Here is a 288358-nt window from a genome sequence, read left to right on the forward strand (position 1 = left end):
AGCTTCGTTTGATACATCAGCTATGCCCATTTTTGTAGGTAAATTACCTTAAAACAGTGGTGCGTATGCTGGTAACCTCCAGACTTGATTACTGTACACAGAGGCGTAACTAGGGAAAACAGCACCCCGGGCAAGCACGGAAATGGCGCCCCCCCGCGCCCCCCAACATACTACATTATACTTAGGTTTTTCCTCACAAGCGCCCGCCGCCGCCAAGCCAGGCCACTGACTGGCTGCCAGGCGCCAGCAAAGCAATGGGGGGGGGGCATGGAAGGGACCGCTTGTGGGGGAGGGGGCGCCGACGCGCTCCCTTGACTGCTGCAGCGCTGCTGCACCGAGCAGGAAACATTTGTATTAAAAAAATTTTTTTAAAAAATTTTTTTTGTCATGGCGGCGCCCCCCACGTGACCAGAAAAGATGGCGCCTGGGGCACGTGCCCCCCCTGCCCCCCATAGTTACGCCTCTGACTGTACATAGGAACACAGGAAGCTGCCATGTACTGAGTCAGACCATTGGTCCATCTAGCTCAGTATTGTCTTCACAGACCGGCAGCAGCTTCTCCAAGGTTGCAGGCAGGAATCTCTCTCAGCACTGTCTCCCAGGGAGGGAACCTGGAGCCTCGATGCTCTTCCCAGAACGACCCCTCCCCTGAGGGGAATATCTCACAGTGCTCACACATCAAGTCTCCCATTCATATGCAACCAGGGCAGACCCTGCTTAGCTTAAGGGGACAAGTCATGCTTGCTACCACAAGACCAGCCCTCCTCCCTTACTGTAATCCACTCTACGTGGAGCTGCCTTTATACGTAGTCCGGAAACTACAATTGGTACAGAATGTTAGCCGGACTGGTCTCTGGGACAACCTGAAGAGACCATATTACACCCATTTAAAAAGAATTGTACTGGCTGCTGCTATGTTTCTGAGAGAAATACAAAGTGCAGGGGGTTATTACCTATAAAGCCCTTAATGGCTTAGGTCTAGGGTATTTAAGAGTGCACCTTCTTTGTCATGAATCCTGTCGCCTATTAAGATTTTCTGGAGAGGTACAGTTATGGTTGCCGCCAACTCATTTGGTGGTGACTTGGGACCAGGCCTTCTCTATGGCGGCCCCGGGGCTTTGTAATATGTTCCCTGTTGAAATAAGAACATCTCCTTCTCTGTTTGCTTTTTAGGAAGGTCCTCAAGCCTGTTTTTTCAGGCTTTTACCTGAAATTAACTTTAAAAACTGTTTAATTTGTTATCTTATGAGATTGTATTTACTTTATTTTGTGAAATTTTAACTGTTTTTACTTTGCTTTATATTGTGTTTTAAATTTTGTACACTGCCTAGAGATGTACGTATCAGGCAGTATAAAATTTGATGAATAAATTCAGTGGCAGGATTGTGTATACAAAATTTGGCATCTGTAAATCATTTGGAAGTATGACCTACAGGATTGTATCTGGCACTTTTTCAGTGATGGCATTAAGAAAAAGCATATTCTGAGAAGCTAAGCTCTGTCTTGCATGTGTGAATCGTTGAGGAAGAGAAGCAAGTAACATTTTGTGGGGGGAGGGGCACATGCCATTTAATACAATTGCCTATTCACTTTTATTATTCAGTATGGCTATAACTTGCTATATCAGAACTGTATACTACTTAGCACTATATTTTCCGCCTAGAGGCACATTCCATGGCATTCAGAAGTCTACACAGAATGGAAGAAAATATTTGGAACTGGGAATTTGACAGCACTATTGCCGAAAATTGTTGCATTCATCGGTGCAGACTCTACGAAGAGTATCAATGGAGTCTCTGAGATTTGTCTTTGGCAGGGGGAGGAGAAATTAGTATACTTGATCAGGGTCAGTTCTAAAGGAGCTTGGACTCATTTATCATCGTTAGTCACTTTTTACATAATCTAACAACTTTTGCAAGACTTAAAACTGTTGAATGGCATGAAAAGTTATTTCAGAACTGCACTTTTTCTTTTGGAACTGCATGTTTTGTGTTTGGTTGAATATTTTAAAAAGCTCTGTTGCCTCCAAGAGAATCCTTCCCCAGTTGAAAGCAGCAGCTAGTCAGGGAAAAGAGGGTCAGGAGAAGGCCTGTGGAGGTGGACAAGCTTCCTGGCTCTGACATCTACTTTGTCTCCATTCCACTAAGCTCAAGGGACACCCTCCCAAGTAAATAGGATTTGAGCCAGAGATTCTGTTTGTACCCCATGTTACTACTTTTCTAAAATGTTCAGTGATTAGTGGGAAATCCACAGTTCCTGAGGATGCTGGTAACAAGTAGTCACCTATAGTATTTTCAGTACATTGATAAAGTGTTAAAGCCCTACTAATTCATAGGAACATAGGAAACTGCCATATACTGAGTCAGACCATTGGTCTATCTAGCTCAGTATTGTCTTCACAGACTCGCAGCGGCTTCTCCAAGGTTGTAGGCAGGAATCTCTCTTAGCCCTATCTTGGAGAAGCCAGGGAGGGAACTTGAAACCTTCTGCTCTTCCCAGAGCGGCTTCATCCCCTGAGGGGAATACCTTGCAGTGCTCACACATCAAGTCTCCCATTCATATGCAACCAGGGCAGACCCTGCTTAGCTATGGCGACAAGTCATGCTTGCTACCACAAGACCAGCTCTCCTCTCCAATTCATATTTTCCAAGTCCTCAAAAAATAATAAGAAGTCTGTTTGCTTTTTATTTAGAGATTACGAACATGTACAATATTTAGGCAATCCAGTCAGCCACTCTGCCTTTGTGAAGTACCTATATAGATGCTTCAACAGCAAGACCCTTTAGTATTTTTTCTCTGTTCACTCATGTGCAGATCTTTTGTCATAACTCATATCTTTTAATAACTTAAAAACCATTAAGTCAAGAAATGTGTCGAACTGTGCATTATTCTTTATTTCTTAAATGTATCTCACAATGGATAGCTTTAGAACAAGCTAACACTGTACTATATGTAGTTCAGGCATATGTAACTGGTACAGTTCAATAGTACATAAACAACACTAAAAACAAATGCACCATAGACTAGAATTTAAGTTACTAAGAATAAAAACAATATGAGTATTTAGAGAGGACTGTAAGAACTAAGTGTAATGATCAGCGTAGTAGAAGAAAAAGCTACCAAATAAACTATACATGGTCATTTCAGTAATGAATTCCACCCCAGATTATGAAAAAACATAAAGATCTTGAGCAACACACTTGGCCCTTCTCTCCTCTCTCTTTATTCCTCCCCCTATCCTTTCATATATCCAACCCCAAGAAAGCTCCAAGCTGCATGCAAAACCACCCTGAGATGGAACTAAAAGCCTCCCTTTCACCTTTTCACACTAAGACAGACAGGTTGGGCCCCCAAAATCACCCAGCCCTCTCACAGGCTCTGGAATACATATAAACCTGAAAAGTAAATGTTCACATTTTGGTTTTGTTTCAGTAATTTATAATCACATGAAATCTTTACAATTGGCCCATGTAATATCAGCACTGGGTTTTGTTAAATGTAATAGCTGTTTAAACTTTTTAGAAAAGAGAAGATTCTATGTACAAAAATACTTAAGCGAAAATAATATTTAATGTTGCAGACTCCTTAGGAACATTGGGAGTAGATGCAGCCAGAAAGCTGCAGTGTCCTTAACAATGGTAAACAAATACTGGATTAAAGTGCAAAAGCATCTCTTTGACATAACTCCTGCTACATGGTGCAGGAAAACTCCAGACAGTTCTCTGTGAATTCCTTTACTCAGGAGTCAGGTGTGCTTCTCTCGAAAGTCAGTGATGGCCTTCCATAGTGTGCATAAAATCCCACCTCTGTAAAAGAAAGTCACAGCAGTTTGTTTTTACTTACAGCAAATCAGGTTTCACTTTCAAAAGCCTTCATTCAGATATCCTGTGGGTTCAGGACCTTCTCAAGTAGCAACAAAGCACTGTTCTTTTTAGGTCTTACCAATTACTGTTCAACTCTGCAATCTCAATCATTGCCATTTTCTCAAGTGATACTAAAAAATATTTTTAGTTTGGAATGAGTTACACTTTTGAATAGCTTTAAAATATATCTTCTATCTTGCTCTAACATAGGGCTCCCAGCTGTCTCCATTCAGATCAGGTCCAGCTTAGCTTCATCAGTGCTGCATCATCAGATATTCCTATTCATTGGTCCTACTTCTAAATGTTTTTGATATAAGATAGTAAGTTGAAGAGCATCATTTTAAAATCTAATGTATATGCTTATCTAATATACATTAGATAATGTTTATCTAATGTATATGCTAGCCTATCTAATGTATATGCTAGCCAATGTAGGTTTTACATTCAAACTACAGACGTAGAATATGCAAAATGTAATGTAAACATTATTGCAAAAATACTCAAAACTAATGCAAGAGAACCTTGGTATCTGTGGCGGTTCTGGTCTCTGCTACAACTGAAGATAACGGAATTGTGGATACAGAGGCATTGAACCAATGAGTCTCAGGGTTAGTTTCCTGGAGGGGTGGAACCTGCGGAAAATGGCAAAAAGGGCCCTAAAAACTGGAGGAGTGCCCTACTGTGCTCCGCGGGTTTCCAGGTGTCCAGCAATGCCCCCGCTCCTAAAGTCCCAAATCCAGTTTCCCCCCCAAGAAAAATCATGAGTTATTAATATTACTATATTATCATCATCATCACCATCATAAAAATGGCTCCTGTGTTAAAAAAGGCGGCGGGAAACGAGCTTGGAGGTCATTCCTGGGCTTCCTGAACCCATGGATACACAGAACTAACCCCCTTTAAATCAGTTTCTCCTCGCACATGCCAAGGTCAGGTGTCAATTACCCGACTATGGATACATGAAACTGCAGATGTTGGATCAGCAAATGGTGAGGTTCTCCTGTATACTAATGCAGATCTCTCTGCATTAGCCATTGCACGAGACTGGCGGGTGGACAAGGAGAAAGGAAAAAGGAAAATAAGTCAGAAGCTTCACCTATTTTTAATTTAAAGAGCAGGAGGGGTAAAGGGAATTAAGCAATTACAAAAGACTATTGCTGCTAACTGCTATCATTATGCAATAAAAGAGCAAAACTAAGGATGATGTGGGCTGCACTGATGCATGCAACGTAAATGTATCCCTCAGACTAAAAATAGACTGCTAGGTATATCAACATAGCAAAAGGTAAGTATCACAAATAATGTGATACTTTAATTATCCTTATTTTTGCATACAGTATATTCAAGATCTCCTCCCCGCCCCCTGCATCCATTCTTTATAGTGCGTCTGGAATTTTTTACAGGCACAGGTATTCTACTTCTTTTGCAGCCAATAATAAATGTATTCAGATTCCAAAGATGGGATCAAACCTATTGTAATCGGACCTGCCACATATCTAACATGGTTTCCAAACTTTGTATACAAGGTGAGAAAATATAAGATTGTAAAACTAGCTCATGTAAAGTATATGCCTCTCCTATAATATATAACCCATTAACCATATATTCAGTAATGCACTACTAGTTTTGTTTTAGCAATGATAATTCAAAGTAGAAATTCATTTTTAAACCCATAATTTGTATCAACATCCAATAAATGATTTAGTACAAGTGTGTAATAAATATTTTAAGGATGATGACATCAGAATATTATTTATTTGCAACGACAATCTGGCAGTAACTACTTCATATATTAATAAGAAAGAAAATATTTACTACTAGGTGTTTAAAATAACAAAACAAAATGTAATTACCTGAGTCTAAGGCATTTTAGATCATCTCTTGTAACGTAGCAGAGGATGTCCATTAGTGTGTAATCTTCTGCTAAAAACTAAAACAAGAAGCCTACAATGAAAGTTATGCTACTGGTTAGCCATTTCCCCCCAAAGATAGATATTGAGGAGGGAGAAGGTAAATAGCCTAAATAGGAGGTAAATAGGTATTTTCTCCATCAGAAGAATCCCTAAGGTTCCTGCCTAATCCAGTGGTGGCTGGTGGTTCCTGGGAGGTGTGTGTGTGTGTGTGCTAAGCAGGGCAAGTGATGGGTGGAGTCAATGGTAATGAGGGGTGGAGCCAGGACTACGTAGGTGCCTTAGCAATAACTGGTGGAGTATAGGTTTGTAGCTAACAAGTGGGATCAAAATACAAACACATACACAAGCAAGCAAGTCTCAGTTGCTCATCAGCAGAAATACAGAGGAATATGGAAAACATCAGTTGCTTTATAGTGCTTAACAGGACTACAGTAGTGTAGATTTTTACCTAACACAGCAGGATCAAACACATGCACACACAGAGAGGAAAATAACTGTACAAGCCACAAACGGCTGCGTCTGTGCAAAGTAAATTCATTCTGAAGTCACCAGGGCAGCTGTCTATCTGTCTGATTATTTAAAAAAATGAATACTACTCCTAATAAACAAAAAGAACGAACTCTGAGCCAGGTGGTTAGTGTGCTGGACTAGACTGGGATAATCCAAGTTCAAATCCCCATTTAGCCATGAAACTCACTGGGTGACTCTGGGACAGTAACTTGTCTCTCAGCATAACCTGCCTCATAGGGCTGTTAGGAGGATAAATGCAGCCATGTGCACCACTCTGGGCTTCTTGGAGGAAGCACAAGCTATAAAAAATAAATAAATCTATATAAGCCACTGGTAAAGCAGAGATCAGCTACAAAAGTGGAGAACAAACACATTCTGAACTACAAGGGCAGCTCTGCCTGCCTATTTAAAAAATGCATAGATTGATTAAAACCTTTAACCTTGTGTAACTTAGAGGACACCATGGGAAGCAAAGATGCACAGGTATACCCTCTCCCTATATCTCCCATAGGGATACCCTTCTCCATGCCTGCTGAACAGCTGGGTGCCACTCTCTGCCCACCATGTAGCCCAGGTGTCCCATCCTAGCAAGCAACAACTGGTTTTCATAGAGATAATTTCCTTAATACTCACCCAATGAACCATAAATTGCCAGTGGACATATTAATGTTACACATACTGGTCAATCACAATCCAAAGAAAAACCTGGTTAGCTCTCTGCATAGCAAATGGATTTTAAAAATTAATTTCCTTCTAATAGAATCAATTTCCTTTCTACATACTTCAAACCCACACGGAAAGTCACTTCTGCAATTATTTGAAAAGCAGTTTGGAATCAGAAATCAATGAATATGCCCTAAAAGAACTTTCTGGCTTCTTATGGCAGATTAAGAAGCCAGATAATAAGTCCAGTCTTACAGTTTGCTATTCCTTCCAATGTTTTATGGCATGTCATTTTGGGAATGGGCCATAATGCTTGCATACAGATCAGATCAGACAACAAGGAGAGAAAGCAGAGGTTGCATTCCTCTCCTCCAAACAAACACAAAGAAGCCAGCAAAACGTCAGACTTACCAACAACCAGCCTGCATAGCTGCCTGCTCTCTAACTAAAATGGTGATTGGATTCTTCCAAGTAGTGTTTTATAGCTGCTTACCTCATACACCCAAGGAAATCTTATGCAGATTTAACTAAAGGTTTATTCAGCAACAACTCCATGTTTTCCTTCCCTTCCCCTCTTGACTCCTCCACCACACTCTACAAGATCCACCTTGGGACAAATGTCCTAACAAACTGCAAAAGATTACTGAACAGAATACAAGTAGCTAAAAGAAAAAGACTTTCCCACCCTCTGGGCACTCTGATGGGCCTGAGAAGTCCTGATGCCTTCTGATTGGTGCTCAGCTCAGGGCATTTTAAGCTCTGTCTACCTTCTGGAAATAAAGGCAAGCCTTGTAATTGGCTCCTGCCTCATTAATATACAAATTTGAAGAACTCTGGGTGTTCCTAATGGTGTTTACACAATTCTGGTACTGTTGACCACCCTACATACACACTGGGGCCAGGCTGCTGAGAGCCAATGTGGTGTAGTGGTTAGCGTGCTGGACTAGGACCAGGGAGACCCGAGTTCAAATCCTCATTCAGCCATTATACTTGCTGGGTGACTCTGGGCCAGTCACTTCTCTCTCAGCCTAACCTACTTCACAGGGTTGTTGTGAGGAGAAACTTAAGTATGTAGTACACCGCTCTGGGCTCCTTGGAGGAAGAGTGGGATATAAATGTAAAAATAAATAAATAAATAAATAAAATATACCCGGTATATCTAGTAAACAGGGCAATGAGGTGGCAGGAAGGTATGCTGCCGCACCGATGGGCTTTTTGGAAATCGCACGCCAGCTAAGGAAATGCGGTGGTGGGGAGGGTGGGTAAATGCATCCTCCCCTGACCTTAAAGGTGGACACTCCCCTGCTGTTGAACTTTTGAGCCGGCCAGGGTTTGAACCTGTTCGGAGGCCTGTGAAAGGGCCTCCAAACACATTTGTGCACATCCTTAGTAGTAGCCACTATCACGTTTGCTTCTTACTTCTATGTATTTTCATTATTTTCTTTTTATATCTTAGCATTTAAGGGTTAATTTAATAATCTATCTCATTAACATTTTCACATAATTTGATTACGTATTTGGTTTCTACACTTCTCATTAAAATTCATGGTTGTCTATCAGATTCTTGTGTAAGAGCCAAGTGAGGGACACAAAGTGCTCTGGATCCTCTCCAAGAGCAAGTATAGAACTCTGGGTCTTATTCTGCAAGGCAGAGCTGAGGGAAAACATAAAGAACCTCCTGAAATAGTTCCATCAAGAATGAGCCTTATGACACATTCACAATCTACACTAAACTTGAGCTGGAAGAACTACAAAGAGCAACACAAGCTCAAGATATGGAAGAAGAATTACCACCAACTGAAGCAGTTGCTCAGGCGCAGGTGGAGGAGGTGTTGGAAATCGAGGATGCCACTGTTGCTAAACTGTTTCAAAATCAAAACCAGGCAACCTCCCCTTTGCCTTCACCTCAAAAACCCGAATGCCGTTTAACAGAAAAGCAACAAGAACTAAAGCAAAAAATAACTGAGCACATGAACCAAACAACCACCAGGGTTCGACTTCCAGCTCTAAAAACAGTTGCCAAAAAACAACTCGCTCAGGCATTAAAAGATGTCAATGCTGCACTTGCAGAAATAACAACCAATAATTTGCAAGAAACAAACCAACTAATGTACAGTGCAGCAACAATAACAACACAAGAGCTCGGATATAAGATCAATGGACCTGTCAAAAAGGAAAGTAGTACATCACCTAAATGGAAGATTAGATTAGAAAATAAAATCTCCAGGCTTAGATCAGATGCTAGTAAATTGAAAGATATGAAAGACAAGAAGCTGAAGAATGAAAACACCAGACAGTATCTGATCCAAAAATACCACCTAGATTCAAGGAAAATTAGAGAAGTCCTGGAAATAATAAAGCAGCAAATAACATCAGTGTCAAAGAAGATTAGAAGATATGAAGCCAGAACTACACAACACAGGCAGAATCTCCAATTTCAGTCGAATCAGAGACGTTTCTACCAAAGCATAGAAGGAGAAACTGCAAGAAACATAGAAACACCAAATAAAGAAGAAACAGTGCAATTCTGGGGGAAATTATGGGACAATCCAATAGATTATAATAAAAAAGCAGGCTGGATGAAAGAGGTCAAAAAATGTAACCAACACATGCAAGATCTAATAATAACACCAGAATTAATAAGTGAAAGAGCAAAGAAAATTAAAAATTGGACTGTGCCAGGCGACGATGAACTGCATGGCTTTTGGCTTAAACACCTAACAAGCCTTCATAAACAACTATCAAAACAGTTCAATCACATTTTGCAGGGAGGTGATATTGAACAATGGCTAACAACAGGGAAAACACATCTCATTATGAAAGACCCAGCAAAAGGTGCAGTTCCAAGTAATTATAGACCGATAACCTGCCTGCCAACCATGTTCAAATTATTAACTGGAATAATAGCAGATGAAGTGATGCAACACTTATTAACTAACCAACAGCTTCCAGTTGAACAGAAAGGAAATTGCCCCAACACCAGAGGCACAAAAGACCAGCTGCTGATTGACAAAATGATTTTAGAAAATTGCAAGAGAAGAAAAACCAATCTAAGTGTTGCATGGATTGACTACAAGAAAGCCTTCGATTCACTGCCTCACACATGGATACTAAAATGTTTAGAAACAACTGGTGTCAGCAAAAACATTCAGATATTTATAAAAAAAGCAATGAGCATGTGGAGTACACAGTTAACAATCAATGGCGAGACACTTGGACAGGTTAGCATTAGAAGAGGCATTTTCCAAGGGGACTCACTATCCCCTCTGTTGTTTGTAATCGCCATGACCTCACTTTCACAAATACTAAGCAAAACAGGCCTCGTATACCAAACGTCTAAAACATCAAGTAAAATCAACCATCTGCTGTACATGGACGATCTGAAGTTGTATGGAAAGTCCCAGTCAGAAATCGAATCACTGCTAAACACCGTCCGTATATTCAGTAGCGATATAGCAATGGAGTTTGGACTAGACAAGTGTGCTGCATTAATAATGAACAGAGGGAAAATAAGAAAAACAGAAGGAATAGAACTGCCCAATGGAAGCAAGATCAAGGACCTGGAAGAGAAAGAACCTTACAAATACTTGGGCATTCTCCAGGCTGATAACATCACACACACTGAAGTCAAAAGAAAAATTGGAAGTGAATACATCAGGAGAGTTAGAAAAATCCTAAAGTCCAAACTCAGTGGCGGGAACACCATACAAGCCATAAACACCTGGGCTATACCTCTTATCAGATACACTGCAGGAATAATAGACTGGACCCAGGCAGAGCTAGAGACGCTAGATCATAAGACCAGGAAAATCATGACCATCAATCATGCTCTGCACCCCCGCAGTGATGTCGATAGGCTATACCTCCCTCGCAGCTCAGGTGGAAGAGGAATGCTGCAAGTCCATCAAACAGTAGAGCAGGAGAAAAGAGGCCTTGAAGAATATATCAAGGACAGTGAAGAAGATGCACTTCAAATGGTCAAGAACGCAAAACTATTCAACACCAATGAAAGAAAGCAGGCCTACAAGAAAGAACAAGTCAAGAACCGAGCAAAAAAAAGGAAAAATAAGCCCCTGCATGGTCAATATTTGCACAATATAAGTGGAAATCAGACATCACCAAGACCTGGCAATGGCTTAAGAATGGCAACTTGAAGAAAGAAACAGAGGGTTTAATACTGGCTGCATAAGAACAGGCACTAAGAACAAATGCAATAAGAGCAAAAGTCGAAAAATCCACAACAAACAGCAAGTGCCGCCTTTGTAAAGAAGCAGATGAAACCATGGACCACCTAATCAGCTGTTGTAAAAAGATCACACAGACTGACTACAAACAAAGTCATGACAAAGTAGCAGGGATGATACACTGGAACATCTGCAAAAAATACAAGCTACCTGTAGCCAAAGATTGGTGGGACCATAAAATTGAAAAAGTTGTAGAAAATAAAGATGTAAGAATATTATGGGACTTCCGTCTACAAACAGACAAACATCTGCCACACAATACACCAGATATAACTGTAGTCGAGAAGAAAGAAAAACAAATCAAAATAATTGACATAGCAATACCAGGGGATAGCAGAATAGAAGAAAAAGAAATAGAAAAAATCACCAAATACAAAGATCTACAAATTGAAATTGAAAGGCTGTGGCAGAAAAAGACCAAAATAATCCCAGTGGTAATTGGCGCCCTGGGTGCAGTTCCAAAAGACCTGGAAGAGCATCTCAACACCATAGGGGCCACAGAAATCACCATCAGCCAATTACAAAAAGCAACTTTACTGGGAACAGCCTATATTCTGCGACGATATCTATCATTACAGCAACAACTTTGACAATAAAATTCAGCCATCCCAGGTCCTTGGGAAGGACTTGATGTCTGGATAAAACAAACCAGTCAATAACACCTGTCTGATTGTGTAAATTAATAATAATAATCCAGATCTATAAATCACTTACATTGCTTAGTCCCTGGATTTCAGTAACACAAAGGCATAGGTTCAGGTTTGCTTGTGTGAGTGCTTCATGGATCACAGTAAATTGTAGGCAGGAATTTCTCTCAGCCTCCTAACTAGGCTTTTACTTGCATATGAAAAAAACCAGGAGCACACACAGCTTATGGTTGTGAGAACAAGCCTTTTACTAACTTGGTCTGGAAGAATGAACAAATCAGGAATTTCTTTTCTACCTTATTCATTATATTTCCTTCTTACTAGTAAATCTTTATCACTTCAGAACCTTGGATAAACCAGCAGTTTAATGTTCCTTGTGTCTGGCCACTGAGCTTTTGGATCTAATGAAGTCATGAACCAAACATACCTAATAAAATATCTTTCCTACCCTGTTAATGGTTTCTTCATCAGCACCATGAACTTTCAGCCAGTTAGTAAGATCAGGATCTTCAGCCCCTCTTCCAGTGGTGTTATGGTGAGAAACACACGTGCCAGGTATATCTAGAACAAATTTTTGAGACAAGTCAGTTTGTGTCTTTATGTTCATAGAACCATAAACTTGCCCAGCTTTCACCCAAACATTGACATACAAAATTTTACATGATTTGCACACACAAGGGTCAAGAGGATTATGTACTCCAGGACTGGGCTTGTGCTAAATTGTGATTTGCAGATAGGCTAAAGAGAGAGGCAGAGAAGTGCTGTAGCCCATTGTTATAATCATGAAGTTCCCGCTTTTATTACTTCTGCGAACAGATTCAGTAGAGTCTATTCAGAATAACCACTTTTGTTCATGGTCATTCTGTGCACAGAATATCGCTTGGCAGAGCAATATCACTGTACACACTGATATGAATTATTAAAATGGCAAGTGAAAACAACCGACTCTTTTCCAAGTGTTGAGTCAATTGTGTTCACTTGCCATAATAATAATTCATATCAGTGTGTACAGTAATGTACCTCTGGCCAGCAGTATTCTATGTACAGAAGGACCATGAACAAAAACGGTTTTATTTCAGCAGAGGGACGCTCTGTTAAACCTTTTCAAGTTAAACAGGTATTTTATTTCCCTTTGCTGAAATAAAACAGTATATGCTGAGACACTTCAAAGTGCTTGTTAAGGTGTTCAGGTCTGTATGAATGATCTTATAGTACACCATTCTATTTCCATCAGTGGTTGGCAAAATGTGCCTGGGTTTCAAAAGCAGCATATGAACTAAAAGGTAATAATCTTCTGTATGGGGCTCATACAGAAGCTACTTCCAGAGCAAAATTTACCTTCCCCCTCTTAGAAAAAATGAGATCTGAAATATCAGAGCTTTCAGATAAAAGGACTATGTGCATACAGCATTAGAAAGGAAATATCAATGAATCATGTTACCTGTTTAAAATGTATAATTCCTTGTTAATAAAAAGATATGTATTTGGACAACACTTGCTTTTATTGTACAGACCTGAGATGATAGGTGTGCTATAATTTTGTACTCTTGTTCCAAGGAATCTACTGGTCCTCTTGTTTTCAAAGGACCGACAAATGTTTATTGCAGTTGTAATAGTGATAATGTGATAAAGGGCCTTAACATTGAAGGTAAACTAATTAAAAGTTAAGAGGGGGTGTATGGAAAGCTGCAGCAGCCTTCTTTTGAAAACCACTTTGAGGAACCATTGCTTTTGAAGACTCTAGTGAAGGCACCTATTGGTTGAGTCCTAAGCTTCAGGTTTTTGATCTCCTGTTCTTTTTCTTCTATAGCATGATGTAACAAGGTTTGAAATTCTCTCTCCTTCTGCACTAGCTCTTCTAGCAGTCTGTTAGGGAAAACAGAGAGATGAAAGGAGAGCATTAAATTTTACTGTGTGTTTGCCAAGAGCCCACTTACATTAATAAAAACTGGAAACCATTATCAATTCCTTTTTATATTTCAATGTCTTTGCACATCTTCAACAAGAAATAAGGCTAACTAGCAAGTTTCCAAACTGTATCAAAAAGAGATTATCTGTATTTTGCAAACATAGGGATACCTACTTTTTCTCCTTTCTCCGACTGACCACAGACTGGAAGAGTTTCCCTACTTGCTGGCTGCTATGCAATGCAAGCTGTCAGGACCCACCTGGACTCCAACTTGGAGGAGAGCATCTCAAAAGAGAAAGAGCACACCCCAGCAGAGATCCCAAGTCCCAATGAAAGTCCCTTAGAGCCAACAGCCTTGGGGCAACCAGAGGTATTGCCTCTTCTGCAGTCATCCCCTCAGGGCAGTTCTGGATACCTGGAGCCTCCATAAGGCTGCTGCTCCTTCTTTGCCCCTCAGTCCCCACTAATGGAGACGACACTCTGCTAGGGCTGAGCTCCACTGCCTACCAATTGGCTTTCTAGGAAAGAGGGAGGGGCCCGCTCAGGCACCTCCTCTAGAGCAGGGCTGGCCTGAAGATCAAGGAAGAGGCAGGGCTATTGCTGGCTATAAAACACCTTCAGCTGGCCCCGGCCTTTTGCAGGTTCAGCAGCTCCCTTCATGAACTTGCATCTACTGCTGCCTAGCTAGACCTGGGTATGGACAAAAATGGGATGCACCCCGGATATCACTGCATTTTTATTTTAGAGGAAATAATAAGAGGGCAGAAAAGAGGATATAAATATCTGCTAGATACAGACCCCCATTTGCTCTTCATCTAAGCACTCCAAAGCCCCTGCTACTATGAAAATAGAACTGACAGTGAAGGAGGATGGAGTGGATTTATTTATTATTATTATTTATTTATTTGATTCCTATACCATACCATCAAGACCATAGCCTTCCTCTTCCATACTTCCTTCCCCAGTTCAGGAAGTGGTGATAAATGATGTAAATGAATTGTTATTTAAGCACAAATGGCAGAAATCTAGCAGGGATTCTTGGCAATTCATTTAATTAAAGTAATTGAAGGAGGACATTTAAAAGAAAGCCTTACACTCTTACCCTGTTCCATCAAGAGACTCTATGACTATGTACCTGGAAACCGGCTTCTGTACACATATACTATCTGGATGGGTGACTGCATGCACAACTGTGTCTTTGGTTCCCTTCTCCTATCCTGCAGCCGGGGATACATGTTTCTTAAGAACTTCTTAAGAAGGTAAAATTCTGATTTGTTTTTGCTCAAGAGGAAATGCAGAAGTCTGGATTCAGTCCCTTCACACCCCTTTCCCTTGTCAAACAGTGAGGGCATTCAAACAATCAAAAACTGTGTTCCACCTGGGTTTGGAAACTGTGTATGTTCTCAATTTTTGGTTGTGTGGAAGCAAGGCAAGAGGAAAACCTGGTTGGAAGTGATTGTGTGGATGCAAGGTAGGAGGAAAAGCTACCCAGGTTTCCCTCCTACCTTGCTTCCACACAATCTAAAATTGGGAACACACACAGCTCCCAAACCTGGGCAGAACACTGCTTTTGATTGCGCGAATTACCTCAGCAGATTTTAGCTTTTCAAATTGGGCTCTGCACGCACGCACGCATGCACGCGCGTGCACACACACACACCTAACTGCTATGTATGTGTGTTCCACAGAATCAGAGTTCTCAAAACTGCAGTTACTTTAGTACTGCAAATTATTATTTTTTTACATTTTATATCCCGCTCTTCCTCCAAGGAGCCCAGAGCGGTGTACTACATACTTAAGTTTCTCCTCACAACAACCCTGTGAAGTAGGTTAGGCTGAGAGAGAAGTGACTGGCCCAGAGTCACCCAGCTAGTATCATGGCTGAATGGGGATTTGAACTCGGGTCTCCCCGGTCCTAGTCCAGCATTCTAACCACTACACCACGCTGGCTCTCTTACTACTTATAGTAGGCCTGCTCAACTCAGGCTCCCTAGCTGTTTTTGGACTACAAGTCCCACAATCCCCAGCCACAGTGGCCCCTAGCCAGGGATTGTGGGAGTTGTAGGCCAACATCTGCAGGAGGGCTGAAGTTGAGCAGCCCTGACTTATAGTCAAATAAATTAAAATGTGTACATAAATTATGCATGTATAAATTTTTTAATGGTGCAGCTTTGAAAACATGAAAGACAAACAACCTCAGGTGTTTACAGTTACCTATTTGTTTCCAATTTGAGCCTTCCAAGTTGAACATTGAGGGATCTCTGGGCAGCTGGGGATTCATGGGACACAGTAGAACTGAGGGTGCTCACTCCTGAGGTAGCTATAGCATCATCCAGTACAGGGAAAGGACGCTGAATTGTTTGGCTGGGAGGCTGCTCTCCATGATCCTCTTCACCTTCAAGTTCATCCTGATCTGCTGCATCACTCTCAGATGCTAGACTGAAGTGTGTCCTCAGTTCTGTTACAGAGAAAAGTTACTTTAATTATCATGTCATTGGAAATAAGTATGATAGGCTCCAAAGTATGATAGGCTGCAATCTACCTAGATATAATAAGGCTTAAGGACAATGGGTTGTGCCCATTCCCCAGGATGGCACTGAGATGCAATCTCTGAGATCCTAAGGAATAACCTTGCTGATTTGACACATCAGGAACAAAGAAGAAACCAAGTTGCTAAATAGGGTACTGATACCAGAAGGAAACTGGTATAGGAATTTTGGCTCACAAAGCTTCCTAGGGATGCACCAAGACCAGACTAACTGACTTGACTATCTATTCTATTCTATTCTATTCTATTCTATTCTATTCTAATCAAAAGCTATATAAGAGTATTTTGGCTTCTAGAAGTCACCAGGGATGTGTACTTCTTAAAATACTTGATTAGACCATTAGTCCATCTAGTATAGTACTATCTATTCCATCTGGCATCCAGAATTTCCAGCAGAAGACTTCTCCAGCCCTGATCCTTTTTAACTAGAGATGCTGAGAACTGAATCTATATGGCATATGTACTGATGAACTCAGTCCTCTTGCAAGATCAACTCTTATTCTTGCTCACCTCCCTTCTCCTCTTTCCATCCAACATATTTTTTGCTTAATTTTTCTGCTCCAAGAACATCCAGGCAGATCCTGTTTAAGGTGTCCCCACCTTCACAAGCAAGGTAGATGACTACAATAAGGCCTTCTCTGCAGTCTGCAAGAGCCTTCATCTTATGGAACGGACTCCCTAAAAAGCCCTTTAAGTCAGCTCATTATCATGATTTAGGAGATTAATTAAAACCTTGCTTTATAGACAGGCTTTCAACACTTGATCTACTGCTTTTGGATTATTTCTAGGTCACTCACTACTGTTCCTGTGTATAGGCTTATGTTTGTTCTGTTGGTATGCTTATGTTGTAATTTTTGTCTGTTGAGTTTTAAAAATATTGTAAGCTATTATAACCAAGTTAATGGTGGGATATAACTTTTCAAAAAGCAAAATAAAAATTAGTCAAATATGCACACAGCTGCAACTACAGTTGGACCCCTTATCTATGGGAGTTCTGTTCCCACAGATTTGCGCAGGTAACACAACAGTGGACAATGGGGCATTGAGGCAATGGGAATTGGGGGGGTTAGGTTCCTGAAGTGGCAAAAAACACAGTGGAAATAATAAAAATAAAGTTCCCTGCCATGCTTTGCGGGTCTGCAACTGTCCCACAGTGCCCCCCACCCCAAGTCAAGAAACTGACACTTTTCAGTGATTTTTTTGGTAGAAAAAAAATGGAAACTGGTATAGGTTTGTTTTTTTTAAAAAGCTGCAAAATGACTCCTTTTCCCAAAATGGTGGCCAGAAATGACCTTGGAACAACCTGACACTGCAGATATGCAAAATTTAAGCCCCCTCCGTTTATACCAAGGTTGGGTGTCAATTGCTTGACCACAGATATGTGGATCCGCGGATGTTGGGGCTGCATATTGCGAGGGTTGCCTGTACAGTTGTTGATGACACCATCATTTATATGAAGCAGTTTGGTGAGTGTTGCTCTTTTGTGCTTTTTAACCTTGCTAAGAGGATGATAGCCATGCAATGTATAGCAACCTCTATCTAACATAAAGTACCCCAAAGCTGAACTGCAGCACCTACAAACAGAGCTACTCCTGACTCAGATTTGATTTACAACTATCAGGCAATACAGTTGTGTCTTGCAAAATGCTCATTGCAGCTGCATGTGGAATGGGAGGTTTTGGAGATCTTTCAGAAATAATCTCTAGAGCTCTTTCCTGGTCACTTAGCTAGAGCACTTTTCAAACAGCAAATGCTTTTCCTCTTTATCCCTTGCCTCAGGGCTTATCGTTTTTAATGCATCTGGCTTGAGCTACATTTTTCAAAAGTTTCATAAAACCACCTAGACTAAACTGCACAATTCATACCATTTTTCATTCTTCAGAACTGAAAAGCCTTTGCCAAAAGGAAAAACCTGCTTTTAGAAAGAGCTTAAGTAGTTGAAGGCTGATCAGCATTTGACTATTTTGTCTATTTTATCAGCTCTGAGGGAAGTGGGTTTAAAAAAAAAAGATATCTGGTCAATCGTGTCTTTACCCCTCCATATTGTAGGTCCTGGGAGGGGATTGGGAACAACCCAAAATTAAATTTGATGTTTCACTTGTAATACTAAACTGGCAAATATATAAAGAAATAAATGGTGAATGCACTTTCTGAGCTGAGCTACAATATGTTAAATGCATAGTCCATGACCCCCACCCCACCTTGGCAACTGATGTTTTAAGCTAAAAAAGAATTCACATTCAGGATTTTGCTAGGCAATTAATGTAATATGTAGTTATGTTGTGTGCTTGTAGTTACGTTATAAGTCCTTATCAAACTTATAAATAGCACACCTCTGCCCATCCTTAGATGATGGGGCCATAGAGCTCAGTAGAACATCTGCTTAGCATACAGAAGGTCTCAGGTTCAATTCCTGGCATCTCCAGGTAGGGCTAGGAAAACCTCCTATTTGAGTTTTTTCCTAGCCCTATCTGAAGCCTTGGAGAAGCCATTGCCAGTCATTGTAGACAATACTGAACTAGATGGTCTGCATTGGTATAAGGCAGTTTCCTATGTTCCTGCTTAAGACTTACATTTCAATGGATATACACTATGGATAAAAAGGGTTAGTTAGTATGTAATCTTAAGCCTCCTGCTTGTGTGCTCAATTCCCACACCTCCACTCACACAATTACAGGTGAACCCCATTATCTGCAGGGGTTCTGTTCTCCACTACAACCACGGATAATGGAACCATGAATAACAGGCATTAAGGCAATGAGAGGGGTGGGGTTTAGGTTCCTGGAGACTGAACATAATGGGCAAAAATTGCCCTACCTATTCCATTCCAAAAAAGAAAAAAGTGCCATATTGTCCTCCACAGGTCTTCAGCTGTCCAGGAACACCCTCGACCAAAGTCCCAATTCCGCCATTTCTTTTGTGAAAAGTCATGGGGAAAATGGGGTTGTAGAGGTTTTTTTTTTTTTAAACCAAGCCACTAAATGGCTCCTTTTCTGAAAATGGTGGCTGGAAATGACCCCGGAGATAATTTCCGGCTACCACTACACCATGTATATGCAAAATTAACCCTTTTTTAGCCCTCCCACCTTATATGCCAAGGTCGGGTGTCAATTACCTGACTGCGGATACACGGAACCGCGGATGTTCGGTCTGTGAATGGCAAGTTACTCTCTAGTTTAGGCAAACCATAGTTCATCATTACATTTGAACTAGCAAACTATGGTTTGCATTTGTCTTCATTCTAAACAAGTTTAGGAAATTACCAACAAACAGTTTTCATGTTCTCTCTAGACCTGGCTGAGAAATAAACTTTGAACAAGTTGATTTCCCATCCTGCTCTGGAGGAAACATGCAAACTGCTGCTGGTTCATATGCAGCTGCAAACCATGCTTTTCCTGAATGAGCAACTAACTGACTTTGAGTGTATTTAGACAGGAAGGAGGAAGAGAGGAACAAGGGAGCATGCACATTAGGAATGTACACACAGGGTTTTGTGTACATCTGGGACAGCAGTGAGCGGGCACTTTAAACAGAAGGAGGCAGGTCTTATCTGCCCCTCCGTTGCTCCTCTACCGCCACCCACTTCCCCAGTGCAGTGCTGTCCATAACAAACAGCCCCACAGTCCATTCTTACAAGCGATGCTGTGTGGGGGCTTCCTGTTTGGGACGATCCTATAGGCATCGTCACCACATTAATTTCTCTGTGCAAACTGCCCTGAGCCATTTTTGGAAGGGCATTATAGAAATTGAATAAAATAATAATAATAATAATAAATCTGTGCATGCGCAGAAGCCATCTTGAGTGCTCAGAAGTGTTGCCGAACACTCAAGATGGTGTTCGCACACTCACAGACACCATTTACATGACAATGCCTGTGGGATTCTGAGAGCAGGGAACTTCCTGTTCCCAAACAGGAAGTCTCCACACAGCGCAACCTGTAAGAATAGACAGTGGGGCTGTTTGTTATGGACAACACTGCGCTGGGGAGGCGGGTGGTGGTGGAGGAGTGACCGAGGGGCAGAGAAGACCTGCCTCCCTCCATTTAAAGCACCAGCTCCCACCCCTGCCGCAACATTTCAGCTGGAGGAACTCAAAGTGTTTTGGTGCCTCAAATTAGGGGTGCCGAAACACTTTGTAGACATCCCTAAATGCACATACAAACGATCATTCCCAGGCCTCCAAACCATGGCTTGGGAATGTTGTGTGTGATTCACAGTATGCTTCCACTAAAACTGTAATGTTTGAAAGAACTGCCTGTACTTTAAAAAAACAAACAATTGTGAATACAGTAGGGTATATTGGGTGAAAAGCAAATGGTCATGGCGCCCTGATGTATTCTCTGTAGTTTACAGAGGGGGGACGGGGGAACACAATGTACAGCTGCTTCAAACATTATTAAGCAGGGATATGCTATATGCAAGAGCACCCACTAAAATGAAAAGTGTGGAGATTTCAGTAGAACTTCCTTCCATGTTTAGTGTACTTGGGATCATAGTCTCAGAGAGCCTAACATTTAAGTTAATAAGAAGCATCTCACCTGGAACCAGAACAGTAATAGCTGTCTGCACAGCTTTGCGAATTATGCTGTCTAGGGCAAACATCCAATGTGGCTTGATATTGTGGGTTCTTAAAACTTTATTCACCTGGAAATATACACTAAATTAGAACAGTATTTTTAAATACAGCTTTGGTGAAAACATCGTAATAGGATAAGAGAGTTGAGTTTGGGTATACAGTATCTGAAAAGCAGGACTCCCCCTGCATTCTCTGAGTAATTCTGTTCATCTTCAGAGGCCAAGTGAACGGCATTGTTTGTTAATGAGAAGGGAACAAAATCTTTCTGATACTGAAGAATGTAGCACAAAGATAAATTGGGATTCACGTTTAGCATTTCTTTTCACAGACTGGGGCAACAAAATTCACCGACCTTATGGTAACCAACATTGTACTAAGGATGTGCACAAAACTGGCTGGCCTGGTTCGGTTCGAGTCCGAACCAGACCCGAACTGGACCAGTTGGGTTTTGCCCCCCCCATCAAAACCCCACAGTTTCTCCCTCCCCCACTGGCCTTCCCCATGCAAAAAATCTCCCAGTTCAGGCATTCTTTGGCCCTTTCCAGTCCTTCCCCCCTCGCAGTGGCCATTTTGGATGCCTCCGTGAGCAACGGACTTCTGCATGGCCTGGGTTCCAGCCATGCAGGGGCCCACTGTGCATGTGTGACAGCCTCCAAAATGCCCACCACAACAAGAGAAAGGGCCGAAGAACACCTGAACCAGGCATTTTTTGGCATAAGGAAGGCCGGCGGGGGAAGGAAACCTCCACAAATCCCCCTCCCATGGCCTTGAGGAAGCACCCAGAAGGGGTAAACACTTAAAAAAAATTCCCATAAAAATGACTCAAGAACCCCTACGAATGTCCAGGGGTAGGGGGAGATTCAGGGTCCAGGGTCAGACCGAACAGGGGATGGTTTGGTTTGACTCCTAACTGTCGAACCGTACCTGTTCGACGTTGAACCTGTTTGCACATCCCTACATTGTAATTCCTTATTCTGTCTTACTGTGTGAACAGCTTCAAATGACCATCTGTTGATAATCTTTTAACCAATCATCTGCCCTTTAACCCATTAAATAAATTGTTTAAATCTAAATAAATCTGTATATTTTCTAAGTGTAATATAGGTACTTTCCTGAGATACTGAAGGAAGTGTGCATGGGGGAGGAAGGGGGAGGGGGAGCTATCATTTAGAAGTGGGGGTGGTCTCCTGGCTGCACTATGGCCAGTGCGCTGCACATATGTAAGCCACTATTCATAATATGTTGTCTTGAGAATTAAATGTTTCCCATTTTGAAATTTAGCACTGTGCATTAAATACAAATTATATCCAATGTTTATTAACCTGTTTCTGCTCTAATATGTATAAGGAAAAACAAGATGTAACCAGTGGGATGTATTAACAAGGATTAAACAAAGAGTAGCAGAATTACAGGATTTACAATGTAATTCAGTAAGATGCTAATAGATGGGGTTATAAATAATTTAACCAAGTAAATTTAACCCTTGAGCTTTAACTACTGTATGTGTAGCAGTTAACCTTATGATTAGCAGGTTCCAAGAACATCCTATGAAACTTGAGAATTCACTCAGATCTGGTGCACCCAGATATACACACCCTGTTGCCCCCACCCCCGGTAGACAAATCTGGCAAAAGTTCAAATCAACAGGACAATCCAATGCATAAAGGAAATTCCAATTAGTTAAAAGGTACTAGGGCATAGGAAGTAGACACATAATTGCGGCCAAAGTTCCATTCATATCAGTTAGTTACAACTAATTGTCATTCCATTGTTTCCAAACAATCTTTGTCACAATTAACATTTGCAGGTTGCTGCAAATGTCATCCATGTATACATTATAAAAAGCAGGAAATAGTGGGAGTGGGGGAGTATACTTACTGCATCTTGAAAACCAAAGAGTACCAACTGAACCTGGCTGATGCCATGACTGTCAAAGTCTAGTTCCAGCTTCAGCTTTGAGAGTGTATTTGCAATGATTTTGCGATCAGTTGACCTTACGAATTCTCGGAGGCTGGCAACTAAAGTTGTGATGTGTTCCCATTTTAGCTTGGGCTCTTCAGTTCCCTGTTAAAATAGTGCCAGTCAGGTAATGACTTCTGTATAATCATGAGAGAATCATGGAAAGTGTGAAGCACATATTTCCCCAGACACTGCTACATTTCAATGGGGCTCTCACAAGAAATCCTATTACAAATATCACTACTGAATAATAAAAAGATGCTATACACCAGTAGTGCTCTTTGAAGCAGATGGAGAAAAATGACAATAACTCTGATGGAAGGGCAAGCCAAGGGTGAGGATGAGACTTCATATTGGTACAACATAGATGGGTAAGGAGAGGAGAGCTGGTCTTGTGGTAGCAAGCATGACTTGTCCCCATAGCTAAGCAGGGTCTGCCCTGGTTGCATATGAATGGGAGACTTGATGTGCGAGCACTGCAAGATATTCCCCTCAGGGGATGAAGCCGCTCTGGGAAGAACAGAAGGTTTCAAGTTCCCTCCCTGGCTTCTCCAAGATAGGACAAGATTTTTTTTATTGAACCAACAAACTACCAAAGCATACAGTACGTTGCCAAAGCACAATTATATACAAAGTATGTAATCTACAAAGATTTACACACAAGGATTTGGAGACCCACAGGGTTATAAAGTATATGCAGGCAGTACTGTAACTCGGGGATGGGGGATTACAAGGCACATCAGGTAATCGGGGGGGTTACATCCAACAACAAATTTCCATAATTTACGTTACGTCCAACGACAAATTTCCATAATTTGTCCCATTGCTGTTTAGAAAGAGAGATTCCCGCCTGCAACCTTGGAGAAGCTGCTGCCAGTCTGTGAAGACAATACTGAGCTAGATAGACCAATGGTCTGACTCAGTATATGGCAGTTTCCTATGTTCCTATGAGAGGGTTATGGTAGCAGATCTCACAGAAAAGGTCATGGTACAGTTGTCCAGAAAAGACTTTATAGAAGAAGTAGTTCTCTCAGAAGGAAACAGCTTGATGAACAGATTATGGGGAAGTTATTCTATCCATAAAGAGATGTAAATCACAGAGGAAGAGAAGGAACAAGTTGCTAGTAGTGGTGCTAGTTTTCCAAACTACATAGCATTTACATATACTTTGTATTTACAAATACATTACTACATAGCAGAGTCAGATACCATTATTTCATTATATTAACATTATTTCATTACAATATTTCATTTCATTATCTTTGACTTAAGAGTGTTGTCAAGATCACACTAGAAAGGAATAGTTTTAATTCTATTTTTATGCCAGCTGTGGCATTTGTAGGTGTATAGGTGCTCATAGTATATGACAAGCTACAAAACAGAGGCTGACATCCAAACTAATGCTGCACTCACCGGAAAATATTTTGTGCTAGCAATGGGAGAGAGGTGAATTTTTTTTGGTGGCAATCCCCACCCCCACCCCTTCCCTCTGCACCACCTGAAAATATGTCCCCAGATATTGCTTGAATTTGTTATTTTTGAATACGGTACATTTCCCCACTCATCTTGGGATAGTCTGGCTATGAAGTGTGGAACCCTATTACATAAGAAGTGTTGTTAGAGTAGGCAGCATTTCTAATAATACCTGCAACTTGTGACCCAGTTTTGATAAGATCAGGCTCATTCGTGGTGTGATAGTTTAGATTGTGCATCCCTGCTGCTGAGCACAGTTTATATCTATACCAGGAAGATTTGAGATTCCATTAAATTACTTCAACAAATTGAGTCACAAAACATAATTTATCTATTGAATTGCAACACTTGCAGTGTAGAAATGTTGTTAGATAGCTAGGGCCATTCTCTTCTTACACAACATGATGAATCACCCAATGACTAAGATTCCATGTTATGATTCGTTTTTTAGTTTCTTACAGTTCCTCTGATGCTCTCTTCTTCCATCTGCTAGGTGGAAACCTTATGTTGACTCCTACATACACTCTTCCTCTTTGCTTTATACTTTATTTCAATATAAAAGCACAGCATTAAGGGAGAGAGTGCATGGGAGGAGATGCAGTGGTTAAAATATCAAGACTCGGACTGAATTGCTCAATGCGGGGTCTTTTCGGGGAAGGGGAAGGGAGGCAATTGCCCCAGGCCCCGCACATGGAGGGCCCTCATCCAAAGTATGCTTCGTATTTGAAATGATCAGCTCAATCCTCAAAGTATTTGAAATGATCAGCTCAATCCTTTTCATTCAAGACAGTAAAACTAACTAGTCAAAAAATATATCAAGAGTTATTTCAGTATTTTGGGTTGCCCCACACACTCTATTTACAAGACCTTTGACTTAAATGGAAAGTGATGGTGTTGTTGTTTGATCTGCAAATGTATTCAAGATGGAGCTGCCCATTAAGTCATTTCCTTCTGCTAGCTTGTCTGACAAGCTATCAACTTTCCATCCTCTACTAGGAAAGCAAGTAAGCAAGCAATACTTACTGGCACAGCTAAAGTTCTTGATCGGCAGTATTGCCAAAAGTTTTTTCCTTTCAAAATCTAACAAAGTTGGTTTTCAAAAACTATTCAACAGTGGTAACAATCACCAAAAAACCTCCAACAACCATCTTTTGCTATGGAGTAGTAATACCAATATGCCATGAACTAACGTAAACACACTTTAGAAACACCAGTTATGGTTGGTGGCAGATACATCACCAATTAAACTTCATGTTTTGGACCTGGAATCAGTTGATTCTCCACTTAGCCAGGAATATAACTGAGTGATCTTGGGCCTATCTCACACTCTCTCAGATGAACCAAAGCTTTCTAGTATTTAGTCTCTGCATTCATTTTTTAGGGACAAGTTCCCTAGTTGTGTAAATTCTAGAAAAGGGCTCCATAATATATAAACATCTGCTAGAGACTCAGAAACCTGAGAAGAGGAAAGGACTTGCTGGGAGGCTGGGGTCTGTTCTTTTACCAGCAGAAGTTCCCCTTGCTTGAGCTGGGAAGTTTGCAGAGCTCCCTCTGGGCCTTGAGTAGCAGAGTGCCTTGAGTAGCTGAGTATCACCGTCTGCTGATCCTGTGATGGCTGCAGCCACAGTCCGATTGCCTTGACAAGTTGCACCTGTGTGTGGGCTATTCCAGTTGCCAGGCTCCAGAACCCAACGTGAAAGGTGGAATCTGGGGGGCTTTTTGGCTTAAAAAGGGACCAGGGCTAGCCAGAGGCACAGCTGCTGGCACAGGTTGCCTGCAGGTGGCTGCTGAAGCTGGCTGCTAAAGGGGGACAGCCTTTGGTGGCAGCTGAAGGCTGGAGCCAACTTATTGTTTTGCATCACTGGACAGAAGAGTCCTGCTTAGTTTTTTAGTTAGGCTTGATACAGGTATTTGCCTTGGGTTGAATAAAGATGAGGATGGGGATGGGGTGGGGGATAACCCTGGGGCAGCTATACCAGTGGTGGTGGGTAATCAACCAAAATATGGCGATGGATTCTATTGGATCCAATAACCTCCTCGGGCAGACCATTCTAATAGGTTAATTTTCTGAATCCCCTTCCCCTATAATGACCCACTCATTGCCCCTTCCAGCAGGCCTACCACCTCTTTGACTTTGGAGAGCAATGCCACCACTCACGGAACCTCACATTATTACTCTATAATGCCAGGCTGGTTCACAATAAATCTGAGATAATACATGTCTTGATCATGGATGAAGGAGCTGACTTGGTATGTATCCTAGAGATCTGGTTGGGAGAGGCTAGTGGTCTGGTTTGGTCCCAGCTTTTCCCAGAAGATTACTCCATGATGGAGCAGGTGAGAGGTTATGGGCGGGGAGGTGGGATAGCTGTAGTTAATAATACCATCTCCCTTACTAGGATACCTGTCAGGGATTTGGCCTATATTGAATGTGTGTACCTAAGTCTAGGGACCAGAGAAAAATTGGGACTTCTGCTGGTGCACCAATCACCCTACTGCCCAGTGGAGTCCATTAATGACCTGATGGACCTGGTTGCTGAGTTGGCATTGGGGTGGCCCAGGTTGCTGGTAGTGGGGGACTTCATATTGGGACTGGGTTGTTGGGAGTGGCTCAAGAGTTCATAGCGGCCATGATTACTGTGGGCCTATCCCAATTGGTCTATGGACCAACACATGATGCTGGTCACATGCTCAATTTGGTCTTTAGCTCTGATCAGGGTAGTGTTCCATGGGTGGGGACTCCTGTCATCTCCCCATTGTCATGGATGGATCACCATCTGGTTAAGGTAGAACTTACAGCCTCGAACCAGCTCTGCAGGAGTGAAGAACCTATTGGAATGGTCTGCCTGAGGAGGTTATTGGATCCAATAGAATTCCAAGAAGCCTTGGAAGGGTTTAGGGTTGACTCTGCTAGTGATTCTGTTGATGCTCTGGTGCAAACATGGAATAACAATCGCTCCTAAATGTCCTCTTGCCCCAAGGTATTTGAATGAACTATGGGAGCTGAAGAGGCGAGGTAGACAACTAGAGTGCAAGTGGGGGAAGACCTGGTGCAAGTCTGATCGGGGTCCACGCACAGCACATTTGAAGATCTATGCTTTGGCAGTGCAGGTGGCAAAGAAGCAGTTCTTTTTGGTTTGCGTTGCTTCCACAAACTCATGTCCAGCTGAGTTGTCTAGGGTTGTGAGGGTGCTAGTATGTACCCCCTCCCCCTTGCATTGGAGTCATTTGTTACTTCCTGTGACTTTATTAACAACTTTTTTGTGGATAAAATCTCTCGCTTTCGGGCTGAGCTGGATTCCACAGTCATTGCAGAGTCTACTGTGGAGGTGTCCAGCAACTCCTCTTATGGGTTAAGATTGGATCACTTTCAGTTTGTGACTTCTGAGGTAGTGGACAACCTGCTTTGGACTGTGCACCCTACATCCTGTTATCTTGTAGGGTTATCTACACCCATTTCAAACTGGCTTTTGTGTGGGCTATGGTGTTAAGACTGCCTTGGTGGCCTGATGGATAATCTCCAACGGGCTATCGACAAAGAGAGTCAGCCATGGTATCCTTTTGGACCACCTGAGGAAGGTGGGATTGGTTGGCACTATTTTACAGTGGTTCCACTCCTATCTCTCTGGTAGATTCCAGATGGTGTGACTTGGAGACTGTTGCTCTGCAAAGCGAGAATTGAGGTATGGAGCTCAACAAAGCTCCATACTTTCTCCAATGCTCTTTAATATCTACATGAAATTGCTGGGAGAGATTATCAGGAGGTTTGGTGCTGGGTGTTATCAATATGCTGATGACACTCAGATTTGCTATTCCATGGCAGCCTCATCAGGAAATGGCACATCTTCCCTAAATGCCTGCTTGGAGGTGGTAATGGACGAGGGATTCAAAACTGAAGTTGAATCCAAATAAGACGGAAGTACTGACTGGGGGTGGGGGGTGGGGCTGGGACCCAAGAGATGGTTTAGATCTGTCTGTTCTGGATGGGGCTACACTCCTTGTGAAATATTGGGTATGTAGCTTGGGAGTGCTCCTGGATCCAAAGCTCTCCTGGTTTCTCAGGTTGAGGCAGCGGCCAGGAGCGCTTTTTATCAGCTTCAGCTGATACATCGGCTACATCCATTTCTAGAGGTGAATGACCTTAAAACAGTGGTACATATGCTGGTAACCTACAGACTTGACTACTGTAATGCATTCTACATTGGGCTGCCTTTGTACATAGTCTGGAAACTACAATTGATACAGAATGCAGCAGCCAGATTTGTCTCTGGGACAACACGAAGGGACCATAAAACACCGGTTTTGAAAGAACTGCATTGGTTGTCAATATGTTTCCGGGTGAAATACAAAGTGCTGGTTATTACCTATAAAGGCTTGGGTTCAGGCTATTTAAAAGAGCGCCTTCTTTGTCATGAACCCTGCCACCTTTCACGATGTTCTGGAGAGATCCAGTTACGGATGCCACCAGCTCGTCTGGTGTTGACTCAGAACCGGGCTTTCTCTGTGGCTGCCCTAGGGATTTGGAATATGTTCCCTGCTGAAATAAGAGCTTCTCTGTTTGTTTTCAGGAAGACCCTCAAGACTCTCCTGTTCTCGCAAGCTTTTAATTATAATTAATTTTAATAATTTGTTTTATATTGTTTTTATTGTGTTATGTATTTTAATTTTTGATTTTTAATATTAAAATTTGTACACCACCTAGAGTTGTACATATCAGGCAGTAAAAAAATCATTGATAAACAAACAAACAAACCTGAGGTGTTGGCTTGTGCACTCTATATAGCAACTTACTCCATTACTTTCCCTTTTAAATCACTGCTGTTGCCAATATTATTTAGAAACATACTTTTGCTTTAAATCATTTAAAATACATTTTGATTTGCAGTATCAGGGTCCTTATAGTGCACAATTCTTATACATAACATTAAAATCTTGCAGAAGTGTCTGTAATTAATTAGATTTAGATGCATGCTTTCCCACTATAATAACATGCAAACTCGCATATTTTAGTGGAATGCAATGCTAAACATATCATATGTATTTGTTTACCTGAGCTAGAGCTTCCATCAAGTTTCTCACCACCTTATCTTCATCCTCTGTTAGGATTCTGTGAAGGGTGGCTCTCCGTTCACTATCCTTTTTAAGCATGAAGAAGCCAGAATTTTTCTCCTCGGGTGAAGGAGGAGCACTGTGGTCCTCAAAATTCTCATCTGGGATGCTGCGAGTATTGACATATTATTACTTTTATTGCTAATAACAAAAACATATTTAAAGAAGTTATATTGAGAAACTAACATAGAAATGATATCAGCTTTTACCTTAAAAAAAGAGACCGAAGCCCTTTTGCATCCTTCTCCCCACAAGATTTGGCTCTCAGTTTAAAAGAGAATGGGTCAAGCTTTAATTCTGTGTCAGGTGAAACCGAACCATATTCGCTGCTACTACTTGTATCTTCTACCAGAACAGGAACGGGCAAAGAGATGCTTCGAAGATACTCTGCTCATGAAAGGGGCGGGGGGTGGTGGAAATCCAGAAAATTGAGATAATTAAGCCTTCCATAGAGAACTAAATTAAAATCACCATTGGACATGATCCATTCTTTTCAGAATACACAGCTTAAATAATTAAAGCTGTGCATAAGAGCTTACCATGTGAGGTAACAGTTGGATATGTTGCATTGTGCCCAATGCAAAATTACTGGGGGAAAGGAGAGAAGGCTTTATTATGCCCTGTGGAAATTCCCTTCCAAATGCACAACTCTGGAAGCTCCATAATTTCATGAAGGAAACCCTTCCAGAGATTCTAATTGTGTTTACTTGAAAGTGAATTAGTTCATACTAAAACCTTTACACATAACATTTAGAGTTTCATAAATGGAACAGTTAATTAACTCTTATTTTGGGTTCCTGTTATCTCATTTATAATTGCAACTGTGGTAGCTTATGACTAAAAAAACATTCCTGATGCTTAGAACATTAAAATATTTCATAAGACAAGAAAGATCCAAGTGTTAATCTTACCATTTGAGCCAACTGAGAGTGCTGTGGAAAGGAAAGGAAAGAAATTCATTTAAAACATCCAGAATTAATTAAGTAATAAAAAAGGGCAATTACTGGTCTGACTCGGTATAAGGCAGCTTCCTCTGTTTCTTTTCAAAACAAACAGATATTGGGTCAATTCTTATGACCTGCATGATCACAGTTAAAGTATTAATTATGATTGCTGAGCCATGCATGTTCCCCCAGAGCATGACATGAGAACTTATGCTGAACTGCTGATTGTCATCCTGCCACAATTAACTAGGATTGATTTCAATCAGCAGCTCCATTCTAGTTGCCAACTGTAGTTTAATATAGTTAAACAATGTGGCAGGACTATAATCACTTGTACAGTCACTTTCAGTGGGAGTGTGCCTGGCTTAGCAGTTGTAGCTCACCTTTAATTATGACTGCGCAAGTCGTATGAATGTGTGTGTGTGTGTGTGTGTGTGTGTGTGTATGTGTGTGTGTGTAAACTGCTTTGGGAACCTTTGTTGAAAAGCGGTATATAAATATTCATTATATGAATAGGTCCATTATCTTATTTTCTGTGGTTTAAAAACTATTTCAAAATACTTTAAACAATATATAGACCCCAGACCAGATAAAGGTAGTCATTATTAAGTTCCACTGTAAAACCAAAATAACAAGTTCATTATTACTGTTAAGTCTTGCTACTTCCAAAAGGAAGCAGAATATATTTTTAAAACCCTCATTTTAAAATTCAAATTTAGGGATGTGCACGAACAGGTTTGTGTACTCCTGGGGAGGTGGGGGGGGTAAGGAGCAGGGAGGGCACTCAACCTACCCCTGCTGGCGCTGTCTCCAAAAACACTGGTGTGCGGCTGCGGCTCCTTAAAGCTAACCTCCTCGCCTCCGAACCGATCTGAATGCCGGACTGGTTCGTGCACATCCCTACTCCAATTATACAAATTCATAGCTGAAAGCCATATTTTAACTATGTTAATTAATTCTGTTTTTGTGTTTTAAGCTTAGAGCTGTGGTTAGTGGTTATGATAGTCATTACTCCTGATTATCATTATCTAGAACTATCTCTTTACCTGATAGCTTTGTTTGGGATTTCTTTTTTCTACTTGTGACTTTTAAAAACTCATCTACAAGAAGTTCATTAGCACAGGTTCTCTTGTCTGGATCTGGTTCAAAGCAGCGCAGTATAAAGGCTTTTGCCTCTGCTGACATTGATTCAGGAATCTCCGGGTGTATTTTAAACATTCCAACCTGATAAAAGAAGAAGAAAAACATTCCAGATGATCTTCCCTCATAGAGGGAAGACCTCTCCTTAAAATACAACAATATCTATTAAATATAATCTACATTAATTCTTCTATGACAATGTTTATTCAAAACATTTTTCCGTGCCCTGAGAGGCCCTCGAAAAACAGGATTAGGTAAGAGTTTTCTTCTTCAATGTATTCAAATCATCACTACAAAATCCATTCTTGTTCTTTTTCATAAATCAGTATATCAAGCCATAGCTCTTCTCCAGGTCAGTCTTTTAATTAGGTAAGTTTTTGAAAAGTAAACAAGGCTAACAAAAATCCTAACCTTAAACATTGCTGCCTGTGGTTCGCCTAATTCATAAAATGGAGGTTTCCCTGTGGCCATTTCAATAATGGTGCAGCCTAGGGACCAGATATCTGCTGCCTTCCCATAGCCTCTTGGTCCTTTATCAATTATTTCTGGTGCCATATACTGAAGAGTACCTGTTAAAAACAGAAATACATTTGACTTAGCAAACTGAGAGGTCAGCAGCTAAAAACAGTGGAAGGTACAAACACAGGCATGACATTCCTAGATTTCAGAATTTCAGTACTTTTATAAAGATACTTAGAATGTGTGGAATATTCCAAGATCACAACAATTATCTCAGCAAGGAAGATCAACAGTACATTCTCCATTTTACAGGTGGAACAGGCAAGAGAGGCTGAGAGACCATAGTTTATTTAAGACAATCTAGTTAATTTGTATCAGCTGCTTCCTAGTTCACAGTTCAGTCTTTTAGACACTATTGCAATAGCTCTCATTAGTTCTGCTGTTACTTATATTGTTCTAATGTATATATAAAAGAGCAGGGCTAAACAACATATGCCCCAGATCTGGCTTAAATGGCATCGAAATCCATTTTGGAACTCCACATGAATTGTACCCTAGTTCTAGTTTTAATTTTAAAAAGCAAGTTTTTCATAAAAATTAAGAACTGAATCTTAAATGTAACACAAAAACTCCTCAGAGAGAAAAGTGAATAGAAGGATAACAAAAATCGATACTTTGACGCAAATCCAAATTGATGTTTGTGCAGCAGCTGGAACTGCATGCACATAACCTGATAAGATACTTTGAATATAGTACTGTTGATCAGCTGTTTGGCGGGAAAGGGAAAGTATGAGCAGGCCTAAATACACACATAAAATACTAAATTCCCAAGCAACTGATAAAAAGGTATTTAGAGTATTTAACTGAGACTATAAGTGCATGAAGTCTCAGCTGAAGGACTGCACAAGAGAACAGAGCGCATTATTCTCCACAGAGCTTGGGATATGAATATGTTGGCCTTTAGTTAGGTTAGGGTGTCTCACTGTAATAAAAAAGGTATGTCAGCTTTAGCCATCTGGATTTTTCTTGATTCAGACTAAGGATGTGCACAAACTGTGGTTTGTGCCCTGGTTTGAATATGAACCGGTTCATTCTGATTTGCCTGACTCACCGGTACGGTGGGTTCCAGTGTGGCATGGGGGGGGGCACCTTTAAAAGTGAGTAGAGCAGGTCCTTACTGCATGTCTGGTGCTCCATGCAGCTTCCTGCTGCTGCAGTGCTCCCCCCAGCAACCTGCGCATGGCACATGCGCAGAAGCCATTTGCATGGTCAGCATGTTGCTGACCACCCAAATGCCTTCCATGCATGCAGCACACACATGTTGGTGTGGTGGGGCGGGGGCACCACCAAGCAAGAAGCAGCATCGAGTGCCGGCCACACAGGTAAGGACCTGCACTACTCACTTTTAAAAGATGCCGAGTGCCTCCCTGCCCCGGTGCCACACTAGAGCCACTGAACCAGTTAGTGGGTCAACTAAACTGCAACAAACCAGTTCACTGAACCGCAAACCAGTTCATATTTGAACCAGTGTACAAACCACAGTTCATGCACATCCCTAATTCAGTCACCAGGAATGTTACTGATAAAGATGAAAGGCACTGCTAGGTATATCATGCAGGCAAATCTTTAAAATCTATTGAATGTCCAAAACTTACTAATAAATAAAACTACACTCCTGACTTCAGTGGACCCCTGAAATCAGTGTGTTTAGGATTTCAGTCCTTATCAGAGTTCCTACTGTGCAGTGGTTTCTTTTCAAAACACTTTCCCCAGGGCTGCAAGGAGAAGCGGGGGAAATACCAGAGGCTTTTAAAGAAGTGAAGTCCATCTAAGCAGCCACTGGCTACAAGTACTATACAGGAGTTACAAGAACGGCAAAGGTGAGTCAAAGCTTTGATGGCTGAATCAGAGTTGAATTAGCCCAGTACAGTTGCTGGTTCAATCAGATCTAAATGGACCGAATTGATTCGGTTTCAATTTGTCTAAGAAAGCTTTGCACAGTCCTAGTTTTCCCCATGTCCAGGCTCAATTCAAGCAGTTGATATTTAACCCTTAAAGCTCTAAATGGCTTGGGACCAGGCAATGTACTTTGAGAACTCAAAACTGCTTGGCTACCAAGATCTTCCTAATGGGCTTCTTCCTCTGGGTCCCGCCTCCTGAGGTGGGTGGGAACCTGTAATAGGGCTTTTTCCATTTTTGCACATCAACTATATCAATTATTTGCTAGCCACCCCATAACAAATTGTTTCCTGGGCAGCTTACTACACAACATTAACACATGAGACAAAAACACATATTAAATTAAAACAGAACCCCCTCCCCCCGGCAAAAAAAAAAGCAGTGGGCCGTAGGAGAAAATACAAAATACAACAGAAAAACAATTTTAATAATATTTTTCCTATGTGATTTTGATTATTGTTTGTTGTTTTAGCAATTTATGTTAGCTGCCCTCAGATGATTTTCTTAAAAAGATACAGATCTTCCAAATAAAACAAACCAAGGCAAATATAGTGAATTGCTTTCTGTAGCAGATCCATTTTCTGGGAATTCTGAAGACTAGTATCTAATTTATGTTCCAGAATATTCTTCCCTTATTTTGAAATTAAGGTTTGCTACAATATATTTTAGAAACATACCAGTAAATGTTTCAGTGCATGGATTTATCCCAGCAAGCCTCTTTGATGTTCCAAAATCAGAAATTTTTAGCACTCCACTGTATGTGTTGATAAGTACATTGTCACCCTGAAGGAGAGAACATTTGAGATTGTTATTTTCTCTAGTGGCTGATCTTGCAAAGCAATTTGCAGCTAAAATGAACATTTAAATATCTTAGGTTATAAAAGAATTATAGGAACTTGCTCAGTGTCATCCCTCCCTCCCCATCGCCCGCCCTCTCCCCGCTGCCCGCCTGCCCCTCCCTGCCGCTCTCCTGCCCCCTTCCCGCTCCTCTTCCCTATCTGCATATGGAATTCCCAGTGCCCAATCACCACAGTGCTTCTGCTCTGTTACCTCCAACTGGTAAAGCACTGTGTAGGCGGGGCTTGCCACGTACGACCTTAGCATATTATATGCATAGATGTTGCTACAGTTTTGTTATAACATTTCTATTTCAATGAAACTTTATCCCTAAAGTGAAATATTGGCACCTATTATGTAAAGAATACAACCATAAGATACTTTAAAAATCTTTCAACATTTGAATAAACAATTTGTAGCTTTGATAGAATTCTAGCTTTCTCTCCTGTGTGAATAGATAGATAGATAGATAGTCACTGTTGCAACAGCACTGATCCACACTGCAGCACTGTGTTAATAAGACCATTCTTGTGCTTCATCCTGTCTGCAACCTTGCTCGTAAAGGAACTAATGGCAGCAGGGCTGAAATTTGTGTTTTCCATTAATAGTAATCTTGTTAGTCCAATCAGCAGGATAGTTTGTTGAAAAATGACTTTACTAGAAAGTCATTTTTAACAGCAGCTCCCTTGTGCACACATTTATTACAACATATATCCAACCAATTCAGGGCAGGCTCCTCCACCCATTTTAGAAGGCTATGAGCTGAAGAGACAGTGCCCTATCACAAAACCACTTGCTGGCTGACTAATGAGTCAGCATTGCAACACAACAGTTGCAGTGGTTAAAGAAGAACATGTAGCTGGGCAAAGGCCTGGGGATGCCTGAAATGGCACTCTTGCATGCAAGTTCCCTGCAAAACATATTAGGGGTGCCACAGGTTACAGACCTCATTGTACAAGTTCAAGCGTGTTGGCGCTAGCAACACTAGTCTGGAATGCAGGTCCCAGACTTCGTGCAACAGCTTTGTGCTAGGGTATTGCATCTGCACAAGAGGTTTGTTGGTCTGGATGTTGGCCAGTGAGTTGGCCAGCGATTCCCAAGAAAGAGTTTGAACTCAGGCCAACAGTCTTCAGACTTTTATACAATCTTCATATGCCAGAAACTCAAGGAACTGAATCCAGGCCTCTTCCTTTCCACTTCCTTAATGTAAGTTACTCTATCATGCTTTGCTATTTATAATGCTTAATGACATCAAACCTGTCCTCTGCTAACTGAGTAAAAGGGGCACCTTTTAAAAGTGGTAATTCTCTTTAATAAGCAAGGGGAGAGCAACTGGCCCTATCCAGGGATGTGCACGGAACCACGGAGGCACGGTCCAGCACTGGGGGTATGTAGCTTTAAGGGCGCGGGGGGGTAGTACTTACTCCTCCCACCGCTTGACTCTTTAGCAAAGTTTTGGGGGCGGCAGCGTTTCTCCCTGCCGCCCCTGCCCCCGTCGTTGCCCGGCAAAAGGGGAAGGCGGCGCCTTCCTTCAAGGTGTGCGTGCAATGTGTGACGTGTGTGGTGCGTGCGCATGGTGGCAACGGGCGTGCGCGCCCCGCAATGCGCACCTTGAAGGAAGGCGCTGCCTTCCCCTTTTGCTGGGCAACGATGGGGGCAGCGGCGGCAGAGGAATGCTGCCACCCCAAAAACTTTGCTAAAGAGTCAAGCAGCGGGAGAGGTAAGTACTACCCCCCTGCCCTTAAAGCCACATACCACCCCCCGCCAGACTGGCCCCAGTCCGGACCAGTTTGGAGGCCTCTAAAATGGCCCCAGACTGGTCCAGTGCACATCCCTAGTGGCCGCTGCTGGAGTCTATCTTTCCTCTTTAGATTGTGAGACCTTTGGGGACAGGGAGCCATTTTATTTATCTATCTACATATATGTATGTAAACCGCTCTGGGAACTTTTGTTGAAAAGCAGTATATAAACATTCATCTTAAGTAGAGATTAACATATTGATTTTTCTTTAGAGAGCAGTTAAGATAAGTTCAGTAGTTATTACATTAACCTACTTCTTTCAACAAAGAAACCCACATTTACAGTCCACAGCAAGCCTCCCACTGATGCCACTGCCCTTATTAATGGGGAAGGAACTTAGCAACTCACCCCACAACAAACAGCAACAGGTAATGCTAAGGGTGCCTCCATGGATGCTGGGATGCCAGCGGCCCCATCTGCACACATCAGAACAGATGTGGCTGGTTGCCAGGGCAATGACTGCCTCAGAAGGAATAGGATGGGTACAGGAAAACTCTTGACAGCCCGCACATCTTCCACGAGACCTGTGTAGGCTCTTGTGAGAACACAGCAGTTGGATGTAGGCATTGGGACAGATAATGGCAACAGCTGGGCTATCCAGAGAGAGGCCAGTTGAGGAAAGCAGGCTAGCCCCATGAAGTAGGAGGAGAATTAGGGTGTATTGAAAAACCCCTCACCTCCCAGAGGAAACCGAAGAGCCAGATATCCCAAACACCCACCTTTATGTCTCGATGCACTATTTGATTATCATGGAGATACTTTAATCCTTCAAGAATCTGCTTGGTATAAAAACCAATGGTCTGCTCATTATCTTTTAATGGTCCCCATTTTGATCTCAGAAGAGCAGAAAGGCTGCCTGTAATACAGGAAAACAAGTCAATAAAACAACTTTCAAACTAGGAAAATAATCGCAAAAACAGTAGTACTCATTTGTATCCAATGTACTCTATCTACTAAATGAGAATGGGAACAATATTTATAGCAATGTTAAAGTTTGTAATTCGTTCTTGCAATTATATAAAACAAAATATAATGGCTGACATGATCGGCAGCCCTTCAGCAATGGAAGGGGGCCTGTGAGTCTGCCAGAAGCCTTCAGTGCCCCAGTACTGAACTCGTTTTTCTGCAGTGGACCAGGCATGAAAGGGGAGGGGGAGCTATTTTTGCGTCTTCCCCTGCCCCCCAAAGCGCTGTCCACATGCATATATATGTTCCTAAGTGTCATGTAGCCCTCAGGAACAATTTAAACAATGTTAAAGGGCTTTTGATGGGAAGGGAGATACACGAAAATCACTTCTCCCTCCCACTTTGTGCCCAGCCCTCTGGGGGGGGGAGCCTTTAGAGTAGGGATGCTGAAGGCTTTTTCTGGGTCCACAGCCCTTCTTCAATTGCCAGAGAGCTGTGGACCACGTCAGCCTATCTATCTATCTATCTATCTATCTATCTATCTATCTATCTATCTATCTATCTATCTATCTATATATACACGCATATGTCTCATTAATACTCCAATAAAAGGGGAACACTTATTCCCAGCATTTTAAGTTTGTTATTTTTCGTTCACATAGAATATATTAAAAATAATCAGAAATGCAGTCTTGGAATTTGTTAAAGCGCGCTGAGCGCGCGCTTTTTAACAGCAAGCACCATGCCTGGAAAAGTGGTAGGGCAGGGGAGGAGCAGGTAAGATGCTGCTTATCTGCTTTTTAAAAGGAACCGACCCTGTTCATGCACATCGCTAGCATGAACATGAGCACTAGTTAGGATACAATCTGTGTTTTTTTGAGAGAGAGAAATCTAAAGATTGTGTTTTTAAAAATCTAAAACTTCGTACCTCCTGGTACCTGTTCCATGAATATCTTAATGAATCCATCTTCACTAAATGAGCCAAGATACTGGACAATGTTCTTATGTTTGAGGTGCTTATGCAAAGCTATTTCTTCATGCAAAGGCTGGGAATATCTGGGGGGGAAAGACACTTATTCAGGATGTTTCAGTGTTTTCAATGAACAGTCTTCAGTACATTAAAATGCTTCAGCGCAACTTAGAAATACACCATCCAACAGGAATCATGATCCCATGTACTTTAAGTAAAATAGCACAGGAAATTGCTATGGCAATGTTATGAAGTGGAAATAGGTTCATAACTAAATGATAATATAGAACAGACAGACAAGCAGAAAGGCTAAATAAATCAACCAGCCCACCAGCACAGAAAAAGAAAAGTCAAGCTTATCACTTTGGTTGGATAATCCAATATAAATGAAAAGCTTTTAAAGTGGAAATGTCAACCACAGATATTTGCCTTAAGTGCAATAACATTTTTCTCTCCACTGAAAAGTGTTCCGTTTCCAGCTAGTGTCTGCTCACATATCCTATCTGGAAGTGTGTTTCCTTGATCTTCTGGCAAAGCTTCTCACTCTTGGCTGGTACTCCTGGAACAGACTCTGTTCTGATAATACGCGGGCAGCTGACTTTTTATCCTGCTCATATTAGTGGTCTTCTCGTGTGAACAGTCTATTGGCCACTCCATAATTGCACTGCTCAGGCGAGTAGATAACTCGATTTCTTGCCTGGTTTTTGTTCTTCACAAAAGTCAGCCACCAGTGTATTGTCAGAACCAGTTCTCCAACAAGTAAAACTCTATACTTTCATATATTTCTGGAACATCATGTTTTATGACATTGAGGAGGATTAGCATTTATCCATATTCAGTATTTATTTGCTGAAAGTCACCAGTCATCAAACTTTGAAGCACATCAAGATAACTACAATTTCAGGGAACAAGTGGGCTATTTCAGTTTCAGTCCTCAGCCAAACCATACTTCTGATAGGGACCAGCATGGGTAAGTCCATGCAGATGGATCTTGCACATTGAGTGCTGTGCTTTATTAGAAAGGACAGGCCTTCTCTTCTCTGTGTACTTCCCACCTAAAAGATACAGTGCCAATCAGGAGAGTGAGAAGCTATCATCTGCACGTTATAGTTAATATATCTGAGAACCTGACCATGCATGTTGAACAAAAACTGCTGAATCCTATGCACTTGAAGAAGCCTGGCTATTATTTTTATTTTCATAATGAGAAGAAAATGCCATTTTCACCTACACCCACATTTTTGGTACTTGGTGCTCACAGATCTATTTGTACCATTTGACAGCTGCAGATGCTTACAAATGATTGTTCCAATTATTTGTGGTCACTATGGCTTGGAACCAGCCACAGCTAATTACATTCTGAGGTATACACTTCATTATATAACATTTCTTCTCAAAATGGTATCTATGTTTAAGCATTACACCATAGTCACTACAGTTAAAGTCAAGGTATCTTTTTATTACAAATCTATTTGATAGATACATCAACCAATGGCCATCACAGAGATGGTTTAATTGTAGAACAATCAACTCAAGAATGTATAAATATAACATGCTCATAAGATGCAAATGTTTAGTTTAAGTTTTGGGGAGTTAAAACCAAACCTGGCTGCTTCTTGCAGTGAAAGCAAGGAACTAACATAAAACACATCTGTTCACCTCCAGTCACACAAATCCTGTTGATAGGTTTGCCATGTGTCAGAATGCTGTTTAAATGAGCCTTCATAATACTCTTCTTCAAAGGTTATTTTTTTAGTGGATCACACTTTAACCAACTTTGTAAGTTATTTCTCCTAAAATTAATCATGCTTGTTTCCTTTTCTGGTGATGGCCTGATTAAGTGCCCTTTGCTTTCATTAGTCATCTCACTATTTCCTTAGCTTTGGAAAGGTTTACTTCCAGTTCCAGAAATAGCACATGACAGTGTTTCTCAAGTCAAACCTTTTGAACTTTGAGCAGAACTAAACATTACATATGACTGTGTGTAGTCACTTTTCTGATAGAAACACTGTTCTGGGAGAGGGCAATTTAGAGTCAAAGTGTCAGTGGGGAGGAGAAATTTAGGGGATGCATAATCCTTTCCCTGCTTTCCAGTGTAACCCCTCCAACCCTGGCTGATTTCTCTCTTACAGAGTTCTAGATGCACATTTGTGGGAGGGAAAGCAGGAAAGTACAGGTAAAAAAAAATGTTAAAAACACCCCTAACTTCTCTATTCCAAATCACCCCCTCTCAAAGCATTCTTTGTCTAACAAAACTGGCAATCCAGATATGTTTGTGTGTACAATGTTAAATTCCACTGCTTCAAATGTGTACCAAGATTTGTGGATTGGAACATTATTCTTATTTCTCTTCTCTTGCCAGAGTTTAATATGACCACCAACAAAGAACATCAGTGGAACAAAACAGAACTCTTAATGAGAGAAGCGTTTTAAGGATAAGAGGATCTTCTCCCTCCCTGGAACTTCAAGCCTTACCTTCCAAGTGTCTTGAAACCCCCAAGGTGGCCCACAATTTGAGAATATAAAGCATAAAGAACTTAGAGAGAACTGATAATAGCCTTCCCAGTAATTCTAAAATTAAACCAGCAGATTGGTACATTGCACAATTATAAACATAGCGGTATTTGTAAGCATTCACCATTACGATACCTGCTATCTCTTTCTGGGATTTCTTTGATGGCAATTCTGACTTGATTACTCAGATCTCGTCCTGCATAAACGACACCATAAGTGCCTTTCCCCAGAATTATTCGCTCACCATTTTCATCAAAGTCATAGTCATACTACAACAGAAAGTACAACAGAAAAGGAAGATATCTGTGATTCTAGCATGTATTCCATTTAAATATTTTCTAGTGGTTAGAAGCTATCTACCAAATGTTGAAATGAGGAAGGAGTGAAAGCCTATCTGTATGAAGTTGTTGTCTGTGTGGAAGTGGGGCAGAGAAATGTTCAATGCAATAACGTCACACATCATGCATTTATTTGGATTGACTTTTGTATTTGCCACACACTGGGCATCATGTAGAAGTCTACCATATAACTGCCTTCATAGTCAATGGATGCTGGACAAGCTAGAGGAGCAAGATGAGCGCAGGTTCTGTGTTCACACCAACCTGTCAGGTGAATGTCAGTGTGTGGGAGATCTAGTGAGTTCAGAAAGGAGACACAATATCATCTAGTTTGAGCACTGCATTATAGCCAAGCTATTCAAGTCTGAACTTTAGGTAACTCTTTCCATGTGAAAAAGATGGAGATTTAACTTGACTTAAAAATAAAAAAAAATCCAAGCAGCTAGGGCTACTCAAGCCACCTGGCCAATTAAGAAAACTAAGCATATTTCATTTTTAAGCGCAAGAGACTTTTTACAAATGGTTTTGTTAATCATAATACTTAATTGTAAAGTGGTCTTTGAATTAAAATTCTGCTCTGGAAAACTCATTTCTCAAAAGGTTGAGAAGTTTCAGGAATGCAAGACTGATCTTACCTCCAAGGACTCGGCATCACATTCACCTTCCTCTGTGTTTTTTCCTATCTCTTCTGTGATACTATTAACCATTTCAAAAAATCTGTCAAAAATCCATAGAAAAAGGATAGGACAATGTTACCCAATGAAAATTCATGGTTGGCACCTCTTTTGCCTACCTGTGACTGGTGTATGTATGTATGTAACATTTTTATACGTTATAATAGAATAAACCATTTTCCCTCCTCCTCTTCAATTTCTGATTCCAACTTTCAGAGGATGTCTTTAAAGATGTTTTACAAATTAAAATTAAAAAGAGATGGGCAAGCTCTTATTTTAGCAGGGAGTGCATTCCAAAGCATCAGGGCAGCAACTGACAAGGCCTGTCCCCAAGTAGCCACCAGATGATCCAGTGGCAACTGCAGACGGACCTCTCCTGATAATCCCATTAGGCGTTGGGGTTCATGACAAAGAAGATGTTTTCTTAAATACCCAGGGCCCAAGCTATTTAGGGCTTTATAGGTTATAACCAGCACCTTGTATTTTGCCTGGAAACCTATTGGCAGCAAGTGTAGCTCTTTCAATACAGGAGTAATATGGTCTCTCCGAGATGACCCGGAGACCAACCTGGCTGCCGTAATCTGAACCAGCTGTAGTTTCTGGACTACATACAAAGGCAGCCCCACATAGACTGCATTGCAGTAATCCAGTCTGGAGGTTACCAATAGATGTGCCACTGTCCTGAGGCCATTCATCTCAAGAAATGGACATAGCTGGTGTATCAGCCGAAGCTGATAAAAGGCACCTCTGGCCACTGCCTCAACCTGGGACACCAGGAAGAGACTCGGACCCAGAAACATCCCCAGACTGCATACCTGTTCCTTCTGGAGAAGTGTGACCCCATTCAGAACAGACAGATCAAACCCATCTCCTGAGTTTCGACCCCACACAATAAGTACCTCCATCTTATCTGGATTCAGTTTCAATTTGTTATCCCTCATCCAGCCCATTACTGCCTCCAGGAAGGCATTTAGGAAGGTTATGCTTGCTCCTGATGAGGTTGACATAGAGAAATAGATTTGGGTGTTATCAGCCTACTGATAGCACCCTGCACCAAATCAGCCTACTGATAGCACCCTGCACCAAATCTCTCCCAGCAGTTTCATGTAGATGTTAAACAACATCAGAGACAATACAAAGCCCTGAGGGACACCATACAAAAGTTCAGATTTTGAAGAACAGTCAATCTGGTACCTGCCCAAAAGGTAGGAGCAGAACCACCACAAAGCAGTGCCCTCCACTCCCAACCCCCTAAGATGCTCCAGAAGGATACTATGATCAATAGTATCGAAGCCACCAAGAGATCCAAAAGGACCAACAGAGTCACACTTCCTCTGTCAATTCCCAATTGGAGATCAACCATCAGGCTGACCAAGGCAGTCTCCACCCCACAGCCAGCCCAAAAGCCAGTCTGAAATGGGTCTAGATAATCGGTTTCCTCCAAGACTGTCTGCATTTGGAAAGCCACGACCCTCTCAATTACTTTGCCCAACCATGGAAGGTTGGAGACAGGCCTGTAGTTACCCAACTCTGAGGGATCCAAGGCAGGTTTCTTTAGAAGTGGGCTAATAATTGCCTCCTTAAGACAAGGAGCCATCCTTCCCTCTCTCAGAGAAGCATTTATGATCTCTACCAGGCCTCCTGCAACAATCCTCCTGCTACGTATTAGGTTATAACCAGCACCTTGTATTTTGCCCGGAAAAACAGTCGGGCAACGGTCAAGAGAACAGGTAGTAGGCCGTACCACTCCAAGTAGCTTGTCCACGTCCTCAGGAGTCACAAACTGGAATTGATCCAACTTGATTCAAACTGGAATTGATCCAACACAAGAGGAGTCGCTGGACACCTCCACATCAGACACTGAAGTAATTGTGGAGACTCAGTCTAAGTCGGCCCGAATATGAGAGATTTTCCCCACAAAGAATTCATTAAACTTCTCACAGCGGGTAATTGATGGTTCCAGATTCTGATTCAAAGGAGGAGGGGCACATACTAGCCCTCTCACAACCCTGAACAACTCCACCGGATGTGATCTTGCAGATTCAATACAGGCAGAAAAGAATCTCTTCTTTGCCACATGTATTGCCTGAGCATAAATCTCCAAATGTACTCTATGTTTCAATCTGTCGGATTCGAGTAGTCTTTCTCCACTTGTGCTCCAGTCATCTATCTTACCACTTCAGCCCTCGTAGTTCTTTCATTTACCAAGGGGCCAATTTTGCAGTGGGTCGGAGAGGACACTTAGGAGCACTCATGTCTACTGCCCCAGTGAGTTTGCTGTTCCAGTTCTCCACCAAAGCATCAACAGGATCGCCAGCAGAGCCAACACTAAATCCCTCCAAGGCTTCTTGGAATCCTATTGGATCCAATAACCTTCTCAGACAGGCCATCCTAATAGGTGCTTCAGCCCTGCGAAGGTGGGAAATGACTGTGAGTCCAACCTTAACCAGACAGTGGTCTGTCCATGACAATGGGGAAATCTCAGGAGTCTATCTGTGGTCCTCATAGGCGGAACTGGGGGGGCAGGCAGGGCACGTGCCCTAGGCGTCACTGAAGTGGGGGCACCATGCCAGTTCCTGCCACTCCCACCCCATTGCCCACCTGCCCAGCCCCAGGGCCCCTCAGTCACTTGCCTCCAGCTCCGGCTGATCGGCAAGGCCTAGGATCGGCAAGGCCTGCAAACTGCAGAGCTCTTCTCTCCCCACCTCTCAGCTGATCGGCAGGTGGGCGGGGCTTCCAGAGAGGCCTCCGCGTAGGCCTCCCTGAAGCCTGTACTCGGCAGGCCAAGCAAGTCAGGAAGGAGGAAGCAGGCAGAGTTCTCTGCAGCAGCAGCAGCCCCGCTGCCCAGACCATCCAGCACAGCTTTTGCCAGGTAGGCTGTGAATTCCTTTTTGTGGTCCCCCCACCCCTATAGGAATCTGCTTGCCATAGGGCTTTGATATGGGGGGTGGGGCGAGACTGAGAAGTCTCTGAATATTTAATTTAAAACAGACTGAAAAATGTGCTGGCTTTAAAAACAAAAACTATCTAAAAAGGCCTATAAGTGGCTTGTTTCAGGGCAGAAAATTACAAAAACTTCTGGAACAAGTATATTTTATTTATTTTCATTCATTCATTCATAAATGCACTTATGTTCAAGTTGTTTTGCAACCCAGAAGGTCTGAGTGAGAACTGTGAAGCATGTGTTGTGCTTTTATTTTATTTTATTTTTCTTGTGTGTGAACTGCTCCCCAATAACTTGCAGGGACTTCAGGGTAAATCTGGCCAACATGTGAATGCAGCACCTCCATTCCAGAGGAGATGTGTGTTAAAGGGCTTTAAAAGCCTCATGTGAAAAACCTCCTGGAATCAAACTTTACTGAATTTGTTCAGAATTCTGAGAAAACAAACACAGGCTCACCCTGCATGGTTGAAAGTCTCCTTTGCTAATCTGCAGCAAGAGGGGCATTTTAATAATTAGCGTTGCTAGTGTGTTCTAGGCATTAAAAGTAGCATAAATATATAGTACTCAATGTATATCATTATATACTGTGAAGTGTGCATGTGTGTATTCAGTGAAATGTATTTCCAGGCAGCATACTTATTTTGAAATATCAGACAAATCCTTGGGGGCCTGGGGTGTGTGGAGGCCCTGGACTTTGAGGGGCTGGGGGCCCATTTTAAAATCTCATCTTGGTCCATTCCAACCTTGCTATGCCCCTGGTGGTCACTACACATGGGTTTCTGCACAACACCTGCACAGAAGAAACTTCCATGTAGAAAATGTGTCTCTTGTAAATTGACCCTGAATTTCCCATCCATGACTGGGATATCTGAGAGTTAGAGTCAATAATAAAAGAACAGCACACTGCTTGTGACAGGAAGGGGCAAATTACAATGATTTCTTAGTCTGGCAAGGGCTGGTTTTGGCCCTGGCAGAACTTGGCTGTCTGCTCCTGTTGCAAATTCCTCTGTCTAGTGTGGCAAACTAATGTATCCTCCTCCCTCTTGGTGTCAAAGTAAGCACTAGTGTGGTGAATGCACATATACCCCATCATGAGCCAACAGTCATCATAAGACAAAGGCTGGCAGGAATCATTCACTGGTTTAAACACACACACACACCCCACCACCTTCTTCTTCCCCTATTTTTCTAGTGGCTATTTGGGCAGGTGATCCTCTAGGACAAAGTCATGTTTTTTAAAGAATGAGATGAGACAGAGAAAATGACACTTGGAATCCTCGCATAACTCCTGACTGTTGTTCTAAGTCTTTTACAGAGATGGCTCATGTTTTCAGGTTTTGATCAACAACCATGTCTAGATGGTACAGTGTTCCTTTTAACAGGGATTTCCAGATATTGTTGACTACAAGTCCCATCATTCCTGTTTGGACAGGGGCGCAATTTCAGTGCTTGCCCTAGGCGCTATTTTCCCTAGTTACACCTCTGGTGGTCCTCAAACTTAGGTACACACATTTGATATGGTCTGACACCTCAGTAAGGATCCTGGTAAGGGAGATGTTATTCTTATAGACCACAGCCACTCTACCTCCCCATCTGCAGTCCCTCACTCGCTCCTCAACAGAGTACCCGGGAGGAAGAAGCTGGGACCAAACCGGGCCATCTGCCTCCCACAACCAGGTTTTCGTAATACAAACCAGGTCTGTTTTCCCCTCCCTTTTCTCCCCCATAAAAGGTATCTTGTACCAATATATGTAATTCAATAAAAGGTATCTTGTACCAATATATGTAATTCAAGAGTATTAAGCAGGTATTTCTAAGGCCAAACCATTGTTCCTAATTATATCACAGTTAAATGTTAGGAATGTCTAGATTTCACTCCATCAGTTTCATTATTATTCCATGGGTTCATTCAGTCCCATTTTCTGTTCCAGAATGCTTGCTTTAAAAAAAACACCCTCAAACCACCAAACCTCTGCTTAATATACACAATAATATATTCTAAAATCACAAAATATTGCTGGATATTGACTAAAACCTACTTTTTGCAGTGATGTTCTGTACAGAAATAGATTTGGAAGTCATCTGAGTTGTGTAGTACATATAAAAAACAGCATCTTTCTTCAAATTTTGAAATGCTGAAAGAAAAGAAAAGTTAGCATGGGTTACTGATTTTATGACACTATGCTTCTGGCAGGCTTATTTCTCACAGAAAATAGAATACTTTTTATGTTTTGTTGTATAAAGGATGAAACCATGTTTTCTCCATTTAGTTATTTTTAATCATAGGCTGATTCATTTACATATAAATGACGCTATGTCATTTATTTGTTAAATGAGCCATTTTTGGAAGGGTGGTATAGAAATCGAATGAATGAATCAATGAATGAAAAATAAATATAAGGCTGCTCCAAGGGAATTGGTAATTGTTTCTACAGAAGAACATAAATTAGGAATCTATTAAGAAAGTAAGATAATAAAAATGAATGTTCTAGATGTACTTTCATGCATAATATATGGATTTGGATTAATAATCTTTTGCTATGTTGAATATAAAGGATGGCTTAACTGAAGGAGCATGACATAACTTAAAAGACACTGTGCCTCAATGATTCATCAAAACTGGCTATACAAAAAAGCAGCTCTAAGTGTTTTCTGGAGATAAAACAGAAAATGCTATGTCACGATGAACACATAAAAACTTTAGTTAACCATGAGCTGCACACACAACTCTTTGTGACATGGGCCTCTTGGATAAATAGTTTCCTGTAATGAACACTTCTGCAAGGAGGTCCACTGATTTAACTAAGCAGAAAGAAATTGCAATGAGATCATACCTCTTCCAACACATACTGTATACAGCAGTGTAGAACTCTTGAAGAGTGAAAGCTCACTAGCAAGAGAACATGGATCTGCATTTCACATCTATCAAGGATTCGGTTGAGGATTTTTATACTAATACAAATCTTTTTCTTTGATACAAATCTCTTCCTTATGTTTCTCTGATTATCTTTTCCATGGAGGCTTAATCCTCAAAGGTTTGGGTTGGTCCTTCCCATGAAAATCTACCAAACATTTATTTCACACAACATGAATGTTAGTACATGAGAGGTGCCCAACAGAGCTGTTTTTTTGTTTTAAAAAATGTTTCAAAGAGAAAGATAATGAAAGCACCACAGCTGAATGACTGGTGCCAAATGGTTAATTTATGGAACACATTGCATATTCCTTGTGTTATTATTTAACTTTAGGTTTGCAGGCAAAGTAGTGTTATTTTAAAAACCAAGGCCTAGGGATCAATCACAATTCCTAAATGTCTGCAGAACAATCATCATGTTACACCGCTATAACAGGTGGCATTAGAACATTATTGAGCAGCTTAAAAAATAAATATTGAGGTCATGCACATGACCAAAATAGCGGTGGCGGGGGGGGGGAGGTAGAGATGGACCTACCCCTCCCCCGATGATCAGTGATCTCCCCCTATGTCCTCTTTGATGCATAGATGTGCCCCCACACAATCCATACTGCTCCATTTTTCCATCCTCCAGAAATCCCACAATGTACTGCATGATGAGGGATTCCCCTGGGGATCGGGCACTCTAGGCGCCTGATTTGGCTGCATGCACCCTGAGCATACCCACAACTCAAGCATACCCACGACTGGAGACAAGAGCTGGGCTTGTGGTAGCAAGCATGACTTGTCCCCTTAAGCTAAGCAGGGTCCACCCTGGTTGGATATGAATGGGAGACTAGAAGTGTGAGCACTGTAAGATATTCCCCTCAGGGGATGGGGCCGCTCTGGGAAGAGCAGAAGGTTTCAAGATAGGGCTGAGAGAGACTCCTGCCTGCAACCTTGGAGAAGCCGCTGCCAGTCTGTGAAGGCAATACTGAGCTAGATAGACCAATGGTCTGACTCAGTATATGGCAGCTTCCTATGTTCCTGTGAGACCTGGCGTAAAGGGAGCATTTGCGCTCTTTAACCCAGGTAAAAGCCTGGGTAAAAAAACTCGGACTACCAGGGGAGGCAGCGCTGGGATCAGTCTCGATCCCCACGCTGCACATGAACAGCCCTACCCAGGTAGAGCTGCTCGTGTGTCCAGCCTCATTGTCTTTTACCAATTTTCATACTCATTCTTGCATAATATACACTCAATGCTACAGTAGTTCAATGGCATCTTGCTGCATGCTGCATGAGTGAAGAGCCCTCTTGTCTCCCAGCCAGCCTTTGCTGTCTCCCTGGTAGCCTGCCTGGCTGACTGGCCTGCCCTCCCAACTGGATTCTCTTGCCCTGCCAGCATATGATTAGTAGACCAGGGCAGAGTGGCTCAGAATTATAGGGCATCTGTTTTGCATGCAGAAGGGCCAAAGTTTAATCCCAGGCAGCCTTTGGCTGTTTCCCACCCAGCCCCATTTATTATATGCATCATGGACTCAAAGGGGAAAGGTATTATAATTGGAAAAAGATGTATCTCCATTTATAATATGCATTGTGAACTTTGAATAAATTAGGGTGGGGGAAGCATATAATAATTGGAAGAAGATGGTATTTATTCTCAGCTTAATAGTGATTATTGAACTAATTTAGCAGAATCACATTGAACTAAAAGAGTTTAATACTATTCTACATTGAAATGCATCCTAAAACCAGTTCAAAACTGGTTAAGACTGAATTGGTTACTGAACCACATGTCTGAACCGGAACAGAACCGGAGAGTTAAAAATTCTGTTGATCCTGAACTGGAACCAAACCTACATTTTTAAAAGGTTTGACTCCTTGTTTCCAGGATTTCCAGTTTAGCAGTAATGCAACACACAGAGACTATGAGAAGCAACTGTGAAGACAAGCCTAACACAGAAGTGAAACGACTAGTCACCACCAACGGAACACAATTATTGTTACTCAAAATTATATGCTTCTGGATTCAATGTCATATTTAAAGGATCTCTAGGAATGCCATCTTTTCTCAAGACTGCCCTCAGTTCAGCTAGAACAAAAATTCTATTAAGCATTACTAATCAAGCTGTTTTCAGCAACAATCCTAGAGAAAATGGCTTCTCAGTCACTTCTCTGCATTAGCTGTAATATACGTTAAATCATCATCACTTAGCGTGAGGTTGTCCCCTAAAGCAATTCCACCAAGCAGCAGTGTTTATTACAAAAGAGAGAGAGAGAGTCAGTCTTGAAAATGGAGATATTAACCATTTGGTAATATTTCCATATGATCTTAATTCCTACAATCAAATTACAACTAAGTTCTGGAAAGCATTACATTTTGCTGGGTTGGTATCTAGTACCAGGGAAAGGTTTCCCCAGCCCAGGCAAAAGTAGTCAGTCCCAATTTAAATGCTTCTGTAAACAGACATGTGGCACTGCAAGGAAATATAAACATTGTTTATCAAACATAAACTACATTCACATGATTGTTTTGCAATAGAGTGTTTGTTATCTGCTGCAGGTGCTGTCATCTACAGAGTCTGGTGGCTCTTTTATACAGACAGTAGAATCAACTGGTATTTTTCTTGACTGCACCAGATTGCAAGACGGGGAGTGTTTTAATGCTGTCTTGGGCCGGGGGGGGGGTGGTTGGCGGGGAGTTCTCCCTCAACACAGAGAATAAGGAGAATATTCACTAGAGCCTCCTCCCGCCAACCGCCCCCAGCATGATATCTTTCTCACTGCTAAGATCTTTTTATGCAGGAATATACAGACGCTCGATTTCCCCCTGGCCACATTCCCTGCAGCATAATGATTTCGAAAAAGCAGTATCATTTGATTTTGCCGACTACATTAAAATGCCCTGATTCTAGATTCACACATGCTTAGAAAAGGTCATCAGTGTTTCCTGTCTCTGCTACTCCTACTTCATTCAGCTCAGTGTTGCTTTTTCCTACACAGGCCACTTCCCAATTCACTTTTCATTTCCATTCTGCATCTAGGCTCAGCTCCTTACATAACATTTTGTATCGGGCTACTTATTTTTGAGCACCTTAAGTGGCACAGTGGGGCAATGCTTGACTAACATGTAGAAGGTTGCCGGTTCGAATCCCCGCCGATATTATATCGGGCAGCAGCAATATAGGAAGATGCTGAAAGGCATAATCTCATACTGTGCGGGAGGAAGCAATGGTAAACCTCTCCTGTATTCTACCAAAAGAAAACCACAGGGCTGGGCTCCAAGAGTTGAAATCGACTTGACGGCACTCTTTACCTACCTTACTTATACTTGAGAGTACACATGCTTTGCATCAGATATTGTGAGTTTGTGTCATTTCCCTAATAATACTAAATTGAAGCCGTGAAAAACAACTGGGCCCTTAGCTACACATGACTAAAGGTTCGACTGGTTGGCTGACACGAAAACTAGTACTGTGCTGGCACAACAATGGCTGGCATCCAGACTAATGCTGCATCATCATTTGAGGAAGAAGAGCTAATTTCAGTGATTGCCCCTTCTGTTAAGTCCACAATGCCTCTTGAAAATATGTCCCTGAGGAAAGCACTGCCCTCAGGGACATATTTTCAAGAAGAAAGGCAGGATTTGGAAGGCAGGGGAGAGAGCTGAAAATTGCCCCTTCCCGCTCATATAACAATGCAGCGTTAGCCTGGATGTCAGCCACCGTTGCACTAGCACAGTGCTGATCTGGATATCAGTCACTTTACCACCACTTTTTTGTTGTTCAATGGAACAGACAAGTAATGTAGTGTCAGGGACAGAATATCAGGGTTAGACTGGGAACTCTGGGTCCAGAGTCCTGATCACCTGTGAAGGTCAGTAAGACTCTTGGGCCAGTCATCCTTGCTCAGCCTAACCTACCTTCCAGAGTTACTGTAATGCTAAAAATGGAATGCCATTCAGCTCCTTAGGGGGAAGAGCGGAATAAAAATCCAAAGAAACAAACAAACCTTACCTTACTCCTCTTATAGAATCTGCACTGAAGTTCCATTCATGAATGCCCTTCTGTAACATAAAACCAACAAAAAAAGGCATTTAATTCTTAACCACACAACAGGTAACATCCTGACTAATGCTGCATAGGTGCTTCTACCAACAGCATGCAAGCTGCACTAGCTCCCTCATTTCCAAAGTGCAGATGTTCATACGCAAGAGCTCCCATGCTTTGGATGCACAGGGGCTAGTACTACATGCATGCTGTTCGTAGCATGCACACTGCATTAGTCAGGATCTCAAACAATATCTTTTCGCTGTAACTTTAAAAACTAGTGACAGCAGGTTATTTTCTCCACTGTATGTTTAAGTTTTAAAGCTATTTTTAATCACTACGAATGTGCTGTCATCCTCAAAAAACCAAAAAGAAAGGGCAGAGAGTATAGATGTAGAACTGGTTTGTTTGTTTGTTTTTAAATTTCCTAGCACTCCTACTCCCAAATCTGAAACTTCTCTTCTACTCTTCCCCGAACTTCTGTTTTGCCTTGTTTATACTGGATCCTTCAGAACAATCTAAACACTCATAGTCTGTAAGCTCTTTTTCCATCTAAGTCTTATCAACTTAGGTTTTCACTTCAATTCATAATTATTATGGTGGGGAAATTAATATAGAAGTAAAGCAGTTAAGCTGTAAAGACATTTTGAGTCACATTTCTGAGTTTCCAAAAACACAAACACCCAAGAACCCAAATCCAGGACATTCTCACCCCTTTAAAAATCCTAGTTTCTCATGCATCCATGCAACCTCTGTGGTGATAGGTTCTCAAGCTAGAAAATTTAAATCAACACAATGTTCCTGGTGATTTTGCCAATTTTTCAATCTATTGGAGTAAATATTTTAAGGTTGATGTTCAACTCTGGCATCTGTTTGCTTAATTTTAAAAAGTGATTAGAAAAACAACTTTCAGAAGCCAACAGGAGACCAAGTGTCAGGGTGAGGCACCACTGAGACCAGTAGCAGTATTAATTCCAGTGACTACCAAGTACTGCAGCTTGGGATCTGAGCCAGAAAATCTTGTGCTATCAAAATAATTCAGAGCAATTCAAGGGTTGTTCAACAGCCAGAAAAGTTAGCAGTCCTGTCTACATCAAATGAATGTTCAGAATGAGGCTTCCCAGCCAAGCTGGATTTTATCCAATGAGTTATGCGGATTTAGAACATCAGTGTGATTCAGAGGACAGAGAAGTCTTGGACCCCAGTCCTTAATTCAGATACTTCCCCAACCCACACTAGATGGCCTTGGGCAAATCACAGTGTCTGTTCTACATCTGTAAGACAGAAACAACGATAACAAATAAGACGCCAGGAGTTGACACAGACTAGACAGCACACTCTACTTTTACCTTACAAGGAAATAAAAGGGCTTGCTTCTATCAAAGTTCAATTAAACAGTGTCGGGGAATCACCCCAATGGCAGCCAGGACGGGCCAACAGAGAGCCCAGACTGTGACGGGCGTCATCCTGTGGCACTGCGGACCTACTTCAGTGGTGCCACGGCCCTCGTGCCACAAAACACCCCATGTCGGCCCTCGGGGAGAGTGGGCAAGATGCTTCCTATCCTTTTGCAGGCCTCAGAATGGACCGGGAGCATCTTGCACGCTCAAGGTACTGTAGAGGGTTGGCTCATGCCAACGCATTTTACTTCTCCCAGATCTTCAGAGAGGATATCATGACACCGGATGGGGCTTAAGGAGGGGGATGTGTTCGGGAATTGCCCTGACAGCATCCAGGGACGGGCCGACAGAAAGCCCAGACCGCAACGGGGACATCTGGCGGCGCCACAGACCTATCTCGGTAGCAACACTACAGCCCCTGTGCTGCAAAACACCTCATGTCGGCCCTCGGGGTGAGTGGGTGAGATGTTCCCTATCCTCCTGCAGGCCTCGGAATGGACTGGGAGCATCTCGCATGCTCAAGGCACTGTTCCGTGAGATCTCGCATCATTCTTGTGAGATCTTGAGGTGAGACTTCGGTTGGATCTGAGATCTCGTGAGAAGTGCTGAGACTGTCAGGGACTATATAACACTGGCTGATGACGATGGGCCAGCAGAAGAGGGAAGGCAGGACACCTTCCAGGGTAGGGCCCAAGGAGTAGCAGAGCCCAGTGACTCCCTCTTCCGGGGCTAAAGACTATGCTACCTATCCCGAGACTGTACCTGTGAAGTCGATGGCCGCCCCTATTGTAGTCAAAGCCTTACTATCTTCCCCCCGCCCCCCCCCAGTCTTGGCATAGCCAGAGAGCTTCTTCCAGACCAGGGGACATCCTTTCGTTCAGCCGTTGTTTACATCCATATATAATCCACAAACAGACAGGTTGGCTAGGTGGCTTAATCAAAACCATCAAACAGATGTTGGTGAATTTGTTGTGCTCCAAACCCAACTAGTGAGATTTGTAAGTAGACCTTGCCCTTTTTGCCCTTCAGGAAGCCACACAGACTTCCAGGGGTTACGCCCCATTACTGTATGGGTGATGACCCCATGGCCTGACGACGGCCCTGGGTGAACAATGGGTACCACCAGCAGAAGAACTTGATAAACCGTCGGAAAATACATGCAGGGCCATTCATCAGCTAGCTCGAGAGGGCCTTGCTGAAGCACAAGGGGGGGGAAACGGTACTATGATCAGATATCCAAAGAGCAAACAATAGCTCCAGATTCATAAGTCCTTGTTAGTGCCAATGTGCTATCCGTAGAGACCCCCAACAAATGGGCTAGCCCATTTCCAGTTCTGCGACAGCTAGGACCAGTGAATTACTTGGAGTGAATTACAGTGAATTACTTGGTGGAGCTCTTCTAAATGAGAGCTGTTATATGGAGTCCCTCAGTCACCAATGCTTTTCAATATCTACATGAAACCGCTGAGTGAGGTCATCAGGAGATTTGGTTCTGGGTGTTATCAGTATGCTGATGACACCCAAATCTACTTCTCTCTTTCATCTGCTTCATCAGGAAATGGTATTCATTCCCTAAATGCCTGCCTACAGGTAGTAATGAGCTGGATGAGGGATAACAAATTGAAGCTGAATCCAAGCAAGATGGAGGTGCTTATTGTAGGGGCTCAGAATTTGAGGGATGAGTTAGATCTCTCTGTACTGGGTGGGGTTACACTCCCCCGGAAGGAGCAGGTATGCATCTTGGGAGTACTATTGGACCCAGGCCTCACTCTGGTATCTCAGGTGGAGGCCATGGCCAGGAGTGCTCTCTATCAACTTTAGCTGATTTGACAGCTGCATCCATTCCTTGAAGAGGACGACCTCAAAACAGTGGTACATCAGCTGGTAACCTGCAGGCTCGACTACTGCAATGTGCTCTACGTGGGGCTGCCTTTGTACGTAGTTGGGAAACTTCAGTTAGTTAAAATGCGGCAGCCAGCTTGGAGAGACCATATTATGCCTCTTTTGGAACAGTTGCACTGGCTGCCGATATGTTTCCGGGGAAAATTCAAAGTACTGGTTATTACCTTTAAAGCCCTAAACGGTTTAGGTCCAGGTTACCTCAGAGAGCGCCTTCTTCTGTATGATCCCCGTCATCTGTGGAATGCGCTCCCTGTAGAAATTCATAATTTGAACTCTTTACTGACCTTCAGGAGGGCCCTTAAGACTTATCTGTTAGGCCTGGCCTTCCACGGTTTTTAATTGTTGTAAGGGGTTTTTCATGTACTGGGTTTTTAAATTGTTTTTTAACTGATTGTTTTATGATATTTTAAAATTTTTGTTTTTATTGTTGACTGATTTTAATTGTTTTTGTTTTGCTTGTAAACTGCCCTGAGCCAAATTAGGAAGGGTGGTATAAAAATTTAATCAATCAGTCCGTCAATCAATCAATAACAATGATGCTTGCAGACCAGGGAAGAAGGGGACGAAACACCCACACGTCAATCATTTGGAACAATGGTTCGTAGGCAAAGAAAGCCCAATCAACCCCTTCTTACAGACATTGAAGCAAGGCAGCTGCCAATAGACCTAAACCTACCTTCAATCCAACGGGAACAACTGCAACAACTACTAAACATGTTTTCCCAACTGTTTTCGATCACCCTGGGCCTTACTAATAGATCCAAGCTTAGGATAGTCACCCCAGCTGGAGTTGTGGTCTGCGCCATGTTGCGTCTCCTACCTTGGAAATGCAGAGAGGTAGTGCAAAAAGAAATCCAAGATATGCTGGCCCTCTGGGTCACTGAGCCATCTTATAGCCCCTGGAGGAGCCCGGTGGTATTAGTCTCCAAGCCTGATGGCACAACCCGATTTTGCATTGATTTCCGGGAGATTGACAAGGTAGCTGCATTTGATGCCTACCCAAAGGCCTGAGCTAATTTAATGAATGAAGAGCTGGAAGAAGCAAAGGACCTGTCATCAATCAATCTGACCAAGGGATACTGGCAGATCCCTCTGCAGCCACGAGACTGGGAAAAACCTGCTTCTGCTTCCCTGCAGGGGCTCTTCCAGTTCACTACTATGCCTTTTGGCCTTCATGGGGCCACTGCCACTTTCCAGAGGCTAGTCGATGTCATCTTAGACCATTGTCAGAAATATGCAATCACATATTTAGATGGCTGTAGTGTTCAGCACGTCCTGGGAAAACCATTTAGTACATCGACAGACAGTATTTCAGAGGTTAGGGGACGCTGGTCTCACCGCCAATCCCAAGACAACCAAACTAGGGACACAGGAGCCAAAATACCTTGGTTACTTCATGGGTCAGGGGTGTATAAAACCACAACTGGATAAACTGGATCCCTTACAACAGATAAGAAACCCAGAAACCAAGCGACAGATATGGCTGTCAGCTACGGCTTTATGGGATTAGCTGGGTACTACCAGAAATTCATTCCCCATTTTGTGTCCCTGGCTGCTCCTTTGACAGATCTTTTACAAAAGGCAGCCCCACCTCGGCTGATAAGGGGTTCTGTTAAATGCACGCATTTGAGGCTCTGAAAGCAGAGTTATATTCTTTCCCTGTTCTTCATTTCCCCGACTTGGGGTGTCCCTTTGTCCTGCAAACCAACACCTCAGCAACTGGCCTGGGTACCATCTTATCTCAGGAATGGAATGGTGAGGAACACCCCACACTCTTCCTCAGTCGCAAGCTGCGGACCGTAGAGTGCAACTACTCTTCTGTTGAACGGGAAGCCCTCGCAGTGCAGTGGGTGGTGCTTACACTTTGATACTATCTTTACAACAATCCACTTGTATTGGTTACAGATCATGCGCTGCTACTATGGATTCATCATATTAAGCAGCACAATCCCTGTGTGCTGCATAGGTATATCTTGTCAATGCCTTATACATTTTCCATCTGCCAATGAAGAGGGTTGGTTTCTCCCAGATCTTCGAGGAGGATACCATGACAATGGATGGGGGTTTAAGGAGGGGGATGTGTCGAGGAATTGCCCCGATGGCACCCAGAGACGGGCTGACAGAGAGCCCAGACTGCAACGGAGGACATCTGGAAGCGCCACAGACCTATCTTGGCAGTGCTACTGCAGCCCCTGTGTTGCAAAACACCCCATGTCAGCTCTTGGGGCGAGATGTTCCCTATCCTCTTGCAGGCCTCAGGATGGACTGGGAGCATCTCGCGTGCTCAAGGCACTCTTCCGTGAGATCTTGCATCATTCTTGTGAGATCTCAAGGTAAGACTTTGGTTGGACCTAAGATCTTTGAGAAGTGCTGAGACTCTCAGGGACTATATCACATCGGCCAATAATGACGGGCTGGCAGAAAGGGGAAGGCAGGAGACCTTTCAGGGTAGGGCCCAAGGAGTAGCAGAGCCCAGTGACCCCCCCTCTTCCGAGGCTAAAGAGAGAAGCTCCCTGTGAAGCGGGTCCTGTGAAGTAACAGGCTCAGTTAAGGAGAAAACCGGGGCCAGGAGTTCTGAGGCCTGGCTTGTTTCTGGCAGCAGCTGGCAAAGAAGAAAAGGAGACTGCCTCAAGGTGTTGGGGGCCAACCCACTTACAAACAGAGACTGATATAAACATATACTGCATTTTGCCATGTCTTGCCTTCATTGAGCTAAGGTAGCCCTTTAGCTTAAAAGCTGTGATGAATGTGTTCATTAAGATACATGTAATGAGACAATTGCCCTTGGTATATTCCTGTGGCAAAATGTTTATGCTATGGAGATTTACTCTACCAGAACAGGCATATGATCATGTTTGCAATGCCTTGAAAGTTTGTGCTGGTTTATAGGTAAGATATTTGCCATGCTGATCGATTATCAGCCTACACAAGAATTCTTGGCTCTTCATTTCCATTCACTGGTTCCCTTTACTCCAGGCCTAAACAGCAAGAAGCGATGGCCTCGTGTATTCCATATATTGTTATAAAATTTTTAAAAAGTAGGTTTATGCGCAAAATCAAAAAGGTTTGCTATAAATAGCTACAAAAAGCAGCTGATGCCAGGAACAATTCTCTACTGCAGTTTTCTGTATTGGAATAAAAATAAAGTGGAGTAGAAATAATGTCTTGTGGGTCTGAAGTATCTGAACAGTCATCTGAAAACACTTTTTTTGCTTCCAACTTTTGCTCAACGCATTCAGTTCACATCTCCTGTTTTGCCTTTATTGCTTCAGAATCTTCCAGGCTTATTTTTGTTCTCTGTTTCTTGTTTCTACTATCAACAGCCATTGTTTTTCTGTTTTTCATAGGCCATTTCACATAGCAACAGACCTGAGTCAGTGCTACCAATATAAACCAACAGGGAGCTACAAATATGGGCTCTTTGACAAGAGTACCTCTAAACACCTATTAATCACATGTCCTTGCTACATTTTTATGTATATTCTTAAAAAATCTTAGGATTATATCTAAAAACCACAATTTGTGAATAGATTCTTAGAACACTACTGCTAGGTGCCAAAGCCTCCATCGTCCGACTTTTTAGATTCTTTTATGCCAAGGACACAACACTAGGTTCCTGAGATGTGGAGAAAGATGCCTTCCCTTTATATCTAGTGGTTCTTGCTCTAAATATATTCAGACTATCTCACAGATATGCCATTCCTTCTTCCTACCAGCTTAGTGGAAGTCTGTTCATGAGGCACTACATCCCCAGCTCAGTGGAGGAGGTTTTGCTTTCCATGCTGTACACTCAGGTGCATCTTTGCAGATCTCTGATGCCAAATCATGTAACATCAAACTCATTAGCAAGCAAAGGAAGCAGCAGCAAAGGCAACATTGCTTATTGAGTCTTCCCAGCTCTGAAGTAGCATGCTATGCTTAATGCCTCCTTTCTTGCCCAATATTCATTGCTTCCTCACTCTTGGGTCTCTGTGGTTCTTCATTTTTTTTAATTGTCCTTGCTCCCTCAGAGGCTCGGCCCCTGTCCCTCAAGCCCTTCCAGTTTCCTCTAACCTCCTTCATTTAACCAGTCAGCTGTGAGAAATCGTTTGTTACGGAAATAACTTGAATAGAGGAATCCATAATACTGAGGGAACTTCCAGATGTGTTTCCTGTCGCACTAGTCAGTTGTTGCTTTCCAACTCTCAGCCACGTAAGGAACTGCAATGTTCTCTCCATGTCACATTTGGCGGTGCTTTCATGGTAGAATGTTCCATCTACACTAGTGGGGAGTGCATAGTTGTATTGTTCTCAGAAAAGTTGTATTCTGCATAATAAATATAATTATTAAATTATTAAATGTGAGGATGGTGGACATGAACTGATTATGACATTGTGTGACCTTTTTGGAAAGAGGAAGAGAATGCACAGATTAAAACCAGAACTGGAAGTGCACTAAAATTTGCTGTTCTATAAATGCGGTAAGGAAGGCTTACCTTATCATCAGGCATAACATGCCAGATAGAGACTGTCTTCTCTTCAGCCTCGCTATTGATGGACAGGTATGAAGGCTGGTAGATTTTTGTAGGCTCTAATATTAAAACCTTTGAACAGAAAGCACAAAGAATATAACTAAACTGATACTCAAAGATAGTAGTTTCTTCCAAATAGCTAAATAAGCTCAGAGTGAAATTTCTGGATTTAGCTTTGGTTAATCTGATAGAAAGAATAAGGTGCACAAAGGGCATATTTATAACTTCATTGTAATCATTTTTGTATTTTGGTTAGTTATAAACAATTTACTAAATGCCTTCCATCTTGTTAAGGCAACCCAATGTATGTCCCCAGAGAAGAGGACCTCATGTTTAAATGACCTAGACATGTGCCAATGAAAAGAAGTTGGAGGAGAAGCTGGAAGGCAAAAGTGGTTTGAAGTGTCAACTCCATGTGCAGCAGCTGTGAAAAAGGCAAATTCCATGTTAGGACTCATTATGAAGGACTGAAAATATGCTAATATTATAATGCCCTTATACAAATCTATGGTGCGGCCACATTGGGAGTACTGCATACACTACTGGTCAGAGTATCATAAGAAGGACATTGCAGAACTGGAAAAGGTGCAAAAGAGGACAACCAAGATGATCAGAGGCCTGGAGCACCTTCCTTATGAGGCAAGGCTACAGCACCTGGGGCTTTTTAGTTTGGAAAAGAGGAGGCTATGGGGAGGGGTATAAAATGGGGAGGAGGCTATGGGGAGGTGTATAAAATTATGCATGAAGTGGAGAGAGTGAACAGAGAGAAAATTTCTCTTTCTCTTGCAACACTAGAACCAGGCATCATCCCATGAAACTGAAGGCTGGGAAATTTAGGACTGACAAAAGGAAATACTTTTTCTGCATACTGCATAATCTATGGAATTCTCTGCCATGGGATGTTGTGATGGCCACTAGCTTGGATGGCTTTAAAAGGGGCTTAGACAAATTCATGGAGGACAGGTCTATCCATGGCTACTAGTCTGGTGGCTATAGGCCACCTCCAGCCTCAGAGGCAAGATGCCTTTCAATACCAGTTGCAGGGGAGCAACAGCAGGAGAGAGGGCATGCCCTCACCTGTGCACTTCTCAGAGGCATCTGGTGGATCACTGTGTGAAACAGGATGCTGGGCTAGATAGACCTTGGGCGTGATCCAGCAAGATTGTCCTTATGTTCTTATGGTGATGGGGGAAAGGATTCAGCATTTTCCCTTCACTGGATACTTTCTGATGGGGATCTTGGCTTCCCAGCCCTGGTTTGCAAAGGAGAAGTGACTAATGGTATGAAAACATAAGGTGGAGACAGAACAAAGAGTTTTTGAAAGTGTATTATCTTCTAAACAGAAAAGCATTTTTCTTTCCAAAGAATCATGTGGCAGAACAAATAGGAAAAGAAAACTGTTCAAAATATAACAGAAATGTTTAAAACATACTTACAGGAAACCTAACTACAGAAACATCTGTTTTTGTGGCCTCAACCTGAAAGTCCATCCAAAAGTCCACAAGTTCATGTTTGGCTACTTGCTGTTCTGGATTCAATTTCTTGAAGTGCTGATATATCAAAATAGTCTCCACAATGGACTTGAGGTACCTAGAGACAACCAACAAAAAAGGCAACAAGTGTGCAACTATATGTAACAAAGTATGTCCTCTGTGTGCTGTATCTACTTTTCTCAACTCATCACCAAGCTGAAAGTCTGCAGCTATATCGGTCTTACAGGATAAGTAATATGAGTAAGCCTGCTTGCACAAATCTTTCCCCTATTCCATCAGTGCTTCATTAATTTGGGAGACGTTTGCAGAAAAGAAATAATGGCCTACACTCAGACTAAGACTGGTGTGCAGAGAACACAGGGGAGGGGTGATTTTTAGCTATACAGGTGAGCCTCATTATCCATGGTCCTGGCAGCACCCATGGTTTCACATATCTGCGGTCAAACTATATAGACCCGGCCACATTATTTATTTATTATTTCTCTGTGTAAACCATCCTGAGCCATTTTGGGAAGGGCAATATAGAAACTGAATATTGAACTATTGAATATTTGAACTATTCGCAGTTCAAAACAAAATAGTCAAAATTTGCCTGGGTGGTTCTTGGGTGGCTGGAAATGAGTTCTGATGCAATTTCTGGCCAACAATTTGCTGGCTCCTAAAAAAAAAAATTCACATTTTTTTTGCCAAAAATTGGAGGAAGTCATAGTTTGGGGGGAGTCATTGCTGGACAGCTGAAGACCTGGAGGGCAAGATGCAGTACTTTATTGCTTTGATTTCTGCCTTCTCCCCCACCCCCTTTTAGCCCTTTTTTAACCTCAAGGAGCCTAACCTTCCAATTCCCATAGACTCAAGGTCTTGTTATCCGTGGTTTTGTTATCCATGGTTACAGGCCAGAACGGAACCCCCACGAATAATGAGAATCTTTCTAGAAGCATCTGGCTAGCCACTGTGGGAAACAAGTTATTGGACTAGATGGACATTTGATCTGAACCAGCAGGGCTCTCTTTATGTTATGATCCAATAAACCATGGTTTATTGGACCAGGAAGTCCAATAAACTTGAAGTCCCCTGAGCTTTTCTAAAGTTGCTGCCTCTCTCTGGCATGCAGCTGTGATGTGATATATCCTGGTTAGTTTAAACAACTACTCTGTTTGTTGTCTGAACCCAGAGCTACTGTTTAACTAAAGTTTTATAAACCACAGTTAGGCAACACCGCCAGGTTTGGGTGACAACCATATTTTATTGGGCCAGGCTCTTGTTTAAACTAAGCAGGAAGTCACTAAACATGAGCGGAGAAAGTTACGGGGTAGGGCAGGGAGTGTGAGGGGTCAGGAGATTTTAAGCCACGTGCCCAACCCAATAAACGATGGTTTATTGGATGTTCTGAATCTGCCTATTGCATTAACCCTGTGCATTATTCTTACCTCTGCTGCATCTGCACCGATTGTTTAATGTAGATATTTTAAGAAAAGTTACACTGCTGACTCTGCAGTTTAATTGTGCTGTCAAGAGACTCTGCTTAAACAGGCTGTTAGCAAAGCAACAGCTGTTCTTGCACACATAAACAATCTCCTTCGCCCTCTCTCTGGTGTTTTCCTATCAGTTATATGTATCTTCTATATGTATATAATTCTCTTAAATGTACCCATTGCTAATCCCATGTGTGGCAGCTCTTGCGAGAGTTCGTGAGCAAGCTGTGAGGAAAAAGCAAATGGGCAGGCTAATGGACGGCCAAAAGTGGTGCTCGGGAAAGTGGCGGCTGAAATGGGCCGAGAACGGTGGGGGGTGGGAGAACTAGAGGCGCAGATCTAGGATTCGATAAATTAAGTTCTCCTTCTACAAACTAGAATTTTCAAAAATTATATCATAATCACCATGCTAATACATGCAGCTGAAGGCCAGGTGGAACTTCTAGCCATAGGTTCCTAGATGAGAGAGGGACAGTATGGTCTAGAGGTTTATAAAGTGCATTGCACAAAAGGAGTGATTAGGAACATAGGAAGCTGCCATATACTGAGTCAGATCATAGGTCCATCTCGCTCAGTATTGTCTACACAGAGTGGCAGCGGCTTCTCCAAGGTTGCAGGCAGGAATCTTTTTCAACCCTGTCTTGGAGATGCCAGGGAAGGAACTTGAAGCCTAGACACTCTTCCCAGAGCGACTCCATCCCCTAAAGGGGAATATCTTACAGTACTCACACTAGTCTCCCTTTCATATGCAACCAGGGCAGACCCTGCTTAGCTTAAGGGGACAAGTCATGCTTGCTACCACAAGACCAGCTCTCTTCGATTAGGGCCACAACTGACATGAAAACACAACATCCATGTTTACCATTGCAATTGTGTAACTGAATATGAGCAACAGAGAAAATAACTTGAAAATAACTTGGTGGGGGTGCTGGGGTGGGGCGAAATTTACTTGGAGAAATTGTGGGTGAGGAAACAAACTATTTTTATGTTCTAATCACCCCACCCCAAAACTGTTTTTCTGCAAACAAAGCGGCTATAGGGATTGTAAAATATGCATTTGTGGTTATTATCTAGTTTGGGCCTTAGTAGCAGAGTTGTACAATTGTGACACAATCCAGCCACTGCTGACCACTTTTAACTTCCACTAATTTCAGTGGGAGAGATTAAAGTATCCACTTAACTTTCACAGTGAGAGCTGAAGGTACTTTAACTTTGGCTGGACTGTGCCCATAATTCATATTATGGCAGAGAACAAAATTACAGCATTGTGTCACTAATAGGCAGCTTAATGTTTGAGTATTTAGTCTTAGAAAACATACTTAACAGTTCGCCGGGGGGGGGAGGGCGGGGGAGTAAGGCAGACCATCTTTGCCCAAGTTAATGAACACTTATGTAGTTCATTAGACCTCAAGCACCAAGGTTCAAACAGGGGTGGCCTTTACAGCGGGAGGTGGGGGTAGAAGGTAAACAAGCTGCAAGTGGGGTTTGTTCCCGCTGTCCTCTTTTTGTCCTGGTTGCCACACACTGCCTCGTTTTGTCTACCACTGGTTGTCTACCACTGGTTATTTGTCTACCACTGGTTATTCAACTGGTTGGGGAACCAGGCAAATTATCAGCCTGTGTGCCTGAGGTTAATGTGGCAGCACACGATGGTCAGGACTGGGAGCAGAGAGCGGAAACTAGCCTAACCTGTAGCTCATTTACCTCCCGTCTGCTGTCCATGGGTTGCTCAAATCTCTTTGGACTCAAATCTCGCTTAGCCATGTGATTCAGTGGTGACCTTTGCCAAGTCTCAGTTCCACCTCCTCGAGTTAAGGTGATTGTTGCAATTGACTGTGTTCAAAAGTATGACAGAAATGAAAGTGTGTACCAGTTCCTTTAGCTATAAGAGGAAAAGATGGAGCACTAACTGAATTAGTCCAATATTATTCAAGCACCCAGGAGGTCAAAGACTGAAGAAAACAATTTTTTTACTAGCAATATATTAAAGGTGAAATTTACACTTCTCTGTACAGTATGCACAGCCACTCTGTGTGTGTGGGTGCCCTGGAGAAGAAGTTACCTTCTTTTGCATCCACACATCTTCCATTTCCCATTCTGCCCCCTACAATGCATTACCTTCTCTGGGCCCAGTGACATTTTCTTTCCCATTCTTTGCCATTCCTACCTTGATATGAAGCACAATTCACTTACCTCATTCCTGAACCTAGCAAAATGGTTTACATTTCTGAGATTGAAGATGACATGAAAAACAACAAGAATTGCTTGCTTACCCTTTGTTTATTTATTACCCTTCAAAGGATAAATACCATGCAGAAATGTTTCCTCTCTCACATGAATATGACGCTGACCCTGCTAGGGATGTGCATGGAACTGGTTCAGAGGCCCTCTGTGGACCTCTGAACCGGTTTTAAAGTCCAGCAGTTCAAAGGTGGGGGGCATATCTTTAAGGGAGAATGCTCTTTCTCCTCCTGTCGCATTTCCCCCCACCAGTGCTGTCTTTAAAATAGTCCAGCGGGGCGGCAGTGTTCCTCCTTGCCTCCCCAGTGCCTCCTCAGACTGGAAATGGCCGGAAGTGCCCAGTGCACGTGTGGATGTTGCACGTGCATGTCGTGTACATGTCGCACACACGCATGACATGCACATATGCACTGGACACTTCCAGCCTGAGGAATCACACTGTCGCCCTGCCGGAGAGTTTTAAAAGACGCCAGCAGGGGGAATGTGGCAGGAGGGGTAATAGCACCCTCCCCCATCCTTAAAGATATCCCCCCTCCACCTTCAAACTGGCAAGCACTGGTTCCATGCACACCACTAGACCCTGATCCCACCAGCTCTGAGCTGCCATGGCTCTTTAGGCTCCTAGGCTCTCCAATATCTCAGCTTTCCCCTTCATCACTTGCTACCTGATCTTTTAATTAGATTTGTCAGGAACTGAATCCGAGACTTGTATTCAAAGCACGTGCTCAAGCACTGAGCTAGGGCCTCTCCCTTACATGCTGTTCCTGAACACAACATCCATATCATCATTGGTATAGCCCTTTGCGTGTGCAAAATACTTCACATTAACCATCTGGTAAGATAAGAGGACGACCAGCAGCAAGGTGGATGGACTCAATTGCTACAGCAATGAAAGCACCACTGAGAGACCTTAAAGGCCAAGCTGAAGACAGATCATCCTGAAGACAATCTATCTATGTGGTCGCTAAGAGTCGACGCCGCCTTGAGGGCATTAATCAACCAATCAATCAAGATAAGTAAGTAGTACTATCCCCAGCAGCAGAGGCGTAACGAGGCTGGAGTGGGCCCAGAGACAAAAATTTTAAATGGGCCCCTCGCTGATACACACACACTCACTTCACATGTGACTTACCTCTGGGGGGGCCCTCGAGGCATGGGAGCCCCCAGGCAGCCGCCTCCCCTTGCCTAATGGTAGTTACGCCCCTGCCCAGCAGTGACTCGTCCGAATGAGCGAAGGGGTCACCAAATGAAGTGCAGCTGCCTCCTCTGGTTTCTGGCAACTCCGGTTGAGCCTTGGTCTCCCATTCTGCCCTGCCCTGACATTAACAAGAGCCGTGCCGGCTGAAGGCTTGGCCATTCATCAGGTAGAGCTGTTCAGGCTGGTTAATAATTGATCAGCCCAGATGAGCCACTGGCTATCCCCATACTGAAGCTGGGGATGAGGCTAAGAGGGAGTAGCTTGCCTAAGGCAACCCAGTGAGTTCATGGCAGAGGCAAGATTCAAAGTGGAGAAATCCCAATTCACAGCTCAGTCTCTTGGCCACTACACTACACCAGCTGTCACATACCAGAATCCACACAGAAAGAAAGTAGTAACTTGATGCAGCTTCTGCCATTTTAGAGTGAAAATCTGAATCAGTTTGAGCTAATAAAAGGGTTTAAAAGGAAGATGAGACTCAAGTAACAGCATTGGCATTAGCTGTTTAGCTGAGAGCACTGCTCAATAATGCAACCATCTCAAACATGTTTACATTGCTTGACTGACTGTATATAGAGATGTCTGTTTTAAAAATGACAGGACTGAAATCTTCTGAACAGCCATCTATTCTTGACTGCTGCAAGAGAAAGTCTGTGCTATTTGGAATGTGGACTCTGGAATGATTTTGTATGAGAGAGAAAAAATAAAAAATATTAGTTTGATGACCTGGTTTCTACTTGGAAAGACTCAGAGCCAAATGTTTTTCTTAAAACCATAGTTTCTTGATTCATACTCACAGATCTTAGAAAGGGAAAAATATTCTCAACTATATTTTCTACTTTCGACCCTTTTCAAAACCCTAAAGAGCAATACAGATACTGTATACTGCAAGTACAGTAAAATGTGGATTTAATGTACACTGATGGAATAAAATGCCAGATGTGCAGTGCCTTACCATGCTGGTGTCTTCAACTTGAAAAGTTTTTCAGAAGCCTGGATCACTCTTGTGTGATCATTGGCCAGGACACTGGCTCCCAAGAAAAATCCCACTTCCCAGTAACTCTGTAATTTCTCCAAATTTCCCATTTTCCCAAGAAGGCTGCTTATTTTTACTCCTGAGGAAATGAGAAAGGGAAACACTGAGTAAGACTAAATTCAGATTGCAAAAATGATTTAAACACAGTTTTAGAGAATACATAGAGATGCAATTCAGATGAACGGCCCCCTCATGAGATTAAGGGATGTTCAGGAAGTGTGTCAGGATGTCCTCCAGTAACAACAGGGCGGACCACTGTCAACTCATCCATGACCTTATTGTGTGTGCCAGTGATTGTCCTAACCAGTCTAGCATTGATCTGAAATTGATAGCAACTGTAAGATATTTTTTTCCTGTGGCTCAAAAAAATATAACCATGGGGGCTAAAGGGGCATGCTGGTTCTCACTAGGCCCAAGCCGAGTCCTCATGGTTTAACCATATCATTATCAACTCACCATATCATTATCAACTCACATGAACTCAAGGCCATATCATTATCAACTCACATGAAGACAAGTGCCTTGTTCCAAAATAATCTGACCCTACGAGATTATTCTGATACTAGAACCAAGTGAATTCACCCATTCTTACTTATAATTAATCTAAAGGTTTCATTGAAGAAAGTGTAGAATCATCATAAATCCCCCTCTTCTTTGCTGCCTGTGTAAGCCAGGCTGCTGCCTTTGGGTGGGAGCACTTTTGTGCCCAGTGGGATTGGGGTGAGGAGGAAAAGATGGTGGCTTTCTGGTCTTTGCTGTGCTGCTGCCCAAAGATCCTGACCCTCAGCTGAGCAGCTTAGTACAAGAAAGACTTTCCCCTTCTGATCTGCAATGGAACCATAAGAAGGACCTGAGCCAGACTCGGTGTCTTTTTATTGCCTTTCCTCCCTCTATTACAAACTTCGTTCCTGTATCATGCTTATTCCTCTCTCTGCTGTAGACTTTCTTGGCAGAAAGGAAAGAATTCTACACATTTCCTTATATGAGCACTGGGATCCAGGGTTTTCACCTTCTTCACAGCAAGCAACAAAAGGTTCCTCTGTCTTCTTAATTCCATAGTTTTGCTATCAGCTACGTATATTAATCTTAAACTATGTTTGTCTTTGGTGTTGGAGTAATGGGCAAAGATGCGGGCAGGTTGGCATCACACATCCCTCAACTGGGTAGCTACGGGTGGCATAAAATGGTCTACACCATCTATTGTACTGAGTCATCCCACTCTTCCTAAATGCCCAGCAAAGAGGCTATGGGCTCTTCTATCAGCAGGCAGGAAATTCAGGAAATTTGGGCTCTTCTGTCAGCAGGCAGGCTGACAGATCCTCTCTATGTCCCAGCCCACTTTTGATGCCAGATTCATGGAAGCTGTACCCTGTTTAAACCGAGTTCCGTGTTGGGTCTCCTCTCCCACACATTCCCCACTGTGGCATAAGAGAAATTTAACCCAGAAAACTGAATTCAGTCAAGGCAGTCACAATAGGTAGGATCAATGTACTGGCCTTAAGTTTTTAAATGGAAAAGTGCAGAATTACTCACTAACAAAAAGCTTTGACTACATTCATCAGATTGTTTTCCTTAAAACAGAGGGTGGTGAAAATGCTTTCATTGAACTTGATTTGCCTGTAAATCAACAGGCTATAATTACCAACTTTCCGTAGCTCAAAAGAGGTATCAAACTGGTGTCCAGCGGCCAAAAGAAGTACTGCATAATTAATTCCTGACTGTAATGTTGGTTCTGACTCAAATGCCTTCTTGAACCTAGAAGAACAAACAAGGTTATTATTTTGTTTAAAAAGCAGTCATACAAAGGGGCAGTTATATTTTCTGGTACTTTTAAATGCTGATCATTAGTTTACTAAGCTCAACCAACCATTCAAGCACAAACTATTTTAATGTTTTATATCCAGATGTCATGTTTATTTTTAAGAAGCCAAAATATACAGCATCATCCTTGTTTTTAATTGTTTATGCAATGATACAAAGGCCATGTAGTAAGTTCAGGATGGCAGATTTTAACTGGAGAACATTCCAGCTCATGGTCTTGGATCAATCTACACACTACTGTAAAACTGTGTTAACTGTTACCTAATAATCCTCTTTTTGTTGTGGTTTGAAAAGCTGCTTCAAAGGGATTGATTGAGAAGCAGCAGGGGGTGGGGGTGGGAGCAATCTCTTGCTACCCCCCTGCCATTTCATTCTCCAAATTGCCCCCCTCTATAACTTTTCTCCACTGGAACACATTTGAAACCTTCGGGGAAGGGGGATTTGTTGCAGGGAAAGGGTATGTACCATCCCTCACGTGCACATGCACATACAAGCACATGCACTTTTCTGCTTTCAATAATCCTCTCCTGAAGCAGCATTTCCAACAAAAAAGGCTGTTGCGTGAAGTTTGGCTCTCAGTCACTATATTGCACCAACTATATCTTTAATACTATTAGATGCCCCAACAAGAACAACAAAAAATATTTATATACTGCTTTTCAACAAAAGTTTCCCAAGTGTTTTACATGGAGAAATAAATAAAGATGTCTTCCTGTCCCCAAAGGGCTCACAATCTAAAAAGAAACATAAGACAGGCACCAGCAACAGTCACTGGAAATACTGTGCTGGGGGTGGATAGGGCCAGTTACTCTCCCCCTGCTAAATAAAGAGAATCACCACGTTCGAAGGGTGCCTCTTTGCCCAGATAGCATGCCCTAGACTGCTTATAAATCTAAATAAGTAGATTAGAAATTTTCTTTCTCATATGATTGCTTGCTTATCTTCACTTTGTTGTAAAGCAAGGGATGACAAAATGAGGAAGGATGTTCAAAGTAACAATTCCAAGAAGAAGCCTTTACATCTCTCATTAAGCATTAACATGTCTGGCAGGCACATCATATTTCATTCCCACTGTACACCTATGGACATCTTTATCATGGTAAACAGAAAGGTTCAACCAAGAAATGAGGGGAGAGGCAGGATGCATCTTTTCTTGTGCTGAATGCCTACACATTTGACCTTGATTTTTTCTGAATAGCATTTAATTTTTTAATTAAAAATTTTTATGAGTTAAATAATTCATGTGTATTATAGGACCCTATCTTTAAAAACATTGTATCTAACTGGTACACTGTTATTTCAAATTCTAATACTTTAGTGATTAGGACAGAAGAATCTAGGAAAGGGAATTCAATTCAAGCAGACTATTTAAAAAACAATTGCCTCCAGCAACCCTTCCCCCACAAAGTGGGGTGAGTGGGAGCCAGAAATATATACCATTTTAACAAAGACAAACAAAAACAAAAAATCACGCTACTTAGTGTAAATGGAAAGTGCTGGAGTGTTGTGGAAAACAGAAATGTTGTTTGATCAGAAAATAAAATACCACAGTAAAGACATGCCCAGAATTATCTGCCTGAACTAAGACCAGAAAACAAGGTGAAAGGTGACTGTTTTTGTGCATTCCCTGTGCTCATTCATTCAGCCTTTGCCCTGTTAAGCCCAACAGATTCTCCTGGATGAGGAACAGGAAGGGGGAAATGAAGCTGAACAATTTGCATAAAGCAAGAAACTGGGATCACCACCACCTTACACCCAGGGATTATGAACAAGGAAAGTGAAGTGCTCTAGATATTATTGGCACTATTTCTCTTGTTGCCAATACAAATATGACAAATATTTCTATACCGCTTAAGTTCCCAAAGTGGTTTACAGAGATAGATATATAGAAATAAATAAAATAAGATAAAATAAAATAAAATAAAATAAAATAAAATAAATAATAAAATGGCTCCCTGTCCCCAAAGGGCTCACAATCTAAAAAAGAAACACAAGATAAACACCAGCAACAGCCACTGGAGGGATTCTATGCTAGGGATGGATAGGGTCAGTTGCTCTCCCCCTGCTCAATAAAGAGAATCACCACTTTAGAAAGGTGCCTCTTTGCTCAATTAGCACCACTATAAAGTGTGCTGTCGAGTCGATGTCGACTCCTGGCGACCACAAAGCCCTGTGGTTTTTCTTTGGTAGAATACAGGAGGGGTTTACCCTTGCCATCTCCTGCACAGTATGAGATGATGCCTTTCAGCATCTTCCTATATCACTGCTGCCCAATATAGGTACCAGTGCAGATTTGAACTGGCAACCTCATGCTTGCTAGGCAAGTCATTTCCCACTCTGCCATTAGGTGGCCAGCACCATTACAGAATGCCGCAAAGAGTAACATTAATTCTACTCCTGTTTCCCACCTGTTTTAACTTGAACTATTACAAGCATGACACGAATGCTTTGTGCGATAGCACAAGCAACAAAAGCAGATACCTTCCCTGCAACCCTGACACAAGGGAAAAGGAACAGATGACTGTCAGAGATATTTGCCAAGCCTGCCAGGATTCAGGCTGCTTACAATAAATGTCCCTGTAAGGAAACTCTCCAAGCTAGTGATCGTCACTGAAAGAAATGCGAGGCACTGGCAACAAAACCGGGTGAGCCACAAACGGAGTGGTTCTTGCCTTAAAAAAATATTATTATTTATTTATTACGTGTTACACTGCCCAATTCAATACCCTTGATGGTTTACAACCTGTTACAGCTGCCACATAGAACTACTGTGACATGCAAATATTACCAGAAGCTTCCACATGCACTTTAATGTAAGAATCTACTCTATGGACTGCATTACTGTGCAAGCTGTCAGCTCAGATACATGCCACTGGGGAACAACTTGGAAGCACAATTGTGATCAACTTGAATTATGTGGCTGGATCATCTGACACTGGTTTAGTCCAAGAGAGTAGCTCTATTTAGTTTTCTTCCCAAGCACTGTTTTCACTGCACCTGTGGGAATCATGACTAGAGTGCATCCTGTCTTTTTTCCCTTGAGGAAAGGAGAGCTGGTCTTGTGGTAGCAAGCATGACTTGTTCCCTTAGCTAAGCAGGGTCTGCCCTGGTTGCATATGAATGGGAGACTAGAAATGTGAGCACTGTAAGATATTCCCCTCAGGAGATGGTGCCGCTCTGGAAAGAGCAGAAGGCTCCAAGTTTCATCCCTGGCTTCTCCAAGATAGGGCTGAGAGACACTCCTGCCTACAACCCTGGAGAAGCCGCTGCCAGTCTGTGAAGACAATACTGAGCTAGATAGACCACTGGTCTGGCTCAGTATATGGCAGCTTCCTATGTTCCTATGTAGTCTCATACTCACACTAATGCACTCACTAGCCACACTGCTGGGCCACTACACATTTAAAACTTGTCTGCAGAGTGTAGCACCAAACATGAAGAGGGTTCTACCACACCAAGGGGAATCCCAGATTCCCCATAATTCCACATCACATGGAGGAATCCTTCCTGGATTCAGCGCTGCCCTCTGCACAGAAGTGCTGAATGCAGGGGTACTGACTGACATGGCCAGTGGGTGCACTGGTATGGAGGGCATAGCTATTTGGCATACTCCCATTTCCTTCTCCCCATCTACACAGGGAGAGGAACTAACTTCTGAAGTGTGTTAGTGAGTAACAGCCCTCCAAAACTGCTTCAGTGGGGCAAGGGAGGAAAACATAGCAACAGACGCAGGGACAGCAAAGTTTTAAATCTTTGTAATTCGAGTTCTCTGTTGGCCTTCAGGAGGGCCCTTAAAACATATTTGTTTGGCCTGGCCTTTCAGGGCTTTTAAAATGTATATATGTGTGTATGTGTATATGTGTATATATATATATATGTATATGTGTGTGTGTATATATATATATATGTATATATATGTGTATGTGTGTTTGTGTGTATGTATGTATATGTATGTATATATATATATTTTAATCTTTTAATTTTTTAATTTTTAACTTGATTTAGTGTTTTTAATGACTTAATAACCCCCCCCCCCGCCTTGTGCAGATGGGAGGGAGTTTGTCACAGCCTGTCCTGTGCGAAGCCCAGGAAGGGTTCCGTTTGACCTCTTTGATCAAGGGCCGGGCTTCGGCCAGGATTGACCGATCCCGGCCCCATCCTCCATTTTCCATTCTCTCTTCAGTTGGGGTCGGGCAACCACAGGAGAAGCGGCTTTCCCCTCCCTCCCTCCCCGGTGCAGAGCGGGTCTAGCGACTGGCCGCCTGACGGGGCCGAGTAGGAATTTTTTGCTCCCAACGCATTGGCCACTGTTGGGGGTTTTTTCGCCTACTCCGTTCTGTGTCCTGGGTGCGTATTTAGAGTTAGGTCAACCACAATGGCAGGAACAGTGCGGGCGGGGTGGCAATTTGAGGGTTAGAACATCGGTGAGCACCCTTGGATATGTAAAAGGGGTGTTTGGTTAATCGCTCCTTTGTAGCCTGTGCGGCACGGGGAGAATGATTGCCATGAACCCTGCTTCAGGACTTCTCTAACCTTTGGGCTGTGCGGTCCGGGGTGGACGAATGCCTAGAAGTATCCAGACCCTCTCTTACAGAAGGGGGGGTTGGCTTTGAAGGAATTGGGTGGGATGTACCTGCCCATTCCCGAGCCAGGGTGTCTCCCCCCCAGTAGGGTGCTGGGTAGGATTTCAGAGTTCTGACCTGCTTCTATTGGCCCGCACTGTTCTTTAAGGGTGATTAATCACCTGGTGTTCCAGTCTGCCATGCTGTGTGTAATAGTTAACAAAGTTGTGGCCCTTTTCCTCTATACTGAGTCTATGTTTTCTTGAGCTGGGGTCTGGGGATAATGTTTTATTTTTGTTTAAAATGTTTTAAATTGTTAGCTGTTTTATTGTTTTAATTTGTTTTAGCTTTTTACTGTTTTATAAGTTGTTTTAATTGTGAACCGCCCTGAGCCATTTCGGAAGGGCGGTATATAAATCAAATAAATAAATAAATAAAATAAATAAAATAAATAAATCTCTCTTGATCCCTTACATAAAGAATATTGCCCAATCAAACTATTAAAAGGCCAAGCAAACAGGAAGAGTTGCCCATGCACTGAGATTGTCTCCAGAGGCTCTTCTCAGGGACCCCCTGCCATTTGAGGCAAGGTGATCAGTAACTTGAGAAAGGGCCCATCTTTGAAACTCCCTCCCCAGAGAGGCTCACCTAGTGCCTGCCCACGCTATGATTCTTTCAGCACCAGGCTCATTACAAATTCTTCCCAATCCATCTCATCCCTAAACTTTCTACCTCATTCCCAAATTGTAGGAGCAGGGTCCTGAATCTGGAGCCATGACACAAGTTCATTGTATAGCCAATTTCATCTACGATTTGGCTGGCTTCGGCCTTCTTAGCTGCACTGAACATATGCAGCAGGAGTCCTGAATAGTTTGTCAACAGCTTGTTGTCACTTCTCTTCAGCTTCCAGTATCTGTCCTCCCTTGCCTACACTTTGCTCTCTGGTACAGACTCCTTCCTACTTGTAATAGGATATCGCCCTAAGCCATTTTTGAACCACCCTGAGCCATTTTTGGAAAGGCGGTATAGAAATTGAATAAATTATTATTATTATTATTATTTATTAACAACAACAATAGCCAACTTGACTATTGTCATATTTTCATTTGGATACCAGCTAAACCCCATCAACTTTGGGCCACACACAGAGTGGTCTCCCACTTGTTGGAGAAGCTCCTGACCATTGGAACAAGCAAAATCTTATTTTGCCTGATCTACACTGTCAGCACAATAGCAGCAAGGTGACTGAGGAAATTCTGACAGCTAATAATTAACCTGTCATCTCTATACTGATATTAATAGAAATCTCATCACCTAGCAGCTTTCACTTGTCCTCAACTTAGAAACAGGCAGACAATAATAAAGAAAAGGAAGAAAAGTCACAAGAGATTCAGAGTGTGCTTCAACAAGTTTTTTTAAAAAAAACCAAGAACTTGTGATGGTAGCATGGACAGGCTGCTGCACTGATTCCCTCAGATGCCAGCAGGACAACAATCTAAAACTGATTCTGGAGCAATGCTTTGTTTACATGCCAACAGTGACCTTCCCCACTATTTCATGCTATCCATGAAACTCTAACACACTCTAGAAGTGTGTTAGAAAAGAGAGGAGAGTCTACTACAAAAAAGAATCCACCATTGTTTCTGTTTTCACGAAGCTGCAATTCCTTTGAATGAAAAAAAGAGAGGGTAAGCTGAGTAGTTATACAAGAGGCCCTCTTTATTCACAGGGGTTCCGTTCCTGCCAATTAGTGCAAATTTGGAAACTGTGAATAAAGAAACCTTACCCCTAAGGAAATCCAGGTGTTAGGTTCCTTGCTCTAAAAACAAAGTCAAAAAGCAGGAAGGGAGCAGAAATAAGGTTAGAAAAACATAGTATTTTGTTCTCCAGGTCTCTAGGAATGCCCCCCCCCCGCCCCCCGCCATCCTCTTATTTTTCATTAAAAATTTAAAAAACAAAAATAAAAATGAGCCGCAAAATGGCTCTGTGCTTCAAAATGGCATCAGAAGTCATTTCCGGCCACTCAGGAACCACGGATAGGCGAAAATTGCCTATATTTCATGCCATGGATAAAAAAGTTGGATCTCTAAGACTCCTACACAGATACATGAAACCGCGATCCGTGAAACCGTGGATAATGAGAGTCTCCTTTATACTTGCTACATTTGCTGCCAAAATTCAGCAGGATTTTATTTCTAAGAATGTAATTATCTGCAAGAGAATATAAGAGCATTATATTTAAAGCTATAAAGATATTTTATCTATGTACATTTGTACTATTAAACTTCTCATGGCCGATGGCTAAAGCAAATAAAACAGACAGTCAGTCAGTTTTCCCCCCAGCACTGATAAGTACAAACAGAGGGTGGGGGACTCAGTCTTTTCTAAGGGCTGGAAGTGGTATCAACTGAATTTCAAAGAAAATCTATGGCTATAGAACAGTCAATGCGAATGTGTCTCTGTATGACCTTAATATATGAGGTTTGCAAATGGATGGGATAAACTATAGTAGAAGTGTGTTAACAATTACAACTTTTAACTTGTTCTGGAAGAAGTTAAGCACCAAAGTCAGGAAAAGTTAGTCTTGACTAAAAAAAACACCCAATTGAAACCAATGCAATAAATTACAACTTAGTTATGACTAAGTTAAGAGCCATTGCTATGACAAACTTTAGCTGGGCAATAGGATTTTTCCTCCATAGATAAAATCAAATAGACATGCAGCATAGTGCTACTTACCATATGGTCCCTTGGTCTCTACTATCTGTGTCTGCAAATCCAGAATCCAAAAACATATCTTTATAGATCCGTCCCACAAGGCAGTACATATCTGAAGCTACTTGGCTCTCACACTCTACTAGAGGTATCATAATGTCTAGCGCTTTTTGCCTATCTCCAGGTAGATTTCGTCTGTTCAAAAAAATACAAACATTTGAACCTGACTCAGGTTTGCACTGACTTAATATCTTTACATTGTTTAAAAAGCAATATACAATATAGGACAATATAGCATTTTAAAAGGGTTTATAGGGCAGTAGAGCCTTTAAAGCACTTTCCCAACCACGGTTTTGAGTATCCGCAACCGGGAAATTGTGGCAGGTCTCACCAACTGCGACCTGAGTATTTGTGGTTTGCAGACATTTTTTTCCAATGGGTTCCCACCCACCCCACCCCTGTGATTTCCAGGCATCAGGGGCTCATTTCCAGGGGTCCCCTTCACACCTCTTACTGACCTGGTGATTTGGGGGGATTCCCCCACCATTTTTTACTGTATTTTTCGTTTTTGCGACCACGATTCCCTAACCCATTGTTTGCCATTGATTTCAATAGCTCGCCTGCCGCAAATTCACTAACCGCAAGGTTTTCCCGGAAGGGAACCCTCACTGTTGAAGAGGGATGACTGTACATTGTTGAAAGGGCAATGTACCAGAATGATGTCAATGGAGATGAAATGGGAGAAAGGGAAAGAGATGGCATCTGAATGCTCACTTATGAGTTCCTCTTAATAATAATGATATACATCTTTTAAACACACTTTTTTCACTGTTCCCAGATAATCACACAGGAATTTCAAGGAACATGATCAAGAATTCAGTTTTTTAGCTCAGGAATGATAAATTCGGGAACTATAGTTTAACTCTGGTTCACAAGCCAAGGTACATCTCAGCTTCACACTCGTCCTACACATGAACAGCCTCCTGGCCTGCGTTGGGAGGCTTCCCATAATGAACTGCGCACTTGTGGTAGAATTCTGGGGGCCTTCTGACCCCCAAACTTCGGTGCTGCCGGAAGCAGCGGAGGGTCGTCTGGGTGTGCAATCCATGCACCCAGCAAAGTGGAATGGATCATCTGTGGGGGAGGTAAGCTTTTGAAGGCTTCCTCCCCTCGCCACTTCGAGCCCTTTCTCATGATTGTGAGAAAGGGCTCAGAGTTGTTTCGCCCTCTTTTTGAAAAAAGAGGACAAATTCCCTGTATTTATCAGGATGATGCCGACACTTACTAAATCCCCTTCAAACTCTGTTATGACCACGCATGTAAATAGTCTCTCATATTCAACTAATCCTCTCTGAGTATACTTATGAATATACACATAAGGAACCAGCGTGGTGTAGTGGCTAGAGTGCTGGACTAGGACCAGGGAGACCTGAGTTCAAATCCCCATTCAGCCATGAAACTAGCTGGGTGACTCTGGGCCAGTCACTTCTCTCTCAGCCTAACCTACTTCACAGGGTTGTTGTGAGGAGAAACTTAAGTATGTAGTACACCGCTCTGGGCTCCTTGGAGGAAGAGCGGGATATAACATGTAAAAAATATAAAATAAAATAAATAAGCTACAACTATCAAAAATCATAGGTAATCTTATAGATCTGTCTAAAAAAAAATCTAAAAGTGGAAGTCTGGTCATACCTTTCCTAGGATCAACAAAAAGTTGATCCCAATAAAGGTTGTGTGCAGCAAGTTTTCAGATGATTCGCATAATGAACTGCGCAACTCTACCAGCACTCTCTTAAATCTCATAAACTTCAGACTTTTTGGTACCGCCACCATGCCCAGTTCCCCCTGCCCCGCCGCTTTTTGTTTAGCCATTCAGCCTAATGAAAATAATTTCTGAAGTAGTCAAAAGTCTGCTGCTCACAATTTTGTTTAGTCCAGACAAAGGTATTGCCAGACTGTAGTTTTGGGGTTATAACTATCAAGTGGTGTGCTTGTTTTCTAAGCTATCATGGCTTATAATCACAGCTACAACTTTCTTATAATGTGAACAGATGACCTTGTCAACTGAAGCAAGATACAGGTGGCCCTTGTTACCCATGGTTTCAATAACCGCGGTTTCGCCTATCCACAGACAGATTTTAGAGACGGGGTTTCTTTATCTGCAGTATAATAAAGATAGTGATAATGATGATAAACTTTATTGGTTAGCCGTTCCATAACCAATTATTCTCTGGGCGGAGAGAGGCTAAATAGCCTAAAATTCACCTATCTGTGGTTTTGAGTGTCTGGAAATGATCCAGAAATGACTTCAAACAGCCACCATTTCACAGTGCAGAGCCTTTTTGTGGCTCTTAAAAAAATAAAATAAAAAATCCCGTGATTTTTTTTGCAGAAAAATCAGAGGAATTGGGGGTTGCGAGGGCTTTGCTGGAGATATGGAGTGGAAGGTACAGTACTTTATTAGCCTGCTTTCCTTAAGGAAAGTAAGCTTTAGAGATCACCTGGCATTCTGTGCGTGTGTCTGTGTGTACCCACCTATCAATTTCACAATGCTTGAACCAATAAAAACCAAAATTGGGTACAGTTGTAGGGACACATAGGGACACCTCAACGGCATAGTTTGTGATAATGTCATCCATCCCAATTCATGATGGCAGACACATGAACGTTTGAGGTGCAAGTGGGCTAACCTATGAACTGCCTAACTGATTTGAACCAAATTTGCTACAGCTGTAGAGACACATAGGGGCAGCTCAAGGGCAGAGTTTGTAATGATGTTATTCAACCTGATTCAAGATAGTGGACACATGAATAGTTGAGGCACAAGGAGGGTAACTTGTGGACTGCATAACCAATTTGAATCAAATTTGGGATAGTTGTAGTTAGTCACACATAGGGACACCACAGCAGCATAGTTTATAATGATGTCATCCACTGGAATTCAAGATGCCAGACATGTGAATGTTTAAGGCTGAAATGGGCTAACTTGTGTGGATGGGAATTATCAATGAAGATGTAGTGGAAGGAAAGTAGGCAGATTAGTTCTTACCAGAACAATTAGTTTCTCTTATTTCTGCCTCCTCTCCACCTTTTTTAGCCCTTTTTGTGTGTGTAGGAACCTAACTCCTGGATTACCATAGGGGTAAGGTTTGGTTATTTGTGGTTTCCATATTCACACTTATAGGCGAGAATGGACCCCCTCCCCCATTAACGAGGGCCACCTGTAATCTAATGTTGACTTCTCCATTCACTAACTACCACCTGAGGAGAACCTGTGAGCTATCCTCTTTCATATATCTGTTGGTCTTCATGGTCACCTTTGCTTCCTCTGTGACACATGCTCGCTCTGCTTCAAAACCAATTCTCTGCTCTCTTTTAATTTCTTTCTCCAACAAGCTATTTTCTGCACCTTTTCAGCAATTTCTAGTGTAGGTCAGTCTCTCTATCCTCATCCTTGTTATTTTTTACCATGCCCTACAATTTCCCTTTCATTTTTAGCCTACTTTCCTTAAGGTTAGTAAGCTTATGAGATTACTCAGTTTTCTGTGTGTGTTCCTCCCTATCAACTTTGTAATGCCTGGACTGATTTGAGCCAAACTTGGTACAGTTTTAGGGACATATAAGGATACTTTGACAGCGCAATTTGTGATGATATCACAAATTCAGTTCAAGATGGCAGACCCATAAACATCTGAAGCACAAGTGGGCTAACTTGTGAACGGCTTCAACAATTTTGAACCAAATTTGGAACAGTTGTAGCAACACAGACACAGCTCAATGGCATAGTTTGTGATGATGTCATCCATCCCAATTCAAGATGGTGGATGCGTGAACATTTATGTGCAAGTGGGCTAACTTGTAAACCACCTAACTGATCTGAACTAAATATGGAACAGCTGTCAGAGAGCTGGTCTTGCAGTAGCAAGCATGAACTGTCCCCTTTGCTAAGCAGGGTCTGCCCTACTTTGCATTTGAATGGAAGACTACATGTTGACCACTGTAAGGTATTCTCTTTAGGAGATGGGGCCTCTCTGGGAAAAGCATCTGCATGCTTGCATGCAGAATGTTCCAAGTTCCTTCCCTGGTATCTCCAAGACAGGGTTGAAAAAGACTCCTGCCTGCAACTTTGGAGAAGCTGCTGCAGCCATAGACAATAGCGAGCTAGATAGACCAATAGTGTAAGGCAGCTTCCTGTGTCCCTATGATACATGATACATAGGGACACCTCAATGGCATAGTTTGTGATGATGTCATCCACCCCAGTTTAAGATGGTGAACAAGAGAATGTTTGAAGTGCAAGTGGACTAATGTGTGAAGATGGTAAATATCAATTAAGATGATTGTGAAAGGAAAGTAGGCAGATTAGTTATTATCAGAACTTATTTTTAAATAAATAGATGCTTCACTGTCTCTTAAACAGGGAGAGTGTGTCTTGTATATTCTATGCAATCCAAGCATATTGATGCTGCTAAGTAAATGTTGAAGAGCAATGATACTGCGGCTGATTCTCATTTTGCTTGGTAATAGCAATAGCAATAGCAATAACAATAGCACTTACATTTATATACCGCTCTATAGCCGGAGCTCTCTAAGCGGTTTACAATGATTTTAGCATATTGCCCCCAACATTCTGGGTACTCATTTTACCGACCTCGGAAGGATGGAAGGCTGAGTCAACCTTGAGCCCCTGGTCAGGATCGAACTTGTAATCTTCTGGTTACAGGGCGGCAGTTTTACGACTGCACCACCAGGGTAAGGGTGTTTACCACTTACATGGTGTTAAGTTGCAGAACCAGACACCATAAAGTCATGCATCTCTGCTTCCCAATTATGTCATGTCCCATTTTTATCTACAGCTGTCTTTTCATCCCTTCATGCCTTTTCCTAAACCTCCTACTGCTCCCTAAGAACAGAAGCCACATGTCTATCTTCTGCTTTCAGAAAAAGACAATTCAACAGCTATGGATTAAAAATGAATTGTCCAGGAGCAACTGAGGTCACCTTTCAGTCACGAGTTAGAACCAGATTTGTTGCTTAGGATTATGTCATATTGAGAACACATCTTGGGGGGAAATGACATGTTGCATGCAAATGAAGTCCAGATTTTTTGAACTGACGTGCAGCCTTGGGGAGAGTGGTTCTGAGCAAAGGTGCAGTGTGTAAGAAAAGTGCTTGATATTTTGTTTTCTGACAATTTTTTCTGCTCAAAATCACCCCCATAGGGTTACACTGATGTAGACTTCTAGACTAGCTTCCAATATATGAACTTCCCCCAATTGATTTGTTATGAAATCTCTATTTATCAAGTTTGATCTAGTACTGTACATTAAAACACACACCATATTAAAGAGGTGCCATAGTTGAATTTGTACCTTGTGCCTCGTTTTTGGGAAATATGAGTGTTTGTGTCCCATTTATTTATTTATTTATTTATTTCATTTATATCCCGCTCTTCCTCCAAGGAGCCCAGAGCAGTATACCGCCCAAACTTTTGTCTCTGGGCAGTTAATAACCGCCGGAGGTATACTAGCTGGAGAACCTAGTATACACTCTAAAACGACAAGACCTAACATGTGCTTTAACATAAGACAGGTGCTTATCTACATCACTGCATCCATCCTGTTCAGGCAACCCATGCTGATTAACTCTTTATACTTTAAAAATTTGATGGACCCTTAAATCCACAATTTTCTCATCTTGTCTTCTATTTGCTCAACATGCTTTCCTTATTCTGTGCAGAAATGAAAGTTAAATACTGATTTGTACACAGATGGAAAGCTAAACTGTCCTCTACAATACAGAAGACAGGTAGTAGGCATTAGCAGTGGTAAGGCATGCTCCAGGAGGCTAGTGAGAGTGGAGGGGTGTAACTTTAAAAACAGCCAAATATATCCACCACCTGGCATCCTCAAGGAACCAGTAGCAGCCAACCCAGCATCCCATGGGAAGGGTGTCCCACCACTGCCACCAAGATGGTTTTGCCATGCTGACCACCCAAATGGCCGTCACACAGGCATGGATGCCAGCTGGGCAGTGGGGGTGTCATGTTTCCTAAGGATGCCAGGTGCTGGCGGTGGTGCTTTTAAAGTTGCTTCTCACCCGCCTGCACCACTGGGCTTCCCCCACCCTGCCCCCAGAGCAGGCCTCACCGGCCGCTATTGGTAGTAAGCAATAACCCCTGCTGACTTGGCAAAGAGGCACCTTTTAACGTGGTGATTCTCTTTATTTAGCAGGGGGAGAGTAACTGGCTCTATCCACCCGCAGCACAGTACCTCCAGTGACTGCTGCTGGTGTCTATCTTATGTTTCTTTTTAGATTGTGAGCCCTTTGGCGACAGGGATCCATCTTATTTATTTATTATCTGTATAAACCGCCCTGAGCCATTTTTGGAAGGGCAGTATGGAAATCGAATGAATGAATGAATGAATGAATGAATGAATGAATAAATAAATAAATAAATAAAAGAAGGGGGAAATGAGGGGAAGGAAATGTAGACAGAGAAATATAGTTTAGACAGCATGTTCTGATAGGAAACTGAGAAAATAGTTTCAGAGAAACATGGTAGAAAACACACCTGTGGAGTAAGGATGTGCACGAACCCATTTGGAGACTGGTTGTTTGGCCGGTTCGAAGGTGGGGGGAGGCATATCTTTAAGGGTGGGGGAAGGTGACCTTACCCCTACCACTGCGTTTCCCACGGCAGCACTCCATTTTAAAAGTGTCCATCGGGGCGGTAGTATACCTCCCTGCCGCCCCATGTCCTCTTTGGCCAGAAGCAACAGGAAGTACCCGGTGCGCGCCTGATGTGCATGCAAGCAAGCGCGACAGGTACTTCCTGTTACTTCTGGCCAAAGAGGTCATGGGGTGGCAGAGAAGTATGCTGCTGCCCCGATGGACCCTTTTAAAATGGAGTGCTGGTGGGGGAAACGCAGTGGTAGGGGTAAGGGAACCCTCCCTGGCCCTTAAAAGAATGCCCCTGCCTTCGAGCCATGCCACCGCTGGTTCCATGCACATCCCTACTGTGGAGAAGAAACATTTCAGGAAGTGGTTTACATGAAACCAGCATTTCATTATAAAATGAAATTATAATTTCATTGAGAAGGAAAGTTCTTACCTGTTCAGTGCAAATGCATAATGAAACTTCACATGATGATGCGACGCCAAGTCAAAGGTTGGAAGTTTTTCTAGTGCTTCTACCAGTTGCACAATAGAATCATAATCCTTCCAGAGACAGGGAGAATAAAGGAATGTATGATTATAAAGTAATGTATTATTATTATTGTAAGAAATAGAAAGAAGAATGAACTTTACATCTGAACAATTAGAGGTTTCCTCTGACGTGTCAGAACGAGACATGATCACTGCATACTGAAAGGGCATGCTCAAGACTTAAAATGGGCTCGACATCTTAATGTTCTTCATCATCCAGTGAAAGCATTCATGCTCAGCCCTCTTTTACCTATCCAGTTTTTACAGCTACAAGATCTAAATATGATGCATCTAACAGACTTGCTAGACGAAACTAAAACTATGCATTCTGTTCCAACCAAGGACACCACTGGGGTGGGGGACCAGTGTTCCCTGTAAGAGGGATTCCCAGATGTTATTCACTACAATCCCCAGCATCTCCAGCTGCAATGGCTTTTGGCTGGAGATTATAGGAGTTGTAGTCCACAACATCTGGGAATTCTTGTTGGAGGGAACACTGGTGGGGACTCATCTTGCATTTCAGACCACATGTGATCATTCCTCAGGAACAACTGTATCTAGCTATTATGAAGTATTAAAAAAGGGACAACAAACACTATTAATATACATTCTTTTTTGCTAGTTAGCCTGAATTTATCTGAAAGAAAGTATTTGAGCATTGCTGTGTACCTCTTCCTCCAACTTCTTCAGTGAAGCCTGGAATTTCTAACAGGGTTCTCTCTAGTAGCGGTTAACCAGGGTGTTCTCATCAAGGCAGGTTGGGAAGAGCCAGTGTGCAATTGCCTGTGACTCCTACACATTGCTGCTAACAAACTATGTTCACAGCTCAGCTCCATTACCACCATGGTTTATCACTCCTACCTCACTCAACTAATACCTCTTAAGTCTCTTGAGGCCCCATACTTGGCTCTTTCCTGTCATCAGCTTAAGGCAGCTGTTTAGAACAGGCCTGCTCAACTCTGCCCCCCCCAGCTGTTTTTGGACTACAATTCCTATAATACTCATCCACAGTGGCCAATAGCCAGGCGTTATGGGAGGCCAACATCTGCAGGAGGGCCGAAGTTGAGCAGACCTGGTTTAGAACCTTGATTAGGCAGCGCGGCTTCTTTCTCTGTCCTGCTCTGATTCTAACATGGCAGGAGTTAACACAGTTGATAGCCAACATTGTATATACTCTGCTAAAAAACCTTACATCCTCAACTTGGGGGGAATTCCAAATTCTGCTTTCCCCCACACCAAGACACACTGCATTAAAAAACCTACATGAAATATGTACATCAAGGGGGGAAAAGTTTCTTACTTTACGTAATTTATTTTGAAAATCTCTGCTATTTTGAACAATTTATTCTGGTTTTGTTAGTGAAGGGAGGGGCAAGGGCACTGAAACAGCATCCCAGCCTTATTCTGTCACCTCAAGCCTCCACCAATTCACTTGCCAGCTCACCAGGGACAGTGGCCCCAACCCCTGGCAAAGCAAGATGCCGAAGAGCCCCAAGTTCCTTCCTCTGGGTTCTGAGAACTGGGGTGGTAGAGAGCTCTCTCACATTGCTTGGAGCTTCTAACAGGCAGAACAGCATGAGAGACTCACAGGGGCGGAGCCACCATTGGGCGAACGGGTTCAAAGACCGCGCCTCGTGGCCCCAACATGCCCCCTGCATTTGACGTTAGACGTGGGGGGTGATGGTTTAGCTCCTGAGTCAGGCCACGCGGCCCCATTCGGGAGTTAAATGGCCCGTGCTGCATTTGCGGCGTGGCCAGGAGTGGCTCTTCCCTGTCTTTTTAAGGCAGGGAAGAGCCACTCCTGGCCATGCAATAAACACAGTGCCAGCCCCCATCTAGCTCCCAAACGGGGCCGTATGGCCCCGTCTGGGAGTTGGACGGCCAACGCTGTGTTCGCAGTGCAGCTAGAAGCAGCTCTGCCCTGCCTAGGTAGGCAGGTAGGGAAGAGCCACTCCTGGCCATGCTGCGAACACAGCGCCAGCCTGGCTCTAACTCCTGAATGGGGCCACGCAGCCCTGTTGGGGAGCCAGACCATGCCCCTCACGACTGATGTCAGACGCAGGGGGCGGAGTGAGTGGGGCTGCCATGGCGGTCGGGCACGGGCCGCTCACGGTCTGGCTCCACCACTGGAGACTCACATTGTTTCCCCAGCAGAACATGAGAGATCAGCCCTCTCTTCAGATCACAAGGCATGGGAGAGGGGAAGCGTCAGCGGCAAGCACCAAAATTTGGAGGCTCCAAAACCACATTTCTGACTTCTGAGATATCAGCAGGCACTGCCCGCATTCTTTCAGTGTAGCCAGTGCATATTTTTATAGCCAAAAGAGCTAAAGAATAACTTCCCTTTTTCTTGTTTAAATGAAAGCTGAGATCCTGAAAAAGGGTGCTGTTGTGCCAACTACAACATTCTGTGCTTCTTCTTCGTGCCCATGGAATTGCAACATACCCATACTATCCTTTGTAAGGCATGCAGAGCCCTGCTGAGAGTGCATAAAGCAGAGTCACATCCAGTCTTTTCTGGACTGAGTCACACTCCTGCTGAAGGAGGTAGTGCCCAGTTTGGGAGTGCCCTGAGACCACCTTTGTTCCTGGAAGATCAGGTGGTGGCTGAAGCCAGGAGTACTTTTCCTGAACTCCAGCTGATGTGCCAACTGCAGCCCTTCCTTGAGAAGCCATTATAACCCTTGCCTTGGTCACATCCCATCTGGGCTAATGCAACACACTCCATGTGGGGATGCTCTTGAGAAATAATTGATAACTGTAGATAACTATCCATCCCCATCACATCCCTCCAGTGGCTGTTGCTGGTGTCTATCTTATGTTTCTTTTTTAGATTGTGAGTGAGCCTTTGGGGACGGGGGGCATTTTATTTATCTCTCTCTATGTAAACTACTTTGGGAACTTTTGTTGAAAAGCAGTATATAAATATTCTTCTTTGCCGTCATCAAGACAAGGCCTTCTCTGTGACTGAATCCAGATTGTAGAGTCCCCTCGCCTGTGAGACCTAGCTGGCCTCCTCCCTCACCATCTTTCAGAGGATGCTGAAAAGAGATATTTTTCACCATGCTTATGGCATGGCTTGATGGTCTTAGGGAGTTAATACTGCCTCCTTAGCTTCTGATGTCTGTTGAGGCTGTGCTCTTATTTTGTGGAAATGATTGTTCCGAGTTGTATAGGTTTTATTTTTTGTTGCGCCCTGCCCTAATTGCCTGTGATAGTAGAGTAATATACAAATACTTAAATGAACAAACTAACAAAACCAGTTGCCATTCCTGAAGGCGCATCTTTCAGGAGCAAGTTTTCAGTCTAGCAAGTGTGGTCTTAAAAGCCCTAGAACCCGCAAGGAAATAACCCAGGCAGTTCTTTGTATCCTGCCTGTTACACTGATACAGTATTCCCTAACATGCATAATAGATTTTTAAAAATAATAATTCAGACTCCAAATCATTATACACCCACCTATTTCCACAGACACTATTCATCTATGCCTGAGTTGCCGTGGTAACAAAGTTATGTTATTGGATCTGGCAACTCTGAGAGTGCTTTCACTCTGCAGTGAGACATAAGTGCCAGTGAGCCATTTACCCAGAACTCCCCTTCTGTATCACTCTGCTCTTTTCACTGGAAGCAGCAGCTGACCCAGATCCATTACCAGCCAAGCATTTACTCTGAGAATGTTCTGAAATGGTGCCAACAACAGATATAATAGACTAATCGTGTTGTCAGCAAGAAGTCTACCATCTGCAATATGATGATAGCAATCCATTTAAATTATTTATTTGTTTGTTTGTCACATTTATATACTGCCCTATACAAAATCTCAAGGTGATCTGCAATATAAACAAACAGCAAACAGCAAGTAAAACCTAAAAATCATATAAAACAGATCAAAATTGCTATAAATAAAACTTTAAAATATTAAACTTTTAAAAAGTCTGATGAAACAGGTGTTGTTTCCCCCCGCAAAAGTCATTTAAAAACAATCAGATTTGGGGAGATTCTAATGTCAGAACAGTAGTACATCTGCTGGTCACCTCCAGACTTGACTACTGCAATGTGCTCTATGTGGGGCTGCCTTTGTACATAGACCGGAAATTGTAGCTGGTCCAGAATGCAGTTGCCAGGTTGGTCTCTGGGTCATCTTGGAGAGACTGTATCACTCCTATCTTAAAAGATCTACACTGATTGCCGATAAGTGTCCGGGCAAAATTCAAGGTTTTAGTTATGGTTATAACCTATAAAGTCCTAAACAGCTTGGGCCCTGGATATTTAAGAGAATATCTTCTTTGCGATGAACCACACCGCCCATTGAGATCATCTGGAGAGGTTCGTCTGCCGTTGCCACTGGCTCGTGAGGTGGACATTCAGGGACAAGCCTTCTCTGTTGCCGGGCCGAGGCTTTGGAACACACGTCCTGCTGAAATAAGAGCCTCCCCATCTCTTACAACTTTCAAAAAAGACAGTCAAGACGCATTTGTTCACCCCGGCTTTTAATTTAATATTGCTTTAATTGTGTTTTTAATAATTTTAACATTTTTAATTTTAAATTGTTGTAATGTTTTATCCTTTTTATTTGTTGTTTTTATTGTTTTGTTGTAAATTGCCCAAAGACCTGCGTTTTGGGTGGTATACAAATGTGTTAAATAAAATAAAATAAAATAAAATAAAATAATGTAGGTGTTTGTTCCAGAGCCCCGGGGCAACCCTAGAGAAGGCCTGGCTTTAGGTCGCCAATAAGCAAGCCAGTGGCAACTGCAACCGGACCTCCCTCGATGATCTCAATAGGCGGCAGGGTTAACGAAGAAGGCAGCACTCTTTAAATACCCTGTTGCCCAAACCAGGGTATTTATAGGTAATAAATACCTATAATACCATTCAGGGCTTTATAGGTAATAACCAGTATTTTCTATTTTCCCCAGAAATTAATTGGCAGCCAGTGTATTTCTTTTAGAATAGGAGTACCCCTGCTAACTGAGCAAAGAGGCACCTTTTTCAAAGTGGTGATTCTCTTATATTTAGCAGGGGAAGAGCAAATGGGCCTATCCAACCCCAGCTCAGCATTCCTCCAGTGGCTGTTGCTGGTGTCTACCTTTATGTTTCTTTTTAAACTGTGAGCCCCGTGCAGACAGGGTGCCATCTTATTTATTTATTTATATCTATGTAAACTGCTTTGAGAACTTGGTTGAATATTTGCAGTAGTAGTAGTGTGGTCTCCATGGCTGGTCCTGGAGCTGGCTGCTGCATTCTGCACCAGTTGCAGTTTCCGAACTACATACAAAGGCAGCCTAACACAGAGTGCACTACAGTAGTCTGGATGTTACCAGCATATGCACCACTGTTTTAAGGTCACTTGTCTTGAGAAATGGTCTTAGCTGGGGTATCAACCAAAGCTGATAAAAAGTGCCCCTAGTCACCTGCCTCAACTTGAGCTATTTGGGAGAGGTTTGGGTCCAGAAGTACTCCCAAGCTACATACCTGATCTTTCAGGGGGAGTGTAACCCCATCCAGAACAGGCAGATTTAAGCCACTTCTTAAATACTTGCCTCCCGCACCGAGTACCTCCATCTTGTTTGGATTCAACTTCAGTTTTTTTCCCTCCCTCATCCAGCCCATTGACGATTCCAATCAAGCATTTAAACAAATTAAGCCAACTTCTGATGAAGTTAATATGGAAAAATAGATCTGAATGTCATCAGCATATTGATAGTGCCATGCTCCAAATCTCCTGATGATCTCTTCTAGTGGTTTTACATAGATGTTAAAAAGCACAAGCTTCTTACCTGAATATCCCTGTAAGATAACAGCAAATTTATCACAATGTCGGCAGACAGAAGTTCAATATTATCTACTCGCTGTCGTATCCTTGTCAGTTCTGCAGCTAGTTCTTTCCCGGTGCACGAGTTGCGAGCTTTTCTGATATCATTAAGAATCGACTCCCTGAAGTATTGGCTAAGATGGAAAAGAAAATCATCTATTTAAACCTGAGTATTAGGGGACTGTCTCTCAGCAATCTGTTTCAACAGCAGTAGGCACAATGGGTATAGATACTATTAAGAATATTTAGATACCGTTTTTCAACAAAAAGGTTTACAATGCAAAATGAATGAAAAGATGAGGAAAAGGGGCAACATCTCATTTCCTAATCAGAGCGACACCTGCAAGAAGTGGCAAGAACCTGTCCCAGTCCGCTTGTTGCTTTTCTCTTTTCAAGCACCATTATCAATTCTTAAGCCCTTGGAGAGCGAGGGTTGTGGACTCTCCCTGGGAAACCTGCAAACACATAATAGGTAGAGGGCCTGGCCCCTGAGCAGCTTGGCACACAGAACCTTGCCTTGGCACACCCCCACCCGCCCCAATAGCAGGCTTAAGAAGCTGGCCCTCCAGCCTGAAACAGACAGTATACCCTACAGGCATGAACTCCAAGATGTGTGCCAAGCTGCGTACCATGTATTGTCTTTGCTACATTTATAGTATACATGTAAGTTTGAACCCTTTTTGACAAGTTCTGGCCGTGTGAATTCCATAGTTGAAGAGACATGGTGAGAGTCCTTACCTTGAGCTGCCCTGTGCAACCTTCAAAAGCTGAATAAACCGATCAGTCAAGGGTAAGCATATTGGCCCAAGCAGCAGTTCAAAGCTGGGCTGCATCAGTTCAGTTAATCCCTTCATGAAACTGCTATCGCAGCAGTATACTTTGTTATGAGGTGTTATCATATATGGCACAAATATATAGTTGCCAGTGCACATCTGTGGAAGAGGAGGACAAAATACTTGCATTTTAAAAAGCAAGGGCTTTGATTTTTAAATTTTAACAACATGTATTGATTATATGCAATATAACTATACTGGAGGCTGTAGTCTTTAAAAGCTTTAGAAAGTTTTTTTTTAAAGATGGATTCTGATAGCAAGTTGTGTATTAAAGAAATAAATGTTAGTGTATTTATTAAACTATTTATATCCTGCCTCTGCTGGATATAAATACATGGATCTATAAAGTCATTAGCAAACAGAACAATAAAACATATTTCAGGCAAAAGTAGTACACAATGATCACAAACACAACTGTACCAGCAGTGTATGCAACAAATCATCCATTCATTCCACATGTCTTCTCAACAGCAACATTTACTGTCGGAAACCATGTAAGAGCCTAACATTCCTCCTTCAGGTATGGGGGGGATATAGGGCAGGATCTCCAAGTGAAAGCAAGTGAACACGTTGGTTCATATCACTGCAGGGCATGCCTATACTTTCAGAAACTAGGTTTGAAGTTTATTTTGGTATAGGGCGCTCAAGCACTGCAAGCAGGTTTCCCTCTAAAGTTCACGAGTGTGTACCAAATCCCAGGCCCCCGTGCAGCCATTTATAGCGGGCACACAGTCTCTGCTGCACCCGCCGCCACCACCCAACTGCCAGAACCCCATTTCCCCAGCCGGGAAGGGAAGGGAAGCATTGCCCCATTTCTCCCTCTCCCACCCCTGGCCCAGCCTCATCCCCCTCCTCCAGCCAGAGGAGGGGGGAGAGAGGGAGGATGGGTGGCAGAGGCTCCCCTCCGGCAGCCCAGAGAGACTGGAGGTGGGCGCCTGGGGGCAAGCAAAGCGATCTCCAGCTGGGAGCATGAGGCATGGCATGCCCCTTTCCTCTCCAGTCAGTGTTCATGCTGGCTCGGCAAGGATGGACTCTCCTCCTCCCCCAGGCATTGGCCCCTCACCTCGTCTGATATCAGATGCAAAGGGGCGGGGCCCTGGCTTAGTTTCATTTCCTGTGATGGTGACTGGGGGAATCTCTGAAAGCACCCCTTTCCAGGGAAAGGAGCTCCTGGGAAAAGAACTCCCTTCCAGTGATTCCACCAACCGCTGACAGGGGAAATGCAGGGAACGATGCTGGGGCTGTAACAGCCCTGTTCTCTGCACTGGCCACACTCCCTTGCGTCTGACATCAGACAGAGGGGGCATGGCTTGGGGCGCGGGCACGCTTTGCATGTGCGAAACAACACCCAGGGGGTGTGGGAGCCACTGGTCAGACTTTGTCCCCTGGTCCCCACAAAGCTCCCTACGCCCCTGCTTCCGCCGCCAGTTAGCATAGCCAATACTGACCTAGATGGACTAATGGTATAACTTGATATAAGGCAGCTTCATACACATTCCATTAAAAATCTTAATGACATCTAGTTTGTCTTAGCAGAGCATTATCCAGCAGCTAATGATAAATATCCAAAAGTGCATATTTTACGTAAGTAAAATCCTTGACTTATGAAGATAGGAAGAACTATGACCGGCCTTGAATAAAAGCTAAACCAGGAAAGAAAGTCAGGTTCCTTAACCACCACTGGGATTTGCTTCTAACTGCTGGAATAAACAAGCACACCGTATTGAACTATAACTCTTCTCGGCTCTAGAGATCCTGCCAGCTCTAGGGAGTCTGAGATTCATTCATTATTGAGCCTGTTACTACTACATCACAATTTAGTTTTGTAATCTCAAAGCACACTCATTGTATCCTTTTGTAATGATTCTTGGTTAGCTTGACTGAAACATTGCCAAGGTGATGGCAAGGATAAATCTGTTCTTCACAGTCCTTGTATAGTTGCTCTTAGAGAACATCCAAAATAACCATATGACATCAGACGCACTGCTGAAAGTACTGCTCTGCAGGGTGTGTCCCCCCCCAACATCTGTTTCATCTGTTACAATATCTGTTTGTCATAACAGATGGCAAAACCTAGGGCACATTATTAAGCTAATTCCTCACATAATTTTTAGCAAACAAATCAGCTCAGCATGTGCTAATACTTCAATGAATACAAAAATATAGCAGCAACTCTACTTTTACAAGGAAAAATAGCCTTGCTATTAAATAGAGAGGCAACAGGAAAAAATAATAAGATTCTGTAGGATATTTCCCATCCTACGTCAGAAGCCAAATTCATCCAATTGGTTTGGATGTGATAAAATCACCGTGAGGTTTGCGTTCCACATTGTTTTCCTGCATAAGACCTTTCCTCTGAAGAACCTTGAGTCACTCTAACTTGGGGAATGCCAGATTCTATCATATGGGTAGTAATTATAAGAAATAATAATCAAGTGGGGGGAATAAGAAGGTAGAACTGCCACAGGAAACAGGATGAAGGTTTACTAGATTCCTTTTCTCATAATACCTTTATGGAATAAATATAAACAATCTTTTCTACCAAAAAAAGAACCTGGCTTAAGTATTCTTTTGATAGAAAGGATAAAAACATGAAAAATCTATATGATCTTAAGAATTAAGTCTCTTTAATCTGTAGACTTGGAAGCCTACAGATTTATGCATGGCCTCGCCTTCCTCCTTCTCTGTCCCCATACCTCACTTGCCATTCAGCAATGGTAGCTTTACTAGAACAAACAGGCAGACGGATCACCAGAATTGAGGAGTGGCAAAAGTAAGGAGGTGGCAGAAATGGGCCAACCCAATTTATCCCCTTGCCCCTGCCCTGCTTCCTGGTCTTTGGTCCTCCCCATGAACCAGTCAGGTCCCACTACACTTGGCATTTAACCAGTTTTGTGATAGGAACAGCCTGTGTAAATTGGTCCTAGAATGCAGATACCCCTGTGGAGTATACAGCCTGGTATATGGTTTCATATCCAGCCCTTCACACCCAGAGAGCAGAACTGTGCTCCTTGGTTTTCATATGAACGTATAACTTCCACCACCTTCGCAGTTCACTGATGTCATGAGCTGCAGCCTATGAACGTTTTATGTCAATGTATACTGGTTCAAGTCAATTTAAAACATACCTTTTCCCCCCTACAAGAATGTAATGAATGTAATGGATATTGCAATTTGTAATTGTAATTTGTGAAGCAATTCAGATTCTTAACATGTTGTAGCCCTGTTTTTCTCCTTGCTGCTACAAAACAAGGACGAAATTAAATATGATTTTAATTGCACCTTTAAGCCTGGTTTGCCTGCTTTCCTCTCCCGTATAGTTAACATACATGGGGAGAACTAAGCCGGGCACATGGTGGGGGTAGTGAGGATTTAACCCTACTTGCCATGGTCCCAATCTGGGAGGGGAGGGCTGGGATGGAGAGAGGGAGAGAGCAAAGCTCACCAGGGCCAATTAAGTGATTACTTGGCAGCCAGCATGTAAAATTCCAGCAAGGAAGACAAATGTGTTTCAAAACACTTGGGGATATGCACTCAAAAGTCCTGACTGTCCACGGTCCCCATCATGTCTGCCCTTCATGCTTCACTTCTCTGCTGTGGGGAAGGCTGGTGCAGCAAAAAGAAACCACAAAACTCTGTAGCATGTTGCATAGACTTGCTCTTCTCCAGTTAAGCAGCACTGTAAATATTTGAACTATGTAAGACATAAATAGGGACTGTTTTTATGCTATTTGAAGTGCAAAAATGAATGAATTCAAAACTGGTTGCCTGCCTAAAACCTGAGTGCTTTGAAAGAGGAAGACTACAGAAGCAATGCCAGAGACTGAACAGACACACCAAGTTGTGGAAACCAGTTATATAGATTTTAAGGCTGGCACCTAGAGAATATTGGTTTCATGGAATCCTCTTCTTCCTGAGAGACTGAGCACACCATGTTCTCACTGATTTCAGTTCTGAAACTTCAGTAGCTCAAGACATCTCTGTATAAGGCAACATCCTGCTGCTTCTTTTGTCTCATTTCTAAAATATAATCATTTTCTAACACATTTCCTGTTCCTGATACAGTTTCTGGTATAGCCACCAAATGCACAGAAGAGAAACAAAAATATCCTGCCCAATTCCGCTACTGGACTTCCTCTGCATGATTGCAAAGGTCCATGAAGTCTGCAGGGGACTGTAACATTTAGATAACTGCAATGCCAACCAAAGGAGAAAAACCACAGGTCTTCCTTCCCAAGACAAAGCATCTTTTGACCAAACAGCTTCAAGTTTAAAGTCAATATTAAAGAAAGCCATACCCAAAGAGCAACAGCCAAGAAACAGTTATTTCTGAGTTCCCAAGAGACTCAAGAGAAGCTAGCGGTTGAATGGGTGAGAACTAAGCAGTTAAAAAGTTATTGGCCCATTCTAGTGAACCTTACTGATAGGTACGGAAGTATTGTGGAAGGCAGGGGGAACAGGCACATCCTCGTGCTTGCCTAGATAAGGGCTCACAGATAGCTTCCTGCCAATCAAATGCATTAGGTAATCCCAATTTTAGCATTATGAGAGGATAACGCATTTCTGTCCGCTCTCTCTACGCCTCTATGGCAGAGGCCTATACTGTTATGAATGCTGTAGAGCGAGTGCAGACAAATTTGTTACCCTCTCATAATACTAAAAATTGGGTTCTTCCTTGAATTTGATTAGGAGAAGATTCAAGGCAAACTGCCTCAAGATTCAAGAGTCTACCACTTTACACAATGCACAATTAGCCAATAGAAGTGGCTGCCTGGTCTGTGTAGACAATACTGAGCTATATGGATCAATGGTCCTACTTGGGATAAGGCAGCTTCCTCTGTGCCTAACAGAATGCTGGACGCTTATGGGCCTGGAGCAGGGTGGCCAGAACCTGAGGGGTATACTCGTGGGTCAAATGGGCCATAAGCCAGAATTTGGCTTTTAAAAAGCCAAATCTGGCCACCTAGGGCTGGAGACTGATTCAGCAGGGCTCTTCTTATGTATAAGGCCTGAAATATTATATGGGAGTTGTGGACCATATGTACTCTCTATCAGTCACTGGCATTTGCAAAAGCAGGAAGCTTCTTTGTCTGTGCAGAGTTTGTCAAAGCAGGAGTAGGAAAGCAAAACTAGCCTGCACTAGCCCTGAAGGAAGACAGAAGGAAAACAATGGAGAAAGGGGATGCAGGGGGGAGAAAATAAGACATTGTGCTTGTATAAATGAAGAGAGAACAAAGAGACAAATGGCAGAAAATTTACTAATGTGAGTGGGTAAATATGGCACCTAGCAACAGGTTTATTAACTGATGTTCATAGATTCGCAGCTGAGAATTAAAGCATTTTGAACTGAACAACAGAACTGGGGGAAACAGCAATATGACAGAACACTCACTAGAATAATGTTAAAAGAGTCAGACAAGTAACAGGGAATGAAACAAATCTGCACAGCACAGAATTTCATGCATCACAATTGTTCATTGGTTTCAATCATACTTACATTATTCTTGTGACAAATAATTTCCTATAAAGGAAAGGACAGAGATGAGAATAAGAACCACCTGCAAACAACTGACATACACATACACATTACAGATTATACTTATCTGATTTAAAATTCTGAATTTATGAACACTTTTCCCCCTTAAGAATTTTACATATATGGGAGTTCATTCTTAGGCATTTAAAAAATAGATAATGGTATAAAGTTGGTCTCTAAATGCAAATGGATAGAAGTACAGTTGATCTCTTTTTCCTACACTCATGGACATTAGCTATTCTATTCCCTTTACAATATAAACTGCATTGCATTGAGAACTTTTTTATGGGGGGACAATAAATAAGCAGCAGCAATAGCCTGGCTCACAAAAATAAAGCACGTGAAACTTTTTTGTCTAGTTTATACATGGCAGACTGCTCTTAAAGTGCAAGACTATGGTAATCTAGATACACAATAAATGTGACCAACTCTGTCAGTAATACAGTAATTAAACACCAAAGTTATTGGTTAATTAATGCATTTACAAAACCAGTCCTGAATATTTATGCTGATGCAGCTGCTGCCCATGGTACCAGATTAATAATACACCAGCGCGGCATGGCATAGCATAGCATAACATCGTGACATTGTGCCAGCACTCTTCTTCTGCCCATCATGAACTAGTGTGACATCAGGGAGATAACAGCCTAATTAAAAAATGTTGCCTACTAAAAACATTTCCTGCACAAGCTGCACTGATTTTATCAGGTTTAATGCTGTCATTACAACAACAAGAGTTAATGGGCTCCCAAAGTGTCAAAATTACTGTCCAGCATCTTGTCATGTATATGAATTCAGTGAGGTTATGAATTTGAATTTCCAAAGACATTTTAAAATGACAATGTTAAGGATGAACCTATGAACAGAAGCAGATATGTTAGGAGAAAAGAGCAATGCTTACCCATAAGGGATTAACTGTTCTTGTCTAACTAGGTTTCTCATGTGAGAATGTTATTTGCTTTGTGACTATATCAACAATAATCTTATTTGTCATCTGGAAAAATCACATTTATCAGCTATCATTATTAATATTTTTCAATACTGTCAGTTGGAACAAGTTTGAACCAACTGCAAAAGCAACTGGGTAAAGACTTCAAAAAAGAAAGAAAAAAAGTAATCACACTGTACTACATTTCTGAATGACACAATAGAAGGGATATGAGTAATATTTATAGCACTTAAATGAGTGTGATCCCAAAGTACCACTCACTAGCTTGGGGTTCAGCAGTTCCCAAGCGCTAGCTTGTCATGGCACCTGGAAATTTAAGCGTGGCACCTGAACCAGGGCGCTTTCCAGATTACCCACTACAACTGTGGTAAAATGCTTCGGCTTGGCAGGATCAAATTGAAAATGATCCCCAGAAATTACAACGGAAAATACAGCTACTTCTTTGCAATGGACAATGTTATAGCACTAAATCACAGCGATAAAATCTGAAACAAGGAATCCAAAATATAAACAGCATCCCACTGACAGTGTAGGGACTGTGGTGTCACAACACAAGAAGTATAGAAACACACTTAGCAGATACTTTGTGACACTGTTGTGGGGGCTAATCTGGAAAGCACCCAGGTGCTGGACCAATGTGATCAGGGCAGTGAGGAAACAAAGTAGGGGCAAAGTGGAGTTAATAAATGGAAAAACTTCCTAACCGTAACAACAGTTCAACAATAAACTGAACTGCCTAGGGAAGAAGTGCTGCTTCCTTCCTTAGAGTTCCACAGCATCCACTTGATGGCTATTCATCTTGGATGATTTAGGCACAGGTTATCCTGTCACAAGGATGACCCATTAGCTCATTGTATTCAGAAGAAGATGGCAATGAGAAGCAAGATGTTGCAGGTGGCTGAGCAAAGAAAGAAGCAGTTCTGAGAACATATTACTTGTCAAAATGCCTCCCTTTCTCCCCTAACATGTATATTTCCATGTCCAGGTCCATTATATGCATTATGGGCTGAGGCTGTTATTAAAGAGGGAGAAAGTATAGTATAATCGGAAAATTATAGTACTCTCAGTGACTGCCATGTCCTCTCCAGATGCACAATTCCTTCATTCTGTGAGGATATTAGTTACCTTCAGTGACTGCAGCGAGTCTGCATTTGTGTCACAGTAGAGAATAATGTTGTTGGCCATGCTGAAGCTCTCCCGAACTCCCAGATGATAGAAGAGAGAAGGCTGACGAAAAGCATCACTCATCTCCACGACTGCAATATCTGCAGGGTAGAGCAAAATGTGATAGTCAGTGTCAGTGTTGTTAAATGTCAGCACTCAGATATATTTTCAATTAACCTGTTGACTTGTCCCGTCAACCAGCAAAGATATTACCTTGAACAGAAAAAGAAAATAGAAAATGTTCTTAAATCTCCAAAATCACTATCAAGCTTTGAATTCTTGATAAAGATTTTGTATTTTCTGCTACAAGAGGATCTGCTTCTTTATATCAGATTTTCTACAGGAAAACAGTACATTTCAACCAGAATGTACTTTCAAGAAAGAACTGCATTCAGAAGGAAAGGGATTTTCCTTATAACAAAAAACAAACCCATATTAAATTTAAACACTGACTCTAGAGTACATCTGCCTTTGGTAGAGGTTCCTCCTTGCCCCACAGACAGCAAATACATCAACTAATGCAAACTCCAATGTAACATTTGGTGCTCAGTCTTTGAAATGGTCCCACAACTGTTATCATATATGACACAGAAAAATTATGTGGCAATTATAACTTTTCTTTGAAATATCTATAACAATTTTGGCTGTTCACAGAATTCGCATAATTAACCAGACTACATATCACTTCTATCTTCAGAGAACCCTTTCCATATCAATTTGTCTATCACGGAACCCTGTACATTACAGAAGATTCTGGGACATATTCTAAAGCGTATCATGCTAAAATCCTGCCATCTCTAATCATGCTCTGCAAGATTATAGCATTTGTATGATGAGAGAAACACTGTATTCCCTGTTTCTGCTTACAAGCTAGCCAGGGACCTATCTTCCACCATTTACACTTGGTAAGAAAATCTAAGAACACACATTACAACACACATACAGTACTCAGGGCTGGAAAAATAACTGAAGTTCACAACTGTCAGTTTCACTTTTTGTATACAGTTTTCAGACCCCCAAATGTCAATATCAAATTGCCCACCCTAAATATATCCATGAAAAATGGTGATGTCATATTGGGGTCAGCCTGTCACATATCACAGAAGTGAATCTACAAATAATTATGTTGGAACCACCCTAAGCTTTTGTGTTCTGTTCTTTATAGATATATGTATTGTTCTGAATGGGTATCTGCCAAAAATATTTACTTTCATGTAACTTCTCTTATTATTATTAATATATTGATACTACATTTGACAAAAATAGTTCTCAAAGCGAACAAAAATAGAGAATGGTTCCTTGTCCACAAAGGGCCCACAGACTGGACAAAAAGAATCCAAAAGCAAAAGGAGACACCAGCACAGGGTTGATATAAAAATTGATAGTCTTTTAAAAATAAAAATAATCAGGGTTTTACATTTAAATTGGATTTTAATTATTTTAAAGAAACAATTCATGAAAAAAGAACCTAGGTCAAGGATATCATCATGAATGTTAACCATAGCTTCTAATTATATTCTATGCACATGTTAAGACCAGTATATGGGAATGAGAGATAACAACTTGATCAATCCTATTCTGCAGGTGGTGTACGTGCATCACACAGTCAAGCCCTTGTCCACTCCCCCACCCGGCCAAAAGTGCAAAGACATTAAGCCCGTTCACCACTGTGTTCAACATTCACACGAGTGTACCATGTACACAGGTATAGTCATTCACATGTTAATGCTGAAAACAGGTACAGAAGAACATTTGCTATCTGTGCCATGCATTTGAAAGGCCTGTATCCAGATTCACTTTTAAAATGAACACAGGAACAGTCAATCACATAAACACGTTTACACTTTTACAGCATAAAGTCTGAATCGGACTACAGAAGGCCAACAAATGAAAGTGTATCCTCCATTATAGAAGGAAAACACCTATCATGGCAGCAGGCTGTAAAAGAGACCCCATTTGAGAATCTTTTAATGAAGTTCATGTAGTACCTGTTGATAGGACAGGCATGTGTGCAAAATGCAAACAGTGCAACAAAAAATTGCAACGCCTGGTTTCCCCTAATGAAATAGCATCATGAGATGTGCGTACCTATCATACTGTGTATCTACCTTCTAAAAATGAAACCCACATCTATATCTGATGAATTAAGGTTATATTAAACAAGAATGTACTTTTACAAGAAAATGCTGATTAAATAAAATCTTCCTGACTGATTGTTTAAATAATTAAAATTGAGTCCTTCTGTGAAGCGATTTAAATCATGATTTAAATCGATTTGATTTAAATCAAATAAACCCTGCACCAGCAACAGTCACTGGGCAAATGCTTGCTAGCACTGAATAGCGCCAGTTGCTCTTCCCCCACTAAACGTAAGAAAACCAACACCTGATGTCAGAGTCCTTTATAGCCCTGGATCTTTATTAGAGCAGACAATATTCTGCTTCTCCATAGCCCCTAAAGAATGAAAAAGCATATATAGATTTCTCTTTGCAAATATGCCAACTGTCTTTTTCACCCACGGGACTTCCTCTTAATCATTCAGTAAAATGTAAAGCAGTGTTGAAAAGACCATCTTTTCCCCAAACTGATAAACAGACAGGTTTGGTTTTTTAAGAAAGAAAAATATACTGATTTCAGGGTATATATATATATATAACTGAAGGCACTATTTCCATTTACAGATGTGTAGATCAGACAGTTCAATCAGCAGACAGTAAAGAAAACTGTTAAGAGATCTTTTTAAAATCACCATCATAAGTGTGGGTGTATGCTGTGCGTATGTTATGAAAGAACAAAATATTGCAGTAGATCAATCCGTTTAGGGGGACTCCAGAGTAGAGAACCATGTTTCCAGCTACCCCAAAGGGCTCTGCATCCACTGCTAAAGTCTTCCCAGAACCACAACTATGTTATCTGCCCAATGTCTTGCTGTAGTGATCCTTCAGCATGAATTAGGGGTTGTGCTATTCTACAAAAGCATTTTATCCTGACTGGTTAAAATGTAGACATAAAGAGGATAAGCCAGAGCTGAGTTTAACTACTTTTTCTTACAATGAAGAACTAAGAAAAGGTGGCTTACTGGACAATTATCAGTATTGGCATGAATTTGGAATGATTTTAAAACTCCTCCTCTTAACAGCTTAATCCAGAAAGAATTTGTGATGCGGTCAATGGCTTGATTGATCCAAAGCCATGGATCAGAACAGAGTTTCATAGTTCCAATACCTGCAGGTGAGGCACATAATTAAAAATGGCTTTGGACTCAAAGCCAGATACAAGAATTAATGCAATTCGAACTAGTAAATAATAAAGCAAGAAAAGGGGGATTAAGTAACACATATTAATTAATTAATATTTTAGAAACAGAACAAAATGGATAGACTGATTTAGAGGTCATGCCATCAGAACTAACATGGAGCTGGCTATGGAATATTCCTAAACTCCCAATGAATGCTTATCTAAGAGAAAGGTTTTATTCAATAATGTTGTGTTGGATGGGCTTAATCCATCCAAATGAACCTGGAATGTCAATATGCTGGAGGAGTGGAAGTTCAGGAGCCAATATATTCATTACTGAATAACTGTGAAATTATATTATTTCTGAGGGGGAAAATAAAAGGAAAAAGATTTTGGGAGCTGTGGCCACAAAATGCTCCTCAAAACATACTTTGAGTTCACTTCCATGGATGCTCACAATGAGCAAGGCTGTGGAAGCAAGCCAACACTTCCTTGCTTTCCCAGCAGCTTCACCCAGTTGCCAAGGCCCAATTGCTATTCATACAAGCAACCACATGGTAGAAGAGCTTACCATGTGGTGAGTAGGTTATCTGTATTAACCCACTAAAACAGTGCTGTGCCATAGAGACCAAGAGTCTTCATGGTCCTGTAGTGTACTCTGTAATCTAAACTACCTGGAAGCAATTTTTATTTAAGAGATAACCAAGCAAATGGCTAATAACACACCTACATTGAATTTGTTACACTGTTAGCCCACACTTCCTCCAAGGAGTTCAGAGTTGCCTTTACTATTTTGTGAGGTAGGTTTAGATGATGGGGAGCGACTTGCCCAAGGCCATTCAGTGAGAAATGTGAACCTATATTTCCCACATACAGGACACAGAGACAGACCTCTGCCTTCCGCCAACACAAAGCATATGCGAACCTGTGGCCTATTCCGCAACCAAACCTCAAAACCCACCAAGCAGTTTACATTATTGCTTTTTTTTTTAAGTCAGCTTTTCACAGATGCTATTTTGTATATAATGTTCCCTTCTACCTAGCACAAGCATGTAAAGACAATTAAAACAATAACAAAGATAACCTAGAGATGCATATATCATCAAAAAATATTATATATTATATTATATATTATATATCATCATAAATTATGCATATATCACCATAAATTATTATTTCTCTGTGTAAACTACCGTAAGCCATTTTTGGAAGGGTGGTATAGAAATCAAAATAAAATAAAATAAAAATAAAATAAATCAGGTGCTATAAAAATATAATACACATATACATACATGACTGTGGTATATAAGAATAACCTCTCCCTGACCAGGATCCCTGTCAAAGTGTCTGACCATATTGAATGTGTGTTCCTAAGTTTGGGGACCAGGGATAGACTGGGACTTCTGTTGGTGTACCAATCGCCCCGCTGCCCAATGGAGTCCCTAACTGAGCTAATGGACTTGGTCTCAGGTTTGGCGTTGGAGTCTCCCAGGCTTGTGGTGCTGGGGGACTTCAATGTCCACTTTGGGACCAATTTGTCTGGGGCAACTTAGGAGTTCATAGCGGCCATGATGACTATGGGCCTATCCCAAAGGGTCTCGGGACAAATGCACATTGCAGGTCACACGCTTGATCTGGTCTTTCACTCTGAACAGGGTGGTGTTCCATGGGTGGGGAATCCTATGATTTTCCCATTGTCATGGATGGACCACCATCTGGTTAAGGTTGGACTCACCATCACACCCCACCTTCACAGGGGCAAGGGTCCCATTAGAACTGTCCATCCAAGAAGGTGATTGGATCCAATAGGGTTCCAAGAAGCCTAGGAGGGATTTAGTGTTGGCTCTGCAGGTGATCCTGTTGATGCCATGGTGGAGAACTGGGATAGCAACCTCACCAGGACAGTAGACATGATCGCACCTAAGCGTCCTCTCCAACCCGCTTCAAAATTGACCCCTTGGTATACAGAAGAACTACAGGGGCTGAAGCGGCGAGGTAGACAACTGGAGCGCAAATAGAGGAAGAATCGGCTTGAATCCGACAGATTACAACATAGAGCACATTTGAAGATCTATGCTCTGGCAATACGGGTAGCAAAGAAGTTATTCTTCTCAGCCCATATTGCGTCTGCAAGTTCACATCCAGCGGAGTTGTTCAGGATTGTGAGAGGACTAGTGAAACCGCTGGGAGAGATCATCAAGAGATTTGGTGCAGGGTGTTATCAGTATGCTGATGACACCTAAATCTTTTTCTCCGTGTCAACATTATCAGGAGAAGGCATAACCTCCCTAAATGCCTGCCTGGAGGCAGTGATGGGCTGCCTCCCCATCTCTTACAACTTTTAAAAAGGCAGTCAAGACGCATTTGTTCACCCAGGCTTTTAATTAGATATTGTTTTACTTCGGTTTTAATAGTTTTAACATTTTATTTTAATAGTTGAAAAGTTTTAATCCTTTTATTGGTTGTCTTTATTGTTTCGTTGTAAACCACCCAGAGAGCTTGCATTTTGGTCAGTATAAAAATTTGTTAAATAAATACATATATACATACATAAAATAAAGCTGAGATCCCCAGTATTCTGACAGCCAACTAGATGTTTCCAAGCCTCACAACATGAATCCAGCCATTCAGAGTTCTAGATCATGATTTTAGTATCATTCCTTTTCAATATTAGTAATTTTCTAGAGTGCCTTAATTGTACAACTTAAATAACAACCTTTAAACACATTCATGTTCAAAGCAGCCCCCTTATTTCTAGTTTGCACAATTCTTCCAATTTTACCAAGATGAACTTAGGCCAAGACAAAAAATAAAGGACAAAATCCCCACTCACAACCAGAAATTACTCATTTGCAGTAGACCGAAGGTTGTCATCAGTGTTCCCTATAACAGGGATTCCCAGATGTTGTTGTATACAACTCCCAGCAATCCCAGCTGCAATGGCCTTTGGCTGGGGATTCTGGGAGTTGTAGTCAACAACATTTAGGAAGCCTTGTTACAGGGAACACTGGTTGTCATACATATTTATATCAAACATGTACCCTGACTGTAGTACAGGAGCAGAAGGATCTCATATTTTTTCTGGGTATATTGTGGACAGTCTTGGATAAAAGGGTCCAATTCCTAAGGGACTACAGAGCATTTTTTCAAAGAATAAAGTAGCTTCCTTTAAAGCAGGCCTGCTCAACTTAGGCCCCCCAGCTGTTTTTGAACTACAACTCCCATAACCCCCAGACACAGTGGCCAATAGCCAGGGATTATGGGAATTGTAGGCCAACATCTGCAGGAGGGCCGAAGTTGAGCAGCCCTGCTTTAAAGTCACTATATGACTGTCGTATTTTTTTTAACAACAACCCATAGCCTAGCAGGAGCATGAATTCTCTGAAAGTGTTCATGGGCCTGGTTTTGCTTCTGATATGCATAGAGTGTGTGTGTGTGTGTGTGTGTGTGCGCGCGCGTGTGTGTGTGAGTGAGTGAAACATCCTGCCTTGAATGGGTTTCGAAAACTGAGGTTTGCAGTCTGATTCTATGCAAAGTTACTCACGTGTACGCCCATCATTTTCAATGGGTTTACATATATCTAACTTTGCATTGGATCAGATGAACCTTGAGGTTTCCAGTTGACCAAGAATCTAGATGTATCTAGACAATACAAAGTATTTTTAACACATAATAAAATGGTATACTACATAAGAACAAGATTGCTGCAACAGCTCCAAAGCTTATCCAGTCCAGCATCCTGTTTGCCACAGTGACCCACCAGATACTTCTGGGAAGGCCTCAACCAGAAGATGAAGGCATGCCCTGTCTCCTGCTGCTGCTCTTCTGCAACTGGTATTCAGAGGCCTCCTAAGAAGGGTGAAATCTCACTAGGATAAAGAGCCCTTTGCACCTAGCTATAATCAATGTTCTTAATCACTAAGATGCTGAATGACCAAAGTTCAAGTTCTCTCATTGTTCTTTACAATGCAAAAAGTCCAAGAACCAAACAATTAAGTCTTAGTTAAACACACACCCCCTTTTGTCTCCTTAAATATTCCATACATTTAATGCAGGGAAATTAAATGGATCTACAAATGAACTCATTGTATGTCTGCAATATTTTCTGAATGTTATTTATCCTAACATTGACATACATAAAAGCATTTCCAGGTGCTGTTATTAGTGTGATTATATGAATGCAATCAACTATTTCAGAACTCCTGTTAGAGTCATCCACATTTGGGTCCTCTACTCTGAAAGGAGATAAACAGAACATTTACTCGTTGGGATAAAAGGTCAGTGAGGAAAACACCACAGTTGAACTGGAGATAAGAAGGAGAAAGTGTTTGGCTTATTTTATGTATGTATGCTTTTGTTAATAACATACAACTCAAACATGTAAATTAACTGCAGCCCATCAGGTTATGATGCATGTCTTTTTACTGTGGTCCTTTAGTAAATAGCTAAATTATCCAATTGTGGTAAGAAGGCATGTCAAACAATGTGACTAAACACAGGACTAGGGAGAGAAGACAGGAAGACAAAACTAACAGCTGTGCATTTATTAAGTTTCAGTTCAGTTTCTATTCCTACTGTTTAAAACACACACACAGAGAGAAGGAGCCGTTTTTATCATTCCTAGTATTGACTTCAGTTTAAGCAACCACACCTGAAGCAGAAACAAATGCAAGATTAAACACATAGCCCTCATACAATTGGCTGGGCTGGGCTATCTAGATTACAAAGATCAAAAGTGAACTATTTGTTAACAAACCTAAATACTAGACCTTCATATGGCATACCAGGTATTCTGACTAGGTATCAGGAAATTTCTCAGGAAAAGAGAAAAAACTCACACAGAGGTGCAATTCCTTTTCTGGAAACTTGTCTACAAAAGTGCTCAGAGAGAGATTTTAAATGAACCCATTAAACAGAAAATTGTGGAGGGGAAGAACTATAGGGAAGGTCCACAGTATCATAATAATTATCTAGCCAGACTAGTGGTCTCTTTTTTAAATAACTAAAACTGAGCTATGAGTAAGCTCATTTTAGCAATGAGAAATACAGCAAAAACAATAAAGCCAGTGAAATACAGCCAGGAGAATTAAGAAGAAATTAAAGGAGAATTCACAGAGGAGATGTGTTTTGCTTAGGTAATTAGCAATATCAAAGACAGCTGCTTTTGTATATTGCATGATAGGATTTAGAATTCAAGTTATTCAGCAACTTTCTTCTCCCTCTTTTTCTCCAGCTATCATGAAAATCAATGTTAGCCTATAGGTGACAAACAACAGAAGTTATATATGTTAAAAGCTATACTGAATTCAGACAACATTGCTTTCACATGATTATTGTCAACTATCATGTGCTAGGCTGTGTGCCTGCAACTTTGGTTCAGTTGAAGACTGCATACACAAACTGAGCATGCAATGTGAATGAAACTTTAATCAATGCCAGGAAAACTGGTATGTGGTAACAAACTTATCACACATCAGGGGCAGGTCAACCACTATGGGATGAAGGACAATATCCTACTCCCTCCCACACCCCACCCCAGATAAGAGGGAGAAGTACAATTAAAGACAAATGCATCACCTTGCTCTTCAAACTAATTTTTAGCTCAAACATTACCCATCAGGCAGCAAGGAAGGGGAGTCCATGGCTCAGGCAGCCTCCTCTCTCTTTGAAAAGTTGCCAAACAAGCCACCACCATGTACAGGGCTTGTTTTTCCCCAGCCCAGGTTCTGCAGCTAGAGTCCTGGATGTCTATAGGTGGGCGTTCCCTATAGCTTCTTTCCTTACAAAGGGCAACATCCAGACTGATTTAGTCATGATTAAGTCCTGTTGAAATTAATGGGACTTAAGTGAGCCATGACTAACTTGTCTCATTGTTTTCAGTGGTACTTCCTCGTGGCTATTGAGTCTGGATGCTGCCCAAACACAATGGGAATCTCTTAAGGTTGAAAGAAAACAAAACCATTGGGAGCTCAGTGCTTGCTCATTGATGTAACTATGTTTAAACAAGGTTTGGGAGCATGTGTAGAGGGGTGATTCCAATGAGCATACCTCACACATGATTAAAGAACATGCTGAGAACACATCAACACGTCCTTCAGTGACTCTAGGTCAGGAGCCTTCTCAGTGCATCCCTGCCTTCTCTGTATGTAGGGGGCTGGTGGAGCCCTGGTTCATCTGAACTAGCCCTATGTGGGACTATGTGGAGGGATCTGTTGCCTAGCTGCAGCAGTCCAGAGAGAAAAGTAGGCAGTCAGCATTATCATGTGGCTCACTCAAATGCCCCTCCACCCTACTTGAATTTGAATTGCATCTTAGGATTTGCCTCAGCCCGGCTGAGTTTGTGGACGCTGCTCTTCTGCCATGCATTGCTAACTGAGCAACTGGACCTTCACTCCCAGCTCGATTAAACATACAGAGATGGCTTCCCCATCTGTGAATGCTCCTGTTTTCCTTGGCTGTAGGCATTTAAATGGCTGTCTCAGGAAAGAAGATTGTCAGCATGACTTGAACTTTGTGGATCGGTGAGTCTCTTGTCAGGATTTTCTAAACCTTTAGAAAAAATGTATGAGAATATGAGGTAGGAAGTGGTACAATCTCCCCTCTCTCCACTTGCATACAATTGGAAACCTGATTGTGGTTTCTTGGTAGTAGAAAGCAAGGCACTTGCAGGTTTTGTATTTGTTTTGGGTAGGGGACAGTTTGTCAGTAAATGTTTAAATTGAAAAGTGTGCAGTTTCAATTCTGTCTGAATGTTTCATTGACAACATTTCTATTTCCCCCTAAATCTGGTCAGTCCTTCCCAATTACAGACACAGAGGCTAGTTGAGCTTTCTCAGTGCTGAGAGGTTGCACATGGTAGGAGTTATTGCTTCACACTTCCAGGGCTGCTACCCATGGCAGTGAAAGGTTCTTGTATTGGTAGTGGGCCCCATCTCAATTAAACAGTTCTCTTTAGCAGTGGTTGATTCAATATCCCCCACCCCCCAAGTTATCTATAACTATGTTCAGGCATAATGAAAAAGGGGAAGATTATCACATCCCAAAGAATGCATCAGCATCCCACCACGATACATGTGAAAACTGTGCTCCCCACTATCCACAATTACAGCATTTTTCTGAAGAGGGAAACGCTGTACTTCTGGAGACATGCTTTCCATGGTTAGAATTCTGGGGTGCCAGGAATCCCATGATGTAACATTGATAGGAAGAATCTCTCCATTTGTTTCTTCAGACAAATACTGTAATGGGGTGGAGTTAAAGACAGCACCAGCACAGGCATGGGGTTTACAGGCACAGTTTTGTGGGTGCTTGGGTAAAGCATCCATGAAATGGAAAACAGCCGTGCTACCTTCCAATCTTTACACAGATCTCATCTGTGGCCTTAAAAAAAAGTGCAGTTGCAATGCCAGTCTGTCCAGTGTGGACTGGCAAAACACCACTAAGGTGTTGCCTAGCTACCAGTCCATTAATTGCTTTCTATTACTAGACCCTTTCTTTTAAATTGACTTCTGCTTCTTAGTTACTCTCCTTTGAAGTAGCTGGTTCTTTTCACTCACAGCCATGGCAATCCTGAGCAATTGCAAAAGAGCCATGGCATCCAAATTCAGTACAGGCAAGGTGAGGCAAGGCATTAGCTTTTAGGGGAACTGCTGAACCAAGAAAGGTACAGGCCAGGACTTAAGGTTTATATGACTATAGGAGCCCCACCCCGTCCCTTGACTCCGAAAGCAGCTATCCTCCTGAAGAGATACCCAAATTTCTTCCGCCTCCTGAGCAGATCCATCCGGAGAAAGAGCCCAGGCAGCCAAGCATAACAGCCATCTTCAGAGCCAGAGCTCATTCCAGATTTGGTGTGGCCTCTGATCCTGGGGACCCAGGAGCAACAGACAAGGCTCAAGGGGCAGGCCAGGAGCTTGTCTGGAGATGTCAGGTTCACAGAGCCCATGGACTCATCTTCAGAGGTGACCAGCATTCGCAGCCCTGGCACTACGGGTTCCAGAGGGCTGTCATCAAGGGTAGGGATCCAGGCCAAGGCCACTGTCTGGCTGAACCCTAATAGACGGTCCTTTATTTAATCTGTTCTTTTGCTATTGGCAAGCTCTTTAAAAACATAAACACAGCCCTGCTGGATCAGGCCCAGGACCCAGGTCCAACATCCTGTTTCACACAGGAGTCCACCAGAAGCCTCTGGGAAACCCACAAACAGGAGTTGAAGGCATACCCCCTCCCCTGCCACTTTGAGAATGGAAGTAGCTTTTAGCCATCAGATTAATAGCCATGGATAGACCTGTCCTCCATGAATTTTAAAGCCATCCAGGCTGGTGGCCATCACCACATCCCGTGGCAGAGAATATGTTAATTATGCACTGTGTGGAAAAGTGTTGCCTTTTGTCAGTCCTGTGTTTCCTAGTTCTAGTGTTATGAAAGAGGGAGGACATTCTCTCTATCCATTCTCTCCCCACCATGCATAGTTTTACAGACCTCTATCATGTCTTTTTAATTACTTGTTTCATCTTTGAAGTTAGTACAATTGTGTGCTCATTTATTTGAACTCATAATTAAGAAGGCAAAGATAAAACTACTAATTTAAGGGCCAGTGGCCAAAAGAAGAGGGCCTTTGCTGAACAGGCAGGTTTTGCAGGATTATTATGGAAATATGGTACTGTATTAAGTGTCCTGTGAACCACCGTTTTAATTCAACTTCCGGGTGACTGAGGAAGAACAATGCCTCAGCAACATGGATAAGATCCCAATGGGGAGGGGGGAGGGACACCATGTGGCTGAAATAATCAGTTCTTTCAATTTTAGGGAAAGAGTGTTTTGTTTTTGAGAGGTGGAATTTATTTTGTTTTTAAGCTGCATGCAAGCAGAAAAAATGTTCCCTGACATTCTAAAAGTTCGAATGCATTTCTTGTTTTGAGTTTCAATAATGGGTGTGACTCTGTTTCCTCTATTAAAAATGCATGAGATCAAGAACATGTAGTTGGCTTAATATCTAAATGAGAGGTGCAGGGTTTCAACTGTGTTTGGAAGTCATATTTATGGTCTATCACACAGAAGCCATTTCATCTTTCCAGAAGTGTGTACAACTGACATTTCTCCATGGGAAGACCATAGCATAATGCACATATTTAACAATATTCTCCCATTAAAGTGCTTTATATGTTGTTGTGTGGAGAAGGGAGTTCCAAAACTGAAGCTCCACATCACTGAATAGAATGAATGCATTGTACTGATGTCCTTTGGCTATTTATTTTTAGTTGCTTTGCATGCTTTGTTCAGGAAAGGCAGAATATAAAGCCCATTAAAACAAGCAAACAGTTCATGCACTAATTAACGCTTTCCAGTCAGCAGTATCCAGCCCCAAGCTTCCCTCAAGGCCTCTTTAGAACATGAAAATCTGAATTTCCATATTTTAAAAAAAGATGTCATGAAGGATACTTAAATGCATAACTATAATGTGACTGTCTCTTTACTGTGCTTCTTTCTGCTTCCACTTGACTCCACTCTTGAGAATGTGAAGATAAGCTCCTTCAACTTCCATCTAGACCAGGGGCTGTAGTATAAAGCCTTCAGTCAGCCTCAGGCCTTTGCTGGAGCAACAGCTCATTCAGAGCTCCTATGGACCTGTGTTTACAAACCACTGTATTCCCAGCTTCAACCAGCTGGACCTCTGCGTGTTTGACCATGCTTCTGCCTAGCCCTCTGGGTCTGTTGATTACAGGTGAAACTCGGAAAATTAGATTATCGTGCAAAAGTCCATTAATTTCAGTAATGCAAATTAAAAGGTGAAACTGATATATGAGACGGATGCATTACATGCAAAGCTCATGAAAACCCCAAATCCACAATCTCAGAAAATTAGAATATTACATGGAACCAAGAAGACAAGGATTATAGAATAGAACAATATCGGACCTCTGAAAAGAATAAGCATGCGTATGTATTCAGTACTTGGTTTGTGGCAAGTGACAGAGATATACAGGTGAAACTCGGAAAATTCGAATATCGTGCAAAAGTCCATTAATTTCAGTAATGCAAATTAAAAGGTGAAACTGATATGTGAGACAGACGCATTACATGCAAAGCGAGATAAGTCAAGCCTTAATTTGTTATAACTGTGATGATCATGGCGTACAGCTCATGAAAAACCCAAATCCACAATCCCAGAAAATTAGAATATTACATGGAACCAAGAAGACAAGGATTGTAGAATAGAACAATATCAGACCTCTGAAAAGTATAAGCATGCATATGTATTCAGTACTTGGTTTGGGCCCCTTTTGCAGCAATTACTGCCTCAATGCGGCGTGGCATGGATGCTATCAGCCTGTGGAACTGATGAGGTATTATGGAAGACCAGGATGCTTCATTAGCGGCCTTCAGCAATTCTGCATTGTTTGGTCTCATGTCTCTCATCCTTCTCTTGGCAATGCCCCATAGATTCTCTATGGGGTCAGGTCAGGCTATTTTGCTGGCCAATCAAGCACAGTACTCTGTATACTTTTCAGAGGTCCGACTGGTACTCAGAGGCACCCTGCCCTTGAGGCTAGAGGTGGCCCACAGCCCTCCGACTAGTAGACACTGATAGACCTCTCCTCCAGGAAGTCATCCAAACCCCTCTTAAAGCCATCCAGGTTGTTGGCTGTCACCACATCCTGTGGCAGAGAGTTCCACAAGTGGATCACGCGTTGTGTGAAAAAGTACTTCCGTTTGTTGGTCCTAGACCTCCTGGCAATCAATTTCATGGAGTGACCCCTGGTTCTAGTGTTGTGTGAGAGGGAAAAGAATCTCTCTCTCTCCACTTTCTCCACGCCATGCATGATTTTATAGACCTCTATCATGTCTCCCCGCAGATGTCTTTTTTCTAAACTAAAAAGCCCCAGGTGTTGTAGTCTTGCCTCATAAGAAAGGTGCTCTAGGCCCCTGATAATCTTGCCCTCTTCTGTACCTTCTCCAGTTCAACAATGTCCTTTTTAAGATGTGGTGACCAGAACTGTACGCAGTACTCCAAGTGTGGTCGCACCATAGTTTTGTATAAGGGCATTATAATGTTAGCCATTTTATTTTCTATCCCCTTTCTAATGATCCCTAGCATGGAATTGGCCTTTTTCACAGCTGCCGCACATTGATTCGACAGTTTCAACGAGCTGTCAACCACAACCCCAAGATCCTTCTCCTGGTCCGTCACCGACAGCTCGGATCCCATGAGCGTATACTTGAAGTTGGGGTTTTTCATCCCAATGTGCATGGGATGAAAGTTGGACGAAGTTGGGGTTTTTCGTCTCAATGTTACACTTGCTAACATTGAACCGCATTTGCCATTTTGTCGCCCACTCCCCCAGTTTGGAGAGATCCTTTTGGAGCTGTTCACAATCCGTTTTGGATTTCACTACCCGGAAGAGTTTGGTATCATCTGCAAATTTGGCCACATCGCTGCTTACCCCTGCCTCTAGATCATTTATTAATAAATTAAAAAGCACCGGTCCCAGTACAGATCCCTGGGGACCCCACTTCTTACTTCCCTCCATTGTGAAAACTCTCCATTTATACTTACCCTCTGTTTCCTGTCTTTCAACCAGTTAGCAATCCACACATGTACTTGTCCCCTTATCCCATGACAGCTAAGTTTCCTCAGGAGTCTTTGATGAGGAACTTTGTCAAAAGCATTTTGGAAGTCCAGGTAGACTATGTCAACTGGATCACCTTGATCCACACACTCGTTGACACTCTCAAAGAAGTCCAAAAGGTTGGTGAGGCAAGATTTACCTTTGCGGAAGCCATGCTGGCTCACTCCAAGCATGGCCTGTTCTTCTAGGTGCTTTACAATTTTATCCTTGAGGATGCTTTCCATCAATTTGCCTGGAACGGACGTTAGGCTAACTGGCCTGTAATTTCCCAGATCGCCCCTGGATCCCTTCTTGAAAATTGGTGTTACATTTGCTACTCTCCAGTCCTCTGGTACAGAGCCCGATTTCAGGGATAAGTTAAATATTTTAGCAAGGAGGTCGGCTATTCCACATTTGAGTTCTTTGAGGACTCTTGGATGGATGCCATCCGGCCCTGGTGATTTGTTAGCTTTCAGTTTTTCCAGACAGTTCATCCCTTGTCACTTCTATCTGACTCAGCTCTCTAGCCTCCATCCCTAAAAAGCCTGGTTCAGGAACAGGCATATGCTCAGTATCCTCTGCCATGAAGACAGATGCAAAGAACTCATTCAGTTTCTCTGCAGCCTCCATATCCTCCTTAATAATCCCTTTCACTCCCTCATTGTCTAATGGCCCAACCGCCTCCCTAACAGGTTTCCTGCTTCTGATGTACTTAAAGAAGTTTTTGTTATTCCTCTTGATACTTTTGGCTAAATGTTCCTCAAACTTTCTTTTTGCCTCCCTTATTGTCACCTTGCATTTCTTTTGCCAGAGTTTGTGTTCCTTTCTGTTCTCTTCGTTTGGACAGGCCTTCCAATTTCGGAAGGAAGTCTTCTGCCCTTTTATGGCTTCTTTGACGGTACCCGTTAGCCACGCTGGCATCCTCCTGGACTTAGTGGTACCTTTCCTCCTTTTGGGTATACAAGCTGACTGGGCTTCTAGTATTGTGGTTTTGAGTAAACTCCATGCATTCTGGAGCAAAGTGACTCTCCTGATTTTCCCCCTCAGCTTTCTTTTCACCATACTCCTCATTTTGGAGAAGTTTCCTCTTCTGAAATTCAAAATGTCTGTGTTTGACATCCTTGGTGATTCTCTCCCCGCATGTATGCTGAATTTGATGGCACTGTGGTCACTGTTCCCTAAAGGGTCAATGACACTGACAATTCACACAATTCTCTGGTCATTCACACAATCAAAAACTGTGTTACACCCGAGTTTGGGAGCTGTGTGTACTCCCAATTTTTGGTTGTGTGGAAGCCAGGATAGAGGGAAACTTGGGTAGAAGTGATTGTGTGGAAACAAGGTAGGAGGAAAACCTGGGTAGCTTTTCCTCCTACCTTGTTTCCACACAATCATTTCTACCCAGGTTTTCCTCTCACCTGGCTTCCACACAACCAAAAATTGGGAGCACACACAGCTCCCAAACCCGGATAGGACACAGTTTGTGATTGTGTTAAGGAACTCATACCTCATAAGTCTGAGAATAATTATTCTTGTGTATGTATGATTGTGCCTATACTATGTGACAGGCTGCTGTAGCTTCTTCCCAGCAGCAAGCATGTAGTACCCATAGCTCAAGGAACCATCTGACGAATAAAATTTTTGTCTGGCTGGTGAACTGACTCCTACATATGTTTACTGAAAAACTACATATATTTTTAAACTTATTTTAATGCATAGTGATTAGAGTGTTGGACTAGAACTGGGAAGAGTCCAGTTCGAATCCCCTTTCAACCATGAAACTCACTGGGTGGCTCGGGGCCAGTCACGTCCTTCTCAGCCTAACCTACCTCACAGGGTTGTTGTGAGGATAAAAATAATCATGTGCACCGCTCTAAGCTCCTTGGAGAAAGAGCGGGATATAAATGTAAAAATAAACAAACTTTCACTTTGAATTTGAAAAGGAGTTAATTGGACAGAATATTTCCTACAAGTTGTGCAGAGTTTTTATAATGGATTGTTGGGAGGGGTCGTCCCCCCCGCTCCATGAAGGAGCTAATCCCCCACTTCCATATTTAACAGAGTTGCAAGTCTTTGACACATACACAACCAAAATATTAGTCTAGGGGTTCCTAACCTTGGGTCCTCTTGCTAGACTATAAGTCCCATCATCCTCAGCTATAATGGCCAAAGCTCTATATTAGTCATTCAGAAACAAGCACCAGCAAATGACAATAATGAATGCAACACACTATTAATGGAACTTAGTTGAAACAGTAAGTTTTCCTGGAATTAAAATAGCTTCCCTGTGCATAGATTTCCAGATGAAGTTCTTCCTTTTCAGTAAACAATTTAATTATACCTAGTTTTCTGTAAAGTCTACAGTACTAAATGAAAAGATTGTATAAATGTGCGTGTTGTATAAACTAATACAGTTTCCTCCATGAAGCTCTTTTGCAAGACTAGCTTGACTGTTCCAATGACTGAGAAGGGAATGACTCCATTTTACACCAAGCTTCTATACGATGCTACATTCAGTGTGTTATTTTGGATACCCAATGCAAAGGCCCCCAGTTGTGAACCATGTTTTTGAGATTATTTGTTTGCATGTGTTCCATGTCAACAAGATGTTTGTCCATTAAAATTCTTCTCTTCAGCACAAAATCTTGCATTACAACTACCACACCAGAAGCTGCTTGAAAGGCTTGTTTGGTAGCTGTTCCATGCAAGAGTTATAACATAGAAGAGAAACTAACCCATAATGTTTTCTCTTTTCACTGGAGTCCTGGAAATAGGATGCTGGACTAGATAGGCCTTGGGCCTGATCCAACAGGGCTATTTTTTGTGTTCTTAGTCCTTTTACAAATCCACCATGGGCTACAGTTTAAGAATCACTGTGCCATTCTGAAAATACAGGGACACTCAAGCAGGAAAAGCTGGGTTCCTTTAGTCCATGGCTACTCAGCTTGGGCCCTCCTGCAGATGTTGGCCTACAACTCCCATCATCCCTGACTATTGGCCACTGTGGCCTGGGATGCTGAGAGCTGCTAGGAGCAGTAGTCTAAAAACAGTTGGAGGGCCACAGTTGAATAGCCCTGCTTTAGTCATACAGGCCATCACAGGGCCACACACACGTGCCCAAAAAGCTTCCAATCACGTTGTAAAAACCAATGCCCCCCCACCCCTGGCATAAGATTTTGTTTCCCTCTCCCTTGGCATTGAGCGCTATCACAACTAGAAAGAAGATTCTGAATGGCATAAAATGGCATCCAAAAATATTATGTGGAATGACCCAGTCGCCAACTTTTCTATACAGTATTTGAGATGCTAAAGGAATTTCTCCCAGATCAGATTGGTCAGTAACCATGGACTAGTCCTTCCATTACCCAATACCTCAATGGTGTAGGAACCACCATATCATGGCTCTTTTCCATTCTACTTCAGAACTATCAGAACTGAAATCCATGGAAGGATGGATTTATTTTTTTAATCATTACATTATAGTTTCTAAACATTACTAATATCTATATCCATGTGCAGAAGCCAGTTCTCTATTTCTGCCACATTTGAGCCTTTCCATTTTTGACATGCTGGAATATAAGGCAAGTGTATTGGCAGGAGGCAGTCAAGTACACAGTACACAGAGCCACACTACCCTCCTTCTTCCAGAGCTCCCTTTCCCCACTGCCCTACTCAAACTTAGATTAGAAGGGATGGCACAAGAGGGAGAAACTGGGGAACCTACAGAAAAGAATACTTATCTGAGACTATGTCAGAAGCTTTGTCTACCAGGGGCACAGTTACCATGGAACATTCTGGGACACTCAGTCCTGGGGCTGCTTACTGAGAGCGGCCAACTCCCGCATCCCACCCCCACCACATCCATGCAACTGCTAGCTCTCTGTGTCACACAAAGGGAGGTAAAAGCAAGAAGAAAGGGAAGCAAAAGCTGCCAACTCAACTTCGCAAAATGCCCAGAGAACTGGTCCTCAGACAGAACTGGTCTTCAGACTCCAAACTGACTCATACCCAGATATAAGAAGAGCTGAGCTAACAGCATCACCAGTACCATTTTCTTTTGTTTTGGGGGGATGGGGTGGGGAGTGGAGAGAGAGAGAGAGAGGGGGGGTGTGTGTGTGTGTGGCGATTAAAGGTCTCAGTCTGGTGGTACTACTGACCTATGCATCTGCAGCCAGAGGGAGCGTGTATAAGGGAAAAGGAGGAAATTCAGTTGAGAGAGGTAATGAGCAGGAAAGTAGATGTGAGGAGAAAGGTGAAGGGAGATGGATCTGTGTGGGGGATCTGAGGGAGAAGGGTCTGAAGTCCCCCCACTATCCATCAAATTGATGGAACTATATGCTAGTAGGTATGAGTAGTATTACTAGTTTGTTCCATTGATGGAATTATGTTCTAGTAAGTGGCAGAAGAACTATAGAAAAGATGAAAACTATTTTAGTTATGCTACCAGACAGAAGGGGGAAAACCCTCTGTAGGGTTTTTTGATGTGTAGTCACCCAGCAGGCCCTTTATGACAGCAATAGCTGAAACATCAATATTTGCGTTAAAGTAATCCTTCTGCAGCCACCCACAACTTCTTTGCTAAACAGATATGATGAGCCTGAACAAAATATAGCAGAAACCTAGGAGCTTTGGGCCAAGCATTCTGAGTAGATGCTGATGATAATGGAATTGTTTACCACCGAGAGGTCAAAATATTCCACATTTGCTGGATTTCAGGATGGTGTCTCAGTTCCCACACTCACTCCAAGTCTTTATTCCAGTAGTCATAATTTACAGCACCTACTCCTTACTTCAAAATATCTCTAAAAAGACAACTTGGAATTTTCACATTTGGGGATATTATAGTAAACCATATGCACAAAGCAGGATATGTATACATGTACTGCAGCCCCATATTTTCTATGGTTCTGGCTCAGTTTTGCTGGAGGGCCACTGACAAGCTAGTGTTAGGTGATGGGTCTATGCCCTAATCCCAATAAAAGGAAAAAATCCTCCTGCCTTGCCAAGCACGTGCCCTTTTCTGCCCTGAGGTTGGTATTGGGGGATTGGAGCCGATGATACCGCTCAAGAGACTAGATCTGGCCTAGGGGCCTTCGACTGCTGACTTGTATTCTGCATGTATTCAAGACTAAAGCCCTAGTCACATGTTATGTTAAACACGCATACAATCTGTGTGCAGTGTATACAGGTACACATCTGTATGGTATGTTGAGCACCGATACAGCAGATCACTTCCGATCTGTATCACGCATTTCAGGGGACCTGCATTCAGGTTAACTTTAAAAATGAATACAGTACTGTACAGGCAAACCCCAATAACCATGCGGGCTCCATTCTCCATTATTAGTGGGATTCAGATGGTTAGGTTTCTGGAGGCTGCAGAAGCTGCAAAAGATGGTGTGTGGGGGGGTACACTGTTCCCTTTAAGGTGTGCATGCGCTCACAAGTTTTCGGATGTCAGCTCAGTTAATTTCCTGTTCAGGTTGAATTAGGAAGGACCCACTCTGAATGCATGTGCGCACACAGTGCCTTGAAATTGCCGCCCAGAACAAAACTCATTCCGCACAGAGATGAAAAAAATTAGAGGGACCACTGGTGCCCTACCGTGTTCTGGGGTCTCCAGGTGTTCCAAGTGCCCCCCAAAAGTTCCAAATCCAAGTTTCTTTCGTAAAAAATCGTGAGGTTTTGGGTGTGTGTGTTTTTTTTAAACTAACAAGCCACAAAATGACTCTTCTCAAAATGGCAGCTGGAAATAACGTAATTGGGGGTCATTTGCAGCCAACCCGAATGCGCGGAATTAACCCCTTGTAAACCTTTCCCCCTGCGTGTGCCAAGGTCAGGTATCACCACGGATATGCAAAACCACAGATGTTAGATCCACAAATGACAAGACTCACCTGTACAGTCATATTCTCTCTCTCTGTCACACACACACTCACACATATATATCTAAATGCAGGTACAATATAAGTTTGAATAGGGCTTTTGTGGTAACATACATGAATTCCAAACAAAAGAAACACTTGTGAAATTTTCAGCACAGTAAACCTCCAGTTGTGTGCTGTTAGATAATATTATTCTAAGTAGTAATTAACTTAGGTTAAATTGCACTTCTGTATCCACAGCAGAAAGCAGATATGACTCATCTGAATTAAATTCTTAACACTCTGCATGCAGCCTGCCCTACTTTGTAAAACTAGATTAAGCAAACATGATAAACGAGTTTGCTTTCATTCTTCACCAGTAATGCCTGCTAGCGATAGCTTGTGGCTCAGTTCTTATTAATTCATTTGCAACCAAATGATTAATTCAGATGGGGAAAACCCAGGAAACCTCTTTTTGTTATTATTGTATATACATTATTCTGCAAAACAGCTTTATTTAAATCATCCAATTTCTTGATTAACTCACAAGAACATTAAGGACTGTGTAATTCCATTTATCCAAGTGGCTGCAGTGGGGAAAGGCATACACATCTATGAAATAACAAAATAATTATAACAAACTGTCAATAAACAGATGTTAAAATTTATTAAACTAGTATCAAAATACATACTCTGATTAAGTGATTAATAAACCAAAACATTTTTCTGGTTGAATTAGCAAAATAAACTTGTTTGTGGGTAGATTAGCACAGTAAAATAATATATTCAAGCAATACCATTGGAATGAATAGAAAAACATTGAGTTCTGAGAGGTGGAGCTGCTGCAGAGTCTATCCAGCAGTTGGTAATAATTATAACTAGCTGAACCGGGAGCAGAGCATCTGTGCCTCTAGATCTCTTCTTGGCTTTCCTCTTGCTCTCGCTGCCCATTGGCCACCGCTCAGCTGTTCTCCTGGCCATCAGTTTCTTTTTCCCCACCTGCTCATCCATGTTGCTATCTGGCAGCTGCTCACAAACATCTGTGCTTCCAGCCGTCCCACCCACCCACCACCAACTTTTTCTTTCTCCCCCCATCCCCCTGCCCCCACCACTCTCCGGCCAATCGGCCAGCCCACTTCTCCTCCCCTATACCCACTTCTTCCCCCACCCCACCACTTTCTGGCCGGCAGGACAACAATACTTCACCAGACTCCGTAAGAAATGGGAGACTGGGGAGCTGCAGAAAGATGGGTGGTGATGCAGAAATAAATCCCTTCATCTTCAAATGTAACAGGCTGCTAACTAATGGGGAAGATGAACATATGACAGAGCTGTTGTAAAGATTTCTGAGATAATGAGTGCTTTGAAAGTTCTAACTCAAAAGTAAGTCCCACTAAGTTACCTGAGGCTTACCCCCAGGGAGTGTGCACAGGACTACAGTCTAAGCATTATCACCATGATCTCTAGACTAAGATAGTTTCTTATTGCTATCCCTGGAACCATGGGTGCCTGGGGGGAAAGGCAAGGGGAGGCAGTTGAAAGTGGGTATAGGATTGCAGCCTTTGCCCCTACCCCCGGAAAAAGTTCCACACACACCCAAGCCTGCACCAAGGCAGAGTCACCTACATATAACATATCCATTGGCTCAAGGTGTCAGACTTCTACATATGATCTCTGGTAACAAAGCAACAAATTCCTTTATCGAGGAATAATACTGGCAATAGTGGTTAGAACATCTCCTACCATTCCTCCTCCTCCTCCTCCTAGCTCTTGAGAATCATACAGAAGTCATAATATAGAAACATAAAGTGCTTCTGTTTCCCCTTCCCCATGACAGAAGGCAGGGCAGATCCAAGTAGTCAGCTGTCAGAGTCGTCCCAACCAGTGGTTCTCCTCTGAGTACCAACCAAGAGTTTTATTTCGTCAGAAGGGAGAAGGACTGACACCAAGAGCCTCTAACATGGAAATCACCCACTGCAAACCAAGAAGTCAGTAATAACTAATTAACAGCAAGTAGCAGGTGATTCTGTGGGAAATCTATTGAGCTAGAACAGTGATTCTCAAACTTGGGTCCCCAGATGTTATTGGACTTCAACTCCCATAATCCCCAACCAAAGGCCACTGAGGCTGGGGATTATGGGAGCTGAAGTCCAATAACACCTGAGGACCCAAGTTTGAGAATCCCTGAGCTAGAAGGACCAACGGTCTGACTCGATATAAAGCAGCTTCTTCCTATGATCCTTTGTTTACAACTGATTTCAAGAGGACAAGTGTTACTAACCGGGGCCTGGGGCCTAAGATTATTTATGGGCCCATTTTGTGACCATGCTGTATACACACTGTCACAACTAGAATGTCACTAAGATACAAGAAATTTAAAACATAAATTTCTCCACTCTCCAGAGGTGGTTTTTTTTGTTAAACATGACTAAATCCTATATTCCTACTAAATATTTGGAGCTGTCTTTGTATATGATTACTGCAGCCAGGATCTTATATGCTGCTAAACGGAGACAAGAAATAATCCCGACGGTAGATGAGTGGTTATTAAAATTATGGGAATATGCCTCTATGGTTACTGCTTATTTATGGTTACTGCTTATTTATGGAATACTTCAGATAAAGCATTTATTTCTATTTGAGAGTCTTTCATAATTTACAATTTAGCACAGGGTCAACACCCTCATCCAAGATTTGGTTTTTCTTTCTAGAATACACGGTTAATTAAAGTGGTATTTCTGTGTTTATCTTTTTTTTCTCTGTGTCTTTTTTCTATTTCTGTTACCTAATCAAAAAACAATTAAAATATATTTTAAAAAGAATCTGAGGGATGAGTTAGATCTCCCTGTGCTGGATGGGGTTACACTCCCCTGGAAGGAGCAGGTACAAAGCTTGGGAGTACTCCTGGCCTCAGGCCTCACCCTGGTATCTCAGGTGGACGCTATGACCAGGGGTGCTTTCTATCAGCTTCGGCTGATTCGACAGCTGTGTCCACTCCTTGAAGAGGATGACCTCAAAACAGTGGTGCACCAGCTGGTAACCTCCAGGCTTGACTACTGCAATGCACTCTACATGGGGCTGCCTTTGTACATCATTCAGAAGCTTGAGTTAATTCAAAATGTGGCAGCCAGATTGGTCTCTGGGGCAACCTGGAGAGACCTTATTATGTCTGTTTTGAAACAGTTGCACTGGCTGCCAATATGTTTCTGAGGAAAATACAAAGAGCTGATTATTACCTTTAAAGCCCTGAACAGCTTAGGTCCAGGTTACCTCAGAGAGCGCCTTCTTCTGCATGATCCCTACCGCACGTTAAAGGTCATCTGAGGAGGTACATCTCCAGTTGCCACCGGTGCGTCTGGTGGTGACTCAGAGGAGGGCCTTCTCTGCAGCCGCTCCTGGACTGTGGAATCACACCCGGCATAAATCAGCAATTTGAATTCTTTATTGGCCTTCAGGAGAGCCCTTAAAACCCATCCGTTTGGCCTGGCCTTCCAGGGTTTTTAGGTTGTTATAAATGGTTTTAATGTTTGTAACCTCTTTTTTCAGGGTTTTTGATTGTTTAATTGTTTTATGATGTTTTAATTGTTAATTGTTTAATGCTGTTCTATAATTTTTGTTTTAATTGTTAATTGATTTTAATTGTTTTGTCTTCATTGTAAACTGCCCTTAGCCTTTTTGGAAGAGCAGTATAAAAATTGATTAAAATAAATAAATAAATAAATGTGTTTGATTAACCGAGTTGTTTATGTGACTATCTCCTGTACAGTGCCCAGAAAGAATTAGGAAGTTCAAATGAGATGGTTAGGTAAATGGCATGCAGTATAGCCCAGTCCATTCATTACTCCCCACCCACCCCCACACACAGTGTAGATAGAGGATGAGGCCACACCCAAATAAAAAATCAGATTGAATGTTCTCATCAGAACTTTGTGTCATGAATGAGCTCCTATATGTCCAGTCCTATCTTTTCTCATAAGAAACTTGCAATTAAGGCCTGCCACAAAAATGTTAAAAATAGGTTAGCTGCATTCCTGCCCAGGCCTTCAGCATTTATGAACACTACTATTCAACAGAGGCATCTTGGGTTTGCTCAACAGAAACAAAAGATGCACAAGCCCACCCTTAGAACCATAAGATTTTCATATCATGAGTTATGCATTTCCTGTTTTCACCCAGATGTTCCTTTTCAATTAAGCATTTGACTGACCAATGCATGAGCCCCAGTTAACCTTCTAAAACGTCATTTGTGCCTTTCACAATCAACCCATTTTCGTTTCACATTCTGACTCCATAATGACCCCTCTACAATTCCCTCAACACATTGGAATCCTGCTATGCAACATTAATATTCATAGGAATCCTGCTAAGTAACATCAATATGAGGCATCTGGTGCTCTAGCCCACAGAAGCTCATGCTATGTTATACTTTAGGATGTCACAAGATTTTTTGCTACTATCCCACTTTAAGTCATCAGAGGTCCAATACTGATGCCTTTTCAGGGTATTTTATAATTCTTTTATTAATACTAAGAGAGACAGATGTACCAAGTTGAAGATAGAAATAACCACTTAAAGTCTAAAAGGCCCACAGATGACATTTATTATCTATTACTTCAATCTACAGTTATAATATGCATATTACTGTAAAGTTAAGACACTGGCTTGCATGACTTACATATTTAATGTATAGCATTCCCATTTTAATTTTTGATCTCTCAACTACCATCCACTGTTCCCTCTAAGGCGTGTGCACGTGCACATGCTCACAAGTTTTTGGATGTCCACTCAGTTAATTTTAGATCCCGCTCATGTTCAATCAGGAAGGCCCCACTCTGAATGCATGTGCGCAGACACTGCCGCCCAGAACAAAACTCAATCCACAAACAGATGGGGGAAAATATTATTATTATTATTATTATTACATTTATATCCCACTCTTCCTCCAAGGAGCCCAGAGTGGTGTACTACATACTTGAGTTTCTCTTTCACAACAACCCTGTGAAGTAGGTTAGGCTGAGAGAGAAGTGACTGGCCCAGAGTCACCCAGCTAATTCTTTGGCTGAATGGGGATTTGAACTCGGGTCTCCCCGGTCCTAGTCCGGCACTCTAACCACTACACCACGCTGGCTCTCTAGAGAGATTAGAGAGAACACTGCTACCATCAACCCTGTAAATTCTCACATACATGTATGAGTGAGGTATCAATCAATACACAGCTAAAGGAACTGGAGTAAACTGGTTGACATAGCCTACCCCTATACTACAACTGTAGGGCTGTATATTATCTTTAACATGGATGGCAGAACAAGGGAAATATGCTACAATATGAACAATTGTTGGTTCTTTCCTAAAATATTAGAACTTGAGGGTATTAGAGTTAAAGTTGACAAGGATAAGTAATTTGTGATTGAAATAACCTCTACTGCTTTGCAAAAGAATAACTCTCCTATAGCACCAGGCCACTTCCACAAACAGTATACCATGCTAGATGGACTCTTAGTCAGACAAAGTAAGACTGTTTCTATTTGCATACAGGATATATGCCCAAGGCTATGTCATATGCAAGAAGACAAACACAAAAACAAAAATCCTAATACTGTTCTATAGCAGGCCTCAGTCACTTTGGACATGGACATTACTATGTACTAAGCTAATACAGCTACAGAAATAGATGATGAATGTTCTTACTAGTCTTTTCAGATACACAACCCATGTTCAGTGAACATGAATGCTGGCTATGCACCTTTCCCTTCAGGCACTGCTGTAGCTTTTCAGCACTCCAGGAAGGATGGAGTTTTAACCCCATCCAACACAGCACACTGAGAAATTAAAGCAGTGTAAGAAATTGGCATGCGAGGCACTGACTCTCCTTTTTCACGCACATGTGGATAGAGTTTTAACCACAACTGTCCCGGTACAATGAGAAGCAACAGTGGTGCAAAAAGGGGAAGACAGCAGCGATGTTCAAATAAATTTGACTAGAATTGATCTGAGTTTATGTCGGGGTGATTCGAGTGGTTCCAACTCATATCGAATCACCCCTAGAATAAAGAGCCCTGATTTGAGTTCAAATCGAAGAGTTCAAATCAGCCATGATTTGAGCTTGTATCAGTTAGAATTATTCGAGTGGTGAGAGCCATTTTTGAGGGCCATTTTCCCCTTGCTGATTGGTTTTCTGGCACTGGCTCCTGATTAGCTTGAGATCTCCTTGCTTCTTGGTTGGCTTATCATCATTCAAATCAAGTGTTGTCATGGGCAACTGTGCCCCCATTGGCTGGGGAGAGGGGGCAGGGAGGGATTTTCAAAACATATTTAAGGGGCTGCTTGGAGGCAGAAGGATAGAAAGCCATTTGTGCTTCAGGAGAGAGGGATCAGAGGGAGACTACAACAGGTGCCACACTGAGAGCAGAGACTAGGCAAGGGATAGCGGGGCAGAGAGAGAGAGAGAGAGAGAGAGAGACAGACAGACAGACACAGACAGACAGACACTGCCTGCTGGGCTTATCTGTCTCTCTGTGTCCCCCCCCCTTTTAATTTGTGGTGACAACTGCGTTTCTTTTCTTTTTCTAGTTGCTGTTTTTAAATTGCCGCTTGGATCCCCCCCCCCTTGGATTTTTTATTCTTGCTTGCAGCAAGCCCCCAGTGGCTTTAACCCCAGGGGCTGGGGTGCTATACTTACTGATTTATATTCTATTTTTTAAAAATGTACAAGAAGTCTCCAGAGGGACGCCCCCCCGTGCATTTTCTTCTTCTTCTTGCTTGTGGCCCCCAGTGGCTTTAATAACTGGGGTGCTGTGTGTGGTGTTTTTTTGCATCCCCAAGCAGCACCTTTGTGGCTGCTGTCTGTGTGCCTGGTGGATTAATTTTTGTTTTTGTAGGATGGTATGTTCTGTCTGCTGCCCAGCCTGCCAGGCTCTCTCTGTTTCCCTTTTCCCCCCAGGTTTTTTGTTGTTGTCTTGATTCTTTGGATGGGTGGGTACCTTACTGGTGCCCACTAGGGGTGTGCACGAATCTGTCCACAATGAACTGGGCTAATTCAACAGGTTAATCACAAACTGAACCAGCTTCCAGGAGAGGCAGTTCAGTCTGCAATTGAACTGGACCGAGCCTGGTCTGTTGTGGACCACTTTGACAGTCCGAGGAGCTATGCTTGTAAAGGGGAATAAAGGGGTTTACAAGCAAAGGGGAATCCTGCCTTTAAAAAGCTTCTAAAGGTGGCTGGGGGGGAGGCAGCAAGAGGATACCTTTAGAAGTTGGTGTTAACAGACCAGTGATGGCTCCTGGAAGCCCCAGCGCTCCCCCACCCCAGCAGCCCACCTGTGCAGCAGTGGCACAGTTCCAGCCTCCACAGATTCCACACCCGGGGACACACACACACACACCATTAAAGGCGCTTCTTCTCCTCCCCCCACCATTAGATTTAGGGCTTAATTTTTTTAAATTCCCAAGATGTCCGGAAGCATGCAATGCAGAACCAAGAGCAGAGTGGCAGGCAGAGGGAAAGGTGATGATGTTGGTCATGGTGGGTGATAATGAGAGGGGCGTAATCCCTGAGTTGACCCCATTGACAGTGCACAGGCTCTCCTTTCCAGAGGAGACTGTTCCCACAGTGCAGCCACCTGTGGCAGCTGAGGTAGAATTGGAAGGTCTCCCCATCAGGGAAGAAGCTCTTGCTATGGCCGTGGCAAATATGTCGTCGGCTGCTAGACCAGCCACTCTCTCCATCCTCCCCAATCTCCATTAGCAGTGCAGACTGCTCCCCCAGCCCCAACTGAGTCTGAAGAGCAGCAAGAACTACTTCTGCTTCCTGGACTTTCTCAGCCCCAGACCAAGGGCAGTGGTGGTTGTGGGCCCCAGAATGAACCAGCAGCCCCAGTACCACCACCACCAAAATGGTCTCGGATCAATAGTAGCCTGGTGTGGGACCACTTTGAGCTCTGCCATGGTGCCCCACACAATGCTGCCTGCATCCACTGTGGGACACAGGTCAGCAGTGGTAAGGACCCTAAGCATCTTATAATGTCGGTGATCCTACAGCAGCTGCGACAGCATCACCTGGGGGTCCATGCTCCTGCTGGCAGGAATAGGCCTGGTGTATCATCAAATAGAGGCAAGGCACCTGTTCCCCATCTCAAGCAGGGACAGTTCACCCAGAGCCTTATCTCATCACTTGGGCCACTGGGAAGATGATCACTTTGGATGACCAGCCATTCCAGGTAGTGGTGAAGAGTGTTCCCTCTGATTTTTATAATCAGTGAGCGGAAAGAGTTGTGTCTGGGGCGGCATCATCAAGTCAGTATGCTGACATGACATGACATGACATAACACTCTCTCTCTCTCTCTCTCTCTCTCTCTCTCTCTCTCTCACACACACACACACACACACACACACACACACACACCACTATTAATTTTTTAAATCTTCCCCTGAACTGGGGAGGGGGCACCATTTCTCGTCGTCCTCCCTTCTGTCCTCTGCAACCATGTGGGGGGGGAGCTGCCCCTGCCTCCCATCATCCTCCACTTCCTGTCTTCCTCCCTGCCACCCCCAGCCCCAGTCTCTCTGGGTTGCCGGGTGATGGAGCCGCTGGGGGGAGCTGCTGTCGCCTCCCATCCTTCTCTGGCTGCTCCATCTGCAGATCTTGTGAGATATGCAAGTGGAACTGGAGGAGTGGGAGGAGGCCCGGCCGGCAATGTGGAGGAGGCCTGCAACCCAGCCGGCAGGAGGGCGACAGGGATCTGGATGCCGAGCAGTTGGGCAGTAGTGGTGGGCGCAACAGAGAAAAATAGGGGTAGCAGGATTATGTCCACCAACCATGCCCAAAAAACCCAATGCACTTGCTCCCCCACCCCACACCCAGTGACCACATATCCGTATTTGTTTGAATGGGGCAAAATTTTATGATTATTTAATTACATTTCTATACTGCCCCATCCAAGAGCTCTGGGCGGTGCACAACACGTAAAAATCAGAAACAAACACCATTTAAAACAAAACTGCTTAAAACAATATAAAATCAGATTTAAAACAGTTCAAAGCCCTATAAAAACAAATTAAAAATACTTAAGAACAATTTAAAAGCCTTGCAGGGCCAGGCCAAACGAGTAAGTCTTTAGGGCACTCCTGAAGGCCAACAATGAGCCCAAACTACGGATATCTGCTGGGAGTGCATTCCACAGGCCCAGAGCACCTACAGAGAACGGCTGATTCCAAGTCGCCCCCAGATGTGCTGGTGGTAACTGGAAATGGACCTCTCCAGATGACCTCAATGTGCGATGGAGATCATATAGAAGAAGGCACTCTCTAAGGTATCCTGTACCTAAGCCATTCAGGACTTTAAAAGGTGATAACCAGCACTTTGTATTTTGCCTGGAAATATATTGGCAGCCAATGCAATCATTTGAGAACAGACATAAGGTCTCTCCGGGTTACCCCAGAGACCAGTCTGGCTGCTGCATTTTGAACTAACTGAAGTTTCTGAACTACGTACAGAAGCAGCCACACGTAGAGCACCCTGCAATAGTTTTGAGATCGTTCCCTTCAAGGAATGGATGCAGCTGTCAAATTAACTGAAGCAGATGGAAAGCAGATGGATTTTGAAACAGGGATCAGATCCATGCCTCCTCCCTATGTGGGGGTCCCAGCTAAGTAGACTCCAGAGTTAACTATATCGAGTTAACTTTCAAGGACACCCTGTACTTAGAGTGAACCACTTCGCTCCCCTCCTTTCACAGGAGATAGCACCCATTAATAAACCAATTGTTCCAGCAGGAAGAAAGGAAGGTAAGGTAGCAAAATAATGATCTCTCTATTACAGAGATTAGTCAGTGATGTAGATCTAGAGGTGCAACCATTGAAACTAGTGATAGGATTACTGGAGAGCCAGTCCTGACACAGATATTCTTTCACATACCTGCATACTGTGATTTTCACCATGAACAGCTTTGCCTGCAAAAGGCACACCCCCATTGTTACACCAGGAAAAGAGCGACCAGACAAAATGTATTCCATGCAGGTCCACCTGGACAATTCTAGACAGCAAAGCATGACAATAGGAATGTGACCCTAAGGCACGATTTGGGATATAAGTATCCCCAGTTCCATGACCCAGTCTGCTCCCTTGTGCCTCTCACTTGGGACTCCCATCAGATGCTCCAACAAATCATCTTTGTTCTCCCTTGTGCTTTACACTTGGGACTCCAGCAGATACTCCAGCAAACAATCTTGGTGCTTCTTTGATCTTGCCACCTGGGACTCCAGTGCAACAAGCACTCTCTTGTGCTCAGAATTCCATCCAGTCACCTTCGTGCTCCCTCGTATGCTATACTTGGGACCCCATTCAGCATCCCATATCTCTCTTGCAACCTACAAAGAGCTTGAAATCACTATCTGGATTGGTCCTTGTGCCAATCCATACAGCTTGCCTTGCACCTATAGGAAGCTGGACCCATGGAGAAACCATTCTTGTGGGCATCCCTCCTTATATTAACCTCTACACCCCTCCTGCTTCTCGTCACACTGAGGAGCGAGATTCTGCAGCCCAGAGATCTTGGCATCTAGAGATAAGGTGAATATGAGCTACTCCTTGGACCCCAAAACTATTTCTGCTCCCCTTTCTGAAATCCAACCCCACCTCCCTATCTCAAGCCTCTTTTTCTTGCTCGCCTGAGAAACTGACACAATTAGACCTTAAGCTAAACCGCCTCATTATAGTTGGTTTATTTCATAACGTACTTTATTGCTCTCTAGGTTAGGAACGCCTCATTGTATTTGAATTGCCTAGTTCATTGTTATTGCTCTAATCACACCATTCTTTTCCTGTATCCCGCTTAATTTTAATAAATTCTTCTTTTGATTTTGAAACTTGTCTCAAAATCCAGTCATTTGAGTCCAAACGTTTGCACAAATTAAAACTGATGGAGCTGACCCCTAACAGCTAATTCCCCACACAGCCTGAACATTGGGAGGGCCAACCAATCACCCCAGGGCCAGTTCCATTAACAAAATTGTCAGGCATCACAGATTGAAACTGATCCAATCTAATACTGTAAGAGGGATTGCTGGACACCACCTTCATAGACTCTGCAAAAACAGTGGAGTCCAAGTCAGCCCAAATACAAGAGATTTTATCTACAAAGAATCAATTAAAAGCGTTACAGCAGAACCTAGTCTCTGGGGACTGGAAGGAGACTGAACCAAACTACTCACAACCCAGAGTAGTTAATTGTTGTTAGCCGCCCAGAGACGCAAGTTTGGGCGGGATGTAAACTAACTAACTAACTAACTAAATAAATAAAATAAAATAAACCCGGGACAGCTCTGCAAACCCACAGAAGCAATGCATGCAGACCAAAATTGTGGGGGTGGGGTTGCTGCATGCTCCTCTTCTGCATAAACCTTTAAAAGGGCTCCTTGCTGTGTCCTGTCAAATTTGAGTCTTGCTGCTTCAGACCCCGCGATGCCTCTGTACACTAAGGAGCCACTTTTAAAGCAGGTCAGAAAGGACACTTAGGAGCGATCATCTCTAGTGCCCTGGTGAATTCCCTATTCCAGGTTCTCACCAGGGCATCAAAGAATCACTGGCAGCATCAACACTGAAACCCTCCTACTGGATCCGGCAGCGTTCTTAGGCGGACCATCTTAATAGGTCCACAACTTGGCTGAGTTGTGGCCATAAAACCAACCTTAACGAAATAGTGGTCCGTCCATGACAATGGGGAAACTACAGTTGCAACCAGCCTCTATACCAGTTTTGTCCCTAATCACTTACCTGGTCACTCTTGGCAACTTAGAATTTATGGGGTGGAATGGTATGGGGGTGGGGGGCTTCTTTTGATTTAAACAACCATGGCAGCAGTTTCAAAAAGCATGTGAAAACACTGCTGATCACCAAATTTGTATGTCTACAAGGAACCTGACTCATTTTTGACTTTTAAAAATGGTAGCCAGAAGCAGCCAGATGGCTGATAATTCTCAGTGCTGTCTGAAGCCACTGCTTCTAGCAAAAACAGTTGTTGAAGAAGAAGAAGAATAATCCACAGCATCATGGAGTAGGCAAGTACATTTGGTGGTGAGCTGAATTATTTTGCGAGGCTTACTACCAGGTTGTTCTATAACCCAATTTGCCAGGGTTCCAAATCTTATGGAGAAGCTCTTTATGTGCACAGTTTAGCCATGCCAAAGGCCTGGCCACAAGCAACATGGCTAGTTAACATGACGGCATCTGGAGTGTGGCTCCTTGCTCACTCACTCCACTGAACGTGTGAGTAGAGGAACAGTTGTGTGAAAAGGGCTACTGTTGTGGATCTTTATAGCAAAATCTCCCTGAGCCATTTCTGGAAAGGCAGTATATAAATCAAATGAATAAAAAAATCAAACCCAAGACACTTCTGTACCATCAGAAAATTATGGGAAGGAAAAGTCAGATTACATCCCATTTAAACATTCAAGGAGCATTTGCTATATTGAACATTTTATGGGCAAGTTCATGGGTTACATTATTCACAGACTGCAGTTATCACTCAGGAACCTGAATTTGTTAATCCATTACCATCCCTTCTCATCTGCTCAGTCATCCTATCTCTTTGCTTTCAATGATGGATGTCTATATCTCTGCAATGTAAGCCAAGGGTCAATTCCAACAGATGTTTTTTCCCCTCCACAGAGAAATACTCATGAGGGAATACCCAGAAAATAAATTGCAAAAAGAAAAAAGAAAGAAAGACAAAAATAAATCTGAAACTTGTTAGGGAAGGGATCCAAAACCAAAATATATTTTTAAAGTTCGACTGATTTTTATGGTGCCTTTTTTTCCATTTCTGAGCCTAAGCAAAGACAACAAAAGTGCTCCTTCTCTCAGTGACTCAATAAGTACAGCTTATTACTATAGTGTAGACTCACTAGGCATGTCTCCAAGCCCTAGAAGAAGGTCCTTTTCATCTGTTTAGGAACAAACTCATCCAAATAGTGCTTGCGGGGGGGTGGGGCTGCGGGGAACAAAGCAACATTTGAGCAAACCCGAGCTCATCCAGTGCAACAGGATTGCAGATGTCTGCAGTGTGCAGAGGACGACGACACAGAAACTTCCTTTGATGGAAACAAACAGAACTAAAACTGAAAATGTACATGGTTCATTTTTATTCCCCATTGCTCATTTCAATAACTGGTAAAATGATGACAATACTGGAACTGACTTTCTCCTGCTATAAACAGGAGATTTTGTGAGAAGCATGTATTTTTGTATGAGGGCGGAGTGTGAAAAATCACTGTCAGCTATCAGCTAAGAACCAATGCTTCTTAGGAGCAATGGTCTGCTTCATGAAAAGCAATACAAGATGGAATAACATTAACATTTCATCATACATTCTAGGAAATCCTAAAATAAAACATGAATAGTTTTGCCAGTAATGTTCTGGCTTATCCTTAGTGTGTTCATATTGTGTCAAATTTAAAAGACCCTTGGAATGTAGCAGCTACTAAAGGTAAGCAAGACACTATCAGGAAGGAATCTCTGGAATTCACAATAAAACCGTTGTCCCTGAAAGCAGAGCCTTCCAATCTGCTGCAAAGTATGCATGTAATGGTGAAAACTATATACTGGATCAAAGGGCTGCAGCCAATTTGCATGATTTCCCAGCACATAATTAACCTATAATAAATAAAATAATGTAAAGGGTTACATATTGAAGAGAGCTTATAGAACTGCAGAGCAATTTGTTGCTTGGCTGAGATCAGTAGCAACAAACTGACCCCAAGCAAGCACTTAGGTGGCAATGTACACTTAGCACGAGAGAGAAAGCCATGTACTGTATTTAGCTACCATGGGATAGACTGCTGGAGACCACATATGCAAGTGTTCTCACATCTTCAGTGGAACCAGTATAAGGTGAGGCAGCAGAGAGGTGCACCACACGTGCAGCCTCAATACCATGCAGCTTTTGTGCCCTCAATCTAAATGGGCCACTATCTCTTTAAGGCCAGAAGAGTGGGGCAGAGCTCTATCCACAACCACAGAGCTTTGCATCTTCTGGGCAACACTAATGCAGTGTCACATGTAGCTCTATCCTCACTGCTGGTCCTGAAAATAGGCACTTATACAATGAATAACACATAAATAAATACACACATGCACCCCTGTGCCAACAAACTCTTTATGGATTTGACCCCTGCTAATTGTTGGAGCTAGGACCCTGGCAGCATCAGCTTTCAGCTGCAATGTCTCATAGTGGCCACTGGGGGTTTGGGGGGGGTCATGGATAAAAGTGCTGGACTCCTCCCCTCTTTGTTCTTCCAGTGGTAGTCTCTCATTTCATTTCATTTCTATACCGCCCTTCCAAAAATGGCTCAGGATGGTTTACACAGAGAAACAAGAAATAAGATGGATCCCTCTCCCCAGAGGGCTAACAATCTAACAAGCCTTTGCCCTGTTAAGCCCAGCAGATTCTCCTGGATGAGGAACAGGAAGGGGGAAATGAAGCTGAACAATTTGCATAAGGCAAGAAACTGGGATCACCACCACCTTACATCCAGGGATTATGAACAAGGAAAGTGAAGTGCTCTAGATATTATTGGCACTATTTCTCTTGTTACCAATACAAATGTGACAAATATTTATATACCGCTTAAGTTCCCAAAGTGGTTTACAGAGATAGATATATAGATAAAAATAAAATAAAAAAAAATAAATAAAAATGGCTCCCTGTCCCCAAAGGGCTCACAATCTAAAAAAGAAACATAAGATAGACACCAGCAACAGTCACTGGAAGTACTATGCTGGGGCTGGATAGGGCCAGTTACTCTCCCCCTGCTCAGTAAAGAGAATCACAATGTTAAAAGGTGCCTCTTTGCCAAGTTAGCAGGGGTTTTGTCTCTCCAGAGATGGATGGATTTTGTCTCTCCAGAGATGGCTGTTTGTTTTGGTCTCTCTCTTCAGCCATGAGCTACAGCTGAAATTAAGCTGCAGGTTTTTTCTTATTGTTTGTAACCTTTAAATAAATCCTTGTAGTTCTTCAATACTAAAGAACTGTCTCAGGACCTCTTGCTTTGCTGCTTTCTCACCAAACTGGTTTTGCTCTGCTATTTGGGGACTAAACTGCCATTCTTCCCCTACACTACCTGGGTAAAGATACCTTTCAATGACTACTTAGGCAGTGGGGAGATCCACTCCTGTGGCTGTTGCTGGTATCTTCCTTGTGTTTATTTTTAGACTACTGGGACAGGGAACCATCTTCTCATATATATATTTTGCTATGTAAGGCACTATGCTAACTTTTTTTTTTGTTGAAAGGCAACATATGTATGTACACACACAAATAATGGGCCAGTTCAAATGAGCATATATGTAGGCAAACCCCATTATCCACGGATCCAACATCCACGGTTTCATGTGTCTGCAGCTGGGTAACTGACACCCGACCTTGGCATATGCAGAAAGAAAAACAGTTTTTAAAGGGTTAATTTTGTGTATCAGTGGTGTTGGGAGGGGGGCACAGAAATGAGCTCTAAGATCATTTCCAGCCGCCATTTCGTGGCTTGTTTTTAAAGAAATAAACATCCCCTACCATGATTTTTTTGCAGAAAATAATCAGGGCCTTGGCGTGGAGCATTACTAGACAGCTGGAGACCCACAGAGCATGGTAGGGCACTTTACTTCACTATTTTCTACAATTTTTTGCCCATTCTGCATTCATATTTATATGAATTGCCCCTCCACATGCACTCTAAAACTCTATTTAAATAGGGTTTGGGAGCACTTTTAGAGAGGCATTCACACATACACTCCATGCAATAAGGGATGCCTCGAGAGCTCATCAGGACACCCTCCTTCTGAGGTCAGGGTGAGAGCACTCTCACTGCACTCCCTAGCTTATTGCGTCTGCTGGGTGGTGCTTATCTGAACTCTCCTGATCTCAGCCTCCTCTGCCTCTCTTCATATCAGGCCCCAGTCTTTCAATCTGTCTCCTACTCTCCTCCTGGGTCTTTGTTCCTCTGCATTACGTCTGTACACCAGCACTACTGCCCTTCTGCTAATTCTAAATGATATGGAAATCAACCTACTCCACCACTTCCTTTTACTTGCACCACTTTAAAACAAGTTTTTCTAGTAAGAACTAATCCGCCTACTTTCCTTTCACGACCCCTACAACCTGACTAAATTTGGTTCAAATTGAGGTCCACAAGTTAGTCCTCTTGCACCTCAAATATTCATGTGTCTGCCATCTTGAATCAGGGTGTATAACATCACCACAGATTATGCCATTGAGGTGTCCTTGTATGTCACTCACTACCACTGTACCAAATTTGGTACAAATCAGTTAGACAGTCCACAAGTTAGTGAACTTGCGCCTCAAACGTTCACGCATCTGCCATCTTGGATTGGGGTGGATGACATCATCAGAAACTACACTGTTGGGGCATCCCGATGTGTCCCTACAGCTGTAGCAAATTTGGTTCAAATCGGTTAGGCGGTTCACAATTTAGCCCACTTGTGCCTCACAAGTTTATGCGTCCACCACCTTGAATTGGGGTGGATGACATCACCACACCCCAATGTGTCCCTACAACTGTATCTGATTTGGTTCATATTGGTCACAGCATTGCGAAGTTGATGGACACACACACACACACGGACACATGAAATACCGGATGATCTCATAAAATTGTATGACTGACCCTTCCCTCCAAGCAAATAAACAGAATACTCATAAATATTCCATGACTATTCATGGAGTTCAGTCAATGGACAGGGATGGGACTTGCACGTAGCAGAAAGTTTAAACCAGTATTATGCTTTGAGATTACATTACCATAATGAAACAGTATAGCTCTATTCAGACATTATGTTGTATGGGTGTACAGATGTCTGCTCACTCACACTTTTTTTTTGGAGGGGAGCGGGTGAATGACTATGTGACAGCCATACCCTGCCAGTCACTCTGGGACACTGGTAGTCTGTTCCAAAAACTGAAAGTTTGATAACCTTGTAACTCTGTGGACCAATTTTACTGAGAATGATGTTCTTATCTCTTCTTCTCTATACCAAGCTTTCACTGCCACAACCAAGCTCTTTTTGCTTAGGTTTGTGTCCTTTAGTAGTATAGCCAAGAGCTGCGTGGAGAGAAAGTATAACTCACTGGACACTGAGTGAACTTTAAAATAAAACTAAGTCAAGCTTATTTATGTGCAAGCTGCTTAAAGATTTCTCTGTTTGCTAAAAGCAGGGCTTTACACTCTTAATTGCCTCTATAACAAGAAGATCAAGACTTGGCTACAGTGTATATGACAACTGATGTAAGATTTTATGACAACACAGACTTCACCCACTGGCGGACGCTCGACACAGTGTATATGGACAGTTTGACTGAGATAGCCACAGTTGGGTTGTCTATCACCTATAGACACTGATCCTATCCTACGTAGCCCCTCCTTGGAACCCCACCAGCCTCAAAACAGTTTCTATCTCCCTAGGGAGCCTCTCTTTAGCCCTGTCCATCCCGATCTCCTAGCTTCCCTAAGCCCTCTCTGAGAAGGTTCTCTCTCCCGGCTTCCCTCTCTGACACACTGTACTTACAGTTAGTCAGTTAAACTGCTATTCTCTGCTCCATTCTAAAATCCCTCCCTCAGGAATCCCACCGGGAGGTAGGTTGCTTGGGCTTCAAAAGATGATTTACAGCTCTGGTGGTGCTGCCAACCATCACAGACTATAACTGCATGCATTTTAAAAGTGAACCTGAGTAGAGGAACTTCAAATGCATGGCATAACCAAGGAATGTACTGCTATACCTTTAACACAACCTGCAAATAACTGTACCTGTATACAGATCTGTTCTTGTGTCCACTGTACACTTGTTGTAGGAGTATTGAAGATAACGTGTGAATACGGCTTTAATGTCCAAGCAAACTGGCACATCTGGCCTTGGTACTTTAGCTGAGCCTCCATGGTTGTCCTCTGTGCAAACCTTTCCCAAGTTTTCCATTATTATTTTAAACCACTGAAGTGCGCCAGCCAAAACCTACAGTGAGGGAAATAAGTATTTGATCCCCTGCTGATTTTGTCCGTTTGCCCTCTGACACAGAAATGACCAGGCTATAATTGGAATGGTAGGTTTATTGTAGCTGTGAGAGACATAACAACAACAAACAAACCCTTAAAAGCCCAGTGCCCAAAAGTCAGCGATGGTTTTGCACTGTAGTGAGGGAAATAAGTATTTGATCCCTTCACAAAAGATGTCTTAGTACTTGGTGGCAAAACCCTTGTTGGCAATCACAGAGGTCAGACGTTTCTTGTAGTTGGCCACCAGGTTTGCACACAACCCAGGAGGGATGTTGTCCCACTTCTCTTTGCAGATCCTCTCCAAGTCAGAAAGGTTTCGAGGCTGATGTTTGGCAACCCAAACCTTCAGCTCCCTCCACAGATTTTCTATGGGATTAAGGTCTGGAGACTGGCTGGGCAACTCCAGGACCTTCATGTGCTTCTTCTTGAGCCACTCCTTTGTTGCCTTGGCTGTGTGTTTTGGGTCATTGTCATGCTGGAATACCCATCCACGACCCATTCTCAATGCCCTGGCTGAGGGAAGGAGGTGCTCACCCAAGATCTGACGGTACATGGTCCCGTCCATCGTCCCTTTGATGCAGTGAAGGTGTCCTGTCCCCTTAGCAGAAAAACACCCCCAAAGCATAATGTGTCCACCTCCATTTGACGGTGGGGATGGTGTTCTTGGGCTCATAGGCAGCATTCCTCCTCCTCCACACACGGCGAGTTAAGTTGATGCCAAAGAGCTCGATTTTGGTCTCATCTGACCACAACACTTTCGCCCAGTTCTCCTCTGGATCATTCAGATGTGCATTGGCAAACTGCAGACGGGCCTGTACATGTGCTGCCTTGAGCAGGGGGACCCTTGTGGGCACTGCAAGATTTCAGTCCTTCACGGCGTAGTGTGTTACCAATTGTTTTCTTGGTGACTATAGTTCCAGCTGCCCTGAGATCATTGACAAGTTCCCCCCGTGTAGTTCTGGCTGCTTTGTCACCGTTCTCATGATCATTGCAACTCCACGAGGTGAGATCTTGCATGGAGCCCCAGACCGAGGGAGATTGACAGTTGTTTTGTGTTTCTTCCATTTGCGAGTTATCGTGCCAACTGTAGTCACCTTCTCACCAAGCTGCTTGGCGATAGTCTTGTAGCCCAGTCCAGCCTTGTGCAGGTCTACAACCTTGTCCCTGACATCCTTCGACAGCTCTTTGGTCTTGGGCATGGTGGTGAGTTTGGAAGCTGAGTGATTGCTTGCTTCTATGGACAGGTGTCTTTTATACAGGTACTGTAACAAGCTGGGATTAGGAGCACTCCCTTACAGAGGGTGTTCCTCATCTCAGCTCGTTACCTGCATATAGTGAAAAGACACCTGGGAGCCTGAAATCTTGCTGGTTGATAGGGGATCGAATACTTATTTCCCTCACTACAATGCAAATCCATCGCTGACTTTTGGGCACTGGGCTTTTGAGGATTTGTTTGTTGTTATTCTGTCTCTCACAGCTACAATAAACCTACCATTCCAATTATAGCCTGGTCATTTCTGTGTCAGAGGGCAAACGGACAAAATCAGCAGGGGATCAAATACTTATTTCCCTCAGTGTATGCACAAAGTAAGATTAATAAAGCTAGACTTGCTCCATTCTTCCTATCTGCTAACTAGTTCTTTTTTATTCCCTAATACTTATCATACAAGTATTGCAGAGAATTCGAAATGATGAATATAAATGTTAGCTGGCCTGCTCTTTTGTTAAGCAGATGACTGGCTACTAATGAGACCAGAAAATGTTCCTGAATGGGGCCTTAATGGAACCAGAAACCATCAAGAGCCTTGGAAAATAGCCAGTACTCCCTTCCACCTAATAGGAGGGACTAATGTGAAAATATGGAGGTGAGTCATTCTTCCTCCCTTCTCCACAAGCCAGGTGTGTGCTTGGTCAGTGAAAACTAACAGCCATTTCAGGCATTTCTATCCTTCACAACGTGGGTGATTGTAGGTGTGAGACAGGAACAGACGGAGTTTGGAAAAGTTGAAATGGAGATGTTGTAGGGCAGGGAGCTGAAGCACCTTCGGTGAAAGGGTTCTGGGAACGGATAAGCTGTGGCTGACTCATAGGAGTGCTCTGCTGTTTCAGCTTCATTTTTATTTGCAAATATACAATGCTTAACTTGTACAGTTGCAAATTAACCAAATATTAAAAAGATGCCACAAGCCTCCAGAGATCTCTTTGCCAAAGGAAGCCAGAACCTGAGCAGCACTACACTCCTGGAACTTCTTACTGCTAAGGAGACTGGGAGTGGGTAAACAACAGCATTTTTTCTACCTGGGTTCTCCAGTTTTTCAGGGGAAACCGTCTGCCAATTTTATTCTTGCTACACAACTATCAAATTACCTTGAGAACAATTAAGGTTGAAACAGGGATAGAAATATTGCAAATGAATAAAATAAAGACACAGAAGCATTTGGGGGGCCAAGATCCAGCAACCAAGACTAAAACTGCAAGATTTTAAACAGCACATTTAGATCCACTGGCCAGAACAACAGTTTTATGTAAGTGAAGCTAATCCCTCTGAATCAGAAATTAAGAGCTGAAGTCAGGAAAACATTTTTAGAGCTGAACAATAATCATCTTGTAGGGGAATAATGTATTATGTACAAAATGCACATCAATAAGATAGCACTGCCTTGTGATTCTGACTCAGGGAAAAATGCCTTATATGTAATGAGTCACTGAATGAAATTAATCTTTGTAATCTTTGCAATCAATGCCTGTGTATTGATAGTGCATTAGGGCAGTACAAACTCATTTACTACAGACAGTTCTCTCTCTCTCTCTCTCTCTCTCTCTCTCACCCACTCACCCCAAGAAGAGGTTCAACAATGCTAGATCAATGTTTAAGCAGGTTGCTTACTTGTAACTTCTGATGGTCTTGTACCATTCACAACATGGGCTCTGCACCGGTGCAGCCGTCCCTGCGGAAGGATTCACAAGCTCCTCAAAGCTCTCTGAAGCTCCGCCCTTTGCAAATGGAGCACACTTGGTATTCTTGGCACCAGAACACTTTCTCCTTCAGGTCCTGAATGGCCACTGTTTAAGCTGGAGTTCATGCTTTACAAAATAGGTACAGTAAGTTATGGTAAATACTGTACATCTGAGAAGCGGGAGGCTGGGTAGGTGTTGTGAATGATACTGGACCACCAAGAGATCTAACCTGCTTATCTTTGTGATGGTCCGGCATCCTTCACAATGTGGGCAATTAGCCAACTCCCATAAAAGGAGACAGGTCAATGGATGAAGTTAAGGGACTTTCTTAAGGTCTGGCATGCCCAAAACCAGCCTCAGCCATGGAGCAGATGTCTAGGGCGTAATGCTTGACAAAGGGTAGGTCTGTAGACCAAGTAGCAGCTTTGTGTGTCTCAGAGACGTTAACTCTAGACAAGTGGGCAGCTGAAGGGGCCACTGCTCTGGTAGGATGTGCCTTGATAGTGGAAAGCAGTGTTACCCCTTGCTTCTCATAACATGTGAATATATCCTGGACCAGCCATTCAGACAGTCTTTGTCTGGAGACAGGCTGGCCTTTGTTGGTACCATAGAAGGTAACAAAAAGTCTTTTGGATTTTCTAAAGTCTTGTTCTATCTATGTAACACAAAAGTGCCTTGCAAACATCTAGAGAATTAGGGAGCATTCAAGGGGTGAATTCATTGAAAAAGGTAGGTAAAATGATGTCTAGGTTGGTGTGGAAATCAGAGTACCATAGGCAGGAAAGGGGGGTTGGTGTGCATGACTACTTTGTTGGGATAAAAGGTGGTAAAAGGCATATCGACCCTCAAGGCAGCCAATTCACTAACCCCTCGGGTAGTGGTGATGGCAGTGATTAGGAATGCTGTTTTCTTAGTGAGTAATTTTATTAGGTGCAGAGGATAGAGGCTCAAGGGGGGGCCTCGGTGAGAGTCAAGAGAACTAGAGCTCCAGGGCTCAGTCTGTTTCCTCACCGGCGAAAAAAGGTTCTTTAATCCTTTCAGAAATCTTTCACAATCGGGGTGGGAGAAAAGAGATTTAGAACCCCAACCAGAATGCATAACAGAAAGGGCTGACATATGGAATATAGAAGTCTGGATTGTTTAACAGAAGACAGACAGAGAAGGACTTGGTACACAGATGCTATAGATGGGTCAAATCCTTTGGACCATGCATAAATTGAAAACCTTTTCCATTTGCAACTATAATTGAGTCTAGTAAGACTCAAGTGAGAGCCAGCGTGGTGTAGTGGTTAGAGTGCTGGACTAGGACCGGGGAGACCCGAGTTCAGATCCCCATTCAGCCATGAAACTAGCTGGGTGACTCTGGGCCAGTCACTTCTCTCTCAGCCTAACCTACTTCACAGGGTTGTTGTGAAAGAGAAACTCAAGTATGTAGTACACCGCTCTGGGCTCCTTGGAGGAAGAGTGGGATATAAATGTAATAATAATAATAATAATAATAATAATAATAATGATAATGATGACTTTTCTTTTATGAAGAAAGATGTTATCTAGAAGTTCAGCCTCCATACAGTCATATTCAGGGTCCTGAGGCTGTGGTGAAGGACCTTGCCATTGTTCTGATGTAGGAGGTCCAAGCGTTTGTGGAGAAGAGAGTGGGACCCCTGAGACAATCGCAAGAGGAGAGGAAACCACAGTTGCCTAGGCCACCATGGCATAAGTAGAATGCACTTTGCTCTGTGGAATAGGATTTTGCTTAAGACTTTGGATAGGAGCAGGAAGGGTGGGAAGAGACAGAACAGATGGTCCTTCCAAGGGATCTGAAAGGCCAGGGACCCTTTCCCCACTGCAGTCCTGGAGCAGAAGAGTGGGCATTTTTTGTTCTGTTGTGTAGCAAACATGTCCACTTGGGAAGTCCCCCACTATTGGAAGAGATCAGTGAGGTCATGTAGCTCCCATTCATGCTGGCAGATTGTATCGGTCTTTCTGCTGAGGCTGTCTGCCAAGACATTGCCAGCACCCTTTATGTGAAGAGCTAAGATTTGGTGGTGAATGCACCAGTCCCAGAGTTGAACAGTGAACAGTTGAACAGTTGTAGAGGGATCTGGAGACTGTTTTATACATGTGATTGCCGTGGTGTTTAGTACCACCTGAATTGTTCTGCCAGATAAAAGTGGAAGGAATGACTGCAGGGCCAGGAGGACCGCCAATTTCCCATATCAGGAAATTGATATGTTGGGATGCCTGTTGATGGTTCCAGAAGCCCTGCGCTTGAAGGCGTGCACAATGAGTGCCCCAGCCCTTCAGAGTGTGTCTGTACTGATGGAGATCATTGGTATAGGCGGGTGGAATGGCAGACTCATGGTGATATTTTCTGGCAGAGTCCAACAAAGAAGAAAATGCAGTACTGCTTGTGGTACCACATGCTGCAGTTGTTCGTGGTCAACATTTGGTTTGAATGTGGATGGAAGCCATAGCTGGAGGCGCCACATGTGTACTCCAGCATAATTAACTGTTGACGTGTAGGACGCCATCCAGTGCAAGAGGCGCTGAATGGTCTGCACACTCTGAGTCAGGTTGGAGACTAAGGAGTGAACAAGATTTACTATTGCAAGCCATTGCGCCTCCAGGGCAAAGGCATGCTTGAGCTCCATGTTGAGTACTGCCCCTACATATGGAAGAGACCTTTTAGGGGGACAAATTGGACTTTTCCCAATTTTCTTGGATGCCCAGGTTGTCCAAGAGAGAGAGGACCTGGCTCACATGATTGGTCAGTAACTCCCTGTTGTACAAGGTGATCAACCAATCATCCAAAAAAGGGAAATTGAGATTCCCTGAGTCCTCAGATGGACTTCCACACTTTGTGAAAATGCGAGGAGCCGTGGAAAGGCTGAAGAGAACAGCATACTGGTAAATCTAGTCTCCCACAATAAATCGGAAATATTTCCTGTGTTGGACACGTATGGCCACATGAAATTAGGCATCCTACAGATCTAGAGTGTCAAGCCACTCTTCCTCGGGAAGGAGAGGAAGAAGTTGTTGTAAATTCAACATCTGAAATTTCCTGATGTATTAATTTGTTTAGTGAGCGTAAGACTAGGATCAGATATAGACCTTCATCCCTTTTGGGGTCTTGAAAGTATTGGGAGTAGAAACCTGCTCATTGGGTTTCTGGGGAAAATGGTTCTATAGCCCCTTTGGATAAGAGCTCTTGTACCTCCACTAAAAGAGTACGAGTTATGGGGGTATGTTTTATCCCCAGGAAGGGTGTGTGTGTGAGTGAAACTGTATGGCATAGCTGGTGGAGACAATATTTACCACGCAGGCATTAGATGTGATGTGCCGCCAGGGGACAGTAGAGGAAGGAGTGGTTCTAACCGGTAAGGTGATGGAGGAGTCAAAGGGTTTATTTAGAGAGATCAGGACCTCTTGGCTTAGGATTTTGTTTCTGCCTTTATGAAAATGAGTGCCTTTTGAGAATGTTGGAAAAGTTTGTGGTATTCCTTGTGTTCCGATGAACTGAGACCAAGGCTTGTCAAATTTGTGATAACGTGAGTAGAAATGAGGTATAGAAGCGGTCGTAAAAGTTTCTAGCTGTGAATCTAGACTTTTTCATGTGCACCATGGTGTCATCCATTTCAGCGGTGAATAGGCTCTCACCATTGAAAGGCAGATGCTTTATCTTATCTTGCTATGTGTGCCTGAATAAATACTTCAACTAGGCTTTCTCAGCTTTTTAAAACTTGTTTTTAAATTGTTCTGATTATTTAATTGTTGTTTTATGATATTTTTAATTGTTAATCATTGTTTTTATGCTTTATAATTTTTGTTTTAATTATTAACTGATTTTAATGGTATTTTAATGTAAACCACCCTGAACCTTTTGGAAGGGCGATATAAAAGTTTTAATAATAAATAATAAAATAAATATGGAAGGTACTTGGCCATACAGGCCATGCAATTCACAATTTTCATGGAAAGGGAGGAAGAAGAGTAGATTTTATGTCCAACAGAATCAAACTTCCTGCCTTCTTTATAAACCGGTGGAGTGTTTTTGACAAGATCTATTACTTATTGCACAGTTCACCACCAATGAGTTAGGTGGGGGGTGTTTGAACAAGAACTTACAGTCTTCCAGCACCCTATCAAAGTTCTTGAAGCATCTGGAAGTGGAAGTAGAAATAGATGGAGCCACCCAGGCTGATTTAGCAGAGCTAACACTGGGAGCATAGGGATGCAGGATGGGATGTGGGAGGCCATAAAGTCATAGACAGAGTCGCTGACTGGGCAGGTGACTTAAGCTCTAGGCCCAGGACTTTGGTCATTTCTGAGACCTGAATTTGGTAAGATTTTGTCTCCTCAGTAGGAGAATCTGAAGGGTTGTTCAGCACATTATCGTCAAGGGAAGTGCCTGATGGGTCCTTGTTACACTAGAGTCCGAACTTCCACTTCTGACGCAGAGTTGGTGCAGATGGCATTGATGACTGAAGTGGATGTAGCAACATGGAAGATTAGTGTGGCCAGGCAGACTTCAAGGTCATAGCCAACATCGGGGCCAGAACCAAAGGCGACAGCCCAGTGGATGAATAGGAGGCCGGCTTGGTATAGGTTATCGTTGATAGTGGTGTCAACAACCACTGTTCCCTCTAAAGCATATGCTTGTGTGTGCACTCACACTGTCAACAACGCCAATACTGAGGATGACTTATGGCGTTTGGGAGTGGTGAAGAATCACCCTCGCTGTGCTTGTGTTTCTTGTGGAGCTTGTAATGGGTTTCCTTAGGGAGATTCTGAGGCTTCTTGAAAGCACCAGGTGTAGATTCTTGTTGAGGTTTAGAAGTCCAGCTCAGCTTAGATAATGATGTCGATGGCATTGGGGTCAGAGGGCAATGGGCGGTCTCGTATAAAGCGGCCCTCAAAGTGCAACTACCTGCTGCTTCTTGTTTGTTTTGAGAAGGATAAACAAATCTTACAGGACCAAATGATATGGTCCTCTCTGAGTCAAAAGAGACAAAGGTCGTGCCTATTGGAGAAGGGCAAGTTTCCGCGGCAGGAGGAAAATGGTTTGAAAGTTTTTTAGAGCTGGAGATGACAAAGGAGCAAATCCCAAGGGAAGCGCACACAACAGTGGATGAAAAGGAAATGAGGGAGAAAGCACTCCGGTGCCAAGAATACTGAGCATACTATGCGCACGAAGGAGAGAGCTTCAGAACTCTTCAAAGAGCTTGTGAATCTGTGTGGGTACAGAGCCCACGCTGTGAAGGATACCGGACCTCAACAAAGATCCGACTACTACTGGAAATTCCTCATGCTCCAAAACAAGCTTGAAGAGACAAAAGAACTCCTGTGCCCATCACATCTCATATGTATATAGATTTGCTCTGTGCTGGAAAGATGGTCTGCTTTAGAAGTTAAACCATTCCTCATGTTTTGACTGTTGGGTAGAATTTTTCTCCATTGGGTAGACTGTTGGGTAGAGTTTTTCTCTATCATTTTTCTAGCAGTCAATGGTCTTGGGCTACGTGTGTGTGTGTGCACACGCGTGTGCACGTGCATGCACACCGAATTTGCTTCCTGGGTGGCATGAAATTATCATAACTGTACATCTGAGTACACTTTGAGCCTCCTATTTTGAGTAAAGGTGTTCAAATCAACATCCGGTTATAAGATGTTTTTCATAATTTTGGTGCCTTGGGCTATGCATGTACCAAATGTTAGGTCTCTCTAGATATTTAAAAAGTAGCCTAACAATTTTGCTATTCCCATTATTGAGTCAATAAACGCCCGACTATCTCTTATACAAATTCCCAAGTGCCATCTTTTTGCCACATTCTCATGAGTGTGATCAAGAAATGAAACTTAGGACAAGAACTATGCAGGTGAAAGGACTGGCTCAATCCTTAGTGGTGTATATTGAATTATAAGGGACAAAATAAACTGGCAGCAATCAGAACATCCATTGGGGTAACTTGATTGTCTACATGAAATCGGGGGGGGGGCAGGCTTAGCACCCACTCCTTACAGCATTTCTAAGTAGCCCACTTTACATTTTCCTGTGAAAGTAGCAATTACAATTAATTTATATGAGGAAATTAATTAATTTCTATGAGAAACTAACATTGCTCTTACCATGAAGGGTCCCTTTCCCCTGTAGTAGGAGATCCTCAGGAAGGGTAGTGAACTGAGCATGCTCGAGACAGAACTGGACCATGTGACTTGTTTGTGGGTGTAGCCTCCTCCTAGCCCCAGTTCCAGAGCTGTTGAGCGAGGTGGTATGTCTGTGTAAGTACTATATAAGCTGTAGGTAGAGTGGGAAGAACCCAGATGAGAGGTTAGAAAATAGCATAGAAAAGTCAAAAAACAGCCTGAGTCAATACTCCTGAGCAATGTCTCCATTCCTGACTGGGCCCGTCCCCCAGTTGGCCCCATTAACAATCTGTGCCTCTCTACCTCCCCAAAAATACATCCAGGTGGGGCTGAGGATCTCCTACTACAGGGGGAAAAAACCCTTCATGGTAAGACCAATGTTCTTTTTCCCCCTGAGTAGGAGATCCTCAGGAAGGGACGTGCCCAAGCTGAAGACACGAATCCCTGGGATGGGTAGGATATATTCAAACCCCTTGCCAAAGCACCGTGCACTCCAAGGCTGCCTGTGCCGCTGAGTGGCTAGAACCTTATAGTGCCTAGGGGAATGGAGCAGCGGAAGGCCAGGTGGCTGCCCTGCGGATTCCTGATAGTGGGGTGGCTTAAAAAAGGCCGCAGAGGAAACTGCGCTTCTGGTCAAGCACGCCGTGACTCCCCCCGGGGAGGGGGATGTTGAGATCCGAGTAGGCCAAGAGAATGCGTGATCTGATCCTGCCAGTCAAGGTGTCCTTAGAGACTCTGTTCCCCAAAGAGGGGGGACGGCAAAAGACAAGAAGGGTGTCGGACTTGTGGATGTCCCTGGTGCAATGGATAGATGAACGCTGAGCCCTGAGCCCGTAAGCCTTGTGCTGCAATCATTCCCCTGGCTGGACTGGGGGAAAAACAGAATGAAGGAAGAAAGGCAACTCTGGATCTCTGAAGCAGGGAATTAACTTTTGGGGGGAGGAAGGTGTGGTTCAGGCAAGGATGCACTGTGTCTAGCTGGAAAGAACAAGATTCCTTCTGTGCTGAGAGGGCGCCTAGTTTAGAAACCCTTGACTCGAGGTAATAGCTACCAGAAAGAAGACTTTATAAGACAAGCGCTTCAGTGGAAAGGTAGCGATGGGCTCGAAGGGGTCCTTCGTGAGAGCGTTTAGGAACTCAGTTGAAGTTCCAGGCCGGGAACCGCCCAACTAGAGGAGGAGACAGACTTGTCACTCCCCCAGGAATCTGAATGAGTGCGGGTGTAGGGTCGGTTAGCCCAAGTCAGTGGAAGAAAGAGGCAGAACTGAGGCCAGTGAGGAGGCTTGGCACCTCAGGGTGCTTGGTTACAGGGGAAAAGTCTAGGCCGGCTTGTAGAAAGGCGAGGAACTCAGCCATTCCTGTGGGAAGTGGATCCCTCTTTTGTGTGATCAACCCTCTGCAGAAGGCGAGTCAGGCAGCTTGCTATATTTGATCGTCTGATTGGCATCTTGAAGCCGGAATGGTGTCCTGAACCAGTTGGGAATATCCTTTGGCTGCTAAGTTCGCACACTCAGCCTCACAGCAGAGAGCTGTAACCACTGGAATCAATGTAAAGTAGTGTTGCCTGTAAGGGCAAAAAGAACCGTATGAACTCCAGAGGGACCCATTGGGCTCTCTACAGGGCAAAGGCATAGCTTACTTCTTATCCCACATTTTGACCAAAACTGGGTCTAAAGCCAGACCAAAAGGGTCAGCAACCACAAATGGTAACTTAGATTTATCATCAGTGTTTCAGGTCTTAAGCCAAGATGACCTGTATACAGTCACGCCCACCACTATGGCCTGACTGTGTACAATCTACGTTTGAATCGGCCCTGAGAATAGAGGTCTTGGCCATTTAGTTAATGCCCTGGCAAAACCTTGGGCCATTTGGGAGGGACCATCTTGAACAGTGCCTTGGTCCAGAGTTGAAGCGCCCGAGCAAGATGGGGTTGGTCGTGGATATCTTGAGGAACGTGGCTGAAGGCATCTTGGACCTTCAAGAGAAGGGTGTGTCTGCGCCTGACCTCCTGGGATTAGAGAGGTCCCTGCCCTTCGAGTGTAGGATAGCCCTGGAGCCCAATTGAGCCCCCAGGAGTGGCCAAAGGTTTTGAGAGGTCCCCTGGGACTGTCCTCACAGCGGAGGATACTGAGCATATACCTGTTCCTGAAACAGGCTTTTTTAGGGATGGAGGTTAAAGAACTGAGTCAGATAGCATAGACAAGAGATGATGTTCTAACTTTCCTGGAGAAACTAAAAACCAACAGATCGTCAGGGCCAGATGGCATCCATCCAAGAGTCCTCAAACAACTCAAATGCGAAATTACCAACCTCCTTGCTAAAATATGTAACTTATCCCTGCAATTGGGCTCTGTACTGGAGGACTGGAAGTAGCAAATGTAACATCGATTTTCAAAAAGGGATACAGGGGCGATCCGGGAAATTACAGTCCAGTTAGCTTAATGTCCATTCTAGGCAAATTGATGGAAAGCATCCTCAAGAATAAAATTGTAAAGCATACAGAAAAACAGACCCTGCTGGAAGAGAACTAGCATGGCTTCTGCAAAGGTAAATCTTGCCTCACCAACCTTTTGGAGTTCTTTGAGAGTGTCAACAACTGTGTGGATAAGGGTGATCCAGTTGACATAGTAAACCTTGACTTCCAAAAAGGTTTGACAAGTTCCTCATCAAAGACTCCTGCGAAAACTTAGCAGTCATGAGATAAGGGGACAAGTACATATTTGGATTGCTAACTGGTTGAAGGATAGGAAACAAAGGGTAGCGATAAATGGAGAATTTTCACAATGGAGGGAAGTAAGAAGTGGGGTCCCCCAGGGATCTGTACTGGGACTGGTGCTTTTTAATTTATTCATAAATGATCTAGAAGTAGGAGTAAGTAGAGAGGTGGCCAAATTTGCAGATGATACCAATCTCTTTAGTGAAAAAGGGCCAATTCTGTGCTAGGGATCAATAGAAAGAGGATTGAAAATAACTGCTAATATTATAATGCCCTTATACAAAACTATTGTGCGGCCACAGTTGTGTAGAACCAGAAAGGTGAAGAAAAAGGGCAACCAAGATGGTCAGGGGCCTAGAGCACCTTTCTTATGAGGCAAGGCCACAACATTTGGGGCTATTAAGTTTAGAAAAGAAAAGAAAAAAAGACGACTGCAGGGAAACATGAGGTCTATAAAACCATGCAAGGTGTGGAGAAAGTGGAGAGAGAGAGAAATTCTTCTCCCTCACACATAACATTAAAACCAGGAGTAATCCCATCAAATTGATTGCCGGGAAATTTTTGGGACCAGCAAGCAGAAGTATTTTATTTATTTATTTATTTATTTAGTTTAAACACAACACATAATCAACTTGTGGAATTCTCTCTCACAGGATGTGGTGATGGACAACAACTTGGATGGCTTTAGGAGGGGTTTGGATCACTTCATGGAGGAGAGGTCTATCAACGGCTACTAGCTGGAGTGCTATAGGCCACCTCCAGCCTCAAAGGCAGGATGCCTCTGAGTACTAGTTGCAGGGGAGTAACTGCAAGAGAGAAGACCCACCTGACTGGGGGGAGGGGAAAAGGGAGTGGCACAAGCTGATCCGGTGCTAGACCGGAAGGCCGCCTGGGGTGCTAACGACTCCTGTCCCCCCTGTGAGGGTGGGAAGAGGAGGAGAAGGAATCCCTGCGCCTTCATTTGGTTTTGTGTGGCAAAAAACCTGGGCATAAACCCGTACAGAGGAAAAACCCTGCGCCACGGGCTGAGGTCAGGCGAGAGTGAGGGGAGAAAAAACCCGCCACCGCTCACTCTGTTGGGTGCCTGCCTGGGCCTGGGTCCCTGTCCTGGAACGACCTGGGAGTTGTGCATATCCCTGCGTGTAGGGGGCGGGCCCCCCGTGGGACCAGGTAAGGGCCATGCCAGTAGTAAGTGGAGCTGCTCAATGGAGAATTCTATATCTTACAGCGCTCCCACATGTGGTCTCCCATTCAAATGCAAGCCAGGGTGGACCCTGCTTAGCAAAGGGGACAACTTGCGCTTGCTGCCATAAGATCACTTTCCTCCCATTCCTCCAAAAAAACACACACAGCCACTGAGAATTCTGGATGAGAAAAAGTCTTTACTCACGGTTGTGACTGCTGAGGCTGTGCAGGGAGCATGTGAGCGATCCATCATGCAGCGTGGGGAGAATGCGCAGACCAGCTAGTTCCCCCTCAATCGCTAAGGCCCCAGTGGCCAGAGGATTAGGCACCAGGATAGTGCCCACCGGGCTCTGGTCGCCTCCCTCAAAGCGCAGGCGCTTGTTTGATGCAGCCTTCCACTTGGCTCTATTCTGGTTACTTTCGCTTTTGCTTTTCAGCCGGCCGCTTGAATCAACAGGCGCTCAATTAAATGCTTGTGCCCTTCTGGACGCTGGAAGGACTCACTCATGCGCCTTTTTTCTTTTTCCAAGGAAAAAAAGCTGGTGCCCACTGCACCTGGACCTCTTGGGGACTTGGCTAAGTGCTGCCCCGAGGTCCCTGTTGCTTGTGCCGCTGCAGCGGCTGCAGTCAAGGGGGAAGCTGAAGCAGCCATGCCAGTCTAAGCCACAGCAATAACAAGAGTGGAGTTCGTGCTGCCCAGGAGCTGCGGCAGCTGTGAAGCCTCGACAGTGAGCCCCGAAGGAGTTCCTCTGAGTGAGGAAATCCAAGATCCCTCCAAACAAATGCAATTACTCTGGCAAGTAGCCAATCGAGCTGAATTCAAGCTAAAAGGATTAGCTTGTGAGGTGTTTGGTTGGTTGGTTGGGCTCCAAATAGAGGTAGCTCCCTTCCCGCCCTTACACATGCAAAGCGGAGAGCGGGGAGGAGGGGGAGGAAAATCTTAGAGAACCACCAGGCAGTCACAGTCCGAAGCTTAACTGCATGAGCTCTCTCCCAACACATCCTATCCCGAACAAGACAGAACTGGAACTGGGGCTAGGAGGAGGCTACGCCCACAAACAAGTCACATGGTCCAGTTCTGTCTCGAGCATGCTCAGTTCACTACCCTTCCTGAGGATCTTCTACTCAGGGGAAAAAGTATAGTACTGCACTTGGATCCAGCATTACAACGGGTGGGTGTGTGGGGGATCTTCCATCCCTGAACCTTGATAACCACAAAGGGGAACCCCGTGGGAAGGTGGTGCATTTGTGTGCATTTTTCCAGTTTAGAATACTCTTCCACAATGTCCTATGAACTGCTGTGCTAGCGTGGATGCTGAGAAAAATGAGTCTGCTATTACAAAGGAATAAACATAAATTTCCCCATTTTATAATCATAATAAACAATTACTGGTGATTATAAAAATTTACTGGACAGTAATGAGAATCATAGTGAGATGGTCACCATGACCAGCAATATAAATATATTTTATGTTTATTATTATTAAAGAATCCAACAAGCCAACTATGTACAAAATGAAAGAAATCGAACAAACGAACAAAACAAAGGACAACCCCACCGTGTCCCACCAGATGCCCTGGGAAGCCACACATCATGAAGTTATTGTGAAAAAACAGGCCCTCCTCACTGGTTCACATGCTTCCCCACCCCTTTTCTCCTTCACACATGAGGAGATTGAAAGCCTTTACTTCCCCTTTTAAACAACCACAGTCTCTCGTTTCACCTGAACTCCAGGAACAGTGGCTAATTCTAGCTGTGGTTTCCTCACAAACCAGAACAAACCAAAACCATAATCTGATCCTGATCAACAAGCCGTGATTAGAACGAGCCACAGTTTGACAAGCATGGACACAGCAATGAACTTTGGCCAATCCAAATCTCCTCCTCTGGTGCACAAAGGTGGAGGGAAAGGGGAGTGTGCAAGCCTACGGACAAGGCATCCTTGTTCAGAATAATCTAAACGATGTTGTAGATTATTGTCTGGATCCATTCCAAACCTATCATGGATCAGCAGTACTCGCTGAAGGAAAGGTATACAACTCAAATGACAGTACTCTGATGCACAGTGTTACATTTTTACTAACTCAAAAGGAATGCACTGCTATATTGTACTGTATTTACCTGAATCTAAGATGAGGTTTTCCCCCAGTTCTTTCCTGTTAAATAAGATCTTTATCTTGTCAGACTCCTAAACACAATTACTAGGGAGTACGTTCCACTGAATTCAGAAGAACTTACTTCTGAGTATACATGCCTATGATCATGTTGCATATCCTGCTTTTGTCCCACTTGTTTACAATACACAAATATTGGGGGGAAATGAATGCAGCCAGCTCGTTAGACGCCACCTTAAGTGGTGCAGCAGGAAAATGCTTGACTAACAAGCAGAAGATTGCCAGTTCAAATCCCCGCTGGTACTCTATTAGGCAGCAGTGATATAGGAAGATACTGAAAGGCATCATCTCATACTGCGCAGGAGGAGGCAATAGTAAACCCCTCCTGTTTTCTACCAAAGAAAACCACAGGGCTCTGTGGGCACCAGGAGTTGAAATTGACTTGATGGCACACTTTACCTTTAGCTTGTCTGACAATGTAACTAAAGCTCAGACATTCCATTTGTAAATTTTTTTAAAGTTACAGATGTTACAAATTTATTTAACCCCCCCCTTTTTTTAACAAATCCTGTACACAATTAGTATCCTGTCGCAGTATCATGCAACAAATGTTGAGACAGTCCTTTGTGTATAAGGTAGAGCTGAAATTATTTTGAGGGAGAAACCCTCTTAACAACAACAACAAACATTTATATACTGCTTTTCAACAAAGTTTTCAAAAGCGGTTTACATAGAGAAAAAACAAATAAAATGGAGCCCTGTCCCCAAAGGGCTCACAGTCTTAAAAAAAAAAAAAAGATAGACACCAGCAACAGTCACTGGAGGTACTGTGCTGGGGGTGGATAGGGCCAGTTACTCTCCCCCTGCTAAATAAAGAGAATCACCACATTAAAAAGTAACTCTTTGCCCAGTTAACTCTTTGCCCAGTTAGCAGGGGTTATATATATGTAACTCTTGCTATATATGTGTGTATCTGTGTGTCTATTTTCCAAAGATGTTGTTGTTGTTTTTAAATAGCCAATGTATATATTATGCAAATACCAGAGTTTTCAGCAGAACTTTCTACCAACTGATCGGGTAAGTTTTGAAACAGTAAGATTATGGCAAACATAATCGACCCTTTTCTTTCTTTTCTGGCTTAATATATTTAAGTTTTTCATTTAGAACCGGGAAATGGAGGTTTAAATTTCTCCGCACATTATGTACATTCTTTATGTGTATAGAATTCAAAATATATTGACATTTTAGCAGTGAGATGGTACTGTAACTCTGCAGGACAACACAACTCATTTTTTCTCTTTGGGACATATTTCTTACTGCCCACCCCCTCAACTCATAAAATAATTTTAAACAGTAAGCAGTCATTTTTAATCTTGCAATTCATATTCACAACCATCCCCACTTGAAAAAGAATTATCATTCAATTTGTACAGATCAGACCAGACTCTGGCAAGCACATAAAGGAATGAGGATTTGAACCCAGATCTTCTACTTTGAACAAAATAAGCTATCCTGTATACTGCACTGACTCTCAGTGGAGTCTCCATTTTGTTAAAGTAGTAACACAGTGACAGAGTAATTTGCCTCTGTATTTACAAGGACAGAAATATTACAAAAAGGCAGGTTTAAAGTCAGTTAGCATGATTGAGCAACTCTTGTACACACAATGAAATCAAAACACATAGGGGCTGGCACCAGTCCCATTAGCCAGGAAATTATCCTTGTACAAAAGCTGAAGTTGAGCAAGTTCTTATAACATTGAACACAATCAAAATTTGGCAAGATTTCAGAATTAAAATTAAACTTCAGATTATTATTTTTAAATCATTTGAAATTCAACTTTTCAGGGACCACTTTTTAAAAAATAAATTAAAACGTAAGTCTTGCTGGTGAACAATAAGGCAATGATACAATGTTCAAACTTGCTAGAAACATTTTTGCTGCTAAAAGCCGTCAATCCAACTTCATTCATACTTGGAAACCTTTAAACACAATTTGATTGGAGGATACAAACTCAATTTTTTTAAAAAAAGAATTTGCTTGAAAATCTACCACCACTACCACCAGCAACACCCCAGCAAAATTCATGTTTGTCCTACTTCACCCACAATGGTGAAACATTCAAACTAGTTTTTCAGAGTTTTAAACTAGTGCAGTTAAGATTTTCTTAAGCTTCTATTCCATTAGTGAAAATTCTCTGGTACTTTCTGCTCTGGGGTTACCAGCTGTAGAAGAACATGTCATAGTAACACATTTATTTATGCAAACCTCCAGCATTTCCTCATCACCAATGGTCATCACATTAGTTATTATCATCACCTCAAAAACTCTGCAGTGCTTAGTCATATAAACAATGAGCTAATGCTAATGGTAGGTCAGTCAGTGTTAACAACTACAGTGGTAAAAATGTTTCTTCACATGACATCATGGAAGCTGTGACTATGTGAAACACACTTTTAATGTCTCCCCAAATTAGAGCAGATACACCTATGATACCTAATCCATCAGTTTTACCTCAGAGATTTATTTATTTATTTTATATATTTATTATTTATTTGTTTAACATATTTAAATAAAAATCTAGTATAAAAATCTCAAGGTGGTGTACAGAATTAAAGCATAATTAAATAGAATTAAAACAAAATATAATATAAACCATTTAAAGTCAATAAAAAGATAAAAATCACAATGGATAAAAACATTACATGGTACGAGGCCACTTGGGACAATACTTTGTCTGCCAGCCCAAACACAAACAATAAGGGTATTTATAACCATTAAAATACAAACATGGCCATAATTCTCACCCCTTCTGTTGATCCTTTTCGCAGCACCACTTCTGTGATATCACACACCATTTCTGTAACAACCGCTTGTACAGTCACAGCTACTTCATCTGCCAGTGATCACCACATGGGAGAAGGATGTGTGTGCATTGTGAGCATGTCTGTCGTTCCCCCATGCTGGGCTGGGGCATATTTCCAAATTACGTAGGTGGGCAGTTTGTCAGAACTCACAATAACATAAGTACAGTCCTGCTAGGTGAGACCCAAGGCCTATCTAGTCCAGGATCCTGTTTCACACAGTGGCCCACAAGAGATGCCTCTGAGAAGCCCACAGGCAAAACCTGAAGGCATGCCCTCTCTCTTGCTGGTGCTCCTTTGCAACTGGTATTTAGCGGCATCTTACCTCTGAGGTTGGAGGTGGCCTACAGCCACCAGACTAGTAGCCATTGATAGACCTGAAACCATGAAATTCTCTAAGCCCCTTTTAAAGCCATCCAAGCTAGTGGCCATCACCACATCCTGTGACAGACAATTCCATAGATTAATCATGTGCTGTGTGAAAGAATACTTCCTCTTGCTGGTCCTAAATTTCCTGACCTTCAGTTTCATGGAATGAGAAAGAGAGAGAGAGAGAAAATTTCTCTCCATCCACTCTCTCCACTCAATGCATAGTTTTATTCACCTCGATCATGTATCCCCATTGTGGCCTCTTTTCCAAACTAAGAAGTTCAAGATGCTGCAGCCTTGCCTCATAAGAAAGGTGCTCCAGGCCCCTGATCATCTTGGTTGTCCTCTTCTGCACCTTTTCCAATTCTACAATGTCCTTCGTAAGATATGGTGACAGAACTGCACACAGTACTCCAAATGTGGCCGCACCATTGATTTGCATAAGGGTATTATAATATTAGCATTTTTATTTTCAACCCCTTTCCTAATGATCCCTAGCATGGAATTTGTCTTTTTCACAGCTGCCTAAGTCAATGCTTTCAACGACCTGTCTACCACAACCCCAAGATCTCTCTCCTGGTCAGTCTCTGACAACTTCAGACCCCATCAGTGTATATGTGAAGCTGGGGTTTCCCCCCGCAATATGCATCACTTTACACTTGCTCACACTGAACCACATTGGCCATTTTGTCACCCACTCACCCAGGCTGGAGATATACTTTTGAAGCTCCTCACAATCTGTTGTGGATTTCACTACCCTAAATAGTTTAGCGTAATCTGTAAATGTGGCCATTTCGCTACTTACCACGACTTCTAGATCATTTATGAACAAGTTAAGAACACTAGTCCTAGTCAGTGCTCTCTCCCATTTTTTCCATCTGTGTACAGAATGAATACATACGTGGGTGTGCACACACACACACCCCTACCTTAGAAGGAACACTGTCTCAGTACAGACCCATACTTGTGCACTTATTCCTGCCCTCTGTTTCCTGTTCTTCAACAAGTTACTAATCCACACATGAACCTGTCCCCATATCCCATAACTGCTAAGTCCACTCGAGAGCCTTTGATGGGGAACTTTGTCCAACGCTTTTTGGAAGTCCAGGTGTACTATGTCAACTGGACCACCTTTATCCACATGCCTGCTGACACTCTCAAAGAACTCCAAAAGGCTAGAGAGGCAAGACTTGCCCTGCAGAAGCCATGCCGGCTCTCCTTCAGCAAGGCCTGTTATTTTACATGCACGGCAAATACTTGTTTAAACTAGTATTTGTAGTGTGTGTAGAGGGCTGGTTTGGACAAACCACACACACACACACACACACACACACACACACACACTTAGGGAAAGGCAGCCGAGCACATCCAGAGGAGGAAAATGGTGTATACTCACAAGGTACGTCCTTATCGCATGTTGTCAGACCAATGGACACAGTATCTTTTGGTCTGGCACCTTATCATGTCAAGTTAAATAATTAGTATTTCTCTCTGAGCTAACTCTGATGGACTAGATGTCATATGGGTATCTGCTCTAATTTGGGAAGATGTTAACAGTACTGTATATTTAACAGACAATTACTCCTTGACATACTTTAAAGATCTTCCTTGTTCACACAATCAGGTTCCTGGAAAAAACTGGGAAGAGGATAGATTGTTTGCGTGAGGGTGTGCACACATGTACACAATGCTGAATGTAAAGACCCATTCATGAGATTAATTTGGCATAGTAAGTCTGTGGGTTAAGTGAAGCTGGGCTGTTTCTGGTATGTACCAAAACAGTTATGTGTACCCCATTCACAACTCAACCTATATTTATCAGGCCATTGGCCAATACACTTTTAGCAGCTGTGCAGGAAACATGGGCTGAGCGGTGAGCTGCTTTTGTCGGTGAAGGTTATCACAGAAATAGTCCTACTACACACACAGTTTAGCCTGAATCTGCTCAGTCCATGTACTCACCACACCAATTAGTCTGTGTCACATAAATCAGCCTGAAGCCATATCCGTGACTTTGAGAACAGGAATAGAAAGATGGATGATTTTTTTTAAGCCATTATGCTCCCAGGAAAGCCCCTGATGTGAACAGCACAGAAGTTAGGTACTTATTTCCAATAACTTTGTGACAAAAGATCCACCACTAAAAGCACCTATTCATCTTTGTTATAAGCCCTTAGGCACTCCTGCCTGGCACAGACAGCCACAGACTGTATTTGCTGATTACTATCTTCAGAACCAAGGGAACAAGAAACAAAGCAAGATGTGACAAAACACTCAGAGTAGGATCATTATTTGATCTTCCAAAATAGGTGCTTAATAACAGGTACACGAGCATACACTTACAGCTTTCTTGAGGACTAGCATGAGTTTACTCACAAGCTACAAAAATGTCAGGAGCATGTTACATTCTGCTTGCCCAGACAAACACACTGGAGGACTTCCAGTATGGTTTAATCAGGCTCCAAGAACAAGGTCCAAATGCAAAGATTCAACCCTATAACACAGGATGAAGATGAGAGCACTTTCAAACATGTGCAGAGCAGTGGTCCCTCTAATTTCTTTCATCTCCGTGCAGAATAAGTTTTGTTTTGGGCGGCAGTGTCAAGGCAGTGTGTGCGCACCTGCATTCAGAATGGGGCCTTCCTGATTCAACCTGAGCAGGATTGAAAATGAACTGAGCAGACTTCCAAAAACTTGTGAGAGCATGCACATGTGTAGGCCTTAGAAGGAACAGTGGTGCAGAGCGCTCTCTGAACATGTGAAAAGACCATTTGCAAAATGCATTTATCTAACTTAACTGTGGAAACACAGCCAATTCAGACACTGCTTCCAGATCAAAAGGTACAATTTCTAGGCTGACCTGAGTCCTTACACTTCTCAGTTCATCAACTTGCACATACTAGCTCTAGGTGGTTTGGAATGCAGACACAGAATGGAGGATATGTCCACCTCTTTGAAGAACATAGTTGTAAAACAAACAAGGCAAAGTGAAAAGAGGTGAAGAGAAAACGGATAAGCAAAGAGGAAATTCTCAATAATCATTCAAAGCACTTTCAGAAATAATATTATAAACCCTTGATTGTAGGAATGCTGTTATTGCATGATAGAAAGCAGAAAAGGGTTAATTTTAATACATTTTATCCAATGCAGTGAAGCTTTCTCACAGAGCACTACTGTGTACATGAAGGGCAACAGCATAATAAAAAGCGGAAAAGAGTGATTTCAATCTACATTAAAGCCAAGGTCCTCTTCAAGCATTACACTCTTTAAGCATATGTCTAATGTTTTGGATATACACCTAAGGTTGTAAAAATGACACAAACACATACCATACAGGTATTATGCCTGAATTTCAAACAAAGAAATTACTGAAGAAGTACAGCATACTTGAGCAGATGGCCCTAAAAGTCTCATTCTGTATAGTGGGCTGATGAATCCAGAACTACCACCAACATCTACTGTTCATGTGGTAAGTTCAATACATGTAAAATCTGCATAAAGTGCACAGGATTGATCTGCATGCCTGTTATTCACATCTCATGTTCAACATGCATAGGGATCCAGTCCCTGGGCTGACTTTTAAGAGGGACACATGTGTGTCAGTGTGGTGTAGTGGTCAGAGTGCTGGACTAGGACCAAGGAGACCAGAGTTCAAATCTCCATTCAGCCATGAAACTAGCTGGGTGACTCTGGGCCAGTCACTTCTCTCTCAGCCTAACCTACTTCACAGGGTTGTTGTGAAGAAAAACTCAAGTATGTAGTACACCACTCTGGGCTCCTTAGAGGAAGGAGGAAGAGCGGGATATAAATGTAATAATAATAATATACAGCCACTTACACCAACTTGTGTATGTGTATTCAGACACCTGTATTCTGTAATACAGACAATGTATTCTGCAAAGCCCTGTCACTCATTGTAACGGGTAGGATTTAACAAAGATGAAGGAATACAAAAGGTAGTGACAGCTGTCCTCCACCAAGGCTTGGGCCAGTTAAGCTTGGGCCCTGCTTAATTGGAAGTGTGGTAGCCTTTGGCGCAGGCGAAGGGCGCTAGTAAAGAGCATTTGCTAGGTGATAAGGTAATAACCCTGTTTTACCTGAAGGGAAGCGCAATACGGTACGTCAATATACACAGTATTTAGGCAGAGCCAGTTCGTGGCCAATGCGCCCGATGATTCTCCCTGCTGGGAGCGACTCACCCGCGTTGTAGAAACGGTCCAACACCGCCGTCTCCCCAAAATCCAGCTTGCCGAAGTGCAGAGTCTGCAGGTCGGCATCGACGATCTCACACGCCTCCCGCAGGCTCTGCAGGGCCCCGCTCTCCGCCGCCTGCAGCAGCCCGGGGCTCGCTTCGTTGATCACGTAAGATACCGTGGTCCTCCTGTTGAAGCTGCCGCCGCCGCCGCCGCCGCCAGCGCTGCTTTTGGCCCGGGCGGCCGTGTCGCTGGCAGGGCAGGTGGTGTTGCTGTCCTCATTCCAAAAGGTGCCGGGCGGCGGCGCGCCTGGGCCGCAAAGGAAGCCCCGAGCCACCCCCTCACCTGCCAGCAGCGCTCTCCTGGGGAGTTCGTCGTCGTAGAGCAGCGGGCAGCCTCCACCCACGATGCCCGGCGGGCTGGGCACCGAGAAGCTGATGACGCCCTCGCTGCTGTCGCTCATGCCGGCCGCTCTGTGCCGCCGCGGCGTCCTGCGCCAGCCTTCGCGTTCCTGGGCGACGGGACTTCAGGCAGATGCCATGCTGGTGCTCCTGCCGCCGCCGCCGCCGCCTCTTCCCCACGATCTGCCTGCCTCCGTTCGCGGGGGCTTCTGCAAGCTGCTGCTGAGCTGGAACTAGGGCGAGCCGCGGGAAAGGAGCCTCTCTTTGCGCTTACACCGCAGAGCCGGCGAGAGAAGCACGACTTCCTCTGATGCCTGCCCAAGCCACCATTGCGCGCCCCGTTCCTAAGCTCTGCCGGCTCATCAGGTTGCGGATCAGCTCCCTCGGCAGCCGTGGGAGCCTGGGAAAAGCATGCACAAGCCTCTTCAAAGTCGCCGCTTCTCTATACCAAGCCCCTGCCGGAGTGCCTTGCTCACCGGAACGCAACCCCTACCTCGCCTACTGAGGTCCTTTGCCAACCAGAAAGCACACAGAAAACGACAAGAGCTCAACCACTTGTTGCATCGCAACTGTGCGCAAACCCTGCAAGGCAGCCCATAGCCTGCCCCGGAAAAGCCCCGCCTTCCTGCCTCAACCACGCCCCCTGCTTTGTAGTATGAACTGCGCATTCCGGCGCTCGTAAACACGAGTGCTGAAGTTTGGTAAAGAGAAATCTAAAGTGGAAAGTCTCTCCCGTATTGTAAAGCGCCCTCTGCTGTTCTACTCCGGGCGTGATTATTTTGCCAATGGTTTCCTTCTTCAAACATGAATCTGGTAGTAAAGAGTATATACTGTAACTCTTCTGCTCCTTCACAACGACACAGAAGCAAGAAGTCTGCACTCTCTAAAGGGTCCATATACAGTGATATGTTTCCAACAGCGACTTCCAGATTTAATTCCAATCCATTGTGATATGGTTTCTGGAAGGAAATGAGGATAACTTTGCTCTTTAAAGAATAGGGCAAATGGAATCAAGCACTTCTAGGAATGCTTATTCCATTGTATATCTGTTCATATATAATGAACACCTACCACCTGTTTGGCCTACCACCTGTTTTCTTGACCCACATGGCTTATATTATCTGGCAGGGGGTTTGTTGTAGAAGGCTTGGTAGAGATTATAAATGTGTCTCTGAGGGAAGGGAAGATGCCTCCTTGTCTTAAGGAGAAAATTATTAGACTGCTTCTGAAGAGGATCCCTCGGACGTGAACAACTACAGGCCTGTCTCCAACCTTCCGTGGCTGGACAAGGTAATTGAGAGGGTGGTGGCCTCACAGCTCCAGACAGTCTTGGATGAAACTGATTATCTTGACACATTTCAAACTGGCTTTCGGGCTGGCTATGGGGTGGAGACTGCTTTGGTCGGCCTGATGGATGATCTCCAATTGGGAATTGACAGAGGAAGTGTGACTCTGTTGGTCTTTCTGGACCTCTCGGCGGCTTTCAATACTATCGACCATAGTATCCTTCTGAGGTGTCTGAGGGGGTTGGGAGTTGGAGACACTGCTTTGCAGTGGTTCCGCTCCTACCTCTTGGGCAGGTTCCAGATGGTGTCCCTTGGAGACTGCTGTTCTTCAAAATCTGAACTTTTGTATGGTGTTCCCCAGGGCTCCATATTGTCTCCAATGTTGTTTAATATCTACATGAAACCACTGGGAGAAATCATCAGGAGATTTGGTGCAGCGTGCTATCAGTATGCTGATGACACCCAAATCTATCTCTCCATGTCAGCATCATCGGGAGAGGGCATAACCTCCCTAAATGCCTGCCTGGAGTTGGTGATGAGCTAGATGAGGGATAACAAACTGAGACTGAATCCGGCTAAGACGGAGGTATTCATTGTGCGGGGTCGGAACTCGAGAGAAGATTTTGATCTGCCTGTTCTGGATGGGATCACACTTCCCCAGAAGGAACAGGTACGCAGTCTAGGGGTGCTTCTGGATCCGAGCCTCTCCCTGGTGTCTCAGGTTGAGGCGGTGGCCAGAAGTGCCTTCTATCAGCTTCGGCTGATACGCCAGCTGCATCCATTTCTTGAGGTGAATGACCTCAGAACAGTGGTACATCTGCTGGTAACCTCCAGACTGAATTACTGCAATGCTCTCTATGTGGGGCTGCCCTTGTACGTAGTCCCGAAACTACAGCTGGTCCAGAATGCTGCAGCCAGGCTGGTCTCTGGGTCATCTCGGAGAGACCATATAACTCCCATATTGAAGGAGCTACACTGGCTGCCGATATGCATCTGCAGCTGCCACCGGCTCGTCTGGTGGCCACTCAGGGTCGGGCCTTCTCCGCTGCTGGCTCGAGGCTTTGGAATGCGCTCCCTAGTGAAATAAGAGCCTCCCCATCTCTGACAGCTTTTTAAAAGTCTTTAAAAACACATCTCTTCACCCAGGCTTTTAATTAATCTTGTTTTAATGGTTTTAAAGCTGTTTTAAAATATTGTTTTAAAGCTGTTTTAAAATATTATTTTAAAATTTTTAAATTGCTGTAATGTGTGTGTTCCCCCCCCCCCGCCACCCATTTTTGTCTTAATGAATGTTTTACTTTGTTTTTATTCTGTTGTAAACTGCCCAGAGATGTAAGTTTTGGGCAGTATAAAAATGTTTTAATAAAATAATAAATAAATAAATATCTCTTTGGGGGCTTGTTCTTCCAAACAGTATAGCATATTTAACATTTTATTTCTACAGAACAAAGTCATAAAGTTGAACCATGGATTACGCTCAGCTGAAGCCAGGATTTATTTCTAAGTAACTGGCATTTAATGGGAGAATGTGTATCTTCTATAGGACTCTGTAGACAAGTCTGTTCTTCCCTCCACCCCCACAAGGGGATTAGAAGGTCATTAGAAGGCAGTCGATAACAGTGTCCCTTAGGTTAAAGAATGTTCTGAACAAAACGACTGAGAGTTGCATTGGTGCAGTTCTTGCAGGACTGCAGAACAGCATGTGTGAATGCCTCCAGCCAGCATAAAAACTTGCTGCACATAGAAAATGAGAGGGAAAGGTTCTGGCTTAGTCTTCTCCCACATGCTAATTTTCTATGTACAAGGATTTTTTCAAACTTGTCCTCACCTGTATTTCTTTTATTTATTTTTACACTTATATCCCACTTTTCCTCTGAAGAGCTCAGAGCAGTGTACATGGTTATTTTTATCCTCACAACAACCCTGTGAGGTAGGTTAGACTAAGAGATACATGACTGGCCCAAAGTCACCCAGTGAGTTTCATGGTTGAATGAGGATTCGAACCTGGGTCTTCCCAGTCCTAGTCCAGCACTCTAACCACTACACTATGCTGGCTCTGTAGTCTAAAGTGGCAAAAGTGACTCCAAAATATCTGCCTTGTGTGCTTCAGCGGACTATGTTATTCTGCTCTGTCCTACATACAAGAAATATCTGGAAATAAAATGTGTTTCCAGACCTCTGTTTCCCTATAGCAGGCAGACTTTGTGGGAGATGCTTTGGAAGGGTGAAACTGTTAAATTGAACATTCATGTGGTTGGCTATAGGAAGTGAGGATGCAGTACTGCTGAAGCCTGGTTCCTGTCTGTGCCAGGCAACTAGAATCACTAGTTTCACAGTGGAAGAAACTGCTTGTCTATAGAAAGCTGCTGCGGGAAACTTCTTCTTCTTCTTTTTTAAGCTGCAGGAAACCTTCTTTACTTATTTGGCAGGTATCATTGGAACCTGTTCTGGCAGACTCATCCAGAACAGGAACATGCTGAGCATCAAATACTTTGTCAGGACATTGAAGGGTATTTTTTTTTAAGGCAGACATGTATCTTTTTAATTTAAGACACATGCCTGACATCTCAATGGATCATTGACAGGTCTGGTTCTAAGCCATCCTAAAGAGATAATTGATCTAAACCTCCAAGGAGCAAGAGTTGCTAAGTAAATCATTCCATTGCTTAATTCTTGAAGAAAGTAATTTTTAAAAAACATATAGAGTTTTGATATAATGACTCTCTTGACCTAAACTAAAATTAAATATTTGAGCATTCCTAAGCATTATGGGTGTGAGGCGTTTACCCAGCATTGAACTGGCCAGGACCAATTATTAGCAGCCCAATCAAGAAGGACTGTGAGATAAACGCAATGTTTATGCTTCTGCTAGTAATACACTTCCATATGAAGTCTGCCTCACACTGGTTTAACCTAGTGGCCTTTCATTGAGATTAATTGTACTGTGTCCATCTTCAGGGCATATGCCCCACTTTGTTCTTAAAACTTTCTCATGGCAAATGTGTTCAGTTTGTTACATGCATGGTTCTGTATTTCTTTTTAGAGTTGAATTTTCAGTGGAAATTTCTATATAACATTTGAATTATTTTGAAAACGTCAAAGGAGTTTAAAAGTACAAGGAATGTTTTCCCTGGAAGGAGAGTTTCAAACATTTTCTGTTCACAATACAGTCTCCTGTGAACATTTCCTGCAAATTAACAAGCTTGCTGAGATTGCTGAGATCTCATGGGATATGGTCTCCTGGCATGGTGGCTTAGCTGATGATGTAGTGAAAATGTAGAACCAGAGACGAGCAGACCAGAGATGGTATTGGTTATAAACATCATAAAAATGACTTATTTTTGTTTTATACATTTAGAAACATAAGCTTGTAACAAGAACCATAAAAGTGAGTTTGTGAAAGTCTCCAGTCATAAACATTTCTGTGAATTCCATCTTTATGCCTTGTATCCAAGTCTAAGAGCTTACATGTTTGCACTGGCATGATTCTATTTAGATTTATGTAGTGGATAATTGGCAACATGACATACAGGCACTCCCCAACTTACAAACAAACACCCGACTTACAAACGACTCATACTTACAAATGAAGCTCCATAGCTTCCATAGCATATTAAATGAATACAAACAAGCCATCCCTGATAGGAACGATATGCATTCTGAGTGATCAACATCCAACTTGCAAATGAACTTTTGAAACACAAACTGTTTGTAAGCTGGGGACTCCCTGTATATGAGAGCCAATGTCATGCAGCAGAGAAGATGTTGGTCTAAAAACCGGGCTTGCTTGGCACTGGCTGCCAGCCATGCTTGTGCCTTACTCCACAATTGTACCATAGGCATATCTAGTTCAGACCTAATCCCTTAACATTTTTTTAAAAATTCATTTTAAAACAGAGAGATGCCCCTACACTATTTAACCTGTATATCAATTCTATAGTCTCTTTTATTTCCTCCCCTTCCACGCATCCTCCCAAGATCGCGAATGGGCATATCTCCGTTCTATTATATGCGGATGATATGGCGATTCTTTCGCTAACACCAATTGCCCTAAAGCGTGCTGTCCTTTTGTTAGATAAATACTGTACACAGGAGAACTTGGAGATCAATTATCAAAAGACAAGAGTCATGGTCTTTGCTAACCAGCCCAGAGGGCATCAGTCATCAATAAGCTCACATAGGATAGAGCAGGTTAAGTCCTTTAGGTATTTAGGAGTTCTATTTCATTCTTCCTGTTCACGTAAACCTCACCTCGATTCGGCAATTTTAAAGGCCAAACCAGTAGTTAAATCAATACTCTCTTACTATTACACTAAGGGTGCATCCTGTGTTCCGGCCGTGATCAAACTATTCTCGGCAAAGGTTTTGCCTCAACTTTTTTATGGAGCTCAGTTGGGCATAGTTAAAAATCTTGATCCGTTGGAGGCACTGCAGTCAAAATTTTTAAGAGCTGTACTGGCTGTTCCCAGATGTGCCCCCACGGTGGCTCTGAGAAGAGAGGTTGGAATGATTAGGCTACAGACATGCTTATGGAGAGTCATTATTCTTTACTGGTTAAAAATTTATTTTTTGCAGGAGGGTTTGGTTGCTTTTATAAAACAGGACTCCTTTAAATTTAGATGGCACACTGAGGCCATTGATAAGCTGGCCCGCTCTGGATACTCCTTAGAGGCCATACAGGAGCTTGGTTACGACAGAGCTCATATCCAATTATTCAACGCCTAATGGATATTGAGTTGCAATATGAAATTTCCCAGATATCTAAAAGATCATTCCTGAGTGACCAGTTGAGTGGATTTAATTTGGCCCCCTATCTCCGGGTAGTTACGATTCCTGAATATAGATGAGCCATGATGCTGGCCAGGTTGGATGGCCTTCCGTCTGCAGTTCTGTTTGGTAGATATGCAGGAATTCCCCTGGCGAATCGTGTATGTCCTTGTGATAAGGGCTGTGTTGAAACAATAGCACATGCCTTTTTACATTGTAGCTTCTATGATGAAGCCAGAGGAAAGCTACTTTCTCCCCTTCTGATAAATTTTAATGGAAGAGCAGATGATGTTTTATTGAGGTTTTTATTTTCTCTATGTGATGAAGATAAAATTAGAACTGTGGCTAAATACTGTTTTATTCTTTGTAAAATATTTGCTAATTTTTAGTTTATGTTTTTATGTCTGTATTTGTAATACTGCTGGTCAAGGACCAAATTAATATTACGTTCACGTTCAGAGAGAGATGCACAACATGGTGAGACACTGCTGAGGTGAGGGGAGGTGGATGCCTGTTTGCAGATGTTTGTGAGTTTTATTTTATTAATGTTTAAGAGCTGTATCATGCTGTGCTGGCATCGCACACTGAGGGACCTTGGCCTCTAAGAAGTTCATGAAAACAACAAAATAAATATTTAACAAAGTTTACCAATGGCCACGGTCATGAGGGAGGGTGGATTTGTTTTATATGTTCTGTATGGAATAGGCCTAAGTCCTGAGGTGGGGAAATTGCTGGAGGAGGCAAGAGCTTCTCTCTGACACCTTCTCAGGACTACCTTTTGTGTGAGTCTGAGTCACAATTTTACCTAAAAGCAAAATACCAAATAATTTAGTGCATTGTGTATGGCTGAAAAGGCTGTGCTTTCCTCTCCCTTCACTGGTCCCTGCTAAGGACTAGTGCAGACATCTCTTATTGTATGTGTTTTGCCAGATTATCCATATGGAATCCTTGGACCAAAATACTCTTGTGTGCAGGAGAAGAGAGGAAGAATTCTCTGGCTTCTTCACCCGCTTCTCTTTCTCTCACAGATGCACCACAAGTCACCTCAAGAAAGTGCCCTGAAGGAACACAGCTGCCATCTGCCTTTGTATTTTTCACCTCATCTTGTGTCCCTGTCATATCACACCTAATCTAATTTAACAGAATGAAGAGTTCCTTTCTCTGCTGTCTTACAAAAACCCTAGCTTTTTCTACTCCATTCTATGTGTCCTGTCTTCCCTTTGTTCAAACCTATTTGTTCTAGGTTTGCCAACCTCCAGGATTGGCCTGAAGCAGTGGTATAGATGCAAATTCAGAAGTTGCTCTCCCGATTATATGCCCCATAGCCATGCTGCAGACAAATGGCCATGTTCCACAGCCACACACCCTACTTAGATTATATGCAATAATTTTAGGAGTTTTGCTACAGGAAGTCAGTGATAGTTTCCTGACCTCACAGAGCTTGAACCTGATGTAGTTTCTCTCCCAGAAGACTGTAAGGATTCCACAAAGGGTGGAGGACAGTCCTTGTAATATGACAATAAAAGAACAATAATAAAATCCATTGTAATCTGACATTCAATTATGTAACAAACTTCTTGCCAAAGAGTATTAGGAAGTATTGACCTTGGTTACCAAACTCTGCTCTAAGTAACAACATAGACTAGCATATGTACTATGTACCCCAAGAGTAAAATGAGAAACCTGAAGGAAATGCAGCTGCCACAAGTGGGGTTCTTCTGGGTTGCCCATTGTGATGACTCCTGTATCCACTACTACTGTTTATCTACAATATGGATAAACCTGTGTCCATGATCTTGTGTGCACATGTATTTTAATAAACCCAATGCTTCAAGTGAACATGTCTAGTCGAGCAAAGTTGTGCCTTTTCCTAAGAATTGCTTCATGGTTATGTAACCTCTTGCAAAATCTCATTATTCATGTTGCTTGAGTTACCTACACACTGCAGCTTGAAACTGATTAAACCTTTCAGGCTTTTTGATAGTGTCAGTAATAACTCATTCATGCAAGAAGTGCTATAGGCTAATCAACATGGCCCTGGCCCTTGAATGGCATTTTTTCTCCCCCTTTCATTCCAAGGGGAGTGTTGCAAAAACATATGCCTTAACACATTTCCATTGCTACTGAGTCTTTTGGAGAGCAATGGCAGATAAAATTCTACCAAGTGAGTCTACCAAGGTAAAATTCTACCATAATACATTTTATTTGTATTTTGCACAAACTTACTCACATTATGGGACACACAGAGACAAGGGCTATGCTTACTTTAGAGTAAGTACCAATAAAATCAGTAAAACATTCTTCTCAATAAACATGAATGGGACTGGGCTGCAAAGCTCATAGATTTCAAAGAGATACCAATGACATCAAGGCTGCAAGGCTAACAATAGGGATCTGTGAATCGATTTGGGTACAAATCAATTTGTACACAAATCTAGCTGACTGGGGTGATTTGGAGAAAGAACAAATAACCCCTGTGGTCCATTGGCTAGATTCGGGTCCAAATTGAATCATGCCAGATTTGAATCAATCCGAGGTTTGGAAGTCTTTTATCATTTTCCCCAGATTCCCAGCTTTCATATATATATATTTAAAGCTAAGCTCTAGCCCTTGTAGAAGTGGAGTTATGGAACAAAATGTGCAGTCATTATTTTTCAAGTGTTTGGATTCTTTAGTGTATAATAACTTTTCCTCATAATGAATCCCTATGAGGATTCATTGCACACCTTCATTTATTCTATTCATTTTTACTGTCTTTGCACAGTGCCAACTGTCAACTGCCATGTGCCAACTACACCCCCCCCACACTCTCAAGGCAGTGGGGTACTACTCAGTTTATGTTCTAGGAACTTTTTCAAGTGTTTAGCAGTCTTCCCTCTTAATAGGGATTCCCAGATGTTTTTGACTACAACTCCCAGAATCCCCAGCTGCAATGGCCTTTGGCTGGGGATTATGGGAGTTGTAGTCAACAACATCTGGGAATCCCTGTTAGAGGGAACACTGGTGTTTAGACTCTTTGGTGTCTAATAACCTTTCCTCATAATGAATCCCTATGAGGATTCATTACACACCAAAGAGTCTAAACACTTCAAAAATTCCTAAAATATAAACTGAATACCCAGTGGCTTGCAGGTTGGGGGGGATAGTTTGCACATTGGATGCCACTAATTCCCCACCCTCACCCACAAAACAGTGGGGTCAAAATGAAAAGAAACATGAAAGTGTGTAATGAAGACACCAAAGAATCTAAACACTTCAAAAATTCCTAAAAAAAAATCAAGTGAGTACCCCAATATCTGTGTGTGTGGGGGGGTGTAGCCAACACATGGCAGTTGACAGTTGGCACTGTCCAATGACAGTCACAATGAACAGGAAAAATGAAGGCGTATAATGAATCCTCATAGTAATTCATTATGGGGGAAAGTTATTAGACACCAAAGTATCTAAACACTTCAGTATTCCTTAAAAAAAAACCCTGAGTACCCCACTGCCTTGTTGGCACATGGCAGTTGACAGTTAGTACTGTCAATGACAGTTACAATGAACAGAAGAAATGAAGGTGTGCAATGAATCCTCACGCAATGAAGCTCAAGCAATGAATCTTGTTGATTCATTATGAGGAAAAGTTATTAGAGACCAAAGAATCCAAACACTTGAAAAATAGTGACCGCACATTTTGCTCCATAACTCCACTTCTACAAGTGCTAGAGCCTAGCTTTTTTAAAGAATAATAATATTAATTAATTTATTTATTAATTAAAGCTGGGGATCCATGTTAGGGTTAGGATAGGGTGACTAAATCCCCATTATTTCCTATGGCGGAAATATAGAAAATCAGTAAAAACTAAAACAAGACCATTAAAACTCAACCAAGTGCCCCACTGCTTTGAAATGTGGGTGGTAGGTGGCACCCATGGTGACCCACAACCCAAATTTGGTCCCCCTAGGACCTTTATAAGTGGACTGAATTGATCCAAATCCAGATTGAATTGAATCAAATCCAAATCGAATTTGGGATGATTCGGAGGGACAGATTTGGATACTAAACAAATCAGGGATAATTTGACTCAGCCACATATCGAATCAAATTTAATGCTCTAGGAAGGATAAAAAGAGACATTAGTCTTACCTGTGAAGGGTTATTTTTCACTGTAATTGGAGCCCATCCTTGGATATAGGATTGTGTACCCAGCATGCTTCAGGCACAGACAGGATATTAATGCAGCAGATTTCCTTTCAGTCATAGGCAAAGCCCCAAAGTCCCAGTTCCAGACTGTCATGCTGAAGAATGCCATGGTAAGTAGAGAGAGCAGGAAAATATCTCAAAAGAAAAACAGAGAAAAAAAGTGCAGACATGAAAGTAAAGGAAGGACTCATACTCTGGGAGTCATCCATCACCCCTACTGGCCCTGCCAATGAGAGGGGACAGAGGACCAAGGACCAAGGAACCATGATGATTTGGTGAACCAGTTCCGCAAGTGGGGCGGATGGGGTCCGATTAAGGTGAAAAAGAACCCTTCACAGGTAAGACCGATAATTGGAGCCCATCCTTAGATACAGGGACATACCCAAGCAGGAATTTGAACTACTACCAGGGGTTGGGTGGGGGAGCACAAACTTATATGACTTGTTGGAGACTTGTTGCAGCAGCACACCCAGAGCTGCTGGTTCCATGTGGAAGGAAGAAATCTGATAGTGTTTTACAAAGGGAGTAACAGACGACCATGTCACCACCTGACAGATGGTCTGAACAGCGACATTGGCTGAGAACATGGCTGAAGCAGAAATGCTCCAGGTTGAATGAGCAGTGATGCCTTGGGGAACTGGAATGTGTATGGACTCATATGCTAGAGAGATGGTGGCTCTGATCCATTTTGAGAGAATTGCCTTGGAGACGTTATTTCCCAATGAGGCAGGGAGGAAGGATATGAACAAAGAATCTGATTTTCAGAATTCCTTGGTCTTAAATATGTAGGTATGGAGTGCTCTCCGAACATCAAGAGTGTGCCAGGCGTTCTCCTTGTCATGAACCAGAGTAGGCAGAAGGAAGGCAGAACCACCGGCTGATATTGATGGAACTTCAAATTGATCTTGGGAAAGAACATTTGAGGACGACTGCATCCTGTTGGAATATGCAAAGTTCTTTTTGGACTGATAGTGCACCATGCTCTGAGACTCTGTGAGCTGAGGTAATCACAACCAAGAAGAGCACCTTATATGAGAGAACTTTGTGCAATGCCTTGTGTAACAGTTCGAGCAGGGCTTGAATCAGTGCATTGAGCACCTTATTCAACTTCCATGAAGGGAATCTGTTTACAGGCAGGGGAGCCAGATTATTAGCCCTTTTAAATAAACACCTGATATGCACATGTAGGAGGAAAGAACCTGGAGAGTTGATCTCAAGAATGGAAGCCAATGCTGAAGTCTGTATTTGGAGTATGTTAGGTCTCAGTCCCTATTCTAGGCCAGAATGTTGGTAAAAATACTAACACTTCTGGAACACCCATAGAGGTAGGAATAATGCTCTTTTTTCTGGCCCAGTGTGAAAAGGCCATCCATGGGGCATGGTAGATTCTGTTGGTAGCCAGTCGCCTTGATGCTAGAATAGTATCTTGGACTTTACTGTCATAACCTTGATTAGCTAGGGACATGCGCTCAATGTTCATGTGTTGAGTTGGAGCCAATCTGGGTTGGAATGGATGATGGGACCCTGTCAGCAAACCATAGTCTCGGCAAGCAGATAATCAAATCATAGTCTCTGTGGCCAGAGTGGAGCTACAAGGAAGAGGGGAGCCCTCTCTCAATGGAGTTTCTGGATTACTTTGGAGATTATGGCTGTGGGAGGGAAGGTGTAGAGAAGGTCATTTGGCCAGGGGGCCGACAAGGCATCTATGGCTTGTGCTTGTGGATGGTGAAATCTGGAGTAGAATCCAGGAAATCTGGAGTAGAATCCAAGAAGCTTACTGTTGCGGTGAGTGGCAAAGAGGTCTACCACGGGGTAACCTAGTTTCTCTGACATCATCTGAAATGTCTCCAGGTTGAGTATCCACTCTGCTGGGTTGACTCTGGCGGCTGAGCCAGTCCACTCTTAGGTTGGCAGATCTGCTTAGATGTTCGGCCATCAGCGATAAGAGGTTCTTTTCTGTCCAGGTGAATAGAGCAGACTCTGTCATGAGGCCTCTGTCATGAGGCCTCTGTCGTTTGACCTTGTGCCCCCTTAGTTTTTTATGTGCGACTTCACTGACACATTGTCCATCCTGACGAGGACATGTCCTGACGAGGACATGTCTGTGTTCGATGTGTGGGCGAAAATGTATAAGGGCCAGGTGAATGACTCTTAATTCCAACAGGTTGATGGACTTTGCTTGTTCCCCGAGATGCCAACTGCCCTGTGCGTAGAAGTTGAGACAGTGGGCTCCCCAACCCAATAGACTGGCGTCTGTTGTTATGGTGATGCAAGGAGGAGGTGTCAGCAGTAGACCTTTCAACAGGGCTGAGGACTTCTACCAACGAAGGGAAGTGGAATGGGGAGTTGATGTGGGCGTGAGATATTATCTGGTCCTGGAAGGGAAGCAGGTACCATTGCAGGGTGTGTGAGTGCAATCTGGCCCAGGGGGTGCACTCCAGACATGCGATCATGGAGCCCAGGAGTTTGGCTAGTAGCATGAGGTCCATTAAGGTGCTGCTCAGCACAGCAAAAGTGAGAAGAATATTTTCCCTTTGCTCTGGGGGGAGAGAGATCAGGCCCTTACGTGTCAAAGATGATCCCTAGGTGATGGAGCCTCTGGGTAGGGTGGAGGTGTCTCTTCTGTTTACTATGAAGCCATGTGAATGGAGCAACTCCAGAGTGTTGTGAACATCCTTCTGAGCACTGTGGAGGGATGACAATTGGATCAGTAGGTTGTCCAGGTAAGGATGAATGCGTATTGCCTGTGTGCGCATGTGTGCGATTAGTGCTATCATGAGCCCCTGGTGGCGCAGTGGTAAAACTGCCGCCCTGTAACCAGAAGGTTACAAGTTCGATCCTGACCAGGGGCTCAAGGTTGACTCAGCCTTCCATCCTTCCGAGGTCGGTAAAATGAGTACCCAGAATGTTAGGGGCAATATGCTAAATCATTGTAAACCGCTTAGAGAGCTTCCAGCTATAGAGCGGTATATAAATGTAAGTGCTATTGCTATTGCTAAGTGCTACTCTCAGTGCTGAGGATAACCTGAAGGGCATAGCCCAGTACTGGAAGAGTAGGTTGTTGAAGCAGATCTGGAGGTAATGTCGGTGGGCTGGGAAAATAGGGACATGGAGATAGGCTTCTGACAAGTCTACCGATGCCAGGAATTCCTGGTCCTTCATTGTCTCTTTGATGGTCTTAAGGGATTCCATTCTGAACCATCATTTGAGGATGTTACAATTCAGAGCTTTGAGTTCTAAGACAGCTCTCCATGTACCATCCTTTTTTGGCACCAAAAATGGAATGGAATACATGCCCTGACATAAGTCTGTCGAGGGGACTGTCTTGATTGCCCATATCTGTAGGAGGTGGTAGATCACTTGACGCATGTGCTGAAGCTTGTCTGGTTTCTTGGGGACTGGCATGGGGATGAAGCTATTTATAGGGGGAGAGGAGAATTCCAGGGAGAGGCCTTCGGAGACAGTCTTGATCACCCAGCAATCAGAGGTGACTCTTGTCCAGGCCTCTGCAAAATCCAGAAGCCGACCCCCGACCTATGGTGAGTCATTGTTTGCTAGGCTGAAAGGAGGAAGATGGGAACTGCTTGGTGTACTGTGGTTGGAATGCTTCTCTGCAACGTTGTTGCCACTGGGGCCAGCCTGTTGGTCTGAAGTTGGCATTCCAATTGTTGCAGAATGAGCTACTGGCTCATACCCTGCTTGCCGAAATGAGGTGCAAATGGAACAAAAGGAATAGGAGTTACCTCCGAATTGTCTCCATGAGTCTCCTCTAGAAGATCACGCTGCCTGTGACTTCAGGTTGCTAGAAGCCCAGCAGAGGAGAGGGAGAGTCCATTCACTTCCCATCCAGTGCTACCTGAGGTGAGAGACCAGGTGGGTGCTGTGGGCTCCTTCTGCTGTTACCTGCCTGCTTCTGCTTCCCCTGTGGGGCTGCTGCCTGCTGCCTCTGTGTAACATCTGTGGGGAGTATGTGTAGGATTGGGACCAGCTGAAGAACTCAGCAGTTCCTCGGGTCACCTACTCAGCTTTGGGTTTTATAGGAATGCTGCCTGTCGCTCCTTTGGGGGAGCCACTTCGCAGGATAATGAGGGTGAGGTCCAGGCAGTTTGGCTCAAGATCCCTCAGGGGCATGTAAATGAGGGCAGGTATTATAATTGGGCTTCTCTTTGAAATCTTGGGTGAGTTGAGTTTTAATGTATCTGGGTCTGTTTGGAGATGGGGAGACAGGGGGTGTATCCACTGATTATGGGGCAGCTATTCCAGTGGTGGTGGGGAATAGAAGTAACGTTGACAGGTCAGCAGGCCGTTGCAGGGGAAGGGAAAACCAGAAACGTAATTGCTGTCTCCCCTACTGGCTGTCGTGCCAGCTCTTTGACCTTGGAAAACAATGCCAGCCACCCACAGAGCCTCATCTTGCTCCTTTGTAATGTCGGTCGGTCCAGAATAAACCTGAAATCATCCATGATTTGATTCTGCATGAAGAGGCCAATCTGGTATGTATTACGGAGACTTGGTTGTTGGAGACTGGTGGCCCAGTCTGGTCCTGGCTTCTTCCTCCAGGGTACTCTGTTGAGGAGCAGGGGAGGGGAAGTGGGTGGGGAGGTGGAGTGGCTGTGGTCTACAAGAAATATATCTCCCTTGCCAGGATCCCTGTCGAAGTGTCTGACCATACTGAATGTGTGTACCTACGTTTGGGGACCTGGGATAGACTGGGACTTCTGTTGGTGTACCGATCACTCTGCTGCCCGACGGAGTCCCTAACTTTGCTGACGGACTTGGTCTCGGGCTTGGCGTTGGAGTCTCCCAGGCCTGTGGTGCTGGGGGACTTCAATGTCCACTTTGGGACAAAGCTGTCTGGGGTGGTTCAGGAGTTCATAGTGGCCATGACAACTGTGGGCCTATCCCAGGTGGTCTCTGGACCGATGCATATTGCTGGTCACACTCTTGATCCGGTCTTTTACTCTGAACAGGGTGGTGTGCCGTGGGTGGGGACTCCTGTGATTTCCCCTTTGTCATGGATGGACCACCATCTGGTTAAGGTTGGACTCACGACCACATCCCACCTCCGCAGGGGTGGGAGGCCCATTAGGATAGTGCGCCCAAGAAGGTTACTGGATCCAATAGGATTCCAAGAAGCCTTGGAGGGATTTAGTGTTGGCTCTGCTGGTGATCCTGTTGACACTCTGGTGGAAAATCTGAATAATTTTTTTATTGTTAGATTTTTATACCGCCTTTTATCAATTGGTCTCTGGATCTTCTAGGAGAGACCATATTACTCCTGTCTTGAAGGAACTGCACTGGCTAACAATATGTTTCTGGGCAAAATACAAGGTGCTGGTACCTATAAAGCCCTAAACAGCTTAGGCCCTGGGTAATTAAGAGAACGTCTTCTTCACCATGAGCCCCACCGCCTGCTAAGATCATCTAGAGAGGTCTACCTGCAGCTCCTGCCAACTCATCTGACGGCTACTTGGGAACGGGCCTTCTCCATTGCAGTCCCTGGACTTTGGAATGCACTCCCTGCTGAAATAAGAGCCTCGCCATCTCTGGCAACTTTTAAAAAGGCACTGAAGACACATTTGGTCACCCAGGCTTTTAATTAGGTTTATAGTTTTAAATAATTTTAATACTGGGTTTAAAATGTTTTTAATCTTTTAAATGATTTTAATTGTTAATTGCTTTAATGTTTTAAATGATTTTAATTGTAAACTGCCCAGAGACTCAAGTTTTGGGCGGTATAGAAATATTGTAAATAATTAAAAAAAAATAAAAAATTAAAAGATGGCATGGCCTTCTTTTTCTCTTGTGTCTATACTAGAATAGGATCAAGAAATTCCCCATACAATTTAGCACCTTTAAATGGAGTAGAGGCCAAGTTCAATTTGGATTTTGATCTTCTTTCCAATGCTTAAGCCATAAGCATCTTCTCACAGCCACTGCAGAAACCATAGGTCTTAGTACATGTTGGATGCAATCAAGGCTTGAATCAACCATAAAGGCTATGGCTTTGGCCATTTTGTCGATGCCCTGGTGGAGCTTAGTGTTTACAGGTGGCATATACTGTGAAAGCTCTTAGGCCCAGAGAACTGAGGCTCTGGCAAAGATGGAATTTGCTGCTGCTGCCTTAATGACCGTAGTAGAGGTATCATACGTTTTTTCTCAGAATGAAGTCGCACTTCTTGTCTTCTGGTATTTTTAATTGCTCCTCTCCTTTTTTATTCATAATGATCCCCAATACCAATTGTGCTACTGGTGCATCTACCACAGGAGGGGCTAAGGTGGAGATCTCTTTTGGTAGTGAGTATAGCTTGCTGGGGAAAGGGATGGCTGGTTTGTGTGAAAAGGAAGAGGCCCATTCGGCAAGCATGGTGGAATGGAGGAGGAGAGGGGAGGGTACTGAGGGAGAGGAAGTAGAGGTGGATGGGAACACCTTCTCATCTAGTCCTTGGTTGGGCAAAAGTGTTTCCAGTGTGGTTACTGCCTTGATGGTTCTCCTAGCCTTTGCCATCAAAATTTCAAAGTCAGCAGCTTGAACTACTCTATTGGAACTAGAGTGCTGAGTAGCAGTTTCCTTGTCAGAGATTTCCTCATCCTCTGACTCAGAGGAAGAGTCATTAGACAAGGGAAATCGAGTGGGTGGAGGAGCCATCAGAATTAGGTTCTGAGGAACAGGGTGTGGATTGGGGGAGAGCTGGGTAAGGGAGTTGCCCTTTGGTGGGGGTCTTTTTGGAGGAATGTCCTTAGAAGAGGAGGAGGAAGAAGGCTCTGCTCTCCTTTTGTGGTGGTGGGACAATCTAGGAATAAAGCGTCCCATTTCCTCCATTAGAATGGCTTTGTGGACTGTGCTAGAATAGGGAGGAGAGGAAAGGCAGGGCTTGGAAGGAACCTTGAGGTGCCAAGGAGGGATAGCAGGAGGTATTTATTATTAAAACTTCTATACCGCCCTTCCAAAAGGCTCAGGGCGGTTTACATTAAAACACCATTAAAATCAGTTAATAATTAAAACAAAAATTATATAGCAGGAGTGGCAGAAGGAATGGAAGGGAGGAGGGAGCAAAACTCCTTTGCAATAAATTATTTTAACCAAGAAGAGGTATCCTCCGAGATGCAAAGATTAGATTGGGCAGTAAGTCCTGTGCCAGTGCTACTCATGGTTATTGGGACTGCTGGATTGATTCCAAGTTGCTGCCCCTCACTAGGTGCTTTTGGTGTTGCTGGCTGAGCTATGGCGGAAGTGGGTTTACCAGTTCCCGCTCCCGCAAGATGGGGCCAGATGGTAAAATCGCGGGCAGTAGAATGGCTCCCATCCCAGCCGCTTTAGTGGGCGAGTGGGTGCAGTGATGGGATACAACGCAGACCACTTGCAATAAGAGACGTTCGCTCAGTCTAGCAATCAAAAGTTTGTTTTTCTTTTTTTCACGGCTTAGAAGGTGGCTGCGGAGCAGCTGGCAGCAAATGTGTTGTGGTCCAGGCCTGATTTATATATTAAATATGCTCATTAGCTAGCATACAAAATTAGGCCTGTCTCATAGTGTCACCAAGTGACCAAGTTCTTTTATATAGTGACCATGTAGGATCTGGGCACAAGGAAGAAAGGAGATCAAACCAATCCTAAATGATTCAATGGGTTTATTGAGTATAAAAGAATAACAACATCAATCTAGCTGAGCAGAAAGCAGAACATTCTATCAGTATTACTAACAGTATTTCAACCCTAGCCAGCACCAATATTCACCCAGTGTTCCTAACTAACATATATGGGTGTATTAAATCTTCCTAGAGCCTAATACAATTCAGATATAGATGGAAAAGGGGGGTTAAGGAAGGTTGAGGACTGGCATGGGTTGGGGATATCAGGAATTAGTGGGGGGGGGGGTGGAGAAGGAAGGGAAAGGATGGAGTGATCCAAGGCTTGTGGAGGCAGCATATTACCCGGATCAGAGGCTTGAGAACGGTGGAGCTTTCAGCTGAAGGAGAGAAGCTTTTGGCTGGAGACAGGAGCTTTTAGATCAAGCATGCAGTTTGCTCAGAGCACGGCTGGGAGTCAGAGCTCCATGGCTGGGGAAGTTTTGACTTCTCACTTCGCAGCAGAAGTCACAAACAGTCCCTTCTCCCATGGCAAGAGTTCCTGCCTCTAGCCCCGCGGCTTGGGCAGCAAACCCTTGGATTGCTCATGAGCAGATCTTGCTTGTAGGCACAAGATGGCTTGCTCTCTGTCCAGTATTAACCTCATTCTTTATAGTTGTATTTTCCTTTGATCTCTATTCAAATCTCCTCATCTTTTCCTGGGTCCCCAAAAGGGTGACAATTCTGTTACCTTCTGGATAATGTCTTTTAATTAGTCAGGATATTGGCCAGTCCAGAGAGATCTTAATCTCATCTTCTTTTAGCTGCTATCTTGAGGAGGAGACATTGCCCAAAGCAAATCTGCATCTCTGAGCTGCAAATGGGCATCTTCTCTTGTCCCAGATTTGCCAGCCTGATCCCATGAGGTGTTAAAGTGTTAGTAAAGTAAGAATTAAAATCTATAGGTGTTTTCTTTGTGTGCATTTACCTATGTTGAATTTCTATAGAGAGCAATTGAGTCAATCCTTGATAAAGATTAACATAGATTTCTTGCAACAGGAAAGGGGAGATCAGCCTCTGGCCTCTTCCACAGACATTATCTGATAGTGAGTCACATTTTAGCATTTGGATTGTTCTGGCCTGGCTTTTGTGCTTCCTTGAGTACCCATTTCACAATACAATGCTGGATCGCCTCTTCCCTCACAGACCAGTTGAGATCTGGGGTGTCAATTCACCCTGAGCCCAGGCATTAATTCCTGTCTTAATAAAATTGGAACCAGACACAGGCCTGAATTCCACATACTTCTGGGCCAGTACCTCTGGATCTAAGGTTGCGGTTCATGTGCCCCAACAAATGTTGCTTTTTTTTTTTTTGCCTCCTTGTGGCTCTTGGCTGGTTCCACTGGGGCAGAAGCGGTAGGAGCTATCACACCCTTTTCATTTGGCGTATCGGAGGGAGACCGCTTCTGTTTGGTTATGGGTTGCGATAAGAGGAGAATTGGGGCCTCTGAGGGGAGACCATCTGACATAGAGCCCAGTAGGGCTTCGGCCACTTGAGCTTGGTCCATGAAGGAGACTGTAAAAACAAAAGTGAAAGCAAACCAACCAACCACCAATTAGATCTCATTGCAAACTTAAAAAAAATTGTTTAGAATTTGTTTAACAAGAATTGTGACTTCCTTCCCACCCTCACACACAGGAAAGGAAAGTGGAAGGAGTAGGAGAAGGGAGGACAGAAGGACTAGACTTAATACTAGTGGTGTGCAGGGAACTGGTGTCTGCTGGTTCAAAGGGGGAGGGGGTGCGCTTCTGGTCACTTCCAGTCTGAGGAGGCACTGGTGCAGCAAGGAAGTACGCTTCCACCCTGCCAGACCGTTTTAAAAGGCAGTGCCAGCAGGGGAAATGCAGCAGGAGGGTAAGAGCACCCTCCCCCATCCTTAAAGAGACCCCCCCCTTCAAACCGGCCGAACCTCCAGCCTCTCAGACTGGTTCCGTGCACATCCCTACTCAGAGGCGTAACTAGGGAAAATGGCGCCTGGGGCAAGCACTGAAATTGCGCCCCCCCCCCAACATCTGACACGCACTCTCTCCATCCATGTATGTAACTCAGCTTTCTCGTCCAGAATGATTAGCTTTTACTAAGCTGTTCCTATTTCTGTGTAAGCAACTCAAAGTAAATTTGCTCACAATTATGAATTATGATTCCATGTGGTTTCTTCCATGTGACATTTGCTTACAATTATGAATTATGATTCCATGTGGTTTCTTCCATGTGACATGGAAGAAACCACATGGAATCATAAGTCATAATTGTAAGCAAATTTCCCTTTTTGCACTTGCAATATATTTTTTAGTGAACATAAAAAAAGACTCACTTGATCTTCTAAATGTTGAAGTATATACTTTCTCCCCCTGCCCCAACCTACAATTAATTCCAGCTATTTTTTTCAAGGGCTACTAGTTTTATTTACAAACTGTTTGGCAACACCATGCTTAAATAATCACTAATTGCTCCATAAAATTGAACCACAAAAGTTTTATTCACTGTTCATCTGATTTTCAGTCTAGTTAATTAAATTGGTGAAGGTTTAGACTTGGTTAATTAAATTGGTGGAGGTTTAGGTGCCGGGCAGCAGCAGGCAAACTGTGGCTGAGGAGAACAGCCCGTCCTTCCCCCTCCCCCCCATTCCCTTTCCCGACTAGCAAGAGAAAATCTGTCTGTGCCAGTTACAGGAATGAGTTGGGCAGAGGAGGACAAGAAGGACAAATGGAGACTGAGCTTTTGAAGCTGCCTGCAAGAAGCAACAAGGGTGTGCTGTTGCTTTGGGGGAATCAATGTTGTGATAAAAGTAGTAGTTGTCTTTTCCCTCCTTTGACATTTCAGACACACAATACTAGGGCTCCCAAATGGAAAAGAGAGCAGGTCTCCTGTAGAGATGCAGAGAAGAGGGAATTTCAGCAGGTGCAGCTTGTCATGCAAGGGAAAGAAAAAGCTGTCCTTTCCCCACTTGGCAGCCCTACACAATACATCTCCAGTATACTTTTCTCACAAGGAAACGGAACACGTAAAACACTGCTTTGAAATGTCCTAGTGAGCATTGACATATTTGTCATTTATTTACTGGTATTTTAAAAATGTATGCCCTGACCTTCAGAATAGCTATTCTCAGGGTGACTGACAAATCATGGAAAACCAATGAAAAAAACCCACAACCAAGTAGAACAGCAGAACCATAAAAGCATAAAATAGCGCGAGAGAGAGAGAAAGAGAGAGAGAGAGAAATTGAGAGAGGAAGGAAGAGAGAAAGAAAGCAAGTCAGACAAGAAAAGAGAGAGGGGGCAGAGAGAGAGGGAGGGAGGGAGAGATAGAGAAAGAAAAGCAGGAAAAAAGAGAGAGGAAGGAAGGAATAGAAAGAGAGAGAAAGAAACAGAGAGAGGAAGGAAGAGAAAGAAAGGAAGGAAGTCAGACAAGAAAAAAGAGAGGGGGCAGAAAGAGAGGGAGGGAGGGAGGAAGAGATAGAGAAAGAAAGAAGGAAAGAAAGAGAGATGAAGGAAGGAAGAGAGAGAGAGAAATTGAGAGAGGAAGGAAGAAAGTCAGACAAGAAAAAAGAGAGGGAGGAAGGGAGGGAGAAAGGCGCGGAGAGCCAGCCAGATGGGGTGATGCTGCACAGCAGAGGGTGGCAGAGCGCGCGCGCCCGGCGGGGGGGGGAGGACTGTTTCCACGTGCCGGGAAAGGGGGTCAGGTGCGACCCTCAGCTGCTTGACACAAAGAAGCCGCCTCCATAGGAAACGCGGAGCCTGAAGCCAGCTGGAGCTCTTGCAGAGAGGCGGCGGCTGCGGCTGCTTTGCATCGGGCTCATTTCTCCTCACTCGGTCCCTCTGGCTTAACAGGCGACGGGCGTAGCAGGTTTTCAGTTTATTCAAAAACAGCAACAACCCAGCAAACCCGCTGAGCCAGAAGGGTCAGTGGAACCAAACCACGTATCTTTGCCTGCGCGCTGAATGCCGACATAATTCACTTCATGCAATTCTCAAGTAAGGACTCACTCAGGAAGCTATTTCTTTAAGTCAGAATAAGAGATCAAGCTGGGACTAACTATTGTAGCTTGACTGAATTAAGCCCTCAGGGGCAGGCTCACAGCTGGATTCCCCCAGCCCACACAATAAACTATTGAGCCCCTAAAGCTGGGCTTTGAAGTCACTGCGGCTGGGAGGACGAGATTTCGCGAAAGAGAAAGAGATTATCTGATATCATTCACACACACACACCTATTGTTTCCTTGCTCAATGCTCCGTCCTTGCTTGTCCTCCTGCTCCTACGCTGGCTGGCTATGGAATCCTTCCTTCCTCCGTCCTCCCCGGTCCGCTCCTTTCCAGCCTGATGCACCGCACGGCAAGTGTGTGCACGTGCAGTCAACGAGCTCTCCCAGGCCAAACACGCATGCGTGACTGGCGTCAGAGGACTCTTGGAGTTTTGAGTGTGAAGAGAGACAAAGAGAGCTGCCTTGCCGACGCTGCAATTTGCAAAGCAGGCAGGCACTTCAAACGGGACAGCAAACGCGGCGCCCAGTGCCGGAGCTGGCGCCGGGACCGGGGGAGGGGGAGGGGGGCTGACTAAAAAAAATTTTTTTTTCTTAAAAAAAAAAAAAATTCCCCGAAAAAGGCAGGGGATCTTCGGGGGTACTTTTTGGCGCCCCCCCACGTGATCAATCAGAGTGGCGCCGGGGGCACGTGCCCCCCCTGCCTCCCCTATCGTTACGCCCATGTCCCTACTTAATACTACAAAACCGATGAGCTCTCTCTCTATGCTATTGCCTGAAGCAAGACAAGAAAGGAACTGGACAAGAAAGTCTACTGCATTAATATCCTGTCTGTGCCTGAAGCATGCTGTGTACACAACCCTATATCCAAGAATGGGCTCAGATTATGGTGGAAAAATAAATGATTTGCACATTTGAAATCAGTATTTGTAAAACTGCATTATTTTAAATGAGTAGTTGTTTAGACTACAGTAGTTACTATGCTTGTTTGCTTTTTTGAGCAATGCATCAGAGTAAGCATTGCTCAAAAATGGCTAAGTTACATAGGACTTACTTCTAAGTAAATGTGCAAAGGGTTGCATCCCTGATCCAGAACAGTGAGCTTTCAGTATTGCCTTTTTGCCATCCTGTGGTCCAAGGGCACCAGTTATGGGATAGGATGCACGAGGCAGGCTGAGGCAGTTGTCTCAGGTTGTGCTTTGGCAGAAGTGAGGGCTGCAGACAGGGGTGGCCCAAGGAAGTGTGCCACCTGAGGCAAGGTGCCAAATGCTGCATTAACCCTGGTGGGGTCAACCACCTTCAGAAGCAACGCTTGAGAGCTTTGAAAATGGCATGGAGGGAAGGTTGTCCACAGTCATCTCTTCTCTTCTTGTGCTACTTGCAAATTTTGTAGGGAATATGACAGATCATTCCCAAAGACCTGCTTGGATGGCAGCATCCAATTTGGGACAACTTGCCATCTGTTGCTGCCACAATAATCTGCTGCCCACTGCCCCTTGCTCTGGCTGCAGGAGTCTCTGTTGTCCCTCTCCTCATTTAAAAAGAAAGCAGGGAACAGAGCAAAAGAAGAAGTGTGGGAGAAAGGTGGGTGGTGGGCTAGAGTGTTTCCCAGGAAGAGGAGGAGCTGCAGTGGCGGTTTGCAACTCGGTGTGCCACTGGGTAGAGGGGCATTTGATGTGCCAAAAATGGTGCTCCATGCTGCCAGGGGCGGTGGCACTTGCAGAAAGATCATGACCTAGCTATGGAAATCTCAGAAAGTTATTTTACACAGGTTAACAAGCCCCTGTTAATGAGTGTTGGCCATTTTGTTAACAAGCCCCTGTTAATGAGTGTTGGCCATTACCCAATAATAGGGTAACACCCAATGGTATGAAAGCAGCAGTGTAAGTACAGATGGGCAGGGAGCTGGATTTTCTTGCAAAAGATAATCTAATTAAAGCCTGATTTTGCCCAGCTAAAATGTTTGAACAATGAAAAGTAAGGACTTATGTTGGTGGAAATTTTAATACACAAAACCAAGAAGCATCTTCTATTGGCATGGTATCCATGGGAAAAGTTTAAACAAATTTACACGTTTTACAAAATGGATCTAATAAGTTTAGGAATATATCAGTATGGAGGCATTTCACCTGGTTCAAAGCCCATCTTGGAGTAACATAAGGTGGTTTGCCTTGGTCACTATTTCTCTGAGAGACTTCCAAGAAAAAGGGGGAGTGGAGAACAGTCGTTCAGGCTACCACCTGATCAGTCCCTTGACTAAAATCTCTTGACTCTCATTGACCATAAATGCCGCAGAGAAGTTTAAGGATTGCAGCTTTTAAAATTTTATCTCCCATTAATTTGTTTTCAGTTTCTTCTTCTACAAAGGAGCCTCCCCTGCTTCCCTCCTGTCTTACAGCAAAAGGTTTGACATTAAAATAGTGACTAGAAACCTATCACTGTTTGAAGAAATTCCTTATTCTCTCCATGTAAATTTCTGTACAAACTGCCAGTTCTGTAGTTCTTGGAAGCCTTAAGTCTGCCCACCCTGGCTGTAGAGGGTAGAGTTCTAGACTAGAAGTGGGGAGACCTGGGTTTAAATTCTTGCTCAACGCTTTCCAGTTTAGCCACTCAACAGCGGCAAAATGCTTCTGTTCAGGCAAATCACATTCAAAACGTAAATTGCAAAATGCCCAGCAGGGGGAGCAGTCTCGTGAAAACTAACAACCCCAAAAAACAGCAACCTTTTTATGCTGGACATACAGTGTTTTATCAATAAATCGCAGCGATTAAATCTGAAACAAGGCATAAGAAATGTGAACGGTACTCTGCTGTCAGCATAGGGACTGTGTTGTCACAACACATGAAGTGTGGAAGCACACTTCAGAGATATGCTGTGACCCCATTGCAGGGTCTAATCTGGAAAGCGCCTTGGTTACCATCTTCCAGCCTAACCTACCTCATGCTACTGTTATGAGACTAAATGAATTAAAATGTTGTAAGGATAGCATTTTGTTTTATGGAAATCATTGTTTGTTGCTATTATTAGTTGTGCAACTTTATTTCAGCATATATGAAATAATGTGTCTCTTAACAATATACACAAAAACTTAATAAATTACAGATTAAGTGTTTAGGGTTTTTTTGTTTTTGTTTATTCATGTATTACATCGTTACTCTACTTTTCCTACGAACTCAGGATAATGTTTGTGGTTCATTAATTCCCACTTTATATAATGGGGGGACTATTTCTCAGCTTCTTCAGTACATGCCTGTTCAAGATGCAGATAGCGGGGTTGTGTTCAGGAAGCAGCACTCCTGCAATTAAAACTTGCCAAAGGCTGCAATCCTACCCCAACTGTAGGCAACCACTCACTATCATGGATGTAGGGTGAATTTGGGGCTTTTTTGTGTTTGTCTTGTCTGAAACATCCAGTTAGACTCTAGTTGTGCAGTTAAACTAATGAGTCAGAGATTCTTTTGTCTTGTAGGCCCCCTAGTGGAAAAGCTTCAATTTGGGTAGATTTCAAATATTTGAAGGGGCATAGGCTTCCTATATTCTAGACAGGCTGGCACATGCCCAGGAGGTGAGGGGGAAGAGAGGCAGCATCCATGCCGGCCTCGGACCTGGCAGGCAAGGCCAGAAAGGAGGCAGCAGCAGGTTAGGGCAGGGAACACCCAGTGATGTAGTTGCAAATTCAGAAGTGCAGGCGCTCTCCACGACAGCCCCCATGGCCATGCCCACCCCAACAGCCAGAGAAGCCGAGAAGGACCGGTGTTCCATCCCTGTGCGTCTCCCCTCCACTACACCCCTGGGAACACCAGAGGCGCCAGCAGAGGTGAAGCTGAGGTGGTGGAGGCAGCAGACAAGTGAGTGACACCAGGCGCGAGGTGCCCTCCCTTGCCACCTAGGTCATTCCCTCACCTTGCCTCATGGGGGAGCAATCCCCCTGCCCCTCGACTCTTCATGCTTACAGAGTTTTTCCGCAGAGACAAATGCTGTACTCGTAGAGAGAGCCTCCCTATGATCCAAATGCTGCAGAGCCCCAGTGCTCCAGATCATGGGGAAGAGCTCTCCACAAGTACAGAATGTGTCTCTGCAGCCAAATATTGTAAACATGGAGAGAGAGAGAGAGAGAGAGGTTTTCACTGTCATGGTTGGGTTGGGGACATGTTCTCAGGGACACTATACACACGTACAAAAGTCGCAGTTTACATAAAGCCTGAACAAGGCTTCAGTGTTCTCTGCCATTCTGTGCTTCTCACTCCAAGCAGAATTTAAAGCAACACTTCAGTCCCTGTTCAGATTACACGATTTGCTAGACAAAAAAATTGTAACTGTGCTGTTAGATAGAATGAGAAAAGAAAGAAAGAAAAGTAAGTATTTGTCTGGAAGATGAAAAGGGGATCCTTGAACAGCCCTTTAAAAGGCCAGGGTGCACATTTGATACCTGCACCATCAGAACAGGGGTGAAATTTTTATATGAGCGTGCAAGAGCCCATCTAAAGTTTTACTGGGATATATTTTGATATTACAGAGACAGTGTATGGCTTCAACTAGGGAAGTCCAGTTAAAAGGCTGAATAACTCTGAAACAGAGCTAACCCCTTGCATTTCTTCCTCACAGAGCTAACAAATTCACAGGAGTACCACCTTCAATATTTTAACTATATTAAATAGGTTTTTTTCTGCCTTAAAAAAAAGTAATTAGAGAGTAAAATTTATTCAAGCCGCTGCGAAGAAAGAGAACTTCGACCCTGCCTGCCTTCTGAGTGTTTTTATATTCATCCCTATGTATGTCTACACCCGCACATGGACGATTCAATCGCGGGAACCAGGAACCGGAAGGCGCACTGCAGAACCATAGGACTGAACCCCGTTGGTGTGTGGCGCGGTCTTTTGCCCAAACCCAATATGGCGGCGGTGGTTAATTCTTCCCTCACTTTCGGTGGCCATAAGGGGGCGTGAATACGAAGAAGGGAGCGGGGTTTTTTGAAGCAGCTTGTAGGTGGACGTTGGAAAGGGAAGGAAGAGAGAGCACCTCCCACAGCCAGGCACGATACCAGCCCGGTGAAGCCATGAGCCACGGAAGTGGCGGCGGCGTGGTGACACTCCAGCGGGCGCAGGCCTTCCGCTTGCCTGGCCGCCACGGCTACGCAGTAGAATTCTCGCCTTACCTGCCCGGACGCTTGGCCTGTGCCGCCTCGCAGTACTACGGCATAGCAGGTGAAGAAGCGCCGGCAGGTGGCGCATGCGCAATCGCGACCGCAGGTTTCCCAGGGTCACACTTCTGGGGTTCTTTGATTCTACTTTCTCTTCTCACTGGTTGGAGAAGATGAATTGCTGAGAGAGAGAAATAATTACAGCCCGCTTGCATATTTACTCAAGTCCCACTGATTCATTGGGACCTGTTTCCAAATAAGGGTGCATAGGATTGTAGCCGGTTCTCGGCTGGTTGTTTACTACCTGCAAGTAGATATCGACGCTGATTTCGGAATTGCATTGGCTTGTAGTACTTCGCATGTAAGCGCCATTACAGAGGGACTTGCTTCCGAATAAGAACATTAAAAACGAGTTGCTAGACGCTTCTCCTGGTGCTTAATAGAAAAGCATGCTTGTATACCTGCATCGTTACATAGAAAATGTGCATTGAGAAATCGTATTTTGTAAGGGTCTGGCGGTCTGGAGAAAACGTGCAGATCTCGCTGTACATACAGTGTAGCTGCCAGACTGTTACACCATATCATCCAGCCCTAAACACCTGTAACATGTGTGTCCTGATAATCTAGCACCGCACGCTGTTTCGAGGTACTGTTACTTGTTCCTTCGGCATTTATATGCTAGTAGAACAAATGGATCACATACGTTGGCATCGTCCCATAATTGATTGTAATCTAAGATCCTTTTCAAAAGATCGCAGTGGTTGCTTCCAAAGCTGTGTATCATGCAGCTAGCTGTTTAGATGGGGCAGGGTGCAATATCACAGCAGATCTACAGCTTAATCCTGTGTAGGTTTATTCAGAAGTAAAATTTTCTGCATTCAGTGGACGCACACTGTATTGAATGGTTATTTGTTAGCTGCCTGGAGTTTGTCTCTTCACAAAGATAAGATGTGAAGGTAATATGTTTTAAAATAAATAACATATTCCCAGATAAATGTGCATCGGGTTGCAGCCCTAATATCATTGTAGCAGAGAATTCAGATTAGCGTTCCTCCTGTTTTTCCTTATACCAGACTAATAGACTACGAGGAGGGAGATCTATTGCTCAAGGTGCCTTGTGAGACATAGGATAGTTAGGGGGGACTTTTAAGATGTTTTATACTTAACTTGCAAGGCTTCCCAAGCTGTCCTGTCACTTCTTCTTGCACTATCTACATAATTGCTAAATGATTTGTGAACACAAATCTGGTTTTATAAAAAATTACAGGCCATGGGATGTTCTCCTGCACATATTTCATTTAAATGAGCAAGAGCTGTGCAGGGACATGGTTTCATTGATGCCATATATTTCAGTGGGATTTGTGTAAGAGAATATCATGGTGGATTATGTACTTGCATAGCTTGGTCTCTAAGTATTATGCAGTTTGCTCCTATATGTTAATTCAGAAGTAAGTTTCAATGTGTGCCCAGGACACAGACAGGCTACATAGGTTGGAATAGGATAGCCTTAGAATAGTGGTCTCTAAACCTTTTGCTAAATCTGATCCCTACCTTCTGCTTCTGGGTTGTGTTTTTTTTAAAAAAAACATTGCAGTATTCCTAGCACCCACTTACAGTAACCCTGTTCCTAATTTATCATGGTATTTGGGTATCATTTGCTTGTTCAGTTAACATGAAGCCAGAATTAAATATGTGTGAAACAGGATGCTGGACTAAATGGGCCTTGTGCCTGATCCAGCATGGCTGTTCTTATGTTCGTATATTCTTATGATTCCCCTTAGCCTTGAGCACATGCATTCTTCCCCTCCACTTTATATGTGAGAGAAATCAGAATCTGAAGCTGAGTTAGTTTGGAACTCTGGCTATAACTTTTATCTATCTATCTCTTTTTATCGATCACATTTCTATCCTGCTTTTATATCCCAGAGCGGTGCAATCAGCCAGGATCGCCCAGTTTGGATGTAACAAGAGATCTTGACTTGTTCTAAGCCAGGATTGGAAATAGATTCCTTTCCTTGTTCATGAAGGGAAGGTGGAGTGTGCATGCCTGAGGCACAAGGATGTTGCTTGAAAACTAGATTAAATCCTGGTCCTGCATTACATCTAAACCAGACCATTGTCATTCAGACTAATTCCTTTGATCTTTGTAGAACGTAAAAAGTGGCCTTATGACCGTGCTTGTTGCATTTCATATCCACACTGTGAGGCATATAGAAAAGTATTATCTCTCTTCAGTTTTGGAGTCCTGCCACTCCTCTGGAGATTCACCAAAGTTCTGCACTGAGCATTCAGTATGAACATACAGCCCAAAGTTCACCTGTTTACTGACAATTCAAGTACTTCAGCTAGACTTATCTTTTTCATAACAACGACTGTGATATCTCATGATTTCTTCAGTGTCAAATGATACTTTTAAGGCTTTATTCCCTTTTCTTTCAGGTTGTGGAGTTCTAGTAGTTTTGGAACAAAATGAAGCTGGGATTCATCTCTTTAGGAGGTAGTATTGCTTTATACTGTATTAACAAATATAGTTGTCGTATAAACTTTAATTTGAATGGGACAACTGTATGGGATTGTTCCTGTAACAGTGACATAACCATATGGTTTTTAAAAAAACTAGTTGTACACTGCCCAGAGCCTCTGGATGGGGTGGTTTATAAATGTAATAAATAATAATATCAAATAAAATTATATTGACTAAGTCCTTGATGTTTAGTGGAAGGGAAGGGTTGGCTATTTGACCAGTCAAATAACGGTCAAGTATTTTTAAAGTATTAACCTTATTAGAACAACATGATATTTTAATCATCAACAGGTTTGCTGCAATATGTTAATTACAAAAACAAATTACAGTAGTTAACTCCAAAGTTTTTTAAAAAACTTCATAGTTAGCTGAGTAGGCCATTCGTATCTCTTGTGAAACAATGAAAAATATTTTTAAAGCATATTAATTACAATTTTAACAGCTGTATTCAAATGATCCTCCAAACCATGATTTGGAGAAACTGGAATGAGTCCCATGATTGCACACTCCCTCCTCCCTGTCATGCACATACTTAATATATTCTTTCTGATTTAATAATGCCATAGTCTACTGTTAACAACCTGGCAATCTATAGTTTAAGTGAGCCCTCCAAACTAGGATTGTAAACCAGGATCAAATAATTCCTCTGCTCTAGATCGATGGAAATATACATAACCTTTCAATGCAAATGAACGCTTCCATCAGCAGTTTTGGGATGTTGATGTATGTAGTATTTGTGTATGACTATTTCTCTCTGGCCTGAGGTCTTCAACTACAAAGCCAGTTTGATGCAGGCTGGAACATGAATTCTTTTAGTCTAAGATGAAAAGGATTTTTTTTTTTTAAGAAGTCCTATGTATGCAGGTGGTGCTTATTAATGAATCTTGTCACTCACAAAAAACCTGAGGGCCATGAGAAAACTGTGAGGGACCACAAAACTTTGTTGGCTGCAGTGTGTGGGGCAACTAATCTTGTGAGATTTCTGATCCAGAATTCAGCCTGGAGGTTCTGAAGCCACAAGAAGGTCATTTGTGCTGCCTCATATAGTGGTATAGAAAAGCAAAACTTAAATGGGAGATGAAGTATTTTCCAGAACTTCTGGACACCCAGGAGGAGAAGTCTGTTGGGTCAAGGAGGACCCAGGGTGAACTTCCAACTTCTTGCTCACAGTTCTGAGGCAGAACTGCAGGAGATCATACAAGTCCCAAGACCTTTCCCCCTTCAGATAGTGTATTCTGGGCATTTGACTTTGCCAAGCCTCCCTTGCGTAATATAGACTCCTGAAAATGAAGGGCAGTTGGTAATTTATGGACACTGCATCTACTGATTTTTCCTTAGATCTGGTTCACTGAGGCTGTTCTCACGAGCATCCACCTGCTCTTGGCTGCTTGTGAGAAGCAATGGGAGGCAAGTGTATAGTGGTTAGAGTGCTGGACTAGGACCAGGGAGACCCGAGTTCAAATCCCCATTCAGCCATGAGACTTGTTGGGTGACTCTGGGCCAGTCACTTCTCTCTCAGCCTAACCTACTCACAGGGTTGTTGTGAGGAGAAACTTAAATATGTAGTACATCACTCTGGGCTCCTTGGAGGAAGAGCGGGATATAAAAATGTAATTAATAATAATAATTTTAAAGAAGTGGTTGCGGGTGCCGCTGTGGCAAACCCGCCTGTGGAGCCCGCAACTCAAACATGGTTAAGGGAGCAAGCACTCCCTTAGCCCTATTTTTTAGATCTTCTGCCAGCCGGCACCAGGGGATACCCATGATGCACCGTGCACTCACGCAGTGCATTATGGGAGTTCACGAGGGGGGACAGAACAACACATTTCAGCCCCTGCCCCACCGTGCTGCCGGAAGTAGTGGAGGGTTGTCTGGGTACACGATCCGCACACCCAGCGCCCTCTGGATCGTCTTTGGGGAAGGGAAGGTGACAAAACGTGACTGCCCGCCAAGCCCTTTTCACAGATCGTAAGACAGGGCTGTCATAACGAGCATTATAAGGAAGCAAATGATTTCTGTGGGGTAAAAGAAACTGTTGTTCAGTTCAGTTCAGTTGTTATTTCTCTGTGTAAACCGCCCTGAGCCATTTTTAGAAGGGCGGTATAGAAATTCAGTCAATCAATCAATTAATTGTGATCTTTGATCAAATATACAATCCACATCAAATAAAAGGAGCTTTAAAGGTAAATATCAATATAAACACATATATGTGGAATCTATTACATTAACAGAATTAAAAGAAAGGAAAAGGGGGAGATTAAAATTGACCGTTTCTGATACACCATGTGCGGATCTTAATCGCAGCCATACAAAATTTGGCTACCGTGGATGAGACCTCGGTGTGTTTATCAGAAAGAAATAAGTTTATATAAAATTCATTCAAATTATCCGGGTATCTAAGAATGAGAGGAGCAATATATTTGGAATGCAGCTCAGGAGAGAAGGAACAATACAGAAGCACATGGCCAACTGTCTCAATATCTCTATTTCTACAAGGACAAATTGGGAACTCTCCTAAACCTACCCTCTAGTACCTCAGAGGGCAGAATATTCAGTCGAGCCAATGTCAGGGCTCTTCTGTGTGCTGGATATGTCAGGTCATACAGGTATTTAGCTGGTTTTTGTAAGGGCTTGGTAGCTCCAAGTCTGTGAAGCTTGGTGCCTGGCTTAAGTCTGTCTGGTGTTCTATATCAATAATACACTGCTTAAGGATCACCTTAGCATTATCATAGCCCAGAGGGAAAAGATATAACTTTGACAACCCATATGATTTTAGCTTTTCAGCAACTGTGGGTGCATCCAATCGGAGGGATATTGATCCTTAAAAATTAGGGGAGCTAGACCAGAAGGGGAATAAATCAATTTCAACTATAAGCTGAACATATAGGTCCAGGCACAAGATTCCAAGCTTGACAAGCCCGCTTCCAAATGCAGCTTAGCATTTGGCACACAGTTAAGGGTTGAAAAGATAGCCGTAAAGCAGTGGTTCCCAAACTAGGAGCCTCCAGATGTTGCTGAACTACTATTCCCATCAGCCCCAGCTACAATTTATTGTGGCAATTTATTGTGACTGGGGATGATGGGAGCTGTAGTTCAACATCTGGAGGCTCCCAGTTTGGGAACCACTTCCCTAAGGAATTAAAACTGGACCCTTTCTAGTGGATGGAAATCACTATATATACATATCTGAGAGCCGTAAACCAGCTATTGTTTGTGCAGGCAACTCTGCAGGTCAATTGAAAATCTCTGCTTTGAAACTTTTGAAACAATTAGAAAGTTGTTCTACTTAAAGAATAATTTTAAAATGTCTAGTGTTATTTAAACAAGAATTCTTCAAAGCCATGTTATTAATCTATGTATATTTTAATTTTGCCCAAGTGTCCTTTGTCTACATTCTTTGATCTACATCCTGAATCCAAAGAAAATTTCTCAAGGCCTGAGATAAGAGACAGAGAGAGTAACTAGCCAATGGTTGCCCAGTAAAGTGCTAGGTATTTTGAACCACTCAGTAGATCACATGATCTTTGCAGTCTAAGTCCAAAACATTTTCTACTGCACTGGATTGGCTCTCAGTAATCAAAAATTCAGAGTGAAAAATCGTAACATATCTTCAGAGTAACATCTTCATTATGCTAAATTAATTCATATGTGATCATTTCTCATGGATAAATGTGTTGATTGCTTTGATCTAGTTTTGACTGGAACGATGGCCTGTTTGATGTGACATGGAGTGAGAACAATGAACATATGTTGGTCACTTCTAGTGGTGATGGATCTTTGCAAATCTGGGACACAGCAAAACCCACAGGTCCATTGCAAGTCTATAAAGAGCACACCCAGGAGGTAAAATAAATATATTATGATGATCACACTTATTCCTTGTTCAGGCTTATTGCTTCTAAATTGATAAGCCAATGATAAGGGAAGTTATTGCATTTACCAGTAGACTTCTGTTTGGCTCCCCACTCCCATCCTCGCTTGGTATTGTCTGAATCCTCCTTGATATCTGCCTATTTCTTCCAATATATCCTCCATCTTTTCTTCATGGCCTCTGACATATCCTAATCCCTAGCTATATCCAAGGTTTAAGTACATCTAACTGGCATTTGCCCTCCTTATTTTTGTTTGACTATCACTCTTGTTGCTTCCCCACTGGTTATTTTAGATCATAAATTCTTTGGGCACCTGTCTCTATTGCCTATGTAAGGTGCTATGCTCCTTTGGTGTTTATTACTCAAACAAACACTCTAGCAATGCCAGCAAAGTTCTCCAGTCCTAGTCTTGGAAAATGATTTGGAGACCTTGGAAATTCTCATGTCAAAGAGAGATGAACCCTTGTGGTCCCAATGCTCTTCTTCATTTGGAGAAGATTTTCTGTATCACTCTTTGCCAACTTTCCACCCTTGTACTACCTATTCCTTCCCCCATTTATTTACCAGTCTCCATTTATTTACCAGTGGAAGCAGGAGCAAGCAGGGTTTATCTCCACTGTTCTGTTTTAACTGAGGCAGCAGCACACTTCTTTCTTGCTAAAGTTGGCTTCATTTCTTCTTGCAATTGAGGAGAAGGCATGGTGGATCTTGGAACTATAGTCTTTATCTAGGGTTGCATCCCATTCCATCCATAGTGAAATAGCTACAAGTCCCAGAAGCAACTATGGCTTTCCCTTTGCTGTGGGGAGGAAGGAAGCTAACTTTGGGGTGAAGGTGGAGAAATATGCTGCCATGTCTGTTTCAACAGAAAAGCAGAGATAAGCCTTTACTGCTTCTGCTTCCACTAACCTTTTACTTACCAGTCCCCAGGGAAAGACTGGAGAATGGTTTGGTCTAGAGTGGGGTGCTGGCAGTAAGGATGTGCCTGAACTGTGTCTCAAAGAGCATTTTTAGGGAAATTGTACCAAGAGCTCTACGAAAAAGAAGAGCATGTCCTTACCTGCTGTCCACCTTCCCATGCAGCTTCCTGCTAGAGCGGTACACATCCCCCAAAAAACATTGTGGCGCAGCAGGCACATGGTGTCTGCGCGTGTGCTGAATTGCACCATTTGCTTACTGGCACCACATGAAGGTGCCAGTAGGATTAGGGTTTATTCCGTCCCAGCAGGAAGCTGCACGGGGCAGTGGAGAGCAGGTAAGGACCTGCTCTCCTTTTTCTTAAAGCTCCTGGTACAATTGCCCTAAAAGTGCTCAAATTGCAGTTTGGGCACAACCCTAGCTGGCAGGGAGGGCAGAATTGCTCAGAAAACTACTTTTGTGGAGTGAAGGTATTGGACAATTTCTGAGGAATTCAAGATGATGGATGAATACCTCCCACTAAATAACCCCCCAAAACCCAGAATTAAATGTTAATGATGATCTCTGTTGTCTTGCTTGACTTTCTCTTGTTTTTTCTACACACCAAAAAAGGTTATCCTAAAATTAAAAGATCAACCCCACATTACAGTCTTTTTCTTTATTGAAAAATGTGGGGCATAATTGGAGAGTTAAGGTAACATCGTTTGCAAATTGCAGTTATCTATTCAAGAGTACATTCCCTTTTTCTTTCCCTCGTTTGCCTGTCTATTTAGTTAAGGGTTTTCATGATAATGGTGCAGTGTATAACTTAATTGTTTTGTTGGTTCACTAGGAGAAAATTAGGAAAGGTCACTTCTTCCATAATTCCATCGTTCAGAATGCTACAATCATAAAAAAAAGTCTTCATAATCAGTTGAGTCCATAAACTGTACTTGACACAGCTTTTTCTGGGATACAGCAGACGTTGGGCTGTGGTTGCTTCTATAACATATGAATCTCTATCTTGTAAAATCAGTTATTTTTTATTAACTCTCATAAAGATGGCTAACTTCTTTTTCTGCAGACGGTGCAGCAATGTGGCTTTCACAAAAGTGCATTGACTCGTAATGTTTTGCTGGCCCCCTAATATCTGAACATATTTTTGTCAAGAATTATGGCTAATTTTTTTGGAGCTCTGATCTGGTGAGGATAGTATTGAGCATATAATTTACTATCCACTGAAAATGCATAAGCTAACTGTCAGATTTTAGGAAGAAACTTGTTGCTTTGGGAAGACTAATTCTAAAACTGTTTCCATGCCACAAATGGTTGTCTCCCCTTTTTGGTGATAGCTAGAGACAGCTGAAGTAGAATATGAAGACTAATGTTTTGAGCCAAATCCAACATGTTGGGCTAGCCTATGTACAAATGTTTTATATATGGTTTACTTGGAAAAGAACAGTTAATCAACCAAGAAATTACTTGGACACACTTCTGCAGTCCAAACTTTTCTTGTGCAGAGATATATGCAGCAAACAGGATCTGATGCCATTGTCGCAACATCCATGCAAATGGGCACCTCATTTCCTTGTTTGAGTCAGCCGTACCACAATTTAATAATCTTTAGTATGGCCACAGACCAGCATAAAATAACAACAACAACAAATAGATAATACAGCGAGTAGGGTACATACGGAGACACCTTAAATGGCTCAGCAGGGAAATGCTTGACTAACAAGAATAAGGTTGCCGGTTTGAATCCCCACTGGTACTGTATCAGGCAGCAGCGATATAGGAAGGTGCTGAAAGGCATCATCTCATACTGTGAGGGAGGAGGAAATGGTAAACCCCTCCTGTATTCTACCAAAGAAAACAACAGGGCTCTATGGGCGCTGGGAGTAGAAATCGACTTGATGGCACACTTTACCTTTAGGGTACATACAATAATACTTAAAATAAAACAATGAAGATTAAGGCAAAGTTACCATCTGACACCCAAGTCTAGAAGCTAAGAAGCAAAATGTAGCTGCTTTATGAGTGACCTGAAACTTCTTATCAGCTAAAAGAAATTATACATAAAATACATTGGGATGGAAAATACGTGGAATTTTAGTAAAATAGGCAAAATCAAACTATTATGCAAATAGGAATAAAATCTATAATAGAGAAGCACATGCATTATTGTTTCAGGTTCTCTGGAGCCACGAGGACACAAACATTGGGCAGTAGGGATTTTACGATATCTGCCCTCTAACATTGAAGGGAGGGCATTAAATTGAGCCCTAGAAAAAGCCCAATGATATTTAGAGTATGTCAGTGAGTGCCAATAAGATGCCATTACTGTACCACCAACATCTCTTAGCTTTTGAGTTGGGAATCAAACTCAAATCAAACTTCAATTTTATGTCTAAAAACATTGTATAATTATTTATTTGGCCTTCTCGATGTTTAACGTGCTCAAGGCATCTGGAGATAGGCCACAGGCAAGCAATTTTTGAACAATACATTTCTGCCAGCTAGAAAGAAAATTATCTTTCAAAATAAGAGGGGCCAACCCCATGGGAGTATAATTCAATCTTTGTCAACAAACAATAACAGCCATCCATATTCTGGTCTCTACCTTAGTGAGACCGACCTCCAGCCTCAACATAGCATTGGGAACACACCTAAGGGTAATAAAAAGAGATCTAACAAATCTAGACTGAACTCTCTCGAGTGGCCCAATGTTGACATATGGGCCTAATGACGCCCCATATAGTAGTTGCGTTAGCAACTTTGCCTTAAAAATATTAGTGACTGCAGGAGTGAAACTTTCCTTGCCTATGGTGAAACCTGTGGCACTCCTTTGGGCAAGGTCAGACACACATTTAGCATGGGAAGTCCTCTTTCCATTGGCCTGAAAGACACCAAGATATTTAAAACAGTTAACCTGTTCAATAGGATGATTATCTATAATCCACTTGGTCTATTGGGAAAAAAACATTATTTTGGCTTTTTGATAATCAATCACCAGGTGGTCCTTTTTACAGTGTTGCCAAAGCATCAAGGGTTCTCTTCAAGCCTATCTGAGTTTGCGAAAGAATGACTGCATGATCGGCGTATAGGAGAATTGAAAGTTATGTTTGCCAGTTTAAGGACATGTGAGTTGAGTTCCTGTAATTGCTGAATCAATGAATTGATATAAATATTAAACAAGGTTGGAGCTAAAATACATCCTTGTCTAACACCTCTATGATTAGCTATTGAATTATAAATAATTCAGTTTACATCTGACTCGAGGATTTCTCATGAAGTTTCAATATTAGCAGCAACAAATGCTTTTCGATTGTTGAATTCCTGAGCTTGGACCAAAGAGAAATTTTGATATTGAATAAAAGCTGACCTAAAACCAATGAACGCCATGTAGAGCGTTTGGCATTAACTGCATATTTTTCAACCAAACATTGCAGCGCTTAACAGTGATCTGTAGTTGATCTCTCTGGTGTAAAACCAGCTTGCTCATCCTCTAGAATATTCTCATGGTCCATCCAGTCCTCAAGCTTCCTGGCTACATTCTTGGCATATAATATACTAATAACATTTAAAAGGATGATGGGCCCCATTGCTGGGTTGGCAGCAGCCAGTGGAACTGCTGCATGAGTGCTCTGGGGAGCTGCTGTTGGGGCACTGTGTGTACCTAGGTGGATATATAATCTAAAAATAAGATGGGTCCTGGTAAGATATGTAAAGTTTCCACAAGTTGTGGCTTGGTTTATTAGCCCAGGGCGTGACATATCCCAAGAGCCAGCTTACCATGGTGCATGACAATTTAAGCATGGCCCTAAGCCATGTGATGGACAGACACTAGCGGGGTAGCAAGCAACGCAGGAGTGGGTTGCTTCCTCCTCCTGATTGCCTCTGTCCATCACCTGGTTCAGGTGCCATGTTTAGATTTCCCAGCCCTGTGGCTCAGAAAGATGGATTAATGTGGAGGTGCAATGATGGGGGGCGGGGAGCAAACAAGGCAGAGAGTCTGCCCCTCTGCAATGGAATAGAGCACATTGCTGAGGGTGAATGACATGCCTATGCCCCCATGGAGGGGAGGTTGTTATTGGTCATCTACATGCCATGCCAGTGTGCACACAGAAATAATGGGGATCTAATGGGGCACACAACAGCTATTGAGAAGGGAAGAAGAGGAAGGTGATTATTTCTGTTTAAACTAGACCTCTGAAACGCTGAAGGTTAAAAAAATTAGTCTGGTTCCTAGATCTAAAGAAAATCTGTTGAGGCCTGCCATAATCTGTGGCTGCCATTGACCTCTCTGCTCCTCCATATTATCTAGCATGCATGGAGGGGTGTGTGTGATATTGTATTGAGCTTTTGAGCAGGTAGAAGCAGTGCAAGCTCAGCATGATGAGAAACTCTTGAAGCAGACAGCCTGCTGCAAAGCTCAGTGTGAAATGAGAGGCACACACCCGCACCCCAGAGATTAAAATAGCAAATGATCATTGTACAAAAGGTATATATTATCTTTGAACGAAGAACTGTGTCTTTTATACACAACTCTCAAACCAATATGAAATCTCCTTCTTCCCCTTTCCTGAGTTGGGAGGAAGGATGTTCTCATCTTGGGACTTGTGGGGGCCTATCTGTAAATGTTTGAGATAATATATTCCTTTTGTATCATGTTAATTTGGCATTTTAATAGTATTTTTGGGTTTGATTACATTTAGAACATTTGATGCTTGAGACTCAAGTTTCCCCATATTATGAGATATGGAAAAATGCTTCCAGTTCATCTAAACATACTATAGCAAAGATACCGGATCTGAATATGAACGTAATTATCTGTTAGTAAACACTGGTAGATAATACTTCTGAAGAATGTCTTCATCCATAATCCATTTCTGATTAATGGCTTTCGTTAAAGTTCATAATATTTCAGGAATTATAGTGGCGGGTTGAGAGTTTCCTGCTTTGAGGAAAAATCCTAATCCTCCCCACTTCAGTAACATACTCATTTTAAATATAAATACTGTACATATCTTTATTATCAAAGGAAATGTTAATTTTAATCCTACACCAATTGACCTTGGTGCTTAAGGATTCACTTGAACTAAAGTAGCTTCAGCTGTGATCAAGCTCTTCCAGAAGTATTGGGTGACAGATTCTTATTTCAGAGAATGAAACTATGAATGTCATGTTTGCTTAGGAAATTCTTCTACATTGACCTTAGGTTTGATTGCTTATAACCTTTTGTTCTACATATAAACATCGGCCTCAGAGCCAGACTTGTAAATAGCCACTTGTCTGGTAGTCTGTGGTGAGTGAGACTTTCTGTTAGGTGATCAAGCAAAGAACCTTATGCAAAAGTGGATTCCCGTTTTTTTCTTTTTAAGGCCATAAGTAGCTAACATACATATATGTGGGTAGGTCGGTTACTGAAATTATTTGCAAACCAGTTACTTCTCTGGACATTTCTGAAAAACTGATTTAAAGCAACTGATCGGATGACGATGAGCCCAGGATGTGTCATGAGAACAGCCCTGCTGGATAAAGCCCAAGGCCCATCTAGTCCAGAATTCTGTTTCACACAGTGGCCCACAAGGTGCCATTGGGAAGCCCGCAGGCAGGAGCTGAGGTCATGCCCTCTCTCCTGCTGTTACTCCGCTACAACTGGTATTCAGAGGCATCCTGCCACTGAGGCTGGAGGTGGCCTATAGCCCTCAGACTAATAGCCATTGATAGACTTCTTCTCCATGAAGTTACCCAAACCCCTCGTAAAACCATCCAGGTTGTTGGTTGTCGCCACATCTTGCAACAGAGTATTCCATAAGTTGATTATGCATTGTGTGATAAAGTACTTCCTTTTGTTGTTCCTAAATTTCTTGGCAATTAATTTCATGGGGTGATTCCTGATTCTAGTTTTGTATAAGAGCATTATAAAGTTAGCAGTTTTATTTTCAGTCCCCTTCCTAATTATTCCTAGCATGGAATTGGCCTTTTTCACAGTTGCTGCACATTGAGTAGACACTTCCAACAAATGGTCCACCACAACCCCAAGATCCCTTTCCTGGTCAGTCACCGACAGTTCATATCCCATCAGTGTATATGTGACGTTGGGTTTTGGTTTTTTGCCCCAATATGCATCACTTTACACTTGCCAACACTGAACTGAATATGCTATTTTTTTGCCCATTCCCCCAGTTTCGAGAGATCCTTTTGGAGCCCCTCACAGTCTTTTGGATTTCACTTCCCTAAATAGTTTGGTGTTATCTGCAAATTTGGCCACCTTGTTCCTTAGCCCAACTTCTAGACCATTGATGAATCAATTAAAAAGCACCAGTCCCAATACAAATCCCACTTCTTACTTCCCTCCACTGTGAAAACTCTCCATTTATACCTACCCTCTGTTTCCTGTCCTTCAACCAGTTAGCAATCCACACATGTACTTGTCCCCTTATCCCATGACTGCTAAGTTTTCTCAAGAGTCTGATGAAAAACTTTTGTTGAAAGCTTTTTGGTAGTCCAAGTATATTATGTTAACTGGATCACCTTTATCCACACACCTCTTGACACTCTCAAAGAACTCCAAAAGGTTTGTGAGGCAAAGTTTACCTTTGCAGAAGCCATGCTGGTTCTCCCCCAGCAGGACCTGTTCTTCTAGGTGCTTTACAGTTTTATCCTTGAGAATGCTTTCCATCAATTTGCCTGGGACAGATGTTAAGCTAACTGGCCTGTGCTTTCCCAGATTGCCCCTGGATCCCTTTTTGAAAATCGGTGTTACATTGGCTACTTTCCAGTCCTCCGGTACAAAGCCTGATTGTAGGGATAAGTTGTATATTTTTGCAAGGTGGTCGGCAATTTCACATTTGAGTTCTTTGAGGACTATTGGATGGATGCCGTCTGGCCCTGGCGATTTGCTAATTTTTAATTTTTCCAGACAGTTTGTCATCTCTTGTCACTTCTGACTCAGTTCTTTAGCTTCCATTCCCGAAAAGCCTGGTTCAGGAACAGGAATATGCTCAGTATCCTCTGCCGTGAAGACAGATGCAAAGAACTCATTTAGCTTCTCTGAAACCTCCATATCCTCAATAATTCCTTTCATTCCCTCATTGTCTAACTAATGGTCCAACCGCCTTCTTGGCAGGTTTCCTGTATCTGATGTATTTAAAGATGTTTTTGTTATTCCCCTTGATACTTTTAGCTAAATGTCCCTCTAACTCTCTTTTCACCTCCCCTATTGTCACCTTACATTTATTTTGCCAGAGTTTGTTTTCCTTTCTGTTCTCTTCGTTTGGACAGGCCTTCCAATTTCTGAAGGAAGTCTTCTTCCCCTTCGTAACTTCCTTGAAATTACCTGTTAGATATGCTGGCATCCTGCCGGTCTTGGTGGTACCTTTCTTCCTTTTTGGTATACAATCTAACTGGGCTTCTAGTATTGTGGTTTTGAGTAAACTCCATGCATTCTGGAGCAAAGTGACTCTCCCTCCTGATTTTCCCTTTCAGTTTTCTTTTCACCATACTCCTCATTTTGGAGAGTTTCCTTTTTTGAAATTCAAAGTGTTTATGTTAGGCTTTTTGGTGATTCTTTCCCTGCATGAATGCTGAATTTGATTGCACTATGGTCACTGTTCCCTAAAGGGTCCATGACACTGACATCATGCACCAGGTCCTGGGTGCCACTCGGAATTAAGTCCAAAGTCATCTTCTCTGTGGTTGGTTCCATGACCAAGTCTTTTAGGGCACAGTCATTCAGTGTATCTAGAAATCTGACATCTTTGTTATTACCTGACTGTGAATTTACCCAATCTATGTGTGGGTAATTGAAGTCACCCATTATTACTGCCCTGCCTCTCCTTGACACCTCCCTGATTTCCTTCTGAACTCCCAGTCACTGTCAGCGTTTTGATCCGAAGGGCACTAGCACGTTTCTAGTAGAATATTTCCTTTTAGGCCCTCTATGGTTACCCACAGGGTTTCTGTGGAAGACTCCAGTTCTCTTAGCTTTTCTACCTTGTTGGATTCTATCCTTTCTTTAACATACAGTGCTACTCATTGAAAATGAGCCCCTGGTGGCGCAGTGGTAAAACTGCCGCCCTGTAACCAGAAGGTTGCAAGTTCAATCCTGACCAGGGGCTCAAGGTTGACTCAGCCTTCCATCCTTCCGAGGTCGGTAAAATGAGTACCCAGAATGTTGGGGGGCAATATGCTAAATCATTGTAAAACCGCTTAGAGAGCTTCGGCTATAGAGCGGTATATAAATGTAAGTGCTATTGCTATTGCTATTGCTACTCGACCTCCAAGGTGCCTCTCCCTGTCCTTTCTATAAAGTTTATGTGCAGCGATAAGTGTCCCACTGGTTCTCACTGTTCCGCCATGTTTCTGTTATGCTCACTATATCTATTTCTGCGTTAGCAACCAAGCACTCCAGCTCACCCATCTTGACTCGGAGGCTTCTGGCACTGGCATAAGCACCTACATGCTGAATCTCTTACCTGGTGTGTGCTATCTTTATTTTGGCTCTTTGATCTCTTTGACCAGCTAGTACAGCCTTCTGTCTGCTCTTTATGTGGTTCTACTCTGTCCCCACCTGTTTTTATCTGAATCTTTTACACCCTCGCACTTTAAAGGATGGCATTTACTGAACTGGATACTGCCCAGCTCCTGTTGGCTATTCTCCAGGTGTCATTTTAAAAGCTGCTCCGAGACCTTTTAAATTTTAAGCACCAGCAGTCTGGTTCCATCTTGGTTCAAGTGCAGCCTGTCCCTTTTGTACATGCCTTGCTTCCCCCAAAATGTATCCCAGTGCCTAACAAATATAAAACCCTTCTCCTGGCACCAACATCTCATCCACTGCACACATTGAGACCCCTCCGCTCTGCCTGTCTTGCTGACCCTGCGTGTGGAACAGGTAGCACTTCTGAGAATGCTGAGAATGCTGGACTTCAATATGCTGCCTATCAGCCTAAATTTGGCTTCCAGGACCTCCTGACTACATTTCCTCACATCATTGGTGCCAGCATGGACCACAACAGCTGTCTCCTCGCCAGCACTGTCTAACAGCTTATCTAGACGCTGTGTGATGTCTACAACCTTCCCATCAGGCAGGCAAGCCACCGTGAGGTTTACAGGCAGGTCACAGACCCATCTCTCTATACTTATAATGATGGAATCATGTGTGACTTCTGCCCATGGAGCAAATTGTCATACATGTGACACTCTGTGCAACACACCGGGAAGTGCCCCTTTCCTTGCTGACTTCTAGCTTCATAACTTTTTTTGGGGGGGGGCTGTTTAGAGTATTTGGAGATTGTTTATTAGAAAGTTGGGTCTTAGCTGTATTGGTCAGTTATTTAACAGTTTAAACTCCCCCCCCCCCCCCAATATGAAGAAGGGATTTGTACTTACCTTCCCACTGGGCTCAAGGAGACTCATTTCAGGCTCCCCACTAAACTCCATGCAAAACTCCAATGCCCTTTTTTCTTTCCCTGTTCTCGAAGTCATCTGGCCTTTCCCCTCATATAGAGAATAGGCTTCAAACTGAAACAGGAATATGGCCCCTCCCACCAGGTGTAACTCACTACAGTCCTAGCTGACTGGAACCATTGTGTGTTTGTCTGGTGTCTCTAAGTTCACACTGAGCCTTTAAAGTAGGTACCGCATGTCCAGCAGGACTACTTTTTCAAAGCCCATCAGGATTTGTGCTTTGACAAGCACATCATGGGACTGGCTTGCTGCAAACAATGAGTACTTCTTGAGTAAATTTAAAGTGACTGGCATAGACTCTAGGTTCCTCTGTGTCGGCCCTTTGAGATCAGTGTTCAGTCACTCAAACCTGGGTATGATGAAGGAACTAGGTTTACTGCAGTTTTGCCTTGTTAACTGATAAAATAACTACTGCATAAAAGAGAAGCTGGTCTTGCCATCCGTTGTAAGTATACCCAGGATGGTTTTTGTGTCCTCCCTATTTTTCAGAACTTTCCATCAAAGAGGTTGACCATATTGGAATCGGAACCAAACCCTTTAAGAGCCTGTTCTGAATTGTATAGCTGCCCCTCACATTCTTCCTCTCCTGCCCTTTCATACTCTCTAATGGTTATTTGATGGTTAGTTGTAATGCAAATTGCATAAGGGAATCTGTAACTATTTAAACATGGTATATCCTGATTTAGACATTAGCTTTTACACGTGGTGGCTGTTCTCACAAGCAGCCTAGGCCAGGCTAGGGCTCGTGTGGAGTGCCAGGATCTGTGCAGATCCTGGTGCTCCTGCCCAGTCTAACACCACTCCTAAGTATGGCTCCTAGCCGAGGTTAAGGGAGCTAGCGCTCCCTTAACCTGGCTGCCAGGATCATGTGTCTCCTCGGGCTGCATGCAGCCCAAGGGGAGGCAGTGATGGGTGCCGAGAATGCCCATCTGATGGAAGATCCTGTCAATGCACCGCACTCGTGGTGCAGTGCATTGTGGGATATCTCGAGATTGGGATGCATTGTCCCGGCTTCCAAAGCTTCGCGTTGAGTGGTGCAGCATGGATCATCTAGGAGTGCGGTCCATGCTCCCAGCAGCGTTTCAATGATCATCTGGAGGAAAGGTGAGTTGGGTTAGCTTTCACCCCACCCCACCCCCCTGCCTGCCCAGTCATGTGAATGGCCCCATGGTGAAAAGGAAGGATTTTTTATTTATTTTTATTTTATTTTATGCATTTTTATTTTATTTTATATACCGCCCCTCCAAAAATTATTCAGGGCATCTTACAATGAATAAAACCAATTAAAACCAATTAACAGTTAAAATCAAAACTAAATCAATTAACAGTTAAAATTATTTAAACATTAAAAACATTAACAGTTATAATTGTTTAAAACCAGTATTAAAAATTTAAACCACAAATCTAATTTGTGAGTCTGACAATATTAGACAAAATATTGAATGGTGTTGAATAATGTTAAACAGGTGCTTAGAAGGTACAGGTTCAGCAGATACAGTAGCCATTGTGGGTAATGGAGACAACATCGATCTTCTGGAATGCAGGAGCCGTATTTAAAAAACTCATGAAAACAAATAAGCTGTCTTAGCCATGTCTTTGCTTATAATATTTGGGAAAGAGCCATGGGGGCCCCAAGTAAAGACTGCAGTAGTACACATCTATAACTTTAAAATGAAAGGTAGCCAGCTTTCATATTACCTATTTCATATGCCACACTTAGTAATTTAATAGGTTAGCTGTATAATGTATCTGTCCAGTCCTCCTCCCTACATGAGGGCAGCTCTCTGTCAAATGACCCATGGGCATGCATGGATTCAATAAATGACATTGTGGGACACGATGTTTTTTGCTTGCTTGTTCTGCATTATCATTTATTTGTGGCATACACTGGGTGGTAGTTAATGGACTCTTATATGGACTTTTTCTGATCTTCTGGTAAAGATGTATATGTTTTCAGTTCTTTAAGAACAGATATGTTCATTTGTGTCAGGATAGAAAAAATATTCTGTGTACAGATGATCCAGCTTGGTGGTGTTGTGCTTCTGTAAACTAAAACTCATAAATGCTTACAGGTTTACAGTGTTGATTGGAGCCAGACTAGAGGAGAACAGCTAATAGTATCTGGGTCATGGGATCAAACAGCAAAATTGGTATGTCTGTACTTCTGTTTGTTTACAAATCTGTGTATTTTAATTTTTAGGCAAAGCATAATCTCTTAACCTGTGTTTTGGTTTGTTTGAACAGATGCTATTCCCTTAGGATTTTTCAAAACTGGGTACATTAAATGAGAAGTCCAACAATTCTTGCAACTATAATATGCTGTGAGCTAATTCAGCATCTGGGAGACTTTGGAGGATGTGGTTCCCAATACAGCACAAGACAAACTATTCAAAACCTATAGTGTGTGTGTGTCTTTAAATGACTAACTTAGTGGGAAGTGCATGCTTTGTCACTGATCAAATGTTTTTAGATGATTAAATGTGGTTTACTGTTGTGTGGGAAGCAGGAACTGAAATAAGGTATGAAATCAGCATTCCAGCAGATTCAGGACTTGGGGGAATTTGGAGTTGTACCTACAGAGGAAGGTGGAAAATATGAATAAGCAAAATAAAATAATAAAATAAATAAATAAAATAATAAACTATGAATAAGCAAAAAAATTGTGTGCCCCTCCCCATACACACATTGCAGAAGGGATATTAAAAGACAGGTGATGAGACATTATTATTATTATTATTATTATTATTATTATTAATTCAATTTCTATACCACCCTTCCAAAAATGGCTCAGGGTGATTTACACAGAAAAATAATAAATGAATAAGATGGATCCCTGTCCCCAAAGGGCTCACAATCTAAATTATTACAAGATGGCTACCAATTTTTTCTTTTTAACATTTGTATTTTTTCTTGGTGTTCATTTGGTTAAATCAGGTGAAACAGTCTTCCACAGGCCTAGTGAAAAAGAAATCCTGAGGTAAACTGTGTGGGGGCAAGCAGGTAAGACTCTGCACCATGAGAGCTAGAATACATGTTATGCTCTCTGTGTAAGAGTCGCTCAGCTTTGTCTGTCTGAAAATTCTACAGGCTACCCTGCCAACAGTCAGAGAGATTTTTTGCTACATAGCTTGGTAAAATAGTATCATGGTATACAGTATATTGGAAAAATTACTCCTCTAAGACTGTTCAAACACCTAAGCTACATAGAATTCTTCATGAAACAGAATGGAAAAGCAGCAGTGCTCAGATATGTCGAGCAATGCTGTTTATAGGTGCAAATCTTTAACAAGTTTTTAGATTCATACTCCTAATCAGAGAAGTTGCTCCAATGAGAAGATGACACCTTTTATTCTGTATTCTTTTCAGAGACAAACATGACATCGGTTATTTTTGCTCTGTCATTTGTGGCCCTGTTCTGAAGTAGGCACTCTTATATCTTCAGATTGGTTCCTTTTTTAATATATCTCCAGATAGTTTTTAAAAACTGAAGCATGTTTAGATTCATGTTTGCTCAGGAGTCAGTCCCACTGATTCCAGATTGTAGTGGCTGACATCCCAACTAACCAAGGAAAGAGACTCTGCCTGGATGCACTGGGAGCCCTTGTGCAACTCCCTCCAATCTCCCCGCAAGTGTACTGTTGCTCCACAGTATTATGCATTTCCAACTTTGCAGAGCACTTCTGGCATACGAGCAGTACTTGGAAATCTTAGTCCTGTGGCACAGGAGGACTAGGGGGAAGTTGGGTGAGGCCTCCTGGCACATCCCCACAGAGCCTCGTTAGATGCGTGCTTCATTAGTCAAGATGTCAACCAGTTACTGCTATAGCTAGTGTGTCTAGGACTGCAAGCTACGTTTTAAAGGTCCAGGGCTGATGGCATTGAGCTTAAAATGAATATTTATTTATTTATTTATTTATTTATTTGATTTATATACCGCCCTTCCGAAATGGCTCAGGGCGGTTTACAATTAAAACAAGCCTCTAAAACAATAAAAAGCTAAAACAAATTAAAAACAATATAGCGACAATTAACAATTTAAAAACATTTTAAAACAACAATTAAACAGTTTACAGTAATTAAAAGCCCCAAAATTGGGTTAAAATTTTAAAACCCTGGAAAGCCAGGCCAAAGAAATATGTTTTAAGGGCTCTCCTGAAGGCTAATAGAGAATTCAGATTACGGATTTCCGCAGGGAGCGCATTCCGTAGCCCAGGAGCAGCTATAGAGAAGGCCCGCCTCTGAGTCGCCACCAGACGAACTGGTGGTAACTGGAGACGAACCTCCTCAGATGACCTTAATGTGCGGTGGGGATCACGCAGAAGAAGGCGCTCTCTAAGGTAACTCGGGCCTAAGCTGTTCAGGGCTTTAAAGGTAATCACCAGCACTTTGTATTTTGCCCGGAAACATATCGGCAGCCAGTGCAATTGTTTCAAAATAGGTGTAATATGGTCTCTCCAGGTTACCCCAGAGACCAATCTGGCTGCCGCATTCTGAACTAATTGAAGTTTCCGAACTACGTACAAAGGCAGCCCCACGTAGAGCGCATTGCAATAGTCGAGCCGGGAGGTTACCAGCTGGTGCACCACTGTTTTGAGGTCATCCTCCTCAAGGAATGGACGCAGCTGTCGAATCAGCCGAAGCTGATAGAAAGCACTCCTGGCCATGGCCTCCACCTGAGAAACCAGGGTGAGGCCTGGGTCCAGGAGTACTCCCAAGCTGCGCACCTGCTCCTTCTGGGGGAGTGTAACACCATCCAGCACAGGAAGTTCTAACTCACTCCTCAGATTCTGAGCCCCCACAATGAGCACCTCCGTCTTGCTTGGATTCAGCTTCAATTTGTTCTCCCTCATCCAGCCTATTACTGCCTGTAGGCAGGCATTTAAAGAGTGAGTGCCATTTCCTGAAGATGAAAAGGAGAAGTAGATTTGGGTGTCATCAGCATACTGATAACACCCAGCACCAAATCTCCTGATGACCTCACCCAGCGGTTTCATGTAGATATTAAAAAGCATTGGTGACAGAATGGAGCCCTGAGGGACTCCATATAATAGCTCCTGCTTTGAGGAGCGACTGTCACCAATCTCCACCATCTGGGATCTCCCCAAGAGATAGGAACGGAACCACTGCAAAGCAGTGCCCCCTATTCCCAACTCCTCCAGACGACCCAGAAGGATACCATGGTCGATGGTATCGAACGCCGCCGAGAGATCCAAGAGGACCAACAGAGTCACACGTCCTCTGTCGATTCCCCGGTAAAGGTCATCCATCAGGCCGACCAAGGCTGTCTCAACCCCATAGCCCAGTCTAAAGCCAGTTTGAAATGGGTCTAGATAATCATATAATAATAATATTAAATCAGACAGTCAAAGATTCCTAGTCATTCATTACCTGTTGTTACTTAAATGTAGACTATCCTGCCCTATGTGTGAACATCTTATTACTACAGTAGTGCTGTATGCTGTTAAAAGTACATGCATTTCCCAGAATAACCCTATGTGTTTATGTGAGAAAATAAAGCAGAATCTATTGCCTTCAGCTTAAGCAGCTGTTAATTTGTTTACCTTTTGTCTAGTGGGATCCTGCTGTGGGACAGTCAGTCTGCACTTTTAAAGGCCATGAAGGTGTCATTTATAGCACAATATGGTCTCCGCATATCCCAGGCTGCTTTGCATCTGCCTCAGGTAACTATTACAAAGCAGTGATACTCTACAGGGGGAAATCTACCATTACATTTGATAGTTTTAAAATTCTGTCCAGCAGATGGTGGTATAAATGTATATAAATGGAGGAAGATATGATAAATGTTTAGCTATAATTGAAGTGGAGGTTCAGTTGTTAACTTTTAACACCATTGACTTGGTCTCTATATGAATCAGCAATTGTCTCACTTCAGTGAGCTGGTGGCAATTTTTCACACTGGCATTTCATCACTGGCATTTTTCTTCCACATAATCTTTTTCCTTGCCTGCCTGCATACTTTTGTGTGCCAGTGCTTACTTATAAATTCTGGCTTTATGTCTTGGTGTCCGTGAGAGCAGAGTGCAAGTCATGCAAACATAGTTCAACAACCCTTTGGTTTCTGCTGTAAGTTGTATTTTACAGTTGCAAAAGGATAATCAACTATTATGTGACTTCAGCTCCTGGAGCTTTTTCAGACAGCAGGCTTTACTGCAAGTTTGGGACGTAATGGATACTCCAACGCAAAAAGAGGATTTTTAAACCACGGATATAAACCAGGCTAGGTTCCAATACGGAGGGAAAAACCCGAATCGTGTATCAAGTGCTCTCTGAAACACTGCATGGACTTCGGGGTAAATTTGGCCAATATGTGAACACATACCCACATACCCAAAGTAAAATGGGTAAAGTTGGCATCTGAAAAAACTCCTGCTTATTCTTGTGTAGCCTGCTGACTGGCTTTGGTTTCTTTTTTTCGTTGACACTCATAGGAAAAGCTAAAAATGAGTGATTTGAAAAGGGATTTGGGATTATATTGCAAAGGCTCACTGCAGTAATGATTTTTGTAATGACTTGCAGCTTGTTCTTTAGACTGGCTGCACCAGCATATAAATGCTTATGGTAGGGTGGTCATAGTGTTGTACCAGTGCAAGGCACAAAACCTTTTTCTGTGCTTTTGTAAGATGATTATTATAGTAATACTAATCAAAGGCCCTTAATGATGACAGAATAAGGAACAGTTTGTTTTGTGTGTCACCTTTCTCTCTCTCTCTCTCTCCTTATGTTAATCTTCTTTCCCTCCCTCCATTGTTTCTCTTTCCTCTTTTGTGCTTGAAGAAGTCCTTTCCTTCTTCTCCACACTTGTTTTCTGGCCCTCCACCTCTCCATTCCTTTCTTCTTTCCTCCTTGTCTGTCAGTTTTGGTTTTATGTGCCATGGTTTTGTGTTTTCTATTGTGGGCAGCTGTCTTCCCCCCCTTTTTTCATAACTATGGTTTGGAGCATAGGTGATGGAGGTGACCATTTCTTAGACAGCCAGCAGATGTTGGTGGTTGACATTGGCATTGTGGAAAATAAGTCTGCCAGGGACATGAAACACAGAAAAGTAGAATGTTGCTGCCTGCGTGCTCTTCTATAGGCTCAGTCCTCAATTGAAAACAATGATACCTTTTAATCATACTTAAAATATGTAATTACACTTCTGAGGTGGTTGTTTTTTGTAGCAGGGTAGAGTGTACATCAGGTTTGAATTTGCTAAACACTTCAGTGATCTATAAGGTGAGGGCAGGTATGGGTTTTGGATTGTGAACTACCAGCCCATCACACACACTTTGAAAAGACCTAGGTTAGATTGTTGGAGGAGGAGGAGGATGATTTATATATCTCTAAGGCTTACTCATCGCTGACTGCATGTGTGTCAGCTCTAGCAAGAGTTCGCGAGTGAGCTGCTGGCGGGGGAGAGGAAAGCACTGGCGGACAGGCTTGCAGGCAAGGCAGGAAACAAAACGGCGGCGGCAGAGGGGAGGAAATGGCGTTGGATGGGAGGGGGAAGAAAACGGCAGTGGGCAGGGAAAGAAAACAGTGGCGGCAGGCGATGGGGGGAGAACTAGAGGTGCAGATGCTAGCCCGGCCCAGCTAGTATATATTATTTATACACATTAATTATATATACACACATACAGTCATCCCTTGCCAACCGCTAGTGTTCCATTCTGGCAAAACCTCACAGTTGGCAAATTTGTGGTTGGCGAGGCATTAAAGTCTGGGATACAGGGGGTTGGGGAACAATGACTACAAAAAGACGTAAAAATACAAAAAGGTTGCTAAAAAAAAATCCTGTAATATTGCCAAGGATCACCAAGAAGAATGACCAGATCAAACCTCTGGAAATTCTTGGAAACCCCCCCCCATCACTCAAAGGCATTTTAAATTGGCATGGGACAGCAAGGTCAGCAAGGGTTACCAAGAGGAACGAATGAGCAGGCCGAACCTCTGAACCACTACCCCCATTGCTGAAACCTCCCCAAGATCACTAAAAAAAAGTCACCAACTGTGGATACTCAGATCTCGGTTGGCAAGACCTGTCACAATTTCCCATTTGCATATACTCAAAACCGTGGTTGGCAAGGGATGACTGTGTGTATGTGCATATAGTTTTGTTGTTTGTTTTAATAGTTTGTGCCAAGCTGCTCACAGGAATTTGTCTGGGCTCTCTTTAAGGATGGAGCAGAGGGCGCATTTGATTAGATTGGGGCAGCTATCTCAGAAGTGGTAGGGAATAGACGATCGGGTGTTGGCAGGCCAGCATGCTGTTACAGGGGAAGCGAATCCAGTAATTTTAATTACTGTTCCCTCTTCCATCTGCCCTGACAGTTCTCATTGCCTTGGGGAGTAGGGTGGAGTAGCTGTGGTCATAAAAATAATATCTCCCTTATCAGGATCCCTGTGAGAGAATTGACTTATATTGAGTTTGTGTACCTTAGATTGGGGACTCAGAATAGACAGGGATTCTGTTGGTGTACCATCCATCCCGCTGCCTAAGACTCCCTAACTGAGCTGACAGCTGATCGCTGAGTTGATGTTGGAGTCATCCAAGCTTTTGGTGTGGAGCGATTTCAATGTCCACTTTGGGACTGACTTGTCTGGTGCTGCTCAGGAGCTCATAGTGGCCATGACAAGTATTGGGTTGTCCCAGTTAGTCCTAGGTTCTATGCATTCTGCTGGTCACACACTGGGTTTGGTCTTTTGCTTGGATTGGGGGGTGTTCTGTAATTGGATTCACCTCCATCTTGCTTGGATTCAACTTCAGTTTATTATCTCTCATCCAGCCCATTACGGCAGGCATTTAAGGGGCTAACACAGTTTCCTATATCCTAATATAGGATATTTATGGCATGGAGAAATAGACTTTAGTGTCATCAGCATATTGACAACACCCAGCATCAAATCCCCTGATGATGTCACCTCACCCATGGTTTCATGTAAATGTTAAAAAGCATTGGTGACAAAATGGAGCCCTGAGGGGACTCCATCTAGTAGCTTCCATTTTTGAAGAGCAACTGTCACCAAGTGCCACCATTTGAAATCTACCCAAGACATAGAAGAGGAACCACTGTAAAACTATCACCAGATCTCTCAGGCAAGCCAGAAGGATACCATGGTTGATGATATTGAAAGCCGCTGAGAGATCCAAAAGAACCAACAGAATCGCACTCCCTCTGTCAGTTCCCTAGTGATGGTAATCTATCAGGATGACCAAGGCTGTCTCAACTCTATAGCCCGCCCTAAAGCCAGTTTGAAATGGGTCTAGACAATCAGTTCCTCCAAGACCACTTGGAGCTGGACAGCCACCATCTCCTCAATCATCTTACCCAACCGTGGCAGGTTGGAGACAGACTTATAATTATCTATCACCAGGGGAACCAAAGTGGGCTTCCTAAAAGGGGTCTAACCACCGCTTTCTTCAAACAAGGTGGCGTTCTGCCCTCCCTCAGTGAGGTTTTAATGATATCTGCTAGGCCAGCTCCAACAGCCTCCCTGCAAGATGGAATCAGCCATGTTGGGCAAGGATCCAAAGAACAGGTGGTGGGCCGTACCGCTCCAAGCAGCTTGTCCACATCCATAGGAGTCACAAACCAAAACTGATCCAATCTAATCTTGCAAGAGGGATTGCCAGACACACACCTCTAACTGGCCCTGCATAAATAATGGAGTCCAGATCAGCCCAAAAGCGAGATATCTTATCTGTAAAGAACTAATGGAATGTATCACAGCGAGACATAGTTTCCGGAAACAGATTTAAAACAGAAGGGTTTTGAGTTAAACCCCTAACAGTTTGGAACAGTTTTGCTGGACGAGAATTTGCAGGTGCAATACGCGCAGAATAAAGCTTCCTTGCTGCTGCATGTATTGCCACAGTATAGGCCTTTAGTTGGGCTCTATGCTGTGTCATATTTAATATAGGATGAATCCACCTGCAGTTGTCTAACTTGCTGCTTCAGCTCCTGTAGCTCTTCCATATACCATGGAGCTAATATTGAAGTGGATCGGAGAGGATGCTTAGGAGCTGTTGTGTCTACTGCCCTGGTAAGTTCTCTGTTCCAAGTATCCACCAGGGCATCAGCAGAATCACTGGCAGAACCAACTCCGAAGCCCTACTGGATCCAACAGCTTTCTCGGGCAGACAATTCTAATAGGTCCATGCATGGATTTGACTGTTGACAAGATTCTAGTGAAACAGTGGTTCAGATGCTAGACTATTAGCAGAGGCAACTTCTGCATCGGCAATAAGTGATAATAAATAACATGCCCAAAGGGATGTTCCTACCACTTGGGGCTCCATGCATGGCTGATGTTGTGATTACCATCTGTTGGGTGACTGATCAAACCAACAAGCAAGTACTTTGTGGGCAGCCCACTGGTACATGCTATGTATCTCTGAACTGCAGCCAACTCAAAATTGCTTAGATTGTTTACACCAATGCATAAGTACTGGATACTTTTACAATGACCAGTTCTTCAGGATAATTAAAGTCTGCATATTTAATCTGACACTGATAAATTGCTTTTATTGGTGAATGCCTAAGTTCTAATTTAGGTATGATTTCATGCCTATCAAAGGAATGAGAATCTAATAATTCTGTCCAAAGAGCTTTGGACTGGAGCCTTTCCTTGCTCGCTATGTTTTCTTCAGGGTTCATATTTATTATTTGAAACATATTTTTTCATTGAAAGAGAAAATATTTCATATAGAAAAGGAATATTACAAAAATCATAGAAAGAATTTGAAATCGACAACAAAATTGCTTGGGAAGAGAAATAACTGTCAAAGAAGATGCTAGATGATATCAGGACTAAATTATGCTTGAGTAAAGGTAAAGTGTGCCATCAAGTCGATTTTGACTCCCGGCACCTACAGAGCCCTGTGGTTTTCTTTTGGTAGAATACAGGAGGGGTTTACCATTGCCTCCTCCCACGCACTATGAGATGGTGCCTTTCAGCATCTTCCTATATTGCTGCTGCCCGATATAGGTGTTTCTCATGGTCTGGAAAACATACCAGCAGGGATTTGAACCGGCAACTTCCTTCTTGTTAGTTAAGCATTTCCCCACTGCGCCACTTAAGGTGACACTTGAGTAAATTAAAATTAATGGGATATGCTAGTTGTGTTAGCCACTGAATTGTGTCCCGTCCCCCCGCCCCGCAGCTAATTCTTCCAGCTCGTTTAATGCCTAGTTTTAGAATAAACACAAATCAATCCACATCAGGATTATGTGCAAGGGAAAATGTGTACCTGTGTGGGTATATAATAATGTATTGGTTGTCCAGCATGCTGTGGAGTAGCTTCACCTGCTGAAGTAGCATAATTGATTAGTAATATAGCATTACACTTCTATTGTACGTACCAAATGTTTAGGTCTGTTTGATTTTTCTTTCAGTTATAATGTAATGTAACACTTCAGCATAATGCATTTTACTTCCTGATACTGAACATGTTTCTCTGGAAGTGAGCCTCATTGATTTTGATGAAGTTGGCTAAGTAAAAAGAATGCTTTGGGTCTCCAGCTCATGTATCACATTTCAGACTGGCTACATAATTGTTGCATAACTAAAATATAATTGAACTGCAAGATGTGTGCCTGTTGCAGTTCACTGGATAGCTTCCACAGTGGCACTCATGCTCTTGTGCAAGTGCTGCTGTGGATGCTACTCACTAGAGTCTGTTCCTCCACTAGTCAGTTTGGGTTTCCACTCCTCAACCCCCATCAGAAAAAGGAGGCATAAGTCTTGAGATTCAAGGGCCTCCCTTGTGTAAAACAGCAAAGAAATAAATATTCTTTCAATAGGAAGTGGGGTGAGGGGAAAGGGAACGCTTCCTAAACTGAATTTTCCATTATCCAGCCTTTTAAATAATGTTTAATGACATATGAGACACTTTCTCTGATTCTCTATCTTTTTGATTTATTAAATGTATTACAGAGAGAAAAAGATTAAGCATATAATGATAGAAAACTGGCAGCCCAAAGACGATGCTTTAATTTTTTTTTTGGTTCAGATATAATGCTAGAACATGATTAAACGATGGTTTCACGTTACTGATGTGAGCCTTGGGCTCATGTGCTCCATCCCATTCATATGTGAGGAGGACGTTAGAGTTCCCAGGTTAAAACAAATCAGGATTTGTCGTGTCCAAACCCAGCAAATCCCAGCTAATTCTAACCACAGCTTGTGAACTAGGGATGTGCACGGAAAATCTTCGGCACGGCAGGGGTAGAGCTTTAAGGGCGGGGGAGAGTGTACTCACCCCCCCGGTGCGTTTCCCCCACCGGTGCTCTTCAAATTTAAAGCCCCTCGGGGCGGCAGCGTTCCTCCCTGCCGCCCCGTTCCCCCTGTCGGCCGGAAGTGGCCGGAAGTCCCGAGCGCCCGTCGTGCGCTCGGGACTTCCGGCCACTTCCGGCCGACGGGGGGAACGGGATGGCAGGGAGGAACGCTGCCGCCCCGAGGGGCTTTAAATTTGGAGAGTGCTGGTGGGGGAAACGCGGCGGGGGGGGGGTGAGTACACTCTTCCCCGCCCTTAAAGCTCTAACCCTGCCGGCGCCGAAACAGCCCCTACACCCAAAACGTTTTGGAGGCCTTTACAATGGCCTCCGAAACGTTTTGGGCACAAGCCTATTGTGAACAAGCCAGAACTGGAGAAATTCCAGTATGTTTTAAAATGGAAACGGAAGCAGCAAATTTCCTGCCCTTGTTTGTGAAGAGACACATGAGTCTAAGAGTCATATTAAACATTTTTGTTAATATATTATATATTTATATATTTCATTAATATATTTTTCGTTAATATACTAAATTAAGTAACCATTGTTTAACTATAGTTTAGTGCTGCAACTTGCCTTTGTCCTCTCATGACCTTGGTATTCCAGAGCCGCATCTTCCACAGCTTTTAGGCAAGAAGTACTTTTAGCTTTTCTAAGCTGCCGGGGCTTAGTTTTTGCTCTGCCTAGTAGAATGTAATTGTTGTGACCCTTACTTTGAAAAACGTTGTTCTGTGCTCTCACATACAGGAATCCTTCGGAAGATGATCTTTTTTGCTTTTAAAAACAAATATACAGCTGTGCAACTAGCAAGAACAATTCCTAATCCGGAGTTATCACTTTACCTTCTGCTATTGCTGGACATTGTTCCTCACCACCCTGGCTAATTTCTGGGATATAAGTAAACCAGAGAAGGAAAGAATATGAAGTGACTACCAGTGCACTGTGTTGTTGACTAGTGGATTCTGGAGAGGCACAAAATATATTCCTCCTTCCCTGGGTCAGAATAATGGAGCATCTGTCTGGTCACTGATACTGTCAATGACTGGCATCCAAAGAGCAACTTTATTAAGTCCAAGTACTTGAGCATGCCTAGTGGGATTGTTCATAAAAAATAAAATAAAAAAGTAAAACAGCAGAACCTTGGTCCATATCACACTTTGCTTTTGAAAGTGTCATCAGTTTCATCAGTGTCATCAGGGTACATCACAGGTGTACCCTGTGGCATGTGAAGGGTTGTTAATCATGACACACAAGCCTTAAGGACACACACCTAGTTAAGTGCTTCTTTGGGTCCCAGCCAATAATGCATGGTGGTTCAAACACTGTATACTGTGGTATAAAAAATTTTTTAGAATCATAATCTACATAAATCAAGCTATTTGCATACGTCTCTTACATCTCTTTTTGTGCATAGACATATGCACACTTCACAAAAGTGATAGAAAAGGGCAAGGAGCAAAGCCCCACCTGTTACCACTCAAAATTTTATGCAGCCTCTCTGAGTCTGAAGATTTAATCAGGCATTGTCCAAACATAACCCCTGCTAACTTAGCAAAGAAACACCTTTTAAAGTGGTGATTCTCTTATATTAAGCAGGGGACCATACCAAACTGGCCCTATCCAACCTCAGCACAGCATCCCTCCAGTGGCTGTTGCTGGTATCTGCCTTGTATTTCTTTTTAGATTGTGAGCCCTTGGGGGACAGGGGACCATCTTATTTATGTATTATTATTATTATTATTATCATTTTCTATGTAAACCACTTTGAGAACTTTGGTTGAAGAGTGGTATATATTTGTCGTTTTCATTTCTAAGCCTATCTTAGTGGCCATAAAGGTTAAAAACTTGATTAGTTTTTTATAACTAAATCTGATATTGTAAGGATGCTGAATTCTATGCCCAAATCACATTAACGGTGTACATGCAACCCTGATGAGAGCACACAACTCCATATGGTTTGTTTCCATGGACTGAAGATTCGAAGGTATGTGTCTGCACTGTAAATTACCTCCCTTCATTATGACTTACTTGCTTATTATACTGCCTGCTTCTTAGAACTTGCATCTATGGTCTATAGGATTTTGAGTGGTATGGTGTATGGGCAATGTTTATATCTAAGCCATTCTCTCAGATGACTTTTTTTTTAAAAAAATAATTAATTAATTAAAAACTCTCCTAAGTGAAATGTGTAATTACACATTTCTGCTTCATTGAATATATGATTCTGATTAATTTAGGTTACAGTTTTCTAGAATTGCACAAGAAATAATTCTTCCCCCTTCCCCCAAGTAATAACTTGGAACCAGAGAGAACCCCTGATAACTAGAAAAAGACACACACCTCTTAAAGTGGAGGCTCTCTTATGTTAGCGATGGAGGGAACTGTTCCTATTTAGCTCAGCATAGCCTCCCTCCGAGTGGCTGTATGCGTCTTCCTTTGTCTATTTTAAAAAGAGAATTCTCTCCCCCTCCCCATTCTTCTGCTCTGTAAGAAGAAAACTGTGAACTTTTAAAAAAGCAGTATATAATATTTTTAATCATAACCATGTCGATCATGTCAACATCAAATAGGACCATGTGGCTCCCTACCATGGGAAAGATAAAGAATGAACACAGATAGGTAGGTTTGGCCCCAAAAGAGCAGTGTGATGGCCAAATCAGGGTTAATACAACCTTTAGAGGTCACTCATACAATAAAAAACTGTGCTCTACCCAGGTTTGGGAACTGTGTGCACTCTCGATTTTCACTTGTGTGGAAGCAAGGTCAGAGGGAAAACCTGGGTTGAAGTGATTGTGTGGAAGCAAGGTAGGAAGGAAAGCTACTCACGTTTTCCTCCTACCTTGCTTCACAATCACTTCAACCCAAGTTCTCCTCTTACCTTGCTTGCACTCAACTGAAAATTGGGAGCACTCACAGCTCCCAAACCTGAGTAGAGCACAGTTTTTGATTGTGTGAGTGACCTCTTAGTCTGTCATGTGTTTGTAGTGCACAATACAACTTGTACTGGATGACCAGATATTCCTACAGTGTCTGCACAGACCCCAACATGCTTGTTCACCGTTCACTGGCAGTGAGTGACTGATCTCATGTCACAGGGCATCCGAGGGTGTTACAGCTCATCTGGATTGGCATAGCTGCTCTCTCCCCACAGGAGAATGATGCATCCTGGTACTAGGCAGTGCAGTGCTAGGGAGAAGCTGAGAGTTTGTCTTGTGTTGAATACCAAATATGCCATGCTTTAAGCTTGTGAAGTGGTAACAGTTCTTGCTTCTTAAGAACTGTTAATTTAACAGTTAAATTAACAGTTCTTAGGAATTAAAGATAAGTAGATAAGTAAATAAGACAGGCTTCTGGTTTTGTATTTAAGAAATGTACCTCTTGCCACCTCTTTACCTATCTTGGAAGCATCTAGCTACCTTCAATGAGTTTGTCTCCAGGTCCAGATGAGTTGCATCCCTGGGTACCGAAGGAACTTACAGATGTGTTCTCAACAAGATAAATTAACAAGATGAAGTTCAACTGGGACAAATGAAAAGTCCTGCCTTTAGATAAGAAAAATCAAATGCACAAGGACGGGACGGCTTGACAGTAGGACATGTGAAAGGGTCCTAGGTGTTTTATTGGACAACAAATTGAACATGAGCCAGCAGTGTGATGCAGCTCAAAACAAACAAACAAACAAACAACAACATAGTGTCGAGATCATGAGAAGGAATGCTTCCACGCTACCCTGTGCTGGTTAGTCCTCATTTAGAATACTGACTGGCATCCTGACTAATGAAGCATGTGCATTAGCTGTGCTGTTGCACAAGAGTGCTGATACTTCTGAGCACGGACCACATTCTCTCTAAGAGCAGAAGCACATCAGTGACTCTCAGCAACATGCTTCTGCTCTTACAGAGCATTTCCAGAGTTAGGGCAGTGCTTGGAAGTATTATTGCCCTTATGTAACAGCAGAAGCAGAAGAGAACTGGGGGAGGTTCATGATGAATCCTACTGCATCCCCATAGACCCTGCTAATGCACATGCTTTGCTGGATATCAGCTACTTTATCCGATTCTGGAGGGCCTATTTGCCGAAGGATGTTGATAAACCTGAATTGGTTCAAAGAAAGGCAACAGAGATGGTGAGGACTAAGTGGGTTTAGCCTGGAGAAGAGTAGACAGAGGGGAGATATAGCCATCTTCAAATATCTGAAGAGCTGTCACATAGGAGGAGGTGCAGACTACTTCTCTGTTGTTCCTGGTGGCAGGACTTGAAATTACAAGGAAACAGATTTAGGTTAGCTACTATTAGGAAGACTCTTCTAACAGTAAGAGCTGTTTGACAGTGGAACTGTCTTCCTTGTGCAGTGGTGGGCTCTCCTGTTGCTGGTGGTTTTCAAACAGAGGCTGGACAGGCATCTGCCGGAGATGCTGCAGCAGTTTCCGGCACTGAACAGGGGCTTGGACTAGAACACTTCCAAGGTCTCTGCTGATTCTAACACTCTACTTCATAGTCCAAAAAACCTGCCGGTAGAGTTAAGGCTACCTCAATCTGGCTCAAGCTTCACAAAGCTGGGAAATTAGAACCAAAGGCTGATGCCTCAACAGACATGCCAGGTGATTAGTAATGATGTTGTGCAGTGTCATAAATTGTGCATGCTTACAACTTGCCCTCCTTGTACCCACACTTTTCCTTGGTTTTTGAGGCCCAAATCAAGATGGGAAAGGACTGTCTGGCACCAGCAAAGATGCCCCATGTTGCCCTAGTCCTGTACTACCTTCTGAAGTATCTAAGCCTTACTGCAGGGATTTTCAAACTTGAGTTGTCAGATGTTGTTAGACTACAACTCACATCTTCCCCTGTTGTTGTGACTGGTGATGATGGGAGTTGTAGCCCATGTTTGGAAACCCAGCCTTACTGTATTGCTACAGGAAAACCCATTACATTGCATTCCCAGATCCAGAATAAGAAGTATGGACTCTCACATCATTCAGCAAGGGACTGTCTAAGGCCTTCCCTGAATGTTTATCTTCCATCACTGAAGGAATAGGCATTGGACTTGCAATAGCTGGCTGCCCCTGTACATGTCAGAGGATTGGCATTCTGGCTTCGTTGTCAAACCAAACATGCTTTGCACAACTTTACCAGTGCTTGTTAGCCCCAGGCTTTAATAGGGCAGGAAAACCTTAATAACTTTTGAACTGCTGTTCAAAACTTCACCAAACTACTAAAAGGAACTTCTCCTAGACAAGCCTGATAGAGTGCATAAGCCATTTTCACCAAAATTTGAAATAAATAAATGATACACTTGGATACAGTTTGGATCAAAGGGGGTCAATTTATCAAATTTCAGCACTTTCTAACCTGCTGTGCTGAGGCAGTTTTTATCAGATCTCCTTGAAATTCAACACATTTGTAGATCTCATCAAGATCACACATACCAAGTTTGAAATTACTAGCTCAACAGTTGTCATATTTATAAGCTAAATATATAGGCTTATAATGGAAGAATAATTAAATATAGTTATTTATTTAAATATAGGCTTATAATGGCAGGAAACCCCCCCCCTTTTTCTTTCTTTTTTGCTGCTCACCTTAACTAAAGGGGCACTCCTGTCACCTTACATGCTCACATCAGGAGGAAGTGAGTACTGGCCATCTTATGAGACTTAATGGCTTCTGCAACTCTCCATTCAGGAACATCCTTTGGCTTCCTGGATTATTAGTCAGTGATCTGCCTAACAAAGTTGGTCACCTATCATTAATAATCATAATATTAAATGCATGACACAATAAACAAAAATTTACATTGACTACTTCAGACCCTTGTGCTTTTGAAACATTTCCCATGTACTGCAGTAAGTGATTAATGTCAATAAATGTATGTATATATACTACAGTATGCGTGACGCTATATAAATCTTGAATACCTACATTGTCCCTTGTGTAGGTTTTTGTTCTTTTTTTTAAATTGCTACTTATTTCCTTCCTACAAATTGTTTGCAGAGGAAAATTTTGTATTTATGATATCAGGGATAAAAATGAATTAAAAGTATTTGCATATATAAAGGTCTGCAATTTTGCAAATTATGACCATGAGCACTTATGTGAGTAAAAGTAGATTACAGCAGAAAGAAGAAAATGATCCTCCTTGACTTGCATTTTAGTTAAGGTGTATTCAGGATTAAATACGTTTACCATTCAGAAAGGTATAAAGCACTTTCCAGAGCTGTTAATATCGCATGCAGTTGCCTCTGCTACTGCAAGTGCTTATCCAGTCAGCCCTTGTTTGGAAGAAGGAATCATGTTAAGAACTAATAGTTATTAAAACTGTGGAGTCTATTCTGTTCTGCCATGATTCAGGCGTGCCAGTTTCTGGACTGATAGCACGGGCTGGGAGATCAGGTGGCCGGAGCAGCTCTGGCTTAGGGGCCTGATAAATGTCTGGCTGACGACAAAAGGTCAGTCATGTGGAAAATGTGATTAAAGAAATGACATAAATAACAAAACTGCCTGGTGGCTAAAAGGGTTTAATGAGTCATTGTGCCATTTGCCCAGGAGGTCTCTTTCTCTCTACCTGGAGAACAAAATGACAGTCACATAAAGAAGGTCCAAATGCACCCAAAGTTCATGGACAGCCAAACATAAATCACCAAAACTAAACAATCACCACAAAGCTAAAGGCTGTGATCAGTTCTTTCAGTTCACTGTGAAAGCATCCTTTATAGAGTCAAATGTTTATTGCCTCTTAAATTTACCAACAAGGAGCTACTTCCAAATCAGATACATACTTGTAAGAGGCACGCTGGCACCTATAAATGGAAACTGAGAGCTACTTCTGCAGTGGGCAAAGAACTGGGAAGCTTGGCATAGCACAGTCAGCTATTACCTTAACTGCTAGGGCTTCAGCTTGAACGCTGCATTCATTTAGATTTTTAATGTGGCTATTACATTTATGTATTAGAGTAAATACAAATTGGCTTTGTTCCAGGTCTGTCAAGCATCAGGGACAGAAAATGTGGCCTTGCCTCTTGGTAGAATTTAGCCACTAGGGTATTTTTCATTCATGATGATTAAGCTTGACTTCTCATAGTAGGGGTATCTTATTTTCCCCCACTACAGTGCACCCCTCCCCTTTTGAATTTGTACACCAGGGTATTGCCACGGAGCGAAAGCAGTTGCAAGCTATTTAGCTCTTGAATAAATTAAATCCCTTTCCCACATTCAATACTAACAGTTTTGTATTTAAGAGTTTGACAGCAAAGTTAATGACCATAATGCATTATGGGAAAAGAATGTACACATGAGAAATCTGGAGCTGCAGATAATATGAGACATTGACAGTCTCACAAGCAACCTAAACTTTTACATTGTTATAAAAAAGGTTCAGCAGGGCTTTCCCTGAATTTTTCTGAGAATGTTTCTGATGTGCTACTCACCTGACAGGTTTGGATTGTGTTGAATACTAAACATGCAGTGCTTTAAAACTTGTGAACTGGTAACAGCTCTTGTTTTTTAGCATTAGCCATGAATTAAAGAGAAGTAGATAAGAAAATAAAATTGGTTTCTGGTTTTGTTTGGTTTTTAATTATGAGTGACCTTGCATGGCCAAGAAGGAATAGACACTTCAATATATCTAATGGCTTGGTTCGTAGACTTGCAGTGTCAACAAATAAACATTTAGGTTGGGGTGTACTGACTCTTCTGCCAGCACATCAAGACATGTGGCATTATGCCAGCATTGCAGGCATGTTAGTTCTGCGTTGCAGGCAGATGCACCTGCATGCTCATCCAGGATTGGCTGTTAGGCAATTCAGATTTCTCTGTAAACCATTATGTAGTATAATTGCATACTGGAATGTCTGAAAGGTAACACAGATGGCTCCACTTTTCTTTAATAAATGAAGCTATAAGAGGTTAAGTGCAATGTAAAAAATGTGTTTGGTTTGGATTAAACTCTGATTAGTTGTTTTCAATGCATGGGGGAGAAGCTAAGTCTTCCCTTTAAGGCGTGCACATGTGTGTGCGCTCACATGTTTTTTGATGTCTGCTCAATTAATTTTAGATCCCACTCAGGATGAATCAGGAAGGCCCCACTCTGAATGCAAGTGTGCACACACTGCCTTGATATTATTGCCCAGAACAAAACTCATTCTGCATGCAGGTGAAAAATATTAGAGAGAACGCTGGAGAAGCATGGCCATACACATCACCTCCCCTACCTGGCATCCTGCCATGCTGTTTTCTAACTGTTGTTTTACTACTATTTTAATATAGTATTTAAATCACACATTTAGGGGCAGTTCAGACAAAACCCCACCCCATGTGATTAGGCAGTAGTGGGGCTGTCTTCCATGTTTTTATGAGGGCCAGTTGTCCAAACTGGACCTTAGTCTTAGAAGTTTTTACTAGCATTTATAATTGGCCACAGAAACACAAAATTAACATTGCCGGTTAGAATCTTTAGACTGCATTGGCTAGTAGGTGCAGACTTGGATTTACCATTCTGTGGAATGGTTTTAGATTTCACTGTGTGTGCAATGGTAGGTGTTTGCTTGTTATATTGAGTGTAATAAAGATTGTCAACATGTCTTAGTACGTTTCTATTTTTATGTTTTGCAAATTGCAGTTGGAAATTTTAACAAAGTGGTTCAAGTATGTATATATGTACTTTTAGTTCAATATATGCATTTGTATTATGGCATGTGTTAACTGCAGTACTGATATTTATCATGGAACCAGGTCTGATCTCTGTCCTCCTCTGAATCCAGTCATGGCATGGCAAGTCAGCATACAAGGGGCTAAGAATAAGAGAAATGGCCTCAGTCAGCCTTGAATCCTAGAATGTTTGCCGACACAAACTGCCTGTTGTTGAAACGATAGCAAACAAAGGTTAGGCAAAACCTGGAAGTACACCCTGGGTAATTGCTCTTGCTTAGAAATTTATGCCGCCCTTGCTGTTGGGCCCTGAAGCTGTCCAGCTTCCCAGATTTTCCCTTAACCACCATAAAGCCTAGCAATCTTTTAAGGTTTACATGGCAATACTGTTGATTGTTGGGATCATGTTTTTTTCATAGCAAGCACATACAGTGAACGAACAAGAGATACACGTTCTTATAAATATTAAAATTTCTGGGTGGCATGAAGAACTATAGGCCCAGCATTTCCTTGGCCCCAAGTAGTTTGGCCCTGCGTGTGCTGTGTTGCTTTAAGCCATGCCCCAGTCTTCTGCATTGTAATTGCCACAAAACTTCTAATCTGTTGAAACTGTTCTTGGCATAGGCATGCTTGTTCTTCAGATGACCTTGGGCTGCAAATATCTAAAAATATTCCTATTCCTTCCCTGCTGCAGTACATCGAAATGTGTATGTGTATTAGTCAAAGGGTAATGCTGTAATGTCAGGTATTCTGGGTGTTAAAATGTGGGTTGTCACGAAAATTCTCCTTGTGACCAATGTTCTTCAAATGTAAGATAAATTTCACAAGGTATTCTGTTCCATTACATACAGTAATGTAATACAGAGCTCAAGAGATCTCTATGGGCAGACAGTGGAGGTCTGTTTTGTTTTATGTATATCTTCCTTATTTAGAATTCTTCTTCACCTATTTGTTCTCCCCTGCTAACTTGGCAAAGAGGCACCTTTTAACGTGGTGATTCTCTTTATTTAGCAGGGGCAGAACAACTGGCCCTATCCACCCCCAGCACAGTACCTCCAGTAACTGTTGCTGGTGTCTATCTTATGTTTCTTTTTGTTGGTGTCTTCTTGTTGCTTGTGTCTATCTTATGGTGTCTTCTTGTTGCTGGTGTCTATCTTATGTGAGCCCTTTGGGGACAGGGATCCATCTTATTTATTATTTCTCTGTGTAAACCGCCCTGAGCCATTTTTGGAAGGGCGGTATAGAAATCGAATAAATAATGTCTTTTTTCCTTCTTGCTTTCTCACTTTCTAGCTCTGCAGAAATTCAGTTGCTATTGCAACCTCCCCCCCCCCCTCATTTTCTTGTTTATGCATTTGAGTTTTCTGCTGAAATGTTCCCTTTGCCTAAAACAGCTCTCATCTGCCAGACTCACTTTAAATCTCTTTGAACCTCTTCTGTGACACCTATCCTGAGTCTTGTCTTTCTGTCTGTCAGTCATCTATTTATCTATATGGTATTTCATTTATACATGCACTTCCTTCTCTCTTCTAAATATACACAAAATGGAACAGTATTTATTGTACAAACTGAATATTCAGTGTCATGACATGATCTTTTTTTGCCTATCCCAATAGCCAAGGTACTTGATAGCGAAATGCACAGCGTTTCCTCATTAATATCTATGGAGAGGGGAAAGTTCTATACACATGTATCGGAGTATATCATAGTTCATATGGCTTCTAATTCTGACTCCAGATAAATAATTGGTGAAGGTTACAGAAATATAACACCTATCCATAAAATGTTTGATGTAAGCTAATTTGGTTTTCAGATGGTGTTGATTATTTCTAATTGAAATTGAGTTTTATGCTGTGTATCTATAGTGCTGATTTTGATATTGGAGTTATGACTTACTATTCACCATGAATCATTTTAAGGGACTTCATTAAGCCAAAATTACAGCTTAAATGGCTCAGCAGGGAAATGCTTGACTAACAAGCAGAAGGTTGCCAGTTCGAATCCCCACTAGTACTATATCGGGCAGCAGCAATATAGGAAGATGCTGAAAGGCATCATTTCATACTGCGTGGGAGGAGGCAATGGTAAACCCCTCCTGTATTCTAGCAAAGAAAACCACGGCTCTGTGGTCTCCAGGAATCGAAATCAACTTGATGGCACACTTTACCTTTAAGCGAAAGGAAGGACTGTGCAATAATTTATTGCTGAAAGTCCTAATGTGTTTTGAGGTTAAGAACCTCTTCCTCGAGAGGAATTACACACAGTTAAAGAGTTAACTGTTGAGGATAGGTCTTACCTCTTTACTCGTCCCCAATGCCTCTTTCCATCTATCTCCAGGTTACAGTGGCCAACTTTCAGACTAATAAAACAGATGCATACTTTCCTATACTAAAAAGCTACAGATTGCAGTACTCTTCTTTGATTCAGCTGCTGTCATCCTAGACATATTAGATATAATTTACCTTATGGCTTATTTTTAAGAATAAGTGTAATTGTTCCACAGAATGAGATTTTTCAGTAGAATCAGACAAGCCACAGAGAGATTTATTCCACAGAGGATATCCCATTTCATCTATACAGCAAGCAAGAGCTAGAGCTGCCCATCAGCGACGAGAGGCATTACTGCAGAAGAGACCGAGAACTAGTACCTGGAGAGAATGATGTACAGCCTTCCATTTAATCATATAACCATGGGGTGCACAAAAGCTATATTTAAGTATTGGTTTCTTGTACAAGACATGCCTGGGTGTCAAGACAAGCCTATTATTGCTTTTAGCTGCACTAGAAAGATTTCCAACTGGCTTGTGAAAAGTGATACTTCTCTTTCTGTCAGACAACAGGCTATCTCCACGTGTGGGTCTAGTCCTCCCCAGGGACATTTTCCCTGTAGGAATTGTGTGTATTGTTATGCCCAGGGGCGTAACTATAATAGGGCAAGGGGAGACAGTTGTCTGGGGGCCCACTGCCTTAGGGGGCTCCCCAGAGGCAAGTCACATGACTGACAACCTGGGCTTCCTTCAGTTGTATTCATCCTCCAAAATGGATGTGAGTGTTAAGACCTGGAGCTACCAGAACAGCATGTCTTTCACTAGTACCATTAAATGACTTGCATCGTCCACAATTTACAAAACCTTTTAAAAAATAATTTAGGATGATGTTCTATTGCGGCACATGGGATATATAGATATAGATATAAGAAATTTTATTATGCTTTTTGTTACCACTATTCAGCCTCATTTAAGATTTCTGATTTAAGATTAAATGAGTTCTTCATGAGATGAGCTTCAGAAAGGGAGGAGCATTTTAAAATCTTGTCACTGGGCCCACTCCAACCTTGCTACGCCCCTGGTTATGCCATCATACTCAAGAAATTCCTCCGTCCTGGAGATCAGTACACTGTTTCATTTTATCACATGCAGTTCTGAATCTGTGATTTATGTTATCAAGTGGCCCTGTCAGTTGTTTTATGTAGGAAAAACTGCCAGAACCTTAAAGAGAATTGGTGAGCACCTGTGCAACATTAAACATAAAAACGTGCCCATCCCTAGGCTTTGATGAAGTGTTTCATCCACATCTGAGGCAGTGGAGAGCGGACACTTTAAAGGGAGGAAGGCAGATCTTACCTGCCCCTTCGCTACACCTTTGCCATCCCAGAGCAGTGCTGTTTCTGTTAAGCAGCCGGGATGCATGTGCTTAGCAACAGGAAGCTCCCTGTGCCCAGCAGGAAATGGCATCTGAGCATGTTAAACTATTTTAATTGTAAACCAACCAGAGATGCAAGTTTTGGGCGGTATAGAAATATTTAAAATAAATAAATAATCTTGACTGGTCAGAACTGAGTGGTTAAGTGACAAATTTAGAATTACTCTTGATTTTGATTCCCCGTTGATTCTGTTTCTCCATTGATTTTGCCTGGAGATGAGTGTTGTTGAATAAATATCTCTGAATGGTAGGGTTTCTTCTGTATGAGCTATATTTCCATATAACTACATGAAGAGTTGAAATAATATGTATTATAACGTGAAAGATTCCTGTAGAGTATCTTTATAATTAATCCTTGAAAACATGCCTATGGGGATGCGTCCCAGCACCCAGCGGATTGGCTGGGTAGTGGGAGCTCACGCACGGCAGTAGGCCGTTGAGCTGCTGCCAGGGGAAATAGCAGTGGCCTGCGTGCCTGCTTGGCTGCCAGGAAGAGGAGGCGGTGGCTGGAGGGGACAAAGAAACCAGGAGGAGGGAAGGAGAAACCGTGGGCAGTGGGGGGAGGGAAAGTGGGCTGGATAGGCGTCAGGGACAGAGTCAGGGAGAAGGGGCTGAAGGCAGGGAGAAGAGTCAAACTAGGGGCACAGACGCTATGTGCCCGGTCAGCTAGTGACTTATTATTGCTTCTATTCCAGGTGATCAGACTTTAAGAATTTGGGATGTAAAGGCACCAAGACTCCCAGTGATAATTCCTGCTCATCAGGCTGAGATTTTAAGTTGTGATTGGTGCAAGTATGATCAGGTATAGTAGCTGGGAAATATATATTGCTAAACACCAAAAAAAACCCACCCTGCTTCTTATCTACTGAATATATTTTATGGCTGGGTAGCATATAAGTAAATAATAATATGGTCTTACTCCACCAAAATTCAGCTTTCGGTTTTTTTTACAGATTTCACTGGAGGAACTTAAGAAAATGTTTAACTGTTTCTGTGAAATAATCCACTTAACTTGGGCTGGATTGCATCCTTATTTTTTAAAATCACACACCACTGATATTTTCTCAACACCGCAAAATTGACAGTTTAATGTATCTCTCATTACTCTCCTTTTACCATTTCCTTAAATGATTTGTGCCCCTGAGATAAAACTGAGAGAACACCTTTGTTTTTAAGTTATTCCATTCCAAAAGACAGAAATGTGTTTCTCTGGAATTTCATGTTTACATCATCTGCATCTTGGATGTACTGGTACTTGTGTTCTTTGAAAAGTTAACAGTATACAGCCATCCAGTTCTCAAAAGACCAACTAAAATGCTGCCTTTCACCTACCTGTCTGTGAGCAAGCCTTGCCCATTATCTGAACAACTGTGATGCCATGTGGAATTCATAAATATTTCAATTATTAAGCAGTGTTAAATTTTGATTCTCAATGGGGTTTTTTTTTGCAGTTGAATATGCATGCTCAAGTATGAAATATACAGACATCCTTTCAAATATAAAGGGTTTGTATACGTATAACACCATATTTAGGGCTAAGGAAAAGGAGACCTAGAGGCAGATTGGATTAGCAGAGGAAGTATTGGATAAGTGGGAAGTAGAGTAGGTATATTGACTTGAACTAATCCGCTTAATCTGACTGTGGATCTCTAGTATTAAAGCATTCTCATCTTGCTTTTCTTAAGTATATGTGGACTGCAACTCCAGATGAATAGTTTTTTTAGCCACAGTTCCTAAATGTGGAAGTTAATGTGTTTGTACATCTTATTACATTATCAGAACTTGCTGGTAACAGGTGCTGTTGACTGTAGTTTGAAAGGCTGGGACTTGAGAAACATCCGACAACCAGTATTCAACCTCCTTGGCCATACTTATGCAATAAGAAGAGTAAAAGTAAGTTTAAAACATTTGTCCTCATTTGACTGTATATTTCTATGAATTTATCAGTGATTTGGACAGCTGACTTAATGGATTAAATAAAAACAAGCAAACAAAAAATCAAAGAGAAACTAAAGGTTATATCAGGGCTGTGCTTGATTACTAATGTTGCTCAGCAATATTAGGGTTTGGCAATTGACTGGCTCCAAAGAACTACCTGACTACTCCAGCATGCCCAAGGAACTGTTGGGTTAGGGTTTAAAAAAAAATATATATATATATCTATACACACACACACACAGCAACTCCTTGATTTGAACAGCAATCAGATCAACAGGAATTTAAACAGAAGATTCCTGTTAATGGATGAATGGTTCCAATAGCAACAACAGAAAACCCCACCCACTTGCTGTGCCCAACCAAGTTCTTGGGTGTTCCTAAAGTAGTTATCTGAATCCTGGCCAATGTATTTTCTTGTGCAAAGAAGCCCCCATGGAATTAAAGATGCATTTAAAAATGACAACACTGACTTACTTTTAGCTTGTCAACAAAATGGACTTTTTGACTTTAAAAAAGTAACTGGAGGATATCCTGAAGTGGCTTCTACGGTATGTTTGATAATAGGAGGTTTACTTCATATATCTGTTGGAACTTCTTGCTGCTTGAGCACTTTAAGAAATAGAAAGGGGGCATTGGGGATTATAAACTTTGTTGTGAAGAGTTGTTTTTCACCACTGATCTGCTTGGAAATGATGAATGAAAATTTTGTTCTATAGGAGCCAGAAATGAGTTTGATGGAGTTTGGCTCCTGATTCCCATCTTTGCCGCAGTCTTTTGGAAGAGTTCATCCCTGCTATCTGTGCCAAGGACTATAATAATATATCTACTCTACTCTCTGCTGGGGGTGGGGGGGATGATGAGAAACTGTTGTGCAGTTGCCAGTTTTCAAGCTTGAATCCAGTTATCTTAATAATAATAATTAAAAGAAGAGTCTTAGGAGAAAGTACAGCCTTGGCGCCAGCATTATAGCATATATATCTCTTAACTGTTCTGTGAAATGATACAGATTTAGAGGCATGTTGCTTTTGCTGAATTGGGAAGAGTTTTAAATGCTTCAACAGTTTTGTTTACTGCAGGTTTCTTTGTAAGCTGAGAATTCACATTCGGTCTCTAGCCCAAAGAAACATGTAATAGCCATTGTCATGTAAAGGATTTAAAATTGAGTCTAAATCCTAATTTATATCATCGCTGCTGGATGCTGCTATAACAAAGTAGACATTGGCAACTCTGTAGTGGGCTTTATATAGAATAACATTGCACTGTGTTATAAATTCAGTTTTCCATTTCACTCCATTATGTTATATTATTAAACACTATTATTAGTAAATCTCTCTCTCTCCCCCTCCCCCAATCATGTTGGTAATATTTTGGTGTTTTTTAATTTCTTTGCTGCAGTTTTCACCATTCCACGCCACTGTATTGGCCTCCTGTTCCTATGATTTTACTGTAAGGTACAGTAATTCTTTTTAATTTATATACATATAATTTTGACTTCCACGTTATGAAGTGTACACATGTTTTTGCTTTCTTTGCATGAAAACAAAATTTCCAGGGGAAGGAGTACCTTCTGGGTGTTTGACACTGTGAAGCTGATGTGTGGAAAGACATAATCCATTATTTATGTGATTGTTAGTTGTATACACAATTATGAGAGGAGAGCAGGTATGAATTGTCCCCTTTGCTAAGCAGGGTCCTCTCTGGTGCATATGAATGGGAGATTACATGTGAGCACATTCCCCTTAGGGGATGGGGCCACTCTGGGAAGAGCATCTAAGTTCCAGATTCCCTCCCTGGCTTCTCCAAGATAGGGCTGAGAGAGAATCCTGCCTGAAACCTTGGAGAAACTGCTGCCAATCTGTGTAGACAATTCTGAGCTAGATGGACCAATGGTCTGACTAAGGCAGCTTCCTATGGGAGAAATCTGGGTTCTACCCACTTGTTAAGGAAAAGGTCTTCTGCTGTAGGAATTGAAGTTGTTACTTCACAATTATGTGAATTTTCAAAACAAAAACAAAACAAAACAAAAGAATCAGAATTTTCTGATGCCCTAAATAGATTATGATCTAATGTAGTATGCTGGTTTGATTTGTATAATTAGTTTTTTATTGCTAACGAAAGTATTGCATGTTAATTGTATATGCTAATATACAATTAATTGTATAAATTTCTCAAGAGTTTTCTTGATAGCCATAAGTATTTGAATTGAAATACGACTGAGAAAAAATCCAGCAAATCACATGTAATGTGATTTAAATTCAAGCAAATTTCAAGCTTTCAGTATGAGGACAGTATTCTATCATGACACATTTGAGATGTGTGTCCCCCCCCCTCAGTTGTTGCATTATTTGCATAGAATTGTTCAAAATATTTACATGTATTAATTCCCCTCATTCAGTAGTGTCACTGTAGTGATGGCACACACAAGTTAGATGTGGGTTTTGTTTTATTTCCTGTTAATGCATTTTGACTACCTCAGAGTACTGTAACCAAAAGCAATAAAAATGTAACAGTTGTTATACAAACACTTCCAAACTTCCTAATTTAACAAAAGAAATGAGACACTTGGTTTGCTGTAAATGAAACCAAAGCTGATCACAGTTGTAGTTTTGCATTCACATTTAGTCCATGATGGAATAAGAATTTTTGCTTTTGTTTTGATTCCCAGTGAGATGAATTTGTAACCTGATTTTTCATTTGGATTATTATTATTATTATTTTATTCCCCATCTCCATTTACAAATCAACACATACACGCACCTACCTCACATTCTCATAACAATCTTGCACTTCCTAGGGATAATTGCATGCAAATTGTATTTGTATCCATTAATTATGTTGCTTATAATTATAATTAATATAATAACCCCTGCTAACTTGGCAAAGAGGCACCTTTTAATGTGGTGAGCCTCTTTATTTAGCAGGGGAAGAGTAACTGGCCCTATCCACCCCCAGCACAGTACCTCCAGTGACTGTTGCTGGTATCTAGCTTGTGTTTCTTTTTAGACTGTGAACCATCTTATTTATTTACTAGTGTTCTGAAGCCCGTTATAATAACGGGCGCTAGCCTTTTCCTCTCCCCTTTACTGTTTTTTTTTTTTAAATGCAGCCTCCGCCGCTGCCTCCGAAGTCCGTCCCTCCCTCCCTCCCAGCTTCCGAAACCACCTTACCCTGTCCCGTTACAGTTGAGCAAAGAAAGTCCTAAATTGAGGAGGGAGAGAGGAGCTCTCAAGCAGTGCTCCTCCCTCTGCAAAGGCTCTGCCCGAACTGGCGCTTGGGACTGAAAGGACGCCTCTTGCGTCCTTTCGGCCCCAAGCGCCAGTTCAGGCAGAGCCTTTGCAGAGGGAGGAGCACTGCTTGAGAGCTCCTCTCTCCCTCCTCAATTTAGGACTTTCTTTGCTCAACTGTAACGGGACAGGGTAAGGTGGTTTCGGAAGCTGGGAGGGAGGGAGGGTGGGACTTCGGAGGCAGCGGCGGAGGCTGTATTTTTGCTTTCTGTTTTCTTCGGCCTTCGCTCGGCCCCCGGTCCCGGCCTCCATCTCCCTGCGGCGGTCTGGGCCTCCGCCGCCATTCCCCCTCCCGCCACCCACCGCGGCCCGTGTCTCCGGCCGGGGTGGCCACCCAGGGCTCCGGCGGGCCCGCCACCCAACGCCGCCGCGGCCCGCGGCTCCAGCGGGCCCGCCACCCCCCGCCGCCCGCAGCTCCGGCCGGGTCCTCCGCTCCCTGGGGCCTCTCCCTTGTCGCCGCAGGTGTCCTCTGGGCAAGGCGGCGGCGGCCAGTGTTCGCCGGCGCCGCTCACCCTGCTTCTTCGGGGCGGCCGCTTCTGGCCGCCCAAGATGGCCACCGGGTGCCGGCCGTCGTGTCTCCCTTGCCCTGTTCTGCGCATGCGCTCCGCGCATGCGCAGAACAGGCCAGGGAAGCACAGACACACGCTTGGTGTCCGTCCACGGACGGACACCAAGCGTTTTATTAGAGAGGATTATTTCTCTGTGTAAACCACCCTGAGCCATTTTGGAAGGGCAGTATAGAAATTGAAATCATCATCATCATCATCATCATCATCATCATCCCAGGTCCTTGGGAAGGACTTGATGTCTGAATAAAACAAGCCAGTCAATAACACCTGTCTGACTGTGTAAACAAGAAATAATAATATTCTATTCTATTCTATTCTATTAATTTATATATATTAGCTTCATAACACTAATGTTTTTAAATGGAAAATGTTCCCAAATATTTTATCACTGTACCTCACTATCTGGTTAAATCAATGTCAATTTGGTTCCTTAGAACAAAAAATGTTACTGTTAAAGATTCTTGCTTAATCCCTTTTAATCTACGTTATATCTTTTGTGTTTAACAGATGGTTTGTAGTTTACCTTCTGCTTTACTCCAGTGTAGTATTTTATTTGAATCTGTAAAGAGCATATATTGCCTGTGTTGCTTGAGGAGTTGGACAGGGTGTTTGGAAGGCTGAGGCCTACCACGTGCGTCCTCAACGCTTGCCCTTCATGTTTGGTGAAGGCTCCTAGCAAGGGACTAGATCCATGGTTGGTAGGGGTAGTGAATGGCTCTCTAGAGCAGGGTGTGGTGCCCCTTTGCCTGAAGGAGGCGGTCATTAGGCCCCTCTAAAAAAAAGCCCTCATTGGACCCAGATGACTTAAATAGCTTTCAACCAATTTCAAACCTCCCCTTCTTGGGCAAGGTGTTAGAGCGTTGTGGGGTCTCCAGGCAGTCCTAGATGAATTGGATTACTTAGATCCTTTGTAGTCTGGCTTCTGACCTGGATACGGGACAGAAACTGCCTGGGTCGCCCTGGTGGATGACCCATGCTGGGAGATAGACAGAGGGAGTGTGACTCTGTTGATCCTCCTGGACCTGAACAGAACACAGCGAACAGGGATAGCAAACAGGACATAGGAGTTTTGCAGGAGTTTAGCGGGAAGTGTGCGGGGGAGCCTGGAACAAGCCCCTGTGATCACAAGGAGCCTGGTGGAGAAGAGAACGTAAGTACATATCCCTCCCTCGTTTCCCTCATATTCTTGGGAAAGGCTGTTTGGACAGTTAAATAGCTGACCATTACAGCTGAGACCTATCCTAATAAACTATCTAATAAGAGGACAGTAAACGTCCTAAATACTGTAAACAGCCAACAAAAACAGAATGAAGATACAAGGTCAGCAGGGGAAGGGGCACTTCCCAGTGTATTGCACAGAGTGCCACATGTATGACTATTTGCCCCATGGGCAGAAGTCATGGGTGTGTGCTCGGTGCAAGGAGCTCCTGGCTCTCAGGGAACAAATCTTTTCCCTTGAGACCAAGGTGGCGGATCTGGAGAAGCTCAGAGAGACAGAGAGGCATGTGGACAAGACCTTCAGGGATATGATAGAGGTATCCCACTCTGGGGCTAGTAGCTCCTCTGCTGTCAGGGAGAATGAAGGTCTTGGGCAAGGAGGACATCGGTCTGAGGAAGAGGGAAATGCTCCTTTAGAAGGGACCCCTTCCGTGGATGATGAGCCCATATCCTCTTGCACAGGGGATACTCTGGGGGGTGGGGGCCTCCTTGTAGTTGGTGATTCGATCATTAGAGGGATAGAGAGATGCGTTTGTGACCTGCGTGTTGACCGCACGGTGACTTGCCTGCCTGGTGCGAAGGTTGCGGACATTACGCAGCGTCTAGACAGGCTCCTAGGCAGTGCTGGGGAGGAGACAGCTGTCGTGGTGCATGTCGGCACCAACAATGTGGGGAAATGCAGTCGGGAGGTCCTGGAAGCCAAATTTAGGCTGATAGGTAGCATTTTGAAGTCCAGGACCCCCAAGGTAGCATTCTCAGAAATGCTACCTGTTCCACGCGCAAGTACAGTGAGACAGGCAGAGCTGAGGGGTTTCAATGCGTGGATGAGACGTTGGTGCCAGGAGGAGGGGTTTAGATTTGTTAGGCACTGGGACACATTTTGGGGCAAGCAAGGCCTGTACAAAAGGGACGGGCTGCACTTGAACTAAGATGGAACCAGACTGCTGGCGCTTAAAATCAAAAAGGTTGCAGAGCAGCTTTTAAAATGACACCTGGGGAACAGCCGATGGGAGCTGGGCAGTATCCCATTTGGCAAAAGCCATTCTTTAAAGTGTGAGGCTGCAAAGAATTCAGATAAAACAGAAGGGGACAGAGCAGAACTGCATAAAGAGCAGACGGGAGCCTGTGCCAGCAGGTCAAAGAGTCAAAAGAATAGCATACATCACGGGAGAGATTCAGTGTCTAGATGCTTATACGCCAATGCCAGAAGCCTCCGAGCCAAAATGGGTGAGCTGGAGTGCTTGGTTGCTAACGCAGAAATAGATATAGTGGGCATAACAGAAACATGGTGGAACAGTGAGAACCGGTGGGACACTGTTATCCCTGGGTATAAACTCTATAGAAAGGACAGGGAGGGGCGCCTTGGAGGAAGGGTATCACTGTATGTTAAAGAAGGGATAGAATCTAACAAGCTAGAAAACCTAGGTGGTCTGGAGTCCTCCACAGAAACCCTATGGGTGACAATACAAGGCCGGAAAGGGAACGTGCTACTGGGGACGTGCTATCGCCCTCCGGATCATAATGCCGACAGTGACTGGGAGTTGCAGGAGGAAATCAGGGAGGCGTCAAAGAGAGTCAGGGCTGTAATTATGGGTGATTTCAATTACCCTCACATAGACTGGGTAAATTCACATTCAAGTCAGGACAAAGAGGTCAAATTTCTAGATACGCTAAATGACTGTGCCCTAGAACAGTTGGTCATGGAACCAACCAGAGAGAAGGCAACCTTGGATCTAATTCTGAGTGACACCCAGGACCTGGTGCGTGATATCAGTGTCATCGACCCTTTAGGGAGCAGTGACCACAGTGCCATCAAATTCAGCATATGTGCGGGTAGAGAATCACCAAGGATGTCTAACACAGACATTTTGAATTTCAGAAGAGGAAACTTCTCCAAAATGAGGAGTATGGTGAAAAGAAAGCTGAGGGGGGAAATCAGGAGAGTCACTTCGCTCCAGAGTGCATGGAGTTTACTCAAAACCACAATACTAGAAGCCCAGTTAGCTTGTATACCCCAAAGGAGGAAAGGTACCACTAAGTCCAGGAGGATGCCAGCATGGCTAACGGGTACCATCAAGGAAGCCATAAAAGGGAAGAAGACTTCCTTCCGAAATTGGAAGGCCTGTCCAAATGAAGAGAACAGAAAGGAACACAAACTCTGGCAAAAGAAATGCAAGGTGACCATAAGGGAGGCAAAAAGAGAGTTTGAGGAACATTTAGCTAAAAGCATCAAGAGGAATAACAAAAACTACTTTAAGTACATCAGAAGCAGGAAACCTGCCAGGGTGGCAGTTGGACCATTAGACAATGAGGGAGTGAAATTATTATTCAGGAGGATATGGAGGTTGCAGAGAAGCTGAATGAGTTCTTTGCATCTGTCTTCACGGCAGAGGATAGTGAGCATATACCTGTTCCTGAACCAGGCTTTTTAGGGATGGAGGCTACAGAGCTGAGTCAGATAGAAGTGACAAAAGATGATGTTCTAAACTGTCTGGAAAAACTGAAAGCTAACAAATCACCAGGGCCGGATGGCATCCATCCAAGAGTCCTCAAAGAACTCAAATGTGAAATTGCCAACCTCCTTGCTAAAATATTTAACTTATCCCTGAAATCGGGCTCTGTACCAGAGGACTGGAGAGTAGCAAATGTAACACCGATTTTCAAGAAGGGATCCGGGGCGATCCGGGAAATTACAGGCCGGTTAGCCTAACGTCCGTTCCAGGCAAATTGATGGAAAGCATCCTCAAGGATAAAATTGTAAAGCACCTAGAAAAACAGGCCATGCTTGGAGTGAGCCAGCATGGCTTCCGCAAAGGTAAATCTTGCCTAACCAACCATTTGGACTTCTTTGAGAGTGTCAACGAGTGTTTGGATGAAGGTGATCCAGTTGACATAGTCTACCTGGACTTCCAAAAAGCTTGTGACAAAGTCAAAAGTCTCATCAAAGACTCCTGAGGAAAAATCTCATCAAAGACTCCTGAGGAAACTTAGCGGTCATGGGATAAGGGGACAAGTACATGTGTTGATTGCTAACTGGTTGAAAGACAGGAAACAGAGGGTAGGTATAAATGGAGAGTTTTCACGATGGAGGGAAGTAAGAAGTGGGGTCCCCCAGGGATCTTTACTGGGACCGGTGCTTTTTAATTGATCATAAATGATCTAGAAGCAGGGGTAAGCAGCGATGTGGCCAAATTTGCAGATGATACCAAACTCTTCCGGGTAGTGAAATCCCAAACGGATTGTGAGCAGCTCCTAAAGGATCTCTCCAAACTGGGGGAGTGGGCGACAAAATGGCATATGCGGTTCAATGTTAGCAAGTGTAAAGTGATGCACATTGGGACGAAAACCCCCAACTTCAAGTATATGCTGATGGGATCTGAGCTGTCGGTGACAGAGCAGAAGAGGGATCTTGGGGTCGTGGTGGACAGCTCGTTGAAAGTGTCGACTAAATGTGCGGCAGCTGTGAAAAAGGCCAATTCCATGCTAGGGATCATTAGGAAGGGGATTGAAAATAAAACGGCTAACATTATAATGCCCTTATACAAAACTATGGTGCGACCACACTTGGAGTACTGCGTTCAATTCTGGTCACCACATCTTAAAAAGGACATTGTTGAACTGGAGAAGGTACAGAAGAGGGCAACCAAGATGACCAGGGGCCTAGAGCACCTTTCTTATGAGGCAAGACTACAACACCTGGGGCTTTTTAGTTTAGAAAAAAGACGACTGCGGGGAGACATGATAGAGGTCTATAAGGTCATGCATGGTGTGGAGAAAGTGGAGAGAAAGAGATTCTTTTCCCTCTCACACAACACTAGAACCAGGGGTCACTCCATGAAATTGATTGCCAGGAGGTCTAGGACCAACAAACGGAAATACTTTTTCACACAACGTGTGATCCACTTGTGGAACTCTCTGCCACAGGATGTGGTGCCAGCCAACAACCTGGATGGCTTTAAGAGGGGTTTGGATGACTTCCTGGAGGAGAGGTCTATCAATGGCTACTAGTCGGAGGGCTGTGGGCCACCTCCAGCCTCAAAGGCAGGATGCCTCTGAGTACCAGTTGCAGGGGAGTAATGGCAGGTGAGAGGGCACACCCTCAACTCCTGTCTGTGGCTTCCAGCGGCATCTGGTGGGCCACTGTGCGAAACAGGATGCTGGACTAGATGGGCCTTGGGCCTGATCCAGCAGGGCTGTTCTTATGTTTCTTATGACCTCTCAGTGGCTTTCAATACCATCAGCTATGGTATCCTTCTGGGATGTTTCTCTGGGTTGGGACTTGGGGGCACAGTTATATGGTGGCTCCGCTCCTACCTGGAGGGTTGTACTTAGAAGGTGGTGCTGGGGGATGCCTGCTCCACCCCTTGGCCTATGGGGTGCCACAGGGATCTATTCTGTTCCTCATGCTGTTTTTTGTTTGTTTGTTTGTTTCTATACCATTTAACATTTCTACATCATTTAACATTTACATGAAACATCTGGGAGAGGTCATCCATGGATGTGGAGTGCGGTGCCATCAGTATTCTGATGACACCCAGCTCTACCTATCTTTTAAGTCAGTGGACACCAGGGAGGCAGTGGATGCTCTGAACCAGGACTTGGAGTCTGTTCTGGAGTGGATGGGGGCAAACAAGCTGAAACTTAATCCAGATAAGATGGAAATGTTCAGGGTTGGTAGAACTGATCATCTGAGTAATGAGGTAAATTTGATCTTGGATGGGGTCATACTCTTTCTGAAAGACAATGTCTGCAGCTTGGGAGTGCTTCTAAACCTGACACTGTCCTTGGAGGCGCAGGCAGTGGCAGTGTGCAGAAGTGTCTTTTACCAGGTACAGCTGGTATGCCAGCTGTGACCCTACTTGGAAATGTCGGACCTGACTTCAGTCACTCATGCTTTGGTAACATCCAGATTGGACTACTGCAATGCGCTCTACGTGGTGCTGCCCTTGAAGATTGTTCAGAAGCTTCAGCTCATCCAGAATGCTGCTGCAAGGATGCTCATGGGTGAAAGGCACTTCATGAGTGCCACACACCCCTGTGGCAGCTTCATTGGTTACCGGTCCACTTCCAGGCTACATTCAAGGTGCTGGTCTTGACCTTTAAAGCTCTACACGGGTTGCGTCCGGGGTGCATTTCGGACCGCATCTGCCCATATGAACCTGCCAGGGCCCTCTGCTCATCATCTCAGGCCCTGCTCATGGCCCTGCCACTAAGAGATCCGGTTGGCGGGGATTAGAGATTGGGACATTTTGGTTGTGGCTCCTCGTTTTTGGAACGCTCTCCCTGAAGAACTTCACCATGCTCCCTCCCTCAGTGTTTTTAAAAAACAACTAAAAACACATCTTTTAAAAGAGGCTTTTTAATGCTCCATCTTTGGATATATCTGATAGGTTCTTTGTTTTTAGTTTTTATAATTCTCAATTTTTAACTTTTAAAATAACTTTTAATTTGAAACATAATTCTGATTGTGGTCTTAGCCTGATTTTTAACTTGTTTAATTAATTTGGTTAATTTTATTACTTTTATTTTACATTGTATCTATTTTATTGTTGTGAGTACTGTACTGGGTATAAATATATTAAATAAAATAAATACATAAATAAATGTCATATGCAGATAATGGAACTGCAAAAAAAGCATGTGGAAATAAAAACATTCGCTGACATCCAGACAAACAAAGCACTGCTGCTACAGGGGAGGGATGAAGTTCAGTGTCCTCTCTAATTTTTTTCCATCTGTGTGTGGAATGAGTTTTGTTCTGGTTGGGAGTATCAAGGCAGTGTGTGCCCACATGCATTCAGAAGAGGGCCTTCCTGATTCAACCTGAGCGGGATCTACAATTAACTGAGTGGACATAAAAAAACCTTGTGAGTGCAGGCATGTGCACATGTCTTAGAGGGAACACTGTTGATGTTCATCAACCTCCGCTTCCCTCTGAAACAGAAGATACTAACCATATACCCTCTCCAGGGCCAGGTTTCTCAGTTTGGAAGCTGAAGAACTGGGCCAATTTGAGGTGACGAGAGGATATTCTAAACTGTCTTATTAAACATAGAGAAGAACAGGCCTTGCTTAAGGAGAACCAGCATGGCTTCTGCAAAGGCAAGTCTTGCTTCACTAACCTTTTAGGGTTCTTTGAGAGTGTCAACAGGCATGTGCACAAAGATGATCCAGTTGACATAGTATAGTTGCTTCCAAAAAGCTTTTGACAGAGTTCCCCACCAAAGGCACTTAAGTAACCTTAGCAATCATGGAATAAGGGTACAGGTTTATGTGTGGATCGGTAACTGGATCGGTAACAAGAAACAGAGGGTAGGAAAAATGGACAATTTTCACAATGCAGGGAAGTAAGAAGTGGGGTCCCCCAGGGTTCTAAACTGGGACCAGTGCTTTTTAACTTGTTTATAAATGATCTAGAAGCTAGGGTAAACAGCAAAGTGGTGAATCCTAAAGCTTCACACACTTTCTTTTATGGAGTAGTTCTTGCCTCCCCTCCGTTTGTAGTTTAGTACTATGATCAGTTGGTAAAACTGATAATCGGCGTAGGGAGGTAAATCTGGTCTTGGAGAGGGTCACACTTCCCCTGAAAGACAAAGTCTGGAGCTTGGGGGTGTTTCTGGACCCAGCATTGTCTTTGGAAGCACACGTGGCAGTGGTGTGCAGAGGTGCTTTTTACCTGTTATTGTAACGTGACCTTAGTTGGACCTCACCTCAGTCACTCATGCATAATATCCAGATTGGACTACCGCAGTGCGCTCTATGTTGGGCTGCACTTTAAGATGGTCTAGAATGCTGCTGTGGCAAGGATGCTTTTAGGCGCAAGTCACTTCATGAGTGTCACACCCATCCTGTGGCAGCTTCATTGGTTACCAGTCCTCTTCCGGGCTAGATTCAAGGTGCTGGTCTTGACCTACACAGCTTAGGGCCAAGGTACTTGTTGGACCGTATTTGCATATATGCAAATACACATATATTCAAATATATAATGGAGGACAGGGCCCTCCGTTCAGCATTTCAAGTCCTGCTCATGGCCCTGCCACTAACGGAGATTCAGTTGATGGGGAATAGAGACAGGGCCTTTTCGGTTGTGGTCCCTCGGCTTTGGAATGCCCTCATCAAAGAGGAGGGCATTCGCCATGCTTCCTCCCTCAGTGTTTTTTTTTTAAAAATAAAATTAAAAACACATTTTTAAAAAGAGACTTTTGAATGTTTTATCCGCTGCTTATCTCTGATACATTTTTTTTAGTTTTTTAGTTTTGTTTTTAGATGTTTATTAACTTTTAATTTGATTTTTTTTTAAATGGTAATTTTAAGTGTGGTTTTAGCCTGGTCTTTTAACTTGTTTAATTTTATTAATCTTTTACTTGACATTGTATCTATTTTAATAATGTTGTGAGCTACCCCAAGCAGTAGTGTACTGGAAGGGTGGGGTATAAATATTTTTAAATAAATAAATAAAATACTCTTCCATTTGGAAGCACCCACAGTTTAGTTTTATTTACTTACTTATCATATTTCTATAACTCTTGACATGTGCATCCCTAGGTGGTGCACGTAAGTTAAAAAACAACAAATATGAAAACAGGATAAAATGTTTAAACCATTTTATAATATAAAACCAGTATGATTAAAAAAACAACCAACCTGAGAAAAGAGGTGCATCTTAAGGGTCTTTTGCATTCCATAGCCCCAGGGCAGCCACACAGGTGGCTAGTTTTCCCAGTTGAGGTGGTAAATATGTTTCACCATTGCACCTCCATTCAAAAACAAAATCTCCCCTGCATAAAAAACGATAAGATTGTATACACAACCGTTCCTGGGGCAGGGAGGGTGGCAGAGATGGACCCACCTTTCCCCCAGACAGTTGTCCATGGCATCTTAGTTAAGCACGCCCCCATGTACCCCTTTAATCTACACTGCTCTGTGCAGGCCAGAACCCGTTTCCCCAGCCTCCAGGAATCCCAAAATGCACTGTGCAGTGAGCACAGTGCATTGGGACATTCCTCCAGGGTAGTCCAAGCATACACACGGCCCTGGCTAGAGACTGGGGTTGAAAGTTGGGAACACTGGGATCGGGAGCGATCCCAGCACTGCACCCAACAGCATAGCCCAGGCTGGCTGCCCTCACCTGGGCCAGGCTGCTCATGTGACCAGCCTCTGTATGTCAGGGGAAAGGATTCGGTCCTAACTTCCTACAATGTGTGGAGACAGATGGAGCATTCCGTGATGTGAGCCACCACCTGCAGTCTGAAGTTTGGGCATAGGTTTACCTCTTCATCTGCTGCTTGTGATATCTTTGTCGTACTAGTAGACATTTGTCGTACTTGTTCTAAATTGGGCACAGAAGGACTTTTTTTTAGGATTAGACTTGCACACTTGCATTTTCAAGTGCTAGCTAAAAATGTGTGGCACTTTGCTGTTTAAACACTACTTCTGTTGGGTGGTGGTGGTGGGTTTGGTTGTTTTTTGTTTTTTGTTTTAAATTGGCCATCTGCCATAGCAGATGCTCTTGATAAAATAGCTGTTCAGTTAACCAGTATCTTAGACAATGTGATGGCTTTTTTCATAAGTGGGGCATACGAAAATAACTGAGTTGCAACTCTGAATAACATCTTGTTTGTTGTAGGTGTGTTAAACTGTTTGTGATAGATGCTTTAAGATTTCAGATACAATAGTTTCCGTTACTAGACTAGGTTAGTAAAATACCTCTGCTGAAACCAGTCCATCACATTTTTGTTGAGTGACAATGCTTTACTCCCTAATAACCAAAGTATAGTGATAATGTTAAGTCATGTTGCCAACTTCTTTACTAGCCTTGTTTTTGTGATTTTAACAGATGTCCGGCACAGAAATTAAGCAGGCAGTGTTTTTCTTGGAATGGTGACAGGCAGATGAAGCTTTTCCCATCACTTGAATTTATGTATATCAGGCTCTTAAAGCCCTAGAACAGCATTAATAAAGAACATTAGCAACCAGCCATTACCGTTGGGAATTGTCTTGGACTTGGGCCAGATGTGAAGAGTCATGGGTGACAGTTAGCCATTTAACTATTTTGTCTCATTGATTTCAGTGGTGAAATCATTAATTTCAGTGGTGATGACTGATCTGGATGTTGCCCCATAAGTATGCCCCATAATGTACTAAGTACATTTAAGCATCCATCATTCAAAAGAAAGGGGACATTATTAATCCTGAAAAACGCTAAGATGATAACTTGCTATAATGAATTTGGCATACTTTATAGCCATAAAAAATATCAATTTTTCTGTGTGTTTGTCTAGATACAAAGACATGTAATTCATTATGAAGAGCATTTTCTTGACCCAAAGCTTTGTAAGACATTCTATCCCTCGTCTGACAAGGCTTGCCAGACCAGGAAGGGAATGCTGTAGGGAGAGCTCTCTACTTTGCAGCTTACAGGCTCATATCCAGATCAGATTAGCATTGCCCACTCTTTCAGTCAGCATTTCTCTGCATGCTTATCAAGAAATAACTCCTAGTTAATACACTGAGGCATAGTGAGTAAGTATAGGATTGGACTGGTAATATCAGTAACTGAAGGACTTTAATGGTGGTTGCCTGATCTAATGGACATATGCACATCTCACAGGAACAACCTGATGGCATGAAGATTATTGTTGGCAGTTTCTATAGAGGCCCCCCCCCCACACCAATGATGATCTTTAAAAAGGATAGTTCTGGGACATTACCAGGAGATTTGTTGCAGTGGTGGTGTTCTCCTACTGTGATTCAAATACTATTTTACAGTGTTTTCCTCCAAGACATCATCTTTTGTCTGTTTCAGATAGAATCATGTTGTTACAGGGATCTAAACCTCAATTTTAAAATGTTTGAATCTCTTTACTCGTACTCCAATGTTTTCTATGTTCATTCCTTCATCATGGCTGTTATGTTTTACTTGGATATTGTTTTATGATTACAAGATACCTTATGGGCTCCCAGTATAAAGTTCTGTAATTTGTGCAGTTTAGAATAGCATGCAGTCTTATGCAATGAAAAGTGCCAGATTTCAGCTTCTTGAAGAACCTGGCAGATGGCAGAATTTGCAATAATATTATTGCTAGGCAGGGAATTCTGAAGAAGTTTGGTGCCTCTAGTAAAGACGATGTAAGACGATGTCATTTAATCTATGATAATCAAACAACATAAACCATCTGCAAAGCCACAATTTGGGGGAGAGAGAGAGAGAGATATAGCAAATCTCTTCTCTTCTATTAAAGGCGTTGTGATAGACATTTCCTATAGACTCAATCATCCTACCGAAATGTTTCTTTGCAAAGTATGACACAGCAGATGTTCAGGACTGTTAAACAGCCTAACCTCTATTCTCAATCTGAACCAAATGGATTAATGATGTTACCACAAAAGCAGATATCATGAGGCAGTGTTGCCTGAGGGATAATTTAACTTCCAGTTTGTCCCATGATTTAACATAAAAATAAGGCTGAGATTCTTTAGCTGAGCAACCTCCTGTAGGGCCAACCCCACAATGAGGCCTGGAGAGGTGGTTGCCGTAGGTAGTGAACTGGAAAAGGCAAAAGGGATTCACTGCTGCCACACCAGCCACTTAACCGGGCCTTGCCCTGCCAGTGCCCGACCTAACCTGATGGCGGCAGCAGCACTGTCATTGCTTGGGCTCATTCTCCTCCTTTCCTCCACTATTCCCATTCTTCCTGCTTTTTGAAAAGGCAAGGAGAGCAAGATTAGTGGCAGGAAGGGGAGGATGAGCCTAGGTGATAACTGCTACTGCTACCAATACCAAATAAGAAAATTGTGGGGAGAGGGGAAATGAAGATCAAGCTTCAAAGAGGGAGATAATAAGGGGACAGTTTAAAGTCTTCCTTCCCCTAAGGGGGAAGTACTACATTAAACGGGTTAGGGTTTGGCTGAACCTACATGGCAGCTCACAAAGGAAACACACAGACAAGTGGGGTATGCTTCCAGCACAACTCTTTTACTGTTTGTGCACAACTTCAGAGCTGACTTCCCCTTTTTGTAACCCTGCTCTATCTTCTGGTGCCTTGTGCTGGTTCCAGCACGCCAAAGTCTCACCAGTAAGTCAGGCCCCTTAAACACCTGAAATCAGGTTGCTTCACAGGAATCTGTGGCGGCTGGTTCCCCTACACATCAGGGGAGCTCGTCCTGTGAAGCTGAAGTTGCGCCTGGTTTGGCCTTGGAGCTTAAAGAAGCGTCACTCCTCCTTTGTCAGTCCCCTGCCTTTCCATCCCATTCCTCTTAATGGCAGTGGGGACAGCTGGTTCCAATTTGCTCCATCCTGGGTCCCTTCTAGATCTAGCCAGGTGTGCTGCATCCCTGCTCTCTTTTTGACAGGCTGCTATCCTGTCCACTCTCATCATTTTTGCTAGCTGCACCTTTCGAGCCTGTCCCTGTCTAGCTCTTTATCTCTGCTTCTCTAGCTACATGTCAGCAGGCTCCAGCCAGGACATGGCCCCACCAGCTGAATGTGGGGTTCAGTGCAAGAGTATGCAGTGGAATATGGTGGTTCACCATGCCACCCAAGGCATTCGTCGCACTTCAGCTGAATCTGTCTTCCATAGCTAACTGGTTTTGGCTTGGGAATAAGCCAAGGTAATTCTTCCCAAAATGGGAATTTACTCACCATATTTACAAACAAAATCCAAACAAATCCCTATGAAGGCCAGTCTTCCCCTCATCTAGCCCACACCATCTTCAAATCCCTCCCTCCTCCCTTTTGAGCCCTTTTGGGTTGCTCATGGTGCTCAGAGAAAAGGGAAAAGGAACATCTCTCCCTCCCATCTCTAGCACTGATGTGCTCCATGACAGTATACAGGGACACAAAGTTTTTGGGAAATATAGTTTTCCAAGGGCCATTGGGCCTTTTGTCCAGGCAGTGGAGAAGCAAGAGACAGGGAGAGCTTCCTTCCCTCTCCTTATGGTTGGAATATTGCTGGACCATTGCTGTTGCTGCTATTGCCACTAGGCCAGCCTTCAAGTAGGGTTTAAAGGAAACATGGGAAGGGCTAAATTGAGAATTCTTCTCTGGCTCAGAATTTGGGATTTGCGATGCTTACCTGTACTTTGAGGTGAACTTAAAGAACTTCTGAAACAAAAATCCAAGCCCTAGATAAAGAATCTCAAATACCCTTTCTTATATTAGTAACTGTGCTAAAGTAGATTAAGGGGTGTGTGTGTGTGTGTGTGTGTGTGTGTGTGTGCATGTGAGAGAGAGATATTAAATTGAACAACTGTCAGATGGGAAAGGAAAGTTTTTAAATCCCTAAAAGTGACCATTGAGCAGACTTGTTGGATTTTTAGGGAGTATATACTACTTTTGAAAAAGTTCTGTGCCTTGTAGAAAACAGTTTACATGTGAACAGTGGGTGGCACCTGACTAGTTAACTCTTCAGAAAACCTTAATGTGTGGGGGCAGGTGTTCCCTAAGGTGTAAGGTAAAGTGTGCTGTCAAGTTGATTTCAGCTCCTGGAGCCCACAGAGCTCTGTGGTTTTCTTTGGTAGAATACAGGAGGGATTTACCATTGCCTCCTCCCATTGAAAATTCTGTGAAAACATACCACAGAATTCAAGGCATGCTTGAATTTTGCAGGAGGTTATGATAAAAGAGATAACTGGATTGTGGTATCCTACAGATTGGAAAAGCTTGAAAGATCAAAATTGATTTGACATCGTTATTTGTATGGGAAATATTCTCCAGTATGTTGTTTTGCTAAATCTGTGTATATTTGGGGTGAATCTCCTAACTGATAAAATGTTGAAAAACACTTGTCGATCTTGTGTAGGGAGCCAGATGCTTTCTCTCTTGGCTATAGATTTCAAATGTACAGGATGACCTCATTATTTTCAGTCCCAGTATACACGGTTTTGTGTATCCATGGTTTTTAAAAGGCACTGATTTCAATAATTGCATATCAACAAAGGTTGATTGATTTCAACATTTCAACAAAGGCACAGTGTATTGCATATCCACAGTTTTCTGGAGCCTTTTGGAGCCTTTCCGTCCCTGTTACCCCAATCTCAGTGACCTTCTCAAAGGAACCTCCTTCAGCACCTTGCAACCCTGGTAAGATCCCGATTGAACTGTACAACTCTACTCTACTCAAACAATTAAAAACCCTGCTTTTGCATCCATTGTATTGTTACTGTAAATTGATCCAAAGTGCTGTGCATTTAAAATTGATTTTAACCATCCTATTACTATTTGCATTACTGGGAGGCTGGGAGGCCTTGCTGGAGATATGGAAGAGCATTTGATCTGAACAGTGATGTCTTCCAGCCTTGTTTGGGCTGATTTGGGGCTGATTTGGTGATTTTTTGAGTCATTTTCTGAGGCTTTGGAACCCTTACCCCATAGATGCAATGATTCAGTATTTGTGGTTGTAGGCCAGGAAGCTAACCCTCGCAAATAACAAGGTCCTCCTGTATAAGCATTACATTAATGCTGATCTTCCTCCTTTGTATGAATGCTTATTATTGAACATCAGAACAGCTTCCAGTCGAAGACCTCTCTATATACAACTCTGCAAGGTATTAGTACCCTTTGAGGTTATTGTGTGTGGCGGGCAGGAGTGTATATAGAAATTTTATCCATCAGCTAGAAGCAAAGATAATTGATAGTAATCAGTTAATTAAAATTGTCAGTAGATATTTCATTAGGAGACAAAAGGAGAGAGCCTTATTTCTGATGTAGTGATAATGCTCGTAAAGATTCTATTCCAGAGACTGGACTGGCATAATATATAATTGTGTGCTAGACCAATTTATTTGAGATTATTAGAAATTCGTACCATAGTAGGTTTGTATGCCACACTTTAAATCATAACACAAAACAAGTTGTTCTGGTAAGAACTAATCTGCCTATTTTCCTTTCACTATTATCTTTATTGATAATTGCCATCCTCACAAGTTAGCTCACTTCAGCTTTAAACGTTCACACATCTGCCATCTTGAATTGGGGTAGATGACATCATCATAAACTTCACTGCTAAGTTCTCCCTTTGTGTCCCTACAACTGCACCAAATTTGGTCCAGATTGGTTGGGTGGTCCACAAGTTAGCCCACTTGCACCTTAAATGTTGACGCATCTGCCATCTTGAATCAGGGTGGATTACATCATTATAAACTACACCATTGAAGTGTCTCTGTGTGTCCTTACAACTGTAACCAATTTGGTCCATTTTGGTCTAGGCATTGCAAATTTGATGGGAGTTGGGGGAACACACAGACACACACACAGAATGCCAGGTGATCTCATAAGCTTACTTTCCTTAAGGAAAGTAGGCTAAAAATTGTGTTAATGACTACCGTTTTGGTTTTTTTTAAGAAAAATCCTGTGTTTCACTGTGAATGAGAACACTAAAACATTTAAGTATCCCTTTCAACTCACAAATTTATGTTGATTCAACTTTGTTGTAATATCGTATAACTGCCCTGTTCTCAGTAATGCTTGCATACAAAATAAGTGGAACATGTGCTTAAAATAAAGAGTCCTAATTCAGAAGCAGGCGTTCTGAATTGTATCTCTAGAACAATTGTATACAGACTTCAAGTTGGTCCATGTGTTTAATATTTACCTAGCTTGTGCTGCATGTTTAGAAAATAGTTTTAGTGCTTCTCAAATCAACCTAGTATTGCTATAGAATTTTCTCTAGAAGACCCCCACCTCACCCCATCTATAATTGATTTAATGAAGCAGCACTATTTATCTCCTGAAAGGCCTACTTTTTCTCATTTTCCCCTCTAATTGATTTTTCTTTGCAGGGTAAAGTGTTGCCAGGAAGAGATCTCTTCCTGTTGTGTGTGCCAGGAGGTTGAGTGCATACTGTGATGAACAGCTCTACCTCCCAATCTGCTGAGTCAAACAGTCCGCCTCATATAAATTACTTAATTTTATTTTATATCCAAAATAAGTTTCTCTCAGAATCCTGTACAGAATGAAAGGGATGTTTTATAAGTGGCCTTGATTAGGATGTGATGCTAGTTAATCTTCAGAGATTGGTTTGCTTGCTGCAGGATCAAAAGGAATGCAGACCCATATCCAGAAATGTTGTGGTGGGGGAACCTTAAGGGGGCAATAAATTCTTTGCAGACTAGTCAGAATGTACAGGTAGTCTGCTACACTTAGTTATTTAACTGTGTTAACTATTAATAAAATACTAGCTGACCCCACACAGAGCATCTGTGCAGTTGTGCACTGAGCCTGTGGCATCCCCCCCGCAGCTCGCTCGCGCTCTCCCCCCCGCAGCTCGCTCACTCGCGCTCTCCCCCCCGCAGCTATCCCCATTGGGCGGGCCAAGGCCAGGCTATCCCGCTGCCACCTCCCAGCTTCTCCTCCCGGCTGGTAGGGCTTTGCCCGCCGTCTTCCCATTTCCTCGCCACTGCCATTACTTCTCCCCACCACCGCCTCCTCTTCACCTGCCAGCCCTCCACCTCTGCATCCTGAACGCCGCCATTATTTCTCTCTATTTCAATGCTGGAACTCCTGCACGCTCTAGACCATCTGCACATTAGTACTTGATTGCTTGCCGCACCTCAGAGACCTCTCCACCCTCACCTGAGCCATACTCCTGCTCCTCCTCCTCCATCCCATTGCTTCCATCCCCCTCACCCTTCTTGGTCATGGCTGCAGCATTGCTGCCGCCTATTTGCCAAGCTGCAGCCCCCTATCCCCAGAGACTTCCCCACCCTCACCTGAACCCTGCTCCTCCCCACAGGAGCAGCAGCTGTGGTTGACCGGGCCGTTCTCGCTGCTGCCACCACCATGGGCGGTCGTTCCCCTCAGGCCACTGACAGGCCCAGGCCCATCCCTAGTCCCTCCTTTTGTCTCTCTCCCCCCTCCCTTCTTTTTCTCTTTCTCTCTCCTCCATTCAGTCTTCCCCACTCTTTCTTCTCCCTCCCTTCATGTTTTCTTTCTCTCTTCCTCCCTCCCTGAGTTAACAGATTTTGTTCATCTTGTTTCCTCATTTAATTCACACAAGGTCATTTTCCTTTTCCTGAAGGGGCTCTTTCCTCCCTCATGGCCCATCTTTTTGCAGACCCCTGCCTGCTATCCTTGTGTATATATATAGATTCCTCTCCTCTACAATCAAGAACATCTTCCGACCAGTAACAGTTGCATTCCAACTGACCTTAACCATCACAGGCTCCTCCTCCTTATCTGCATAGGGAATCCCCACTGCCCAGTCACCATGGTGCTTCTGCTCTCACAGGCTCCTTCTCCCTATCTGCATATGGAATCCCCACTGCCCAGTCAGGTGCTTCTGCTTGCAAACTCTGTCAGCCAATCGCCTCCTTTCTGCCACGTCCCCACGCATGGCCCGTCTTGGAGAATTAATAATATAGATTAATGTTATAAAAATTTAAAAAATAAGGGCCTAATGCTTGTACCTTTTTGTACTCGTTAACCAGAAAAAGGTGGCAGCCAGTTTATTTCTATTGAACAATTGAATAGGATAAAGCCTGCATACTTTCCCTAATGTTTCTACAAGTAGAAGAGCTTAGAGTCTTACTTCTTTTACATGTAAACTGAAAAGTCAGGGCCTCGCTGTAGTTATAGCCCTGAGAGAATGTGATTGGTTTGGTCAAATGGTGTTAACAGAACAATAAGGCAAATAATGGCAATATCTCTGTTTTATGTGAAAAATAGTCTGCTGATTATGTCCTTGTTTTGATACAGACTAGAATTTCCAGCTGGGTTGACCCTCATGTAGTTTTCTTCCCAGGTATTCTGAGTATTGGTTGCTGACATTTTTGTTGCTGAACTTATCCTGTACTATCATTAAAGATGAAGGGAATAGTTTTTAGCTTATATGCCACATCCATGGGAGCAAAAAGCATAGACCTTTACATTAAATGCTAAATCTTGCCATAAGCACTTCTTCATGTCAAAACATTTTCTTAAGTCTTACCAGGGGTTAATAGATCAGGATTAAAGTGGAGAATTTCAGTTTTATTGTAATTTCTTAAAAGTAACATCTAAAAAAATTCAGAAACAAATGATTTCTGAAGTTCTGATCAAAATTAATAGCGACTTCAAGGAATTCTGTATAGTTCCACATACAGAAGGACCTCAGTTCTCCGCACTTACCACAGATAAGGAAGCCGTGAATACCAAGTTAACTAAATCTATGGGATTGCGGGAATTAGATTCCTGGGGGCCCAAAAATCATGGAGAAACCAGACAAAAACAAGGAGAGAAAAGTGCCCTACCGTACCCCAGCAGCAGACAAGCAATGCCCCCCCAAAGTTAAAAACATCCATGTATTTTTCTGTGAAAAATGGCAGTGTTTTTTTAAAAAATGCAAATGAATCACAAAATGGCTCCTCCTCCTCCATTTTTAGCCTACTTTCCAGTAAGCTTCTGAGATCACCCAACATTCTATGTGTGTCCGTGTGTCCCCCCATCAACTTTGCAATGCCTGGAACAATATGAGCCAAATCGGGTACAGTTGTAGGGACACAGAGGGACACCTCAATGGCATAGTTTGTGATGACATCCACCCCAATCCAAGATGGCAGACACGTAAACTTTTGAGGCACAAGTGGTCTAACTTGTGAACTGCTTCACTGATTTGAACCAAATTTGCTACAACTATAGGGACACATAGGGATGCCCTAATGGTGTGGTGTGTGATGATGTCATCCATTCCAGTTCAAGATGGTGGCCACATGAACATCTGGGCACAAGCAGGCTAATTTGTGGACTGCCTAACCTATTTAAACCAAATTACATACAATTGCAGTGTGTCTCAATGGCATAGTTTGTGATGATGTCATCCACCCCGATCCAAGATGGCGGACACGTAAACTTTTGAGGCGCAAGTGGTCTAACTTGTGAACTGCGTAACCAATTTGAACCAAATTTGCTACAACTATAGGGACACATAGGGATGCCCTAATGGTGTGGTGTGTGATGATGCCATCCACTCCAATTCAAAATGGTGGCCGTGTGAAAATCTGAGGCACAAGCGGGTTAATTTGTGGACTGTTTAACCAATTTGAACCAAATTACATACAGCTGCAGTGAGTGACACACAGGGACACTTCAATGGCATAGTTTGTGATGATGTCATCCATCCCAATTCAAGATGGCGGAATGTAAACTTCTGAGGCGCAAGTGCACTAACTTGTGGACTGTCTAACCGATTTGAACCAAATTTTCTACACCTGTATGGACACATAGTGATGCCCCAATGGTGTAGTTTGTGGTGATGTCACCCACCCCGATCCAAGATGGTAGATGTGTGAACATTTGAGGTGCAGGTGTACTTACTTGAGAACTGTCTAACTGATTTGAACCAAATTTGATACAGTTGTAGTGAGTGACACACAGGGACACCTCAGTGGGGAGGGGAGTAGTTAGTTACCCTGCTAACTTGGCAAACACCTGCTAACTTGGCAAAGAGACACCTTTTAACGTGGTGATTGTTTTTTATTTAGCAGGTGGAGAGTAACTGGCCCTATCCACGCTCAGCACAGTACCTCCAGTGACTGTTGCTGGTATCTATCTGATGTTTCTTTTTAGATTGTGAGCTCTTTGGGGACAGGGATCCACCTTATTTATTATTTCTCTATGTAAACGCCCCAAGTCATTTTTGGAAGGGCGGACTAGCAATCGAATAAAATAACTAACTAACAAATAGTGCAGTTTGTAATGATGTAATCTACCCCGATTCAAGATGGTGGATGCATGAACATTTGAGGTACAAGAAATCTAACGTGTGGACCTTGATTTGAACCAAATTTAGTCCAGTTGTAGAGACAGTGAAAGGAAAGTAGGCTGATTAGTTCTTACTAGAACAACTTGTATTTATATACCACCTGACTCCGAAGGCTCTAGGTCAGGCCTGCACAACATGCGGCCCGTGAGGCCTTTTTTCCTGGCTGCCGGGGCTATTTCCTCTTCCTCCCCCTGCTGCTTAAAAGACCCCCCCCCAAAAAAAATTCCAGCTGCTGCATGGCCAAGGAGATGGCTGCGGGGGTGCGGGTGTTCTTCCTTACCATCCCCCACGGCAGCAGTGGCGCACAGTGGAAGAAACCAGAGCGACACTCAGGTCTGCTATTTGTCCCGGTGTTGCTTTCCAACTGCGAGGCGTGCCTGCGCAGTTAAGTCTCTTAAGTCTCTCTCTCTCTCTCTCCCACCAAGATTGCGCCATTCTCATTCTCTCTCTCTCTCTCTCTCCCCCCTCTCCCACCAAGACTGATCCATTCTCTCTCTCTCTCTCTCTCTCTCCCCCCCACCAAGACCGCTCCATTCTCTCTCTCACCTACCAAGACTGCTCTATTTTCTCTCTCTCTCTCTCTCTCTCTCTCTCTCTCTCTCCCTCTCCCACCAAGACTGCTCCATTCCCTCTCCCTCTCCCACCAAGACTGCTCCATTCCCTCTCCCTCTCCCACCAAGACTGCTCCATTCCCTCTCCCTCTCCCACCAAGACTGCTCCATTCCCTCTCCCTCTCCCACCAAGACTGCTCCATTCCCTCTCCCTCTCCCACCAAGACTGCTCCATTCCCTCTCCCTCTCCCACCAAGACTGCTCCATTCTCTCTCCCTCTCCCACCAAGACTGCTCCATTCTCTCTCCCTCTCCCACCAAGACTGCTCCATTCTCTCTCCCTCTCCCACCAAGACTGCTCCATTCCCTCTCCCTCTCCCACCAAGACTGCTCCATTCCCTCTCCCTCTCCCACCAAGACTGCTCCATTCCCTCTCCCTCTCCCACCAAGACTGCTCCATTCCCTCTCCCTCTCCCACCAAGACTGCTCCATTCTCTCTCCCTCTCCCACCAAGACTGCTCCATTCTCTCTCCCTCTCCCACCAAGACTGCTCCATTCTCTCTCCCTCTCCCACCAAGACTGCTCCATTCTCCCTCTCTCTCCCACCAAGACTGCTCCATTCTCCCTCTCCCTCCCACCAAGACTGCTCCATTCTCTCTCTCTCCAAGACTGCTCCATTCTCTCTCTCTCCAAGACTGCTCCATTCTCTCTCTCTCCCCCACCAAGACTGCTCCATATTCTCTCTCTCTCTCTCTCTCTCTCACACACACACACACACACACACACACACACACACACACACACACACCAAGACTGCTCCATTCTCTCTCCCTCTCTCTCCCACCAAGACTGCTCCATTCTCTCTCTCTCTCTCTCCCCCCCACCAAGACTGCTCCTCTCTCTCTCTCCCACCAAGACTGCTCCGTTCTCTCTCTCTCTCTCTCTCTCTCTCTCTCTCTCTCTCTCTCTCTCTCTCTCTCTCTCCTCTCTCTCTCTCTCTCTCTCCCTCCCTCTCCCTCCCCAAGACTGTTCCGTTCTCTCTCCCTCCCTCCCCAAGACTGCTCCGTTCTCTCTCCCTCCCTCCCCAAGACTGCTCCGTTCTCACTCTCTCTCAGGCCAAGCCTCCTGCTGCATCCTTCCCATCTTTCTTCCCCCTTCTCCCTTCTTTTCCAAAATTATGAGAAGAGGTTCTCATTCCCCCCCCCCTTAAAAGTGTTCCATGTTTTGTGTGATGATTTGGCAGAGGTGGAAAGGAAGAACAATGCATTTTATTATGTATTTTGTACAGATTGTATAATATTTATATTATTAGAATGAATTTTAATTCAGCTTATTTCATATTAATTTAAATCAATCTTGGCCTGTCAGAACATCAAAAGTTAAATATTGATTAAATTCATTTTTAATTCATTTTTAATTCATTTCACTTTAATTCAGTTGATCGGTTGATTGATTGATATTAAGTGTTACTCTAATAATCAGCACCCTAGGAATTGACCTCGGCCCCCATGAACCAAGTCACGGTTGGTTTTGGCCCGCCAGGTCATTTGAGTTGTGCTGGCCTGCTCTAGGTGGTTCACAAAACCATAAATAGAATAAAACACAATGAAACAGACTATTAAAACAACCATGAGTAAAAGAATTTAAAACATTCAAGGATTACTAAAAGCCAGTCTGAAAAAAATGTGTCTTAAGGGCTCTTCTAAAAGCTGACAAAAATGTTATGCCATGGATATCTATAGGGAATGCATTCCACAGCCCAGGAGTGACTATAGAGAAGGCCCACTTCTGAATCACTGCCAGATTAGCTGGCGTTATCTGGAGACGTGCCTCTCTTGATGACCTTAAAGTCTGGTGGGGATCACGCAGAAATTTAGGACCAAGTAGCACAGTCTTAAATTTGTTTACAAATCTGGATCACCCCCTTTTAAAATGGTAACCGGAAATGACCTCGGAGGTAATTTCTGGCCACCACCTGACCTGCGGATATGTGAATTTATCCCCTTTCCCAGTCCACCCCCCGCCCCCGGACCATGTGTGCTGAGGTCAGGTGTCAGTTACTCAACCACGGATATGCGAACCTGCGGATGATGAATCTGTGAATAGTGAGGTTGCCCTGTACATGTTTTTGAGGGGGATATGTTTGTTGGTTTATTTTCTTGTTAGATTTTTATACCGCCATTTCTTAAAATAATCTCAAGGTGGTTTACAAAACATTTAAAACAATATAAAACAGTTACACAATAAAATGTTAAATTGGAATATAAAATAAAAATCTAATTAAACGTTTAAAAAACATATACAATGAGACCATAAAATACAGAGGAGCAGCAACAAAAACAACACTCATATAAAAGCCTGGGTAAAAAGCCAAGATTTCACTTGCTTTCTGAAAACTGTAATGGAGACTGAGGAGTTGCCCACCGGGAGAGCATTCCAAAGTCTGGGGGCAATAACTGTCCTGCGTGCATGACAGCCGAGCCTTCCTTATTGTTGGCACATGGATCAGAACTCGCTCCAGTGACCTTGTCAAGTAGGCAGAAACCTTTGGGAGCAAGCAATTTCCAGGGCCCAAACTGTTAAGGGCTTTAAAGGTCAAAACCAGCACCTTAAATTGGACCCGGAAAAAAATTGGCAACCAATGTAGCTTTTTCAAAATGGGTGTAATATGCCCCCAGCAGACAGCCCTGGATAAAATCCTAGTTGCCGCATTTTGCACTAGTTGCAGTTTTTGAATATTCTTCAAGGGCAGCCTCACATAGATCTGCCTTCTGATGTTTAATTTCTAGAGCTTCTAAATAAATAGATCTCCTTCCTAGGCAAGCATCCATATCTCTTACAGTGAGGAAAATAAGTATTTGATCCCCTGATGATTTTGTCCGTTTGCCCTCTGACACAGAAATGACCAGGCTATAATTGGAATAGTAGGTTTATTGTAGCTGTGAGAGACAGAATAACAACAAACAAACCCTCAAAAGCCCAGTGCCCAATAGTCAGCGATGGATTTGCATTGTAGTGAGGGAAATAAGTATTCGATCCCTTCACAAAAGATGTCTTAGTACTTGGTGGCAAAACCCTTGTTGGCAATCACAGAGGTCAGACGTTTCTTGTAGTTGGCCACCAGGTTTGCACACAACCCAGGAGGGATGTTGTCCCACTCCTCTTTGCAGATCCTCTCCAAGTCAGAAAGGTTTTGAGGCTGATGTTTGGCAACCCGAACCTTCAGCTCCCTCCACAGATTTTCTATGGGATTAAGGTCTGGAGACTGGCTGGGCCACTCCAGGACCTTCATGTGCTTCTTCTTGAGCCGCTCCTTTGTTGCCTTGGCTGTGTGTTTTGGGTCATTGTCATGCTGGAACACCCATACACGACCCATTCTCAATGCCCTGGCTGAGGGAAGGAGGTGCTCACCCAAGATCTGACGGTACATGGTCCCATCCATCGTCCCTTCAATGCGGTGAAGGTGTCCTGTCCCCTTAGCAGAAAAATACCCCCAAAGCATAATGTGTCCACCTCCATGTTTGACGGTGGGGATGGTGTTCTTGGGCTCATAGGCAGCATTCCTCCTCCTCCACACACGGCGAGTTGAGTTGATGCCAAAGAGCTCGATTTTGGTCTCATCTGACCACAACACTTTCGCCCAGTTCTCCTCTGGATCATTCAGATGTGCATTGGCAAACTGCAGACGGGCCTGTACATGTACTGCCTTGAGCAGGGGGACCTTGCGGGCACTGCAAGATTTCAGTCCTTCACGGCGTAGTGTGTTACCAATTGTTTTCTTGGTGACTATGGTTCCAGCTGCCCTGAGATCATTGACAAGTTCCCCCCGTGTAGTTCTGGGCTGCTTTGTCACCGTTCTCATGATCATTGCAACTCCACGAGGTGAGATCTTGCATGGAGCCCCAGACCGAGGGAGATTGACAGTTATTTTGTGTTTCTTCCATTTGCGAGTTATCGTGCCAACTGTAGTCACCTTCTCACCAAGCTGCTTGGCGATAGTCTTGTAGCCCAGTCCAGCCTTGTGCAGGTCTACAACCTTGTCCCTGACATCCTTCGACAGCTCTTTGGTCTTGGGCATGGTGGTGAGTTTGGAAGCTGAGTGATTGCTTGCTTCTATGGACAGGTGTCTTTTATACAGGTACTGTAACAAGCTGGGATTAGGAGCACTCCCTTACAGAGGGTGTTCCTCATCTCAGCTCGTTACCTGCATATAGTGAAAAGACACCTGGGAGCCTGAAATCTTGCTGGTTGATAGGGGATCGAATACTTATTTCCCTCACTACAATGCAAATCCATCGCTGACTATTGGGCACTGGGCTTTTGAGGGTTTGTTTGTTGTTATTCTGTCTCTCACAGCTACAATAAACCTACCATTCCAATTATAGCCTGGTCATTTCTGTGTCAGAGGGCAAACAGACAAAATCAGCAGGGGATCAAATACTTCTTTCCCTCACTGTATGCACAGGAAACTCAAGTACTTTGATAGACGTCTGCTCATAGGAACTTTTATTTCAGTGGATAGGAATCAGAACCACACACACTTGTTTGCTAATCTGGATTATCCCCTCTTGAAATGTATAGGCATCACTAGTATAGTGGAGCTCCATGTGAACATCTGAGGTATGGGGCACAGATGAAACACTACTTCCCTTAACCTTTGTTTGAGACTTCTGTTTGTTCTGTGGTTATGTGTACTTTCATCTTGTTCAGCTTAGAGATGTGGACAATATTCTTAAAAGTTTGCAGGTAGTCACTTGCAATCTTGACTCTTTCCTGTTCAGACTGATTAAAATAGCAAGAGGGGGTATGGCTAAATGTTGTTGGAGCTTTTAAATGCTTCCCCATGGGAAGCCTATAGCCCATGGCTCTTAAAGGAAGCAGTAATAAGACCACTATTGAACAAACCTTTTGAATGCCTTCATCCTAGCTCATTTTTAGAAAAAGACCAATGCAGTATTCCTTTGGGGGAATATGTTCTTTAATATATTCCTTTGGGATATATTAAAGAACACATTTAAGGTTCTTTAATATGTGATGATGGCCAAGTTCCAGGTTTCTTGGACGGTATGGATTATCTAGACCTAGACTCATCTCAGTATGGTTTCCAGCCTGTTTTGGGGATGGAGACTGTCTTGATCATCATGGTGGATGACTTATGCTGGGAACTAGATTGGGGGAATGTGTCGGTGGTGAACCTTTCAGCAGCTTTCAGTACTGTCACCCATGGTATCATGGACCAACTAGCCGGGTTGGGGCTGGGGAATACTATTTTGTGCAGGTTGCAGTCCTATGTGGAGAGAATGTTGTCTGTGGCAATCCTGAACTAGTGTTTGTGATAGTCTGGATGTGGGCTTAACAACCTAAGATCTACACCATACAAGATAGACATTGTAATGATCAGAAGCGAAGGGGGAATGCAAAATCCCTGCTCTAGCTATGAGGAGTTCCAGGTAGGCTGCCGCCATCCATTTTCTATGTGAGCAGATTCACCCTTCCAAGGGAATATTCTGGGAGAGTAAAGTGGGAAACCCCTCCCTACAAGAAAGGCTTGAGCAGTCTTAGGCCTTCAAGAGTGAGTTACTAGGGAAGGGCCCAATAAAGAGTGACACTCTATAACAACAAGGATTTATTAATAATTGGATGATAAAGAAAACTATAGAGGCATCAAGAGCTGCTTCCATTCAAGTAAAACCCTTCCCCAGGAACTACAGGAAATTTTCAGTCAGATCCAAGCACTTAAACAAAAATAAATTCCCCTCTGCATCTAGTTAAATTGGTCCCTATCCTTCCTATTTTCTTCCAGGTAAGGAACTTACAGTTGATTTCCAGCCCAAGGCTGCTAGTCTCTGCTTTTCTTCTAGTAGTTGCTTACTTTGACCATACTCAGAGGGGACAATTTTAACACACCTCTCCCCAGTTCTCTATAGGCTGTTATCCAGTATACCCTGCCCCTCACTCTGGATCGGGATGCAGGGATTTGATTCTCCTGGGCTTTCTTCCTTATTTGGAAAAGCCCACATTCCAAGCAGATATGATAATTGAGACCTAGTCCTCCCTCAAGGCTGACTATCACTACAGAAGTTAGCAGAAAAGCTGATCTGGGATTGGGAGTTCAACTTGTTTGGATGGGATAGCATTCCTTTGAAGAACCAGGTTTGCAGCTTGGAATTGCTTCCAGACCTAGCCTTGCTTCTAGATGGTCAAGTTGTGACTGAGGTAAAGTTGCACAGCTCTAGCAAATTCATTAGCTTAAATGGCAGATCGAGCCACTGTCACATGTGCCTTGGTCTGCTCTTGAAGCTAGATACCATATCTACCCAAATCGAAGACGACTCTGAATTTAAGATGACCCCCTTTTTAAAAGTAGGCATTAAATACAGGTTATACGTGTATTTACTTGAAAGGAACAAGATTCCAAATTTAAGATGACCTCCTGATTTCTAATATACTATACTATACTACTAATATTTCTATACCGCTTTTCAACCAAGTTTGTAAAGCAGTTTACATAGAAAAATACATAAATAATAGGTAGGATGATTCCCTGTCTCCAAAGTCTCACAATATAAAAGGAAACATAAGGTAGACACCAACAACAGCCACTGGAGGGATTCTGTGCTGGGGCTGGATAGGGCCAGTTTAAAATAAAAAAAACTTGGAAAAAATCTAGTATTGGCTTCAGGTAAATACAGAAGTCCTAGCCCTTGGTGTAATCTGTCTTGCATCTAGCAGAGGCTAATCTAATGAAGACTGCATAAAGCCTGTTGCACTCTTCCTTAATACTGTTACTTAATATTGTTGCAGACCAAGCGTTTTCCATCATGCCCAAATTCATCTCTTATTTTCTCCTCTCCCAGTCTCTTTTTCCTTAATATCCAGCCTGATGAAGAGTTATGAAGAACTTGAAACTTTGTTTACTACTTTGTGATATTGTCGTTGGTCTTACTAAAAATATTAACCTACTTTGGTTTTTGAACTTTTCTTTAGTAGACCAACATGTCTACTTGAGATTTTTGAACTGATATGATTATTTAGCCAGAAGTAGTGGTTGAGTCTGATGGATTTATACTACCCAATGTCTTTGTGATTGATTTATGGATGTGGAATAGGCATGCATCCATAAATACTTTCTTATTGTTGGCCCAATGCTAGCTTAAAAGATTTCTTTCATTTATCTATTTGCACAGCTTAGACCTGTGTGTACTACTTGTGCCCAATTCCTTTCCCTATCTTAAAAAAAAGAAAAGAAAAGAAAGAAAACAGTTAAGGAGGGCCAAAACTCATAACATTTTTTAGTTAAAGCTATAGTTCCAGTATTTGAAGATGGAATTTGGGTAGAACAGTATATGAATAGGTTCGTGTTGGTTTAAAATTTATGAATAGGTTCAGTCCTAGAAATGTTCTTAAGTTGTTTCTTACCAGCTGAAGTACCTCAGCAGTCCAGAAATCTTTTATTTTTCATAAATACACAATTTCACTGAAAGTGTGTTAAGGTATAATATAGTTCATACAACAACATCACTGAAATGAGAAACAGAGTATTATTATTCCATTTCTATGTTGTCCTTCAATCTTCTTAGGGTAGTTAATAATAATAAGAAAAATACAATGAATGAAGCTGATATCAAACTGAACATTAGGTATGTAATTGTGTCTCTGATTTCATAGGACTACAACTTTGAATTGGCACATATTTAATGCTGTCTCTGTTACCACAATTAAGAGACTTATGTTCCCTTAACCATGATTAAGCTATGAATCGAGTAGGGCTGCATGGGCATGTGATTCTGTGGCGTTAAGCATTCATTAATAGTCTTTAAGGCTTACCAGGTAAGTTGCTTATCTGGAATTGGTTAATGAGCTTCAAATCCTAATCTTGAAACCTGGTTGGCTTTCACTATAGTGTACTTTGTGCTGATTAGGGATATGCGAAATCGTGGGGCACATCCCTTTAAAACCGAGGGCTTACACAGCCCCTTTAAAGCTGAGGAGATCTGGTCCATACCTGTTCCTCCTCCACATACTGTCATTGCTGTCATCCTGGCACTTGCCCCCCCCCAGCCACGCCCACATAGCGTCTCCCAGCTGCCCCTGCTTGTGCTGGCGCCATGCAGAGGCAGCTGGGAGATGCTCTGCCAGCGTGCAGGCGTAGCTAGGGGGAGTGCCAGGATAGTGGCGAGCCTCTTTAAAAAGGGTTTGTAAGCCCACAGTTTTGAAGGGATGTGCCTCGCAATTCAGTACATCCCTAGTGTTGATGTATTCCTTATCCACAGTTAATTCAAGAAGAAGATATTCACTTCAGGGAGGGGAAGCTGTTGGGAGAGAACACAGGGCCAATTTCTTAATGGTGGCGGAGATACAAAGTTAAATCTTCACTAATCCATAGAAATCTAGAGGTAGAGGTGATCCAGATACAATCAAAGTCTCTTTAAGAGTGAAGGTGGCGGGAGACGGAGAGAAGGTATATATGTAGTTTCCCAAATATAGTAAATTTGTACTCACATAAAGAGTGGCATTTGAAATGATCAAAATTCCTAATAGTAAAAGATATTGCCTGGATCCAATGTCTTTTATTGCATTTCTGCTTACCACCGGAGTTTTAAAGCCATTTTGCACAGAATCCTAGAATATGTTATCTGATCATTTGTTGATTCATTAGGGCAATTTCTAACATTCCCTAATACAGCCACTTTTATGATCTCTAATATCAGCTAATGTGGCTGAGATCTGTAAGCGGATATCTCATAGGAATGGGTGACTCCTTTGGGATGGAAAAATGGCCTCAAATAACCCAACACATCATAGGAGAACAAATATAAACTCCTTTTGTAGCAGGCAGCATTTGTCTTTAGTATTCATGATTTTACTTATGCACAGTTAAAATTTTGGCCTAGATTGGCACACACAACCTTTACTTATGCATTATGGGGATCCCATAAATAGTTTACAGAACTACACTTCCTTCTCCTTTTTGGAGGATATAGGTTAAAACATTGACATTGACTTGTGGTTGGAATTTCTTTCAAACTTGGAAATAGCTGTGGGAGTTCACACAAAAACAGTTCAGTTATTCACCCTTGAAGAATAACATATATCTAGTCATCTGTGAAAATAAAATCTCAGTTACGGTGAATGACCACTAATATACTATAGAAAAATAGTAATCCAGAACATTCTTTATGCTTTATGCACTTCTAAAGGGGAAAATCCCTCTTGCTTAAATGTTGTTCTTTGATATTCAATTAAAGCTTGACAGGTGGAGAGTGTTATATAAATGAGGTTATTTCTGAAGTTCATCAGCACCTGAAATAATCTTTTCTTCTGGAAAGTGTATGAAGCTTCATTATAAGTTAGGAGAGAAACAGAAGAGCAAGCACCACAATTATATGGTACCTGTAGTTACTGTAGTAATACAAACATTAACTCAGTGCTATTGCATAGAATAAGATTATGCTGAAGTGGATTACATTCCCATTTTTTGTGACCATTCTGAGTTCAAATTAGCCATGCAAGGTGCCTGGTTCTTTGGGCTCTGCCAAAAACATCTATAGAACTCATTTTGGCTTCACCAAAAGCACTTGCAGAGAATTCTCTATAGAACTTGGATGTTTTGAAATAAGTTGTGCACATTTATTTCTGCGTAAGGGAAATAGAGAGAGAGACTGACTTTCATGCAGGAATTGTATTTTTGTCATAATGAATCATCCTGGCTCAAGAAAATTAAGGTCTGATTGGGAACAAGGAGCACTAAGTGGAGAAAGTGCTCAGTAGCAGAAAGTCCTCATTAAGGAAAGAGCTCACAAAAATAAGTTGTTGGGGACTTGCAACACCATCCATCCTGCATAGTTCTGGGAGGCAAGCAGCCAACCAACTCCTTAGATTGTTAATTTTTGAGAGGCAAGGGCACTTTGGCATTCCCACTCCTGACCAAATCTTTAAGTGGAGGAGGTTATAAAGCAACAGTTGTCAGCTTATGCCTGTGTTTGTGTTATGATTATTAAACTGCCTTTCTCTTCCCAAATAGAACACTAAGGTTGGCTAACTATCAAGAAGAATACAAAGGATACAGCAGCCAATCTTTTTTTAAATCCCTGTATTTGAGGTGGAGAATCCTACAGAGAATAGGCCAAAGGCCTGCTGAAATAAGTGCACAGGAGATGGTAGAACGTATAGTGAAGGGGGCTAATTGACTACCCCAGAGCAGGGAGTTCTACATCCTTGGCACTGCCACAAAAAAGTCTCTTTCCTTTGTTTCCACTGTTAATGGAACTGCTCCTGGGGACTTGGCGGGACCCTGAGCTACATTTTAGGCTTGTTTGTGTGTGCGGGGGGGATTAGCTATCTCAAATGGAGTAGTCCACCGTCATAATAAATTTGTTCAAAGCTTCAGTTGTGGAAAGAACTGAATGGAGAGGTCAAAGTTCAAAAATGAAGTAAGGTTTTATTGAAGGGTTTAGGGGTACAGGAAGAGAAGAATAATGGTTATTAAGCAATAATATTTAACTGATATAGACCAGCAAGACCAACAAGTTACAAGGACTAAGTTATGGCTCACAAGGAGTTGATTTGGCTTGAGTTTTCAAATTAGATTCACTCAAGGCTGGCTAGAGAGAAACAAAACAGATTTGGATTTTAGGAGAAATGAGGTGAGTAGAGTTTCAGGGATAGGAGTTATATACTACCTCATTCCTTCCAAGAGAAATGTGTCAAAACATTGCAGCTCAGACTTTACCGAGAGGCAGGAGGGCAGCAACAGGGATCCAGAGGTCAGGCAGGGGTCTAGGAGCCAAAAGTAAATCCCAAAATGGACCAGACCTCGCAGCCACTAGTACTGGGCAGACTGGGTTAGGAAAAGCCCATGTGGAGGTGGAGGTCAATGCAAGGCAAGATGGAAGTGTCGATTTCAAGATGTCGAGAAAAGAATGGTGGTTCCGAAGTATGCAGAAGGCACTGGTGCTCCAGAAGCCAAACTAATTGATATCTTCATCAGTTATAGGCAAATTCTTGCCTGAGGGCATTATGTTAAGCACACCTTACAAAGGCAGACAAAAGGGACAAAGCACAGGACATACCATTATGCTATTCAAAAGTGAAGAGTAAACTTCTTCTAGGACAGAAGTTAGTTTCTTCTTGGACCAAGGCTAGGGAAGGTCAGAAGAGACCCTGTGAAATACAGTAAAAGAAATACAGTAAACAGATCAGGGGATATCTCACATTTTTTAGACTGTGGAGGTGAGTAATGTTTGCAAACAAGCTAGCTTCCTGCGCTCAGAGTGGGCCATCAGCATATTTGTTAGCAAAGATAATGCCTTCTACGTGCTTTATCAGCTCATCCTGAGTAGCTGACAATATGACTTAACCTGTTCTGAAAGCATAGGGGGAATTCTTGGCTTTCTTGAAAAGAAAAGTGCTTGTTTCAATCAAATCTGCTCTGGCATTTCTCACCTGGAGGTAGCCAGGGGAACGTGCACTAAGCTATTCTCTTTGCAGTTCTGAAGTAGAACCTTGACCTCAGAGCAATGATCCTAGGCAGCACACCAAGTGATACGCCCTGTAAGTTAGCTTGAAATGAATTTAAAATGGAGATCTCATGGTCCCATGAGCTCTTGAGCAATGCTGGTGGGCTATAGTCTGGTAGCCCCAAAACTAGGTAGAGGAGTGCTCTGGGGAACCCCCAAACCGGATTTCTTTGTAACACCACCAACCACACTTCTTATAGTGGTGGATGTCGTGTTTGGTCTGAGTCAGGGATGTGTGTAAAATTTATTTTCAGTTGTTTTTCACCTTATATGTTACTTTGGCTCGTATAAGTGTACTTACATTTCTGCTGCAAACAATTATACGATAAAGCCTCTGTAACTGTGTTGGTTTCCTTACCCTGATAACATGGCTTTGCAGACGTGAGGAGGGTTTGTTCCAGAAATAAGTCATTTGTTTTTCAAACAAAACAAGTAGAATGTTTATTGAAAGATGTTAAGGTTATTCACACAACCAAAAAGGCTGGCGGGGTGGAGGACTGGTGGGGAGACAGGCTCTTGCCTCCCTCTCCACACATAATCACCCTCCTCGGTTCGTTCTGCCACGCACTGCGTCACATGAGCAGCGCTGGAGGAGGAAGAACAGAGCTGCAGCAAAGCAGGAAGCTGGAGGAGAAAGTCCACCAGCATCCCTCAGTGCTCAGAGCATGGTGCATTGAGGGATCCTCCCTCAGCCAGGCGCTTTTGCCACCCAGCTCTGTTCTCCATGCTAATCGCATGGGATTAGCAATGGGTACATTTAGGAGAATTGTATATATATATAGAGAGAGATAAGGCTTTTATATATCAACTCTTATTTGTCCACTGGAATCCAGTGACACTCAAGCTTTCTTCAGATGCTTTGTTTTGTTCTTGGTTTGTTTTATGCTGTATACCGCCTAGAGACTTTGGTAGTGGGCGGTATACTTCTATCTATCTATCTATCTATCTATCTATCTATCTATCTATCTATGTCATGTTAGTGCCGCTCGAGTTGGGGAAAGCAGGGAGGAGGTCCCGCCCCCTCAGTGTCACTTTCCCCCCACCATGCCTAATGACTATTGCTTACAGCACTGTTTGTCTGAATGGGGTGGCATTGTAAGAGTGATGGCTGGCAATCCTGTGAGCTGCAACTTTGATTGATCAAGGTCGACTCATCAGCCACTGAGGCTGAGTAAAAGCGGGTAGGGGGAACTTCCTCCCTGCTTTCCCCCTCATAAGCGGCACTCACACTTACAATTTATAATGTCTTAAGAGGACTTCAGCTGGCCCTCATATTTGTTAAAAACAAAACAAAAAGTGATCATGACTTTGAAACATTTAGCTACCATGAGGGCCACAGTAGGTAAGTAGTAAGGGCCAGAAGCAGAGAGATCTCTAATATCCATTCTGCAGGAAGATCATGTCAGTATGAGCTCGTGGAAGAGATAAGGGTATGCTGGTGATTGGGAGAAAGACAAGTAAGAGTTGGGAAGCATTTACAACTTAACTTTGTGGTATGCAAGTTTACCCAAAACATACTAGTGCACAAATAATTTGTAATAGCCTGTGTTTCCACACATGCCTTATGTTAGGTATTTGTGGCAAATTAAGAGCCCATAATGGCCCCAAACCTCAGTTCAGAGTCTCCACTGACTTCCTGGGAACAGATCACAAAGTGAGATGTGGTGGTACTTAAAAACAAATCTCCAGACAAGTTTTCAGGTAGATGTTAAATAGCATAGGTAACAGGAGTGAACCCTGCAGAATAAGCCAGCGGCCAAGGGGTCAAGCAGTAGTTCGTCAGCACTATCGTCTAGAACATTTCCTCAGGGTAGAACCTGAACCAGTCCAAGAGCACTCCTCCAATCCCCATCCCTGAGAGCTGGTCCAGAAGGATACCATGGTTGATGATACTGAACACCATTGAACAGTTTAGCAGAATCAACCGGTATGCATTCCCTTGTCCAGTTCCCAACATGGTCACCCACTAGGATGACCAAGGCAGTTTCAGTTCCACATCCAGGGAGGAAGCCAGACTAAAAAGGGTTTAAAAAGGCTGTATCATTCAGGATTCCCTACAGCTGGAACAGAATCACCTGCTCAATCACCTTGCCCACAAAAAGGCATTTAGAAATCAGCCAGATTGGAGGAAACAAGGGAGGGTTTCTTCAGAAGAGGTCTCATGACCACATCCTTGAGCCACAATGTTATTCTACCCTTCCTCAATGGAGTATTCAATGGAGTAAACTCCTCCAACCACCCAGCCATCCCTTCGGACAGCTTTAAATAGCCAAGGTGGCTAAGGGTCAAGAGTGCATGATGTGTCTCTTGCATCATAGAGAACTCTGTTCACACAACCCTGGACTGCAGCAGCTGAAATAAATCCGTAACAGGATAAGATTGCAATTATCATCTACTACAAGAACCCCGGAGTCAAAGAATGAATGTGAGCAACTTCATCCATGAAGTGACAAGCAAACTGATCACAGTGGAGATCCCTATTTTCTCAGGGACTGAATGTAGCAAAGTCTTGGGCACTCCGAATGGCTTCACTGGCTTATACTGTGTGGTTGCAGTGGTGTCAAAGGAAAGAAATACTACCATCTCTGCTATGGAGTAGTCCCTAATATGGGTTCTAGTCTATGTAACCAGGCTGGAGTCACCATGAGTCTTCCTCCAGTGTTGCTGTAGCTGTCATCTGAGTTGCTTCATCACCCTAAACTCTGAGATAAACCATAGGACTCCACCAGTAAACAGAGGGTGGTTAGGAGACATATCCTCTCGCACAGGGGATACTCCTCTGGGGGGTGGGGGCCTCCTTGTAGTTGGTGATTCGATCATTAGAAGAAAAGAGAGATGGGTTTGTGACCTGCGTGTTGACCGCATGGTGACTTGCCTGCCTGGTGTGAAGGTTGCGGACATTACGCAGCGTCTAGACAGACTCCTAGGCAGTGCTGGGGAGGAGACAGCTGTCGTGGTGAACGTCGGCACCAACAATGTGGGGAAATGCAGTCGGGAGGTCCTGGAAGCCAAATTTAGGCTGATAGGTAGCATTTTGAAGTCCAGGACCCCCAAGGTAGCATTCTCAGAAATGCTACCTGTTCCACGCGCAAGTACAGTGAGACAGGCAGAGCTGAGGGGTTTCAATGCGTGGATGAGACGTTGGTGCCAGGAGGAGGGGTTTAGATTTGTTAGGCACTGGGACACATTTTGGGGCAAGCAAGGCCTGTACAAAAAGGGACGGGCTGCACTTGAACCAAGATGGAACCAGACTGCTGGCGCTTAAAATCAAAAAGGTTGCAAAGCAGCTTTTAAAACTACACCTGGGGAACAGCCGATGGGAGCTGGGCAGTATCCCATTTGGCAAAAGCCATCCTTTAAAGTGTGAGGCTGCAAAGACTTCAGATAAAACAGAAGGGGACAGAGCAGAACTGCATAAAGAGCAGACGGGAGCCTGTGCCAGCAGGTCAAAGAGTCAAAAGAATAGCATACATCAGGGGAGAGATTCAATGTATAGATGCTTATACGCCAATGCCAGAAGCCTCCGAGCCAAAATGGGTGAGCTGGAGTGCTTGGTTGCTAACGCAGAAATAGATATAGTGGGCATAAGAGAAACATGGTGGAACAGTGAGAAACAGTGGGACACTGTTATCCCTGGGTATAAACTCTATAGAAAGGACAGGGAGGGGCGCCTTGGAGGAGGGGTAGCACTGTATGTTAAAGAAGGGATAGAATCTAACCAGCTAGAAAACCTAGGTGGACTGGAGTCCTCCACAGAAACCCTGTGGGTGACAATACAAGGCTGGAAAGGGGAGGTGCTATCGCCCTCCAGATCATAATGCTGACAGTGACTGGGAGTTGCAGGAGGAAATCAGGGAGGCGTCAAGGAGAGGCAGGGCTGTAATTATGGGTGATTTCAATTACCCACACATAGACTGGGTAAATTCACATTCAAGTCAGGACAAAGAGGTCAAATTTCTAGATACGCTAAATGACTGTGCCCTAGAACAGTTGGTCATGGAACCAACCAGAGAGAAGGCGACCTTGGATCTAATTCTGAGTGACACCCAGGACCTGGTGCATGACGTCAGTGTCATCGACCCTTTAGGGAACAGTGACCACAGTGCCATCAAATTTAGCATACATGTGGGGAGAGAATCACCAAGGATGTCTAACACAGACATTTTGAATTTCAGAAGAGGAAACTTCTCCAAAATGAGAAGTATGGTGAAAAGAAAGCTGAGGGGGAAAATCAGGAGAGTCACTTCGCTCCAGAGTGCATGGAGTTTACTCAAAACCACAATACTAGAAGCCCAGTTAGATTGTATACCCCAAAGGAGGAAAGGTACCACTAAGTCCAGGAGGATGCCAGCATGGCTAACTGGTACCGTCAAGGAAGCCATAAAAGGGAAGAAGACTTCCTTCCGAAATTGGAAGGCCTGTCCAAACGAAGAGAACAGAAAGGAACACAAACTCTGGCAAAAGAAATGCAAGGTGACCATAAGGGAGGCAAAAAGAAAGTTTGAGGAACATTTAGCTAAAAGCATCAAGCGGAATAACAAAAACTTCTTTAAGTACATCAGAAGCAGGAAACCTGCCAGGGAGGCAGTTGGACCATTAGACAATGAGGGAGTGAAATTATTATTCAGGAGGATATGGAGGTTGCAGAGAAACTGAATGAGTTCTTTGCATCTGTCTTCACGGCAGAGGATAGTGAGCATATACCTGTTCCTGAACCAGGCTTTTTAGGGATGGAGGCTAGAGAGCTGAGTCAGATAGAAGTGACAAGGGATGATAAACTGTCTCGAAAAACTGAAAGCTAACAAATCACCAGGGCCGGATGGCATCCATCCAAGAGTCCTCAAAGAACTCAAATGTGAAATTGTTGACCTCCTTGCTAAAATATTTAACTTATCCCTGAAATCGGGCTCTGTACCAGAGGACTGGAGAGTAGCAAATGTAACACCGATTTTCAAGAAGGGATCCAGGGGTGATCCGGGAGATTACAGGCCAGTTAGCCTAACGTCCGTTCCAGGAAAATTGATGGAAAGCATCCTCAAGGATAAAATTGTAAAGCACCTAGAAGAACAGGCACTGCTGGGAGTGAGCCAGTATGGCTTCCGCAAAGGTAAATCTTGCCTCACCAACCTTTTGGACTTCTTTGAGAGTGTCAACAAGTGTGTGGATCAAGGTGATCCAGTTGACATAGTCTACCTGGACTTCCAAAAAGCTTTTGACAAAGTTCCTCATCAACGACTCCTGAGGAAACTTAGCGGTCATGGGATAAGGGGACAAGTACATGTGTGGATTGCTAACTGGTTGAAAGACAGGAAACAGAGGGTAGGTATAAATGGAGAGTTTTCACAATGGAGAGAAGTAAGAAGTGGGGTCCCCGAGGGATCTGTACTGGGACCGGTGCTTTTTAATTTATTCATAAATGATCTAGTAAGCAGCGATGTGGCAAAATTTGCAGATGATACTAAACTCTTCCGGGTAGTGAAATCCAAAACGGATTGTGAGCAGCTCCTAAAGGATCTCTCCAAACTGGAGGAGTGGGCGACAAAATGGCAAATGCGGTTCAATGTTAGCAAGTGTAAAGTGATGCACATTGGGACGAAAACCCCCAACTTCAAGTATATGCTGATGGGATCTGAGCTGTCGGTGACAGAGCAGAAGAGGGATCTTGGGGTCGTGGTGGACAGCTCGTTGAAAGTGTCGACTAAATGTGTGGCAGCTGTGAAAAAGGCCAATTCCATGCTAGGGATCATTAGGAAGGGGATTGAAAATAAAACGGCTAACATTATAATGTCCTTATACAAAACTATGGTGCGACCACACTTGGAGTACTGCGTACAATTCTGGTCACCACATCTTAAAAAGGACATTGTTGAACTGGAGAAGGTACAGAAGAGGGCAACCAAGATGACCAGGGGCCTAGAGCACCTTTCTTATGAGGCAAGACTACAACACCTGGGGCTTTTTAGTTTAGAAAAAAGACGACTGCGGGGAGACATGATAGAGGTCTATAAGGTCATGCATGGTGTGGAGAAAGTGGAGAGAAAGAGATTCTTTTCCCTCTCACACAACACTAGAACCAGGGGTCACTCCATGAAATTGATTGCCAGGAGGTCTAGGACCAACAAACGGAAATACTTTTTCACACAACGTGTGATCCACTTGTGGAACTCTCTGCCACAGGATGTGGTGCCAGCCAACAGCCTGGATGGCTTTAAGAGGGGTTTGGATGACTTCATGGAGGAGAGGTCTATCAATGGCTACTAGTCGGAGGGCTGTGGGCCACCTCCAGCCTCAAAGGCAGGATGCCTCTGAGTATCAGTTGCAGGGGAGTAATGGCAGGAGAGAGGGCACACCCTCAACTCCTGTCTGTGGCTTCCAGCGGCATCTGGTGGGCCACTGTGCGAAACAGGATGCTGGACTAGATGGGCCTTGGGCCTGATCCAGCAGGGCTGTTCTTATGAGAGATGGCATCAACAGCCCAATTAGACTCACTACCACAGATTTACCAGGGTGTCAACAGTCTTACCAGTCCTTGTTTCTGGTTACTGCTCAAGGGCAATCTGGATTGATAAACTGATGGAAGTGAACCATCTTAATTATCCCACCACCCCTGCAACAAGAGAAGAGGATGCAGTCCATTCCCAAGATAATGGAGCTTACACAGTCTCCCTCACCTCCAGATCACCATCTCAGGAAGGGGAGGCTGAGGTGCAGTGGTGTGGACAGTACTCTATCCGAATTTCCATCCTATCTTGAAGGTCCAGCATCAGACACAAATACTTAATTCTGAGATTGTCTAACTGGGCACCTAGGTAGGGGTTTAGGGTGACAGCTTAAACTGTTGGTGTACCATAACCGTTTCTGCCATGTGGCTCAAAAACTGCAATGTTGAGATGTTCCACTCACTTGATACCTACAATTCCTGTTCTGAGAATTGAGAACTGAGAACACTGATGCTGCAACGATGCATCATTCTCATTATTATATTAACTTATTTTTCCTCCTTTATTACTTAAAAGAAAAAAAGGCAACCAAACTTTACTCTTTTGAAGCCATTTCCTAGCTGTCTTCCCCTGAGTTTTTTCTGCACACATGCAGGCTCTTAAAAAAAAAAGAAAAAAGGACAGAGTGCAGTGCACAGTAACCAAAAGGTTGAGGTTGGTGGTCCACATGCACCAGCAGGCATTACTGTAGCAATGTCCTGGACAGGGGGAAGGGCTCATAACAGATGATTGCAACCCCACCTCCCAGGGCCTGATGCAGGCTCTGAAAACCTGGAGGAGACAGCTGAGAGGTATTTATTTACTCCCCTCAACTAATCCAATCAGGTCTCCATCACAAATACCAGGTCAATGTTTTAATTAAGAATAAGATCATGAATGAATGATGTTTCTTATTCAATGATCTGGTATTCAGCAGCAAAACATTAAGCTCTGAATATCATCAGAGTACCCAAAGATACTGAGATATCCCATTAATAACAACTGGGAAACAGGTGAGAAGAAATTTAACTTGACTTCACGTTACCTGAAGTTACCTTCACATCACACTATATCCCGCAGATTTCTACTGCAACCAAACTTTATCCTCCTTCCCCCTCTATTTTCCTCCTTTTTCTTTCTCTTTCTCTGTGTCTCTCTCTTCCCCTCCCCCCACATATAGGCAGTGTTCTTATAAAGGGACATATTCCCCCTCTCCTACAATTTGCACAGCTGGTTTTGCCACTGGAGTGGTAATCAAGAAGGGGAGTGGAGCATCAATTTATGCAAAATGCAATGTAATTCAGGCATACAGCAAACACTAGAGGTTACTGAATTAGTTTGTTTAAGCTGTCTTCATTAATTTCTCAGCAAAATTATCTGACCAGAATGCCAGCTACACAATGGATGTACTATGGCAACAGCCCTCTTTAGAGTTTCCTAGTACTAGAGGAACAGAAGAGAGAGCTTGTTTCCACAGAGCTCATTGACACAGAGGAGAAGCCTGGTTCATCCTTACGTTTGCCCATGCAGTTTGCTAAGGTGATGTGCTTTGGTGCATGAGTACTGGTGAGGAAGAGTTGTTTGCTAGGACTTGTATATACAGTAATGAAATTACTTATTTTAAATTTCAGAGAAGACCCACAGTCAAATGCTAACTGCATAGAATATTAGGAATTAATTAATAAAGGCTTATTACTGAGAGGTAGGAGTCTTAATACTAGTTATATAACCAATGAAACTACTTTTAAAAGGCCAGTCCTAAAATTAAATAGAAGGAGGTGCCACCATCAGCAACAGATGCTGGGCTCCAGGAGGAAGTGGCAAATTGTCAATTATATTTTTACAGCAAGGGACACCATTTGGATTTTCTGCCCCATTCCAAAATTTCATGGGCCAGCCATATACATAGTAAGCTAATGTAATTTACTTTCCCTAACTGAAAAATTAGATTTCCAGAAATGTATTTTACTGGGTAATTAAAAAGATTAATTTTAAGATTTATATGTTAATAAATTTTCACCTGCAACTACTGTTTACATAATAAGTTGTCAAAATGCATCTCTCTTTTATATTCTTTGCTGAGTTTGCTTTTGAGAACTGAACACACACAAATTTGTTTGCCAATCATTTCTGAATCTGTTCCATCTTAACTATCCCATATATTAGTGCCATGCTTCCATATGTAATACTTCCATATGTATTACATATTTGTAATACTACAGTGTGTTCCTTTTAGAAATATAATTCAGTAGCAGCAACATTCACACATGTACATAATTAATATTGGAGGTCCTAAATCCATTGATACTTTGATCAAATATTTTAGCACACACTTTCGTCTCATTGGGTAGCATCCAAACTAACAACATTCATGGAAGCAATTTCCTCAGCCCCTCTTCCTCCCTACAGCCAGCGCTCTAAAAAGCTATTCCCAAGAGTTAAGCAGCAACAGTGTGGAGATATGGCTGCCTAGTGGGCTGGGTGGAATCTCTGGAGACTCATTCAGTGAGTAGGCTCCAGACTTGATGGATCCCTTAAATAACCAGATTCTATCTCTCAGCTTTCCAGTTCTTCTTAGCCTTATTCCTGAACAAGTGTGGGGCTCTCTTTCTCCGGAACTTTATCAAATGCAATATAATTGAATCTGGAACTATGTGTTTTGGTGGCAAACATGACGTTCCCGATTTGGTGTTTGCCAACAATGTGCAATTTGGTGTTTGGAGCATTTGCAGAGGAAAGGTGATGGGGGTGGGGGCAGACTGCTTAATCCTCCCCCACCTGAAGTATGTTTGTTGGCCAGATGGAGAAATGTGCCAGTCAAAGAAGTGGAGGAAAAACAGCAGGTAGGACAGGGGTTTAGTACCTGCTCTACAAATGCCCTATCTTTACCACTTTGCAATTCATCAGCAAATGATGGGTCCCAAATTCCATGTTGCCCTGTCATATACACACACACACACACACACACACACACACACACACACACACACACACACACACACACAGTATTACATAAGCACATTATATAGAAGAACATATAGGGATGGCTTAATAAAGAAATAAAAGTAAAGAATTTAAACCATATGTCATTTGTGTGCACACACACATACACACACGATATCAGGTTTAGTGTGTTTTGTACCTTTTAGAAAGCAGTTCTTATTTTGTTCTCCCAGTCAGAGATGAAGGTCAGAAGTTCGATTAGTAGCACGTTAATTTAAAAAATGATCTCTAAACTGACTAGGTTCTGTACAGGTCTTAAGTGGAAGTAAGTCGTTGAATCACAGGGACTCCAATTTGAGGTCTTGGAAATCTGAAACATTTTTTGGTTGGCGGCTGCCCCATGTTTTGATGCATCATTTAACAGGAGATAATAGTTGATACAGAGAGACCATGGAGCACCTTCCTCTAGAGCAGGGCTGCTCAACTGGCCCTCTTACAGATGTTGGCCTACAATTCCCATAATCTCTGACTATTGCCCACTGTGGTTGGGGATTATGGGAGTTGTAGTCCAAAAACAGATGGAGGGCCTAAATTGAGCAGACCTGCTCTAGGGTCATTCATGGTTTGTGCCTTCTGAAATTTCTTTGGTTAGCTATGGAGTTGTCACTTGTATCAGCAAGAATAAAAATATTTGGAAGCTGTCTCACAGAATATTAAGCTAGTTGATTTACTCATTGAAATTTCAGTGTTGGAGATATAATAGTCAGAAGCAGCAAAGAGCTATGGCAGGGATCCTCAATGTTGGGCCCCCAGATGTTCTTGGACTTCAACTCCCATAATCCCCAGGCCCAGTGGCCTTTGGCTGGGGATAATGGGAGTTGAAGTCCAAGAACATCTGGGGGCCCAACGTTGAGGATCCCTGAGCTATGGGATATGTAGCTCTTGCCAATAGCATAACTTAAAACTCATAAAGAGTATTTAATTCCATGTTGTTGTCTGCTTCCAGTAATCTAAGGTACTAAGGACACCCTAAACTTTAGGATCCAGAGGTTGATATTCTTATTAGGGCTGTGCCGAAACGCGATTTGGCGTTGGAATAGTGGGCACATCCCTTTTAAAATGAGGACTTAAACAGCCCCGTTAGAGTGGAGGAAAGCAGGTTCATACCTGCTTCTCCTCTGATCTCCACCATTGCTGTCATCTCGACACTTCCTCCAGCTATCCCTGTGTGTCAGTGGGGCATCTACCAGCTGCCCCTGTGTTCCGGGCCTTCCGGCGTCATGCAGGGGCAGCTGGGAGATGCCCTGCTGGTGCACAGGCATAGCTGGGGGAGCGTCAGGATGGCGGTGATCGGAGAAGGAGCAGGTATGGACCTGCTCTCCTCTGCTTTAAATGGGCTGTGTAAGCCCTTGTTTTTAAAGGAATGTGCCCACGATTCAGACACCAAACCACATTTTGAGTACACCTCTAATTCTTATTTATCATGTACACAAATTTATCTACTTCCCTGTTGCCCATTCTTGAATTATTTTGCCAGTTTGAGACCACTGGTACAACATGGGGAGCAGCTACAGCTCTGAAAGTACAAATGCTTCATGTATAGCAGGTCCCACTGAACAATTGGAATCTCCTGTTAAAAAGGATTTTAGGTAGAAAGGTTCTGTTTCAGCCGTTGGAGAGCTGCTGCCAATCAGAGCAAACTGGTATAAGGATGGTCTGACTTGGTATAAGGCACTTTATATATTGTAATGTTGTTCTTATTAAATAAAGAAGCTTCAGATTACTGTTTTGCAGATTGTCCCAATGGGAGATCATCATGCCAGCTCGGTTGATCTAAATTTCCATACTGGGCTAAAGGAGATGCTTTCTTAATGAAGTACTTATTTATGTAGATGAGCCAAGAGACTTGTGGCAATAGAATTAATTGCATTTTTAAAGTGGATGAGTTTAGTTTTTAAAAGCGTCTGGCAGCTCCAAGCATATCTGTAATCCAGCAATACATTTTTTTAAAATGGCCTTTCAATTACCATAATTGTGTTCTTGTTTCCATCTATAGATTCTGGGATTTCTCCAAGCCCGACCCTCTACTTGAGACTGTGGAACATCATACAGAGTTTACTTGTGGCCTGGATTTAAGCTTGCACCAGCCTGGTCAAGTAAGATAAAAGGAAGCTCAATTTCCTCTTATGAGGGTGGAAGCATAGTTGAACTACCGACTATATTGTATTGGAAAGGGCATGGCTGAAATCTTCTAATGTAAATGTACTTGTGAAGGTATACATTGTTAAGAGCTGACAGCATCAATGGGGTTATGTACAGCTAGATATGAACAGATAAAGAACAGTATCATATTTTCAAAAATGCTGAATAACCGAACACAAGCAGTTTTTAAAAAAAGAACTCTAAATAAAGACCAGGAGAGCTGGTCTTGTTGTAACAAGCATGAATTGTCCCCTTTGCTAATCAGGATCCACCCTCATTTGCATTTGAATGCATGCGTGTATGCAAAAGGTTTCAAGTTCCCTCCCTGGCATCTCCAGAGAGGGCTGAGAGAGACTCCTGCCTGCATCCTTGGAGAAGCCAGTCTGTGCAGACAATACTGAGCTAGATGGACCAATGGTCTGACTTGGTATGAGCCAGCTTCCTTTTTTCTATGCACAATTTCAGAGTTCATAGATCAAGATTTTCTGAAGGCTGACCCTCACATTAAATGGTTACAGTGTACCAATTTGGACAATATTCTTCCTGATAAATTCCACCCACCAAGTACACCTAACCTGTCTCTTTGCCTGCCAGACATCACGGCATACAGCCCAGAAGTCAGCCAAGTTGTTTGCAAACATTACATGAACACATATAATATGATAGGCCTGAGGTAGGCAGGTGAACACATGGGGTGGGGCAGGAAGTTGTGCTATGGGTCCACCATCACATGTAGCATTTACTTGGAGAAGAGTTCTGAATCAAACCAGTAAGAACACTGTAAATTAAGGCTACCATCAAATTAGATTTTAGTGGATCAGTGATCTCACTTTAATTCAATCTTCATTTTAAAAATCTAAATAAAACTGCATGTTTTTGAAATCTCCATATAGGTGCCTTTTTCAAAGATGCTGTTTATTATTTTGATCATTCATATATTATGACTTCTCCCTTAGGTAGGGGATTGATGGATGATATTAAGATAAATGAACTCAGGTGTTTTCCCCTATGAAGAGGAAGAAAGAAGACTATGAGGCTATTAACACGATGGGGCAAAATTGGGCTAGCGGAGGCTAGCTCGATTTCGCCCCATCGTGTGAACCACTGGGTTGAGCTGCGAGCCCGGTGGTTCCTAGGCAGGTAACCGGCCTGAGTACCCCTCCCATAAAAATGGGTTTGCAGAGCGAGGGTTTTAAAGATCATGAGTAGCTGCAGCGCGGCTACTCACAAGGAGACCCCCAGAGGGGAGAAAAAAGCTGCCTTTTTGGGGGGGGGGAAGCTCCGAGGGTCTCGCCAGCACGCCCTGCGCGCTCACACAGGGCATGCAGGAGCTTCCAGGGACCAATCAGCCCCCGCTCTCCCCCAGCCCCCGCCAGCTCCGTCACGGAGCCGGCAATCGTGCGGGCAGTCGATCCGGCCGCCCAGGGCTCCCTCCCTGCTCACCCTTCTAAACCAGGTCTCACTAATCGTGAGACCCAGCTCAAGGTGTTATGGCCAGGCCAAGCTTCCCCAGGGCCTGAGGTGGCACAGCAAGGTGGTGCCCCGCTCCACCCCCAACCACTTCTTGCCTTGCCATACAAAGTGGACTCCTTGTCTGGTGGCACACTAGTGCTTCTGTTTCCTCAGAACTCTGAATTACACCCTTTTCTCTTCCATTCTTCCACATCCTCGCTCTCTTCTTAAAATAGCAGAAAGGAGGCATGGTGATTTTGCACTACTGTCGCACTGCCAGTTAAGGGAGTGACTGGGCAGAGCTGGCCAGCCATGACTAGAGACCAGTGGGCTCAGGTGCCTTACCTCCCTTACCCACCCATCCACCACCCAAAGCAACTGGCCTCAGTCAGCCTCGTGAGCTGGCCAAGGTGTGTGTATTTGTTCCTGCCTAGTGTACTCATACTTTTTCTTTAGCTGAAAGAGCTTTTGGTGGGCTCCTTTCTTTTTTCTTTGATAGCATTTTCGGTAAGAGCTGGAAATAATTGGAAGGGCCTGTTCTTTCTCTGAGGGCTGATCAAAAGAAAACAAGTCAGATTTGTCCTGTCGTCCTCCATTATTTCAGCAGCCTCAGTACAAGTTCAGCTCTTTGGCCTTTGAAAAATGATCTCTGCTCTCAGAGAAGTTACAATTTTTGGAAGGAATTGTTGGCTTCACAATAATCTAGGTATCCTGTCTTAATACAGCAGCACTGTGATGGGTACTCCTCGGAGCAACACTGATGATCATTCCCAGCAAAGCAGTGCTCGCTGTAGAAACGATGCCATCACACATGCGGAAGACCTTCCAGCAGTTGGCAGGGGAATTTTAACTAATTTCTAAACTAAAATGAAACTTTTAGTTTTTAGAACTAAGACTTTTAGAACTAAAAAAAGAACAAAAGAACTAGTTAATACACTTTATTGCTCTTATGCCTAAAATATGCCTTTCCAAAAAATAAAAAAAAATCCATCAAGAACACTCAGTAATCTGTCTTTAAATCAGTCAGGAAAGGTTTTCTTCTAACCAGAGGAGTTTTTTTTAACAATAAGAACAAAGGTAAACCTTTATATAATCTCTAAATCAGTCTCTGCTATATTTATGTATGTTTACATAGCCCAAACTCTTCATAATTGTAGCAGTCCTTTAGAGCAACTTGTAAATTACAAAAGCAAAAAAAAAAAAAAGTGACTATACAAAAGGAAAAGCTTGGGGCAGTTTAAAACTTAGGCCATATATATTAACTGATATCAGATAAAACGCTATTCACAATACTTATGTGCTAACCTTAGCCCCATTAATCTCAATGGAATTTAATTGTACTTAACTTTCCATGAGTGTACCTCATGGCAATACTGGATTAGGATTTTGCATTATAATGATTATATGCATCTCCATACTGTGCTCATTCATTCATCTACCATATTTATATTCTGCCTGATATATATATCTCTAGGCGGTGTACACAGCTTAAAACAATAGAGTAAAAACAATTAAAACCATTTCACAGAATAAAAAGTTAAAACAATTTCATAGGATAAAAACAATTCAACTGTTTAAAAAAATATTGGCTCAAAATTAAGTTTTAAAAAAAGATTTTTCTGTAGCTTGTGCATTTGCACATAATCACTGGCTGATATCCAGAGCAATCTACCGGTGGTGCTCAGGGAAGATGCATCTGCACTGTGGAGAGCTCCCCTAGCTGGAGCCAAGTTTGACAGTTTGTGTCACCTCTGAGATTATGCCACCCTCTGTTTGATGGTTGTGCAGCCTTCAGGGACATATTTTTGAGTGACAGAGGTCACTTCCACGGGCAGGGCAAACTGCTGAAATTCACTCCCTCGCTGCACATGTGACAGTAGTGGTAGTGGAGAAGCGCTCCGTAGCTCAGATGCATTTTCTTGGTGCACTTGTGGTAGGTTACTCTAGATGACAGCCACTGTATTTGTTGAAATTGTGTATGGCTTTGTGTAGAGATTCAGGATTGTAGGGATAAGGTTTCTGTGATTTAAATAACTCATTGTTCCTTTTTGTCCTTACTGCTCTCCCAGCTGTTGTAGCTCACCTTCAGCTCCCTTTTCTCTATCATTTTGGTCCTTACCACAAACTCCGATTTCTTCAGAAACCCAAACTAATTCAGATTAAATTATGAAAATATAGTAAGTGCACAAGATGGATTCCCTTGGGGGCCAGTCTTGCTACTACTTTTAGCTTTCAATAAAATAGGGAAACCACACTAAGCAGCATATTTGATGTAACCATATTTCTAGATATTGAATTTTCCTCTAAGATGTTTTGTGTTTGCTGCTGTTTGGAGACATCTTTTTAACATTTGAATGGAATCTAGTATGCATTAAATAATATGGTTGAACAGTCCAGCTCTTGCTTCAGTGGCCAGATTTACCTCTTTGAAAATGAATAATGTTATTTTAAAGAAACGAAGAAATATTTCTTTGCTCATCATAAAGAGCTTGAAATTGTGGCATTTTAGGACTGCTCTAGTAATAAGGCCGCATAATGTTCAATGCAAATGTGAGCACAAGATATGAAAAGTCCTGGGAACCCTTTCTTCAGTTCTGCTCCTAGTTATCAGGTCTACTCTACGCTACAGAGAGCATTGGCTACTGTACATAAATGAATGGTTTATGTTGAGCAAGGCTTTTTCTATAGCTGTTTGAAAGAAAGCAGGATTAGACACTGGGAAGGAAAAGAAAACATGCTCTTGTAAAAGTTCTGTGAAGTATGAACTCCATTTCAGTTTCTAAATTGCAGTGCTTAAATTTTTTGGTAATGGCCGTTAAGGTAAGAACAAAAATTATATTTCAAAGCTCTGAGATCAGACACTTGCAATTGCACAAGTGTTGCAGTTTTCAAAGGATACTATTGACTAGCATTTTGGAATTTAAAATTGAGTTTTGGGTTAGGTGCCTTAGAATAATATCCTGTCCCTACAGCAATCAATGGCAAAACGTCCACTAATCTTAATGGAGCAGGATTGCAGCCCTAGCAGCAACATGCTTTCCTGGAGGGTTGCTTTGAGAGATATTGAGGGAGAAGGGGCAAGACCCCAACTCTTGTCCCCCAAAGTGGACTGCTTACTAGTTCTGTTACTGCAAATGCTGCTTGCAGTAGCCATATGTCCCAGCAACTGTGTGTGCCTCCCTCGGAGAGGGCAACTCTACACTTATCCAGCATGACAGAGCAATTGATGTTGAATGCAGCTGAGACCTTGAATGGTTAGTAGGTACCAACTAGTTTCTATACAAGTTTTCTAAAATGCCATGTTTTAGATATGCAGGAGTTGCCTTCATAAAAGGTTGTGCCATTGAGTTGGTGTCGACTCCTGGTGACCACAGATCCCTGTGATTGTCTTTGGTAGAATACAAAAGGGGTTTACCATTGCCTTCTTGGGCAGTATGAGATGATGCCTTTCAGCACCTTCCTATATCCCTGCTGCCCGATATAGGAGTTTCCCATATTCTGGAAAACATTCTAACCAACAGCCTTTTGCTCTCTAGGCAGGTTGCTTCCCTACTGCACCGTTAGGTGGCTATTCTACCAAAGACAACCACAGGGCTCTGTGGTCGTCAGGAGTCGACACCAGCTAAACAGCACACTTTTAGTTGCCTTCATATTGGCTGTCTAAATACCTCCAGTCATCGTCTGTTATATCCGTTTAGATCACTATCCATATATCATATGTAGAACTAGTTCTGCACATCACCTTTTGCAGCAGGGATAAATTTGAATGAGCCACTGATAGCTGCAATCAAGAAGAGTGTCAGACTTGGACAAGTAAAATATGCAACCATCTTATTTATTTATTATTTCTCTGTGAAAACCACCCTGAGCCACTTTTGGAAGGGCGGCATAGAAATCAAATAAATAAATAAATAAAACCTCATGATTTGATGGAGACACAAGAAAACTGGGGCCTAGATGGGCCTTGTCCATGAAACTGACAATCATCATTTAGCTTTTATGAACTGTTAATCAGAGCTTTCAAAAATTCTGAATTATTTCTACCAGAGCTTCGAATAGTATCTTTTAGTAGGTAATGACAAATCATAGTACATTTTAACTTTTGGCATAATTTACCAGCCATCTTGTTAAAAGGGGGGGGGTGATCTTTCCTAGGATATTTTCTCTTCAGGATAGCTACCTTCATATTCATTTTAAAGAAATAAATTGTTCATTTCCGTGTGTTCACAATGAAATGGTAAGTAGGACTTTAACACAGTGGTAGAGTTCATGCTTTGCACACAGCTTCAGTTCTTGGAATCTCTAGAAAAGACTGGAAATTACCCCTGTGCCCTGGAGAAAAGGAGGCAAAAACCTCAAACCTGAATTCTAAACAAAAATACATTTATTGAGTAGTACTTTCTGTACTTTTAGATGAATATATCTTCTTTGAGCCTTTACCTCTCATGTTTTTTCTTAGTGCTGTCCCCCTTTTTCCCACTTGGAAACACAAGAGCACTGCCACTTAGTGCAGACAAAAGCTAGGAGGACCTATAGACTGAAGCTTTGTATGTTCATGATAAAAACTTCTCCAAGTAATTGGTTTGAAAAGTTATTGCATTGCTAATTTGTTTGTTGTTGGTTTAAAAATCCACCACTAATATATGTTGAAAAGCATGCAATCACTATTTTTATTGGATAAAATCTGGCCCTTTTTATTACTCACTTTTTGGTACCATCCTAAATCCACTTGTTCATGATTAAATCCTATCACAACCAGTAAAAATTATGTTTAAATATATTTAGGACCATAGTCACTTGGGTTATGATGTTCTTGGCACTTGTAAGTTCAACAGGTATTATTATTGTACAAGATTTTTGTTTCTTTTTAAGCAACGATAAGACAATGTATCATCCAGGTAATTTCAGAAGACTGAATAGATTACTCTAGGGTTCTGGTAAAGGTCTAAATAGCCTTACTATTTAGGTCCTACTATAACAATAAATATCCAGTTGGGGACCTGTAGGAGAAGTAAATCAGATCATTGAAAACTAATGATAATGAATGGTTACAGGCTTTAATTCTGTTGGTGGTCCAGTATGGACAAAGATAAATGTTTTAATAAAATATAGAATGACTTTCCGTTTAGTTAAACTGAATTTCAGATGAAGGAAAGGCTTTGTCAGATTTATGGAATTCATATTCTTTGCTTTTGTGGGTAAAGGCTTAATTTATGTGCTACAAATAGACTTGTCAAATTCCGTAAGAGCAGATTGGTTGGCATGACAACAGTAATGTTGCAACCCATAAGTTAGCAAGTGCTACTTTTGTTATGTCCTGGTGCTGAAACTTCCCCTTTGAATGGGAGCATCAGGAACAGCTAACTGGTTAGAGTTTGCATTTATTGCCAAGCACAGGAGGGGGGAAACCACCATTCCTGAGAAGCTGGTTTTAGTGGGAGGATGTCACTTATTCATTAGTCTGTAACTATCTCTCTTTACACATCATCTTCATTTATTCCGGACCACAACCAGCCAGCAGTTACAATAGTCAACAGTTACAGGAAGTATAACTTAAAGTACTCCAATACTAAATAATAATGAATGATACTAAATAATACTAGCCAACCCGCCACCACAATAATCTTCTCAGCCTTTTGGCTAAGATCAAGTGTAGTATCTCGGCCTTTTGGCTAGGAAAGCATTCTCTACTAGAGTCATCCCTCTTTATTCAAGGGCAAGAGGAGAGGCAAAAAGAGAGAGGAGTGTTCCTGAAAGTTCATATCTGTCTTTCCTAGTGCATGGTTGTCCTTTACCACTGCAGTGCTCTCTTGCTGCCCCAGTTGTGACATGAAAAATGTAAAACATAATACACATACATTCCATGGGTTTCCCTTGCTATTCTAAGGTTAGGCAGAATTTTTCTACCTTGTACTAGGGAGAGAGCCCAAGAAAAGAGTTGTTTGAATCTCCTCTATGTATTTAAATCATCAGCTTTTTTGGCAGGATATACATGATTGTAGTGATGTGCCCAGAACGGTCCGGAGGCCATTCTACAGGCCTCCAGACCGGTCCAGACATGGGCTGTTCGGTTTGGGTGATTCGGGGTGGGGGGTTCCTTTAAGAGCGGGGGGAGGATTTACTTACCCTTCCCGCCGCTTTCCCCCTCCGGTGCCTGTAATTTTGTTAGTATTGGGGCGGCAGGATACCTTCCTGCCGCCCCTTCCCTCGTTTGGCTGGGAAAGGCTTCAATAAGCCTTTTGCGCGCGCACACACACACGTCGCAGCCCAGCCCGCCGCAGCCCACCACCAGCACCGAGCAGCCGGAGAGACACAGCTGCCCACACATGCCCAGCTCCAGCAGCACCAGCTGCCGCGAGTAGCGCTGGAACTCCGGCCGGCTGTGCGCAGCGCGACGCAGAAGCGGAGGAATCACCTCGGGAGAAGCCACCTCGTCGTCAGGGCACTCCTGGGAGGGAAGCCCTGCTGTTTTTCCTCGTTGCCATTGCCTCAGCCACGTCGGGGGAGAGAAAGTGGGCACGAGAGGCAGAGCAGTCCAGAAGGAGGGAGAAGAAGCCTGGGTGTGCGCGGGCAGCTGTGTCTCTCCGGCAGCTCGGTGCTGGTGGTGAGCTGCTGCAGGCTGGGCTGCGACGTGCGCATCCGCAAAAGGCTTATTGAACCCCTTTCCAGCCAAACGAAGGAAGGGGCGGCAGGGAGGTATCCTGCCGCCCCAATACTAACAAAACTACAGGCGCCGGAGGGGGAAAGCGGCGGGAGGGGTAAGTAAACCCTCCCCTGCTCTTAAAGGAACCCCCCACCCCAGTGCCAGACCGCAGTTCCGTGGTTCCATGCACACCCCTACGTTGATTGCATAAGGATTGGGCCTCTACTTCTAATGTGTCTCATTTGGGGGAAAGTGGCAGTGGCAGTCTAAACATGTGAGTGAACACCATTAACCTTTGTTCATTCATTCATTTCCCAAGAAGCCCCAGGCGGCACCAGCATACACAGGGCAAAGAGGCACTTTTCAAGTGGTGGTTCTTATATTCAGATAAGATCTTATATTGATAGAAGATAGAACTTTATATTTATATAAGCAGGAGAGCACTTATCCCTGTTCATTTTCTTTCTTTCATCTTTCTTTCAAATATTTATATACTGCTTTTCAACAAAAGTTCCCAAAGTGGTTTGCATAGAGAAAGAAAGAAAAATAAACAAACAAACAAACAAACAAACAAACAAACAAACAAACAAATAAAAGTATCTTTTCATGGAAAAACAAGGAGAATTTTCCCAAAGATGTCTGAACTCTGAGGTTCCAGTCTCAATTTGGTATTTTAAGGGATGCCAAAAGACAGATAGTAACTGATTCAGAGAAGATCAAAAGAGGTGGAAGGAGTATACTGAAAATCTGTACAGCAAGGACTTCAACATCCAAGATACTCTAGAAGATATTCCCTATTTGCAAGAACCTCTAGTACAGGAAGATGAAGTTAGATCAGCACTCTGGTCATTACCAAGTTGGAAGGCTACATAAATTTATGGGATAGCTACAGAAATATGGCAGGCAACAGAACAAGAATCAGTCAAGGCTCTAACCAAACTATAGCAATAGCAATAGCACTTACATTTATATACCGCTCTATAGCTGGAAGCTCTCTAAGCGGTTTACAATGATTTAGCATATTGCCCCCCAACATTCTGGGTACTCATTTTACCAACCTCGGAAGGATGGAAGGCTGAGTCAACCTTGAGCCCTTGGTCAGGATCGACCTTGTAACCTTCTGGTTACAGGGCGGCAGTTTTACCACTGCACCACCAGGGGCTCTTTAAAAAAAAAAAAAATTAGTCTTCTTTAATATAATATATATTATATATATGTATATAATTTACAAAATAACCAGGAATGCTAGAGATTTTACATAATTTTACATTCTCATCTGGTCCTCCAGTAAATTTCATATACAGTAACTAGAAAATTAAACACAGCAAAACTAAACGTACCAAGAAGTACATGTTAAGTTGTCAATTACCACAGTAATTGAAAATCCCTGATCTTGATTAGCTGTAACAGTCAAAATAACTGAAGGCTATTGTAAAGTTGCTGAGATTTCTCTATCCTCCACAATGAGAGTGTGAACAATTCCTTCCCTTCTCTTCCCACTACTAACAGCTTTAATACAACAGTGCTCCAATGCTGAAATGTGTTTCTGTCCCATCTTCTACAAATTCACCCGCTGTTTCCATTTTTTTACCATTGCACCAGACATCCATTGTATCTTTTTCTAATACAACCCTACAAACTGTATCATCAAGATGTACTATCCAAGTGTTTGTTGTCTTTGATCTGTTCTCCATGTACTTCTTGAGGCTTTTCCCATCAATTTCCAAGGTATATTCATATGCAAAGCCACTGACTGCATCAATGTTAATAGTAGCCTTTGTTTTGGCTGCTCCAACAACAAATGTCTCTTTTCCCACTAATTTGAACATCCATTCTTTTCTCATTATTTCCTTTCCATCGACATATATAACACGTTTTCCTGAGGTGGTGCCATGTTCAAATTCAATCTTGTGAATGCCATCACTTAAAGCTGCTGCTGAGGTCTCCCTATGTTTCACTCACTACAGCTGTACCAAATTTGGTTCATATCAGTTAGACGGTCCATAAGTTAACCCACTTGCACCTCATACATTCACGTGTCCACCAAACTATGCCATTAAGCCATCCCTAAGTATCCATACAACTATACCCAATTTGGTTCACATTGGTCCAGGCATTGCAAATTTAATAGGCAAAATTTGATCCAAATAAGTTAAATTTGGTCCAGATAAGTTAGCCCACTTGCGACTCAAACGTTCACATGTCCGCCATCTTGAATTGCGGTGGATGACATAATAACAAACTACACCATCGAGGTGTCCCTATGTGTTGCTCACTACAACTGCACCAAATTTGGTTCAAATTGGTTAGACAGTCCACAAGTTAGCCCACTTGTGCCTCAAACGTTCATGTGTCTGTCAGCTTGAATCGGGGTGGATGAAATCATCACAAACGATGCCATGGAGGCATCCCTATGTGTCCTTATAGCTGTAGCAAATTTGGTTCAAATCAGTTAGGCGGTTCACAAGTTAGCCCACTTGCACCTGAAAAGTTCACACATCCACCATCTTGAATCAGGGTGGATAACATCATCACAAACTACACCGTCAAGGTGCTCCTATGTGTCCTTACAACTGTACCTAATTTGGTTCATATTGGTCCAGGCAATGCAAAGTTGACGGTGGGTGTCGGGGACACACAGACACAGAGGCTGTTCTCGCGAGCAGCCAAGTCCAGGCTTAAGCAACCCAGACTGGGCTCAGCTGCCTGTGAGAACTGCCGGGATCCATGTGGATCCCAGTGGTGCTATGGTGCCAAATCCAGTGCTGAAGCACAGCTCTTAGCCCTTAACCCAGCACCCTTAACCCAGCTGCCGGGATCATGTGTCAGTGCGAGCTGCGGACAGCGCTCCCAGCAATAATCTCTTGATCGGCTGGGGGAATGTAAGTGGAGCGAAGGCTTCCCCCTACCCGCCCTGTCGCCTCCCTGGTCATGTGAATGGGCTCACAGAATGCTGGGTGATCTCAGAAGCTTCTGAATGACAACTAATCATTTAAAAGCAAACTAACTTCATTTCTCTGAAAGGAGAAAGATTATCTTATTGAGT

At 42.9% G+C, this 288358-nt stretch overlaps 2 protein-coding genes and 1 pseudogene across 3 annotated transcripts in view; 1 reads left to right on the plus strand and 2 right to left on the minus strand.

Annotated features, from left to right (window-relative positions):
- Window positions 1-2869: 2869 nt before the first annotated feature.
- On the minus strand, window positions 2870-160034 carry MAP3K5 (mitogen-activated protein kinase kinase kinase 5). Of its 2 annotated transcripts, none has more exons than XM_053288751.1 (30): window positions 159016-160034; window positions 97660-97799; window positions 95547-95570; window positions 89955-90148; window positions 89182-89350; window positions 83307-83413; window positions 76217-76387; window positions 68737-68849; window positions 67014-67173; window positions 61091-61244; window positions 59619-59726; window positions 51809-51858; window positions 46939-47034; window positions 41917-41998; window positions 41079-41212; window positions 38388-38515; window positions 37273-37409; window positions 34594-34699; window positions 31910-32067; window positions 31405-31582; window positions 30326-30346; window positions 29624-29675; window positions 29355-29523; window positions 22752-22937; window positions 20836-20941; window positions 15964-16207; window positions 13594-13706; window positions 12289-12401; window positions 5717-5793; window positions 2870-3806 (listed from the first exon to the last, which is right to left on the minus strand). In XM_053288751.1, the coding sequence occupies exons 1-30, from the start codon at window positions 159470-159472 to the stop codon at window positions 3746-3748; spliced, it is 4008 nt and encodes a 1335-aa protein (XP_053144726.1). In that variant the 5' UTR covers window positions 159473-160034; the 3' UTR covers window positions 2870-3745. The 2 variants fall into 2 exon arrangements, with proteins under 2 accessions (XP_053144726.1, XP_053144717.1); XM_053288742.1 differs by having other exon boundaries at window positions 29624-29801; window positions 159016-160033.
- Window positions 160035-186126: 26092 nt separating this feature from the next.
- The window catches only part of PEX7 (peroxisomal biogenesis factor 7), a 108082-nt gene continuing 5850 nt past the window's right edge, over window positions 186127-288358 (plus strand). The window contains exons 1-9 of the mRNA XM_053288763.1: window positions 186127-186460; window positions 188836-188893; window positions 192613-192763; window positions 205233-205310; window positions 208733-208841; window positions 228474-228580; window positions 229558-229671; window positions 231112-231167; window positions 277072-277171. Coding sequence (XP_053144738.1) covers window positions 186313-186460; window positions 188836-188893; window positions 192613-192763; window positions 205233-205310; window positions 208733-208841; window positions 228474-228580; window positions 229558-229671; window positions 231112-231167; window positions 277072-277171 — 921 coding nt within the window. The 5' untranslated portion in view covers window positions 186127-186312. The remainder of the gene's footprint in view (window positions 186461-188835; window positions 188894-192612; window positions 192764-205232; window positions 205311-208732; window positions 208842-228473; window positions 228581-229557; window positions 229672-231111; window positions 231168-277071; window positions 277172-288358) is intronic.
- The window catches only part of LOC128337218 (fas apoptotic inhibitory molecule 1-like), a 2636-nt pseudogene continuing 801 nt past the window's right edge, over window positions 286524-288358 (minus strand).

This window comes from Hemicordylus capensis, chromosome 1 (assembly GCF_027244095.1).
Source record: "Hemicordylus capensis ecotype Gifberg chromosome 1, rHemCap1.1.pri, whole genome shotgun sequence".
NCBI classification, from domain to species: domain Eukaryota; kingdom Metazoa; phylum Chordata; class Lepidosauria; order Squamata; family Cordylidae; genus Hemicordylus; species Hemicordylus capensis.

What these genes read in the sequence shown, in the direction of transcription:
- MAP3K5 (XM_053288742.1), bottom strand. Translation starts at nt 159,472, where the DNA reads ATGAGCGACAGCAGCGAGGGCGTCATCAGCTTCTCGGTGCCCAGCCCG. An exon ending in GATTCTATAAGAGGAGTAAG is followed by an intron (nt 47,035 to 51,808) that starts GTAAGGTTTGTT and finishes CTTTTCTTTCAG; the next exon opens with CATTTCAAAATTTGAAGAAA. An exon ending in CATGGAACAGGTACCAGGAG is followed by an intron (nt 37,410 to 38,387) that starts GTACGAAGTTTT and finishes CCTGTATTACAG; the next exon opens with GCAGCCTTTCTGCTCTTCTG.